The sequence below is a fragment of the Marmota flaviventris genome, chromosome 13 (genome assembly GCF_047511675.1).
Source record: "Marmota flaviventris isolate mMarFla1 chromosome 13, mMarFla1.hap1, whole genome shotgun sequence".
Classification (NCBI taxonomy): domain Eukaryota; kingdom Metazoa; phylum Chordata; class Mammalia; order Rodentia; family Sciuridae; genus Marmota; species Marmota flaviventris.
The window spans coordinates 50157452-50361646 of NC_092510.1; the positions used below are offsets into that span (position 1 = coordinate 50157452).

At 38.2% G+C, this 204195-nt stretch overlaps 1 protein-coding gene, 2 non-coding genes and 1 pseudogene across 4 annotated transcripts; 1 reads left to right on the forward strand and 3 right to left on the reverse strand.

Annotated features, from left to right (window-relative positions):
- Nucleotides 1–8378: 8378 nt before the first annotated feature.
- On the reverse strand, nucleotides 8379–130338 carry Ttc39b (tetratricopeptide repeat domain 39B). 2 transcript variants are annotated; one of them, XM_027950629.2, is made up of 20 exons: nucleotides 130160–130338; nucleotides 93992–94026; nucleotides 58838–58933; nucleotides 52951–53061; nucleotides 50086–50217; nucleotides 49091–49167; nucleotides 43621–43688; nucleotides 40443–40507; nucleotides 37573–37678; nucleotides 36155–36220; nucleotides 34496–34604; nucleotides 33878–33945; nucleotides 33728–33787; nucleotides 31932–32093; nucleotides 31259–31350; nucleotides 30092–30218; nucleotides 27435–27543; nucleotides 21855–21972; nucleotides 19398–19514; nucleotides 8379–16103 (listed from the first exon to the last, which is right to left on the reverse strand). In XM_027950629.2, the coding sequence occupies exons 1-20, from the start codon at nucleotides 130199–130201 to the stop codon at nucleotides 16013–16015; spliced, it is 1851 nt and encodes a 616-aa protein (XP_027806430.1). In that variant the 5' UTR covers nucleotides 130202–130338; the 3' UTR covers nucleotides 8379–16012. The 2 variants fall into 2 exon arrangements, with proteins under 2 accessions (XP_027806430.1, XP_071456755.1); XM_071600654.1 differs by lacking the exons at nucleotides 93992–94026; nucleotides 130160–130338 and adding an exon at nucleotides 74764–74836.
- Nucleotides 130339–136605: 6267 nt separating this feature from the next.
- LOC114104469 (centromere protein K pseudogene) lies at nucleotides 136606–137274 on the forward strand (annotated as a pseudogene).
- An 11685-nt stretch (nucleotides 137275–148959) lies between these two features.
- On the reverse strand, nucleotides 148960–149066 carry LOC114104492 (U6 spliceosomal RNA). Its single transcript, XR_003584850.2, has one exon. It is a non-coding gene; the product is annotated as a U6 spliceosomal RNA (small nuclear RNA).
- Nucleotides 149067–172218: 23152 nt separating this feature from the next.
- LOC114104493 (U6 spliceosomal RNA) lies at nucleotides 172219–172324 on the reverse strand. The gene has a single exon (XR_003584851.1). It is a non-coding gene; the product is annotated as a U6 spliceosomal RNA (small nuclear RNA).
- Nucleotides 172325–204195: the final 31871 nt, after the last annotated feature.

A 204195-nucleotide genomic window follows, 5' to 3' on the forward strand; every position in this document is an offset into this window, starting at 1 on the left:
AATTTTAAAAAGAGTAATAATAGTTAAAGATAGATTTTGTGTGTCCTCCCCATCCCCTCTTTGTAGCCCTCCTAAAAAGATTCATAAATCTATGCTGTGAAACCTTGAGAACCACTACACTAAACTATATTGTAGCTGGTAGTCCATACATTGATTGCCAATGACCAAGGTACAACATCTGGTCCTAGGAAGGAATGAAGCTAGCTGGCTAAGGCAGCATCACACCAGAAATTCTATATTTGTTCTACAAATGAGCTGAGCCCTCTGTACATTCCTAAATGTAACGAAAGGCCTGCAGCATCCTTCCCAAGGTCCTCAATTTCATTGGCAAGAAACATCATGCAGCAATTTTTAAAAGCAGCATTTGCCTTTCTGACAGCCATTCAATAAGTCACCACTTGTGTCAAACTTTGTCTGGATTGGCCTTAGGAAGATCATCTGGGTGAGAGAGGATGGAGGAGGAATGTGTTCTTGTTGTTATGCATAAATCTCCAATTAGGGTTAGGAGGGAAAGAAAGAATGCCCCAAGGTTCCAAAAATGTCAGAATACACATGTTTACTACTAGATTAATAAGTATTGTAAATATTTACATGGTCTCTTGATATGGTGAACTTGTAAGGGGAGTGTGGGGACAGGAGAAGAAGCAACTAGACATATATAAAGGGAATTTAATAAATAGATATATTGTAATTATTTTTTAAAAAATATATATATTCCTGGAATAAAGGATCCTATCTCTTTTCAGAGAAGCCATTTTTTCAACAAATGAAAGAGGATTTAGCTTCATCACTACATTGGCTCCATTTTCAGTACCTTTATCTCCATGTTCATCCAGAGTTTGACAAATAGGTTTTGTGCCAAATTAAGATTTATTCCTTTGATAATGGAGGGCATCAGAAAATAACTGGTGTCCTACGACTTAAATGAACCGAAAAAAAGAAAAATATAGTCTCCATATTACTAAAATGACTTGGCTTTTAGCTTTTGTTTAAAAGAAATGCTCTTTTTAAACTATTAGTAGTTTATTAATATAAATCATTAGTAAGTAAAAGAAAGGCAAAAAGCAAAATGGAAACATTCAGGGCCAGAATAAGCTCTTCTTGTTTTCCATATAATATCTTAGTAGGAGCAATTCTTGGAAATGATCACAAATGCAATAATTACCGGCTTAATTCTAAATAGATTTGCAGTCACTCCTTTTCATGTTATTTTTGGCATGCTGGCTGTAGCAGTGGCATGCTATAATGTTGACATAACTGGTTTCTCTGAAAACAAGATTTGTGACAATTTGCTCCATTTTGCTCCAAAGACAATCTGAGGCTTTCAAAGCGGGGCTAAAAATACACAAATATCTTCCCCCTTGCAGCTGCTTTTTGTTTAACACTGGCAAATTTTCTTAATTGAAATTTGAAATTCTATGATTCATTCCCACCACCATCCCCCTGCCTTAAATACATGGGAGTATTTTTTTGCCTTATCTCTTTAGCTCCTCTCCTCTGTCATGGCTTGCAAACTTAAAATACATGGGCGTTTTCAAAAAGCCAGACGAAGTCCCCAATTATTTTAAAAAGACCTCTTTTAAAAGTCACCTCTCAAAGCCGTATGCCAAGGACTCTCGACATTTTATCTCAACCCAAACTTGTCTAATTCCAGAGTCATTGATCCAACTTCCCTCACAATATCAAAGTATTTAACAGAGATCTTAAGCTTAATGAGCTTAGGTTTAAAGCTCAAACTGACTTCCGAGAATTTTTCTAAAATCTGCTTGGCCTGCCACTTCTCCCATCTCAGTTGATGCAACTTCATCCTTCCAGTTGTTCAGGCCCAAACTCCAGAGACCACACACTGGTCTGAGCTATCATTATTTCTTGTCTGAATTTCTGCAGTAGTCTCCCTGTTTCTGCCCTTGTCGATCCCACCCTATTCTCAACATGGCTGACAGGGCAACTTTTTCAAAATGTAAGTCAGCTCATGCTGTTCCTTTGTTGAAAAATGTCATAGTTCCTCACCTGAGAGTAAAAGTCCAAGTCATCAACATGGCCCCATTATCTTCACAAGGTATCTTACACTTGCCATTCACCACAGGTCTCTGGTTTTTCTGCACATCTCCAATGAAAAGACACTGACTAGTTTTATTCCAGACCATCTTTTCAAAAATGGTCCACCTTTTGGACAATGATCAACTTTGGAGGATTATAGTGGTATTTCCCTCTAGAGCATAAGTAAGATTTGTTTACTGTCCAGTGTGACAAAGATACTGTCTTCCCTCAGAGAAGAGCAGAAAGGCTGCTAGTAGTCCTTTACAAAAAATTTGGGTTCCTTGAGCTTGAGATTTCTCAGCCATAACACAAACCCACAGGGTCCCTCCATATCACCTACGGGACTTGGAGAGGAAGGGAACTGACGCAAAGATGATGAGCTGCTTGTTGTGCTGTAACAGCATGGTTTTGTTTCTGACTCAGGAGTCTCCTGTCTTCTGTTCAAATCCACAAAGCTATGCAGACTAAACTTGTTAGCTTACCAATAGGATAAAGCCTCAGATCCTACACACACTGACATCTTCTACTACAGTCCCCCTCAGTCCCTTCAAGACAGCCATATGATCCTTTTGATCTTTGAAAACACTCCTTTCTTAATGCCTTCACATTGACTTTTTTTTTTTTTTTTTTTTGCCTTATCTCTTTAGCTCCTCTCCTCTGTCAAGTCTTTGCTCTAATTTCACCTTCTCAATGAGGCTAACTCTAACCATCCTATTTAAAATTGGGGCTGGGGTTGTGGCTTAGCGGTAGAGCACTCACCTAGCGCGTGTGAGGAGCTGGGTTCGATCCTCAGCACCACATAAAAATAAATAAAATAAAGTCATGTGTCCAAACAACAACACACAAAAAAATTTTAAATTGCCACTGACACCCTTCCCTATCTCAACATTACCAATTCCCTTGACTCAGTGCCATATTTCCTTCCCCCCAACCCCAGGGCACACAGAGCCATTCACAGATTACAGAGGGGTCACTGAATGTTTTCTTCAAGGGTCAGATAATAAATATTTTAAGTTTGCAAGCCATGAAGTCACTGTTTTAACTCTGGTATTGTGGTGGGAAAGCTGCCATAGATAACACATAAATGAATGGGCATTATTATGTTCTAGTAAATATTTATAAGACTAGGCAGCTGGCCTGAGATCTTAAATCGCTAACCCCTGCATCATATAATTTGCTTTTTATATTTATTTTTAATGTCTTCTCATTCTACTAGAAGGTAAGGTCCATAAAGGCAGCAATATTTGTTTTTTTCAAAAGTATTTCAATGTGCTTGAAAACAGTGTCTGATAAGAAACACAAAAAACTTAATAAATATTTGCTAAACAAATGTACAAATGGGGATTATATATTTAAAATCAATTTTCAAATAAACTAGAATTACATTCAAAATCATATATGATATTTTGAAGTTCACGATGATCCTTTCCCCTTAACTGACTCACAATCCACAGCAGTGAACTTGAGCAGTAATGTTTGTCCCCAATGACCTTGTTTCCTGAGTTACAACCCTTTGAGGGAAGGATCAGCATCTCTCCTACACTAGACCAATAATAACTCCCCTTCAAGGATGCAGAACCTGGACTGAGAAAGATAGCTGTGGAACTCTCACATGTGAACCTGGAACCATGGACCAATCTGGTAGATTGTACTTAACTGTCCCACTGAAATTGGGCATAATCACATGACTTCCTTAGACTAATGATCAGAATGCTCTCAACAAATGGTGAAATATCCACATGCAAAAGAATGAACTGGACCTCTACTTCACACCATGTACAAAAATAACACAAAATAGATCAAAGACTTAAATGTAAAATCTAAAACTATCAACTCTTAGAAAATTAGGCAATGGTTTCTTGGATATGATACCAAAACACAAGGAACCAAAACAAAAGATAAATTGGACCTCACACAATCAAGAGAATGAAAAACAACATGAAATAGGACAGAATATATGCAAATCACATATTTGATAGAGATCTAGTATCTAGAATATATAAAGAACTCCTACAAGTCAACATTTAAAAGATAAATTTTAAAATTATTTAAAAATTTAAATATATCATTCTCTCCAAAGAAAATGCATGAATAGGAATATGAAAAGATGCTCAACATCATTAGTCATTAGAGAAATTTAATCAAACGCCACAATAAGATACTACTTCACACCCACTAGGATGGCTATAATAAAAAGTTGGAAACTAACAGATATTGGGAAGATACAGAGAAACCAGCACCCTCATATTTTACTGGTGGGACTGTAATAGGGTATAGCTACTTTGTAAAATAGTTTGGCAGTTCCTCAGAAACAAATGTAGAGGACTATATGACTCACAAATACCATTTCTAGGTATATACCCAAGAAAACTGAAACCAAATGTTCACACAAAAACCTACACAAGAATGTTCACTGCAGCATGTTCATAATATCCCAAATGTCCTTTAACTAGTGAATACAGAAAATGTGGTATATCCATACAGTGGATAAAAAGAACTGAAGTACTGTTTCATGCTACAACTTGGATAAAACTCAAAAAACATTATGCCATATGAAAGAAGATAAATACAAAGGGCAGTATATTGTATGGTTCCAATTATCTGAAATGTGCAGAACAGGTACATCCATGCCAACAGAAATTAATGAGTGGTTATCAGGGAATGGAAGAAGGAGGAATCAGAATTGACTGTTAATGGGTAGGAGATTTCTTTTTAGAAAAATAAAAATGTCTAGGATTAATAATGGTGATAGATGTACAACATAGTAAATATACAAAAAGTCATTGAGTTGTAAACTTTAAAATATTGACTTTTATGATATGTGAATTAAAATTCAATTTTTAAAAATGTATCAGAACTTCAGCATGATATCACTTTACATAAACCAAACTTGTTAAAATAATGACATCATCAAGTGTTGATAAGCATGTAGAGAAACAGGAATTCTCATACACTGCTAGCAAGATGTAACATTTCATAGCCCCAATTAGGGACAGGCAGTTTCCTAAATAAACCTATGCCCATATATGACCCAGGAATTCCACTCCTGCGTATCTACTCAAGAGAAATGAAACTTATGTAAAAACAAAGAAAAAAAAATTTTGGCACTGGGAATGAGCCCATGCATACTTTACCATTGAGCCACATCCCCAGCCCTTTTTATTTTTTAATTTTGAGACACAGTCTCACTAAGTAGCACAGATCTTTGCTAAGTTACTGATACTGGTCCCAAACTTGTGATCCTCCTGCCTCAGCCTCCTGAGTTGCTGGGGATTACAGGTGTGTGCCACCATGCCCAGCTAAAACAAAAACTTTTAAGCAAATATTTGTAGTGGTGTTATTCATGAAAGCCAAAATCTAGGAAATGACCCAAATGCCATCAGCTCGTGAATGGATAATACATCATATATTTATACAACGGCAGATAACTCAAAAATAAAAATGAACCATAAACATGTCTATTTTGGATGAATCTCAAAAACATTATGCTAAGTGAAAGAAGCTAGAAACAAAAGACTATGTATTATGTGATTCCATTTATATGAACTTTGTATTGAAGGCAAAACCATAGAAACAACCAGGTCAGTGTTTGCCTGGGGCTAGGGAATGGGATTGGGATTGACAGTAAAAAGATGAGGGAACTCTGGAGGTGACGGAAGAGCTCTAAATCTGGACTGTGGTGATGGTTGCACAAAAGCATACTTAATAAATGTAGATTCGTTTATTTAAAAATTTATGGTACCTAAATTATAACTCAATAGTTTTTTTTTTTTAAGGCCAGAATACAATTTGCAAAAACTCCCTCCCCTTTGCCATGGCAATGAGCATTATTCCAGATGGTGGTGTTTCCAATGGCCTTCACAACGCACAACAGGATTATCTACAGACTGAAAATGCACATGTAATGGGAACAAGAAATAAACAATTGTAATTTTCAGTCTCCTAGACTTGAGGGTGCTTTATTACCATAGCATATCACAGTGCATTCTGATTAATACAGAAATGAGTTCCAGAGATGATACTGACCCCAGTCAATATTGAGACAGTTCTATCAATGGGAATGAGAGCAATGCCTTAAACACTCTGTGGTATGATTATTTGGCATATGGCACAGAATCAAACAAAAAGCAGACTATGTTTTTTGAGAGAATGATACTGCTGAAGAGCAACACACACTGAGAAATGTTCTGACTTTCTGAGACTTAAAATGATCCTTTGACTCCAGTGTGAGGCAGGAAAGAGCTCAGTTCCTGAGGAGGGGGAAATTCCCTACCACTTCAGATAGGGCCACAGAAATTATTATTTTTTTAATTCAAAATCTCTTAGAAAGTGAAACCAGATGCCCAGAAATCAATGGATAAGGACAATGTTCCTAGGAAATGGGATCAAAGTCTAATCAAAGGGCATTTCCTACTCCCAAAGTAGAGAGGCTCAACATATGGGATTTTAGAATTGTCACAGACCAGTGTTTGCTGCTTCCCACGCTTCACCTTCTGCCTTTCTGAGTGGGCATGTTCATGGTGGTTGTCCTCCCTCTGTTAACCCATATAGAAATCTTGTGTAGAGGACAAACAGCTTTATAGTTCATGATGCTCACATCAATTTGAAGCCACATTTGGATTTGGAATAAGATTGCAAGGAATGTTGCAGACATGTCTCCACTAGAAAGGACTGGGGGTTGTCTTTGTTGGAGCAGAGTCAGCACTTGGTGAGTAGGAGGGTGAGTGAACCAGATATTTGGTGTCTAGAAAGGCAGTCAGTGCTTCTCCTTCCAGGCACATGTAGGGGTCATACTTTCCTGCGTGGCGGCTGAGGTTGCCTAAAGCTGTGAGACTTGCTTGGACAGGAAATGTATTTTGTTTGTTTTGGGATTGAACTCTGGGGCACCTGGACCACTGAGCCACATCCTCAGCTCTATTTTGTATTTATTTAGAGACTGAGCAACTCAGTGCCTCACTTTAGCTGGGGTAGGCTTTGAACTCATGATCCTCCTGCCTCAGTCTCCTGACCTGCTGGGATTACAGAAGTGCGCCACTGTGTCTGGCCAGGAAGTCTGTTGGTTAAGACGCAAGTCATATACACAATACTCCTTTCCTCCTCTCATTCCAGATAGAGAATACTCTGGCAGTCCAGGGGCCTGAATGAGAACAATGTGGAGTTAATTTTTTACTGGCCTGAAATAGTGATAGAGCATGATTAAAAAAAAAAAAAAAATTAAAGAGCCTTTGTTACTATGAACCATTAGCAGAAGGAAGGAACTGTAAGAGAGAGACAGGAGAATTGTTCCCCAGGTCTCAAAACCTTTTCCATTCTGAATATACAGACTTCCTAAGGGTCTCCTCATTCTTGTCCCTGGATATGTCTTGCAAGTTTTGTTTTTAAGCTAAATTCAGTTCATTTCTTCCCTTTCAAACCAAAGAGTTGTAACTAATGTTATTTGCAAATCTAACAAGCTCTTCATACAGAAGAATAAAGGATGACAAGTAGGAAAGGAGGTGACACACTCCAGCCTTAATGTGGATATGACAGTGACAGGGAAGTTTTGCACCATACCCACTTCCAGCCGGGCAGGAAAGTACGACCCTGACATGTGTCTGAAAGGAGAAGCACCAGAAATTCATGATGAACAACATTAAGGACTGCCTTTCTAGCCACCAAATATCTGGTTCATTCTCTCTCCTGCACACAAAGTCCTGAGACCACAAGTAGACTACATTTCTCTGTTTCTTTTGTCATTAGGTAAAGCAGGGTGACTGAGATTTAGCCAAGGGTTTGTGGGGTGGACAAGAGTATTTTATATTAGATTAGCCCATTGTGATTCTCACTTGCCTCTTCTTCTGATCCTCTTGGAGCTGAATGAGGTAGTAAAATTGTTCCCATTTCACAGAGGGGTTAGGCAAAGTTCAGAGAAATTAAGTGATTCAAGATGGAGATTGCATGTCTCATATAGCCAAGTTCAGGCTTAAAGACAGATTTCCTAATTCCCAGAGAGTAGGACTTTTACCCACTATGCTATAGAGAATGCTGAAGACTCCTTAAATCGTTCATTTTAGCAGCTAATTTAAATCTCTGGCTTATTAAATAGATTATAAAAAGATAAAAGAGAAGGTAGTCCTCCCCTCAAGACAACTGTACCATCCCACTTATCTCTTCATGCCTAGGGCTCAGCTAAGATTTGGCACAAGGTAGAGCTTTCACAACTGTCAAGAATAGGGGTGTGGGGAAGAGAATCTTGTCAAGAAACAAAAACTTAAGTCTATATCATGTGAAAATTAAAGACCAGTGAAACATATGTTGTACAGTTTTTATATATACACCAACTAAAAGAAAACTGCAGATGCATCAAGTGTCATTTATTTAAGGAACAATTCAATTGCATGTTGTAGGTAAACTAGTTATAGCAATATGAAAATACAGAATTCTGAAAAACAAAACCTGGCAACTTAAACATGTATTTAATAATGCAGAATATTCTGTAATACTAAGGAATGAAAAATAAAACATGTTGACTTGCAATTTGGGATGATTTATTTGCACTTAAAAATGCAATTTCTAAGATGACATCTGTTTTCCAAAAATGTTTGAATGGTTAAAAAAAAATAGCCTACAGGAAATGCTGTCTTCATGTTGAAAATTTAGATCAAATATCAGCATTAAACTTACAAATTGCAGACAAAACATTAACACAATCAACAAGAGAATACTCATTGGGAACACAGCTTTTATATTAAAATTATAAGAAGTTCACAGTTTCTTCTTGATTTGTATTGATAAAATGCTTTTACAGCTTCAATCTATTTCACTTTCAGGTACCAGTGCCTAGTTGAACAGCAGAAGGATATTACTGACACATTCATCTCACACAGACTCTTACATCTTCAATTTCTAAAAACATTTTGTTTTGTAAAACTGTGACTGCTGAGAATGTGAAAGGCAGGAGATTAAGCTCAAATGTGGTGAAGAAAAAGGTAAGATACTGAAAATTTTTACTAAGAAAATTGAACTATAAAGTTCATATACGTAGCTCTGATTATTCAACAGGAAACTCCAAACTGGCTTACAAAATGCTATGGCTTTCAACTTTTTTTAAAATTCAAACAAAAGTAAAAATAATGTTATTAAATAATTTCAAAAGCCTCCTACATGTACAAGTTAACATTAGGGGCTTCTAGGTAGCCAGACTACAAGACAGGTTTATTTTCTGTTTTGAGAGAAAGCAAAGTTTCCCAAATGAAACAGTATAAAATAAATTTGCCTTGGAAAATAAATTTCAGTAAGAAAATAATACTTCTCACTTATTAAATATATATATATATTTGCTTTTAAATATAATTTAGCAACCTGCATCAAAAAAATTAAGTGTTCTATGAACATTTGCAAATAAATATTTTAAAACACCAATATATACATGAGTCAGTACTCTTTTAGGTGTTTAGATACCAACAATCATCAAAGAAAAAAAAATGATAATAAATAAACTACTTACTTATAGAATTTGTATGACACAGTATAAGAAAACAACATATTGTTGAGAATTAAACAGTTTTTCTGGACAGCACATAGTCAAACACATATGCCCTCCCTCTGTAAATTTCAGTTAAACAGAACCCAACAATGCTGTTTTCTTAAGCCATTAAATCTAACAGCCTAAGATTCAAAATGTGTACATTTTTTCCTTACACAAAAAGCAACTGTCTACTATGAAGAATGAATTGCTTCAGGAAAAAAAGCGAATTAATATAAATTATTTAAACTCATTTATTATCTCCAAAATTGCTTCCTGCACATTTGGCTCCATTAAAGAATGAATTAAAATATTTGCATAATTTCCAAAGCAGACAGGTTGTACCTTCAAGTTGAGAATACCTTCAAATTTCAAAATAATGTAATTCCTTTAAAAATGAAATAAGTAATATTCTTTAATGTACTCATTTATTCGATTTCTCTTGCTATCAGTTCTGTTACACTGACATTAACACCTTTATTTTCCCCACAAATGATACCCAACAGACTACCATAATTAAACCCAATATGCTAGAAAATGTTAAGCAGCGATAAAACAAATGTTCCCAATGGGATATGCCAGCATCCCTTAAACTCATCATTTAAAATTATACATTTCTAAGAACTACTGCATTAGCAACACAAAGTATATTGTATGTTCAACAAGTTTTACTTATTGAAGTTTGGTATGCACAGACCTTGACTTTTCCTATTAAAATATCCAATTGGCAGGCATCCTAGGCATTCTTTATTAAATACAGTGAGGCAGCTGCTTTGATTTTTTTCCCATGCAAAGTCCTGTTACAGTATTATTAGTATGTTAACACATGTCACAGGTACACTGAAGACAGGAGGGAATGGGGCTTGGACTTCCTTGAAGCTAGATCCACATAGCCTTCTGAATGGCTCAGCCAAGAACCTGCTCAACTATCCCAATATACGGAATTGTTCTTACATTTCTTTCTATAGTGATGAAGTTTTACAAACAGACTGGAATGGATTTCAACAATTCCCTTGTAGGAAGGGAGTCTGTCAAGATCAGACAAAATTGCTCAACCCAAATGATATGATAAATTCTGATGTCTTTCATTATATTTCAAGCTTAACATTCTAAAGTTACTAAATCCAACAGTAAATGCACAAAAGACAAAACCACCAACAAGGGAAGCAGCAAAAGGGTTATAGAACAAACTCCTATACTTAAAAAAAAAAAAAAATGTAAATAATTGGGGAGAAAGAACAATTTAGAGAAAACCCTGCACTCCTGACAGTATAAACATTGTCTATATACTGTAAGTTGTTTTGTCTAGCAATCAATAGACTTATATAATCAAGAAATGTCTAGAGATTAAAAATATGTCATGCATATTGCTTAAGTATCATATACATTCAAAATAATAATAGGCGGCAAAAGGCATTTATATATAACTTTAAATTTCAATCTGCCAAATTATTCTAAGTGGTTAACTTGCATCTAAAAACTTGAAAGAGTAAGATTGGGCTACTTGAGAGAGTCAATGTTGAAACACTAATTAAGGGATTAAAAAGAGTTCACTAAATTTTTCAGAATAATGCTCTTATAAGTTATTTTACACATGAAATCTACTAACATTTCAATGGTGACAGTCACTCACTCTCCTATAATTCTAACAGCCGCACTTTGTGGAAAATCAAGGAATGTCTATAAAATCATATTAAAACAGTAACCTTAAAAAAATAAGAACTTTTAATTTGTATACAAGCTCAGCAGGGGTCAGAAGGGGTGAGACTAACGTTCAAACATGCCAATGACCTGGAACATCTGAAGAACAAACACAGTGAAATGAAGGTTTAAGGGCACTTCAACAGAAGAAGTGAACTCACAGATATTTGCAACACAATTCCTGATGCAACTGTGGCGACTAAGTGGTCACAGTAGACAGCAAGCAAAAGCCAGAATGCCAGGAAGCAGGATCCTGGGATTCTTTAGACAAAACTGCAGCATGTATGAAGGAAGGCCCCTGTGACAATCAGCATAATCCTGTGTAGCCTGGACATTTCAACGGCTAAATGGCCACAAGGTGGCAAGTGGAGATTATACCAGACAAAACAGTATGAAAGGATAACCACTACAGTTGAAAAGCTGGAAAGGATAAGATAATGTCCCCAGATCCATTCCAGGGCCAATGAAAAGTAAAATCTTAGGGTTTCAAAAATTATTGCTAGGAGTCTTCATTAATTTGTTTTAACTAAATATATTTAAGATTTATGAAATGGATAGTCCCACTAGAAAGAAAAAGAGTAAAAAATTAATTAATTTAATTATTTATCATTTACAGAAAAATTTCCAGTTGGTCATAAAGACCATATTTTAATTACTGCTTTTATCATTGAAGGGGGGAAATACCTCTATTCACAAAGATCAATAGCTTCAATAGTTTTGAAGGGACAGAAATAGAATCATAATGAGTACCAATAGCAGATACTGTTGGTGCCTATCACAATGTAAGGACCTTTGAAAGAAGAAACATTCACTTTTATTTAAAGGGGCATTTTCTTCTTTATGCCCAAAACCTCTCTGATTTGAAACCCTGATCAAAGACTCATAGTGACCTCAAATTCAACTAGCCCAAGCACTGATGCCAGGTAGGAATGATAGTCATATAGCACTACTAAACTCACCCCAATGCCAAAGAGCTAGTTAGACTAAGACTGTTGGAACATTCTAATGATTAAAAATATTTCTTAACACTGATTAATCTAGAATTCACCTCCTTACAGCTTCTATCCACTTTGTCTCATCTCTGCCCTCTGAAGGAAAAATCAATGAACTTTTTCTTCTAAACAACTTGGGATCTACTTATATCTCTGGGTATAGAAAATGTCAAGAGCCAACATAATCTATCATTAAATGCCAAATGGAAATGGTGCCTTGTCACCAATCCAATGAAACAAAAAATTTACTTAAATATACAATGCATCTCACTCTAGTCAGAATGGCAATTATCAAGGATACAAGCAACAATAAATGTTGGTGAGGATGTGGGGGAAAAGGTACACTCATATATTGCTGGTGGAACTTCAACTTGGTTGGAACCATATGGAAAGCGGTATGGAGATTCCTCAGAAAACTTGGAATGAACCACCACTTGACCCAGCTATCCCATTCCTTGGTTTATATCCAAAAGACTTAAAATCAAAATAAATAAATAAATATTACAAAAAAAAAAAGACTTAAAATCAGCATACTAGAGTGACATAGCCATGTCAATGTTTAAAGCAGATCAACTCACAATAACCAACCTAGATGCCCTTCAACAGATAAATGGATAAAGAAAATGTAGTACATATCACAATGGAATATTACTCAGCCTTAACGAAGAAGAATGAAATGATGACATTAAGCCGGGAGTGGTGATGCATGCCTGCAATCCCAGTGGCTGGGAGGCTGTGGCAGGAATATCTTGAGTTCAAAGCCAGCCTGAGCAAAAGTGAGGCACTAAGCAATTCAGTGAGACTCTGTCTCTAAATAAAATGCAAAATAGGGCTGGGGATGTGGCTCAGTAGTTGAGTACCCCTGAGTTCAATCCCCAGTACCAAAAACAAAAAAAAAAAAGAAAAAGAAATGATGGCATTTGCTGGTAAATGGATGGCACCAGAGAATATCATGCTAATCAAAATAAGCCAATCCCCCAAAACCAAAGGCAGAATGTTTTCTCTGATATGCAGATGCTAATTCACGATAAGGGGAGAGGATCTTGGGAAAAATAGAGGTACTTTGGATTAGGCAGAGGGTAGTGAGGGGAGGGGAGGGAAGGGAGCATTGGGGGTAGGCAGAATAGTAGAATGAATTGGACATTATTACTCTATGTGCATATATGACTACGTGACTGGTGTGATTCTACATCATGTACAATGAAAAAAATAAGAAGGTATAGTCCATTTATGTATGATGTGTCAGAATGCATTCTACTGTCATGTATAACTAATTAGAACAAATTTTAAAAATTTCCAATTCACCACTCAGAACAATGCCTCTCCATTAAAAAGGAGAAAAAAGGCAATTTTATGAGGTATTACATAAATTACAATGTCAGACACATCAGAAATTCAACGTCGTCATACATGCCTCTCAAAAGATTAAGCAATGTCACTTCATATAACACCCTGAATTACAAAATAACTCCAAAAATACAATATCAGCTGACGTCAAGAAATTGGTGCCAGCACAATATCTTAGGCATGAGAGAAAACAAATATAGCAGAACTAATGCTATTATAGTACTTACTTACAAATGCACTAGACAGAAAATAGAAAAAGAAGGAAAATTTTAAATGGGACAGATGAATTTCTTTTGTATTTGATAATGTAGCTACAATTAAAATAGCCACTGTTAGATTAAGATTTCTTCATTTTATACCAGAAGAATATTTTTTATTGACTTGCAGCTTCTCACAAAAATCAGAGTATATTGCTGCCAAAGCTCTCCTAAAGAATTTATAAACTTTTTCCAAAGTAAAATAATTAGTGAACATGTTTTTTACTACTAATTATAGTAAATAATGAGTTGATTTATTTCCTTTTCAGTCTGTACCTTAAGTAATTATGTAATTTATATTGATAGCACATATTGATATCTGCCACCATACTATCTAAAGAGGCAGTATTCTGACTTGACTTGTATTAATTATCTTCCATTGGAAAGACATCTTCATTGGTCAAGAATTTGCACCTTAAAGAAAACATCACCAAATTCCTGCTAGGGAAAGAGTCCTGTAACAGGGGAGAGCAAGGAAGAAATTCATTATATGGGCTACTATCAGTGCTAAATGCATGAATAAATTTAATGTTTTTCAAATTTCCACACTTCTTTCATTTTATAGCAGAGACCATAGACTCAGCCAGTATTTTTGTTTATACTGTAATCAGTGCATTAAAAACCATAATTATTACAACAACTCATATTCATATAGCATTTCAGGGTTTACAAAATGCCTCCATAAGCAATATCTAATTAAGTCCTCAAGAGCACCAAGTACTACTTTGCTATTCCCACTGGGAAAACTGAGTCCCAGAAAGTATAAGCCACTTTCTCCAATATCATGGCACGATTAACCAACAGAGAAGGACTCCCAATCTGAGACTCTTTCTGTGAAAATGAAGAGGTTCCCAAGACAAGCTCCCTTCTTCAAAAAAGAAATGGAACGAAACCCCAGACTCATAGATTCATGAACTGCTTTTCTTCATTCTAGATGAAAGCTGGTCCTTAGCCACAACACATACAATATGGGCAAGGAATGGTGATGACTGAAAAATAAAACATGCTGTAGGTGGGAATGGTTTGGATGAAAACATTTAACATCTGCCGAAAATAAATACCTAATACACTGTCACACAGTTATAAAGCTGAAAGAGACCTTTAAGTCATCTGTTCCTTTTTCCATATCATAGATGAAGAAACCATGGTGATGCATAGGGAGCAGGGACTTCCTAAAGGTCAACTGTTGAACTGCTCTTCAATCGCAGAGCCAGGATTACAGCATTTTGCCTACTCCCTGACTTGATCCTATTTCTCAACTAAAGGATTAAGCACAGTCCAAATATTTATAAGGAACCATCACAGTGCTAGAGAGATTAGAAAATGAGATCTTATCATTGTAAGTGTAAAAATTATTGATTTTCATATATCATTTAAAGCTGCAAGAACTTTGCTTCCTATAAGAAAAATAATCAATGTTTAGATTTTAGGCTTTATCACTAAGGTTAAGGATAATTTCTAAAATATGACTTTTCCTTTCCTTTATATACACAAGCTTTAAAAATTTTGTTTTTATGATAGACTTAAGTACATTCAAAACCAGCATAGTCTCTCAACTTTTAACCAATAAGAGGAGTAAAACCCCAATAACTTGGAGTTTCATGATCTTTTATAGGTACAAGTCTCTTTAAAACACGAAGTAATTATCCCATCCAAGTTTATGCTCTCTGCCTGTCTTTTTCGGTCTTCAGAAGTTCATTAAATTATCTAATGCAATATATATTTCTCCTCTGAGATTTAAATACTAGGCAACAAAATATCTCTAAGCTTAACTGACAACAACAAATCTAAAAACGGTTCAACTTGTAAGTTATTTGCTAAACAATATTAATTTCCACATTAAAAAAATAAATAATCTAATTAGTCTTTATTGTACCTATGAGTCTCTAAAAAAGACTCTTCACCCCCCAATTAAAACCTAATGTGAAATTCTTTTTGGAGACGCAAAGTATAAGAATTTTCTAGCTATTATTGAATGTTAATCCACAGGAAGAAAAATAAAAACATTTTTATGGAGACCAACAGTAAACCATTCAGATGATAGAAAATATTGACAATAAAATAAATTTTCCATCTCTTATTCACAAGATCACTTTCTCACTTTAAAACAAGGTCTAATCTACAGCAGATGCCGATGCTATTTGGGGGGAATTCCATCATCTGGGTCCTGATCATTCCGAGGAGGGTTTTTTCCAGAGGTGAAGAGCTGCCTGAATTCTGAAATGTAGTCTGGACTCCAAGGAGTAATCTTTGTAGTTGTTTCTGAAGATAACAATAAAATTATACAGTCAAAATTTTTTTGTATTCCAAAGGATACAAATTCTTTGTATCTCACTCCCCAATATGCTATTTACTTTCAAACTTTAATATGCGAAACCCTGCATCACAGCAAAATGCAGATTCTGCCTGGAGGTAGGGGTGGGGATAGCAAGTCTGTTTTTGCAGAAGCTTCCTGGTGGTGATTTAAAGTCATATTTTCAGTAGCAAAATTCTACTTAATTACCAAACCATTCACAAACCCAGCAAGAAGGTTTTGAGGAGGACCTAACAAATTTGGTGAACTATTCCTAAATAGTTTGACTTCCTTTTTTTAATTTGGAAAATGTGAAGGTAGGCTCATATAAACATGGTAAACATCATCAACCACTAGAAAGAAAGACCTGCAAAAAAAGACAGCAGTATTCCTTAGTACTACCAAAATTACTTATTCTAATTCTAATGAGCAAATATCAATGATTTGTCCAATAATTAAATAATAATCAGGGGGCTGGGGATGTGGCTCAAGCGGTAGTGCGCTCGCCTGGCATGCGTGCAGCCCAGGTTCGATCCTCAGCACCACATACAAACAAAGATGTGTCCGCCAAAAACTAAAAAATAAATATTAAAAAATTCTCTCTCTCTCAAAAAAACAATTTTTAAAAAAATAAATAATAATCAGACCAATGTCAGAAGGGCCATCAAAATGCAGATTACTTTAAGACTTGACTGAGATCATTCTTGTTAACCTCCCTTTGCTACAACTGTTAAGAAACAACAAAATGGAATAACTTCAACTTTAGTCTCCTACTTTTATACGTTGCCTTATTTCTATAGCACTTATTTCTATAGCTTTTCACTTCATACACATCTAAGGGCTGCTTGGTGGTAACTTTGCTAAGGGTTAATAAAATGTATTATTTATAAACTAAAATCAACATCTTAACAGAGTGTATCAAAGGATGTACCTGACTATATTCCTAAATGTCTGGCCACCACTTTTGGCAACTTTGCAAAGCTCCTACTACATAAAGGAAACTGAAATTAATTGAAAGTCTTAAAATTACTAGGGAACATGTTATCATCAGTACTGTATGACATTAGTGGTAGCTTTTGGTTGCTTTTTAGAGGTGAGGTGTAGTCTGGACTCCTGGACTTTCTTGTCTTCCACTGTCATCATTATAAAATTGTTTTACTATACACTACATAGTAGTAAATATATCCAAACAATAAATATTTAAAACAACAGTTTTTGGGTCTAATCATACTCTCAACAATGGGGGGCGGGTTTCGGGGATGGGGGAGAAAAGCAGTACTAGGGATGAAACCCATGGCCTCATGCCACATCTGAGCAACATTTCCAGCTCAACAGATTAAAAGTGACTTGTTTTCACATAAACCTTTTTTTTTTTTTTTCTTTTTTAAACAGAAGTCCTTGTTGGCTACCCTATGTCCTGGTCTTCGCCCTATCACTGTGCTCTAAATATTTTTAGAAAATGCTTGCAAACATTGAAAATCCTTGCCTCCAATAGCTAACTGTTTCTTTCTCTTTTTTTAATATTTATTTTTTAGTTGTAGTTGGACACAATATCTTTATTTTATTTATTTATTTTTATGTGGTGCTGAGGAACAAACCCAGGGCCTTGCATGTGCTAGGTGAGTGCTCTACCACTGAGCTCCAGCCCCAGCCCGACTCTGTTTCATTTTCACCTCACTTGTCAAGGTCACTAATGATCATGCTGCCAAGTTCGACAGGCCTTCTTTGGTCTTATGTTGCTGACCTCTCAGCAGCTGCTCTCATGAATTGACTATTCTTATTTTTTTTTTCAAGCACTTGGGTTTCCTAGATGTCTTTCTAACTCATATTAAAATCTTAATCTTCTTAATTTTATTGGTTCATCTCTAAAATGAAGGCATATCCCAGGCACCACAATAGACTTCCATCCTTGCTCTGCAACTTTCCCAAAATGAACTTATCAAGTACGATGGCTTTAAATATTGCCATCTTGTGTTGGTGACTTTGGAATCTCTACATTTAGCTCTGATTACCAGAAAACCCATGCTTACATATCTGACTACCAACTCAATATCTCTACCTGGGAAATTCAACAGCCATCTCCAAGTATTATGGTCCCAAAAGAAGTATGTTTCTTTCCCCAAACCTGTTGTTCTAACTATTCCCCATCTCAGTAAAACCATCACTGATGACCTAGTTTAACTCCCCTGTAGCTTCTGCCAAAAATGCTTCCTGCCCAGTCTTCTGGTGATTTCATGTGACTGATTTTCTCAAAACTTGCTCTAATTATACAAATGTCAATTACAGTATCACCTCCTCAAGGAAATCTTCCAGAAACAATAAAATCTAAAATAATATCTGAGTACCCTGTATCATATTGCAAACTTCAGGAAAAAAAATATCATTAGTATTTTTCTCACTTGATTGTTTAATCTAATATCTCCCTCCAGCTAAGGAAGTAGAAACATTGCCTATATAGTTTGTAGCTAGGTCTCTCTAGCACTTTTACCAGTATCTGGTACTTAGTAGGTATTCAGTCAATATTTGCTGAATTTAAAGAAATTAATGAACCAACAAACCCCAGGCTATTTGTGACCTACAGCTGTTATGGCATTCCTTCTCCATTGCACAAAATGCTCAAGACAAACAGACTATAAGGTTTTGCCTTAAATAAGGGGACCATGATCACAAGTTTAAGAGTCATTGTCTAGCTCAAATGATAAAAAGAAAAAAATACTTCAGAACTACTATGGTGGAGATCAAAGAACTTCATGTGATTAGTTGCTCATCAAGGAAATGATAGTTATGACTTAAATGACCTTATCTATTGGTCATCAAATTACGACCCAAGATTCAAATCTGAACACATCCATTTATTTACATATCATATTCTATGACTATTTTAAATATAACTGAGTAGTTTCAATGAAGACCTTACACAATAGAGCCAAAAATACTATTTGGCCACTTACATAAAAATCTTCCAATTTCTGATTTAGAGAACAGTAATTTAGCAATCGCTGAGACAGATACCTACAATCACATCTATAAGAAGCAACAGGGTGAGGCATGAGGAACAGCACAATTACAGCAAAAGCATGAACATAATGCATAAGCCAGCAAAAGCAATATTATTGCTAATTTGCAGAAGTAATATTATTACTAATTCTTCATGACTTTATTAATCTTTAAGTGTCTGAGGCCACTGCTGCTGATTTTAGTTGTAATGGTGTTGACATTCCTAACTCCACAGCAATCAAAGAAGAGCTACCTTCATCACTTACCTTGCAGTTTCTAGGAATTTTATGGCCTTGTCAATTTCCCCTTGGCTTTTATATAAAAATGCCAACTCAAACAGAGTGAATGGCACTAAGTAGTGGTCATACTTCAGCCGCTTTTCACTGAAAGAGCAAATGGAATCAATTAAGTCTTAACAGAACAAAAGCATATCATTTTAAGACTTATTCCTCATTCCTCAAAAAATAGGTGAAGCATCAAGCCTATTATCCGAAAAAAAGCTGTACTAAATAGTTATGGAACTTTAAATAAACTATGACAATAAATTGTATGCTCTTGATACATTATTTATTCCATACTGTAAATCCAGAACTGATAATTTTTTCCCCAAGATCAATGATTTATTTCTGATGATGGTTTACAGTTTTTTATAGATGAATGCACACAGACCTATAAAGATGAACCCCAGAAATGACAAGATCTTCCTTTCAAACATGAAAGTGTTCATCTCTTATCCCATTTAGAGATAAGAAAGCTGCATTATTATCTCTTTTTTAAAACTATGATTCAATTCCTTTTGTATTTTAAAGTCTTGTAAGACTTTAGAATGTCAATAAAGAAGTGGTCAACAGTCTGTTTTCATAATTGTGAAAATTATCATTACAAAACATCCAGAAGCTTTGGGGAAAATATGAGTAATACCCTTTCCAATGCATAGCTTACCTCAAAGGAACATAATAAAATATCTCAGATTCCAAAAATAGAACTAGAACTGAAAAAGTAGGACTCTAGGTATGTGGGACGATGCTGAATGAATCCTGGATTTTGCTTCCATCCAAACCATCCAGGTTCTTAATGTGCATGCAAGAGATGAGGTCTTGGGCCCACAGAAAGCAGGTAGGGAGAACTTAAACTTCCATTTAAAGTTTTGGATCCTAGAAGAGCACTCCTCTAGAGAAAGGGCGTATTGGAAGAAACGCACTTACCAACATAGGAGCAAGAAAATGACTCCATTTAGAGTCAAGAAAGCTCTTTTATTATTAATTTTTTTGTTCATAGGAGCAAGACCTTTACTTTTGATGGGAAGAAAAAAGATACCTTCGTTGGGAGAGTAATGAACTTGCAATTCAAATTTAAATTGCCCAAATAATCCAAGAGCCTATAAGCAATGAAATTAATAAAAGTGGCTTTGGGATAGAAAAGCCTTTAGGGCACCTGGCAGAAATAAAAGCAAAATCACTTCAGAGAAACTCTTCCTTAATATAGCACCATAAGAATTTGAAGATAAAGCCCAACTGAAGGTAAATTCACAATCCAAAATAATAAAATATATAAGCAAACAATTCACTATGAGATTCAATAAACAGCACAAATGGTCATCATTCTGATCATCCTTTTTGATCCTTATAAAAGCACCAATAAAACAGAACTCCATGCATAGTTCTTTAACATGTTTACTAAATACTGTATATTACTTATTTGGGAAATAAATATTGTCTCTTTCTTCTTATACAGACACCAGTCCTCTTACATTCTCATAAATATTATCAGGAGGAAGGGAATCAGATGTCCATGGATTGAAAGGTACATGATTGAAAGGCACAGGATGTCACCTGGTAGTCTACAGCAGTGATCTTTTTGGTCTGCACTGTGATCTTTTGGGTCAAAAATTTGAGACAACATTTAAAAATTGGGATATTTTGGATAAAATCCAGCTTCTATGCTTTTCATTTTAAAAAAAATGGTATGGACTATTGTTACTCGGACCACATTACGCACAGCAATAATCAATTACATCTAAGGAGTGGTTAGAACACACAACCTTTCTAATCTACACTGCTCACCAATCTCTTCCTATATCATTTAGCCTGTCTCATTTAGTATGAATACTAGTCTGATCCCTAGAGTTACTTGCATTTTAATACAGAGAAGAGGGCCAGGCATCGACCCTTGATTGAATTCTATGATTAGTAGGAATAGGACCTCATCATCATTGCCATTGAAAAAAATTATATGCAAATAAATGCCCTTTATAAAAAAACAAAAAAACAATTATGATACTTGTCACATATCTTTCTTCCCTGCCAGATTATAAGAATGATGGCAAGTCTATTTACTCAGCTCTCAGTGCCTAGGACTCAGCACAGTCTCTGGCACATGCTGGGTTCTCAAATATCTACAAAATAAATAAATGGACAAAAAAAAAAGAGTATCAGAGACTCAGTATATTGCAGTCAGAGTTTGGATAGAAATCTGTTAGTCAGGCCATAAATTTAGTTTTTGTGGGTAATCTTTTAAACACCAAGTAGAAATGCTTAAGGCCATATTTCATTTAGACCACAGTTTTATTCGTGAGGAACAAAGAAAACTCTGCTGGATTCTCTCCTTGGTTAACACTAAGTACATGTTACGGGACGTGAAATTAAAGTATTTTGCATTTTTCTCACAGCAGTTCCCCAGAAAACATGACATGCACTCAGGTTGGTTTTATTGTTTGTTCTTACCTTTCCACAACATGATTGAAACACAGTTCGGCTTGCATGGGCCGCTGCAGGTTCTTGAGGCAGCATCCTTTAAGTAACTGCACTAAGCACTCGTCATCTACAGAGTAGTCGCTAAAGTCTTAAAACAAACAAGAATCATAAACAAAAGAATAACTGCTTTTTTTTTTTTTTGGTGGTGGTGGTGGTGCTGAGGATCGAAACTTGAGCCTCATATATGCTAAGCAAGTGTTCTATCACTGAGCTACACCTCCAGCCCCAAAATACTTTTTAAATTAAGAGGAAACCAAAAAGTTATTAGGTTTCAGACAGATCATTCAAAAATTAAAAAAAAAAAAAATGCTTTTAGCGTTTGTTGTGCCTCACTAAACACCACCATGAAAATATTTTAAATCAAGAGAACATTGAATTTACAACATTGGTACACCATTTTATTTAGGGGTTCACTCTATCCACTTAAAATTTTGCTTCAGGTGGTCACACTCTAAATTTTGTGACTTTAGTTACAACCACAGGAAATGTAAACTCTAAATAAAGAGCTTTATTAATTCTGTAAAAGGTAAAACCAGGAGGAACAAGAAAGCTGTTGTTTTGGCTTCTAACTGTGTTGGCTTCGATGCAGGAGAGGATAGCACTTCCATATGGAGAAGCAGATGGCCTTGCACCCATTAAAAATTCAGGAAGTAGAACACCCTCTCCAGATCATTATGTTTACAACTTATCAATTCTCCCAGGTTATGTTCTTTTGGGGGGAAATTATGTTGTAAAATTAGACAAAACTGTTCTGAATTACATGAAAGACACCAAAAATCCCCACAAACTTCTGAATGCTTGAAGATAATGCATAGGATTTTCTTTCACCGCTTTTTTCTTTTTGCAAATGACTGCTTCTACAGCTAAAGTCAAATGCATATTAAACAGAATGAAACTATACTGTGTGTGACATCATTTGACAAGGTAGCCCACTCCAGATTTACCACTTTTGAAGGTTTCTTTTGTTTTGTTTTTTGTTTGTAAGTGATATGTAACTAAGAAGTCACTCCAAGACAGACTGCTAATTTACACATTTCAGACTGTGACAACAGAGGGGAGGGGTAGGAAAGAGAAATAATGAGGCCCTGGGAGTCCCTCATATTGAAATTATGCTTTCAGTACAAACCTTAGAAATCATCAGTGACACATGTTGGTGCTTTAGTTGGTAAACTCCATGTCTATGGGAGGTTAAGAATGCCATTTAGCCAACTAGAAGGTGATCACTTTGTTTCTAGGTGCTGAAAACAGCTGAGATTCACCTCTAACTTTCAAGTGCTGATAGGTCATTCATTAAGAAAACCACCAATACCAACACCACACATTACCTTTCCTATTATTTACTTAGGACAATTTTTTCCTATTTAAAAAAAAAAATCTATCCAGGCTTCTAATCATGGATGTTTGTTGAAATATATATATATTAAAAAAGCAATGGGAAAATTAATAAAAAGTAGTCAGACTGTTTGAACAAAGTTTGTTCAAAAGCCCAAATGGCTTTTATGGAAGTATATCTCATGAAATCTCTCTTTTTTTTTTTTCTTTTTGAAGTTGTAGATGGACAGAATGCCTTTATTTGTTTATTTTTATGTGGTGCTAAGGACCGAACCCAGTGCCTCACACAGGCTAGGCAAGTGCTGTGCCACTGAGCTACAGCCTCAGTTCCTGAAATCTCATTTTTTTAAAGGTGAACTTTCATATATTTCATTTGAATTTCAAAATGATACAAGGTTATGCTAATTTCTACCTCAAAAGAGGTAAAAATTTCTTTCTGAAATTATTTCACATTAAAAATAATAAATATTGGGGCTGGGGTTATAGCTTAGTGGTTGAGCACTTGCCTCGCATATGTGAAGCACTGGGTTTGATCCTCAGCACCTCAGATATTAAAAAAAAAAAAAAAGTAAAGATCACCTTACACCCATTAGAATGGCTACTACTAAGAAAAGAAAAAGTAGAAAACATGAAGTGTTGGTGAGGATAAGGAGAAACTGGAATCTTTATGTGCCACTGATAGGAATATAAGATGACACAGCCACGAAAGAAAACGCTACACTGGTGCTATGGTTTGAATGTCCTCTACAACCCACAGTGAATTTAATAGTCACTGTGATGGTATTGGGAGGTGGGAACTTTAAGAGGGTCGGTCAGTCTGTCTGTCAGTCTCTCTCACTCTCTCTCCATATGATGCCCTCTGCCATGATATGGTACAAAATGAAGCCCCTCACCAGATGGCAGAAACTTGATATTGAACTTCCTAGCCTGCAGAACTATGAAAAAAAATTTTTTTTTCTTTGTGAACCACCCAATTTGGTATTCTTTTATAGCAGCAGAAAATAGACTAAAATAGGCAGTTCCTCACAAAATTAAAGGTAGAAATGCTAATTGCTAATTTAAGGCTAATTCCTGCCTTAAAAAGGAAGGAAATTGGGCTGGGGTTGTGACTCAGTGATAGAGCACTTACCTACCATGTGTTGAGGCACTGGGTTTAATTCCCAGCACCACATTAAAAAAAAAAAAAAAAAACTAAATAAACAAAAGGAAGGAAATATGGCACATGCCACAACATGAACGAACATTAAAATATTACACAAATTAAATAATGCAGTCACAAAAAGACAACTACTTATATGATACCATTTTATATGTGGTATCGAGAGTGGTCAAACTCAGTAACAGAAGGAAGAATGGTTGCTGCCTTGGGATAGAAAAAACGGAGGAATAAGCAGTTGGTCTTTTATAGGTATGGAAAAGTTCTAGAGGTTGTTCGCACAATGATATGAATACACTTTAATCTCCTGAAATGTATACTTAAAAAGAACTAAGATTTTATTTTATATGTTTTTACTCACAATTAAAAATAGAGTTTTTAAAAAGATAATTGTTAAAAAAAAAAGTTAGGACTCTAGAAAAACATACAAAGTCTGAAAAGTGCATGCAGCAAGTCTATAGTCAGCACTTTATAAATATTCAAAGTACAAACTTTGAATTCCTCTTTTGTCCCCAGTTCTGAAGTCTTCTCATCTGCTTATTTCCCTGGTACTTAGAAATCCAGAAATCCAAAAGGAATTCCTTTTGATGAACACCTCAGCACTTTGGCTATCCTACTTAAGCTCCAGCTCAAGAAGGGATTAAAGTGTTTTAACTTTTTTGTGAAAGAGGGCAAGAGAAAGGAACCCTTTGTTTCTTTTCTAAACATGCTGTCTTTAACATGGTGAAAGCAGTGTAACACTCCTCATCAACAGACGAGCTCTACATGCGACTGCAGTGGGATAGGATATTCCATGCCCCAGTCTCCCCAAGACCATGGGTCTATATTTCCAAGATGGCTTTTGGTATGGGGAAGGTGGCCGGGAGGTCTTGTGGCCCCAGAACATCATTCTTCTCTTTGTTCTAACTGACTCTATAGCTACCTTATCTGAAACTTTGACCTTCTTAGTAGATAAGTCATTTCATTCAACTCTCATTCTTTTTTATTTCTTCTATTGATGGAAATATAAAGCTAGAATTATTATAAATGGGGAAAGCAGTCTAAATGTCCCAATGAACCCCATTTACCAACACTTAAAACATTTATTATTTATTAAATTAAAAGATAAAAAAACTCCAGACTAGAATACATCTAGATACCTATGTTTGTAACTCTAAAAATAAGGTCAAGATGGAATACCAAAAATTCTAAATTAATTGTACAATCATAGCAAAAATATAGGTGACTTTTTCCACCTATACCTAAGAAGTTTAATTATGTGTTTAAAAGAATAATTGTAAAGAGAAATCTCATTAAAAAGTTCAGCCTCGGGCTGGGGATGTGGCTCAGGCGGTAGCGTGCTCGCCTGGCATGTGTGCGGCCCGGGTTCAATCCTCAGCACCACATACAAAACAAAGATGTTGTGTCCGCCAAATACTAAAAAATAAATATTAAAATTGTCTCTCTCTCTCCCTCTCTCTCACTCTCTCTTTAAAAAAAAAAAAAAAAAGTTCAGCCTCATAACAAAGATGCAAGTACAAAAAAAAAAAAAAAGTCCTCATCTCTGCAGCCCTCTTCAATAACTCAATCCTCACTGTGGAGAGCTTACTGAATATGAGCCAGGGCTCCTTGAGTGTCCACCTTTTTCCTGCTAAGAGAAATGAACAGGGTGTGGCGGCACACACCTATCATCACAGCTCCTCAGAAGGCTAAGGCAGGATTGCAAACTTGAGACCAGCCTGGACAACTTACTGAGACCCTGTCTCAAGATAAAAAAAAAATAAACAGGGCTGAGGAAGTAATTCAATCCCGGAGGAAGGGAGGGAGGGAGGGAAGAGTTAACTGTTACAGCCCTTCCCACAAACACATAATTCCTTAATTTCTATGCCCATTAAGCAGGTTTATCACCAGGAAAATTTCCATTTTACTTCTGTGGTTATAACATTCCAAAAGATAAGACCATAATTTTGGGATAATACCTAAGTGGTCTTGCATTGATAAGGAACACAATAGAGGCTATCACTGATGGCACTGTCTAACAAAACATAAATCCTCTATTTAAAAAAACAGAATTATGGGCTGGGGATGTGGCTCAAGCGGTAGTGCACTCGCCTGGCATGTGCGGGGCGCTGGGTTCGATCCTCAGCACCACATACAAAATAAAATAAAAGATATTGTGTCCACCGAAAACTAAAAAATAAATATTAAAAAATTCTTTTAAAAAAACAGAATTATAAATGTCAGAGCAAGAAAACTCTGGGCATCATTGGCCCAACAGTGCTCTCATTTCAAAAGAAATAGGTGTTTTTCCAGAGTCTGAGGACTGCAGAGCTGGGGCCACAGACACCATATCTGATGCCCCTGTCATTCTGCCAGCTGCCTCTGGCAAACCTTAGTAAACCACTAACATCACCAAAGGTAATGAGTGAAAAATCAAATGGTGATAAGATCCGAACGTGAAAACAACAATTCCTCAAGTCTCCAGAAACACGCCAACCTGGAGAGCAATCAGGAGGCCTGGAAAGAGTCCCAGCTAAACCAGAAGGAAGAGCCCGCATTCTTTGTGCTGCTTTTACATTGGAATGCCTGTCTTTCTCCCTTCATTTTTTTTTAACAGTTTTCTGATACAATTTACATGCTATACATCTTGTTCATGTGAAGTATATAATTCAATCGTTTTTAGTACATTTATATAATTGGGCAACTATCACAATTTTAGAACATTTTCACCCCCCCTCCTCAATAAAATGCCGTACACTTTAGCTATCACACCCCACCCCAATTCCTCCATCCCTATCAACTATTAATCTGCTTTCAGTCTTAAACACTGGCCTCTGCTGGGCATGTCATATAAATGAAATCACATAAAAAATGGCCTTTTGTGATTGGCTTCTTTCATTCAGCCCAGTGTTTCCAAGGTTCCTCCTTGTTGCAACATGTCATTCCTCCCTTCATCTTAATTAAAACCACCCTGCAGCAAAAGCTGCTGTCCTCAAGCTGCACACAAAGATGCAAGGGAAAAGGCAGGAGAACGGAAATGGAGCACAGAGAAAGATGACTACAGGTTTACTCTTCACACTTACTTTGATTTTGTAAAGCTGCCTCAGCCATTTCAACGGTTACCAAGAGATTTTCAGAAATGTCTTTTCTTTTACCCACTATTGAAAAACCATTCCAGACATACATCATTTCCTAATGAGGAAGAATGAAAAATCATTCCCAATTATGTGAGGTTATTCAACATCCCTCATGATCTCAAAAGTACATGCATGTATTTTGCCATGGTTGCTAGGGATCACAAGACAGTATTTAGGGATCATTTTCTTTAGCTTTCTTCATTTGGAATTTAGTGATATAATTTCCCCTTGTTTTATGACACATCTTTTGCCTTTGTACTGGGAAGTAATTCAGTATATATACATTATGATTTTACTGAAAAAATAACTTCTTTGTTCAATAAATATTAAGTAACCATAAGTATTCATTTTTTAGAATATAAATATAAGTAAATAAAACATTTTTAAATGACACTATGAACAGTTCTGTTTAATATAATTTTTATTGTTACTTTAAAGGGAAATATTTTAAAATGTCTGCCAATTGCTTACATAAACTGTTTCCAAGCCTATCACTGAAAATAAACATTGAAATATTTCACTGGGCTCAGGTTCTTTTATACCATTAAAAATATGTGTTGGTCCAGTAGTGCAATCCAATATGCAAAAAGCACTCATTTAAGCCATATGGCTAAATGACAGCTCCTGAAAATGTAAATTAATGATTTCTCATTGCCTATTATATTCAATTGGCTAACAGATGAGAATTTTTTTTTTAGACCAAAAGCAAATTGCTTTTGCTTGAAAATATTTTACCAGTGTTCCTGATAGTACAGTTCATATTTTGAAAGGTATACAATAAGCAAAGTAATTAGTATCTTTTTTGAAATAAATAAAATTTAAAATATGATAGATATTACTTGAAAAGCCTCTTATCAGGGAAGCAACAGAAATGTAGAAGCCTCATTCAGGCAGAATGGTGGTGAGTTTATTTAATGACACTGAATGCTAAGATCACAGCACTCTGCCTTTCATTTTACATATTTTCTTACTGCTAACAGAGTAAGAGCTCAATTCAATAACTGAGAATATTTTTAAATTGATGATGATTTAAAAAATTTTTATTGATGGAATATTTTATCAGAAGGAGGCAGGCTCAGCTCAGACATGATTACAGAGTGGCCACATCTTTGTCTTCCTTCATTACAGTCACAGAAGGAAACTGTCTGATGTTGGTGTTCTCTGGAACTGTTTTAAGTTTGGAACACTTGGGCCTTAGTAGTAGTTGCAAGCCAACTCCTACCTGATACCTACAAGGGGTTGTAGAGATTCTGTAAGTCAATAACAGAACAAGAAACAACCCAATGAAAAGTTAAGGAAGGATGTAAACAACAATTCACAAAAGAAGAAATAAAAATGAATGAACCCACACACACCAGTTTCAATCCTCAGTACTAAAAATTAAATAAGTAAAATGTTCTTAATGGTACAGCAGCCTGAGTTCAATCCCCAGTAATGCCAAAAAAAACTGCACGAACCCATAAAAACATGCTCAATGGCACCAAAAAGGAAATGCAAATCAAAAGAATAAAATATTGTTGGTAGTAATTTAAATTGGTACAGCTTTTTTTGGAGGGAAATATGGAAATATTTACCAAAATATTAAATGTGTATACCCTTCAACCAGGAATTCCATCTCTAGAAATCATTCTGAGGGAAGTACATATACATGTACAAAAAAAAGGATATTTGCTGTCATGTGTTGTATGTAGTAAAAACCAGAAAAACCTATAGAATAGTTAAAGGGAAATGGCTGAATAAAATCTAGAATAAAAAGGCAAATAGATTCAGGAACCCCCACGAGAGGGCTACAGATATCGACTTGCACTGAACAGCTTTCCTGTGTTGACTACCTTTGCAAAAACTAAACCCTCAAAAGAGTCATGGTAACTCAATATATTCAAATATATCTTTAAAGGAAGGTTTCATTAATTAAATTGAAATTGTGTTTTTCACAGAGGTCTTACCTAAAAGGCATAATAATTAGGAGTATGAGCTGGAGCAGGACTAAACAGTCACCACCCACTTGGCACTCTTGAGCACTGTAAGGATGGCTATTTCAAACTAACGTGTCATCTAAGTATGAAAGACACACTGACTTCCAAGAACTAGTAAAATATCTTCTGAACAAGTTTTTTCCATTACATGTTGAAATGGCAAAAGTTGGCATATACTGGGTTAAACAAAATACATTCTTAAAATTAATTTCAGGCTTCTTTTTACATTTTAAATAAGCTATTAGAAAAGGTATGATTAGATTAGTGGCTCACATTCTATTTCAATTCAGTTTCAATGAAGTCAACTTTCCCTTCTCTCTGCCTAAACTTTCTTATCTATAAAATGGGGCTAACAAGACCACATTCATAGGTATTGTAAAAATTAAATTGATATGGTTCTCTAAAAAAAAAAAAAAATAGCCTTTATCATAATGCCTGGAGTATATCAACTAGTCAAAAAAAATCAGCTATAATTTTTATTATTTGTTAATAAATCACTTAGGTTTACCTTACAAAACAAAATGGTTTTTAAAACAGCTATCTTCCCAACCAAAGTTAACATTCTCCCTGATGCTCTGAGTAAACTATTTCTAGTATGCAAATAATAAATAAAATAAAAGCACAAACCAGGGCTGGCAGGACGAGCTTTACAGGGTCAGGCAAGGAGGGGGAGTAACGCCGAGCCTTCCTCACTGCAAACTTCTCAGTAGGGAGAGATTTACCAGCAATTCTCTGCTTCAAGCCATCCACCTGTCTGTGAAGATCCCCAACCCCAAAGAAAGGTCAGTAAACACACATTATTTACACCTGTGGTTTTCACATTGCAGGGCACACAGCAGCAGCAGATGCTGGGAGCCTGTTTGAAATGCCAAATCTCAGGACCTTCCCTAGACCTACTAAATCAACAATTCCAGTGGTGGGACCAGCAATCAGGAGTCTGATGCACACTCAGCATGTACTCTGATGTACACTCAAGTGAGAATCACTGATTGACACATTTCTTCTAGTCAATTTAGCTAATAAACTACATATATCAAACACAGTCCAGGCAATGTAAACATAAAATTGACAATTCACATAAGAAAACAGGAAATAGTACAAGGTATTTCCTTACAGTGTGGATACCCACAGAGAGGGAACGGAGCATACACTGTTACTGTTCCTATTTGCAAGACTAACACAGATCTATAAAATAATGTGGCACAAGATAGCCACCAATTAAGGCAGACTTTGAGAAAATGTTTCCCAAGCATAGGTGATTTTGGAAATAATCAGTTTAAGATATACACCATATTTATAAACTTCCTCTCAAAATTCTAAAAACTTTCAATTATGAAATTCACAAGCAAATAAAAATGAAAGTAGGGTGCGAAGATTACATGTTCCTGAGGGCATTTTCTTATGCATAATTTTAAGAATATATCAAACAAGTTGTTGAGAAAAGAATTCAAGGAAATATCCAATTACATCACTGAAAGAGTAAGATGAAATAGGAAGGGGGAAATCCAGTATAATTGCACTAGCAAAGCCCCAGTTTAAATAAAAAAAAAAAAAAGTTTTAAGACATAAATAAAACAATATGTTCTCAAAATTCCCTGTCACACAAGCATATATGCAAAATCCTATCAGAAGAATGGTATTTTGACTCTTGTGTAAATAAATTGTTTAGGGGTTCCCATCTAATAAATATGAAAGTGAATCATGAGGGAGCTCTAAGGAAAAAAGGCAAAAGATGTTCTAGTGTACTGGTTTATATATTCAGGGTCTTTGTTAAAGAATTAGTGTCTTGCCTACCTGAATAAAGTTACCACATTCTCATTGGTTGCCACCACATCTTCCTCAGGAAGCATACTCAAAATTGCAGCTTTCAAAAATACATATGTTGCCTTGAGGAGAAGAAAAGAGCTTGCTATAGTAACATCTTGAGGTACAAGAACTTTCTACCTAGAAAATCAGAAATGAACTACAAATCTTCCAGATATAATATTAAAAGGCATCAAAGAAACCAAAGGAAATAGAAGTTTTAAGTTGTCATTTCCAATCAAGAGAAACACTGACCAATTAATTTAGAGCATTTTCCTATTATATAACTATATCACTTATAGGTGAGAAAGTGGGCAAAATGAATGAAAGCTCACTGTCTCACTCCTCCCAACTTCTCACAAATTAATCCGAATTTATTTTAATTATTATGAAAAGCCTGGTCATCAGGGAACTGGAAAATCTACAAAAAAGTTATCAAGATTACAGTATTGATATGTAATAACTTTAAATATAATTGCAGTTCTTCTTAAAGAGTAAAATCTCTGTTAGAACTCTTTGGATGGCTTTTAAAGCTCATAATACTGACGACAGTGCTAAGTACTAGGTACTTAAGGCACATTCCCTCAATGTCAAACTGCTGAACAAACAATCCTAAGTAAAATTCATCCTGACATTTATAAGCAAATGAAAGCACTACACTTACCTTGGACCATTTACTCTCTTTGCAAAGCAGATCTGAATAGTAATACGCCTGCATCCAGTTTTGTTGGAATACATAAATCCACATTAGCTCCCAGTAACAGAGATGGTGAAACTGTTTCCATTCTTCTTGAACTGAAATGCATTTTCGAAATATCTCTTGTGCCTATAAGTCAATTGCATAAAGCTGATCATCCAGATATTAGACAAGGAGATAATAACCTAATGGAAAAATACATAAAACACTTTGTACAAAAAGAACAAAATTATCACTTATTAAACCACTCAATATGATAAATATGATTCTCTGCTTACATGCAATAATACAGTTAAGTTCTGTCTTTTCATGTAACTTTGTGAGGGACCCTGGCATTTTATAATGTGGGAGTGGGGAAGCACCTTTCCAGATATATAATACCTAAGTCCTTTAAAAAGAAGACTGACAATAATAAAGGTAGAAATTCCAATGGACAAAACACACTATAAACACAGTCCCAGGCACTAGAAGACTGGGAGAAGACATGCCTGCTCACACCTGGCAAAAGGTTAACTAACCCCTTATCAGACATAAATTTTGTAAGATTCTTTAAGATTAGACTCAAAGGGAAAATGATGAAGATTGAAACAAGCAAACCAGAGAAAAAGATATACAAATTACATATATATAAAGAAATTTGTAAACTGGGCAATATAAACATAAAAATCAGATCTGTTATTTATCAATGATCACATTGGCAAAAATTTAGAAGATGGAAAATGTCTAGACTTGACAAAGAGCACTGGAAACAAGCATTCTCATATCTTTACGAGAGTTCACGTTGTAAGAACCTTTAAAAAAGGAGGACGTTTTGGCTAGATAGATCAAAATGTAAACATATTCCAATCTAGCCATTCTAATGATCAGAATCTGGCTTAGGTCAATATACTTGTGCACAGAAATGAACATACAATGCTGCTGTCAACAGCATTATTTGTAGTGGACAAATATCTACCAACAGTAGACTTTAGTATAGTATATTCATCCCATAAAATGAAACCAAGCCATCAGAAAGAGTGAAGGAAATTTATATATACTGACCTGGAGAAAGATCCAAGATGTATTGTAAACAAGGAAAAAAAAAATCACAGAAAAATATACATGTTTGATCTCATTTGTGTGTGTATGCACATAAAAGGCTCCTCGCTCTTACATCTTCAGGGAACTTGTGAATAAGATCCTTTGATGAAGAGCCCATACACAATATAATGGAACTGCATCTTATATAGGTCCTACATTCCAAAGGTAATGTATACAATGCATTAATTGATAACAATCAAAAATTTTTGAAAATGCCTCAGAGGGCTGAGGATGTGGCTCAAGCGGTAGCTCTTGGCATGAGGGCGGCCCGGGTTCAATCCTCAGCACCACATACAAACAAAGATGTTGTGTCTGCCAATAACTAAAAAATAAATATTAAAATTCTCTGTCTCTCTCTGTCTCTCTCTCTCTCTCTCTCTGTTTCTCTCTTAAAAAAAAAAAAAAAAGAAAAAGAAAAAGAAAATGCCTCAGACTACTCACCTGTTATTTTGTATATTCTACTCTGAACTGTCTCATGCATTTTATGTGTAAGGTTGCTCTCAGTAACCTACTATATATAATAGGATATATACACAAGTTAAAATGTTGGCCTTTTAATTAAAATGTCTTTTTCTTTGTTTTTAGCTAGTCCACATAGTTGGATTTACTTATGTAGAATGGCTGTGTGATGCAACTCTACCACACAGATAGCTCCCCCAAACAACTCCCACCAAAAAAGTTACCTCTTCAATATTCCCTTTCAGCAACTCGATTCGGGCATGATAAAACAACATGAGTGAGCCCTGTACAGAAAGGAAGAAAACACACTGTTCAACGGTCAATGCTGGCTGATTGATTATGGTTGAAATATACAATTGAAATACCAAACATACGTTTGGAAACTGCTGGAGGAAGGGTGCAAGGAGACTCTCTGCTTCCCCAACATTCACTTCTCCTGTACCTAGAAATTCAACAGGAAAAACCTCAGTCTTCATGAAACATGGCAGGTGTTTATAACTCTCTCTCCATATTTCACTAACATGTAGTAAAGACATATTCATGGAAAAATGAAAATGATTACTTTCTCATTTTTCACATCTGAGAAATAAAGACAAGTGTCATCTATGACTATTTTAGACAGCTCTGGGTCAGATGAATTCTTGAGAATAGAGGCAGCTATCTTAAATTCCTAGTTTCCTAATTGGAATTTCTGCTTTCAATAGCAATATTAATTTATTTTAGTCAAAAAATTAACCTAACACAAAATAAATCTAAAAATGATTAAATAGATTACTTTAATGCAGAAATTTTAGTTAAGAAAAAGAAAAATCTTCAATGAAAGAAAGGAGCCCACTCCCTGTCAAATGTCACTATGACAACGTCACTATTTTCCATCTTTACTCAAAAAAAAGCAAACAGGCAGAAAGTACTAACTGATTTTTCTACATTTTTACTTATTCAGATTAAAGATAACCAACTTTCAATGAAGCATAATATAATCTACACCTTACCAAGTATGAGGGAGATATAAGTGTGGAAAGCCAGGATGGTTAGGCAGCACAGTGAAGATCTCATGCTTCTTCCCGATGCACCTTCCCGAAGCTGCAGGAGGCCCAACTCCTATGTGAATCAATCATAATTGAAAGATTATAAATGAAAACTATCACATGTTAATTAATTTATTTCTGCCCTCCATGAAGGTGGGGTATTTTTTTAGAAGTTTAAAATAGTGGTAAAGCTCAACTAGAAACAAACTTCATATTTTGACTGGCATAACACAATCTCACGAATTCTTTTGTATTATGTGATTTTAGCAAGATAATAAGGCAGTGCTCACTTCATAAACATGCTATATTTCTCTAATAAAAATATATACTTATTAAAACATACTGAGGATTCAAGTGCAAAGCACTCTGGTGAGTATGTCTGCAAAGACCCTGCCATCAACTGAGGAAGACAGCACATGAACACTTGAACGAATGAATGATTCTGAAAGTTAGGAATGCTTGAGCCTGTTGGGGGACTAATGGAAAGCTTTGTGGAATGGGTGGCATTTATTTCAAATCCAGTGAATGGAGAGACTCTCCATTATTGGGAGGAAGCTCATTGTGGAAGATGTCTGAAAACGGAGACAAGCAGAAGCACAGAACCAGGAAAGCTCAGGGCCTGTTTAAGGAACAACTAAGGGTTCAGTTCAGCATGAGTATTGAGATTATGGGGACCTTTAAGCCATGTTAGAGTCTGGACTTTATTCAAGAGGCGAACTTGGGGCTGAGGAAGTAGTTCAGTGGTAGAGCACTTGCCAGACTTGCATAAGACCCTGGAGTCAGTTCCAGTATCATAGGGAGGGAGGGGGAGAAGGTAACTGGGAGCTACTGAAGGAATAAGGTGGAAGATGAATGGTTAAGGAGTAAGATAAAAATGTACCGAGTCAAAATATATATATATATATATATATATATATAAAAACAAAACCTATCATAAAGAGATCACCACAAATACATAATAGCCTAGGAAGAATATGGACAGTGGAATAAACGTTTTTTCTTTCATTTATTCATTACATGTCTCAAAACCTGCTCTTTGACTAAAAGAAACAGTTTTTGCAAAGAGACAACTCTTTTAATAGCATACTGAGTGTTATGATTAATAAATGCTATATACTTGCTACGAAACAACCACCACACAGAAATTGAATGAATAAAACTCACGGAAAGCAAATTTTCTCACTTAGTTCCACAGTGAAACTAGTAAAAAATATGGAAATCCAAAATATTGCCACTATATTTAATCCATGCTATGAATCTGTCAGAATTATAAACTATTAGATATGGAAATCTATCCCAATTTCTTTGTTTTACAGAAGATAACTCTGGGGTTAGTAAAATAATAAGGAAGTAGTTTAACCACATAGAAGTTATAAAGATCCAGCAAGCAGCAATATCAGTAAAACATAATTTTTAAACCCAGAATCTAGGTAAGAAAGATGAGATTTTAAACTTTCAACAGAAAATCCACGCTTAATTCCTGAAAGATATGATCAAGACCAATGGTTCTTTATTGTCCTACAAACAAATTTCCAATCATTTTCATGCTATTTGGAAGGACAAGTTACAATATTCTCATAGTTAATAAATAATGCCAAAATTAATATAAAATTAAATTTGTACCCTGTTTCCAGAAAATCCAATAAATTCTAATAATCGGATAATCCTTGCTGGTAAAAGAGACAGCATCTGTAAGGGGGAAAAGAAAAACATACATATATATATTTTTGTGTATGCGTGTGTGTGTTAGTATATCTAACTATACACAAACAGTAACTACCAACAACTTGTAAATTTTTAATGTTTCAGTAATATGAAAAATTAGAAACAAGTTTAAACACTAGACATGTCTCAATCACCACATACTATAATAATTATGAATTTCATTTACTAAAGTAAAGAACCTTAAAAAAATCCTTTTTTGAAGGAGAAAACAAAGTCTGTCCCTTCAGTGGTTCTCTAAAGAACACTGGCTTATAGCTTCTTCTATATGGAGTGATAAAATGATAGCAATTTTATTCCTTAGCACCCTTTCTAGACAAGATTTCTTCTTAAGTTTCTTTCCTAGAAAGAGAAATCTTTAGTATTCTGGGCAATATACAGACCCTACTTGGAAGTGAACAGCTACAGTACTACGGCTCCTTTTTGGTTCATCCCTGAAGTAAGGGAGGAAGGGAAATTCTCCCTGTGAGTAGTGAGAATCTGGTAAACAGAGCCAGGGCAGTGCATCTGGAAAACAATTTGCTTGAAAGCAGAAATAGTCATATGTGTCTATGTACTAATTCATGGCCTATGGTCAATGGTTTGGCTCAGGGGCTTGGAAGGAACGTGATTGGAAAATTGATGGCAAAAATGTCTGGGGCAGAGATGGTGGACAGGCTTCTCCAAATAGGCAGAAAATATGAAGATATGTGGGTCCCCTATGAATGCTGCAGATTTTAATAACCAGTGGGTACACGGACATGAACAGGCCTCTTTTTCTGGCTACTAGTCATAGCACAATAGGTTCATAAAAAATGTCCCTGGTGGTCCATACACTCATAGATATGATTCTCTTTATCACGTTCTCATGAATTCCAATAAAATCTTCATAATATTTCAAAATCTCTAAATAATATATTGGAGACTCTCCATTTCCCTAGAGATCATCAAAAATTATTTATCAAGCTATATCACTCCCTTTTATATTTTCAATCCCAGAGCCATCATTGATTATTACAGCAACAATATTTCTGATGTGGAAATGGAACTAGATTCTAAGCTTCTTGTTACTAAAAGTCTTACTAGTCCACTAAGAGTGCTGCATGCTTCTCTTACACTGTACAATCCAAAGCCTCCCTGAACACATGTATAGCTTTACTACACACAGTAGCCAAAGTCCGGCTGGGTAAAAAAACAAACAAACAAAAATGGACCCACTTTAGCCACTTATCCCCTAAACCCAAGTGTGAGTTAAGAATAAGGTCCAAGTGCAATCAAGAAGGTAATGAAAACCTTAGGTTTTCTACAAAAAACTGGTTTCTATAGAATTATTACCTTACCAAGTTAAAGGCCCCTGTTCCAAGCTTGACACCTCCTTCAAACTCATAGAAGAATTCTTGCTCGAGTTTATTCTTCTGAATTACATGCAGGATAGAAAGACATTCTCTGGATTGAAGAAAAAAGATTATAACATAAGTTTTCCATAACTTAAAATAAATGTTAAATCAAATTTTACACTTGCACACTATAAATGTCATTAGACAAAATACCACAGAATGTTTAAATGGATAATGCTATGCTAAATTTTCTCTTAAGGCCATCTGGGAAGAATTATTAAGGAAAAAGAAAACACCCATTTTTATCAGGACCAATCTTTTTGGGAGTAAAGGAAGCTCAATCATCAGCAAGTTTACATAGTCAAAAGAAAAAGCAGTCAATAGAAACTAACTCTATGTTGACACAGATGTTGAGATAATGTCCAATCTGAAAAAATTTTTCTTTTTTAAAAAAATACCTCAGTAGCCTATTGAACAAAATCAGGCAGACTAATATGTAATTTAGGAGTTCCAGAAGGAAAGGACAGAGTAATGGGGAGGGGGGGAAATTTTTTTAAATAAATAAATATATATCTGAAGGAATAATGACCATAGATCTCTCAGAATCATACTTTGGCATATCATAGTCAAAGTGATGAGACTCAAAACACAAAATAGTCTTCAAAGAGCCAGATGAAATGACACATTAAATAAGAAGAATGATAGTACAAATGACAACTAACTTCGGATCACAAACAACAAAGACCTTAATACAATGGATAGCAGTTTCAGAAGGCTGAAAAAAGAAATAAACAAACCTGTTGATTCAGTATAGTAAATACTTAGCAAAAGTATCCTTGAAAATGAAGGAAAAAAGAAAGACAATTCAAATAAATGAAAATTTTTTGAAAGCAGACATACACAAGAAATGCTAAAGTCCTTCAGTCTGAAAATAAACAGAAATGAATGAATTATACTAAAAATGGTGATTTTTTGAGTAAAGAGAGAAGACAACACCAAACTATTTAAGGCTGCCGTGGTACTGCCAGGGGGGGCTTCTAACATACATAACTGTACTATATATCATAAGAATATTGCAAGAGAAGTGCAAATTAAAACTACACTGAGATTTCATCTTATTCCAGTCAGAATTGCAAATATCAAGAATACAAGTAACAACAAATGTTGACGAAGATGTGGGAGAAAAGGTAAACTCATATTGCTTGTGGGACTGCAAATTATGGAAAAACACTATGGAAAGCAGTACGGAGATTCCTTAGAAAACACGGAATGGAACCACCATTTGACCCAGTTATCCCATTCCTTGGTATATATCCAAAAACTTAAAATCAGAATACTATATTGACATGGCCACATCAATGTCAGGTCAATTCCCAATAGCTAAGCTGTGGTACCAACCTAGATGCCCTTCAACAGACGATGGATTTAAAAAATGTGGTACATACACAAAACAGAATATTACCCAGCCAACAAGAAGAATGAAATGATGGCATTTGCCAGTAAATGGATGTTAAGTAAAATAAGCCAATCCCACAAAACCAAAGGCTGAATGTTTTCTCTGATATGTGGATGCTAACTCACATGGGCAGGGTGGGAGAGGGAGTATCTCCAAGTCAGACGGGGAAGGGAGAGGGGACAGGAATGGGAAAGACAGTACAATGAGTTGGAATTAACTTTCCTATGTTCTTATATGAATACACAACCAGCATAACTCCACATCACATTCAAACATGAAAATGGGAAGTTATACTCTATGTATGTATGATATGTCAAAATACATTCTACTGCCATGCATAACTAAAAAGAACAAATAAATAATTTTTAAAAAAGAACATTACAAAGGATAGCAAGTGGGAAATGAAGCTGTACTTCTACAAAGTTCTACTTTATATGCAATGATACAATATTAACTCTAAATTGACTGTGATAAGGTTAAAAGGAGATTAAAATCACTATAGCAACTTCTGAAACAAATCTGAGATGTAACTAAGAAGACAAGGATTACATGGAATTTAATTTTTTTGTTCAAGCAAAATCAGACAGGAAAAGGGGGGTAAATAGATGAGACAAAAAAAGGCAAAATGGCAGTCACAATATCAATCATCCAATTATGTGCATTTACAAGAAATGCAACTTAAACATATAAACAAGGGTAGATTTAAAGTAAAATATATATATATATATATATCGTACAAAGACTTATAAAAAAAGCATGATTGGCTATATTAATATTATAAAAATACATTTTAAGACAAGGAATACTACGAGAGCTAAATTGGGACATTTTATAATGAAAAAAAAAAAGCTAATTCATTCGGGAAACAGAACAATTATAAATATACATGAGCCTACCAGAGGTCCTAAATATCTACAGCAAATACTGATAGAACTAAAGGGAGAAATGGATGACTCCACATTCCAAGTTGGAAACTTCAACACTCTCATGAGCTGGTAGAAAAACTAGATAAAAATCACTAAGTATACAGAAGACATGAACAACTCTATGAGCCACCTAAATTGAACATTTTTATCCACTGCAATTCTAGGGGGCAGAGTTGCTCTAGAGTCTGGACCAAAGACATACCTGTTATTTGAAATGTATAAGTTATCCTTAGGAGTGAGAAACTAGGATTATCTGAGCAGAAATCATAACAGTCACTTTCTTTCCTGCTGTTTTGCTCTTAAATTTTTATTTAAACTTAAATTCTATTGCCTTATAGCACTGAAAACATACTCAACCAAAAATCAAGTGCATTTTTACCAATACTAAAAATTTTTTAAACTTACCACATTAAGTTTATGAGAATTTTGAAAAACAAAGTAATGTAAGCACAAAAATCATTTAAAAGTCATGTTTTGCTTTTTAAACTTACTTATATATTTGGTAACTTGTTCTAATTTTGAGTCCACCTTTGATGAAGTTGATCATATTTTCATCCTGAAAATAAGTCAATTAAATAAATATATCACTTAGCAAAAAATTTTAAATTGTTCCAACACTTGCATATTTGTGCAACTAGGGGGAAAAATACTATCTTTTTGAGGACACAGTATTGAAATTAACACATGCTTCTTGCTTAACATTTGGAATGTACCTTTTTGTAATTTTTCTTACAAGTTAGAAAACAATGAAAGTATTTTTTAAATCCTTGTGTCACTTTATATTTCTAAGGAACAAATCCTCACTAATTAAGGGCCAAATGTAGTCCAAACTTACTTTAATAAATATCATCATTTACTGATCAATGTTCTTTTGGTTTCATTCAAATTCAAAATAATTGATTTAAAGTATTTGTTCTAAGGCCAAATTTTCTCATTCATCATATCCAGTAAATGGAACTATGTTTCCTCTTTCACAGGGTACTTGAGCTGGCAGAGCCTGTTTAACATTGTGAATTTCATTCATACACATTTCTAGACCAAAATAACTGGTCTGGATTCTGAAGTGGCTATCACTAATGTGCAATTTTGTTTTGAGGAGATGGAGGCACTTTGTTTTTTGTTGTTTTTTTTTTGTTGTTGTTGTTGTTGTTTTTTGCCTGATGATCATTGACCATACAATTGAGGCAATTAGCCTAGATAAATGGCATTTTCAAGGTCAGCATTCTAAGACAGTCTCTTAATAAATTATATTAAATAACCACTGGAAGAAGGTTATTTTAATAGATGGTACTAATAGAGACAGTGCCATGCTTCACATTTCCAGGGAGGAAGTTTTCTAATCTATTGTTATCAGAAAAAAGCTCTGATATTTACTTCTTGTATATCTTAAGCATCCTTCTGAAGCAAAAGATAAACTCAGTTCACTAATTTCATTCGCTACTGAAATATTTAATATTCCAAATGTCATATAAGAATCAGTAGATACAAAATTCACTATGCAATTTAAATGTTTATCACATTATTTTAAGGAATCCTATAATTACATAAGTTCTAACACTAGTCAGGAAAGAATTTCCTGGGTTAGATTAAAATCTGACATAAGAGTATTTCATTTCACAGTTCATCAAATATTTACTGAATGTCTGTGTTACACCAGGCACCTGAATGCAAAAACAGAGATGAAGGCATGCACAGCTTCTCATGAAAGCACAAAATGGAGATATGTGGAAGGCCAGAAAAATACTCTTGAAGTATCAGTGCTTAAAGTTTAAAAAAAAAAAAAAAATTGGAAGTGGCCAGGTGAAAAAAAGGCAAAGCAAATGTGAACTTTCAAACAAAGGAAAACTGAAAGAGAAAAGCCAAGAAGCATTAAAAGTCATGATGTGTTCGGCTGGGGATGTGGCTCAAGCGGTAGCGCGCTCGCCTGGCATGCGTGCCGCCCAGGTTCAATCCTCAGCACCACATACAAACAAAGATGTTGTGTCTGCCGAAAACTAAAAAAGAAATATTAAAAAAATTCTCTCTCTCTCTCAAAAAAAAAAAAAATTAAAAAAAAAAAAAAGTCATGATGTGCATGGCCACCTGTGCATACATACACCAGCACTGCTAAGGAAAGCAGTGGTCAAGGAGGAAGAAAGCTACCTCTCCCCTCATGCCACTCAAGTATGCAACATTCCTATCAGTAACACCTGAAGGCAGGGAGTCTGGAATTTGGGGAGAAACACCTTCCCAACTTGTGATATTCTGACAGAGGACACTGCCATGGTCAGTAAGAGTGACTAAATGCTGAAACAGAGAAAAGGCAAGGTCAGAGTCTTCATTGTTTAAAATATACTCAATGACAGAGTGAAGAATGAGTGGGAGATAAATGGAAATTAGAGATAGTCACTAGATTGCTGCACAGTCCAGGCAAAAGCTGATGAGCAACTCCACTGCAACAATGAGAGTCACAACAAAGTAGAGATGTAGCTAAGCAATCTTTAAAAGGCAAAAGCAGCATGAATATGAAAGTGATATGAGGCACAAGGAAGAGTGGAAAATTATGTACATTTTCTAGCTGTTAAATTTTAACTCCCTAAATATAAAATAAGTTTTCAAATCCCATATTCAAATGTCTAATCCCCATTGGAAAACACATCAGAAAAAAAACAGGGGCCTCTGTGGATAGCTTCATATTGTTTACTAAGATAGTAAAATTGTTGTTATTAGCCAGACTGTGTAATGTACAGGGTTTTAGAAAATACCACACTGATTCACTTTTACTAAACCAAAATCTAACCTAAGAGGTCAACTTCCAGAAAAAGAGAGAAGCAATTCTCAAAAAAATACAAAAGATTTTAGAGTGGAAGATTTATCATTTTATAGTTGAGTTTCTTTGTCTCTCCTTATACTCCTGACCCCACCCCTATAGCCTTCACTATCACCTTAGAGGCTACCATGTGCAAATATAATTTTTTGGAAGTACTGGAAAATACAGAGATAGGCAAAATACCAACTATAACGGTTCTTAGAGGTGAAATTAAAGTGCCTCATGAGAAAAAGATTCATTGTTTTATTTAGTAACTTTAAAACTTTCCTTTCAGAAGGAAGAACTAAAAGAAAGGGGTCTAAGAATAGAAAGTGGGGAAAAATAATATTTGAAGTATCCACAAAAAATGTGGTTATTGATATATGCAAGATGGAGCTTCACTGAAGCAAGAAGGAATAGCCAGGCTGAAGATGCAGTTCAGTGGTCCAGCAATCGCCTAGCACATGCAAAACCCTGAGAGGAGGGAAGGCAGGAAGGGCCATTAGGAATAAGGGGCCTTCCTCTGCCTGGGCCACTTTGGTGGGAGGCCCTCTATCATAAGAAAGTACAAAATGGAATAATCTCAGTTTTCACATGGAAAAGCAGTCTGAAATTAGGTGTGGCCTTTATAAGGCATTTCTTTATAAGGCAGTAAGTCCCATTAGACTGAAAAGCTCAAAATAGACTCTGAAGTACATTTGAGTAGATAAAAAGTTCTCTGGAGGTTTTTTACAGCCAAAGTTTATCAGAATAACAAATATTTTTCATTAACCCTGTAAGACAAAATAACTGGAGCACTAACACTTGACTGAGTCACATTTTTTTATGCAGTATTAGTAGGCTTCTCAGCCAATACCAATTCTAAGACAGACATTCATTACCTGCACAAAGGTGAGTGCTGCTTTCTGCAGAAGACACTCAGCATAACAGATTTCAGCATGCATCTCCTCTATTAAAAAATAAATAAAAATATGTTAAGAAAAATCCCAAGTCCACAGTAATTGCTATAGATATTCAGAAAAGACTGATAAATAAATGATCCCAAAAGAGACATTAACACCTAGATTGCTTTTGTTCTTCCATAAAAGGGATACATAAACCCATTATTAGTGCTGATTCAGCAACATTCCTCTGGAATGTATGCAAAGTTCAGGGAAGTCATCATTGGCCCCATTCAAACACAACAGGAGTCCACATTTGATGTCCAAAACCCAAATTTGGCTCATAAGGAGAACCAATATTTAAGTCTTTAAAAAAAAAAAAAACACTTTTTTAACTTAACAGTAACATTAAAGTTTAACACAGTTGTAAAGTTTGAAAAAAACCTATATGAAACTTATAAACTCTAACTTCTAAAATATGAAGGTATGACAAACATGACAATGACTAGAAACATTATTAACCTGAAGTGAATGCATCAATTCTCCAGAGCTCTCTGAAAACGCACTCAGGTCAGGGTTCTGCACACAAATCAAACTTGATCTAAAGAGAGTCAGGACTATTCCAGTTTTAGGGTAACTTTATCATTAGATATCCAGCACAAAAACAAGATGCCTTGCAAAAGGGGGTTGTGGAGGCTATGTATGTCCCAGGGATATGTGGAATGCCCCCAAAACACATTCCTTATTTTCTTAAATAATCTATTATACTTGCAGAGATTAGGGAGACAAATCTTGCATGTTTGCTTAAACACAATCAGCAGATTCCTGCTTTCTCAGTGGATTGCAAATCAGTATGTTATTTAAGTACTTGAGTTTGGAGAAAAGGCTTTGCCATGTTCTAGCTATAGAACCTTGTGCAAGCTAGCCTTTCTTTCTCTGTTGGTTGCCTCATTTATAAAATCCACTAATAATGTCTCTATTTCACAGGTGAAGGATTAAATGAGGCACTGCATGTAGAGTTCACTATACACAGTAAACACTTGATAAATGTTAGCTACTTGCACTAAGATTACTGTCTTTGACCAATGTGCATTTTGGTAAAAACTTAGAAAGCAGAAAGCATTTTTATGACAAGTAAGTGATGGAAAAACAGGGTATATGTCTGTATAATTGTAAATGCTATTGATCAAAATAGATAAGAATGTGTCACCTTTCAATTACACACACACACACACACACACACACACAACCCATTGGCTCTTTCATATGAGTTCAACTTCTTGCTGTGCTCATATTCCAAATGTTCAATTTATGAAGAAGTATATAAGCATCTAAGATCCCCAACAGCACACAGACAGGTCCAAACCCACAACAAGCAGTATTTGGGGACCTATACCTGCCTGTGTGTATCCCAGCAGGATCAATAATCAGAGCTGCAGTTCTTTAGAACACTTTCCCTAAAAATGTGCCTCTTGATTTTTTCAGTGTTTCAATGGAATAAAAACTGATAACTTTTATTTTTAGAGTCACAAGAATATCCTCTTCCTAGGTAAGTCTATAACACAGTGAGAACTTTCAGGGGCTATTAACACTATGCTAAGGATCACATTGCTGGCGTGGGGCATGTGCAGAGGGGATCAGCAGGAAAAAAGGCATGGAGCAAGAAAAGCCCAGGCCACCTTTGGCTGTAGAATGTGGTGTACAGTCAAGGAAGAGAGAGCAATGAGGTTGGAAAGGTAAGTAGGAGTTAAACTATGGATGACCTTGACTGTCACAGTCTGCCCTGGATTCAGTAGATAACCATGAGTCCCTGAAAACATATGAAAAGAAGAGTGAATGGATTATGGTTAGGTTAACAATGGACAAATCAAAGAGCAACATAAAAGATGTAACAAGAAAGCAAAGTGAAAAAGGCATGAGAATTCCAATTCTATATTCCACATGTAAGTATTCTTCATATTATAGCTCACATCCTAGACATTGCATTTAAATATCTCTTTTTAAAGTCAATTTGAAACCCGTTCAGCACAATCCGCCAGCCATGAGAGAAGAGCAGGTGTGTTCCACATTAAGCTCATGAAAAGTTTAATGAAATATACTCATTCCTGCAGACAACCAGACACTCAACGATGTAAATGAAAATTACCAAGAGGGAAAACAAATCACATACTAAAACGACAATGTTTTGACATGCTCTCTTGAACACAAAGTCTGTCTGGGTTGTAGTGACAGCCAAGCTCACTGGGAAGAAAAAAGCAACTTAATTTATACAAGTCTTATTTCTTCCTTTACTGTGGATGATTTACATAGGGCAGTTCTCTGGTTCTCAAAATTAGTATTGGGCACTTATAAATAGGCACTAGTAGAATGCCACTGAATTATAAAACCCTTAGGCCACTGAAGGAAATAAATTCATGGTGCACTGAAATGTTAGCCAAGTACAGCTTTTAGGTATAAAGTCTATATTTCAGAATAGACTATAGCCACAGTCTATACAATTTTTATAATTAGCCAAAGTTTTCTACCTCATTCCAAACTTCCTGAAGTGCATTATCCAAAGAAATTATAAAAGGATAAGAACAGAGTAACATTTGTTTTTAAGATGTTTAACACAGGAGTGATCCCACATTTTCCTCACCCATTTTTTAGCTACCTACAGGAACAAGTATGTATAATAGAGAGAGCTGGGCTACCAGGAAAGGCACATCAGCTTTAAACCCTGCTCTGAAAGGTGGGTGACCTAGACCACCTATCCAATCTCTCCAAACATTAGCTCCTAGTTTAATGAGGAGGTTACATGGAATAGATTGGTTAATGTTTGGCACATAGAAAGTATTTTTTAATGGTTATTATCATATCATTTTTTAAATTACTATTTATACTCACATCATGTCATTCTCCCTAAAACTAAGGTTAAAAAAATCTCCAATATCATTTTCATACTACAAAGAAAGAGGGAAGCAGGGGTCAGTAGAGAAGCCATATAGAGTGTAACAGAACAGGGAATACAAACAGAGTCCTCAGATTCCCTTGGTTTGGGGGGGGGGGCTATTTAATCTCCTATTAATCTTCGTTAGAGGACTGTAGAACTACTAGTGCAAATTTTTATTCTTATGGATACCTGGAGGTCAGTTTCTGGAAGAAAAAAGCAAGATGGGTTTCAGGGGTCTAGAGTTGCTAGGTAGCCAGTCAGCCATGAATGGGTGGGCAGAGCTAAGACAAGGAAGGGTACTTGTCACAAGTATCACAGCCACCAATCATCTTGGCAATCAAACATCAAGACCCTCACAAGAAAGCTTACTGATGGCTATTCAAGGGTAATAACCAATTCAGGTGATAGGAAACAGAGGCAAAAACAGGGGGACTCTATTTCCTTAAAATCCCCAACTCTGAGCATCATGCCATCCTCCCATGGATACAGTCCATGTAGTCCTGTGCTGTCAGGAAAAAAAAAAAAAAAATCCAAAGGTAGACCTGGGTGGGACTCTGGAAACTTTCAAGACCCCCTCTGCCACTAAAACTGGAGAGCAGGAAGGGCCCAATATCTCTCTCTTCTCTGAAAGAACCCATCTCTCCCTTAATAGTATCCCCTTTTCGTCTTTCTTATCCCCTCTAAACTCATAACTATTATTCTGAATGACAAGTTTTAAATCTTTCTGGCCTAATTTCAAGAAAAGAGGGGGCCTCCGCACTGCCTCAGTTTCACAGTAGGCATCTGCCCTGTAACAGAATGACCAATGAAATGCCATTTTGTTTGGGAGGCAACATCACACCCTCTCAGAACAAGTCCTGAAGATGTGATATGCATCAATCCTCTCTGGTGATCAACACTTGAAACTCACATCACGCAAATGTTCCCAAGTTCTCCAATGTCCATAATGAGTTGATGACACTTGTCTAAAAAAATGAACACTTCATGATAAAACACATTCAATAATGTGTGTGACGTACACTTGACCATGAGAAATGCCTCTGACAGTTTTCAAAACTGCTCTTGCTTTTAATCAGCCACAAAGATTTCAAGTATTTTGTGTTACTTTCTCCAGAGAGCAAGTCTGACAATGACAATGCAGGAACAGATTCCTTTGAGATGACAGAAGTTTCTGAAGGACATATTTTTAATTCTGCAGGGTTACCTGCACACTCTTTTCTGGTAAGCCATCCTCACTAGGGTAAAACATCAATCAAACAACTGGAAACTTCTGCCCTGATCTCAGCAGGAACATCAAGTAACTGACAACAGGCGTCCTTTCTTCCCATGCATCTGCTCAGGATGCTGTGGGCATTCCTAGATTCCTGAACATTCCTAACTACCTGTCCACTAACAGAATACCTATGATACTGTGAAGTATTAACACTTTTTAAAAGTTATCAAAATTACTTTGACCTTGGAAAAAATTCTTAATAACAGAGAAAACTGAAACTCTCATAAGTGGATAGTAAGAATATAAGTGTCTTAAGTTTTTAGAGGAAAAAAATTGCAATGCCTGTAAATTTTTTAAAATTTCAAACCCTTAGAACTAGTATTATGATCTAGATATGAAATGTTTCCCAAAAGCTCATGTGTGAGACAATGCAAGAAAGTTAGAGGTGAAATGGTTGGGTTATGAGAGCCTTAAACTAATCAGTGTGTTGATCCACTGATAGGGATTAACTGGGTAGTAACTGAAGGCAGGTAGGGTGTGGCTAGAGGCGTGGGTGGGTCATTGGGGGCGTAGCCTTGGGGCTTATATTTTGTCTGTGGTGAGGGGAGCTCTCTCTTTTTGCTTCCTGGTACCAAGTTCCCAGCTGCTTTCCTCAGCTACACTTCTCTGCCATGATGTTCTGTCTCAAACTGAGGCCAGGAGGAATGGAGTAAACCATCTATGGACAGAGACCTCTGAAACTATGAGCCCCAAATAAACTTCTCCTCCTCTAATTGTTTTGTCAGTCTTTTGGTCATAGCAGTGAAAAAACTGACTAAAACAACTAGTAATCCCATTTGTAGGAATTTATCCTATGAAATATTTTTTAAATGTGTGAAGACACATGTACAAGGGTTTTAGAACATCATTATTTGCCACAATGAAAAACTAAAAATTATATGACTGTCCTTTAATAGAGAAAAAAACAACTAAATTATGTATATCCATCATATGCAATACTACATAGGTGTAGAATGAAGCATATTTATATGACCTGGGAAAACATAACATCATAGAACGACATGAATTACATGATTCCATGTTTGCAAAAGGTGAACACCACATAAACAACCACCAAAACCCTATGGGTTTCTTATATGTTTGTACATAGAAAAGTCTGCAAGGCTTTAAATTCACCATTAGCAATGGTTACTTCAGGAGGGTAAGCACAATGGGGAAGATAAAAGATTCCATTTACTTTCTACACTTCAGTATTGAATTTTATGAACATGACTACCTTTTAATTTAAAAAAAAAATAAAAATTAATCTTTGAAATCACTCATACCTTCACTCAGCTGTTCCAATGATCCTCGAGAAAGAAGACTTGAAAAAGATTCTACAACTGTGCATTTTTTCCTATATCTACATTGAGTAAATAGATAGGGAGATAGGAAATAGAAAGAAAAAATAAAAACAAATCAGGCTGTGTTCTTTTTCATTTGACATTCATTTCAGCAGTCACACCAAAAAGTCACCAAGCTGCAACTCTAAACCCTCACATCTGCAGGGAAGAGGCCACCCTTTTCCATCAACTGCACACCTAGCTCCTAGCACAGGGCTAGCAACCCACAGACAGTCACCCCATATTTACACCCCACATGTGGGACAAACCCACACACACTGAATACTAAACCTGCTAGGGGTCTTCCCTTATCTCTATGGCTATGTCACCAGTGGAGTTAAAGTGCACTATTTGAAAGTGCTCTTCATTTGAGGGGCTCACAACATAATATATAAAGATGTCAATTTACCCATGTTAAAATTTACTAACACTAATAATAGCTTTTACTATGTTATTCCTAAACATACAGAGGAAAGCTCAAAATATGATGAAAAAAATCTATCTTATTTTGACCAATCCAAAGTACCCAACATAAGTTCTTCTTATATGAACAAAATAATCCTGTTGGAATTTGCAGCATCCCACATAAAACAAGCTCCTTGCTTGACTTGGCACAGCATACAGTACTCAAATCTCATCCACTTCAGGAGACACCTGAGAGATGCTGGCTATTAACCTCACTGAAATCTCCCTCACATCTTCTCTTTAGCTGAGGCCCTAAACTATCAAGAAGAAAAGTCTGGGAACCACACTATTCCTGGTAGGAATTGTTAAACTCTATTATATAAAATTGGATGAGGCCAAGAAGTTTTGAAGCTGAAATCCTTTTCTGTATCTGGCCAACCTTAACCAGAGTTCTTAGGCAAATAAGGCTCATTTTATCACACAGGATCAGGGTTTGGGGGTCAGATCTCAAGTATTTAACTCTTCAGTCATACTTTTGGCAGGTTTGTAAAGCGTCCTTCATGGCAGAAATGCCTTTTTGGATGTCCTGTTGCTCAAAGGTCATGACAGCCTGCAACACCACAATGGTACTGTAGCCCAAGGCATGGTACATACTCTCCTTAGCCCTAAAAAGAACACAGGGAATTAGTGCAATTCAATTAAAAAAAAAAAAAAAACAATCTAGGCTTTTTTGATACTAATCACAAGAAATCCTACCAAAGCATGCCCTAACTTCCACAGTAATAACATCTAGTCTTTCACCATAATCACTGAAATGTTACAGCCTGTGAGAGGCGGATGCTTAAGAACTTTACTGTCAAGAATTTTCCAAATTAAACCCACACAGGCAGGACAAAATGTTCCAGGAGAAGAAGCTCAAGTGGACAACATGCCTTTCTCTGCTTCAGCACATGGGGGCAGCCTGCTGATTCATTTCCCAGAGCAAACAACATTTTCTAGTTAAACAAGGTGCAATGTGCTGCCTTAAGATTTAAAATAAGTGCTAAAAATAAAGACTACTGGAAATGTATTTTGTGACAAAGAGATTTCATTTTGGGTGATGGGGGTTACACGGGATTGAACTCAGGGGCACTTGACCACGGGGCCATATCCCCAGCCCTAGTTTGTGTTTTATTTAGAGACAGGGTCTCACTGAGTTGCTTAGCACCTAGTTTTTGCTGGGGCTGGCTTTGAACTCTGTTCTCCTGTCTCAGCCTCCTGAGTCACTGGGATTACAGGCATGCGCCACCATGCCTGGCCTCAATGTTTTTTGAAAGAGGAAGATTCATTTAAAATCATTTCCTTTCCTCTACAGCCAGAGATCAAGAAGAAGCAAGATTTGGGGCAATTGGGGGGGACTGGGTCAGCCCCAAAAGGGCCTGACCAAAATAAATCTCAAATCCTGTATCTGATCTAATTGCATTATCTGAGATTCCTAATTAAAGTTCTTAATAATTTTAGTTATTAAGTTATCAATGGTTGCTTCAGGAATCTAAGAATGTTCATTAGTTCTACTGTGGAACAGACATCTCAATTTCCTGGATGTAAAAGCATTACCATCTCTTCTCAAAACTTATGACGTTAGTTATTTATGATATTAAAAATACCAACACATATCCAGGAGCAGTGTAGCACATCTGTAATCCCACTAGCGTGGGAAGCTGAGGCAGGAGGATTAAGAATTCAAGGCCAGGGCTGGGGATGTGACTCAAGCGGTAGCGCGCTCGCCTGGCATTTGTGCGGCCCGGGTTCGATCCTCAGAACCACATACAAACAAAGATGTTGTGTCTGCCGAGAACTAAAAAAATAAAATAAATATTAAAAAAAAAAAAAAGAACTCAAGGCCAGCCTCAGCAACTTAGCAAGGTCCCAAGAAACTTAGCAAGACCCTGTCTCAAAATAAAAAATAAAAAGGGCTGGGGATGTGCCCCAGTAGTTAAGCACCCCTGGTACCAAAAAAAAAAAAAAAAAGCAATGCATATGCCTGGGGATGTGGCTCAGTGGTGAAGGGCTTGCTAAAATAGCAAGGCCCTGGGTTCATTCCCAGCATAGCCAAAACAACAACAAACCAATGCACAGTTCTGTTTTTAATTTAAATATTAAGGCTCAACAGCCTGCTGCTATATGAAACAAATACAAGCCACACTAATTTTTTTCCCTTCCCCCATGGAAATAAATAGTCTAAACAATTCTTTGGTAATTTGCAGTTTGTCCTAAACAGTGAGGCCACTGGCTGTTCAAAAGAACTACAAGGGGTCTGGGGTTATGGCTCAGCAGTAGAGCACTCGCCTTGCACATGCAAGACTCTGGGTTTGATCCTCAACACCACATAAAAATAAATGAATAAAATAAAGATATTTAGATACAACTAAAAAAACAAATATTAAAAAAAAAAAAAAGAACTACAAGGAATAAGAGCAGCCAGAAGTTATTCACTAACTGTGCCTTCAAACCTATTATTTTTCTAACTGAATGTTCTTCCAAGAAGGAAAAAAAAGGTTCAAGCGGGGGAGTATTTTTAACAATGACGCATGCATAAATATCACGGACTATAAAACTTGACTGGATACAAGATTATATTATAACCAGTTAGGTGTGAATGGAAGAAGGGGGAAAAAAAGACTTGTTTGAATAAAAAAATAAAAAATATAGGTAGGTAGGCTGAGAAAGGAGACAGAGGAGAAATAAAGAAGGAAAGACAAGAAGACTACAAAAGGAGGTAGAGGGCCAGAACACAGAAAAAGAAGTCTAAAGCACCTAGAAGGGTGGAGGAGGGAAGAACATTGGCAAGGCAGAGGTTGAGACAAGAGCTGGAGGCAACCCTGACAATTTTCCTTAGCCTGTGGTCTCAACATTTATCTTATCATTTCTTCTTAACTTCTGAGATGCTAATTGGCGAATCATGATTTGAAAAATTAAGGGTACTGTTAATTAAAATTAAATTGCTCAACTTGGTTAATCACATATATAGGGAATCCCAGTAATATTATCTTGAAATTTAACATTGAGATTAGCATATTCTAGTTATTTGCCTCATTTCAAATGAATCTTTTTCTAATTATATTTAAAAGAAACATCCATGTAAATATTTCACTGAATAAAACAAAATTGAAGTCCTAAAAAACTACATAACATGACAATATTTGAGCTAAATATGGAAATTAAAATATATGAAATAATCAGAAATTTTCTAATGATAAAATTTAAAAAGACATATTTCTTAACTAAATTTTAAAACTGACCTACAATAAGGGGTCTCAACCAAATAGGCTTATAAATATTTAGGTAGGAACACATAAATTAACCTATATGACATTAAAGAAATGGATAAAACAATGTTTCATCTAAAAATAAATTACCCTGGACGAAGCAATTCTAAGGCATCTGTAAATCTGTTACTTAGAAATAAATTCAATGCCACTGCACATTCTTCTAGGCCACTCTTGAGATCCACTTTGGTTGATGATGAACTAAAGATCAAGAAAAAAAATAAAAAGAACTTTTATCAGTTTTATTATTAGCATACTTTCCCAGGGAATGCGTATGAACTTTGGAGACAGAAGGCAGACTGAAATTCTAACTCTACAACTGACTAGTGTAGGGGCAAAGGGAACACTCCCTCTGTCCTCTTGTAAATGATTTTTAGGGGAGATGAACCAAAGAACAGAGAATAGCCTGAGACAAAGTTCTTCTGGGTTCTGAGTATGGTGTCCTTCTTTTCTGCTAGTTAATCCTCCTTGACTAATGAGGTTATTGGGAATGGTGGATGCCATAGCAATTGCATTCTTTCTAGAAGAAGGAGGGACAGAGTGGGAGAAGGTTAGCGAGACCCTGGTTCTGAGTCTGCTACTTTCATTCAAAGCATCCAGCACATCAAATTGCCACACTTTGGAATACTGTTTTCTGAGTCCCAAAACTAACTTTGTCTGTTACATCCCTGAGTCTCAACTTTTTTATGTGTAAAATGGGAAACACCAACCTACTTGATAGGCTGCCTTGAGGATGATATTAATTGACAAATAATGATCAGAGTAGGCACACACACACACACACACAAAAAAAAAACCCTGACAATTCACTTGGACCTACAAAAGTCCAATGAGTAACTAGAAGCAGGATTTAAAAAAACTTGGCATCTCTGCCTCCATTTTTGCATCTATCTCCTTTACTCTGAGTCTCTTTGGATTCCAGAAACAACAGATCTTATCAATAAACACAGTGTGATGAGTGGAAATTCCACCCCCCAACCAGGAAACAGTAGCTTTCTTACAGGTTCTGACAACCACCACCTACCCACCCGCCAATCCTATAGGGACCAACCAGAACACAGTTTGACCAAGACTGCTTGACCTTGCATACTTCTGACTCCACTTAACTATATAATATAAAAGCTGGTGTCAGTTTTCCTGAAGACAGGGCTAAGGGCACTGGTCCTCTTCTCTTCCTGGTATGGCTATCCTAATTCCTGAGCTGGGAGTGGTGGCACATACCAATAATCCCAGCAATTTGGGAGTCTGAGACAGGAAGATTGCAAGTTCAAGATCACCCTCAGCAAATTAGCAAAGCCCTCAGCAATTTAGTTAAACCCTGTTTCAAAATAAAAAATAAAAAGGACTAGGAATGTAGCTCAGTGGTAAAATGCCCCTGGGTTAAATTCCTGCTCCTGCCTTCCCTTCCCTTCCTTCTTTTCTTTCTTTCAGTATTGGCAATCAGAGCTCCTAGGGGAGCTGCATCACTGAGCTCAGTCTTGTCTTTTTTTTTTTTTTTTTTTTTAAGACAAGGTCTCACTAAATTGCTTAGGGCCTCACTAAATCACTGAGGCAAGCCTTGAATTTGCAATCTTCCTGCTTCAGCCTCCTAAACCACTGTGATTATAGGCATATACTGGTCCCAGCTCATGATTCCTTCTTGTTATTCACGTCTCACCTAATACACCACCAACAGAGAGTGGCTTGGCTGAGCCCACCCCATACTCCAGTTTTCCTTCTGTACCACTTAGTCCAGGATCTTGTGAATGTAGTATTTGTGGACATAAGATGCAAGTGCAAGGAGACTGTTTTAGTCATTTCTGCATCATCAGTGTCTTTGGTGGTACCTAGAACATGCTCAGTAAATATACTTGAGTGGATAGGTTCCTGTTCTGGGTAGAAATAAAAAAGCCTCCTCATACTTAGAACTTAAAGCACCTTCCTTCTGGGGCAAAGCAGAAAGGAGACCAGCCCTTGATGGAGGGGTAGCTGAAGAGCTAAGAATTGATGTGCCCTTAAGTTTCCAGAGAATGAGAAGATGAAATTACACTATGGTGTTCACAAGTCTCTCACAGCAAGATTTTTTAAAAGAAAGTTATTTGACTCTCTCATAGCAGTCCACCACCAAACCGTGTCAGTGTTACCTTCTGAATGTACCTTGGATTTATTCGCTTGCATCTCTATCACACAGTCCAAGTTAGCTCCTATGTTGCCTAGTGGCTGCAGAATTATTTTCTCCCCATCACCTACCCCTACTGCCCCATCAAATGTTTACCTAGAATTCATTCAATGAACACTTATGAAGTATGTGCCAGGTACTCAGCACTGGCAATACAGCAATGAACAAGACACAGTGAATCCTGGCTCTCTGGGAGAAAGGAAGGCAGACTTACATAAGCAGACCAATAACTAAGATCATCTCAAATTGGGATAAGGAGTTTGGGATAGGACCTAGTTTAGAGAATGGTGTGTGTGTGTGTGTGTGTGTGTGAGAGAGAGAGAGAGAGAGAGAGAGAGAGAGAGAGAGAGACACAGAAGGCTCTCCAAGAAGGCAACATCCAAATGCTGTACAATGGAATCAGCCATGGGAATATTTAAGTTAGAAACAGAGAAAGGATTCTAAACAGAAAATGTAGAGAGTAAGATCAAGAACAGGAGAAAATGAGTGCATAAAAGACAAAAGCCAGAAACAACAGAGGCAGCGAGAATGGATTTTATTCTAAGAACCAAAGAACATGCATTGCCTCAGAAATCTCTACTCCTTTTCTAATCAACCCTTCCCTTTAACTACTAGGCTTTCCAGTTTTACTTCTCCCTTATCTCTTCATCTTACTCATACCATTTCTCTATAAGGTTACAACTCATCCTTTATCCTTTGTCACAAGGAAACGGGCTCCCTGCCAAAAAAAACAACACCTCTGCATCTCAGCTGGCCTCTGTCATCTGGAAGGACACATTATACCTGTCCCGGCTTAGACAGATTAAAAACCAGATCACTACCTCCAAACACAGTAAACACAGCCCCTCTAAGTAGTGATTACAAGATTCACCTGGAATCAATACACCCTGCCCCTGCAAACACACACAACACTAGTGGTACCATGTGTTCACTAACCAGGACTCCTCTCAACATCTCTTAGGGACACATTTTCCTCTCCATATGTACTGCCATCACCTGAATTGAGATGCCTGTCACTTCATTACTGAATTCTGAATATCTGCCTGCTTTGATTTCATGGTCCTCAAAATTCATCATGCATTAGACTCACCTGGAGAATTTACTAAAATATACTACTGAGTCCTTCCCCCAAAATTTTTTTTGGTAGTGCTGGGGATTGCTTGCCTCATGTGCACAAGGCCCTGAGTTCAATCCCCAGCACCACCAAAAAAAAAAAAAAAAAAAAACTCTTAGGATTCCCATTCCTATGGGTCTTCCTTTCCTTATAAAGACTCTCATGTCATATTTAAAAAAAAAAAAAAAATTTTAAGTAAATCTGTAAGTTTTCTTCTTATCATGAGAAGGCAAATGGGTTCCTGAAAGGTGTGTTGCCCAGAAATGAGAAAATTGAGTGACAAGTTGCAATAGCTGTCCACTGCCGGCTATAGAACCAAGGATATGTACCTTTACATCAAGGGCACCTTGGGTATGTACCTTTACATTTTAATAAATGACAAACTGAAACCCCCCCACTGCCTGCCTCACAACCTTGTGTTGAGAAGCAAACAGGTATCTGTGGAGTGAAAAGTACCATGAGGTAAGGCGATGTTATTTTCTGTGCAGCCTAAATATATAAGTACCATATGTACATAATTGAAGTCTGAAGCCTCACACTACTTTGAAAGTGTCTTTTTAGCTGCTCCACAATGTGTTTATAAGTGCTTGCTTTTATTGGTGCATTAGAAGGCCTATTGATTAAAAGCCAGTGTGGGAATTTTCATTATTTGTGGTGTTGTTTTTTTTTTTTTGCAAACATTGATCCTACAATGGAAACACCTCAAAACTATTTCTTATATTTCACCTTCACTTCTTCCTTTACATCTATCTTTTAACTCTTTCTCTGACCACTTCCCAACTCAGAGACATGCACAGATTTACTTATTTAAAACAAATCCAGCAAGAAAGATAACTTTCCTTCAATCTTGGCTCTCTCCTACCACACAACTTCTCTGTGTAGTTAGGATCTTAAATGTCCCCCTAAGGCCCATGTGTTAAAGGACTGGTTCCCAGGGAGGTGCTGCTGGGAAGAGGTAGAGCCTAGTGAGAATCTGTAGGTAATTAAGGGTGCCTTTTAAGGGGATTGTGAGAATTTCAGCTCCTTCCTCACTCTCTTTTGCTGCCTGAACTTTTCTCTTTATAAGTTTATTATCCCAAGTATTTGTTTTAGCAACAGAAATCCTTTTCATAGGCAAAAGCTTCAAAAAAAAGTTGACATCTAGGATAGGGTTGTAGCTCAGAGGTACAGCACTTGCCTAGCATGTATGAGGAACTGGGTTTGATTCTCAGCACCACATATAAATAAATAAAAAATAAAGGTCCATTAACAACTTAAAAAAAAAAAGTTGACATCTTCAGCTGCTACAGGCTGGCACTGTCCCGACTTTCTAAATTCCCTCCAAGATAAAGGTATCTGATAAACTGACTACAAAATGCAAAGGACACTTTTCAGCCTAAACCCATGCAGAATTCTCTGCTGACAAGATTCCAGAACTCACCCCTTCCACAAATTCCTTGCCTGTCCTATGGCAACTATCTCTGTAGCTCCTGCTTGAACTCTTCGTTCCCTCAGCAATCCTTTACTGTCTGTGTCTTATAGTTCCTTCCTCCACCCAGTCCTTTCTTTTTTGTTTTGCTTTCTCTTAATAGCATTTGTAGTTCATGACTTCAACACTATATACAAGCTAAAAGATTCCCAGTCTACAGATCCAGCACAGTGCTTTCTGTGCAAAGTCCAACTCTTATCCATTACTGCCTTAAGTAATTTTTATTTATTTTACTACAGCTTTCAAACTCAGTGTTATCATTGGTGATACAGTACTTACCTAGGAAACTATCAAAAAGATTGGAAGAAAACTATGAGAGAGAAAATTTTATTTCTGGGGAAAAAACAAACAGATTTCCATGGGGACATATAGAATAAAAAAGTAATGTGGGAGGCTGGGGATATAGCTCAGTTGGTAGAGTGCTTGCCTCACACACACAAGTTCCTGGGTTTGATCCACTGCACCACACACACAAAAAAGTAATGTGGGGGGTCTGGGGTTGTGGCTCAGTGGTAGCACACTCGCCTTGCACGTGTGAGGCATTGTGTTCAATCCTTAGCACCATCTACAACTAAAAAAAAAAAAAATTTTAAGTAATGTTGGAAATGAATGCCTTAAAGACATTTATTATTCTCAACTTTTTTCCCACTCTTCAACGCCTTCCACATATTAAGAGAAATTGCTGCCCAAGCACAGTGGTGTCCACCTATAATATCAGCTACTTGGGAGGCTGAGGCAGGAGGATCAATACCTAGTGAGAATTTATCTCAAAATAGAATAAAATAAACTTCTGGTAATGTTATAATTATATCAAGAAGCATATGGCTAGGAAAAGACTGGAATGAAATATAGCAAAGTCTGATAGTCTATTATAGTGGCTGCAATTATAGTTGATGTTTCTCATTTCCTCCACCTTTCCCAATTTTGGCAATGTGGTTATATTATTTTATAATAGAAAATAATCATTAAAATTTTGAAAGATTAAAAAAAAAACTCAAAAGGAAGTTGTGCCCCCAGAAGTTGAATTTAGCTTTTTGGCTTTTCTATAACACTGAGTCATTCAACAGTTACATATCCTCTTCTCTAATTTGTAAAATGGCACTGTAATTACCTAAGACCCTCCCAACCTCACTGGTTTGTTGAACACAAGGCGCCTCGGGAATATCAGAATTATACTATCTAAAGGTTGGACTATTTCTTCCCTGATCCCCCAAGAATGCCCACACACTCTTCTAACCTGCTCGAACTTGATGTTCCAAGCTGTCTGGATGCCCGTTTGGTATCATATGATGCAAAGTGAAAGCTACTTGTTGCCATATCTGGTTGAGGAGACCTGTGAATTTAAAAAGGCAGAGTGAGTTTTTATTTTTTTGTCCTGTGAGAAAAGTCTATAAGAATTCAAGTTCACAATGTAAGCCTTTCAATTATTTTGTACATATCACTTCCATTCTCATCACTTTTTTTTTTTAATTTTTAATATTTATTTTTTAGTTATCGGCGGGCACAACATCTTTGTTTGTATGTGGTGCTGAGGATCGAACCCGGGCCGCACGCATGCCAGGCGAGCGCACTACCGCTTGAGCCACATCCCCAGCCCCCCATTCTCATCACTTTCTGAAAATCTAGTAACACAAATCTACTGCCATGCATTGAATATTCCTGAAATATGGCCCCAACAGACTGATCTTATTTTTCAATTTATTCTAATGCACAAAAGATAAATTGAAACCTCATAGCTTTCTACTCAAAGACCGCACTGTATCTTGTATATACCCTCCTAAATCTTTTCCCAAGTAAATCTACTCATTATATTTTTTTAGAGAATTTTTTAATATTTATTTTTTAGTTTCCGGTGGACACAACATCTTTGGTTTTTGTTTTTGTTTTCTTTTTGTATGTGGTGCTGAGGATCTAACCTGGGCCGCACGCATGCCAGGCGAGCGTGCTACCGCTTGAGCCACATCCCCAGCCCTACTCATTATATTTTTAATAAATTGTCTAATTTCCCATTCTATATATACCATAGCAAGCTGAAGGAACACACAGGTGAAGACCAATACTCAATCAAAATCAAAATCTTAAACTTTATTGATCCAGAGATACCCTGTAGATACAACTAGGGGACAGGTCCACTCAGAGAAGGAAACTTACAGAAAGTTTCAGAATAAGCCCTGTCCTATATTATAATTGATGCCAATCTCTTTCAGCTTCCACTCACCTAATAGCACACATTCCAATAAGAAGAACTACAGTTATCAACAAAAGGGGCAGAACAAAGGACTACTGACTGTGCTAACTTTATGGAATCTTTTTTTTTTTTAATTTTAAGATGTAAAATGCCCTCAGTAAAAGTGGAGTATGATTATAACCCACCTTTCACATTTTCCAATTCCCTATAATATTTTATATTCGATATAAATCTTATCCTAGACATATCAAATTCCCTAAATTTTATACATAAGTCAAGGATCTTCTTAAAAGGGTAGTTGTATGTGGGGTCGGGGAGGGAAGAAAGATCCACAGATGAAGGTAAATGTAGTTTGAAAGCTTATTCTCCAACACAAAAACTTTTTACTAGTAGAAAACAGAGAGCATGTAAATAAGTAAGACTGTAGAGAAGTGTTATGATTTTGATCTGGACTGTTTCCCCCAAGGCTCCTTTGTTGAAGACTTGGTCTATGATGCAGCAATGTTCAGAGGCAGGCTTTAGGGAAGTGATTGGATCATGAGAACTCTGGAAGTGATTGGATCATGAGACTTCATCAATGGATTAATCCGTCAATGGATTCATAGCTGAATGGACTATTTGGAAGGTAGAGAGAACTATGGGAGGCAGGACCTTGTTGAAGAGAATGGGTCCTTGGGGTATGCCCTTGGGGACTATTATCTTGTCCTTGGCCCTTCTCTCTTTCTCTCTCTCCTTCCTGGCCTCCAAGAGGGGAGCTATGCTCTGCCACAGCTTTCCACCATGATGTACTACTCCCTCACCACAGGCCTAGAAACAATGACATCAGCTGACCATGAACTGAAACCTCTGAAATTGTAAACCAAAATAAACCCTCCCCCTTTGTCTTTCACAAGTATCATCTCACAGTGACAAGAAGCTAATTCAAGCAAAGGCTGGAACTCTGCAGCACACACACGACTCACAGGAGAAGCCCCCAGGAGAGTCACAGACATATGGCTATGGGTGCTGAATATGCCAGAATTACTCCACCTGTCTCAGTCACTGTGTGGACTTAGTTTTCATTCTTATGTTCCTCAAACAGGACTCTCAACAAACAAGCAAAGTATAGGCATTTATCTCCACAGATGCACTAATGTACTGCAACTCACTGTGGCGCAGCACCTGCTTCTAAAGCTATACCCTCTGCAGGTCAGTCAGGTGCACCTGGATGGACCACTCACATTCAGCACACTCACAGTTTGTTTAGATACAGATCTAACTCATTCATTTAAACTACAGTATGGTATTTCATCAAGAACCTATTTTTCCCATTTTATTTTTTATAAGAAATGTTTCAGGACAAACAGAGAAAATGAAGAACATGCAGTATATCTGGAATCCATTTTTGTGTACACTGTGAGCTAAATTTAACCCTCCTCCAGATAGACTATTAATAACTAATCCTTCAGCTTCCTGTTAGATTAGAAAGAAGACAAAAGTCAGACTGCATGTCCTCTCAAAGAGCACTGCCTGACAGGCTCACCCAAGAAATATTTTGTTCTCTAAGGGATTTACCTCTGACTTGCTATTTACATTAAGAATTATACTCTGTAAAATGAGATGTTAACTTACAGATAATTTTGGTCTGGTAGATATGCAAATAATCTGTCCGAGGGGGGTATATTTTTATTGCTGTGACAGAGAGAAACTAATTTGGGATCTAACAAACCTTATTCCAATGCTTTCTCTTCAGATGCCCAAATATTCTTAGAACCAGTTTCACAATCTTGACGATTTCCTCAAATCTTTCCATGTGTTGATTTTGTAATTATTATTCTTTGACACGCTGTGTTATTCTGTACTTGCTGACACAGAGCAGGTTCCCATGTGTAAGCAAGACAGTTTCTGGGTATTCTCTTATTCCACACACATACCTGCCTCCTTCCGCACCAGTCACAGTTTTCATTATCATGGCTCTCTGATAACTGTAAGCCAATGGGAGCAAGTCCTCTACTTTATTAAATAAGCTTTTTGGAGGAATGAGACCATTATTATGAATCTTCACTTTTTTTTAGTCGTTTACTTATTTGTTGTTGCTTTTTATTATTTTTTCTTATTTTCATTCTTACTTATGAATTTTAGAATCAGTGACTGTAAGTTATGTTATTGGGGAATTCTGCAGGGAATTGCTGTCTTTACAAGATTGCTTCTTCATATTGCTATCAACACATATTGCTGTGATTTGAACATGGTTTGAAGTCCCCTATGATTACAGGTTCAGTCCCAAGGTAGCACTGTGGGATGTTGAGGAACTTTTGAGAGGTGGGACCTAATGGGAGTTCCTTAGGTCAAGGGGGATGTAAAATAGTTCAACTGCAACCCTGTGAGCTCTCACAGGACCACTGTTATCAAAAGAGAAAGCCTCGCCTGCTGGTACTCTGTCTCTGCTCCTGTCAGGATGTGACTGTTCAACCCTTCAGAAGCTCCCCACCACAATGTGCTGCCCAGCTGCTACCCTCAACACAGGTCAAACCAATGGGCCCTCACCCTATCTGATCTTGGACTTTGAACCTACACAACTATGAACTAAATACACTTTCATTTTGACTCAATTACTTTGTTGAAGTAATATAAAGCTGACTAACATTTATTCAAGCCTTATTTTCTTGTTAAAGGTTTTAGTATATGCACACTGCACTGATGATAATGTATCCTTACAAAACAGCCATGTTAGATTCTTATATTGCTCTAATTTTAGAATCTATACCATCAAAATAAGCATAGTCATTAAAAATTTAACTGAAAAAAAAATAATTGTTTGTTCTACTCCTGAGTATAATCTGAATATTATACTCACATGTTGGGAGGGGATGTATTTTTTTTGTAGAGAAAAACAGTATTATTTGGTTGATAAAGGCTAAACAAAGTAACATATTTCAATTACAAATATTATTACACTGGAAAATATGCCCTTTTTTTTCTTTTTTGGTACCATAGATTGACCCCAAGATGCCTACCAACTGAACCACATTCCCAGTCCTTTTTATTTTTTTATTTTGAGACAGGGTCTCATTAAGTTGCTTAGGGCCTAAGTAAGTTGCTGAGGCTGGCTCTGAACTTACAATCCTCCTACCTCAGCCTCCCAAGCCACTGGGGTTATAGGCATATGCTGCCACATTCAGCTGGAAAATATGCTCTTATTTTAACTACTCTAATTATTATTATTATTATTATTATTATTATTATTATTATTATTTAGTTGTAGATTAACAGAATGCCTTTATTTTATTTGTTTATTTTTATGTGGTGCTGAGGATCAAACCCAGTGCCTCACACATGCTAGGCAAATGCTCTGCCACTGAGCTACTGTCACAGCCCTTGACTACTCTAATTGTTTTTGAAAAAGTTTAAATGGCTTGAGATAAAATTCACATTTAAAGATTACAATCATGGGCTGGGGATGTGGCTCAAGCGGTAGCGTGCTCGCCTGGCATGCGTGCGGCCCGGGTTCGATCCTCAGCACCACATGCAAACAAAGATGTTGTGTCCGCCGATAACTAAAAAAAAAATCAATATTAAAATTCTCTGTCTCTCTCTCTCTCCCCCTTCTTTCAAAATTCTTTAAAAAAAATAAAATTAAAAAAAATAAAGATTACAATCAGTATACTTTTCTTAATGTAGTCACATAAGTTTGCAATTATCACAATATAATTTTACCATCTGTCGCCCAAATGTGTCCATCTATTAGCAATCACTCCATTTTTCCTATTACCTCTAGTCCTAAACAAACACTAAACTACTTTCTCATCTCTAAATTTGCCTTTTCTGGACATTTCATATCAAAGGAATCACACAATATGTGGTCTTTCATAATTAATTTATTTCACTTGGTGTGTTTTCAAGTTCATTTCATGTTATAGCATGTAATAATACATCATTCCTTTTTATTGCCAAATAGTATCCCATTGTTTATATATACCACTTTTTGTTTATCATTTCATGATATGTGGATTATCTCCATTTTTTGGATATCATGAATTCATGTACAAGTTCCTGCATGAACACAGAATCACTATGTCATATGGTAACTCTGAAACTGAAGAATTGTCAAGACTGTTTTCCAAAGTGGCTATGTGATTTTATATTCCCCCCAATGCTGTATGAAATTTCCCATTTCTTTGTATCTTGGCAAACTTGTTATTATCCATTTCAGTGGCTATGGTGATATCTCATTGTGGTTTTAACTTGCATTTGCCTAATGACTATTAATGCTAAGAATCTTTTCAGGCACTTATTAGCCATTTGCGAATCTTCTTTGGAGAGACATCTATTCAGATACTTTTAGCATTTTTAATTAGATTATTTGTCTTTTTATTATTGACCTAAAAACTGCTCTAACTTTTAATCACTAGGTAGAAGAATTATTTTCAAATGAAAAGATCACAGCTATCTTTGCTTATACCTTTTCTCTCAATCAAACCATAATTAACAAAACCAATTAAAAGTTAAGTTTCTCCCCCAAAATCCAACACATCATGTCATATTCCTGTACAAGAAGATAAAAGCTAGCCCATTTAAAAAAAAAAAAAAAGAATGAAACAAGTTTTCAAAAGTTAAGAAAAATATACTTAATGTTCAGCAAACTTTTTCATCAAAGTTAGAATTTCTTCCTAGGGGAAAAAAGGAATCCATGTAAATAGGCCAAGTGACCTGCCCTGGGTCACCATTTATATATCTCACAGTCTGAATGGTATCCACTGAAACTCCCCTGGAAATCTATTGCTTAATATTACTTATTAAAGAAAACTGCTCACCAGCCCCAAACTCTGCCCATTGGATGATCCTTTCAAACAGCCATTCTCATGGCCAATGGTCAGAAGGGAGAGATATTGCTGATGATGATGAGAAAGTAAGAACAGTGCAGAATTCAACAGATACCCTGCCATGCTATTTTACTGTCAACCTTAATACCATTTTACCTGGCTTATCACCAATGCTATCAGAATCAAAAGAATATATTCCAACTTTTTATCTCTGCTCTGATGGTGACCCTTTAGAAGGAAAAATTTAAAAAGCCAAGAACTGTCAAAGGGCAATATAAAGATATAATTGTTCTATTAAATGAGAAATTTATTAATGTTTTCTTGAACGAGAAATGGCAAATTGATAAACTAGATAATCTTGCCATAAGTAACCTATGGTTGACTTACTACAAAGCTTTCCTCAGTAAAAACTATAAAACTTAATATAACCTTTAGGGCTTGAGTAGGTTGAGATTTGCTGTACTTATCTTATGTTTTCTCAAATTTTCAAAAATGATCATGTACTGTTTTAATCGATTTTTTTTTTAAAAAAAAAACTATATATCTTGAACAATTTAAGTTAAAATTCAAGAAATATTAATTTAAGAAACTACCTTCTGATCATCTTCTATGTCACACATAACTCAAAATGGTTCTTCTAAAAATATACAAGAACAGCATAATTTATTATTTTTAGTCCTTTCCACATGAAGAATTCAGAATACATCATTATCCAATGTGTTTCCAAAGTTATTTTAGAAATTTTCCAAATTTCCACTACTTTAACAAGTTGGTATTTAAATGGTGTAGTTTTCTAATTTCTCCTATTCTATTTCCTACATTGCTAACATACTTCAGTGCTATTTTAAGTTTTAAACTATAATAATTCTATTATCATATTCCTGAATTATTCTCAAAATTATTACTTTATATATATTTACCATCTCAACCAGGTCTTGAATGTATCTACCTTTGATGAAAATTAGCTATGATTTATTCTTTATTGAAGGAACTGCCCACACGGGAAGCTAAGCGGTGACAATCAGCAGGCACCATCACAAGTTCTCTAAAATCAGCCTCATTCACCATCTCTGGAGATCAGGAAAATGTAATACATGGAACCTGTGTGAATATCAGCAAGGTATCTGCCAAGTGCCCATAAGCCCTATATGAATGAAAGGGAGTAACAGGTTCATACATACACAGTTCCCCACTCACCCATGTAGGATACTCCAAAACAATGCCTGAAACTGCAGGGAGTACTGAGCCCTATATGTGGGTTTCCTATAAATATATACCTATGAGAAAGTTTAATTTATAAATTAAGCACAGTAAGAAATTAATAATAACAAAAGAGAATAATATAAAATTATACTTTAATAAAGTTCACATAAATATATGTAAACCTATGCACATACATACATATAAATTCCTCTTTGGACTCTAGTTATATTTTCAGACCACAGTAGACTGCAGGAAACTGCAGATAAAAGAGGACTAACGTAAGCAGACTCATAACTGTTTGAATAGCTTTACTCAAAAGGTTCTTCCCTTTATTCTATCCTGTTTTACATTTTTAGTAGTAACTGGGATTAAAATAGAGAAAATAAAATAAACCACTCTGCAGAAACCGATGAAGCCGGGAAATAGAGCAGTAAATGAACCCTAATCTAAAAAGATAATGCTCTAAATGGATTGGTTACATTTAACAGATTAAAATTTAATTTTCATTCATAAACATTTCAGAGCCCCATATTACAGGCACTGTACCAGGTGTTAAGACATATAAAATCATCCTGTCTCTGCTCAGAAAGATGATATCTGAGTAAGAATAGATTATAAATTCCTGAATTTGAAAGATCCAACTGAATAAAAGCAGGATAAAAAAGATGTGACTTAGCCCCTCTAAGAGATGTGAAAGTTGCGAATTACTTAAAAGTAAAATGATGAACACAACAGAATGTTAACTCTGATCCAACTTAACTGCAGTATTATTAGAAATGCAGTGTCTAAAAGTCGGGCACGGTGGGCACACCAGTAATCCCAGTGGTTGGGGGGGGGGGGGCTGAGGCAAAAGGATTGCAAGTTCAAAGCCAGCCTCAGCAAAAAGGGAGGCACTAAGAAACTCAGTGAGACCCTGTCTGTAAATAAAATTGAGTTCAATCCCCGGTACCAAAAAAAAGAAAGAGAGAGAGAGAAAAACGTACTGTCTAGAGTAAGGAAAAGTCTGTCTTAATGGTGGTCTGTCCTAATTTTCTTTTAATTAGCACTTTTTTAAAAAAGTAATTGTCTCTATCAGAATACAAACTTCTTGAAGGCAACAATGTAACACAGCATATAGCACCATGCCTTGCAAGTGGAAATCTTCAATAACATCCTGAGGATGAACTGAATAAATGAACAAAGGAGCAACTGAAGAATAACACCACTCTCCTTTGTTCAAGACAGCCACATCTGGCCTACCTGAGGTCTTAGACACACTTAAATGCAAGAAAGAAGAGTTGGAAAAAAACAAAGGAAAAAATATAAAATCGCCCTTGTTCACTTGGAAGGTTCTAGTTCATCCTTCTAGTCCACCTCCTCTGGAGCTTCTCCTACTCTCAAATGATTAAGAAAAAAATGTATAATGTTTATACAGACAGAATGATAAAACAAATGTAATCAAGTATCAAAACTGGATTAAGGGTATTCAGATATTCCTGTATTATTCTTGCACTTTTTCTGTATATTGGGAATTATCATTGTTAGGGTTTAGATATTAGGTATTCCCCAAAGGCTCCTGAATGAGACAATGCAAGAAAGCATAGAGGTGAAATGATCAGTTATGAGAGCCTTAATTCAATCAATACATTAATCCTCTGAAAGGGATTAACTGGGTGGCAACTGTAGACAGGCTATATGTGGCTGGGGGAAGTGGGTCACTGGAGGCATGCCTTTGGGATTTATATTTTGTCCCTAGTGAGTGGAATCAATCTCTCTCTCTCTCTCTCCCTGGTGCCTTGTTCTCAGACACTTTCCTCTCTGACACTCTTCCACCAGGATGTTTTGCCTCACCTTGGGTCCCAAAGAATGGAACAGGCCATCTATAAACAGAGACCTCCAAAACTGTGAGCCCCAAAATAAACTTTTCCTCCTCCAATTATTCTTATTAGTTCTTTTGGTCACAGCAGCAAAAAAGCTGACTAAAACAATCACAAAATAAGATTTTTTTTTTTTTTTTGAGAGAGAGAGAGAGAGAGAATTTTTTAATATTTTTCAGTTTTCGGTGGACGCAACATCTTTCTTTTATTTTTATGTGGTGCTGAGGATCTAACCCAGCGCCCCCCGCATGCCAGGCGAGCACGCTACCACTTGAGCCACATCCCCAGCCCACAAAATAAGATTTTTTAAAAAGATATCTCAGTGGCAAAGGACACAGACAGGAACAAATGATAGTGACCAGTAGATTTTAGTCACCTGTGAACCAACCAACACCAATGGAGAAAAAGAAGCACTCAGTTCATGGGCACACCGACAGCCAGCAGTCAGGGGCAGGGAGGAGAAAGGCCAACGCAAAGACCACAGGATAAGGCCCCAGAGCAGACAGCACTTCCCATCCTGGAGCACCAGCCCCACAGTACTGCCTCCTCTTCTCAGTGTCATCTTGGAAGGAGAGGGAAGGAAATCCTTTGATAAGAGAGATATAGGCCTTTTACTTCACTGGGCACTTATCACTTCCCTCTCTCCAAAAAACATGAGTCACTGAAAGATACTAAAATATGAACAGATGTAATATTTAATTGACAACTTAGCAAGTTAATTCTTTTTCTGTCCTCAATGGGGATGACAGTTTTAGAGCAAAGTTAGAACAGCTGAAAAGAATAAAGATTCACATTCATATAAAATATAAGCCATTTTCATAAGAAAATGGAAGGTAGGGATTGCTATTTCTTTTGAAAAAGAAACAATCCCCAACTGATGCGATTTTCCTTGCCCATAGTCACAGCAAATTACCAACAGAGTAGGAAATTAAAACCAGAGCCAGCGTCTTTTAAATTCTTTCCTTAAGCAAAGCAAATCATACTCCCTCACATTATTTAAAACAAACAAAAATGGAATGTTAGATTGGCAAGAGATATGCACAGCTCCTATTTCATTTTCTTGGTCCTCTTTGCTGATCTTTTTTTAAATGGGAAAAAAAAAGAAAAGAATCCCTTTCCTATTATGTGACTCTTCTAGTAAAAGACTTCTTACCTGATGTAAGACTTATCCTTTCTCACCATGAAACTGCAACATAACTCAGGAGAATGTGGGCTGGGACACAAGGCAGATCTCTGGGTTGCTACCCTAGGTGTGCCATCACTTGTAAGCAGTGTGACTTTGGATCATCCCTTTACCCCTATGAGCCTATGTCTCCAACTGCAAAGCACAGGACATAAGACAATCCCTGCCATGCCCAACTCACAAGGATGTTATGAGGAAGAAATGCTTTTTTGTTTTATAAAATCACTTTTTTAAAAACATTTATTTTTTAGTTGTATGTGCACACAATAGCTTTATTTATTCTTATGTGGTGCTGAGGATCGAACTCAGAGGTTGTGCTCTACCTCTGAGCCACAACCCCAGCCCCTGGGAAAATCACTTTTTAATCTGAAATATCACATAAATATAAGGGAACATAAGTGGTGGAGATGTTATTAGTAGAGATAGGTGATGAGAGCCAAGAACTTCCCACTGACAGACCATAATATCCCTGATGCTCAGCAGTCTGCTTAATGATTCCAGCAGTCAAAGGATGAAGTTACTAAAGCAGCATTTTGTCAATTTCATCATGTCCCTCCAAGTAGGGAGAAGAGAGCAACTGCAGATTTTCAATGAATGGGAAGAAGCTGTTCATCATTTAAAAAAAAAATCACAACCTAAGCGAAGAATAACAAGAAAAAAATTTTTTAAATGGGAAAAGCAAATTTTCCTCATGATCTATGAGGGAAAGAAAACATAAGGGCTGCCCAAAAGTTACTATGTCAGAATAGATAGTATGTCTCCCCTCTAGGTTCCTTTTTATTTTTATTTTTTATTTTCTTTTTGGTACCAGGGATTGAACTCAAGGGAACTCAACCACTGAGCCACATCCTTAGAGACAGGATCTCACTGAGTTACTTAGTGTGTCACAATTACTGAGACTGGCTTTGAACTCGCAATCCTCCTGCTTCAGTCTCCCAAGCCATTGGGATTACAGGCTACGCTACCGCGCCCAGCTCCCCTCTGGGTTCTTGTGGTAGGAGTTTATAACGCATCACAATATGATTACTGATCGTGTGTGTGTGTGTGTGTGTGTGTATGCACACACACACACACATATGTGCAGTATTACAGATTGATCCCAGGAGTGCTCCACCTCTGAGCTACATTCCCAGTCCTTATTTTTTTTACTTAGAGACGAGGTCTCACTAAATTGCCCAGGATGGCCTCAAACTCACATTCTTCCTGCCTCAGCCTCCTGAGTAGCTGAGATTATGCAGTGCCCATCATATGGGTCTATTTCAGTTGTGATAAATAGTTTATGAACTTCTTAAGGATAGAAATGATCTTATTTCACAGATGCTCAGTGTTTGATAAATGAATAACTTTTTGTTGACTTTATTAGCACCTTTGAACCAAACAGTCTTCCTATATTTTATGTCATATGTGTAAGTCACAGAAAATACCCTGTAAAAACTATCACACAGAGACTTCCAGTCACAAACAAGCAGCTTTCAGTAAATACAAGGGCTTTCCCTACAAACATCCATTAGGAGAAACAAATGAAACAGAAGGAGAAGCATATAAAATACTCAAGTAATTAAGCTCCAGAGTTTAATCTCCTTTCAATGTATGGCTATTTTCAGTTGATAGGCTATATTTATTTAATCTGTGGTATGACATAGGCACACAAAATGGTTTTGTTATACAGGATGCTAATGCCTTAAAATAAAACAAAACAAAACAAAAACCTAAGCTAAAATTAAGGAGGCAGGATGTCAAATTATGCTCTAGATTAGGTCCTGGTTTCCTGGATCATGGAAAGGCTCAAATTCTACCACGCCTACTAGCTAAGAAGATAATGACTTCATCCCAAACCACAAGAGAAATTCAACTCTTGGTTCCATAATTCCCTGTTTTCTAAAATGCAGTCACCTGTAATAAGACATTATCTATAATCAGATATTCTATAATCCACTGTTCTAAAATGATCAAAGAAATCCATTCATACCACTTGAATAGGCCCCAAAGGCTTTCCACATCTGTGATGGAATATCAAAAGAAAAGTAAACCATATAAGAAATTTCCATCAAACTCATGTTACCATTTGGTCTTCCTCAATTTAAGCACCTACCTCTCTGGGGCTAAGTCAGATAATGTGATAGAAGGGCACTATTAAGTCACTTCGTACCAATTAAGTCATCAGTATCACAAGATATTCTGGTTAATGATTTGAGGGGTCTCCAGTGTCCACAGACTTGTGCTGTCCAACATGTTGATCATGTCTTCAGTGAGAACACAGTAAATATTCTCACTGTATATGTGGATAACATAAAGAAGGGACAATTCATATGAGAGACACCACAGTCAAGATCCAAAAAAGTGTAAAAAGAGCAATGCCAGAAGGAAGAACAAAACTAACAACCATTTGTCACAATGTGTCAAAATGCATTCTACTGTCATGTATAACTAATTAGAACAAATTTTTTTTTTAAACTGCTAACAAGTCAAATATGAATTGTCAAGTACCAGATGAGGAACCCACCTTAGCAAGGATTCAAATATGACTATTAGGGTTTTAGTTGAGACACTTAAGATGTATAACATATCTGGAAGGGGACTTATAATTTGGGAAGTGTGACAGATTAGAGATAGCCATAAATCTTTCCTGTCAAGAAGTGGGGTCCATGGCTCTTCCCCTAAATTAGGTGGTCTCAGTGACTACTTAACCAATACAATAATGTGTTCATTTGGGGACCCAGATCTTTAAAACTAGTAGTTTCTACTTCCCATTATTTGGAATATTAAAATTTGGAACTTCATTGCCATGCTTTGAGGAAGCTCAAGCAACCACATGGAGAAGAACAAAGCCTCTAGCCAACAGCGTAGCTAAGTTCCCAACCAACAACCAGCACTAACTGGCTGGCCAGGTAAGACATCAAGAAAACGGATCCTTCAGTTCTAGCTGAACCACCTCTAGTGATTCCAAGTGGGCCAAGATGAGCCTTTCCTTCTGCAATCTACTGAAAATGTAGGCTCATAGGCAAATAGATGATTGTTATTATTGTTTTAAACCCACTAAATTTCACAGTGGTTTGTTAAACAGCTATTGATAAGTAGCACAGACATAGTATACTGAGTCATGGGAAGAAATAATCCATTTACATTCTCAGCTGACCCAGAATATACCCCAGACGGTGTCAGGTTCTAGTTTTCACCATCTAAAAACTATCACAGGTCAAACGCAAAGAAGTTAGAATGGTGAGAAATCTGAAATACATCACATGAGAAACAAGTGATAGGACTGAGACAGAACATAGAACTGCAAAAGTACACTTGGGACGTGGGGTAAGCATCTCACATATCTGAAAGACTACTTTGTAAAAATACCAGAATTATTTTATCCTGGAATTAGTGGGTTAGGGGCTGCCAGGAGGTACAGTATATTTTGGTTAAGGAAGAATTTTCTAACAGCCGTTCAGAAATGGAGAGATGGCCTTGGGAGGTCAAGGAAGATCGTTGGCTAGAATATCTCTAATCTGAAAAGTTACTCTCTACCCTTAGCAATTGTCAAATCCGAAAGAATCCTAACTTATACTGAAGAGGCAAGACCTTTGCAACTTTAAACATTCCAATTCTGTAAGGAATTGCTGATGCTGATGGGCATCAATCTAAACCCAAAATTCAAGAAATCCTTGATTCTTCCCATTAGCATCCCTGTTTTAGGAAGTACTTTTTCCATGTTTCTTAACTGACCTGACACTAAAGCATAATCTTCCCATATATGCAGGCCTACTCTTTCTAAAATGAGCCAAAGACTTCTGTGTAAATGTGGTGTTAACAAGTGGAAAGCAAGTGCAAAATGTTAGGAAGATGTCTGGGCATAGGGCCAAAAAAACTAAGCATCTTTATTTTACATGATACATTATACCCAGAAGTGTACTAAGGCTTCAAAAAGAAGAAAATGAGGGAGCTCCCCCCATCAACCCAGGGTTAAGAGAGATAACACAAAGCTTCAAGGAGCACAGTTTTACCAACTTTGAGCATGACAGGTCATGGTCAACACTCTGAATGACCTTGGGCAATGGATTTAACCTTTGTGCACTCCTTTTCTTCATCTAAAAATCCAGAGTGGCAAGACTGTTGTTGTTACAGACTTGAGAAAACAAACAGATTAACAAAAGTACTTGGACTGATACAGAACAAATTTTTAAAAAGATGTAGTTCATTTCTTTTCCACTAAGGAAAATGATGACCAGAATATATGACAAAACCAATTCCCTTCCTTTCCCACTAGACTGTGAGCTCCTACAAAGCAAGGCTCATTGCTTAATTCTTATCTAAATCCAGCACTTAATATAGTGCCTATCACATGCTTGTTGAACTAATTAAATTATTTCTAACATCTCTTTCCAGTTCAAGCACTCTAAGGATCTGTGGCTTCAGATCTGGGGCAGAATTAGTTGCAAGCACTTATATGGCCTATATTTGTTTGGCTACAAAGTACCTATACTTCAACAGCTGAAAATATTACTACAATTGTAATAAAAATTAATTTGTAATTCATTTTTAAATGTCTCCCTCATCTGCTAAAAATATCTACTCCATAAGACCAAATAAAATATTTTGTTTAGCATCATCTCCCCAGAGTTGGGTAAGAGCTTGGCAACAAATATAAACATTTATTGAATGAACAAATGATAACTGAATGAATTTAAGTTTTTTTCGAGTCTAAACAAGGCAGAATTTCCTAATTTTAGCAACCCTTCCTAATTAAATTTGAAGTTGCTGCATTTAGGTCTGACAAAATGTTTAAAAATAAAAACAACAGATGTTTGATCTCTGGGTGGTGGAGCAAATTTCTTTTTTAAAATCCTTCACTTATTTTATGCTGCAGGAAGTCAACTAAAATCTTGGCACCCAAAAAGCTCATATACTATGTTAGTCTAAGCCAAGCATATTCTGCATCCATAAAGATGACTGTTAACCAAAGGATGTTGAAAAGTATTCCAACTACTAATCTCTGAACATATCAGCTTTTAAAAAATCACTTTAGATAATGTGGTTTTAAGATAAAGGAATGAGATCAGTAGCCAACTGAATGAACCAGTTCACTAAAATAATAAGACTTTCATTTAACAAAGACAAATCAAGAATATATGGGGGTTATAGTGGGAATCAGAAATTAGCTTCTTATCTTTACAAAATGCCCAATTCATTCACTCTGCACATAATTCAGCAACGATACAGTTGTAGCCTCCAGTGAATTCCAAAGTAGGAAAGTGGGACATGATGACTAAGGACAGATGTTTAGACTTCAGGGTCTGCGTCACAAAAAAAACCAGCACTGATTTCAATGCACAATTAGAAAAGGACAATCATATGAGGGTCATTTTGAGGGAGCTTGTGTTTACTATAATCTGTGACAAAGAGGCTTAAGTCAATACAGCACAGTCATAGGTGAAGGTCTAGGACAATCAACACACTATTTCTGAGGACATACCACTTTCCTGATCTTTAATATTTTAATTAATGTGACAAGACAAAACAAAACCCATAACAAAGCCAGCAGAAGACAAACACAGTAAATACAAAGTGAAGCATTATCATCCTGCCATTGTTCTGCAGCAGGAGACTCAGCAACCCCCACTATGCACACCTTGCAGCAGCGATAAACCAGCCATGGCATCCCAGGAAGACCAGAGCCTCTGCAGCAGCCAGACGCCTATTTTCTCCAATTGCAACTCTTGTCCTTAGGAAGTTAAAAGGGGGAGAGAGGACAGCAGGGGAGCCCTAGCAAGCTTGACATGAGGCTTTTAATGAAGACAATATTATCTTACAAAACATGCAGCCCTCCGATAAAATCTAACTCTGGTTTAAAATTTTTACACAGCTTCCTTAAATTCTTACAGATTTAAAGAGAACCTTGTAATAATACCTCTAGAAACTGCTATATACATACAAGATACTCACAGATTTAAAGCAGCTGTAACTTTGGAGAAATGAATACAGCTCCACTATGAAAATGTCTTTCCCTCTCTTCTACCAGATTTTTTTAAAAGCCAATAGAAAGAAGAGACAATCCTCAATTTAAGAGCCAACAAAAGTCTTCAATTTGTTCTATTCTTTTGGCTCCAATTGACTCTCAATTATCAGGCAAAGCAAAGAAGTTGCCGAGGCGACTGACAGCATCCCAGGGCTTTGCAGGGCAGAATTTAAGACATGTCAGTTAAAGTGGCAGCTACACTCATTGCTCTAGCGATGCTTCTGCAGGAAGGGATGCCGGGAGATTTTTTCCCCCCCAATCTCTGCTGCAACCTAGTTTTAATCCATACTGCTTAATTATACTAGAGAAAAAAGCAAGAAAAATATAAATGGTCTGGATTTAGAAAAACTATAGGAACTTAACCTAGGGATTCATCTCCCATCTCAAGGATAAAATGAATTGTTTTAAGGAAAACATAAGAATAGGCTATTGCTCCAAGACTTAGATTTTTAAATCCCATGGACTTTTTAAAAATACTAAATAGGGGGAAACCAATTTCTCTGGAGCTTTTAGTCTAACAGGTTAAATTAGTGAAGTGAATAATGTTACAGTCATATCAATGTAATATAATGTTATAGTCACATCAATGTCACTTTTAAATTGACATTTGATGAATAATATTTGAAATGGCTTTGATGAAATTTTTTAAAATTAGACTTAGAGAATAATTCAAAGATTCTAAAATGAGCAAAATTCCAAAGTTCAGCTATACCTTTTTCGTTTGAGTAGCTAAAAGCTTTACTGGGGAATGAGACAGTCAGTGATTTGGTAGGTTTCCTGTCTTACCTCAAGGGCTTCTGCACATAATAGGAGTGAACCTATTATTATTTAAGTTATACTAGGTAATGTAACCTATTATTATTTAAGTTATACTAGGTAATGTATTCTGATATCTCCAGATTGTAAATAATAAACTCCTTGGAATAAATTATAAAACAAAGAAGAAATTTAAATCAGTTATAAGATCATAATCTAGAGCCGTTTAATATTTTGTAAAAACTTACTTCTAGTCTTCTTTCATATATTAAGATGACTTGACAACTAGATGCATTTTTTTCTTAAATACTATTGCTTTACATGTATATACTAATCTTTCATCACGAATGATGATGATTTGCCCACATATGTGACTTACTGTTAACCACCTATATTTCTATAAGAGCTCAAAAAGGTTAGAATACCCAATAACAGTCAATATCTATTTTTATGCCTATTATATGATGGGCAGAGGGGATAGAGAATGAACAGAACACACATGATTCCTGTTCCCCTGAAACTGTAGGTCCAGTAGGGAAACCAGATATTCACCAAATGTGAGCAAATGTGGTAGGTATTGTACAACAAAAGAATACTATAGACATGTCAGAAATATGCAAGTGGCCTGGTCTTGTGACGGCTGGAGTTTCTCAAGGGAGGAAAAGAGAACAGCAAGCCCAAATGAAAAATTATAAGTACAACAGACCTTCATTTTTCCACCAATATAAATATCTCTCATCTAATATTCCTTTTCATTAAAAAAAATTATGACTAGTCTCCAACTATATTTTTGGAATAATATGCAATATATAAGAGGATAACTGATCTAACTTATATAGATCTTATGCATTTAATCAATTAAAACTCAAGCTTTAAGAAATTAAAAAAGGGCTGAACAAGGTGGCACACACCAGCAATCCCAGCAACTCCAGAGGCTAAGGTAGGAGAATTGTAAATTTTGAGGCCAGCTTGGGCAACTTAGTGAGACCCTGTCTCAAAATAAAACATAAAAAGGACTGGGTATAAGCTGGGTACAGTGGAGCAAGCCTGTAATCCCAACAGCTCAGGAAGCTGAGACAGGAGGATCGCGAGTTCAAAGCCAACCTCAGCAACCATGAGGTACTAAGCAAGTCAGTGAGACCCTGTCTCTAAAAAAAATACAAAATTGAGCTAGGGATGTGGCTCAGTGATTGAGTGCCCCTGAGTTCATTCCCCAGTACAAAAAAAAAAAAAAAAAAAAAAACTAGATTTTTGTTCAGTGCTGAGTGCCCTTGGTTGCAATCCCAAGTACCAAAAGGAAATAAGAAAGAAATTACAAAAGGTAGGCCACCCACATAACTTCAGATATCTCCTAACTGATCAGTTACCACAGGTTTTAAGCATCTCCAACTTAAGTGAGACATGCTTAGAATCCCATGAAAGCTAAAAAGACTCCTTTGAGAATGTTGAAAGAGATATGACAACTTGATGTGGATTTGTTTTTCTTATATTTTGATGTAAACTAAGAGAGAAAAAAATGTCCAAATAGTTTATATAGATACCCTGCCCTAAAAGAAAAGAAGCACAACTCCCTGAACTCTTTAAGAGTAGATTACAGTGATACAGGGCTTAACTACCATGTGCAAGGCCCTGGGTTTGATCCCCAGCACTTCCAAAAAAAAAAAAAAAAAAAAAAATGAGTGGGTTGCACATAGTGTCTTCCTTCCAAAGACTGCAACAGAATGACTTTACAGTGGAAAGAGGTGACACACACACACAGTACCTCAGCCATATAATCAAGGGCAACATCAACAATGTAAATCATGTTGACATTGTCATATATATGTATATGTATGTATGTATGTATATGTATATGTACACACACACACACTCACACACATGAGCTGCTGGGGATTGAACCCAGGGCCTTGTACATGTGAGGCAAGCACTCTACCAACTCAGCTATATCCCCAGCCCAACAGTATATATTTTTGATAGGTTATAATGAAAATGGCAATTTACCTCTCTGCTCTTCCTTCCAAAATAACCTATACATAACCAAGTCTAACCATATGTTTTAGTCAGCTTTTTCACCACTGTGACTAACAGACCCAACCAGCACAGCAGAGGAGGAAAAGTTTATTTGGAGGCTTACAGTTTAGGAGGTCTCAGTCCACAGACAGCCATATCCATTCCTTGGGGTTCAAGGTGAGGCTGAACATCATGGAGGAAGAGTATGGCAGAGGGAAGCAGTTCACATGGTAATCAGAGAGCAGAGAGAAAGCTCTCCACTTGGCAGATACAAATATATACCCAAAGCCATGCCCCAAATTCTCACCTCCTCCAGTCACACTCTACCACTTCAATTACCACTCAGTTAATCCCTATCAGGGGATTAATTCGCTGATTGGGTTAATATTCTCAAAATACAATCATTTCTCCTCTGAACCTTCCTGCATCATATCACATGCGAAATTTTGGGGGATACCTCACATCCAAACCATAACACCATAAGAAAAACACAAGACAAATTTCAACAGAAAAGCATTCTATAAAATGTTTGACTAGTAGCACTGTTCAATTCTGTACAGGTCATCAAAACAAGGACAGTCTAAGAAGTGACACAGCCAGCTGGGCAGGGTGGCGCACGCCTGTAGTCCCAGTGGTTCCAGAGTCGGAGAGAGGAGGATCATGAGTTCAAAGCCAGCCTCAGCAAAAAGCAAGGCAATAAGCAACTCAGTGAGACCCTGTCTCTAAATAAAATACAAAATGGGGCTGGCATGTGGCTCAGTGGTCAAGTGCCCCTGAGTTCAATCCCTTGTGCCCCAAAAAATAAAACAAAATAAAATGTATCCCATAAAAATTCTGACAATACAAAAAAAAAGTTATAGAAGAGGCTTTTTAAAAATAATAAATGCGAGGCTGGGGTTGTAGCTCAGCAATAGAGCACTTGCCTAGCAAGTGTGAGGCACTGGGTTCAATCCTCAGCACCACATAAAAATAAATACATAAAATAAAGGTATTGTGTTCATCTACAACTTAAAAAAATTTTAATAATAATAAATGCCTTTTAATCCCACACACTGAAATACCCAATCCCAAATATACTAAATGTATGTGTGTCCTTGTGCAAGCGTCATACACACACACATACAGATACAAACACACTGAGATCCCCAGCCCTTTTTTTTAATTTTGGGACAAAGTCTTGATCAGTTGCCAATGCTGACCTTGAACTTAACAATACTCCTGCCTCAGCCTCCTCAGTCACCGTGATTGCAGGCATGCACTACCATGCCCACTTGCATGTTGCCATTTTACAAAATGCTTTCCAATAAATTATTTCATAGATTAAAGACACATGTTACAAAACAATGTTTACTCATATGGAATTGCCTGGAAAAGCATCCTGACACTATTTCAATTACTGAATTGTACTAAAACAATAAGAATGTTCTTTTAGAACACATATGCTTTAAACAACCAATCATGGAATTAATTTTCTTGTAATGATTACACAGGATTATTTTAATCAAAGAAAAATGTACATTATGAGTATAATTTATTTTAAATTGCCCCCCTTTTTTGGGCAGTACTAGGAATTAAACCCAGGGTACTTTACACTGAGCTACATCCCCAGTTCTTTTATTCTATTATTTTAAAACAGGGTCTTGCTAAGTTGCCGAGGCTATACTTAAACATGTGAACCCTGCCTCAGCCTCCTGAGTAGCTGGAATTACATGTGAGCACCACTGTGCCTGACTGGGTCCAAAATTTTTAAATGGCAAATAATCTCTTAAATCAATGGGAGATTTGACATGCAGAACTTTATATACGCACACACTTTTTTTAATTGCATAAAGCTAAAGTTGCAAAAAACCTTAATAACTTCCAAAATAAATAAAACCAAAAGCTTACAACTGAGTTGCCTATAAGGGAGACCAAAACGATTCCCTTATCTCTGAAAAGGCTAATTCATCAGAGCTACATTTGTATTTCTATTTGTAATTATAACACTCTGCTCATAAGTTACAAGAACAACAACAAAAAAAAAAACATGCTGCCTTGAATATTTTCTTTCTAGACAATAAAAATAAAATAAATGACCTTGGGCACAGTGGTGTACCCAGCAGCTCAGGAGGTTGAGGCAGGAGGATCACAAGTTCAAAGCCACACTCAGCAAAAGCAAGGTGATAAGCAATTCAGTGAGACTCCGTCTCTAAATAAAATACAAAATAGGGGTTGGGAAGTGGCTCAGTGGTTGAGCACCCCTGAATTCAATCTCTGGTACCCCCACAAAAAATGAAATAAAGTACACTGAAATTACTTTATACAATAATGAAAATTATATGTAAATCCTCAAATCCCTCTTCAGTTTTAAGTAATTGCAGAGTCCTTCCAATTTGTTAGTGGCTATGTAAGTCTTCAGACCATTTATCAAATGTACAAATACATGATACTAAACTATACCTAATACAAAAATGTACCTAAACCAAGTATTGCTATGCCTTTAAGAAGTTCTATTCATGTAGTTCTACAAAAAATAATGAGAATCAAAATGGAGAGAGAAGGGAGAAGGGGAAATTGAGATTAATTTTCAAAACAGTAGTGAAATCTGGCACATTACAAAAGACAAAATTCCTAACTATGTGCTTTTGGATGTTTTATTAGTCATTTTAAGTTGCTATTTTTATCAAAAGGTAGATAAAAGGAGTATGAATGTGTCAGAAAAAAAGGGCAGATAAAAGATGGTACAAAGTTAACAAAAGGAAATGAGCTCACTGTATTGCTTAGAATTCTGACAGCTCATTTACATAAACTTCAAACAAAAACTGAGTCAGCCCCCAATTGAAAAATGCCAAAGAGATACTACCAGTTCAGGATAGTGCTTCTTTGCCCAAACAATTGGACAATACTGAGTTTTGTATGCATCTGAGTTGATGAACACAGCCAGCCATGGATCATTATTTAAAATGCATACATCCAAAAAGACCTTTTTACTCCCCTTTTGAACCACCACCACACTGACCATTGTGCCATCCACTTGAGGCAGTAACTTGGTGATGGCTGATATTTTTAATGCACTAAAATCCTTGCATTCTACTTTGAATATCTATATTTTCTGAATAGTACATGTTACTATTTGAATATCTGCATTCCTCTAAAATTAATACATTTAAACTTAACTCCCAAGGTGACTGTGTAAAAGGCAGGACCATTGGGAGGCAATCAGGTCATGACGACTTCACCATTATGAATGGGATAAGTGCCCTTAAAAAAGGGCTTACTTTTGGGCCAGAGCTGTGTGTGGCTCAGTGGTAGAGCGCTTGCATCGCATGTGTGAGGCACTGGGTTCAATCCTTAGCACCACATAAAAATAAATAAATAAAATAAAGGTATTGTGTCCATCAACTAAATAAATAAATAAATATTTTATTTATTTATTTATTTATTTTTTTTAAAGAGTCTTGCTTTTTTTTTATCCCTCTCTTCCACCATTGAGGATATATATAAAACACCATCTGTGATGAACAGGCCCTCAACAGACACTGAACCTGCTGGCCCCTTGATCTTGGAATTTCCAGCCTTCAGAACTGTGAGAAACACATTTCTGTTGTTTATGGACTATCAAATCCAAGAACTTGTAACACCAGCCCAAACAAATTAAGACAGTGTAATAATTTAACAAATTTATTAATCTAACAAATATATACTGAGTACCTACTATGTGCCAAGAATGGTTTACTTACATACAGAGTACACCATGTTGAGTAAAGTAGACCAGACCCATCCCTATGGAACACAGATCCTATAGAACAGTCATCTTTTGAGAAATGAAGGGAGAGAAATAAGATGACAAGAAAGAAAAATGGGGAAAGAGTAACTAATCTACTTGGGTGCAGTCATTAAGAAGGTGGGAGAACATGTCAGCTAAATGCTGAAGATGGCCATAAAAAGTTCTTGTGGCAGGAAGCACACAGCAGTCTGAGAGACCCTCATGCTCAAACCTAGAGCAACAATGGCTCACGCAATCAAAAATGCTGAATAAGGTTTATAGGACTAGAGGGGAGAGAGGGAGGGTAAGAGTTGCCCTAGATGAGGTGGAAGCAGCTAAGATAGACTGGGATCTTCATCTTGAGAGATATGCAAACTCATGGAGATTTTTAAGCAAGGTAATGACATCTTGCCATTTTCTAAAAGGCTCAATCTGTCTTAATTCAAACATACTGTTAAGAAATAAATCATGCCGGGCAGGGTGATGCACACCTGTGATTCCAGCAGCTGGGGAGGCTGAGACTGGAGGATCGCGAATTCAAAGCCAGCCTCAGGAATAGCAAGGCGCTCAGTAAGACCCTGTCTCTAAATAAAATACAAAATTGGGCTAGGGCTATAGCTCAGTGGTCGAGTGCCCCTGAGTTCAATCCCTGGTACCAAACAAATCATCAGATAGTGTGGAAATCTGAGCACTGACAAGGCTATCTGATGAATACTGTTACTCTGTAGGTATGGTAACTGTCTTGTATTGTGACTTTTTTTAAAAAAGACCTTTTATTTTTGGTGCTGGGGAATTAAACCCAGGGCTTCACGCATACTATGAGTGTTCTAACTCCAAGCACTTTCCCAGTCCCCAAAAAAAGACATTGTCTTTTATAAAATACAGAAAAAAATGATACCATAAAGGCATATGTAGGTTAGATAATAATTCTATATCAATGTTAATCTTCTTGATAATTATGTGAAAGAACATCTTTGTTTTTAGGAAGCACATACTAAAATATTTGGAGGTAGGAAAAAAACTGTCATGTCTAGGATTCCAAATAATCTGGGGGTGGATTATTGATGTAATAACATTGTCCTTGAATTGACAGCTGTTAGAGCTGAGTGATGAGTATATAAGGGTTCCGTTTACTATTCTTTTTACTTTTTGTATATGTTTATAATTGTTTGTGTTAAAAAATTCTTGTTAAAAACAAGATAACTTTAGCTGCTGTGTAAAATATGAGTAAGATGTGGTTGGAAAGGCAGAACAGAGAGCAAAGAAAGCAGGAAAATATATTAGCCATTAGCCAGCTCCTAAAATAGCCCAGAAAAAATGTGATAGTCAACTTAAGCTAATGTAATAGGGTAGAGAGAGAAAAAATAACAGTTGGAAAATGTAATTTGGGGCATAGAAAACATCAGACCTGGTAATATGGAAGTTAAAGGAAACAGAAGAGACTAAAAATGTCTCCTAGGTATCTGTTTTGAGCATTATCTGTTTTGAGTATTATGGGTGGAAAAATTTACAGAAAAAGAAAAGAAGACTAGAAGAGGAAAAGGTATCCAATAGAGGAAGGGGGCAGATACCAACAGTCTATTTGAAACATACAAATTAAGATGACAGTGACATTCAAATGGGTGATCAAATGCTTTCTTTCCCATTACAGCTAACAAAATGCCCTAAGATAGAAGAGCATGGAGCAGTATCTCTATCCACAGAGTTATTTAATAAGGGAGGGAAAGAATTTAGTGCTAAAAGCAGAATCCTTCTGGCTTTAAGACACAAATCAGGGCATTACTATTCCAAGTCCAGGGAGTCAGATAAGTTCCTGAATCTGCAGAAAGGCAGCCACAAAGGCAAAGGCTTACTTAGGGGAGTTCACAGGTCATTTTGCTACCAACAATACCAGTGACCAAGTCTTCCTTCTTCACTGGGTCTCCTTGTTACAATGAGAGGATTGGACCAAAAGGAGCTTTTCTTGGAGCTATGAAATCCTGTCACTCCTCACAGTGAAAGGGAACATTTACAAGATCTAAATCTTAACTTAAAATAATGCACACACAAAGCCTCACATAAAGAACTAAACACTGGGAAGGTCCAAACAAACACAATACCAGACAGTAATAGCAGACCTAATAGTACAAAAGAAAATACACAAAGAAACAATCCAAGTAGTAACAAATACACGGTAAAGGCATGGGGTGCAGTTCACTATGGGCTTTTTAGAGAACTTTTATTTCTGTTTACTACATATCAGTGACCTTATGACTCTATGATACATAATTTTTCATTCTGAAATATCGCTGAAAACAAGATGTGGGTTAAACTGACAACTTGATCACCCTAGAGCAAAGTTAAGTTCTTTGGGGTGGGGGGGTAATTTGTTTCTGCCAATTACATGAGGGCACCACCAACCTAATCCATTTAAAATTAAATTACCTACTTGGAGTCATAGGGATCACTAGAATAACTTTTATCCAGACCCCAAACCAGCTTATGATCCATCAATTCCACTTCTAAGTATATAATGACAGAGAACTTACTACATGAATTCATACAAAGCCTACATATAATTATTCATAGCAGCATTATTCACAATAACCAAAAATGAAGCAACCAAATATTCACCAGCTTATGAATGAATAAACAAAATATGGTCTATGGATACAAATGAATATTATTCAGTCATAAGAAGGAATGAAGTACCAATACATATTGCAACTTTAAAAGCCAGAAAGAAAAGAACACATACTAGATGATTTTATTTACATGAAATGTCTACAGAGACAAATCTACCAACAAAAATTAGGTAAGTGGCAGCCTTGGTCTGAGGTGGGAATGAGGAATGATTGAAAAGGGGTACAGGTTTATTTTTAGGGCAATAAAAATATTTTTAAATTACACTGCAGTGAAGGTGGTATAATTCTTTAAATATACAAAAATTCATAAAAATTATATACCTAAAATAGTGATGTTCATGCAATATAAATGAATATCACAATAAGACTGTTTTAGAAATTTTCAGCATGGAGAATATCATGAGAGGTATTTTTCCTCCCTACTCATTACCAAGGATGAAATACAGGCACTTTCTTACTTTTCCTTCTGTATAACAGATTTGTTTTTTGTCTTCTCCTTTTTCTTATATAAATTCTCCTGTAAAATCCCTCATTGTATTTTTTCTTTCCTTAGTGATATATAACAATATCAATAGTATCTTAGAGCCAATAAAATAACTGTCAGCCTGGTTATGAAAATAAAGTTAAGGAAAGGAAAAATGCCACTGTCCAATTGTAGCCAAAAAAAGGACAGGGCTGGGGATATAGCTCAGTTGGTAGAGTGCCTGCCTCGCATGCACAAGGCCCTGGATTCAATCCCCAGCACCACCATCACCCCCCCCACACACCAAAAAAAAAAAAAAAAAAAAAGAGCAGACAAAAATGAAAATAAATACAACTCTGCCTATTGTTACCACTTATAATTCAAGCAGGATTAAGAAAAATACCAATTAGATACTTTTCCAGCTATCATTCAGCAAGCAATATTCATACTTAATTTACCTTAAAACAGAAAAAACTATGGTATCATCATCAACTAATCTAATCTAACGAGAAAAAAAAAATATGGCCCCAAAGGACTTATCTTATTCTAGTCCTACAACATATGGTTCAAAAGAGAAGGTATGAAGAAGTAAAAAGTCCATGAGAAATGCTATATTACAAAATATTTTTATTTTCATTGTAAGCATCCAATTACCTGGCTAAAAATGTCTGCCTATTCGCATTCTACAGGTAAATAAAAATTCACAGCAGTTCTTGCACATACACACATTCATCATCATTGTTTTCATATTGCCTTGGGACTCCATTAAACACCTACAAATTTCTACTAAAAATAAATCCAAAACTTTAATAAGATGCAATGGAATATGAGAGACCACTGCTGAGAACATATTAAACCTGCACCTGTTATCACAGTCTTTAAATGTAAGTTTGCTCTATCTCCCCAGACTTCACTAAACTACTATGAGAAGAAAATCTTGATTAACTAGTACCTCCCAGTGTTAGAGTTCTGTCCCATTGCCCACTGCAGTTTTCATGAAAGAGGTTCATCAAAAACACCACCAAGGGGCGTTGGATATCATGAAGGTATAGGGAAGATCAGTAGAGCAGAAGAAGGAGACTGAGAGGGAAAGAGGAGGGACAGAAAAGGGGAGGAAAGGCAGAATGGATGTGACAAAATTACGCTTTGTGCATGTGTGTGTGTGTGTGTGTATGTGTGTGTATGTATATATATCACAGTGAATGCTGCCTTTATATATACCTAATAAAGCACCAATAAATAAATAAATGAGTAAAAGGAAAATTAGTAAAGAAAGGGGAAGAGGGTAAGGAGAAGGGCAAGAAAGCAGGGGCACGGGGGTCTGAAATGGAGTAAATCCTATACATGTACGATTATGTCAAAATGAACCCTACTATTATGTATAAATATAAAAGCAAAAAAAACCCAACAAGTCATGACAGTTTCAAGTGGCTAGTCCATTCCCCACTTGTAAGGACAGGAATCTTCTGTGACCTGCATCCATGACCTACAGGAACTCCACACCCATTGCCCTATCCTCTGGCCACTGTCTTCAAAACTGCTTTTTTTATTTATTTTTATTTATTCTTCATGTGCCATGTCAGTGGATTTATTAACAGACTTTATTACACCCACCTCTATGTTGTCAGATGCAGTAATTGGGCACAAACACTGAGAAAGGAGAATACCAGGCAGAGCATTAAGAGTTGTTAAATCAGGAAGCAATCTAGAACTGCAAGTTACATACAGCAGATTTCTAAATATCATGAGATTGGGCAAATTTATAGTCCTTCCCTAGGGAGTCACCTCCTCATGCCAATCAGGTCATACTATTCATAAAAAATTTTAATTTTGCAAAAGGATATGGTCAATGTGCCACTTTTGTTTTTAATCTCTAATTTTTCCTCAAATTCTAAGTGGCAGAGAATTTAGTGTGATCTACCAGTTTGTAAAACTAGCAATTTCCCAAGATACTTGGGAACTGAGTTGTTATCCTAAAGACCTGGAAATAGGAAAATCTATGTCTAAGTGGTAAATCCATTAGGCAAAAAAGAAAAATAGAAAGGAAGCTCCTTTGTGAAAACAATTTAAGGTCCCCTTCATCTGTTTGCATGAATCTGTTCATTAGGAATTTAAGAGAAATTAATCATCAGCTTGGCAAGAGCACCCTAGCTTGCTTAAGTATTTCTATCTGCACTGGGAACATAAAACCAAAATGTGTGGTTCATTCAGCATCAGGAAAAAAAATCTACTGAATTTAGCAGCCACTGGGTCACAAAGTGAATGCTTAGCACTATAAATCTAAGAGGAACAGGAGAGAAATACTGACAAACTTTGAAATTAGGATTAACTGAAAGTTCACATAAAAAAAGAGACTTAAAAACTTTTTACAAGTAACATGCAATTACAATCAGAGGAAACAAATATTCAATTTAAAAAAAAAAAACACTATCAAATTATTTCTGCAACATTTTTAATCTCAAAAAAAAGTTTCAGCGATGAAGGACACCCAAGTGAAAGCATCACCATTGTCTGTTGGAGAAATAAAAGGATCCTTCCAGGAGGCTTTTCCCTCTCTCTTTTAGCCAGAACATCTGTCTTCCTGTGCTTTTGGACTCTGACACATTTTAGAACTCACACCATCATATCTTCTTCAATACAGACTTGTATTACACCTAAAGACCTTGCTTTCTTAGATTTCTGTGTGCATTGTTTCTTATGTTCTCTAAGACTGTTTCTGAAACATTGTTATGTTCTCTTTTAATGTTGTGGAAATGTCCCCATACAGACTTCTTTCCCTTTATTTCTTGCTTCCCTTGGTGTCAAGCTTTGCCAACTGTAAATCTTGGGACTTGTGAGCCTCTATAATCACACGAGCCAATCCTTATGGTAAATTTCTTCATATAGAGCTTTTGGTCCTATTTTTCTGGAGAACCTAGACTAACATGAAGGGGACAATAGATGTGCTTTATATTTATTTAAATTAAATTTCATATAATCCACCCAATAAATTTATGAGAGGATGAGGAAATGGGCTCAGAGAAACTGGTCCAGGCCTTCCAGTCAGCAACAGGCAGACTGGGACTAGAGCTCATGTAGGCAGGTACATGTAAACAAAGTGAAACTACATTGCTGTGCTTTGAAACTCTATGGTTTTGTGGAATAGTTACTTTCCTATTTCACTACCAGTTTTGCTATTAACAACAACCTGACTTCTAAGCCAGGCGCAGTGGCGCATACCTATAATCCCAGCTATTCAGGAGGCTGAGGCAGGAGGATCACAAGTTCAAAGCCAGCCTCAGCATAGTGAGGCACTTAGCAACTCACTGAGACCCTGTCTCTAAATAAAATACAAAATAGGGCTGGGGATGTGGCTCAGTGGTCAAGTGCCCCTGAGTTCATTCCCGGTACTCCAACCCACCCACCCCCCCCAAAAAAAAACTGACTTCTAAACCCAATCCCCCTAACACACACACACACACACACACACACACACACACACACACACACACCACCTCCCTGAACTCTATATGATAAAATTATTCAAGAGACTAAAAAGCAAAGTTTATTAGAATCAGATCAAAATCAATTGTAAAGAAACTCCAGTGCAGATCTATAATAGAAGTAAAGTGCAAAATTTTTAGAGCAGGAACAGCAATGCCTGACTCTTGTGACCTAGGCTCTAATTCACAAAGCTGAGGTTCTCTATCAGGTGAAGTATTACTATACTGTACTGCTATGACCAAGGTGAAAGAAGTCTGTATGGGGACATTTCCACAACATTAAAAGAGAAAATAAAAGTGTTTCAGAAACAATCTTAGAGGACATACGAAATAATGCACACAGAAATCTAAAAAAGCAAAGAAAATTCTAGAATGGGTAAATTTTATAATTTGGATCTTGACTGTCCCCCAAAGGTCCATGTGGTAAAAAGCGTGGTCCCCAAGCTAATGCTACTGGGAGGTGGAAAAACTTTTAGGAAGTGGTAGAACCTTTAAGAAGTGAGGCCTAGAGGAAGGAACTTAGGTCACCAGGGGCAAGCCCTACAGGGGACAGTGAGACACCAGCCCCTTCCTTCCTTTTGCTTCCTGGCAACGTGGAAAGTGGTTTTGCTCCATCATGTGCTCCTACTATGATGTGCTGCCTCACCACGGGCCCAAAGCAATGGGGCCACTAAATCTTGAACTGGAACTGGAACCTCTAGAACTGTGAACAAGAAATAAAGCTTTTCTCTTTATAGTTAATAATGTCAAGTATTTTGCTAAAGTGATAGAATGTCAACTAACACAACAAGCCTTTGGATTTGTTAAGCTGAGCAGGACAGGGAAGTTAAAAGTACGAAAAAGAAAGAAAATACTGACAGCGGCAGTTAAATACATCCAAAAAGAGGCAAAGAGGCAATGAAGGGAAAATGTTAGATAATTAGATAGTGAAGAAATGTTAAGGAACTATTGTTTTCAGGATGAGAAAAACTATAATATGGTTCACAATAGAATAAAAGAAGCCAATGGGATATTACTCAGCTTTAAAGAAGAGTGAAATTATGACATTTGCCAGTAAATGGTTGAAGTTGGAGAATATCATGCTAAGTAAAATAAGCCAATCTCCCCAAACCAAAGGCCAAATGTTTTCTCTAATATGCAGATGCTAATTCACAATAAGGTGCGGGGGGGGGGGGGGGGGGGGGGGCGGGGGGGGGGCGACACGGACGGATACACGCGTTACCTTAGATTTGGTAGAGCGAAGTAATGGGAGGGAGGAGAGAGGATGTGGGGACAGGAAAGATAGTAGAATGAAACAGACATTTTTATTGTATGTATGTATGTATGTATGTGACCACATGACCAATATGATTCTGCAACATGTACACTCAGAAAAATGAGAAATTATATCCCATCTATGTATGATATATCAAAGTGCATAACTGCATTCTACTGTCATGTATAATAAAAACGAATTTAAAATTTTTTAAAAACCAAGTCAAGGCACACAGACTTGCTGATTTCCTCATGTGAAAAGCACATGAAGAGGCATCTGATCGATATGAAACAAAAACAACTCCATCACAAGGATCCCTTTTGGACACTGTTTTCCTAAGAATCAGTCATACTAGTATTAAAACATCTAAAACAGCTGAACAAAAGAGCAATTATTGTGCAAACACAGAATACAAATCAAAGGAACAGACTAGGAAGCCCAAAACAGTGTTATTATTTTAATATATTTATCATTCTATAAAAGAAGCATCATACATAAATTTTCTTTCCTCATGGACTTAGAAAATAATGCTGGAATATGTAATAGCCTAATAATTTTAGGGCTGGCATGACATAGGGATTTTAATTAATTTCAAATGGCTTAAACTCAGTTTTGTTTTGATCCCTTTTTTTTTTTGGTATAATCCAATTTTTAAAAACTATTAGGAATCACTTTCAGAGCCTCTCATACACCCCAAAGGTAAAGCTGCTACCAGCCTAATGCAGCCAGTGCATGCTGGAAGCTACACAAGTACTAATATGTGCTGCTCCTTGGGTCTCATCAGGTGCAACAGCCCATCTCCCTCTGTGAGGCCAGACCTCTTCCTGGCTTGCGTCTAGTGTTCAAGCCTCCTGGGGACAGCAGTACCTCACTGATGAATTCTAGTCAGCAGTACACAGCCCAAACATTTCCCATCACCTGAACTACTGACTCCTTCTGTGGCCCAAGCTCAGTTTCTGCCAGTACCCAGAGTGGAGCCATAGTGTCAGGGTTGAATGTTATAAGATTTCTATATGTCAATAACTCACTAATCTTAAAAGTGATTTTTTAAAACATCACAATGAGCACAGGAAAAATTGTTTTTCCTCTGCTTTCACACCATAGCCATCAACATAAAAAACCTCTGTGATTCCAAAAGATACAGGGATTTCTTCCCAACAGCAAACAAGTAATCAGTTCTGCAGCTGAAAACAGTTGAGGGTCCTCTAATTTGTCTCAATTCTGACACTCTTTCTGAGATAGCTTCATATCTCACAGATTGAGGGCTCAGTCTCTAAGCCTGGCTCCCTTTACTTCAGATGCCATTTGCAAGCCCTAGGTTGTTCTATCTGTGCTTCTGATTGACCAGCTATAAATCGGAGCTCCCAAAATCCCATTATTGGGTGTGATTAATGTGCTCAAGCTACTCACAGAACTCAGGGAAATACAATTACTGGTTTATTATACAGGATATCATCAAGGATACAGATGAATTGAAGAACAGGGCTAGAGGTATAAAACAACCTCCTAGACACCTCCACATGTTTAACTATCCAGCTCTTTGAACATTCTTTTTGGCCTCTTATGGAAATTTCACAGCATAGGCATGATGGAAACACAAACAACTATGTAGCAATGTAGCCGAAACTCAGCAAGCCCTGTCTGTTCAGATTCTTCTTGGCCTCTCCAAGCAGCATTCCTTCTTCCCAGGTATGGGAGAAGATCCCTTCTGAATAGGGATCTAATGACCCATTGTCAGACAGGGTAAGTCTATGGATATTACTTGCCTTCAAGAGAAGAAATTTTAGTTCCTATGGTTAGCCTTGGGGAAAGAGCTGTAATCGGGGAACAAAAAAACAAATAAACAAATACACACACACAAAAAAAAAAACACATCATAATACCACAAATAAACTTATTCCAAAGAGCACAATATGAAAAAATATAGGGGGAAAAAAGTAACTTTACAGTGGAGAAACCTAGCAAATACTATCTCAAGCCAGGTGATCAAGTTTAATATCACAGTGGTCAGTCTCATGGATATCATGTACCTTTGATGTGTTGAGAGTGGCCCTTTACCTCTGTGGTCTCCCTCCCAAGAACACATGACCTCAAACAAACCATAAGGAAAAAAAAAAATCTCAATTAAGGAACATTCTACAAAATAACTCACCAATTAAAACTGCCAATGTCATCAAAAACAAGGAAAGTCTGTGAAACTGTAACAATCAAGTTCCCTAAGGGGGCATGATAACTAAACATAATGTAGTTTGCTAGCCAGGATCCTGGGACAGAAAAAGACACTAGCTGAAAGCCAAAGAAATATGAATAATGTAAGGACTGTCCCTAATAATAATGTATCTGTGTTCATTTATTTTCCATTACTGTAATGAGTTTCTGAGATAAATCAATTTAAAAAGAGTTAAGAGTTATTTTGGCTCAAATTCTGGAGGTTTAAGTTCATGGTCAGTTGGTCCCACTGCTTTTGGACCTGTGATGAGGCAGCAAATCACAGTAGGAACACATAACAGAGGAAGCCCATTTGGCTCATGGCAGCCAAGCAGAGAAAAAGAAGAGAGGCCAGGGTACCCTAATCCCTTTCAAGGACACATCCCTGGTGACCTAAAACCTCTCACTGGGCCCCACCTCTCTCTCTCTTTTTTTTTTTTTAAGAGAGAGAGAGAGAATTTTTTAATATTTTATTTTTTATTTTTCAGCAGACACAACATCTTTGTTTGTATGTGGTGCTGAGGATCGAACCCGGGCCCCACGCATGCCAGGCGAGCGCGCTACCGCTTGAGCCACATCCCCAGCCCTGGGCCCCATCTCTTAAAGTTTTCTACTATCTTCCAACAGTGCCAAACTGGGGAAGAAGACTTTGGGGGGCATTCCAGATTCAAACTACAACAGTATCCATATTGGATCATTAATTGTAACAAATGTAACATGCTAATTTAAGAAATTAATAACAAGGAAAACTAGGTATGGGGCATACAGGAACTCTGCACTATTTTCACAATAATTCTATAAATCTGAAACTGTTCCAAAATAGACAGAATATTTTTCCTGAACTCCTAAACACATTGAAACTTTCTGTAATCATAAAAATATTTGACAACATAAACACTAAAATTTTTGGACAAAATAAAATTTGTAATTCTAAGATAAAAATTCCACTTTGAGGGCTAGAGTTGTGGCTCAGCAGTTGGGTGCTTGCCTACCACATGCGTGGCCCTAGGTTCAATCCTCAGCACCACATATAAATAAAATAAAGGTACTGTGTCCAACTACAACTAAAAAATAAATATTAAAAAAATACCACTTTGAGAAAAATATCTATAACAAATATGACAAAAAATTAGGGCATATATAGTCTAAAGTCCTTAAAAGAAACGTTGAAGGAAAAGTTAAACAGGCTAGAAGATTAAAAAGTCATACAAAAGGAAGTGTTATATAACAAGCAATGAATAAGAGAATAAGGAAAATCAAAGAAAAACCAGTATCATTTCAGTAGCAAACTATTTTTCAAATAATATCCAGTGATGGTAATGCTACATTTAAATGATTTCACTTCACAGTGTTGTAGCCTTGTAAACAGATAAAATTCTTTTTCAAAGTGCTAAGTACTAAATCACATGTCTGCCCACACTGTTACCTATAAATTCACATTTGAAGCCCTAACCTCCAATATGATCATATTTAAAGACTGGGCCTTGGGTAGATTATTATGATTATATGAAGTCATGAGAATGGGGCCCTCATGGTGGGATTGTGCCCTTACTAGAAAAGACACCAGAGAACTTGCTCCATCTTTCTCTCTGTCATGTGAAAATACAGATAAAGAAGGTGGCCATCTGCAAGCCAAAAGAGAATCCTTGCCAGAACCCAACCATGCTGATGCCCTACTCCCAGAATTACAGCCTCCAAAAAGCTGAGAAAATAAACTTGTTATGTAAGCCACCCAATCTACTGTATTTTGTATGGCAGCCTAAGCTAACAAATATAGAAAGGAAAATTTAAATATATGAAGAAAAAAAAAAAATAAAAAAAAATTAAAAAAAAAAATAAATAAATAAATATATGAAGAGCAATAAACATATGTATCCTTTAATCCAAAAATCCTACTTCTGTAATGTTGATCTTTGGAAATCATTCAAAATATGATAAAGCTATATGCATGAAAATATTCATTACTTAGTTTTAAGTTTGTAAACTCCCAGTAACAACCTAAATGTCTAACAAAGGAGAGTGATTAAGTTGTGGTATTCTACTTGATTCTAATATAATTTAGTCATTTAAAATTATTACAAAAACTATAGAGGCTTAGAGTAAATGCCTGTAACAAAACTAAATGCAAATATAATAAGAGGTTAACCATGTAAATAAATATGAGCAAGTATTAAGAAGGTTAGCTATAAAATAAAATAATTTGTTGGAAAATATTTTATTTTATGATGTTATAAAAAATAATACTAAAAAATACATTGGAGAGTAACATTAGAGGGGCTGAGGTTGTAGCTCAGTGGTTGAGTGCTTGCCTCGCATGCATGAGGCATTGGGTTCGATCCTCAGCACCACATAAAGAAATATATTGTGTCCATCTACAAATATATATATATATTTTATATTTATATTTTTATATATATTTAAAAAAGAGAGAGAGAAAGTAACATTAGGTAGATTATTTCTTTAGGATAATCACATCCTAACTCTTTTTAATTACAGAGTAGTGACTTTCAACACTGGGCACTACTCTAAAAAAAGAGAATGAAATTTACATTTTACATATGAAAACCATCAATTTTTAATTATAACTTAGTTTTTATTATATTATTACTTACATAGAGATGGTTTCCAAGGCATCTTCAAAGATATCCTGGAGAGGGGAGATAAAAAACACAATGAATTTCTCAAGAATTAAGGATTTTAATGTAAAAAAAGAAAATGAGTATGTATTTGGGGGCGGGGTTTGGCAGAAGGGTAAAGCATGCAGTAGAATCATCCATCTCTGACAAGTGGAATTCCTTTCACAGAAATCTGTGAATTTAAGTGATGTACATATGTTGTTAATTACAATTAACAACAGATAATTCAGAATACTTAGAATATTCAGCCTGCAATCAAACTGGACTGCTTTGAAGAGAAGGTGACTTCTTTAATGGAGCTATCTTTCACTTCTCAGTCTCATTCGTTCCGGATATAGAATACAACACATAAACAACAGGACTTTCCCAGTGCAGTCTTCTTTTTGTGCTAGCCAAGATAGCATCACCTAGGCCTTCACTTCATAGCTACTTGAACTACCCTCCTAGCTTTTTCTGCCACTTGCCTTCCTCTAGCTAAATCTGTACCAATACAAGAGCCCCTTCCTTCATGCCACTAGTCTGTTCAAAAGCTATAACAAAAGACAAATCTAAATTCACACACACACATACACACACTCACAAATCCATACACACTCCACACTCACATATACTGACTCACAGTCATACAACACACACTCACAAACACACATAACCTAGCTCAAAAACTCACATACATAATAGCTCCCTCATAGCAGCAAAATCAAAACCAAGCCCCTCATCCACTATGGTTTGGGATTCACCACAACTCCTACAAGGATCACCTCACTGTCTCCCTACTCCTATTCATGAGACCCACCATTCCATCCTTTTTCTCTCTCTCCTTTTAATAAGCACCTTGCCATTCCACTGCTCTAGACCTCTTTAAGAGCTTTCTACTGCACTTAGAGTAAACCCAAACTCCTTCCCACAATCTTTGGAGCCCTCAAATAGCCTTTCCATTATCCAATCACATCTCCACTCATCCTCCTCTTGTCAACCACATGAGCCACAGATTTTTCTGTTCCTTGAACAGGCCATATTCATCCTGTATCTTTCTGCACTGTTCATTCTTTCTCCTTCTCTCAACCATTCCCATGCTGACTCCTTTTCATTCTTCAGATCAAAAAGTCACTTCTTCAAGGATATTGTCTCTAGCCAACACCCTAATTAAAGTTACTAAGAACAGCAATTTACTTATAGTTTCTCATCATCTTATTTATTTCATTCATAATACTTTCCAAAATCATCTTCCTTGTTTATATAGTTACTGTCCGTCTCCACCAGAGCAGGCTCTCAACATGTAAACAGAAAATCATCAGGGCTTGGCATAGAAATGTTGCTCAATAAATACTTGTTGCCTAATGAATGAAAGAATTGAGCTTGGACTGCCAAGGCATGTATCCTTGTAGGCAAGAGTTTTCCATGCCTTCTCCAGTTCTCCACCCTTCTCACAAACCTCAACTTCCCTCCTTTCTTCCTTCTTGCCTCCCTCCCTCCCTTCACAACTTGGGAAACCAGCTCTCCATATAAAAGGAGGCAAGCTGATTTTCTCCCTCCCTCCCTCCCTCCTTCCCAGAGATGCTCTACCTCTGAGCTACATCTCTAACCATTTTTATCATTTGAGAAAGGGTCTGGCTGGTTGCCTGGATGGCAACTCAAACTTGGAATCCTCCTGCCTCAGTGCCTCCACCCCCCACACACACCTGAGTATTACAGACATATACCATGGCTACCAGGTAATATTTCCATAGAGCAAGAAATATGCCCCCAGCCCCACCTTCAAAAATTGAAAAAAGAAGGACTATCAAGTAAGAAGTCACTTAAGCAACATCCCTCTATTTTGTTGAAACATCCCATTGACTTCTGTAAATAAGTCACACTCTATGAAAACCAGACAAAAAGTGAAACATTTTTCATTTTAAGAAGAGGGTATTTGTAAAGAACCAGGCATTACTGCATACCTATCATATCCCAGGCACTTTACAAAAGCTGTGCCACTTGCTTCTTCCAATTTGTAGCAAGTAATTCCAACTGTAAGTAATTCTCTGCCCCACATTACACAGCTAATAAGTGAAGAAACTGGGGCTCAATCTAAGGTTTCTTTAACTTCAAAGTATTCTTTTTAATGTTAATAAAATACATACAAAACTTGGAATGAGGCAATTGGGTGAGATGGGGAGGAAGTGAGAAATAAGGAGGCAGGGAGCCCTCCCAATGCCAGGCTGCAGCATTGTTTAAGGAGCCCTGCCAAGGCTTATTTAACTCTCCAGACAATGTACTTGTATTTGACCTTATTATTCACTGAGTAGACTGCAGACCCTGTGGAGTTACCACTTAATTTATGGAATTCTGAATGGCAGAAAAAACGAGTACCAAAAGAGTCTGGTTTTATTGCTGTGTAGGACATTATCCAGATTTGTGCATAGCCTAGTAATCTTAAATTCTTTTTTCATTGGTGCATATTTATTATACCAAGTGAAAAGTTTCATGTGGCACATTTGCACATGCATATAACATAATTTGATCAGTTTCTTTAAAGTTAATAAATAACTAGTTCCTTAAATACCTTTTGAAATGAGTTCACCATCTCACCAGTTTCCTAATTGATGGGTTAAATAAAATTTGACTTTCATTTTGTATCTTTATGAAAGTCATACTTCTAACTTGGGGAAATTATACTTTTACATTAATAGTGACAACACACTCTCTCCCCAATACCTCTTTCCCAGCTCCTTGGGAAAACTGATGTGGGTACCACCTGAGGGAGGAAATGCCAGAAGTCAAACAGACTGCTCACCCATTCTATACCCTATCCCCTGGGAGTCACTCAAGGTCCCAACACACGACTCAAATTCTATTCCTTTCCTGCACCTACCTCAGTGAGCTCCTTCCCTCTACCAGAGTCCCATTAGGACCCTTGGGCTGGCATGGACTGCAGCTGGCTACTACTGCACAAGTCTCCATCTGGTACCTACATGAATCATGTAGCATAACTAAATTTTCCACCTACAGTATTTTTGCTTCTCTATACCCATTATCCACTTCCTAGTACAACTCCAGTGTTGGTTTTCACAGCAAGCACTATAGCTGGTTCCTCTTTAAGCCCCTCAGTACTAGGTAGGAGCACCATGTATTCTCTACTTAAAACATGTACAGTTAGAGCAGCCTCCAGATTCCTTCCAGAATGAGGAAAGTAAGATAGGAAAGCTCATGCTGCTAATAAATGTGATATATTGAAAGGAAAACCTGCACTTAGTTCCTTCCATGAAGGCAACTGCATTTGACTCCCCATTCCCATGCTGGGTCCAAACTTGAGGACCAACCGTTGGGCATGGGTGGCAGCATTTGAATAGAACCACCCCTCACTCCTAATTACACATCTGACACCAATTTTTTTAAGAGTCTATTTTGACTCCCCGGCTGGAGTGAAGAGCCACTATACTCTCTGAATCCACTTGACAGCCCAGCACAGTACTTTATACTTTACCAACACTTAGCAAATTATTGTTGGCTGGCTGGCTCAATACCTCATCCTGAAATGAAAGGTCCTTACCTTAAGCAGTTCATTCTGCACTTTAGCAAATGGGCTACAAGATGCAAGGCTAGCACCCAAGAGCCTGCCTACTCCCTTCAGGTAAGGCAGCCAGCAATCTACCCTGCTCCCTAATGGAGAGAGGCTCCAAACAGAAACTGACACAGAGTAAGAAAAGGGATAGGGCGCTGCATCAAGCACTAAGGTTTTTCCAAACAATTTTCATCTTAATTTGTTAATTTTGCCATATTCTGAGTAGCAAAAATACATGCAGGTTCATTTAAGTGATAGCATGCTCTTAATAAATATTTAAGACTCTTAAATAATAAAAAGATACTGATGAAAATATTTACATTTTTTTAATCCCTAGGGAAAAGAGGCAAAGAGTAAAGATGACAAATATACTATTAACAGTAGTAATTTCAATATTCTGTATTAATTTCCAAAGAGACCAAATAGATTTACTATTTTTCAGGCCTCCTCACTTGGATTTTTTTGGGGGGAAGGGAAGGGGGTACCAGGGTTGAACTCAGGAGCTCTCGGTCACTGAGCCACATCCCAGCCCTATTTTGTACTTTATTTAGAGACAGGGTCTCACTGAGTTGCTTAGCACCTCGTTTTTGCTGAGGCTGGCTTTGCGATCCTCCTGTCTCAGCCTCCCAAGTCGCTGGGATTACAGGCATGCATCACCCTCAATTCATTTTGTGATGTGAAAAGGAATATGTGGCAAATATTACTCCATGAAAGAAAAGGAAGTAATGATAGGAAAATTAAAATTATATACTATATATCCACAAAGTTGAATCATTTCTCTAAACTCTCCTCCTCCTTCCCCTTCATCTTCCTCTGTCCTTTCCTCCATTTTTCCTTCTTTCTCATATGGATAATTTCATGGTCCCATGAGTGTATGCTACTATGTGTTCATTTAACAGAGATGAGGTTTGACAGGGCTTACAGACACTTTCCTCTCAATGAGAAAGTGCCTACCAGCCCCCTCTTAGCACCTCCTCACTGGAGTGTTCATCCAACATTCTGTCCTACTAACCAATGAAACTATTTGGTACCATAAACTCACAGAACTCTAGAGCTAAACTAGAGCTGCTCAGAATTCTGAGAAGTACAGATTCTACACCTGGCTTTGGGGTACATATGTACATGTACCATTCCCAGAGAGATGCGATATAGAAAGGTGCCCCAGCATCCCCCTTGGCATTAGAGCAGGGATTAAGAGCCATGTGTGGGCTAGGATGTGGCTAAAGCGATAGCGCGCTCGCCTGGCATGCGTGCGGCCCGGGTTCGATCCTCAGCACCACATACAAACAAAGATGTTGTGTCCACCGAAAACTAAAAAATAAATATTAAAAAGTTCTCTCTCTCTCTCTCTCTCTCTCTAAAAATAAAGAGAGAGAGAGAGAGACATGTTTACTAGTGTTTTAAGGGCTGCAAACACACCTCACCATGAATTCATCACTGTGAATCAAGATGTCCAAAATAAAAGCCACATTGGACATTAGTTATTATACTTTGTCATCATAGCAACACATACAAAGGACTCAACTATTGAATATAAATCTTGTCATAGAGAAAGAATACAATGTTAGTAAGGAATCGTATAAGAAACACATAAACATGACATGCCTCTCTATTGAATAAAATATTAATTTTTATAAATCAAGATTAATTTTTTTGTGGTACCAGGGATTAAACCCAGAGGTGCTTAACCACTGAGCCAAATCCCCAGCCCTCTTTATATTTTATTTAGAGACCACTGAATTGCTTAGTGCCTCACAAAGTTGCTGAAGCTGGCCTCAAACTTGCAATCCTCCTGCCTCAGACTCCTGAGCTGCAGGGATTACAGGTGTGCACCTTCATGCCCAGCAATCAGGATTAATTTAAAGTACACCAAAGTACACCTTCACTGAGAGTCCATGAAATGACTTTTTATGGATTTACTTTATCATGTATGTGTGTATGTAGGTATGGCTGTACTGAAGATGGACCAGGACTTCATGCATGCTAGGCAAGTACTCTACTACCGAGTGACATCCCCAGTCTTTTTTACTTTATTTTGAGACAGGGTCTTGCCAAATTGCAAAGGCTGGACTTCAAACTTGGGATCCTTTTGCCTCAGATTCTGCAGTAGCAAGGATTACAGGTGTGTACCACCACATCTGGCTATGAAGTAATTTTAGAAGAAAGATCGAGCAAAGCCTGCGTGAGCAAGCACGCGCACACACACACACACACACACACACACACATGCCTAAGAGCTCTTCAGTCAGGAATAATCTTCCATTCTGCTCACATCTGCCATCCAATTTTTTACCATCTATTTTTCAACCTTAAAAAGTAGCCCATGGGGCTGGATACGGTGGTATACACCTGTAAGCCCAGCAGCTGGGGAGGCTGACACAGTAGGATCACAAGTTTAAAGCCAGCCTCAGCAACTTAGTGAGGCACTAAGCAACTCAGTGAGACCCTGTCTCTAAATAAAATACAAAATGGGGCTGGGGATGTGGCTCAGTGGTTGAGTGCCCCTGAGTTCAATCGCCGGTACCAAAAATAAAAAATAAAAAAAGCAGCCCATGGACTTCTGGAACATTTAAGCTCCCCAACTGGATCCCAAGGACTACCACCAGTTGCTTCTTAGAGTCAGTGCTGTATTTTTCCAACTCGATTGGAAAAGGGAATCTCTTAATGAATTAGCATCAAAGTGAGTCCTTCATGAATCCTCAGCTAACCCACAGAGCTCTTAATCAAAGGGAAAGAAAGCCATAGGAACCAACACACCACAGGCCACTGATGCTCCAAGTCTCCACCTATAATTATGGCTAGCTCTTTCACTGAACAAAATGGACCATCTTGAGGTTTGAGAGGTCAAATAGCCAGGTATGGGGCATACCTGTAATCTCAGTTACTTGGGAGTCTGAGGTTGGTTGGAGAATCACAAATTTGAGGTCAGTCTAGGAAACTTAGCAATACCTTGCCTAAAAATTTTAAAAGCCTGGGGGGATAGCTCAGTGATAGAGCACATACCTAGCACATGCAGGACTTTGGGTTCAATACCCAGGATCAAAAAAAAAGGTCAGACTATGAACTTAATTCTAAAGTAGCAGACCAAAAAAAAAAAAAGAAAAGAAAGAAAAAAGAAACACCTGGAGGTTTAAAAAAAATGTTTTAATAATGCAACAGTAAAATCATACACCAGAAGAAAAAGTTCTCAGAAATTTTTATTTTAGATATTTATCATTTAGATTGAAAAGAATTTCACACATCCTCCAAGTATAGCATTAGTCTAGTTCTCTGGGTGTTCTTATGCCAAATAATTGAGAACATTTTTACTAAGCTACTGTTATGGTATGGAAATGAGGTGTCTCCTCGAAGCTCCTGTGTTAATATTCAGAAGTGAAATGAATAGATTATGAGAGCTGTATGTGACCCAATCAGTTAAATGGCCCAGGAATGGAGTGGGTAGGGGGAGGGGTGCTCTGGTAGGGTTCACCTTGCCTACAGCCCACTCTTCTCCCTCCTCTCTGCTTGGTAGCTGCCATGAGGTGAGCACTGCTCCTCCATCTTGTCTTTCTGTCACAGTGTTCTGCCTCACCTAGGCCCCAAGCAAGAGAGTGGGATGACAATGGACTGAACCTCTAAAATCATGAGCAACAATAAACTTTACTCCTACAATTTGCTCTTGTCAGGCATTTTGGTCACAGCAATGAAAAGTTGGTTAATATAATAACTATTAAATATCAGCAAGTTATACTTTATTCAAATGCTTCATTCAAACATTTAAGCATCAGCATGCCAATCACTAGTCAAACAGAAAAAAAGATACAGTCCCTGCTCTCTCAAAATTCCAGTCTCCTAAGGAAAGGAGAGTATAAACACACAATGAGACCACCAAAAAGTGGGACCTAACTTTGCATAGGGAAGGGAGAATGGACTGAATGAAAGGCTGGTGGGAATGGGGAGGCACAGAGAACTGCATAAGATAAGGCTCCAAGATGGGAGTTTACTCTGATCTCTTTACAGACACAGGAATAAGGATTTACACACAGCTCCCTACAACAGATCACGGGAGCCAAGGCAGACAGAGAGACAGTCCATGTGCACAAAATCTATAAGCACCCAGTAGCAAAGCAGCCTAGAGGTGACCACAGACAATGCTTTAAAAAAAAATACATCAGGGGCACCAGAGAGCTTCATGTTTGTAAGGAACAAATGCTGCCATGTAAATGCCATGGAGCTGTGCCTTACCCAGCAGGGCCCTGTCTGTGAGGGGGCGGATGCTGATACAGAAGGGCCCTGTGCCTTAATTTCAACTGTTACAGTGGGGGGAGCTGGAAAAATACATACGGGTAATTGCCAGGATACTTTACTTCAGTGTACAAAGGCCCTTCAGATTTGTGGCAAGCAGGTCATAATGACAGGAGGGAGTGTGCCTTCCTGCTCTCCCATCAGGTTTACCAGACAGGGCCCAGGAGCACCTGATACAATCTACGACTCTACCACCATCTACCCATTCCCTTCTCCCTCTTCTTTTCTACCCCATAACAAATCCTTTCCTTCCATTCCAGTGTTACCATCTGTAAACTGGGGACACCCAAAGTACCTACACCCCAGAGAGTCATTAGGAAGATCAGAAAGTAAAGTGCTAGGCAGTTTCTGGCACAGTCAGTGCCCATCAGTGCAATTATGATATGATGATGACATGAGCCCTCCCTCCTCTCTTCACAACAAAAGAATATTCCCGTAAGTTTCCATAGGTCATGCTGGAAATTCTAAATGGCGTGTGCTCAACTGTCTAAAAGAGCAAATTGGTCTCTCCTCCCTAAGTACTATCACTGTAAAAGTCAATACACATTAATAATTTTAGTCACACTGCTAATGTAGTACAGGGCAAAACATAAATTTAGGGTTGGAAGGTAGTCCTCTCTGGGTCTGAATCTTGACTCCATCCTTGATTCCAGGCCCTTTCCATGCTCCATTTCTTACTAGGTACTATAGGGATTCCAATCCCCTCCAGGATTGGTGAGATAATATATAGAACAGGTCTGACTCAAAACAGGCTCCAAAAATACAATCCCATAGGATATTAAATTCCCAGCTATAACATGAATCAGTGCACTCGAGAAGACACAGGGTCCTTTATTGTACTTCCTCAACAGCTCTTTTTCACACCAGAGACTCTGAACCTCCTTTAGAAAAGAGAAGAAAAAAAAAAAAAGTCAAATGTTTGAATATTTGTAGCAAACAGATATTCAAAAAATATTATATGCCTTCTTTTCTCTGTCTTAACATGCCTTTGCCTCCTTTATTTCACATATACATCCATTTTACTGAGTGAATTGCCCAACAAGAAAAACATAACTCACAGACACAGAGCTTCATAAGCCTCACAGGACCTTAGCTCACCTTAGCCAACACAGAGTGACCTTACAACCCAGTGCAACCCAGTACAACCCTGGCAAACAGAGAGTGCCCTTGCCCAACACAGCACAACCTTAACCAGTAGAGTGACCTTGGCCAACAGAGCACAACCTTGACTCACACAGAGCAACCTGAGCCAACACAGAGCGACTTTGGCCAGTGTAACTTTGGCCAATGTACTCAAACTCTGGGGCTCCAGCCTCCTCAAGAATAAAACGGAGAGGTTAACACAGATTCCATCCCTTATTCAAAACCCTAAATTCTTTGCATTAAACAAAAATCTTTTTCCAAAGCATCCATTTGTCCATCACATACACTAAAACAAAATCCCTCAGGGAAACCTAGCATTCAGAGGGACTACATTCAAAAGGAGCACTGGGCTTTTCTAAAGTCCAAGCCACACTAGTGGTACTAACTTGATCCTGGATAGCCAACTAGTGTGGAGTACCAAGCAAAAAAAAGAAAAAGAAAAGAAAGAAAGAAAAAGAAAGCAGTTTGCACTGCGATTCTTTGGAATTTTCAACAACTTCTGGTCAAGAACCAGGAAACCATGAGAATTAAAAACAAACCACCAGATGTCGCTCTCACAAAGAAAAAAAAATTTTTTTTCATTGGCTAGCATGACTTTAGTTTCCACTCAGATCAACATGTTTTTGAAAATGAAAGCTAACTTTATGAAGAGGAGGAGCTGGGGTTATGGATCAGCGTTAGAGTACTGGCCTAGCTTGGGTGGGGCACTTGGTTGATCCTCAGCACCACATAAAAATAAATAAAAATAAAGGCATTGTGTTCACCTACAACTGAAAAAAATAAACTTTATGAAGAGGAAAAATTTCCCTTTTGCCTTTCATTATAAACATAGAGTTGACAGGGCTGGGGTTGTGGTTCAGCCATAGAGTGCTCACCTCACGCATGCAGGGCCCTGGTTTCAATCCTCAGCACCACATAAAAATAAATAAACAAAATAAAGGTATTGTGTACAAAATAAAGGTATTGTATCCAACTACAACTAAAATAATAATAATAATAAATAAAAATAAATACAGAGTTGAGAGTTAAGTACTAAGATCAGTACTTGAAAAAATGTGCAATCGAAATTATCATTGATTTGGGCTGGGATGGTGGCTCAGCGGTAGAGTACTCATCTTGCCGGGGCGGGACCCAGGTTCCATCCTCAGCACCACATAAAAATAAAGGCATTGTGTTGTGTCCATCTACAGCTAAAAAATATCTTTAAAAAAGAGGGCTGGGGATGTGGCTCAAGCGGTAGCGCGCTCGCCTGGCATGCGTGTGGCCCAGGTTCGATCCTCAGCACCACATACAAACAAAAGATGTTGTGTCCACTAAAAAACAAATATTAAAAAATTCTCTCACTCTCTCTTTAAAAAGAAATTATCATTGATTTGAAAAAGTATTCGTTTAAATTACAAATACTTTAAACTGTAATTATAATAAAGTACACATAATTTTGGACTTGACCCCATAGAAGAATGGGTAGGTACAAACACAAAATGTGTACAATATGTCCAGTATATAACAAAGAGTACATATAAAATGTAGGTGTTTACAACTGCGTATTGTTGAATTTGTTTCACATAAATGAGCAATTTTACTTCCCTGTGCATATTGCTCAGCTGCTATTTTTACACCTGTAAAATGAACCTTGTAAATCACTTAATATGTCACTTAATATCTCCTACCATCTAGGGCTGGCCCTACCTTATCTACCCAATCTAAGGTGAACAAAGGAACATTTAGGGCACACTGTTTTTGCAGGAGAATAATTCCATCCAAAGCAAATAACAAAGAGAGCCAAGAAATTTAGTTTTAAGTTATTTAATTTTAAAAAGATCATTGATGGAGATATTTTTAAATTAAGTGGCAGAGAGTTTACATAGCTTCTTCTATGACTAATCACAAATCCCACTTATTAATACCCAGGCATTTTGTTGGATACTTATATGCTTATTTCTAATTCTCAAAAAATCATTAAAAAATGAGCATGCATTTCACCTCTACAATTACTACCACTACTACTACTACTACTACTACTACTCTATTCTGATAATAAAAACAGTAATGATAACAGGTAACACAACTGAATCTGAGCACTGCTATAAATCCTTTGATTATTTATTTGTTTGTTTGTTTAAAACAATGCCTTTATTTTTATGTGGTGCTGAGAATCAAACCCAGGTCCCGCCCGTGCTAGGCGAGCGCTCTACCACTGAGCCACAATCCCAGCCCCTGCTATAGATCCTTAAGATGTTTTGATTCATTAATCTTCACAACTATACTACATGAAAGAATAATTATGACATTAAAATGAGGAAAATAAGAGAGATTTAATTAATTTACCTATGGCTGAGCCTCCATTTTTTCACCTATGAAATGGGAATAATAAGTCTTAGCATTGCTGAGATCTGAGATATGTGACACACCCAGCATAGCATTGACAAAACACTCAATAAATAATCTCTACTGTTATCATTAAAATGTTTCTACAGCTTAAAGTCTCAGGTAAAGCCCAAGATAAACAAAGAAACCTCTTGCATTAACTTGTTTGACCCTCAAACTTTCCAGTTATCACCCCCCACAAAAAAAAAAAAAAAAGAAAATGGAAGAGGTAGCATTCCCTCACTTATAGCTCTGCTTCATACTAAATGCCTTAAAAGGAGAACACAAGAATCTTGTCACATAATTTGAGTGCCCAGGAAGGTAGCTTCTGAAAAATGAGGCTTCAACAGGAACCTCAATCTGAGAAACCCCAAAATGAAGGCACAGAAGGTAAGAAAACTTGAGCTTACTACTTGTAATCATTGTCTGGGTTCAAACCCCAGTTTCATCTGCCATCAGCTCTGTGAGCAAACATACCTCAGTTTCCCATCACTGGGCTGTGCACAGATCAAATGTCACAATGAAAAACACTTAGAACACATCATTCAGTAGAAAACATTAGTTGTTACCACAATTACTGTTGTGAACTGAGTGTCCTAACGGCACCACTGAATGATACTATGCACTGCAACCTGGAGTTTAGAGAAGAGAGGGCACAGCATTTGGCACTAAGAATCCTGGTTCTGCCTCCTCTTGGATGACAGGTTATATTGTCCCCAAATAGATGTCTACCACTGCAGGCTCAGCAAATGACAACCTGTTAATAAAGTTTTGACTGCTGTTAATAAAGTTTTATTGAAATACAATTTATATATTTTCTAAGGCTGCTTTCCTAAAAATGAAGAAATGAGCAATTACAACTGAGATAATAATATGGTCCCCAAAAATATTTAGTATCTGACCTGACCCTTTACAGAAAAAGTCTACCTACCTTTGCACAAATGAAACATTGGATTTCCTTCCCTACCCATTGGTAGCCTTGAAGATAGAATGAGAAACAGATGTGAAAAGTCCATAAAACAAAGTTTTAAGGGCTGGCAGATAGGAGATTATTAACCAAAAAATGCTCACTGTCTTTGAGCTTTAAACAAAAGATAATGAATACTAAAAATATGGGCTAAAGTCCCACCATCAGTTTCACCCATTAACTATGTGTGGCCTTGGACACATTCCTTAGACTCTCCGAGATGCATACTCATCATCTGTGCACTAGTACCAAACTTGTGGGGCTGAAAGAATAAAATGAGATGTAAGCAGCCATTGGTCGTTCCTGGCCCAAAGCAGTGCTGAATAATGTCAGCTCTCATTAAATTATTATTTTCATTGTAATTGCTACAAGGAAAAGTTATTTGCCCAAATATTAGACCATTTGAACAATACCTTCCCTCTCATGGTCTCTATACTCACAGGAATTATAGGTGTTAGTAAAGCAGAAATACTGCAAACTGTAATCCATTCCTTTAGACCAGCCTAAGAGAAAAAAGCCTAAAAATGACACATCATTTGTGTCGAGATTAAATTCTCCTCTACCCCCACCAGCATTCTACCCTCAACAGCAAGAAATTTACTGCAAAAAGCTAAATACCTCCCTATACATTTTATTATGTAGGAAAAAACTTTCAATTATACAAAAAACAAATTAATTGAATCAATACCATTATAATCTGACATTCTGAATTCTAATGAGAAGCAATTAAATACAAAAACTTACTCAAATTTAGCATAAAGAAGAGAAATGCCACAAGGGATCATTTGTATAATAGATGATATAATTAGTATTTCAAATTTAAAATGAATTAAAAATTCTAAACATGCTAAAAAATGAATACTAAAGTTCTAGTAAAACAAATGCATTAAACAGAATTTGAAATGAAGCTGGGCACAGTGGCACACATCTGTAACGCCAGCAAATCAGGAACCTGAGGCAGGAAGATCGAAAGTTCAAGGCCAGCCTGAGCAATTTAACAAGACTCTGTCTCAAAGTAAAAAACAAACAAACAAACAAAAAAAGGACTGAGTATGTATGGGTTCAATCCCCAGTACAAAGAAGAAAAACCAAAAACAAAAACATAATTTGAAATGAATGCTGAGATACCAGGAGACTTTGAGGCCAATGGAAATGTTCTTTTATCTGGATTGTAGTGATGGTTAAATGAGTTTATACTTTTAAGACACTTAATCTATGCACTTAAAATGGTTCATTTTATTGCATATACATTACACTTTAATGAAAGTTGGTTTTTAAAGAAATATGGGGAAAATATTATAATTTTTTTTAATTTATGCTAAAATGTGGATGCTGTTGTGGTTTTACATGGTTTTTTAATAAATATTTTTTAGTTGTAGATGGACACAACACCTTTATTTTATTATTATTTTTTCTTAATATGGTACTGAAGATCGAATCCAGTGCTTCATACATGCTAGGCAAGCACTCTACCACTGAGCCAAAACCCCAGCCCCTGTTCTACATTTTTTTATGTATATTCATTCTTCCTAACCTTCTGGAGTGGCTTAGTACTACCCCAGTTTACAAATGAAAAAACTAGGGTACAGAGAATGTAAGTAATTTGCCCAGGGTCACAGCATGTTGGCAGAAACAGGACTTAGGCCACAGAGTCCAACCTCAGAATCTGATGACAGTCATTCTCTTACAGATTTTAAAACTGTTCATGAGAAGGAAATTTTGTAAAGTCAACAAACTGAGATATTTGACAAAGTGAACTTCGTCCCACCGAGTCCAGAGTTATAATCTAACTTATCTTTATAACACATATCTTAATCATAATTACAAAATTAGATGTGTAGTTGTGTTTCACATCTGCTCTCCCTCCAGGCACAGGTATCATGAGGCTTACCCTTGAGCTATATCCCACAATCACCAAGCCCAGTGCCTACATACAGCACCTGAACCAGCAAGACTACTACTTCAAGGATGAAAAAAGAACAAATGAATGTGCCCAGGAATACACAATGCATCTGTTTACATATCAAGTGCTACCATAAATAGAAATTGTATTCATATGTGGATACATATTTGTTTGTGTGTATATATACATCATTTCTTAAATGAATGTAGATTATTCTGATCAACGACTAATAAAATTTAAACATATGAACCTGATGACATTTCTCTAAACTAGGTGTGATTATCATCCCAAAACTAATAAATGGATTCTGCTGAGGCCTATCTGGCTCCATAGCCTAAGTGCCTATCCATTATGCTGAGAGAATTTTTCTACATAGAGTTCTGTAATTCAAAATCCCAACATCACTTTCAGTGGAATTTGACAAGTAGTTCTTAAGTTATCAGGAAGGAAAAAATTTATAGGATTTGCTCTGACAAAAACTGGCCCAGGAGTATATATGTTGAAAGAAATCAACAGAACATGAGACAAATTCTTATACAATGGAAATTTATTTCATTATTCAGTCAAGATTTTACACTGGGAGCTGGGCATGGTTGCGCACGCCTGTAATCACAGCAGCTTGGGAGGCTGAGGCAGGAGGATTGCGAGTTCAAAGTCAGCCTCAGCAATTTAGCAAGGCACTTAGCAACTCAGCAAGACCTATGTCTAAATAAAATATTTAAAAAGGGCTGGGGATGTGGCTCAGTGGTTAAATACCCGTGAGTTAATCTCCAGTACAAAAAAAAAAGATTTTACACTGGGAAGAGAATAATAAATTATGTAACAAATGATGCTAAGGAAATTGGTTATTTATTGGGGCACAAATAAAAGTACATCCACATACAAATTTCCAGATAGATTAAAGAGAAATATTATAGATGAATTTAAGGGAAGTTTTTTTACAATATTGGAATATGGCTTGAAGGTGTAGCTCAGGTTAGGTGCAAGGCCCTAGGTTCAACTCTAGAATCAAAAACAAGAAAAGAAATAGACATAATCTTGGGGCTGGGATTATGGCTCAGCGGTAGAGCACTCACCTCGCACATGCAAGGTCCTGGGTTCAATCCTCAGCACCATATAAAATAAATAAATAAATAGAAGTTATTGTGTACAACTATAAAAAAAAAAATATTTAAAAAAAAGAAAGACATAATCTTTCAGGCAAGACACAAGAACCAGAAACCATAAAGAAAAGCATCAATAAGAAATAGGAATGGTGGTGCATGCCTACAATCCCAGCAAGTCAGGAGGCTAAGGCAGGAAGAATGCAGGTTACAGGTTAGCCTCAGCAACTTAGTAAGACCCTGTCTCAAAAATAAAATGTATAAAGAAATAAAAAGGCTGTGCGTGTAGTTCAGTGGTAAAGTACCCCTGGATTCAATCCCCAGTACCAAAAACAAAAGAGACAATCAAAAAGAATACAGATAAAAGCAATGATGTGCACACTTCACAGTACACTGAAGAAATCCAATAGCCAACAATTTGGAAATGTTCACTTAAAATGTAATATTACTTTGGCCCATATAGTTGGCAAAAAAATTGTAAGATTGTTAATAATGGTCAATGCTTAGACTGGTACCAGAGTTTTCAAAGGTACTATTTAGGTTCATGGACAGAGCCTCAGTGTTGCCTAGACTGCAGAAGAGGATGACCACGCCCTGCACAGAGGAGCTCGGATTTCTTTAAGTACAGCAACCTGCATTATTTAACCAAGAGTCTGGGCATCCAGGCTAACCTGAGGGCTGCCAAGTGGTTGAAGCCTTCCAAGTTCACCCTAAAAACCAAGCTAGAAAAGAAAATAAGAATCAGGATGAAAATCAAACTTCCTCATCCTCCTTTGATAAAACTGAGATGCAAATTAACAAGCAAGAGTAAGCCTAAGGGTGGAATGAGATGGACTTTGTTACCCTAAATATATGTATGATTACACAACCCATGCTCAGCCAGAGGAAGGAGAAGTTGTGCTCCATTTGTGTATAATGTGTCAAAATGCATTCTATGGTCATGTATAACTAATTAGAATTAAAAAAAAAAAAAAAAAAGTAAGCTAGGGAGGACCAGTCACCAAAACAAGGAGGAGGCTCAAGACAAGCCTTTAGGATATGCCCAGATATGGTCACATCTCTGAGTTCCTGATTTTTTTGTACTAGGGACTGAACCCAGGGGCACTTAACCACTGAGCCACATCCCCAGCCTTATTTTGTATTTTATTTAGAGACAGGGTCTCACTGAGTTGCTTGTTATATGGTCACAAATCTGGTTAGAGTATATAATATATACCAACCCCCAGTAGGATCATTCCAGAAGTAAAAATAAATGTTCCCACTGAATTCCAGAATCAAGAAAAACCAGGAACTCAGAACTACTTAGAAAGTTCCCTTTCTGCCACACCAGACCCAAGGAGATAAGAACGAAGTTTCCTCTGGAAAAAGAGAAATAAGGGACAATGAGTATTCAAGGAGACCTTCAGAAAGAAAGTTTCTCTACAAAGATGGGTTTTCCAACCTTGGGACAATAAAAGAACTGCAGTCACCACTCCAAACTTTTAATTTTTTTTTTTTAGTTGTAAATGAACATAAAACCTTTATTTTATTTGTTTATTTTTATGTGGTGCTCATGCATGCTAGACAAGCACTTTACCACTAAGCCACAACCCCAGCCCACCACTCCAAACTGTAAGAAGTTTCTCCAGGTGTGTTTTAAGGAAATGGAGTTCACCAATGAATATATTGAAACAATGAAATAGTTCCTGGAGAAAGTGGGAAGGGCTGTCTCTGAAGGGCTCAGTCAAGCACACCACTTTCTTAGCAACTAAACTGAATGTAACGTTTTCAGTTGCTACTAGAGATAATGAGCATAAGCATTTGCTGACCAAGGCTCCAACTAGAAAATCTCCATGACCACATCTGGGAGTATCCCAAAAGCCAGGCAGTGCTCAGGGCACACAAGCTGAAGATCACCAAGGGGATTCTGCTGTTGTTATTAACCCAATCACTTGCCAACATGGCAACAGACTCCAGTCTCCAGTAAGAAACTAGCACATGATCTGAAAGCAACTTTGTGTCTCCATCCCTCAACTGGAGCCATGCAAAGGAAAGCTAAAACCATGGAGCAATCTAATGAAAATAAATCTCTGAATGAACATATAAAGAGTTAGCCTATAAGAAAACAAAATTACCTCATTTCTAGACCAGGGAAGGGCAATGGAAGAAACACGAGCAAAAACAAAAGGAGTAAGCAAAGGTCTTGGGAGTTCGAAGGGGCCTCATTATGGTTAAAGATGAATCTTTTTTTTTTTTTAACATCCTATAAATATTTATTTATTCTGAATTTGTTTTCCTTTTGTAAATGTTTTATACTGTCTTCCCCACTTTAGTCAAAAGATCTGTTTGTTTTGTTTTGTTTTTGTACTAGGGACTGAACCCAGGGGCACTTAACCACTGAGCCACATCCACAGCCCTATTTTGTATTTTATTTAAAGACAGTGTTTCACTGAGTTACTTAAGGCCTCACTAAATTGCTGAAGCTGGCTGTGAACTCCAGATCCGATCCTCCTGTGTCAGCCTCCCAAGCCACTGGGATTACAGTTGTGAGTCACCACACCCAGCTTAGTCAAAAGATCTTTTCCTAATTTTGTCCATAATTGTTATAGCATCTGTGGGTTATTTATGTGCAATGGTTCTGAAAAAAAAGTATCACCTTAAAGCTAATACATTCTTTGGAATGGCTTTCACCTAAGTCCTTGTACAACTCAGTTCTAATGAGACCCATTTCTAGAGATTCTTAACCTCAAGTTGTTTTACAAACCAGATCCTTTTGCACAGAGTGTATGCAAGCAATATTCTCCGTCTCCAGACAACTTTTAGACAATTTTTATTTAGAATTAATTCAAGGGCTGGGGATATAGCTCAGTTGGTAGAGTGCTTGCCTCACATGCACAAAGCCCTGGGTTCAATCCCAAGCACCACAAAAAAAAAAAAAAAAAAAAAATAGAATTAATTTAAAACTCATAGAAAAGTTGCCAGAATAAGATTAGAGCAAAGAACACCTACATACAATTTATACAGATTTATTTATCATTAACATTTTATCCTATTTGTTTTATAATCTCTTACTCCCTCTTCCCAAATCCACTTCCCTTTACCTTCCACCCTACCTAGCAAAATGATAAGTCTTTCTGAACCATTTAAGAATAAACTGCAAACACTGCAGGACTTTGACCCTAAATACTTCAGGGTATGTTTCCTAAAAACAAGGATATTCTCTCACATAACCCAAGTATGGTTGTTCACTTCTATATATTAAACTATTTTACATTTCTACTCAATTCTATCCAATTTGGTAAACTGACCCAAGAATACTCTTCCTAGCATTTTTTTCTCTTACACAACAAGATCTGGTCTAGAGTCAGCTATTGCATTTAGCTGTCATGTCTCTTTAACCTTTTTTAATCATTTAATCATTCTCACAGCCTTTATCTTTTATAACACTGACAACTTTAGAGAATACAGCCCTCCTCTCTTTTTTATAAACTTCCTCATTTAAAATTTCTGATGGCACATGCCTGTAATCCCAAGGGCTTGGAAGGCTAATACAGGAGGATCACGAGTTCAAAACCAGCCTCAGCAATGGCAAGTTGCTAAGCAACTCAGTGAGACCCTGTCTCTAAATAAAATACAAAATAGGACTGGGGCTATGACTCAGTAGTTGAGCCCCTGAGTTCAATACCTGATACCAAAAATATAAACAAATAAATATAAAAAGGGGCTGGGGATGTGGCTCAGTGGTTAATTGCCCCTGGGTTCAATCCCTAGTACAAAAAAATAAAAAGTTTCTCTGATGTATCCTTGTGAAAAATCAGGTTAGACTACTACAGAAGGGGCACTGTGTCCTTCTCAGGAGATTTATCTCTGGAGACAGATGTTCATCCACCTGTTCAGTGATGTTAATTTTGATCACATGGTATGAAGTTGTCCCATTTCTGCAACAGTTACTATTTTTATCTATTACTAAGGAGGCTGTGATGAGATAGTATAAGACCAAGTAAGATATCATGCTCCTCACCTAGATTCAGCTAGGATGATGCCTTCCTGAATCAACGGTGACAGTTAAAAACGGAGTTTTCAACTTCAGCACTCCCTCCATTCCTTCCACTCTGCCTTTGGCATTCTACTAAAACAAAAACCCTGTTTCCCCCATTATATATAATTACTAAATATTCATACAGTTATTTGTTTATCATAAATATGGATTCAAGGGTTCCTATTATTTTCAATGCTCTACTATACACTACTGCCCTTAATTATTACAATGCTCAATTTGTCCCCAGGATAATTTTTAAATTCTCAATTTACTTCCTCTGGGAAATGTTCTAATATCTAGAACTTGTTTATTATGAGAATTCATATTGTGAGAATTATCAACCTTATATGGTTAAGGCATATCTACGCTTTAGCAATAAGACTCACTTATTTTTCCAATTCTCTTGATGAAAACTGAGATATACAGCCACTGACTTCCATATTTGGTGCTCTAATGTATATTCTAAAATAAACCTTATTAAAATGAGGATATTAAGGGTCTGCTTGAGTTGCTACTGTCTGAAGTTTGAGTTTCATTATTAATCCTTAGCTGATTTCTTAAATCATTATTCTAAATGTTTGAGAATGAATTAGGTTCTACCTATTATGAGATACCTGTGGGCCATTTTCCTGTCTCGTTCTGACTACTTCTGCTGTCTAGCAGAGGTAATAAAACTGAGATTATTTCAGAAGCATTCCAGTGTCCACTCTCTCACTTGACATATATAGATATAGATATAGGTATATAGACATAGATATATAAAAGGCAGTGGCAGAAAAGCTTCTTGACTCTGGCACCCCATCCCTGGATCATTAACTACTGCGGAACACTGTGAACTCCAAGTCCTCATTATTGTTTGTATCTGGAATGGCCACCAAATTTCCCCCATGTGTTCAAGGCTTCGTCCCCTGCTGATAGTACTGGTAAGGAGGTTGGGAAACTTTTAGAAGATGGAGTCTTTAGAAAGAAGATTAGTATTGGGACATGCTCTTGAAGAAGATATTGGGACCCTGGTGCGTGTGTGTGTGTGTGTGTGTGTGTGTGTGTGTCCTACCTAGCTGTCATAAGAAGAGCAGTTTTCTTAGTGACTAGAGTAAGGAAATTACTCCCACAAGTTCTTGGCATGATGTTCTTGTGCTGCCACAGGCCCAAAATCACAGTGTCAAGCAACCATGGACTAAAATCTCTGAAACTGTGAGTCTAAATAACCTTTCTCTCCTTTTAAGTTGTTTATAGGTATTATATTTTGTCACATCCACAGAAAGCTAACACAGATCTAGAATCATCAGCCACAAAATACAGGCATCTCCCCAAGTGGGCCAATTCTGTATGGGACTGGCAGCCATTCCTGAATACCAGCCTAGAACCAAGCACTCCTACAGCAGCATGTTCCCTTTCTTAAATTCTTCTTCCTTAAACTACAGACAGCAATATGTTTCCTGCAACTGAAACTTGACAGACCAAGAGAGAGATGCCAGATAAATAAGAGCATACAGATAGTGATCATAGCTGAGAGGAAACAAACAGGATATGAAGTGCAGAAAAGAGAAAGTCTGCTTGGAAGATGGGACCTAAAGACAGCCTCACTCTGCACTTGACCTTCATAGTAAGGACAGGAAGTTGGGAAGATGGACATGAGTCAGCAGGCCAAAAGTACCCAAGCAAGATCACTGTGGTGGGAAGGAATTTGGAATGTTCAGGAAATTGAATGGGAGCTAGGGTAACTACAGTAGAAACAGGAGGAAGGTTGGGAGACAAACTGAGGAAGAAGGCAAAAGCCAGACTATGCAGGTCACAGGAAGGAGCATGGGTTTTCTTCTAAATGCTATGGATAGCCACTAAAAAGCTACCAGCAGGAGAATAATATGTAATTAACATCTAAAAAAACCACTAGGGCTGCAGAGTAGACAGCAGATTGTTGAGGGCAGAGAGGAAGCAGGAGGCTCTCCCAGTAGTGAGATCAAGAGAAAACTATGGTATGGGACTCGGGAGGTGGCAAAAGGGGTGAAAAAAGGAACTGGAATGGAGTCATGTTCAGGAGGAGGACTCAACAAGACTAACTGATGATAGAACTGTGTTGGCAGAGGGAAGGGAAAGTTCAGGGGGAACAGATAGAATTAAGGATGAGGCAATGGTTTGGGGGGGGGGGGTTAAGCAATGCTGTTTTCTGTTGTACATTACTGTTTTGAATCAATCTTCAAAGCCCTGTGTTTGCTCCTGAAAATTACAAAAAGAAGGATTGTCTCCAACTGCCATGAAAGAAATGGAAAGCCCTGCAGCCTTCAACAGAGTTCATTAAACATATCACAGGTCCCTCAGTCTTAAAATGTCCAAACCTAATCTACTCCCATGTGAAATCTGCTTCCCGAGCATTAGGACCTCAAGTTCTTACTTGAACTGGGCTTTGTATACTTCAAACAAGGCCTTCTTGTCTTAATTAAAATGTAACCTCTTCCACCAGAAACTGTAAAGGAAGGTAATGACAGGAAAACCTTTAGGAGAAAATTACTTTCTAAGCTAGTAGCTGTGCCTTTTAAATTTCAAACATAATTGGCTCTCTGATTTGACTTTTAGGGTCTTACATCTAAGTAAACGCATCCCTAATTTTGTTTAGGAAGTCAAACTAGGTTTGCCATGGTTTGACAAAGAATTCCAAAAAATCTCAACACTTTCTATCTTGAAAAGTTGTGAAGGGGCTGGGGCTATAGCTCAGTTGGTAGAGTGCTTGTCTCATATGCACAAGGCCCTGGGTTCAATCCCCAGCACCAAAAAAAAAAAAAAAGTGAAAAATAAATAATACATATATTATTATTGCTAAATAAGCAAGTTGTTAGAACTGTGAACATTCAAACAATGCTTTAAGAGTACTGAATAAAGTACAACCATCCCTATTTTGTGAGTGCTCTTCATTCACCCCAGGTTGCAGGGTGCATAGATGTCATTATATTCTGCTCCACTGCATGAGTTAGGAAACTGGTTTGGAGTACCTTGCACTTGGCTCCCTGGCTTGAGCCAGTACTCCTAAATGACATTTACCAATGTCTGGTTTTAAAATAAAAACAAAAACAAAAATCTTACCTTCTTAAAGTTGATTTTAAAATTATTATCAGCAAATAAATATTTAATACCAATATATTCAATATGTCCAGTGGAGCATTTAAAACAATCTAACCATGATTCATGATTCTTTTCCTGTTCTATAAAATCCTCACCATATAAATGCACTTATGAAAAGCAAAATCTATACCTAATTGCTAATCAAATGAATGGCTATAACTAAGTGTTTATAGTATGCCAGGCAGTGAATAAGGTGCCACAGCATCCAGCAACTCTGAAGAGGGCACTGGAATCCCCATTTGACTGATGAGAAGACTGAAGCTCACAAAGAGGTTAATTAATTTGGCCAAGGTCACACTGCCAGCAAGAAGCAGAAGTACAATCAGGCCTGCTTACCAAGCCTGTCCATGTTATTTCCTCACTTCCACATGCCTTGCTTGGAACAGATACAAGTCTGAAATTCGGGTGTGCTGGTAAAAAGGCTGATTTTGTTTAGTTGGTCTTTTTTGTTTGTTTTGGCTTTTTGTTTTTTTTGTTTTATGCGTTTTTGTTTGTTTGTTTGTTTGGTCCTAGTTGAGACTGGATACAGTGATAGTTCTTTTTACTCAACCAGCAATGGCTTAGAAATGTCAACTGTTTGTGCATCCTTCCAGCGGGAACCTAAACATGTTGGATAAATAGCAAGTGTCTTGGGGAATTAACTAGAAAACCAGAGTGGGGGGAGGGGGACATCGATATGAATTACATACACATCTGCTTTCTCACACATGGAACAAATTATTCTCGTGGGCAGGGGTAATGCACAAAGCTCAGCAATCTTCCTTTTGATGATGTCCCAATGTGTAAGCCATGTCAACCACTGACCCAAATGCACCCTGCTCTCCAATCTGGCTTACTGATACCTAATACCTGTGCTTTATCCTCATCACCTATTACAGATGACAGATATGGAAAACAGGCCCCAGGGAACTTCCCTTATCTACAATAGTTCCCCTACCTGCCCTCCTGCCAAGTGTGTGGGGAGATGTCTGTGGTAAATTTGGAGATTTTGTCATTGCAGTGGGATAAAATACAAGTCCAGCGAGAGGAAAGCAGAAGGGAAAATGGGGAAGAGCACAGGAGGAACTGCACCTGGCCCCCACCTATAGCTGAACAGGCTGTTTCCAGTTCAGTAGGCCCCAGGAAACTTCCCTTATCTACCCGCCCTAAATGAGCCCACCACCAAAATTCCGCCCATGACCTGGCCCTGCTAAACCCTATAAAACTCATAGGACCCTAGTAGCCCATCAACATTTTGTCCTTGAAAATGTGCCCCTCCTTTGCTTAATAAAGCATTGCTGAACCATTGAGGTCTGTCTCCATTTCTTTTTCTTTTTGTATTCTCTTTCATTTGCTTTCAACAGATGCTCATTTTTTTATTTCTGCTTGGGAAATTTTATTTTCTCCTGAGGATTTTTAAACTAAGCTGAAAGGAAAAGGGCAAAAGGGATCTTTACAGGGTGAAGGAAATGTTCTTAAAATGGACTATGGTGATGGCTACACAACTCTATAAATTTAATAAAATCATAGAACACTTAAAAGGAGTGAACTTTGGGCTGGGGGTGTACTTCAGTAACAGAGTGCTTGCCTAACAAGTGCAAAGTTCAGGGCTCAATTCCTAGCACCACAAAAACAAACCAAAAGAAAAAAAAGAGTGAATTTTATATGTAAATCACATCTGATAATGTGGGAGTTAAGTGTACTGAGGTAATGCTAATGGACTATGCAGGTAAATTCTCCCTCCTGGGGAGAGAATAAAAGTACCATGCTGTTAGCACTAGAAGAAGTTCCTTTGCTGCTTTGTCTCTAAGGAAGAGAGGGTTCCTTTCCTACTGAATCCCAGTTGGACGCCACAGCACAGAAGCCAAAGGGATAGGTAGCCAGGGAAGCCAGCATCTGGAGGGGAAGGAAGGAAGCAGAATCTGGAAGACTGGAAGAGGAAGAATACCTACAGGAGATCTTAAAGGATGAAAAGAATAAGCCAGTTGAGAGAACGGCAGATGAAAGAATTGGGAAATGACAAAGGACCACCTTTTGGGAAACTGGGCATGAGAAGAGAAACCACAATCACTTCAAAACAGCAAATGTGAAAAGTCCATGTTAGGAACTCCAGATTGTAGGACTGGCCCCAGACCTACTAAGAAATGCTGGCAGTAGGACCCAGTATGTGCATCTTAACAAGCCACCTGCTCCCATCCTGATAATTTTTATACTCATTAAAATGTGAGAACCACTGAACTAGACCCTAATTAAGGCCTTATGTGTTATGCTGCAATGATCACATTTTACCTCAAAGGCAATAAGAAGCTATGGACAAATTTTTCATTTGAGAAACAAGGTAAAAGTGGATTGCTCTGGGGCACAGCAAGAACCTAGAGCTCCCTCAAGAACCCAGGAGTGTTTGCATACTTGTCACCTCCCTTTACCCTTCAGCTTCTTATATTGGGTAACTGCTACAGTTTAAACTGTATCCAACAAAGTTCATGTTCAATTTAATCCCGGATGCAATAGTGTTGAGAGGTGGATCTATTAAGAGTGATAGATTAATGCTAATATTAAAGAAGTTATTTATTGCAAGAGTGAAATGTGACAAAAACCAGCTCAGCCTCCTCTTTCTCTTACATGCATGCATGCTCTCTCGCATGAGATGTCAGGTTAGGATGCAGCAAGATCTTTGCTGGATATAGCCCCTCAGTCTTTACTATCCCAGCCTCTAGAACTGTAAGAAACAAATCTCTGTTCATAAATTACCCAGTCTCAGAGGTTCTGTTATAGCAGCACAAAATGGACTAATAGAGTAGTTGAATATAAACATGCTTCTTACAGATCAGAGTCTCCTATTAACATATAGGTGCTACATAAAAACCCTCTAAGACTGTTTTCAGAGAAACAAGAGATTACAACACCATTTCTGTGTCAGTGGCAAATGCTATTTCCTATACATTACTGACATGACGAGTTTCCCAGCTGATAAGTACTAACACTGTTCAGTTGTAGATGGAGCTAGAATAGATGGCCCTTGAGTCTGTTTACTGTTCTCTTTTGTATTAAGTGGCTTCTCCTCTCTCTTCAGGAAAGGAAAGCCATGAGGGCTGTATATCTGTAGAATTTACCCAGCTGGAGTCCTGGGGATGAGCCTAAGAGTCAACTGCACCCATCCTACAGGCTCCACCAGTGGAGCAGGACTGTTGTGCAGGACCCTGCATGGGCCAACCTTTATCCAATGCCTGTTCCTTACACTGCTGAGAAAAACAGTGCCAAGCAGCAACATAGAGTAGCCTTAACAACCAAGTGCTAACAGCCAGCATCTGATTCTCAAGTGCCAAGCACTATGTAGACCTTTAATCCACAATAGCCCCATGAAGTAGCTTCTATTGTCTCCATTTCATAGATGAAGAAACTGAAGACAGATTAAGTAACGTATCCGAGGCTATGCAAGAAACAGCAGAGATTCAAATCCATGTCCATCTGACTCCAGAACTTGCACCACACCACTTCAAAGGATATAGCAAATAAATTTCTATTTTTCTCTCTTTTTTTAATATATACTAGTCAGTTTTTCATCATTCTGATGAAAATATCTGACAAGAACAACTTAGAGTAGGAAAAGTTTATTTAGCTCATGGTTTCAAAAGTTCATTCCATGGTCAGCCAACTCCATTGCTCTGAGCCTGAGGTGAGGCAGAACATCACGGCAGAAGAGCGTTGCCGAGGAAAACTGCACAGTTCATGGCAGCCAGGAAGCAGAGAGGGAAATCCAGGCATAAGAGACAAAATAAAAATCCCCAAGGCAGCCCACCCCACCTTAACTACTTCATCCAGTCACGCTCTACCTGCCTACAGTTATTACCCAGCATAGTGGTCCTTTCAAATTATTGATTCATCAAATGGATTAATCCACCAATTAGGTCCCAGCTCTCACAATCTAATCATTTCACTTCTGAACATTCCTGGATTATCTCACATATGAGCTTTCAGGGGACACCCCACATTCAAACCATAATAATATCTAATATTAATATGATAATTAATAATCAATATAAATATATCATAATAATAATAAAGTATTAAGGAAATAAGCAAGTTTAATCTATAAGACTTATAACACATCATAAACAAACTTACACATATCCCCAGAAATCTCCTACTCCAGGGGTCAGCAAACTACAAAGGACCTATGGGTATTTCAGCAGTAGGAATCATATAGTTCCAACCTCTCAACTATACCTCTGTAGTACAGAAGCAACTACAGCAACACCTAAACAAATTGGCATGGTTATGTCCCCAAAAAATTCTACTTACAAAAACAGCTAGGGTACAGGCTGCATTTGGGCTTCTTACGAAGTTTTCAGGCCCCTGACCTTGGGAAGAGGGCATAAATTTAGAGTCAGGGCTCGTGGCTTCTAACTCTGATTCTGTACCTAAGCCAACTGAGTAACCCAAACTTGTCATTTACTTTCTTTTCTAAAACATGTATTCCTGCAGATTTTCTTCTCAATTGTCTGTAAATATAAGATAAAATTGTTTTTAACACACCAAAACATTATCTGCAGATTATTCATCAAACTTATAAATAATGAACAGTGATGAGATACCTCAAAGTAAATGCATAAGGGAAAAGGAATACTTTCATGTGCTAGGTATTCTGCAAAGCATAATCTGATTTCATTCTTCATAAATCAACAGCATCAGAGAAGTTACATAATGAACCCAAGGTCAGACAACAAGGAAACTAGGACCTGAACCCAGCTGGCTGCTCCCTAAGAAGCTTGATGCTGCTCTGCACAGGAGGTGGCTGGTATTGGTCAATGAATATTTGACAGATGGCTCCGACCAGATGACATATGAAGGCTTCTGGGGATAAGATCCTTAAGTCAAGCCCCACTTTCTTCTCTTCAAGACTCTCTCACTCTCTCCTTATCTATCTTGCCTGCCTCCTCTCAAAAAGAACATGCCGCATTGAGTTTGAAAAATTATGTGAGAATCTGAGGTTTGTTGTTTTTTGTTTTGTTTAAGCTCTGAGTGGAAGGACTGTGTCGTGTATTGAAAAAGTCCAGGAATCCCAGAACTGCAGGCCGCAGTGGCTGGAAGAAGCAGGGTAGGAGCAAAGGAATGCCCAGCACATGCTCAGAAAAATGGTGACTAGTCCTACTGACCACATGAGTAGCAGGTCCAGTGGGCTCTGGCACGAACTTGAGAATCTATGTGGTGAAATGTAAGCCTCTGGAATTCCTCAAACATGTCTGACCTACTCACTGTATTTCAGTTTACAGTCTAGGAACTGAGATTGAGAAAGGGACAAGTGAAACTACTGAAATGGGATACTGTTATTTCCCTTATCATAAAAAAGGAGGGGAGGAGAAAGGAAAAACATTTCCCAAATACAGAATACATACCTCTCCCAACTGTCAAAAACAAAAACAGAGTGGGGTGGCGGGGGGGACATCCTTAGATGCACTAGTTTAAGGCCTACCAAAATCTGGCTGGAACACACACCACAGTTATCCTGCCTAGCCACTTAACTCCCTCATGCCCAATCCTGCAGTCACATGGCCTCATGCTTCATCCATTCCAAACATGTTCCCCCTGCTATTCCCTCTGCCTGGAGAATAGGTGATCTGCTTCCTCAGTACCTGCTGAAATTTCACCCCTTCAACTCTAGATCTAATGTCACCTTCGAGATGATAGATGTTAAAGCTGAAAGGAACATTATAGTCAGATAATCAATTTCAACTCCTTCATGTTGCCCATGAGGAAACCAAGGGCCAAAAAGTTAGGGGACCCTTGATGTGACATCCCAGCTGACTGCCCCATAAAAGCTTTTCTTCTTCTCCTTGGAGCATAGGGCTTACAAATGCTCTCTAATGTCCTGTCAAAGTTGTCTATTTATGTCCACATTCCTGACCATCTTCTCAAGAGAGGTCAAAAATTACAGCTTACCCATCATAGACTAGTCAGTACTTAGTAAGCCTAGCATATACCAGGCCTTCAGTGGGTTCCAATACTCATTCTGCAAATACAACACAGGAAACCCAACTCTCTCCCTACCTTGGTAGGTCTCCCTCCCATCAGCTTCTATGTATTATCATTCAGATACCTAACAGGCCACCTCTCTATATCCCTCCACAACTTAGAATCTTTTTTTTTTTTTTAATAATTTTTAGTTGTAGTTGGACACAATACCTTTATTTTATTTATTTTTTTTATGAGGTGCTGAGGATCAAACCCAGCACCTCACACATGCTAGGCTGAGCTACAACCCCAATCCCCACAACTCAGAATCTTAAAGGCACACAATATACTCCACTGTGTGGTGTGTAAGACTAAATGCCCTTCCTACCCATGATGGTGAACTTTAGGTGTCAACTTAACTGTATTAAGAGATACCCAGACAGCCAACAAAGCATTATTTCTGGGCATATCTGTAAAGTAGTTCCAGAAGTGATTGGCTTTTGAATCAGTGGACTGAGTAAGGAAGATTCACCATCATCAAGCACCACTCTATTGGCTGTGGGCCTAAACAAAACAAAAAGGCAGAGGCAATGTGAATTTGTTTTTTCCTCTCTCTTTTGGAACTGAGATATCCATCTCTTGCCGGTGGGTATCAGAACTTAAGGTTCTTCATCCCTCAAACTCCAGGACTTATACTAATGGACCCCTCATGTTGTTAGGCCTCCAGTCTCAGGCTGAGAGTTATGCCACCAGCTCCCCTGGTTCTGAGGCTTCCAGACTTGGAGTGAGCCATGCTACCAATTTTCCTGGCTCACCAGTTTGCAGTGAGCATACCGTGAGACCTTCTTAGCCTCCAACTCCCTCTTCTATCTAGCTACCTACCTACCTACCTGCCCTATCCTATGGTTCTGTCTCTCGAGAACCTTAATATACTATCCCTCCATCCTCATTTCCTCCCATCCACCCAAAGCACTGTAGGCTATCCCTCAACTTTGTACCTTATCCTGCTATTCCCTCCCTGTAAAACACTTCAAAAGCTCTCCTCATCCCTACATCACTTCTACATGGCTAACCCTATTCATCCTGTAATACCAGATTTCTAAGAAATGGCCTCCTCCAGGAAGCTATCCCTGACTCCTTCCCCCAGTGAGGTGCCTTCCTCTTTGCTCCTAAAGCATGCTGGCATCCCTCCTTTTAAGGCTGTCACCCATCTCCCTCTAGACTACAACCTAGGGCAAGAGCTCTGCTAGCCTTCCCCGCAACCAGCACAGTATTCAATATATTAAATCAGACAGAATCATTCCCACTAGTTACTAGTTACTATCAAACCCACAAATACACACAATTTATCATTTTACTAAAATATTCAATATGTAGGTCCTATGTGTGTCAGCATAATATGAGCAATACCAAGGGGACATATCCACAGATCACAGCTAAAAATACTTACTACACATACACACACACATACACATTCTCTCTCTCTCTCTCTCTCTCTCACACACACACACACACACACACACACACACACACACACACACAAACAGTCGTTAACTGAAGGGCTGAAAATGTGAGATGGCATTATGAACTCCCAGGCATTCCACGCTTCAAGAGTCCCTTTAGATCTGGGGATACAGCTCAGTTGGTAGAGTGCTTGCCTTGCATGCACACAAGGCTCTGGGTTCAATTCCCAGCACCACCACCACCACCCCAAAAAAAAAGAATAGATGGGATTTCAAAAGAGATTCAAGACTGAATATTTCAGCAAAATTGCCTGTTGCTTAACCTGAGCTGGAGTTGAGACTGATAGTAAATTGAGTGTTCCTTCCACTAGCCTGCATTACCAACTTATAAATACCCTTTCTTAACTTTGCTTAAATCCAAACCCTCAAAAACTAACCACCTATGCCCCCTCACTAAGAAAACTCTCATTGAACCACAGGTTTTTCTGCTTGTATCATTCCCCATCCTCTGCACCTACCCAAACCCTTCTCTTCTTCCTTAGGTGACATCATCACCATTCAAGTTTGTGGTTACACAAATAACCCAGCATTATAATTAAATGGCTCCTCTCTCCCTCCCTGTATCATTGACCCTCAAACTGGGGTACAGGCCATGAAGCCAAGTCCTCTTCCATGTTTTCACTAAATGACCCTCAAACTGGCCTCTCCTCTTCAACCCCACAGCCTTTGCTCTACCCCAGTCCTCATTATCTCCCAAGTGAACTGTTGCAACAGCCCCTAGTCCCACCTGCTGCCAACTTCACAATCTGGCTACATCAACATCACCAGGCTTATCTTTCTAAAATAAACAATCTGATCATATTGCCTGGTTAAAAACTTTCCAGATTCCCATTTTTTAGGATATATATATCCCAAAGTCCTTAGCATGGCATTAGATACTGCAGCACGCAATCTGAACCAGGCTTTCAGTTTCCAGGCTCTCCTTCCCACCATGTGGATGCTCTGCTTTCACTGCTACCAACCTCAACTTCTACCAAGGCCTGCACCTTATCCTGCTTTCTGCCTAGCACAATCCTGATCTTCTTTCAGGACCAAGTCCAATGACTTAAACCCTATTCTGACACAAAGACAGAACTAGTTGCTTTGTGTTACTGTCTTGCTAGACAATGCACTCAAGGACAGTAAGTCTTACTCTAGTGTGTATTTTCAGCATTGGCATCTAGGAGGTACCCAATGAACATCAGTGGAATGAAAGAATGAATCTGACTCTAAGAAAATCGTGGCAATTTTATCAAAACTTCATCCAGACAGGAGTAAGCCTATAATCTCAGCTACTCCTCAGGCTGAGGCAGAGGCAGAAAGACGGTGAGTTAAATGCCAGTATGGGCAATTTAGCCAGGCCTGCCTCAAAAAAAACAAAGCCTTCATCTAAACTTTAAAGGGAAAAAATTTCTAGATCAGAATTAGATTTTAAATATCCTGGACCAAAAAGGGAGCCATGAAGTCAGGCACAGTGGCCCATGACTATAGTCTCAGCTATTTAAAAGGCTGAGGTAAGAGGATTGTTTAAATCCAGGAGTTAGAGATTAGCCTGACAACATAGCAAGACCCTATCTCAAAAAAAGAAATAAACAAGTAAAGCAGTCCATGAAAGCATCTGTCACATAAGCAATTTCTTTCCCTCAGTGTTTCTCAACCTTTCTTCATCATCACTTCCCTAAGGAGTGTTTATATATTTATTTTCCTAATTGCACCTCCCCCTGAAATTTTAATAACATACATATTCTATACATAAAATTAATAAGTAGAGCTTTTATTCAGAATAGATTCAGAATAGCTAAATAAAAATTGTAAATGTCAAATTCAAAACTTTAAAGATATTAACATTTAACCTTTCAAGAATTTACTAACAATTTAAAATGTATTAAATCATATATGCAATTTGCTAATTCATGTAACTATATAACCATTTTTTTTTTTTTTTAACAACAATCAAAAGCTAACTGGACCACATCTGTAATCCCAGCAACTTGGAAGGCTGAGGCAGGAAACTTCAAGTTCAAGGCCAGCTTCAGGAACTTAGTTAGGCCCTGTCTCAAAATACAAAATAAAAGGAACTACGGATGTGGCTCAGTAGTAAAGTACTTCAGGTTCAATTCCCAATACCAATTTAAAAAATAAAATTCAAAACCTATTTTAGGGACTAGGAATGTAGCACAGTGGTAGAGCCCTAAACTAGCACACATAAGGCCCTGGATCCAATCCCCAATATCACAAAATACATACATAAATAAAGAATAAGTTAATTTAGTGAACTTTTGGTTTACATGATAAAATAATATTAAATTTAACTAGCTACTAGTTATTCATTCAAGTATGGTCAATATTATGTTTCACCATAATATTATGTTTAAAATAATTATTGTCAATACTGAAAAGAGAAAATGTTGAATATTTTATAGAATTAAATAAAATATAAACTATTTTCATTTAACCCTCAAATCTCAAGTCACACATATACACACACAAAAAAAAACTGAGAGCCAGGAGAATATAATGCTAAGTGAAGTAAGCCAATCCCCAAAAAACCAAATGCCGAATATTTTCTATGATACAAGGAGGCTGATTCACAGTGGGGTTGGGAGGGAGAGCATGGGAAGATTAGACAAACTGTAGATAGGGCAGAGGGGTAAAAAAAAGATAGTGGAATGAGATGAACATCACTACCCTAAGTACATGTATGAAGAAGACACGAATGGTGTGAATATACTTTCTATACAAGCAGAGAGATGAAAAATTGTGCTCTATATGTGTAATATAAATTGTAATGCATTCTGCTGTCATATACAACAAATTAGAATAAAAAATTTATTTAAAAAAGAAAGGTTTTCTTTCTCCAAGTAAATAATTTCTTACTTCTCTTTTATTATGTAAATTAGGAATTCATGTCATGCAAATTAAAAATTAAAGTAAAAATTATTTTAAACAAACAAAAAAAAAGAAACTGAGGGCCAAATGTAAGCCATATCCACAATGCAACTGATGGCAGCCAACTAAAGTCACCAATTAAGATATGATCAAGCAACTGATAGAATGTCCTCTAATGATAGCCATCTGATAATTTGCCAGGAATTTGTTGTATTGACCTTGCACACATCTGTATATTTTCCATGAACTTGATGTCAATGTTGCTCATATAATACTAAGGAAAAACAGGTGAGAAAAATAAAAATGTTAAAAGGATTTTGTTGATTGAGCTTTGAAGAACCCAAAACATTATAATATCTAAGATATTTTGTCCCCTTCAAGAATCAAATTTTTGCTCCCATTGAGGATACAAGTCCTAACCTCAGTGCTCCCATTGATTTCCATATTATTAGCCTTTCTCCCAAAACATAAAGCCCCCTTCTCCATCCCCTTCAAAACACATGCGCGCGCGCACACACACACACACACACAAAAGCATAGATTTTTAGAGCTGAGAGAAACTTAGAGTTCTCTAGCCTAACTATTTTCAGTTGAGGAAACTGAAAGAATCCTTAGAGGTTGACAGACTTGCTCAATCAAGATCACTAGTCACAGGGCTGAGGCTGTAGCTCAGTGGTAAAGTGCTTGCCTCGCATGTGAGGCACTGGTTCACTCCTCAGCACCATATAAAAAATAAATAGTTGTAGACGTGTTCATCTACAACTAAATAAATATTTAAAAAAAAAAAAAAAAAAAAAACTAGTCTTGGCAGGGTCTGTCTATCTTATTCATTGTTATATCTCCAGGCTAGAACAGGGCTTGGCACCTAGGATAATCAGATGTCTCCACATATAAATGATTCAATGACTATGGAGCAAATTAGTCTCCATAAATGTACATATAATAATAGTGAATGACTATGGGGTAAAGAGAGCTGAGAGCCCAGTTTACCTAATTCCAAACATAATACTTTTCCAACTTTCGACTTTGTCCCTTTTTACTTCTCAAGAGTATCATATAATGGTGATAAAAACAGCATTCTTCTTAAGAGAATGAATTTCTTTTTTAAGCATTTAATTATTATCAAATGACGAAGAGAAAATGCTGACTACTTTAACAGAATTAAATAGTAACATGTAAACTTTTATCTAACCCTCAAATTTAAGTCACACACAAAAACCACTAAAGGCCAGATAGATATAAGCAAGGCAGCTTATAAATAAAATAGCTATTTTCATATTATACGCCCTGAAAATTGAAGAACAGGGTCTTACTCATGAGTATGATGAGTTCTTCAGTCCATTTACAATTAGAAATCTTTTACCAAAAAAAGTCAAGAATACTCAGTCTACAGCACCCTACTTCTTACTTGCTCACCCTGCCTTGAGCTATTTTCTAAAGTTTTTTTTACATAGGTCATATCTTTCTACCCTGACTGAGAATCCTAAAGAGCCAAAATTGCGTCTTATTTTTCTAAGGCACCTACCAAGTTTGAGCACAGAGCAAATGACCAATAAATGCTTGGTACATTTATACTAACAGATAAAATACAATATGAGGGGCAAAAGTGGATTTGGCATTAACAATGAGTTCTGTTTGTACTTGCTATCTCCTAGGACTAGCACAGTACCTGGCATGTAATAAATAGGAATCTAATAGTTAATGAACAAATTGTTTAGCAAAAACTGAGACATTACCAAGCAACATCTTTTCTATAGTCATTCATTCATTCATTCATTCAACAAACATATACCAACTGTCTTTGTGCCAGACTCTACTGCTCTGAAACCTATTTCCCCCAACAGAGCTAGAGCACTCCCCACCAGTTCACACATTTCAACACTTTGGTTCATCTTGTAGGTAATGAGTACAGCTTGAGTTACCACATGCCTCACTATGCTAGAACAGTCCCAGGTTACACCTATTGTTCCAATCTAATTATTAACAGGGTCCTGTCTATAGAGCCATAGTCCCACCCTAAACACAGCAAATCTTTTTGGACAAGCAGCCCAGGATTCAGAAATTTCACTTCACATTTACTAACTACTCCCAGTCTTTCTTCCTTGTTTAAAATATGATTTAACTAAATGATTATATTCAGGGAGACAGTTGAGGACGAACCTGAGATAAACAATTGAGATCATACTGTGGAGAGATTTGCATGCCAGGAACATGGATATTTAATGTAATATACAATCAGGAACCAAAAAAACACTGAGGAAGAAATGAATTATGGTCAAAGAACTGTGAAAATGTAAGCAAAGTTCTGGACATCGTGCTGGCCCTCTTCTCTACCAGTTGTGCAAAGGTACTGTAATTCTGTTTTTGTTGTTAGGCCCACATTTGAAGCATAGTATCGGTTAGTTTTCTGGAGTTTGCAAGCATTAAAGAGATGGACAGAAATCTTATCCCGCCTCCTCCAGGTCATCCACTATTGCATCATTTGAAACCGAACCCTTCTTAGGCAGCGACTTGTAAAATTCAAGTCAGGTAAAATGGCAGAAGCCTCGGCTGAGGGGCTTTGCAGTTCCTGCTGCTGCCGCAGGAGCCTCAACTTCAACTTCAAGAGCAAGACAGCGCTTTCTCTGGAGGTGGCAAGCGCTGAAAGGAACTGTCAGTAAATCAACAGGTCCTGCGCGCCTGCCGCAGGGCCGCAGAGTGCTCAGCCCCAGGTGCGCAGCGACAAGAAGAAGTGGCTAATCAAATAGTTGAGACCAACGAAGGCCACTGACAGTTCTTAAAGGTCCTTCACTTAAGGAAGTGTCCCGGCACCGTAGCAAAAGCAAGAAGCATCACTGCCTGGGGGGTTAGCTCCTCCAGCAGCCCTGGCCGTTCTGGCAGATGTCCCTCGGCTCCTTTTTCCTCTGGCTGCCCTCTCTTTCCATCGAACGTAAGCCCTTCAGTTCTGCCACCAGGAAACTTCCATAGAAGGCGAGATTCCCAAGTCCAGAACCCCAGAAGGCTAGTGTCAGGACTTCGGGGTCCTACTTTGGAAAGCCCGGGAGTCCACGGGAAGGCTCTGAACAGCTCCGAGCTCCAGGTCCTACGCTCCCGCTTATTCGCACCCACACGTCCCGGGGCCAAACTCGGGGTTCAACATCCCCTTGCAGGCACACCGCAAGGTCCCTCCTGTCCCGAAAGGAAGAGACTGCCAAGGCCAGATGCCCGCACCCAGCCCCCTCCCCTTCCCCTACCTCAGAGCCACAGCGGGAGCCGGCAGGTCCCCGACCCAGACCCAGGGGGCGGGACCTCAGCCACCCCAAGCGGGGCTCGCCCATCCCTCCCGCGCCCGGGTGCGGGCTCCAGGGGTAGCGCCCGCGTTGCCCATCGCTAGTACCTCATCAGCTTCCAGCTCCACTCGGCTGCCTACAAGCGCCATGTTCCTTTCTCGGCTGCGGCCGCCCAAATACCAAGCAAGAAACTTATAAGGTACTCTACTTCTTCGCTGGGTGCTTAACCAAGGGCTGGTGAGAGAGGAAGGAGCAGGAGGGCGCTCCCGCCGACTCCTGGGCGGGGCGCGCACACCGGAGCGCGTGCTTTCCCCGCCCCCGGCGCTGGCGGACCAGCGAAGCATCCATTTCCCGAGCGAACGCCGACGGCCGCCAGCTCTCCACTAGCTCCGCCCCTCACATGCATCTCCCCGCCCTCCGCATGCGGAGCAGCCAATCCGGTTCCCGCAACTCGCCTCCGTTCCCCAACCAGTCACTCTAGTGGGCGGACTCACCCTGCGGAGAGGGCGGTGAATCTGGCCCGGCCTCTGGGAAAGTATCCCAAGGATACGGGCAGCATTTCCCCTGCGGAGGGCTGGCGCACGCCGGGACCCCGGAGAGTGCGGAGCTCACACTGCCAAGGTCATGGGGCCCCTGGGGCCCGTGGAAGAGTTCCTCTTGGACCTTGGTCTGGTGCCAGTGTATTTCCCTTTCTCTGTGGGCACTGCGTCTCTCCGGTGGTGTCCGCAGGGGACAACCTTGGGTCACCGTATACTGAGAGGCCTCTGACACACACCTGCCCAGATACTATGTCCAGTGCATTCTCTTTTAATGGAGAAACTCTGTTTCCTTCTGTGCATGTTTGAAATTAAAAAAAAAAAAAAAAACGGGATAGAGATTTAAATAACTTACAGCTACTCTGTCTCCCCGCACCCCCAGATTATTCTACCAGTATCCTCAATGATTCCTTTTTTAATTTCAAATCTATGTGTATAATTCGTGCTTGAAAAAGCTCCATGGGGGTAGAGATACTGTCTTCTTTAAGACCGTTCCTCAGACTTAGAACTATGCCTTGCACATAGTTGGCAGTGTTTAGAATTGATTCCTGCTTCTGACCTATAAAACAACTGAACTATTCAATTGGAAAATTAAAAGCTATATTTTTAGGGTTAGGGGGATCGGTTTTAATTGACATACAACAAAGTTCACTAAGTTAAAGGGTGTAATTCCATGACAAATGTTCACAAAACACCACTCCAATCACAAGGTAGAATATTCCAAAAAATTCTTGGTGATGCTTTGCAGTCAATTTCCTACCCTTCCTCCCTAGCCTTTGGCAATTGATCATTCTTCTGGCACCAGCTTTCCCTTTTCGAGAATTTCATAGAAATTAAATCACACCGTATGTGATCCTTTGTGTCTAGTTTATGAAATGTTATTTAATAGTCATCCAGTAAAAATTATAAAAGTACTTAATTTAATTGAATACTTACTATATGAGAGACTATATGAAGCCCATTGCATATATTATTTCATCTAGTCTTCATAATCTCATGAAATAGGGTGCTATTATTTTACAACAGATAAGTAAAAGGAAGCTCAGAGAGTTAAGTAATTCCCTTGATTAAGTGAGGATGACAGAAGCAGAACTCCAGCAGTCTGACACTAAGGCTGGCTGGTAACCATTGCTCAGCACCCTTCCTCTCTTTATCCCTGTGGTTTCAGCACAGCAGCTGCCTGCACATGTCTATTACACACAATTTCAGTGAGTCATCTTTGAATCCTTGATACTTGCTCTGTGATTTTATTGAGTCACCATGTACCTTTATACAAGAAAGATAAATGGTTTGTACCCCAGAAAAAAACTTGAAAAACTATGTTAGATTGAGGTTGACAATTGCACAGCACTGAATTTACTAAAAATCACTGTATATTTCCTATGGGTGACATTTGTGATTATGTAAAGTATCTCAATAAAGCTGTTTTTTAAAAGTATTTTAGTTGTATTGGACACAATTTCTTTATTTTATTTACTTTTATGTGGTGCTGAGGATTCAACCTAGTACCTCACACATGCATCGCAAGCAATCTACCACTGAGCTACAACCCCAGCCCAATAAAGCTGTTTTTAAAATGAGTTAACACATCCTTTGGGTGCTAAAGCAACTAGAGATCCCTTAATTCTAAGACCCGTGAAAGTTTCTGTTACTACCCTATCCCCATTCCTGTTTATGCCTCACTTTCCAAAGCTAGATGTCCTGTCTGAATTTCCGGATTCTACTCTATTAGTCATGTCTGATGCCATTATTTAAAGTACATTGATTCTTAAATTAATATCACATATTGTTTATGTGAAATTATCTCACTGGTGACTTCTTCCTTTCCCATATGCTTTGTTATTCTGTTATGAATTTCAATTCCATGTTTTCAAGCGATGTAAAAATTTGGCTTTAATTAGTGACATGGCTCTGTTATAATGACAATCAAGTTTAATTTTTCAAAAATCTACACTTACAGCTTGAGTTTGGTGGGGGTTTTGTTGTTTCTTTTTATATCAGGGATCAAATCTGAAGCACTATATGTTGTAAAATCAGATCACTATATGAGCAACACTCATTTTAATTATAAACACTGAATGAATAAATGTCTTCTAGCGACTGGAACAACTAGTCAAGCTTGCCTTGATGTCATCTTTCTTTTCCTGTACGTGTGTAATTGTATAAGATCATGGATCACAAATTCAAAAAATTTTTTTTCAAAAACAATCAGAATGGATTTGGGGCTTTTTTGTTTTTGTTTTTGTTTTTTGTTGTTGTTTGTTTTGTTTTAATTTTTGTTTTGGGATACCAGGGATTGAACTCAGGGGCACTCAACCACTGAACCACATCCCTAGCTCTATTTTGTATTTTACTAGAGACAGGGTCTCACTGAGTTGCTTAGCAACTCAACTCGCTAAATTGCTGAGGATGGCTTTGAATTGGAGATCCTCCTGCCTCCGCCTCCCCAGCCTCTGGGATTACAGGCAGGAGCCACCACGCCTGGCCATGGATTTGTTTTTTAAACAGAATTTCCCCTGCCAGATTTCTGGTAACATTATCCTCTGTCAAGTGAAATTATTCAGATATTCCATTTCCCTGAAGTAACTAGCATAAGGATTAAGCAAAAGTGGTGTTAAAATTGTTTCATTTTGAAACAACACATATTGGGAGCTGTTTGGGTTTCAAAATAAATATAAGGGACAATCTAATCTTTAAGATTTCTGATCCAAGTGTGATGGTGCACTCCTATAATCTTAGCCGACTCAGGAGGCTGAGGCAGGAGAATGGCAAGTTCAAAGCCAGCCTCAGCTAAGGATTCCTTTCCAATTAAGACTGGCTAATGTAACTAAATTCTGGCCAATGGAATGCATTATATTATATTTGATTTCCAGGAAGACTATCTGAAAGGATACACACAATCAGGGTGTGTACCTTTTTGCCCTTTTGCTCTTCTGTGATGATTGGAGTTGCTGCTGTCTTATTTACCATGAGGTAATATCTTGAAAATAAAAGCCATAATTAAGAATCATTAAACAAAAAGACAAGAGTCAAGGTTCTTTAAGCTGGGAGTGTAGCTTAGTGATAGAGTGCTTGCTTAGTATGGATGAGGCCTTGGCTTTGATCCCAGCACTGAAAAAAAAGAGTTCCTGAAAACTGTGGAGCTGACACACAAGTCTTTGGACTACCAACCTTCAGATTTCTATTATATGAATGATAAATCAGTGACTAGACCACTATTATATTGTGTTTTCTGTTACATGAACACAAATCTAAATCTCAATGTGTATCTAATTCAAAGTTTTATTGGATAGATGTCCCAAACACTCTCCCATTCATTCCAGCAAAATCATTTTAGGACTTCTGGTCAGTGTCAGAGCAGAACAAGTAAGTGACTTAGAGCAATTATGCAACTTCCCCCAGGTCTTCTTTCAGTTGTGCCTTCTTTTCCAGCATCTTTCCCCTCATATTGTCAGGGTCTTCTGGTGTTACCTCTGTTTACCGGTCGCGAGTCCTTACTTCCCCGATGCTGAAGTATAATACCAGAGAAGCACGCCGAGGCAAGTTTAGAGTGGAAAGTTGAAACTTTATTAAAGGACAGTAGAAAAGATTTCTCCCTGGAGGAAGAAGGGGACCCAAGAGGTGGAATCCATGGAAGGAGGAGGTCTTCCCTTTTTTATACCTAAGGTTTACTTTCAGATTTCCCGCATTCCTGTCGCGTGCATTCCTGTCCTTTGTTCTATTATCTTGCTGTGGTGGAATGTACGTGGGAAGGCCCAAAAGGTGGGGGACAGATGGGCGGGTAGTAACCTGGGCAGGAAGGGCGTTTGGATTAGCAACTCTTTGTTTGCTGAGAGCTGCTTCATTAACATTTCCTTGGGATGGGCTCCAGGCCTTGGGGACTTTTGAGTGCCACATAAAGACCGCCAGCTTTTCTGTTCTCACCTCTTAACATCCCTTTGAGCTGTGTTTTAAAGAACTTTGAACTTTCCTGGACTCTATATTCTCAATATGGCCTTCATTCTTGATTTTACTCCATATTAGACCCAATTTACCTAACTACACTAACGACCTATCTTTAAAATCTGGCTTCACTAGTGTCCCACAAGTCCAAATATTTTCAATATTCTGAAGGATACTAGTATCTTCTTTTTTTTAATATTTATTTTTCAGTTTTCGGTGGACATAACATCTTTATTTTTATGTGGTGCTAAGGATCGAACCCAGCGCCCCGTGCATGCCAGGTGAGCGTGCTACTGCTTGAGCCACATCCCCAGCCCTAGTATCTTCTTTAAATGACATTCTTATTGTGTTTCATGCATAATAAGAGTAAACTAATAATAATTATCTTTGACTATCTTTAGCAATTATTTTTTCATTGCTTCATTTAGGCCTAGTATTACGGCACTTCTGATTGGCACTTTGGGCTTATATCAGGTAGTTTCTAAACTAACCTAGAGAAGAGTCACAGACACAAAAGCTCTTCTTAAGACCTAAAAATAGTAGCATTTATATTTAACATCAGTTTCAACTCAACACTACTATGATTAGCTCCAAGTATCTCTAAGGCAGTGGTTCTCAAACTTGAGCAGACAAGTTAAAACACAGATTGCTGGCCACAACCCAACCACCAGAGTTCCTGATTATATAAATCTAGGGTGGATTCCCCTTGCCACTACTGCTGTTGCTGCTACTGCTAATTCAAGAATCACTTTGAGAACTACTCCTCTAAAGCATGACAAGCAATATGAGCTGTTTGGGCATAGGAACACTATCAGGCTTCCAGACACAGTCCACCTGAGAAACTAATGTGACTCCATTTTTAAAAATAAATAAATAACAGCAGGTTCTACCTCAAGGCCTGTCCTAAGGAAGGGGGCGTGACCCTTGTCCTTGGAAAAACCCACAGAGCACTCCTAAGCACATACCCACCTGGCTGAGCTGTTTGTCTGTAAATAACAGGAGAGGTCTGAGGCTCCATGTGTCCCTGACTCAGTTAGGCTAGGTGAGGACCCATAGCAACCCCCTAGCAACCTCCAATCAGCATGAGACAGGGAAAATACCTGGAATGCCAGAGGACCCCCAAGTAGTTTATGGTGGTTGATAAAATGTTGGGAAACCATGTAGTTTAGCACGTGGCCTAAACCAATCAGTTCAAACGAATCCCCCTTTTGTACTAATCAATCACCCCTACCCAACTTGTTCCCGCCAGTGAATGTGCTAATCAATGTTGAGTTGTTGTTTGATTTTCCTGAGGTATGGAATGATTTGCTGTATGATGTTGTGACTCATAGAGTATCCCCCCAAAACCTATAGTCTCACTGAACAAAGGACCAGGACTCACTCCCTGGGACCGCTGCGTCGGAACGGTCGTGAATCCAGGCTCCAGCTTGCAATAAAGACTCTTGTGTGCTTGCATCGGATTCGGCTCCTAGAGGTCTATTGGGGTCCCACGAATCTGGCATAACACACCAACTAAGTGTCCACTTCAACTAAACTGGACAGGTTCCTTGGTTAATGTATTACACAGTGTGAATATTAATGTCTCCCCAAAATTAATATGTTGGAACTTCATAGTCAATGTGATAATACTAAGAGTTGGGGCCTTTTAGGAAATGATTAAGTCATGAGGGCCTTGCCCTCATTACTGAGATTGGTGCCTTTATAAAAAAAAGATTGGCTCTGCTCCATAGCTGATGCTAAGCAAAGCTGAGAACCAAAGCCTGTTACAGCTCTGTGAAGAAACTGAGGCATAGAAAGGTTAAGTGACTTGTCAAAGGTCCCACAGCTTTTTTTCTTATAAGGCTAAGAAAAATCACAAACCACATGTCAGTGAGTCAGCAAGATCTAGATCCCGGGCTGGGGATGTGGCTCAAGCGGTAGCGCGCTCACCTGGCATGCGTGCGGCCTGGGTTAGATCCCCAGCACCACATACAAACAAAGATGTTGTGTCCACCGATAACTAAAAAATAAATATTAAAAAATTCTCTCTCTCTCTCTCTCTCTCTCCCTCTCTCACTCTCTTTAAAAAAAAAAAAAAAGATCTAGATCCCGATAGTACTACAGATGTGGAAGTTGTTACAGATACTGAAGAATAACTTATTAAAGAATATGAAGAAATATGGAAAGACATGGAAGAATAACTCCCCTGACAGATGATGTTCTGATAACATTAGGAACAGAAGAGTTCCAAAAATTAAGACATGATCTTGAAATGGTACTATCTACCATTCAGTCAAAGAATGAAAGTTAAAGGAAGACCTAAAAAGGGAGAACAATGGTTGGATGAACTGCAACAAATAATGGAATCTCTTAATGCACTTTACAGTGAATTGAAAAATCAGTTCGTGACATTTTCTGAAACAAAAATCTTTAGTGAGCTGAAAACTAAAATGCTTAATAAAAAAGCATTCAAGGAGAAACTCTTGATTACTTTGGGTGAGTTTCTAGAAGACCATTTTCCTCTGCCTGATGGGAATGTTAAAAAGAAAAAGAAAAACACTCAAGAATCAACCAAACAGTTGATAACAATGCATGAAATATTAGAGATTCTTATAAATAGATTATTTGATGCTCCACATGATCCATATGTCAAAATCAGTGATTCCTTTTGGCCACCTTATATTGAGCTGGTGCTGCGTAATGGAATTGCCTTGAGACATCCAGAAGATCCAACCAGATTGAGATTAGAAGCCTTCCATCAATAAAAGGATGTTCTTTTTTCATAACAGGAAAGAATCTTGTCATCTAAGGATAATGGAAACAGGACTATTTGAATAAAAGAATATTATTTGCAAATCGAAGTAATAGCTTATCTTTCTTTTATCCTTAAGTGACATGTATTGCCATTTCTTCATTTAAAAAATGGTCCTTTCTTATTCATTCAGTGCTATGGTGCTTTAAACTGTACAAAGAAAGCAAGTAAAAAATATTGTAGATTTATAAAGCATTAATGTACTTTGCCTCATTCGATGTTCTTTGGAAAATTCTTTGTTAATTTAGGATATTCCTAATGTAATACTTTTCTTTTCAATTTTATGGCAGTATATTTTATGCATTTTAAGTTTCATTTGTATTTAGGAATTATATTTAGGAATTATAATGGAAAGATCATTTAATTTGCTAATGTATATAAAATTGAAGTAATATCACATGGAGAAAGTGATATAATTAAAAATACCTAGCAAATCTAAAAAAAAAAAAAAGAAAGAAAGAAAGAAAAAGAAAAAAAGATTGAAAGAAGCTGCCTTCTCCCTTCTACCATGTGAGAACACAACAAGGGACACCATCTGCAGAGGAGAGAGTAGGCCTTCACCAAACACTGAATCTGCCAGCACCTTAAGCATGGACTTCCTAGCCTCTAGAACTATGATAAATAAATTTCTATTATTTATAAATTACCCAGTCTAATTCTGAGGAATGATATTAGCCAAATTATATTGTTATATTCTGTGCATGTACAAATATGTAACAACGAATCCTACCATTATGTACAACTATAATGCACCAATAAAAAATGGAAATAAAATAAATTATCCAGTGTAAGGTATTTTGTTATAACATCCCTCAAAGATTAAGACATGTTGCTACTTAACACACATGACCGAATATTAATGTCCCATCCAAATGAAAAACTGTCACAATTTTCTATTTGATTTTCTTCCAACAATAAAGAAAATAATCTAGGGGGCTGGGGTTTTGGCTCAGTGGTAGAGCACTTGCCTAGCATGTGTGAGGCACAGGGTTCTAATAAATAAATATAAATAAATAAAATAAAGGTCCATTGACAACTAAAAAAATATTTTAAAAAAGAAAGAAAATAATCTAAGTGATAAAAATATATCTTATGTGACTCAATAAAATTAATTCTTTTTCATAAATTTTGTTTTGTCAAGATTATTGATGTGAGAAAAGAAAAAAAAGAAACTAGTTTCTCACTGCTCCAGAGTCACAGCCTGACTCCCACAAGATACCAGACCACCAGTTGGAAAGTCTCATGTGGTAGCTCCTTGAGACCCAGGTTTCTGACTCCTGTTGTTTTGAATTGGTTCTCCAGGGTTTCATGGGCTGAATTTTTTTTTTTTGGTACCAGGGATTGAACCCAGGGGCACTTAACCACTGATCCACATCCCCAGCCCTTTTTATTTTTTATTTTGAGACAGAGTCTCATTAGGTTGCTTACCACGTGGCTAAGTTGCTGAAGCTGGCTTTGAACCTGCAATCCTTCTACCTCAGCCTCCCAGGCCACTGGGATCCCAGGCATGCACCACCAGGCCTGGCTCATGGGTTGAAATTTAATGTCCATTGTAGAGTTTTTAAGAGGGTGAAAACAATCCGACTATAGTGTTTAGAGGTGGGGTTTTTGATAGGTGACTGGGATTAGATAAGGCCATTAGGGTAGAGCCCTCATATTGGATCATGGTGGCTTTATAAGAAGAGGCAGAAAGACACATGCAAGTGCTCCTTGTCTCTTTCCATGTGATACTCTGCACCACCTTGAGCTCACAAGGAAGCCATCAGCAGATAAGGCCTGAGATTTTGCACCTGCAGAACTGTGAGCCAAAATAAATATCTTTCCTTTACAAAGAAACTGCCTCAAGTATTTCATTGTGATACTACAAACTGGACCAACACCCCAACCTTAAACAAACCACTTCAATTCTTTCAAGTTTGTGTGTGTGTCAAAAATAATTTGAAGGGTTATGGACTGGGCTATAGATCCCTGGTAGAGCACTAACCTAGCATGCACCAGGACCTGGGTTCTGTCCTTAGTACCACAAAAACACACAAACAAAAAAACAGAATGAGGGTTTAAATAACATTACTTTCCATATCTGACTGCAATTTTGAGATTCTAGGGATTGAACTGAAGGAACATCTCCTTAATTCAGTTATGATGGAGACTGACATGTGTTGACTGGAAATAGCAAAGTAGGTCATTTTATGTGTCCCTAATTTACCAAGTATCTCACATAATTTCACCAAAATGTCAAATAGTTAATGTGCTAGAGGGTGTTGAGAGTCACCCATGGGCTGTATGTGGACTACATCGGCAGGCATCGCAGCCAGTGAGGGGATAGGTCTGGTATTAGGAACTTCCCATGGCACCCCCACAGGGATAGATTGCCTGATGCAGGTGAACTTTCCCCTCTGCTCTGCCAAAGGTCCCACACAGCACCAGAGATGAGGTGACCTGCTATAGCCACAAAGCCCCTCTGAGTTGGGTGTGACCTGTCGAGATGCCAATCAACCTGCATGAAGCAAGACTCCACCCCTGAAATCTTATCCCTGCCTTTGATGTACCCCTTAAATAAACCACTGGAGCCATTTTCCTAATTCTAATTGTCCAGCTCCAGCTCCTGTGTGAGCTGGATCTATTAGGTGTTCCATCCTTTAAACCTAATTCTGGGGCTGGGGTTGTGGCTCAGTGGCAGAGCATTTGCCTCGCACATGTGAGGCACTGGGTTCGATCCTCAGCACCACATAAAAATAAACAAACAAAAAAAGATATTGTGTCCATATATAACAAAAAATATTTTAAAAAAAAAATTCTGGGCTGAGGATGTGGCTCAAGCGGTAGCGCGCTCTCCTGGCATGCGTGCGGCCGGGGTTCGATCCTCAGCACCACATACAAAACGGAGATGTTGTGTCCGCCGAAAACTAAAAAATAAATATTAAAAAATTCTCTCTCTCTCTCTCTCTGTCTTAAAAAAAAAAAAAACAAAAAAAACAACTAATTCTGACTTTGTCTTTTGTTCTTCACTAATTATTCTAGACTTTAATTTCTTAGGTGGCTTACTGCCGGAAACCATCCATGAACTACTCCAGGGTCTTCTCTTGGTAGCCAGAGAGATTTAGGTTTGGCATTGCAAACTATCCATGGCTCTCCCATGGCAATAGATTGCCCAGTGCAAGTGACCTTTATCTCTGCTCTGCTAGGAAGATACCTTATAGTAGCTCCAGAGATGGGCGTAACGCGTTGGGAACTGAACAGCCCCATCTTTAACCTTTCTTGGTGAAGAATATACTATGGAAGGCCTTTGATGTTTCCCAATATTAAATAAAGCAGGCACAGGCTCCATTTTGCCATAGTATAAAAGCTCGATCCATAGGATCAGCTTGCCAGTCCCATTCCAGTTTTTGAAATTATTTTCTGTGTCCTGTAGCTCTATCATCATTCTATTTTTCTTAGCTTTTATTTCTCAGCCAGCCCATTCCACCAAGGGGAACCCCATTTCCATCACCCACAGGGACGTAAGTGAGAGCTTACACCCTCCTGAGCAGGAAGAAAAAATCTCATTAAAGAGATGATAGCTGCGTCCCCCTAACAGGGAAAAGAGTTTTAAGATGATATAATTTATGCCATTCTAGGTACTACATATCTACAGTCTGATGAACCCAGACTAATTCCATCTTAAGATTGAGAGCCACCTCGTCACAAAGTCATGAAAAGTTCATTTCTGTTTTACTATAAAATACTAATATTTCTATTTGGCCTGACCATACTCTGATGTTTAAACGTGTTTGGAATTCCTGCCAGTGCTCTGAACACACCCATGCCTGACTCTCCTTGACCATATAACAACCCTCTCTGAAACCTCAGCAGCTTCTCATAAATTCTGATGTTGGAATCTCAATTTACTCCCTACCTTGAAACGTTAAGCCATGTCGATCATTAACCTGCTGTCTGCCTTTATATGATGCTTCCCAGAAGAACCCTGTTAGCTGTAAGTTCCCAAGACACCCTCCTTTGTAACTTTTTGTGCTATAAAAACTTTCCTGCTCTGCGAACCTTTGCAGTTCCCCATCCCACCTTTCCAGTGAGGCAGTTGCTGGTCAGCTCTCTCGTGTACATGATATAGGCTTGCTTTAATTTGGTTTCAATTGTAGTCAGTGATCTTTTCTTTGTGTCACAGGTTCAACAGTCACCTCTTTTTTTTTTTTTTTTTGGTACTAGGGATTGAACTCAGGGGCACTCAACCCCACTGGTTACATCTCTATCCCTATTTTGTATTTCATTTAGAGATAGGGTCTCACTGAGTTGCTCAGCACATGGCTTTTGCTGAAGCTGGCTTTGAACTCGCGATCATCCTGCCTCAGCCTCTCAAATCGTTGGGATTACAGGCAGGCGCCACCACACATGGCTACAGTCACCTCTTTTTGAAGTTTCCTGCTGACTTGAAATTCCCCATGTATTTCCCAACAGAGAACTTTATCTGGAAGCATGTTGGGAAGTGGGCTGTAGGCTGATGGGGCTTAGGTACAGTCTGGGAGCTCCAATCTGGTTCAACAGTTCTGCCAGGGTTCAGAGTCAGCCCAGTATCTTTTATATCTCTATGAACTGTTGTTTCAAGCACTTTCACAGCATACTGTGAGACAGGCAGGGCTTACATCTTACTGTTGAACCACGACTCAAAGAAAAGACCACCGACTCCAATTTTAAATCAAATAAAGCAAGCTTGTATTGTGTACACAAAAGCTGGCCAGCGACTATCTCACCCGAAATCCTGGGCCAGAGAACAGCCCCCCAGCTCTCAAGGAAAAGGTTTTATAGCACAAAAAGTTGCAAAAGGAAGCTTCTTGAGAACTTACAGATAACAGGATTTTGACAAACATAATACAAAGGCAGATAGTAGGTTAATGATCTACATGGCTTAACATTTTTTTTTAATCTTTTTTTTTTTTAAAGAGAGAGAGAGAGAATTTTTATTTATTTATTTTTTTAGTTTTCAGCGGACACAACATCTTTGTTTGTATGTGGTGCTGATAATGGAACCCAGGCCACAAGCATGCCAGGTGAGCGCGCTACCGCTTGAGCCACATCCCCAGCCCCAAGGCTTAACATTTTAAGGTAAGGAATAAATTTAGATCCCAACATCAGAATTTATGAGGCACTGCTGAGGTTTCAGAGAGGTTGTTATCTGGTCAGGGGGAGCTGTTATGCTCAAATTCAGGACCCCCAATACCAGACTTCAAACTATACTACAGAGCAATAGTAACAAAAACAGCATGGTACTGGTACCAAAACCGGCAGGTGGACCAATGGTACAGAATAGAGGACACAGAAACCAATCCACAAAACTACAACTATCTTATATTTGATAAAGGGGCTAAAAGCATGCAATGGAGGAAGGATAGCATCTTCAACAAATGGTGCTGGGAAAACTGGAAATCCATATGCAATAAAATGAAACTGAATCCCTTTCTCTTGCCATGCACAAAAGTTAACTCAAAATGGATCAAGGAGCTTGATATCAAATCAGAGACACGGCATCTGATAGAAGAAAAAGTTGGCTATGATCTACATACTGTGGGGTCGGGCTCCAAATTCCTCAATAGGACACCCATAGCACAAGAGTTAATAACTAGAATCAACAAATGGGATTTACTCAAACTAAAAAGTTTTTTCTCAGCAAAAGAAACAATAAGAGAGGTAAATAGGGAGCCTACATCCTGGGAACAAATCTTTACTCCTCACACTTCAGATAGAGCCCTAATATCCAGAGTATACAAAGAACTCAAAAAATTAGACAATAAGATAACAAATAACCCAATCAACAAATGGGCCAAGGACCTGAACAGACACTTTTCAGAGGAGGACATACAATCAATCAACAAGTACATGAAAAAATGCTCACCATCTCTAGCAGTCAGAGAAATGCAAATCAAAACCACCCTAAGATACCATCTCACTCCAGTAAGATTGGCAGCCATTATGAAGTCAAACAACAACAAGTGCTGGAGAGGATGTGGGGAAAAGGGTACACTTGTACATTGCTGGTGGGACTGCAAATTGGTGCAGCCAATTTGGAAAGCAGTATGGAGATTTCTTGGAAAGCTGGGAATGGAACCACCATTTGACCCAGCTATTCCCCTTCTCGGTCTATTCCCTAAAGACCTAAAAAGAGCATGCTACAGGGACACTGCTACATCGATGTTCATAGCAGCACAATTCACAATAGCAAGACTGTGGAACCAACCTAGATGCCCTTCAATAGACGAATGGATTAAAAAAATGTGGCATTTATGCACAATGGAGTATTACTCTGCATTAAAAAATGACAAAATCATAGAATTTGCAGGGAAATGGATGGCATTAGAGCAGATTATGTTAAGTGAAGCTAGCCAATCCCTAAAAAACAAATGCCAAATGTCTTCTTTGATATAAGGAGAGTAACTAAGAACAGAGTAGGGACGAAGAGCAGGAGAAGAAGATTAACATTAAACAGGGATGAGAGGTGGGAGGGAAAGGGAGAGAGAAGGGAAATTGCATGGAAATGGAAGGAGACCCTAAGGGTTATACAAAATTACATACAAGAGGAAATGAGGGGAAAGGGAAAAATAATACAAGGGGGAGAAATGAAGGACAGTAGAGGGGGTAGAGAGAGAAGAGGCGAGGGGAGGGGAGGGGAGGGGGGATAGTAGAGGATAGGAAAGGCAGCAGAATACAACAGACACTAGTATGGCAATATGTAAATCAATGGATGTGTAACTGATGTGATTCTGCAATCTGTATACGGGGTAAAAATGGGAGTTCATAACCCATTTGAATCAAAGTGTGAAATATGATATGTCAAGAACTATGTAATGTTTTGAACAACCAACAATAAAAATTTAAAAAAATAAATAAATTAAAAAAAACCTTTCTCTTTTCTCACCTACAAAAAAAAAAAAAAAAAAAAAAACCACCAGAGACCAAGATCAATGTAAGCAGCAAAGAGGTGTTTATTGTCCTCTGCACACACACAGCAACTGGTGACGCTGAGAGGCCCCGAGCCCAGGGTTTGCAGCAGTTTTATACACTCTTTGGGGAAGGCAGGGATTTCACATACATCATAGCATCTCTTAGCAAATCTTCACACACTGCGGGAAAATCATAAAACAACTCTAAAACATGATTAGCACATTCACTGGTGGGAACAAGTTGGGTAGGGGTGATTGCTTAGTACAAGAGGGGGATTCGTTTGAACTGATTGGTTTAAGCCAAGAGGGGTGTACTTAATGAACTACATGGTTTCCCAACATGCTATCAACCACCATAAACTACTGGGGGGGGGTCATCTGGCATCCCAGGTATTTTCCCTGTATCATACTTATTGGTGGCTGCTAGGGGGTTGTTATGGGTCCCCACCTAGCCTGACTGAGTCAGGGACACCTGGTGCAGCAGATCTCTCCTTTTATTTGTAGATAAACAAGGGTATGTGCCTAGGAGTGCTCTGTGGGTCTTTCTAAGGACAAGGGTCACGCCCCCTTCCTTGAACAGGCTTTGCTCTGAGGTAGAAGCTGGTTTTTCAGAGCCAGGCATGGGTGAGTTCAAGACATGGGCAGGAATTCCAAACAAGTTTAGAAATCTCAGTAATTTATAGTAAAACAGAAATTAACTTTTCATGACTTTGTGACAAGATGGCTCCCAATCTTAAAATGGAATTAGGCTGTGTTCCTCACTTACACTGAAATTATAAAGTGTTAGATGACTTACCCAAAGTCATTACAGCATGAGAATAAAATACACATTAAGACTTTTACTGGGACTGGGGTTGTGGCTCAGTGGTAGAGTGCTTGCCTAGCATGTGCAAGGGTTCAATCCTCAGCACCACATAAAAATAAATAAATAAAGATATTGTGTCCAACTAAAAAATAAATTTTTTTTTTTAAAAAAAGACTTTTACTAAAGGGTATTTCATGAAGGATAGAACTGTGGTATGGAGATTTGGGTTTTGTTGTTGTTTTGGTTTGTTGTTGTTGTTGTTTTTTAGAGAGATTAGGAAAGGAATAATACCCCCAAAGTTGTCTCAGTACAACAAATATGCCCTAGAAATTCATAAGCTCCCCTGTCACCTCACCACCATCACAATAATGCTGTTTTATTCAATATCAGACAATTCCAACACCTTTGGTCCTTAGATGTATTTTAATGGCACTGCTCATGCACTGGACTCTGTATATATCATAGATGTTCTACTATAAAGAGCACGGAAATAATTCCCAAATTTTTATTTAAAACTAAAGCACGGGGGTTGTGATTCAGTGGTAGAGCGCTTGCCTAGCATGTGTGAGACACTAGGTTTGATTCTCAGCACCACATAAAAATAAATAAATAAATAAAATCAACATCTAAAAAAAAAAAAACCTAAAGCACAGGCTGGGAATATAGCTCAGTTGATAGAGTATTTGCCTTGCATGCACAAGGCCCTGGGTTCGATCCCAAGCACCACAAAAAAATGAAAATAATAATAATAATAAAGTATTATTCAGAAGGAAAAGATTTTAAAAAGTTGAGTTATGCGAAAAGGATCAAGAACCTATATTAAAGAAAAGAATGATCTCAAGTCAATAACCTAACATTACACCTTAAGGAACTGGGGGTGGGGGAGGAAGCAAACTAAGTTCAAAATTAACAGAAGAAAAAAAAATTATAAAGATTAGAGATAAATGAAACAGAAAGTAAAAAACAGAGAAAAATCAATGAAACCAAGAGGTGATTCTTTGAAAAGATCAACAAGAGTGACAGTCTTCCTGTTAGTCTAAAAAAAGAGTCTACTCAAATTACTCAGATTAGAAATGAAAGGGCAAATATAATAATACTGATTGTACAGAAATAGAGAGGAATATAAGAGAATATTATGAACAATGATACACCAACAAATTAAACCACCCAGATGAAATGGAAAACTCCTAGAAATACACAAACCACCAAAACTTCAAGTAGAAATAGAAAATCTGAACAGAGATACAATAAGTAAAAAGATTTAATCGGTAGTTAAAACTTCCCAACAAAGACCATCTCAGAACCACATGGCTTCATTGGTGAATTCTGTCCAAAATTTAAATAATTACTGACAGTTTTCCGAAACATTCAGTTTTATGAGGCAGGCCAGCTTGGACAACTTTGTGAGACCCTTTCTCAAAATAATTTTTTTTAAATTCAGAAATTAAAAAAAAAATTAAAGGGCTAAGGTGTAGCTCAGTGGCAGAACAAACCTGGGTTAAATCCATTCAGTTTTATCCATATCACTTTTTCTGCATTTATTCATTTTGAAACAATCTTGAAATAATCTTTACCTAGACAAAATTATTCCTTCAGAAAAAAACACATATTTATAACTTTGCTTAACAAAAAACACATCTCATTTTCCTTGTATACTTTGCATACAGAACTATTTCCCTTACTTCTAGTGATTTTAATTACATATGTAAGAATTGTAATCTTAGTAACCTTAATTTTTAGTGAAAACCCAAGAAGTAAGCAATTTTTTAACTATCAAGTGCCAACAATTTATGAATGACAATTTTATAATTTTTAGAAACATAAGGTCTCTCATATGACACTTTTCAATGTGGAGTAGGACATGTTTACTAACCAACTCATATAAATTGTATTTTTATAAAATTAAAGAAGTCAAAAGTGAGTAAACTTAAGCCTATATTAAGCAGTTGATGTTTTAATATTTTATCTTATTCAAGGATCTAAATATTCAATGAATATCCTTCATTTAATTAAACTGTGAAAAATGCTAAGGGTATAGTTACTGAAGAGATTTAGGAATTTTTTAAAGCAAACATATTATAAAGTACAATTATTGTTTTCTTTGCTTATATGTGCTGCTAGGGATTTTACCCAGGGCCTCACACATTTTAGGCAATCACCCAACTACTGAACCACATCCCTATCTCAAATATAATTTACTATTAAAAAGTTCATTTATAAACTTTCATGCCACTTACATCTAATTTAAATTACTTATACAACTAAGACTGGAAAATTTCATAAGATGTTGGACAAATATAGCCCTCCTGAGCAGATAAACACCTTGATGTAAGAGTAACTTATTACACAGAAGTACAAAGTTCCTTTTAGGCTGTCTGTTGCCCTGGAATCATTATAATTACAGGACTATTATTTTGGAAAGCCTTGATTTTCCTATGTTGGCTGGAAAGTCAAGTAAAACAAAAACCCAGGTAAGATTGGAAATCAGTAAACAGATTCCTCTTTCATCCGTAGGTTTGGATAATTCATGGGTTGGTATGGGTGAAAATACCTTAGAAATGGCTTCCAAAGGTCATTTATAGGTTTTTGGCTTTTTCTGGCCCATTTGTGGCCAACAAAGAATGTTTTTGGTGAATGTGTGTGTGTGTGAGTGTGTTGTGTGTACAATTAGGGATAACAATTTATCATTGCTCTAAGTCAAGGTATACAGGTAGTTAAAAAGCAGAGTTGGTTAGTGTGAGAGCCTTTTATACAAAATTGATAGTTTTTTCCTGATAACTGTAATTGTTTTTATTAAACCAACAATATTTTTTTTTAAAGAGAGAGAGAGAGAATTTTAATATTTATTTTTTAGTTTTTTGGGGACACAACATCTTTGTTTGTATGTGGTGCTGAGGATTGAACCCGGGCTGCACGCATGCCAGGCGAGTGCGCTACCGCTTGAGCCACATCCCCAGCCCCAACAATATTTTTGTTTATTGAAAATTTGCCAAGTCACATGAACTTGAAAAACATCTGGGTTAGTTTCTCTAGTTAGCAGTTTTAAGTATATTTAATTTATGAATGTTTATCTTTAAAACAATTTAAATATGATTCATTTAGAGGATTTTAATTTGTACAGATATAATGTAAAAAGTATACTTGTACACATTTATAAACATACACAGACATAGATGGACAAAAAAATCCTGTATTCATTTAAAACACTTAGCCATGAGCTAAGTACAGATATATAAAACCCATTAATTTATAAATGTTACATCCAAATTAAGTTTTTGCAAGTTAAAACTACATGTTTTGGGGGCTGGGGATATGGCTCAAGCAGTAGCGCGCTCTCCTGGCATGCGTGCGGCCCGGGTTCGATCCTCAGCACCACATACAAACAAAGATGTTGTGTCCGCCGAGAACTAAATTTTTAAATAGTCAAAAATCATGCCAAGAAAAGATGTTGAAGGACTGGGGTAGTGGCTCAGTGGTAGAGTGCTCGCCTAGCATGCATGAGGCACTGGGTTCGATCCTTGGCACCACATAAAAATAAACTAATGTATCCACCTAAAACTAAAGATACATAAATAAATATATATTTTAAAAACAAAAATAAAGGAAGTTGATATAGAAATATTTTCCCTGATACTACAAACAAAAATATCACAAGAAAAGAAAACTATGCACCAATATTCCTTTCAACAAAAGGTAGGGAATATAATTTTTTTTTCTTTTTTTTTTATTGGTTGTTTAAAACATTACAAAACTCTTGACATATCATATTTCATACATTAGATTCAAGTTGGTTATGAACTCCCAATTTTACCCCAAATACAGATTGCAGAATCACATCGGTAACACATCCACATTTTTACATAATGCCCTATTAGTAACTGTTGTATTCTGCTACCTTTCCTATAAAAATATGGAACGCTTCACGAATTTGCGTGTCATCCTTGCGCAGGGGCCATGCTAATCTTCTCTGTATCGTTCCAGTTTTAGTATATGTGCTGCCGAAGCGAGCACTAGGGAATATAATTGGTCCCCAACCTTCATAAAGTTTGTGTTGAGACAGACTCTTGTAACAAAAGATAGGTTAACAAGAGAAAGATAAACAAGGTTATTAACATGCATGGAAGAAAAGTCACTTGGAGCAATAACCTAGAAAGCTGCCTCAAGTACTATTTCAACAAAGAACAATAAATTTTAGAGAGGTGACAAAATAAAGGAAAAGCAGTCCCAGACTCCAGACTCCTCTGGCGCCACTGTCTCTGAGCTAATAAGCAAGGCATTATGAAGCAGAATTTATATTCACTCATGGCAGTGAAATAGGAACGAGGAAGATGGAAAGGGTTTTTTGTCTTTGTGATTCTCTGTTCTGCTTTTAGGCAAACAGAAGGCAGAAAGTTCCCTTGCATCTTGATGATCTTCAACTCAATAATCCTTCATATTTTGGAGATAAATAATTTTACTTCATGACTATAAGTGTACAAATCCTCAAAAAAATACTAATAAACTAAAATCAGCAACAAATTGAAAGTATTATATACCTGACCACATGGACTTTATCCCATGAATGCAAGGATGGTTCAGCATACAAAAATCAATCAAATAGCCAGGCAATGTGGCACATGCCTGTATTCCCAACCAGTGGGGAGGTAGTCATAAAGATTGCAAGTTAGAAGTCAGCTTGGACAACTTTGCCAGACCCTGTCTCAAAATTTAAAATAATTAATAATAATAATAATAATAATAAAGTGCTAGTGATATATCTCAGTAGTTAGAGCACTTACTTAATGCGTACAAGGCCCTGGATTCAACTCCCAGTACCACACACACAAAAAATAAAATAAAATAAAATTTAAAAGCCAACATAATATAACACTTTAATGCAACAAAGGTTTAAAAAAATGACCATCTCAATTGATACAGAAAAAGTATTTGACAAAAATCTAATCCCCTCTTGTGATTAAAAAAAAAATGAGGGGCTGGGGATATGGCTTATTGACAGAGTACTTGCCTAGCATGTGTGAGTCACTGGGTTCGATTCTCAGCATCACATGAAAATAAATAAATAAAATAAAGGTATTGTATCTATCTGTTGTAGGGACAAACGAGGCAAGGCACTGAAGATAGCAGGAAACAGTTTTGTTTGGCTGCAGCCAGGTTCAGAGGGTACAGCCTTTGCTGTAATCAATCAGAGTTTTATACCCAGCATGTAAGGGGAGGGGCTCAGAAGTTCACAGTCTGCAGAAGTTAAAATGAAAGCAGCTTTTGCTTTCACTGTTCTGGGCAAGTTAACTCTTCAAGGACAACACCTGAGAAGGGGAGAGCTTCTTCTCCCCTTTCTTTCCTCCCCCTGCCAGCTGTTACCATGGGCCCATTTGTAACTTATCTTAAAAATGTAGACATCTCTGTGAAGCCCAGCTCAAGGCCAGAAGCCTTGTTTGCACATTTCTTCAAAATATTATACTGGATACGTTTGTGAAAAACTAGTAAGGGGGTGTCCAGCACCTGGAGTGCTGGTATCTTCTCTGCCAGTGGCCAAATAAACAGGGCGACATGAAAATAGGAAGTTTATCTACAATGGACTCTTTTGCAGAGACTCTTTTTCTGACAGTCCTAAAATCAGCCATGGTGAAGAGGGCTTTTCTGTGGAGAAAAGGGGGTGCCACTTCACATCTACAACTAAAAAAAAATCTTTTTAAAAATGAAACTTAACAAACTATAAATAGAGTGTCCTAAACTTGATAAGGCAAGGCCATACATAAAAACACTGTAGCTAACATCATAATCAATATTTGAAAGACTGAAAACTATTCCCTCCAAATCAGAAATAAGACAAGGATGTTCTTTTTTTACCACTGCTCTTCAGCATTGTACAGGAAGTTCTCACCAGGGCAATTAGGCCATCAATCAATAAATAACTGACATGCAAATTAGAAAAGAATTAAAACTATAATCATAGATGACATGATCCTATATATAGAAAACCAAAGAAGCCACACAAGAAAATGTAGTAGAACTAGTAATCAAATTCAGCAAAATTGTGGGACACAAGATCAACATGCAAAATCTGTTGTATTTTTATACCCTGGCAATGAATAATTGAAAAGGAAATTAACTCTTCTATTTGTAATAGCATAAAATAATAAGATACTTAGAAATAAAAATAAGAGAGTGAGTATGAAATTTGTTCAGAAACCCAAAAATGTTGCTGAAAGTAAAAAGAATTAAATAGATAGAAAGACAATTTTTATTCTTGGTTTAGAAAACTTAGACATGGGCTGGGGGGATATAGCTCAATTGGTAGAGTGCTTGCTTTGCATGCACAAGGCCCTGGGTTCAATCTCCAGCACAAAAAGAAAAAGAAAAAAAAAAAAGAAAGAAAGAAAAAGAAAAAAGAAAGAAAGAAAACTTAGACTTATTACTGTTAAGATGTCAACAATAGGAAGGCTGGAGATATAGCTCAGTTGGTAGAGCACTTGACTCCTATGCACAAGGTTTGATTCCCAGTACCACACACACACACAAAAGATGTCAACATCCTTTCTAAAGTGACCTACAATTCACTGTAATCCCCATAAAATTGCCAATGACTTTTGCAGAAATAGGATGGCAGATCCTAAAATTCATATTGGAGTTGCAACGAATCCTGAATAGCAAAAAGAAGTACAAAAAACAGCAAAGTTGGAGGATTCATGTTTTCTGATTTCAAAACATACTATAAAACAACAATGATCAAAACACTGTGGTAGTTGTGGGAAACCATCTGTGAAATACATAAGGATCTTCTCTCAGCCTGGTAGCCAGGGAGAGACAGGCCTGGCACTGGGAACTTTTCCTGGCTCTCTCACCACAATAGATTGTCCAATGCCCTCAATCTTTCCCTCTGTTCTGCTAGGAAGTTTTCTCATAAAAGCTCCCGACATGGGCATAACCCATTAGGAACTGAACAGCCCAGCTTTAACCTTTTTTGGAGAAAAACATTCTGTGGAAGGCCTTTGATGTTCCCTGATATAAATAAAGCAGGCCCAGGTACCATCTTTGCCAGAAGCTTGATTGTCTGATCAGCTTGCCCGTCCTGCCCCCGCTTTTGAAACTACTTTCTGTGTTCTGTGGTTTTTATGGCAGTTCTATTTCTCTTAGCTTTCATTTCTCAGCCAGCCCATTCCATGGAGGGGAACCCCATTTCTATGGCCCACCCAGGACGTGGGCAGGAGGTAGTGACATAAAGATAGGCATGTAGACCAGAGGAGTAGAATTGAGAAGCAAGAAATAAACCCATGCAGCTATGGCCAATTGATTTTTGACCAGAATGAAAACACAAGCAATACAGAACAACAGCTGTCATTTCAACAAATGGTGAAGGACACCTGCATATCCACATGCCAAATAATAAAACTGAACCACTACCTACAACGTAAATAAAAATTAATTCAAAATGGATCAAAGACATAAATGTAAGAAAGAAAGTCTAAAACTCTTAGAGGAAAACATAGGGTAAATCTTCAGGACGTTGGATTTAACAATGAATGCTTAAATAGGACACCAAAAGCATAAACAATAACAGTAAAAAAATAAATTGGGACTTAATCAAAATTTAAAGCTTTTGTACCTGAAAAAAAAAATATTACACAGAAAGTAGGTAGACAACATATGAAATTGTAGAAATTATTTTCAAACCAGGTCTAATATCTAGAATACAAGTTTTAAAAACTCATACAAATAATAATACACAACAATTAGCCATGGCCAGAACTTCTAATTTAAAAATGGGAAAGAACTTGAGTAGGCATTTATCCATATGAGACATATAAATTGTTAACAAGTACATGAAAAATGTTCTACATTATTAGTCATGAGAGAAATGCAAAGTAAAGCCACAATGAGGTAGCACTTCATACCCAGGAGAATGGATGTAATTTTTTTTTTTTTTAAGTAGAAAATAAGTATCAGCACAGATATAGAGAAACTAGAACTCTCATCCATTGCTGGTAAGAAAGTAAGTGGTGTAGCTACTGTGGAAAACAATTTGGTAGTTCTTTAATAAATTAAATATAGAATTACCATATGACTCAATAATTCTGCTCCTAGGTACATAGCCAAAAGAATTGAAAACAGGTGTTCAAACAAATAACTGATACACAAGAGTTCATAGCAGCTCTACTCATAAGAGCCAAAAGGCAGAAACAATGTCCTCCCATGAATGAATAGTATATTTACACAATGGAAAATTCTTTGGCCATGAAATGAAATGAAGTATATATAGAAGCATGCTGTCTCTAAATAAAATACACAAAAGGCTGGGAATGTGACTCAGTGGTTGAGGGCCCCTGAGTTCAATCCCCAGTATGTATGTATATATATATATATATTTTCTTCAGAAGATCTAAAAGAATCCAAATTAAACCCTGATGTATTAAAGAGTATTTTCCTACCTACTGCATTTTACCTCCTTATACCTAAGTAATTTTTAACCTTAGGTAGAAATGGAAAAATTGGTACATATTCCTGGAAAACAGTTGGGCAACAAGGATCAAGAATTTAAAATTTTGCATACCAACAATTCTCTAGGATCTTATCATTTAGAGATAAATAGCAGGCTGAACTAGGGTATATATAGTTCAGTAGTAGGGCATTTGCCTGGCACATGCAAGGCCCAGGGTTTAATTACCAACACTGCAAAAAATAATAGTAATAATAAATTTTAAAAATATCACATATTTTTAAAATTACAAAATTTTAAATATTATATATATATATATTTAAATGTAAAAAATGTGGGGCAGAGGAATATCCCTTTTTCTCTCTACTCATTCCCAGTTCTCTGGCTGGTGCCCTATAAGATTAGACTGACAATAAACAAATGGACAAGAGAAAAACAAAATTTATTAACATGTGTATTATATATACAAATGAAGCCCTCAGTAATAAATAACTCCAAGTGATGGTTAGTACTTGGGTTTATGTAGCATATTAAGTGTTGCCCAGGCTGGTCTGGAATTCCCGATCTCAACTGATCCTCCTTTCTAAGTCTCCAAATACCTGGGACTACGGGCCTATGCTACTGAGCCCAGCTAGATCTTTTATTTTTACTCAGTGTTAGAGATGAAACTTTGGGTTTTACACATGCTAAGCACACGCTTTACCACTAACCTACAATCCCTAGACCCAAAACTGAGAAGTGACAAGACAGATGTTTAGAAAAGTGATAGGACGAAGGAAGGACTTTGAGCTTCTAGAATTGACAAATTGTGGGAAGATAATTATGTGAGGGAACCAATGGGAGATAAGGCTAGTTGATAAAATTTGTAGTTTCCTCTGGTGCCATCTCTGGGCTGATAAGGGTCTAGGATTGCTGCCAGTACTTAATTTTTGTCCTTCCTGGATGATGGGAACAGGGGAGAGGACATTTAAAAAAATTTATGCCTTGCTTTTAGGCAAATAGGAAGAGATGAGAGTTTTTCTTATTTCTGCTTCTTTTCAATTGTCTTCAACTCCAAATAAACCTTATGAAAAAGTGGTATGTTTTGGGGTGGTATACACTGTTTCTCTTCACAAGTCTTTAATTATAGTAATTTTTAATATTTAACTATCAGACAAAGATTTAAAAGTTCGATAAAGTGCTCTTTTGGAAAGAGTTATTGTTAATACAGAGATTTTCAGTCTCAATACAATACTGAGATTTTTACCTCTTGTGTACTCAATTTAGCAATAATTATACTGAAATTACAAATTCTCAGCAACCTCCATCTGAGAATTATATAGAAAGAGACAAACTTAAAGCCATACAAAAATTTTCCCTCAGTTCTGTAATGAATTTCTTCTGCTGTTTGGATGTGGAAGAAGAATCAGTCACTAGCATGGACATCTTTCATTCACTTTAGCCACCAGCATCTAAAACCCTGACTGTGTCCAGGGAACTCTCACACTACAAGGCAGAGTTGGCCAGAGACCTCCAAGGATGTGAGCTGTGACCTGGGTTCCACAAATCACAAGTGCCCAACCCAGGTATTGAATTGTTAGTATATGACCAAGTAGGCAAAAATCCATTCTGGAAATGGGCAGTGGTAGTAGAAGCTACTAAAGCAATTTTTTTTTTTTTTTAAAGAGAGAGAGAGAGAGAATTTTAATATTTATTTTTTAGTTTTCGGCGGACAGAACATCTTTGTATGCGGTTCTGAGGATTGAACCCGGGCCGCATGCATGCCAGGCGACCGCGCTACCGCTTGAGCCACATCCCCAGCCCCTACTAAAGCAATTTTTTAAAAATATTTTTTAGTTGTCAGTGGACTTTATTTTAGTTATTTATATATGGTGCTGAGAATCGAACCCAGTGCCTCATGCATGCTAGGCAAGCACTGTACCACTGAGCTACAACCCCAGCCCCTACAAGCAATTTTTAGAGACAGTTGCAACAGTCCTTGTGATGGTGACCATGGTCCATTCATTGTCAATAGCACTGGTGCTGAGAGCCATAGCCAAGTAGGAATGATGTATGGCATTTTTGGTTGAAAGGTGACGCCAGCAAGCCATTGAGATGATATGATTATGTTAAGATCTGCATTCAATTGGATATTAGACCCCTGCTGTCCGCCTCGGCCTGCTACTTTGGAGCTCTAGCGGGACTCCCGGAGAGTTCCCATTGGTTGGGGAAGTGAGGTAGGAGGGATTTCCGGAGGAGGGATTTTCCTGTTGGTGTAGTGTGGCCCGGGAGAACACCACGTGTGTGGTTAGGCATATTTCCCGGGAGCGTGCATGGCATTGGCGGGAGTTTCAGAAATAAAGTTTGTTCCTGCTTGAGTGGCTCGTGATTTTGTGCCCAGCCAGACTGCGGCACACTGGCAACCCCAGTTACAATGTCTATGTACACTGGTGATACCTTCATGGGACCTTAACTATAGCAAGCTGTTGGGTACCAGTTTTTGGTTGTGAAGCTTCTGATTTAGTTCTCTGAAGCCTCTGGAAAGCAAGCAAAATACTCTTAATATCTTTTTAATGAGTTGCTTTTATGCTTCAGTTATCAAAAAATGGTTTCTGTTACTTGCAACTATGATTCTGAGTGATATACGCATACATATGTATATATGTGAGTGTGTATATATACATGAAATCTCATATATATGCATATATATATATATAATATACAATATTATGTTGTATGTATGTATGTGATTGTCTTCCTGGATAATATTTCAGATATCAATTTGACAGCAAAATTTTGCAATTTTTAAAATCATAAAATTCTGGGATTGGGGTTGTAGCTCAGTGGTGGAGTACTTGCCTAGCACATGTGAAGCACTAAGTTCGATCCTCAGCATCAATATACAAATAAAATAAAAAAGCACTGGCCAGGTACAATGATACCTATAATCACAGAGGCTCAGGAGGCTGAGGCAGGAACATATGTATTGTGTCCATCTACAACTAATTTTTTTTTATTTTAAAAAATCATAAAATTCTGAACTGTTGGTATAGTTCAGTAGTATAGTTATTTACCTGGCATATGCAAAGCCCAGGTCTGGTGATGTGGCTCATTGGTAAAGTACTCCTGGGTTCAATCCCCAGTACCAAGAAAAAGAAAAGAAAAAAAAATTATTTTCATAATGCATTTAGTTTTTTGTATTTTTAGTACTGAGGACCAAACTTAGGGCTTTACACATGTTTAAATGCCCTACCACTGAGCTACATCTCCAGCCCTTTTAAAATCCCTGCCCCACTTTGGTACCAGGGATTGAACCCAGGGGTATTTAACCACTAAGCCACACCTCCAATCCTTTTTATCTTTTATTTTGAGATAGGGCCTCACTAAATTGCTAAAGCTGGCTTTGAACTTGGGATCTTCCTGACTCAGCCTCCCAAATTGCTAGAATTACAGGCATGTACCACCACACCCAGCTATCCCTTCTTAATTTCAAGAAATGTCTGAGTTTCAGGCTGGCTGCACACTTGATCTCTCCTGCCTAGGCTGGTCACATAGGTGGAATTACAGGTGCATGCCATCACACAGGTTTGGAAATTGGAGTATTTTGTTTTGTTTGTATTGTCCTTGAATGAATTTATTTAGGGTTTTTTTTTTGTGATTTTTTTAAAAAATTTTTAGTTATACATAGACACAATATCTTTATTTTGTTTATTTTTATGTGGTACTGAGGATCAAAAGCAGTATCTTACACAGGCCAGGTGAGTGATCTACCGCTGAGCCACAACCCCAGCCCTCTAACCTCCCAGATTCTTTGCCTGGGGCCCTGGAAATTAATCAGACAAAAGAGAGGTTAACAGGAGGAAAAGGTTAATTAAATGTTTATGTACAAAGAAATGACTCTCAGAGAGGTGGCCCCAAGATTGGGTTTATATAACATTTTTGGCTAGATAAAAGAAAAAAGTTTTTTCTAGGAAGGTGAGGAGAAAACATAGAGAAAATAAGGCATGTCTTGTTATGCAGATAAAAGTCTCTCCCTGGTGAGTGTGTATATATAAGCTTTATCTCCCAAAGTATCCTTCTTCTTGGTACTGAAATACCTTTACAAATGGAAATTTTCTTTATAAATTTAAATTTTCTTTACAAAAGGGGGGATTTATACTTTATTTTTGGCTCTTAAAGGGAATAAAGAGCTTTTCCTGCAGCTGCTGGTTCTCAATTGCCTTTAGTTCAAAATAATTCATCTGTCAAAAAGGCATATTTCAGGATGGCTTTTTCTGACATTGTTCAATGCCAACTTCAAAAATAATAAAAAAGTGATATCTACTTCCTTAAAAAAAAAGAGTAGCAAGTTCCAAATTTACCTGGCTGCTTGAAATGACTGAAGAATTGTGTATGTAACACGTGTATATAAACAATGCTTTTTGACATTAGCATCAGGAAATCAAGATAGTGGTCCTTGTCCCCCATGCCAATTAAATAACGATGATAAGGTTTTCAGAAAAAGGAAAAAGAAGGTTTATTGCTTTGCTGGTGAAAGAGAAACACAGGGGACTCCTGCCCTAAAAGCTAAAATTCTGCCCATCAGCAGGAACAGGGGGGTTTTAAAGGTGACTCAACTGCTACATTCCAAGTGTTCTCTGTAGTTGTAATTCATTTGTTAATTTGGGAGAGAGTTATTTCTGAGATCTTCTAGTATGATCCCCAAAGTCTGGATTCCTACTGTGGGTGTGTATTCAGGGACCAAGAGAACTCTGCCTAGGACAGAGAAGAAAAGTAACCCTGTTTCCCCTGAGATTACGGATGGAGAGAGATTAGGGAGGAGCAGGGAGAGAGGAAAAGAAACTTGTCCATTTAAAAAATAAATTGCAGTGGTAGAGTAGCAAGGGTTATATTCAAATCATAAAATGGACGACTGTTACAGACCCCCTTGAGTCCTCAAGTAATTACTTATCAGCATATGAGTGATTAAATGATAATAGCTATCTCCCAAAGTAGTTTTCTTGTTGGTACAGAAATACTTTTACAAATGGAAGTTTTCTTGTAAATGCTGTTGGCAGCAGGTCCACCCTGGCCCCTGGAGCCCTACCTCCACTAGTTTGTTCTGCATGCCAGTGTGGCCAGCTCACAAGGCCATGGCGAACTTGCGGTTTTTCTGTTCCTGCTTGTCCGTCTGAGACATATGTATCCCACGGGAATGCCTTGACCTTTTCTGGTCTGATGGACTTATTGTTAAGGGAGGTTTCGGTACCTGACAATAATAGATGTGGAAACTAAATTTCTCCCCCCTCCCTCCTGCTTTTGGGTAGTTTTCCACTTCTGCTGCTTGGGGTATAAAAAAAGGTGTGTTAGCAATAAAGATTATTATTGACTCCTGGATGAAGAACCTTGGTGTCCTGTGTGTCTTTTAACCTCGCCGTCCCTCGCCGGACTCGGCTCCCTTGGCCGGACGCGGCAATTGGAGGTTCCCACCGAGATCCGGAAAGCAGGGGTAAGCGGACGGGGCTCACCTTCTAAGAAAGAAGGGGGAGGATTGGTTTAAAGATAATTTAAAGAGACAGGGTACGTACCATGGGTAACTCAACAGCGAAGGTTCGTCTGGCCAACGAACTAAAAGAGCTGTTAAATACACAAGGAACAGGAATAAAAACTAAGACTGCAACCGAATTCGTTGAAATTATTGCCCAGGCTTGTCCTTGGTTTCTGACAGGAGGATTTCTTAATAATAGTGACTGGGACCTGGTGAGGCATGACCTTCAGAAATTATTGAGGGACCGGGGCTCGGACAGTGTCCCAGTTGCCACTTTTTCCTTATGGAGGTTGGTAAAGGATGCTTTATTAACAGATAAAGTAAAGATCAAGGATCAACTTGCTGAATGTGAACAGGCCCTTAATCAGGTGCAGGAGGAGCAAATGGCAGAATCCTTAAAGGATGAGGGTCCTCTTGAGGACTCAGGCTCAGGGGGTAGGAAACGCCTCCAGATTTCTAAGCCCAAAAAGGATCCTGAGGACCTCAGTTCTCTCTCTGAGGAAGAGGAGGGATTAGAAAGGGAGATAGAGGAACTAGAACATCGCCTTAAAAGGGCAAATGTGAGGGTGCCTAGGGCCCCCTCAGTTGCCGCACCTCCTCCCTATAATCCTGATTGGAATGAGGACGCCCCTACTAGACAGGCGGGGGTCCACTGGGGTTCTAGAGCGGCTCAGGTTTTTCCAATGATTGAAAACGCCGATGCTGATGGACAGCCGGCCAGAGCCCATGTCCCCCTAGCCTTCAAGGACATAAAACAGCTTAAGGAGGCGGTCATTAATTATGGACCTCATGCCCCTTTCACATTGACCCTCTTCGAGTCCTTCTCAGCCAGTCAACTAATACCTAATGATTGGCAGCAACTTTGCAGGGCTGTGCTATCTGGAGGGGATTTCTTATTGTGGAAAAGTGAATATCATGAAAGGTGCCGCGAGCTGGCTCAGATTAACCTAAATGCGGGCCATCAACGGCGAAATGCTGAAATGTTAACAGGAACTGGGCAGTATGCCACCATAGGCCAACAAATTAATTACGACCCAGGTGTTTATGCTCAAATAGCCTCAGCTGCAGTTCATGCCTGGAAAGCCCTGCCCATTTCTAAGACTGAAACAAAAATTTCCAAGATCTCTCAAGGGCCCTCTGAACCTTATTCGGACTTTATAGCCCACCTAATGCAGGCGGCTGGAAAAATATTCCCTAATCTGGAACAGGCTATGCCACTTATTAGACAACTGGCATATGAAAACGCTAACACTTACTGCCAAAATGCTATTAAGTCCTCCCGGGCCAAAAGTATAGATGACATGATTCGAGCATGCAAAGATATAGATGGGCCTCATATTACTGGTCAGGTTTTGGCTGCTGCCCTTAAGACTGGAATGCAAAAAGCTGATAACAGGGGAACCCGCTCTAAGGGGTGTTTTAAATGTGGAAAAGAGGGACATATAAAGAGAAACTGCCCGGAAAAGAGCGAGGGTGCTGGCAGAGGGATGCCTGGAATCTGTCCTAGATGTCATAAAGGAAATCATTGGAGCAGTGAGTGCAGGTCAAAATTTGACATCCAGGGTAACCCAATACCGTCGGGAAACGGGAGCAGGGGCCCGCCCCGGGCCCCGGAAGCCAAAGTGTACGGGGCAGTGCAGGGACAGGACAGTGCCCCAGGGAGTGGGCGTCTCCGCCACCTCCCACTGACCAACCCCTTTCTATCTGGGAACTCCCCAGGGGAACACCAGGAAGCGCAGGACTGGACCTCAGTTCCACCTCCCGAGCGGTATTAACTCCCCAAATGGGACCTCAGACGCTGCCTACTGGGGTTTTTGGGCCCCTGCCAGAGGGGACGGTGGGACTAGTGTTGGGACAAGGTAGCGCAACTCAGTGGGGCTTGAAGATTCTTACGGGGGTTGTTGATGCTGATTATCAGGGAGAGATAAAAATAGTAGTAGAAGCTACCCAAGGAATTGTTATTCTTCCCCCCGGGGAGTGTATAGCTCAATTGCTGCTGCTACCCTTAGCTTCCATTCCTGGGCACACCCTCCGTGGGTCCCGGGGCGACGGCAGCTTTGGCTTCACTGGAACTCCCCAGGCCTTTTGGGTAGCTCATTTGGATTCACGTCCCAACCTGACCATTGAGATACAGGACAAAGCTTTAATCATAGCTCTCAAAGTCTATAGTTCTATTCCTCTTAATGTATATACTGACAGCTTGTATGTAGCCAATCTGGCTCTAGTCATAGAAACAGCATCATATATTGGAAAGCAATCCACCATCACAGAACAACTACAGGTAGTTCAGCTTCTCATTTGGGCTAGACGAGATCCTCTATACATTGGCCACATCCGAAGCCATTCAGGGCTCCCTGGACCTTTGTCAGAGGGCAACGCAAAAGCAGACGCTGCTACTCATGCTGTTGGCCTTTCCTGTGTGACGACCAAATATGACAAGGCCTTACAATTCCATAACAAATTTCATTTAAATGCACAGTCTTTACGCTTCCATACAGGATGTTCACGAGACCAAGCTTTACAGATTGTCTCATTATGTCCAACCTGTGCACCATTTATTCATTCTCCTTCCCTTGGGGTTAATCCAAGAGGACTACAACCTAATGATGTCTGGCAAACTGATGTTACACACTTCCCTAGCTTTGGTAAGCTCTCCTTTATACATGTTTCCACTGACACATATTCTGGCTTCATTTTTGCCACCTTACATACTGGAGAGAAGGCTAAGGACGTAATCAGTCATCTTCTAAAAGCCTTTTCCTCCATGGGCACCCCACGATGCCTCAAAACCGATAATGGTCCCGCATATGTAAGCCAGGCGGTTCAACGGTTTTGCACCCAATGGGAAATTAATCATAAGACTGGAATCCCTTATAATCCACAGGGACAGGCTATCGTGGAACGAGCCCATCAACATTTAAAAACTTATTTACAAAAAACAAAAGAGGGGGAGATATACCGGAATTGTCAGGGACCACAAGCGCTTCTAAGCATAACCTTATTTACTTTAAATTTTTTACTCACTGACACTGGAGGGCGCACGGCTGCACAACGCCATTTTTCCCCTCCCACTGTACAAGATGCTCAAATAAGGTGGAAAGATTTATCCACTGGAAAGTGGCAACCCCCGGCTCCACTCTTAGCTAGAGTGAGGGGAGCTGTATGTGTTTTTCCCCCAGGAACTGAGAAGCCCATTTGGATCCCGGAGCGCTGCACCAGACCGGTGAATGAAAATTCAAGACAAAATGAAGTTCCCAAGATGGCTGATCCTGCCGCTGTTGTTCTCACCCCTTCAAGTGAGTGCCAAGACACACCTCATGAGCTGGACCCCACTTGTGGCATTCCTTCTGGACAGGTTGGTTGAAGGAGGGCTTGACCCCCCACCTGGGAATATTCATGAATATCTTTTTGGAGCCCCTTGTGAGTGTAAGGGAGGGCCCCGGCACTCGGCCCCCTCTGGTTATATCCAGAGCATTGATTGTGGGACTAAAGTAGCCTATATGGCGGCTGAACTCAATCAAAACATCAGAGGATTTGAGCAACCAAAATGGGTACGGCTATACATTCTTACCGCCGCCTATCTCAACAGCTTATAGATGATGTGCAAACCCTGTCGGGAACCATTAAAGACTTACAAGACCAGATAGACTCTCTAGCAGAAGTAGTTCTTCAGAACAGGCGGGGTTTAGACTTGCTTACTGCCAATCAAGGGGGAATTTGTTTAGCCCTTGGGGAGAAGTGCTGTTTTTATGCTAACAAATCTGGCATAGTTCGCACAAAAATTAAACAACTCCAAGAAGACCTAGAAAAAAGGAGGAGGGAATTATTTGAGAACCCTCTCTGGACTGGACTTAATGGATTTTTGCCTTATCTTCTTCCCTTATTGGGGCCATTGTTAGGCCTCCTTCTAGTAGTGGCAATAGGACCCTGCATTGTAAATAAGATAGTACAATTCATTAAGGATCAAATTAATATCTTAGCCTCTAAGCCGATACAGGTTCACTATCAACGCTTGAAGATGGATGATCACCTCTCTGAGATATACTTCAGACCGATCCGAAGATGAGTGTCCTCCTTAAAAGAAGAACTCCTGCCATATCTTTTCTCTATGCATACCTCTCCCTCTTGCCTTCCTGTACTAGGATCTTTGCTGTCTAATCTCTCGGTCCAATCACATCTGCCATTCGGTGGTGACGGTCGTGGGTCCCGTAGGTGGAGACGGTTAAGCGTTCACCGCAATAATGTCTTGATAGGTCATAACACCTTGAGCTGATCTTGTAGTACCCAGTGACGGGCAACTTTCACGCTTGCTGTGCGACCTAAGACAGGGAATCGGGGCCTTCCCAGAGACGGGTAAGCATCGCAAGGGCTGTGAACGACCTAAGACAGGGGCTACTTGATTCCCACTGGCATGCAAAAAACAAAAGAGGGGGACTTGTTGGCAGCAGGTCCACCCTGGCCCCTGGAGCCCTACCTCCACTAGTTTGTTCTGCATGCCAGTGTGGCCAGCTCACAAGGCCATGGCGAACTTGCGGTTTTTCTGTTCCTGCTTGTCCGTCTGAGACATATGTATCCCACGGGAATGCCTTGACCTTTTCTGGTCTGATGGACTTATTGTTAAGGGAGGTTTCGGTACCTGACAATAATAGATGTGGAAACTAAATTTCTCCCCCCTCCCTCCTGCTTTTGGGTAGTTTTCCACTTCTGCTGCTTGGGGTATAAAAAAAGGTGTGTTAGCAATAAAGATTATTATTGACTCCTGGATGAAGAACCTTGGTGTCCTGTGTGTCTTTTAACCTCGCCGTCCCTCGCCGGACTCGGCTCCCTTGGCCGGACGCGGCAAATGCAATTTTTCTTTACAATAGGAGGGAATTCAGAGTTTATTTTTGGCTATTAGAAGAAATAAAGAGCATAATGCCTGACAATTCTTACCAGGTGTGGTGGCATATGTCTGTAATTTCAGTGACTCAGAAGGCTGAGGCAGGAGTGTTACCAAAAGTTCGGTTCTTGTCCCTGATACCAATTTAATAAGGAGGACGTGATTTTTGAGAAAAGGGAAAAAGAAGGTTTATTGCTTTGTTAGCAAAGTAGAAGCACAGGGGACTCCCGTTCCAGAAGCTGTGATTCTACCAGTAAGGGGGGTAGAGAGGGTTTTAAAAGAAATGACTGAAGAAGCTATTCAAAGGTTTCATTCCAAGGGCTGGGGATATACCTCAGTTGGTAGAGTTCTTGCCTCGAAAGCATAAGGCCCTGGGTTCAATCCCCATAAAGGCCCTGGGTTCAATCCCCATAAGGCCCTGGGTTCAATCCCCAGCAACACACACACACACACACACACAAAAAGAAAAAAAAGAAAGCTTCATTCCAGATGTCCCCCATAGGGAGACTGCAATCCACTTATTAATTTGGGAGATGGCCTTTCCCTAGATCTGGCCATCCCAAAAGTCTGAATTACTTGGTTCCTGTAGTAGATGTGTTCTCAAAGACAGATAACTTGGCCTAGAATGTGAAAAAAATAATCTTGTTCCTCTCCTGAGGTTAGAGTAGGAGAGAGGGAGAAGAGGGGAAAAAATGTCTATTCTAAAATAAGTTTTAGTGACTGAGCAGCAAGGGCTATATTCAAAGCATGAGATAGACCACTGTTATAGGAGGATCACAAGTTCAAGCTTGGGCAACTTAGCAAGACTCTGTCTCAGAAATTTAAAAAGGGTTGGGAATGTAGCTCATTGGTACAAAAGTGCCCCTGGGTTAAATCCTTAAATCCCCAGAAACACACACACACACAGAGGAATAATCCTGGGGGATCACAGCTGTGTTAACAGTTCCTGTGCCCACCTGACTAATTCTGCATAACAAAGCTTAAAGGCAAGACCCAGAAGGATACAAATATTTACAAGTAACATCATTATGTGCCGGTCCAGAAGAATTAAAGGAATATTAAAATATAGAGCACTTAACAGGATAAAATTCACAATGTCTGACATTTCATAAAATTACCAGGCATCCAAAAAAAGTAGGAAAAAATGACTATGATGGTTAATTCTTATGTGTCAATTTGGCCACATGTTGTCCAGATGTTTTGTTAAACATTCCAGATGTGTCTGTGAGGCTATTTCTGGATGAGATTAACATTTGAATTTGGAGCCTCTCCCTAATGTAGGTGGAACTAGTTCAAGTTATCAAGGCAAAAATAGACAAAGATTCTAAGTAGTGGAGAACTTGTTCTCATTGTCTGACCTCAGTATTTCCTTGCGTTTGGGCTTGGACTAGGATTGGAATTTATACCACCATTTCTTTTTCTTCTCAGGCTTCTGGACTTAGGCTAGAACTATACCATCAGGTCTTCTGGATCTCCAACTTGCCAGTTGCAGATGTTGGGTCTCCTCTGCCTCTACAATCATATGAGATAATCCAGCCAATCAATCAATTGATCCATCATTGAATTTCCTGTTGATTCTCTTTCTCTGGAGAGCCCTGACTAATACAGTGGCCCATAATAAATAGAAAAAAAAAATCAATCAATCAATAGACATTGATCCAGAAACAACATAAGATGAATTAGTAGACAAAAACATTTAAACTGTTATTATGGACTCAATTGTAGCTCAGTGGTGGAGTGAATGCTTAATATGCATGAGGTCCTGGGTTTAATTCCCAGTACCACACAGAGTTTTGTTTGTTTATATATATTTAGTTGTAGGTGAAAACAATATGTTATGCTCGAATTCGGGACCCCCAAAAGACCATCAGAGACCCAAGATCGATGTAAGCAGCAAAGAGGTGTTTATTGTGAGCTAGCTCGGTCCTCCATGCGCACACACAGCAACTGGTGACGCTGAGAGGCCCCGAGCCCAGGGTTTGCAGCAGTTTTATACATTCTTTGGAGAAGGCAGGGACCCCCACATACATCATAGCATCTCTTAGCAAATCATCACACACTGCTGGAAAATCAAATAACAACTCTAAAACATGATTAGCACATTCACTGGTGGGAACAAGTTGGGTAAAGGTGATTGGTTACTACAAAAGGGGTATTCATTTGAACTGATTGGTTTAAGCCAAGAGGGGTGTTCCTGCTGAACTACATGGTTTCCAAACACATTATCAACCACCATAAACTACTGGGAGGGTCATCTGGCATCCCAGGTATTTCCCTGTCTCATGCTGATTGGTGGCTGCTAGGGGGTTGCTATGGATCCCCACCTAGCCTGACTGAGTCAGGGACACCTGGCACAGCAGATCTATCCTGTTATTTGTAGATAAACCACTTAGCAGGGTGGGAATGTGCCTAGGAGTGCTCTGTGGGTCTTTTCAAGGACAAAGGTCATGTCCCTTCCTTGGACAGGCTTTGCTCTGAGGTAGAGACTGGTTTTTCAAATACCTTTATTTTATTTTTATGTGTGCTGAAGATTGAACCCAGTGCCTCACATGTGCTAGGCAAGAGCTCTACCACTGAGCCGCAACCCCAACCCCAACCCCATTGTTTTTAATATATATAAATATATGAACATATATGTATGTATGTATATATATATATATATATATATATATATATATATATATATATATATATGTATGTATAGTTGTAGATGGACTTTATTTTGTTTATTTTTATGTGGTGCTGGGATCAAACCCAGGGCCTTGTGCATGGTAGGCAAGTGCTCTACCACTGGGCCACACTCTCCAGCCTTTCAGAAAAAATATTTGAACCATGACTAAAATTTTTCCAAATTTGATGAATTCAAGAAGCTTAATTAACCTAGGTAGCAGTTAGACATGAGCAATGGGTCAGGAGTTCAAGAAAATATTTCGTGCAGAACAAATCAGTTAATCAAAAGCCCTGCCTCGGTGACACCACAAGATCTGACAAGTTGCTATATCAGGACTCTTGCCTGATCTCAGCCCTTTTATAATTTATTCCTTTTACAACACCATCTGGACCAGGTATAAATGGCAGATGAAAGAAAAGTTCAGTCCCTGACCTCAAGGATTCTCAATATTAATGAAAATCCCAGATTCAGGGGACAAGAACCAAAGCACTAGAATGTGTTTGTTCAAAAGAACCTAATCCATAAGACATCTTAAGCAAGGTCCTGCACAGATGACACAGACCAGAGATTCCCAGATATGGGGAAGCAGGATAATTAAGAATCTGCTAACTTAAAGGACTTATCAGCATGTGATACCGCTGGTTATCGGTGAGTTCTGCTCCCTCACATGTTGAGTTTGAACATTAGAGAGTCACGCCCAGGCAAGCATATAAAGCAGGGTTTATTTTAAAAAGGGGTAACATAGACTTTTCCTGGGAGGGAGAGGGGGCCATAGCTGGTATCCTGGTATCCCAAGAAGCAGGTGTTCTGCCCTTTTTATATGTCCTAAGCTTCCTTTGTTTTCCTGCCCTCTTCCCTTTGTCTCTCTCCTTCCTGCATACATGACTGGGCCCAGGAATGCTCAGTGGGATGGCCAAAAGGTGGGAAATGAGAAACTGATGTGACTCCATTTTTTAAAAACCAGCCTATACCTTCAGAGCAGGGCCTGTCCAAAGTGGGGGGAGGGTGACTCTTGTCCTTGGAAAACCCATTCATAGGCACAAAGCTACCCTGCTGAGTCATTTGTCCATACCAGGTGTCCTTGACTCAGCAAATGCAAGTTCCTGAAAAGACCAAAAGAATGCCTGAGGCTTAATTTTGGACCATAGCAACAACCAATCAGAGTGAGACAGGGAAGATACCTGAAATACCTCCCAGTAGTTTTGGTGATTGATAACAAAGCTTAAAGGCAAGATTGATAACATGATTATCAATCTTGTTATAGGTGATTGATAACATGATTAGGCAACCCTGCAAGTTTAGCATATACACTCTTGCAACACCTCATGGCTTAAACAATCAGTTCAAACTTACCCACCACTTGAACTAACCAATCACCCTTACTCGACTTGTTCCCGCCAATGAATGTGCTAATCAATATTAAGAGTTGTTGTTTGATTTTCCCACCATGTAAAATGATTTGCTGTGTGATGTTGTGACGCATAGAATATCCCCCAAAAAACCTATAAATCCTCACTGAACTCCTCACTCTCTCCTCGGGATCGCTGCGTCAGAAACAGTTGTGAGTCCAGGTTTGAGCTTGCAATAAAGACTCTTGTGTGATTGGATCGAGTTCAGCTCCTGGAGGTCTATTGGGGTCCCACGAATCTTGTATTACAAAAACAGGTGGGCTGAAGGGGGAAGGGCAGGAAGGACCATCCCAGGACACATTAATTAACAACTTTACAGCTCCCTGTGTGTGTGTGTGTGTGGTGGGGTGGCAATTCCTGGGACAGGTTAGTTACCTTAGCAACAGGTTGGAGCGAGGGCAGGTTCTTGATAAGGGTGGAGGAAGGGCTCTGAAGGAATTAACATTTCAATCCCTCAGGGGACAGTCTCCAACTTGCTGGACTCACTCAAAATTGGCCTCCTTGATCTAAACTGACTCAATTTACCTATTTATACTGACTGCCTGTCTAATACTGGCTTCAGTATCCAGCAAGGTATGAGGGAAAGTTGATTTCCTTCAGTTATGGTTGCTGCAGTCCGGATGCAGAGAAATAACTGGGGAGTGATGAGCAACTTGTGTAGATTGATACAGCTGGAGTAGGAGCCCTTTATTGTAGGACAGGAGTGGTATATACACATTCCACACAGCTTATCTTAATTAACATAAAATAGATACAGCAGTCAACCAATAAGGAATCACCACACTTAATGGCTCGCTGGTGTTACTTCTCAAGCCACTCCCTCTGGCAAAATGCCAGGTGCCATCCAGACTTGTTTACATATGGTGGCATTGAACTTGTCAGTACAAATATGTTCCTCTAAGTCTTATCATATTCCTGTCTCTGGAGCCCTGGAGCTTACTACTCACCCTTCCACCTCACCCCACTCTGGACAATCCACCTAGCATTACTTGGGGGGACTAAACACCTCCCTTTCACTTTCCTGCCTTCCCTCCCCTCACCCCAGAGCAAGGTGTACCTTATCTGACTATCTCACGCCCAGTTACCTATTTCCAAGGAAAGAAAGCTTGCATGAACTATATAATTCCTTGATATATTTTAGCTATCTAAAAATGGAATGCTCTTTATAATATGTGAGTCAGCTACTTGACTTTCAGATATTCGATGTATAAATACATTCCTCAGGCCATATTACATGCAAAAGCAGAGATGCCTCTACTAGGGATGACAAAAACTTGCCAAGAAATCTGGACCTGGTGGTGCATGCCAGTTACTCAGGAGGCTGAGGCTAGAGGATCACCAGAGCCCATGAGTGGAAGACCAGCCTGGGCAACAGAGCAAGACTCCCTCTCAAAACAAACAACCCCACCCCCAAACTGACCAAGAATAACAGGAAGGAACATATTGCTTTTGTTCATCACAAGGAACCATCCCTGAAAATATCAGAAGTGGGCTGGGGATGTGGCTCAAGCGGTAGCGTGCTCACCTGGCATGCGTGCGGCCCGGGTTCAACCCTCAGCACCACATACAAACAAAGATGTTGTGTCCAGGGGCTGGGGATGTGGCTCAAGCGGTAGCGCGCTCGCCTAGCATGTGTGCAGCCTGGGTTCGATCCTCAGCACCACATACAAACAAAGATGTTATGTCTGCCGAAAACTAAAAAATAAATATTAAAAAAAAAAAAAGATGTTGTGTCCGCCAAAAACTAAAAAATAAATAAATAAATATTAAAACTCTCTTTCTCTCTCTCTTTAAAAAAAAAAAAAAGAAAGAAAATATTAGAAGTGGACCGACTTGGCTTTAGAAGGAAAAAAAAAATCTCTGGATATTATTTAGAATGTTTAGCATCTCTCCAATTCTATTGAAAAACCAGCCTCTACCTCAGAGCAAAGCCTGTCCAAGGAAGGGACATCACCTTTGTCCTTGGAAAGACCCACAGAGCACTCCTAGGCACATTCCCACCCTGCTAAGTGGTTTATCTACAAATAACAGGATAGATCTGCTGTGCCAGGTGTCCCTGACTCAGTCAGGCTAGGTGGGGATCCATAGCAACCCCCTAGCAGCCACCAATCAGCATGAGACAGGGAAATACCTGGATGCCAGATGACCCTCCCAGTAGTTTATGGTGTTGATAACGTGTTTGGAAACCATGTAGTTCAGCAGGAACACCCCTTTTGGCTTAAACCAATCAGTTCAAATGAATACCCCTTTTGTAGTAACCAATCACCTTTACCCAACTTGTTCCCACCAGTGAATGTGCTAATCATGTTTTAGAGTTGTTATTTGATTTTCCAGCAGTGTGTGATGATTTGCTAAGAGATGCTATGATGTATGTGGGGGTCCCTGCCTTCTCCAAAGAATGTATAAAACTGCTGCAAACCCTGGGCTCGGGGCCTCTCAGCGTCACCAGTTGCTGTGTGTGCGCATGGAGGACCGAGCTAGCTCACAATAAACACCTCTTTGCTGCTTACATCGATCTTGGGTCTCTGGTGGTCTTTTGGGGGTCCCGAATTCCAGCATAACACTATCTCTAGGCAGGGTTTGGAATGAACATAATATGGCCAGAATAACCTTTTTAATGAGTTATTTTGAGCATCCCTCTGACCAACACACTGGTAAAATACCCGCATATTTCCAAAAATCTTATCCAAGAAATTTAGAATATCACACATACACATTTACACTTATTTGTAGTGTTGTTTTAAGATTTCCAATCAGCTTTGTGAATAGGATTTGGAACAAGAAAAAAAAAATGCAACCGTTACCATGTAGGAGTGGGAGTTTGGCTGCTGATTCAGGTTTTGTCACCCTCTATTAACAAAGAGCTCTACACTCACTGTAAACTGCAAGCAGAATGTTTGCACTGAATATACTCAAGTCCCCTGTTGTGGTCACTTTCCTAGCAGACATCAGTCCTGTGCACACCATCTGGACCAGGTATAAATGGCAGATGAAAAAAAAGCTCAGTCCCTGACCTCAAGGATCCTCAACATTAATGAGAATCCCAGATGCAAAAGAGGGAAGAGGAACACATCTGCTGGTTTCTAACTCTGTCTGGGATGTGGCTAGAGAATACAATCATTTGAAAACAGCTTGAGTTGGAGTAAGGAGAAGTATAACAGAAAGTGTTTCAATTTTAAGGATTAGGACACTTTAACTTCAGCTTCCCCTCCTAGCACAACAGATTTACTCTTTTCTACTCAGTCTTCAAGCCTCAGTTCTCTGACTTGCCTTTCTAGCAGTCCCACCTGTTAGCCAGTCTCCCTGAAGACCCAGACACATCAACCCATTGTAACCACTCATTGTAAACTACAAAACCAGCCTCAGCAACAGCAAGGCACTAAGCAACTCAGTGAGACCCTGTCTCTAAATTAAATACAAAATAGGGCTGGGGATGTTGTTCAGTGGATAAGTGCCCCTGAGTTCAAAATTCTCCTGATCTCATATATTCTCTTCTCTCTCTCTTTTTAAAGTTTTTTTTTTTTTTTTTTTAATAAAACTGGAACATTTATTATAGACCTCATAAAGGCAAGCAAGCAAATAAGCAAAAAGTGTGGTGAAAAAAAGGCTCCTCTGATACTATCACACAAAAAAACAGGTGTTAACATTTTGGTGCTGCTTTTCCTTCCAATCTTATTTCTATGTATACAAAAGCAAGAATGTGCATTGCCACTTGCAGTGGCACACGTCTGTAATCTCAGCAACTTGGGAGGCTGAGACAGGAAGGTCTCAAGTTCAAAGCCAACCACAGAAACAGCGAGGCGCTAAGCAACTCAGTGAAACCCTGTCTCTAAATAAAATATGAAATAGGGCTGGGGATTTAGCTCAGTGGTTGAGTGCCTCTGAGTTCAATTCCAGTACCATAAAAAAAAAATGTGCATATTGTTTTATGAAATGTCCCTTAATATTATAAAATGCACTTAATGTCACAGAATTTATTTCCCTGTCTAATTTTTTAATTTGTTCTAATTAGCTATACATGACAGTAGAATGCACTTTGATATATTATATATAAATGAAGTATAATATCTCATTCTTCTGGTTGTACATGATGTAGAATCCCACCAGTCATATAGTTATATTTGGGGAGGTACATAGGGTAATAATGTCTGATTCATTGTACTACCCTTCCAACCCCCCAGACCCCCTCCCTTCCCTTCACTCCCCTCTACCTAATCTAAAGTAACTCTATTCTTCCCTAGCACACCCCCTCCTTAATGTGAATAAAAATATGGAACGCTTCACGAATTTATGTGTCATTCTTGCACCGGGGCCATGCTTTTCTTCTCTGTATGTTCCAATTTTAGTATATGCGTTGCCAAAGCCAGCACTCATATATTTTCATTTTTGTAGCATAATATTAGAAACTGGCTCATAAAATTTGTAGAAAAAGAATAAACAATTTAAAATTAAGCTCAAGTCATATTTTCTTCCTGAGGTTAAAAATAGCCCCACCTCCCTCTCTCTTTCCTCCTGCTCCTCTCTCTCTCTCTCTCTCTCTCTCTCTCTCTCTCTCTCTCTCACACACACACACACACACACACACACACACACACACACATACATGTTCTGATTCATCTGTTGCTTTCTTTTTTAAGTTCTGTGGATGATCCTAATAGCAGGCCAGGTTTGTGAAACAATAGTATATTCTAGTTATCTCATTTTACGAGACACTGAAAGGACAAAGATGGTGCTAACATTTCCTGAATGCCTACCATGCTGCCCTTTGATTCCCTCCTTTATTTAACATGGCGTGAACCCAAAGCTAGGTTGTCAGAGGATTTGCCCAAAGTGACTAAGTAATGATAGCTTACTAGAAGCCATGTTTCCACACCACTTCCTTTACCTAACTAAAATGAAATTACTTAATTAGCATAAGTTTCTTGCATAATGATCAAATTTATTTTTTTCCAAAATTACTCACATGAAATATGCATTATTAGTAGTATTTTTTGCAAATGAAGAAATAAGACCTCTAGAAATACAGTTGAACCCAAATTAGACAACTAGTACATGGTGAAGGCAAGATTTGAGTTCAGACCTTCAGTGTCTACATTCTGTGCCCCACACTTGGTGTTTTCCCTCACTGAGTATAAATGACAACACTCAGGCTCCTGCCCTTGCCTCCCTCTGGCACTTCACTATATGCTGCATCTATTGAAACTTCATATAGCAGTTTCCCTGTGGGTTTTTTTGTTTGTTTGGTAGTGTGTGTGTGGTTTTTTTTTAATTTTTTTCTAGTTGTAGATGGATAGCATACCTTTATTTGCTTATTTTTATGCAGTGCTAAGGATCGAACCAGTGCCTTATACATGCTAAGCAAGTGCTCTGCCACTGAGCTATATCCCCAGCCCACTCTCCATGTTCTTAAATCCTCATCTGGGCTGCAAATCAGAAGGAAAAAGTACAAGCCTTATGGAGTCAGATGGTCTTGGAATTTATTTTATTTTTTAGTTTTAGGTGGACATAGTATCTTTATTTATTTTATTTTTTATGTGGTGCTGAGGATCCAACCCAGTGCCTCATACATGCTAGGTGAGGGCTCTGCCACAACCCCAGCCCCAATGATCTTGGATTTTAATCCTACTTCTCTTTCCACTTGCTAGTTTTGAGACCTTGGCACTAACAATAATTACAACTTTTATTGTTTTGAATGTGCAATGATGCTAAGAGCTTAATATAACTGAACTAATCTTCAGAACAACCAGGGAGGTAAAAACAGTATTCTCATTTTGTGAAAAAGAATTTGTTTCATTGTGTAAATATAGTGACAATTTTCCAGATTGTCATGAGGATGATAACGGTAAGTGCCCAACATCATTGTGCCTTAGACATAGGAATAGATTTGTAACTGTTTGCCCCTCTACTCCCCTTCTCCACTCTAGGTCAGGAACCAACCACATCTCTGCTGTTTCTCCTTTCCCCCACTGGTGAACACATAGCAGGGACACCATCAGTATTAGCAAAGGTCAGTTTGATAGGTTGGCACTCCCTTCAAATTTGATCTTAAATCTTTTTTACCCAAAACACCAAGCATATAGATGCCAACCTTTTCATTTGTTCTGTTATCCCTTAGCCTTGCAATCAATGCAGTTCATGAGGCAGCTGAACTGCACTAGTAATAACAGTCATTTGATATGTTCCATTATGTTCTGGATCCAAATGACTAAGAAAATCTCATACCTGAGCCAAACAATGGTAAGATGCAGAGAGGATGTAAGTCATCCTTTTGCTACCCTGGCAACACAAAGAATCATTTGGGGAGCTCTGGAAAAAAAAAAAAAAGTGTTGTCTGGCTCCCCTCCAGAGATTCTGGTTCATTTGGTCTGAAATGGGACCCAGACATGCAACATGCATAAGTTCTACAGATGAATCTAATGTACAGTTGGAATTACAAATAATTAGTTTTCTAATTTATACACATGAAAGGAAATTCATTTTCTCCAAATTATTATTTAGGATGGAAATATGGCTCTCTGCATGTGAGCATATGATATAATTCAGAATATAATCAAGCACTATATAGTCTGAGGTAGTAACCATAGAGAGAAACTGAAAAAAAAAAAAAAAAGGAGTCTAGGATGAGTGAATATATGGCTTCCCAGAATAAAGACACCCTTGCTCACAGAGCTCTCGTCTCACATACCTTCTCAAGACAGCATCAAGATTGTCACATGAGATGGAGCTTAATCTTGCACAAGATATTGTATACATACTTAAAAAGCTATTATAAGACTGTATTTATTCAATAAACATTGAAAAAGATAGCTAGGTGAGCTGGGCCCAGTGGCGCACGTAGATAATCCCAGGAGCTCAGGAGGCTGAGGCAGGAGGATCCCGAGTTCAACGCCAGCCTCAGGATCACTCCTTGCCCTCCAACTTAGTGAGATCCTATCTCTAAATAAAATACAAAATAGGGCTGGGGATGTGGCTCAGTGGTTGAGTGCCTCTGAGCTCAATCCCCAGTACATCCCCCCACCCCCTGCAAAAAAAAAAAAAAGTTTGGGAGATTGGGCTGTGGGTATGGCACAGTTGGTAGAGTGCTTACCTAGCATACACAAGGCCCTGTGTTCAATCTTTAGCACCACCAACAACAAAAAGTTTAGGAAATCAATATATGCTTCTATATGTTAACTTAGATAGAACACACAATTTCTTTGTGTAACTTTAAAGTTTAGAATTATTTAACTATTATGCAGAAACAAAGATTGTACATATTTACGGGGTACCTTGTAATGTTTCAATGTGTATACATTGTGTAACTTTTAAAAATATCATTCTCAACTAGGTTCATAGATCATTTGTAATCCAAAGAGCCTCTTTTCAGCATTGCCAATAAGAATGTGGTCATATCCTTTATGTCACTGTTATAGTTAAAGCATCATCCCAGGGTTTCATAAATTGACCTTGGGACCACTCACGTATAATTGAATCAAGCCTTTATTGAAGCACACCGGTGGCGACTAACCAGAACATAAAGCTGTTCCCCTGATCAGTCCCGAACAATTGCAAGGGCTCTCCTTATAAGCCTGAAAATTGCAAAAGGGACATTTTGGGGATCTAGCCAATGCAAGCAAGCCAAGTTACAGAAGTGGGAGAGTGCAGTCAGGTGGAGGGACGCCTAGCCAATCACAATTAGCCCAGTCACCCCAGTTACAGAAACACAGCCCCATTACCCTAGTTACAGAAACAATGCCCCATTAGGTAGTTCTCTGTTCTTAAAGGTTTCTATAGCAAAAAGAAAAGAACAACTTGCCCCAGTCATGACCCTTCTACTTAGCATGGTTGTTTTACAAAATGGAGTCACAAAATAAAATGGAGTCACTTTGGCTTGACTATCACACCACCACATTATACCCAACAACATAACTTACTACTATCTAAAAGGAAAGCTGCCACTCATTCCTACCATTAATAACTCACTTCTGATCCACTCTTCTCAATCTGGAATCTCAGACTCTCTTGGTTTCAAAGCTGCCAGCTACCAACCTTGATCCTTTTCCATTCCTTGCATTTCCAACTCCGTGCTGAATCCTGTTTTTCCAGCTACAAACTCCACCTCACATGACAGTTGACTTCTCCACCTGCTGTGTCACAGGAAAACACCCTTCCTGCTTTGAATGAGCTCAAGACCCATCCATCCTACGGCCACTCTCATCTGTGGGGATCCCACCCAGCTGGCTCTAAATTCTTAAGAAGGTCAGTGACAGTGAGAAAGGGAACCTAGACTGACTCCTTGGTTTCCATCTTAGACGATTAGGTAGATGGAGGCCACAATAAGTACTAGGTGCCAGCTCCCCAAAAGAGGAAGAGAGATAATGAGTTCAGTTTTAGGTGTGTTCATTTTGAAATGTTTTTGTGCCATGCAAGTGACAATGCACACAGCCCTGTCTTTCTATACGAAGCCTTTCTTGACACCTCTTCTTCCACATCTACTTACCTTTACCTTTACTATTTTGTTCTGATTTACCTTTTATTTTTATTTATTTTTTGTACTGGGGATTAAACTCAGGGGCCCACGACCACTGAGCCACATCCCCAACCCCATTTTGTATTTTATTTAGAGACAGGTTCTCACTGAGTTGCTTAGTGCCTTGCTTTTGCTGAGGTTGGCTTTGAACTCGCCATCCCTGTACCTCAGCTTCCTGAACCATTGGGATTATGGGTGTGCATCACCACACCTGGCCATTCTGATTTATCTTTGTCATCACAATAATCAGACTTTGGGTGTGAGCTCCTTGATGGCTGAGACTGTCTTTGTATCCCACTTCCAGCCATAGTGTATAGTATGTAGTATGTATTAAGTAAAATTTGATGAATGAACAGAGAAAAACCAATTGAACTAGTGTGATGATTCATTTCAGGTGCAACCTGACTGGATTGTGACTTCCAAATCACTGATGAAACATTAGTTCTGGGTGTGTCTGTGAAGATGTTTCCAGAAGACATTGGTATTTGAGTCATCACACTAAGGAAAATCAGCCCTCACTGGTATGGAATCACAACATCTAATCTATTGAAAGCCCAGATAAAATATAAAGGTAGAAGAAGGGAAACTTTACTCTCTTCCAGAGGTGGGACATGGGACATCCATCTTCTTCTGTCTCAGACCTCCTCAAGTTCCCATGCCTTCATGCTTGGACTGAACTACAACCATCAGCTTTCCTAATCCTACAATCCGCAGATGTCATTTAATGGGACTCCTTGGACTCCACAATTGTGTGAGCCAATTTCCGTTAGATAGATAGACAGACAGACAGACAGACATAGATAGATTATATCTCTCTCCATATGGAGAGAGAGAGAGAGAGAGAGAACTCTAACTAATACAACTGGTTTCTATAAGAGACCAGGGATGCAGGGTGGGTGGGGGAATACCTCTTTTCCAAAGAAGGAAAAAAGGAAAGGTAAATTTTAAAGAAGTTGTCCCCCAAAAGCTAATATTATTTCATACCCTTTATTAGATGTAGTTAAGGGTTTATGATTCATTTTCACTAGGAAAACTACTAAACTGGCTAAGTGTACTTTTGTAAAGCTAGTCAAATTCCTCTGACGTGCTTTCAGGTTTATAAGCACAATGAGTACAGTGCTTACACCATGATTAGCAAGAGCAATCAAGAGATACTTAATCTCATTCCAGGAAACTCCTGGGGCTGGGGTGTAGCTTAGTGGTAGTGCTTACCTGGCATGTGTGAGGCCCTGGGTTCTATGTCTAGTACAGGCAAAGAAAGAAAAAAAAAAAGGAAGTTTTTAGTTAATAATTATTAAATGAATGAACAAATGGAAAAAAATAATTTCAACTTTCCTGTGGATACACACACACACACACACACACACACACACACACACACATAAACTAATGGCAAGAAGGCAAAAAACAAACATTTCAAATTAAACACATTTACTTTAATCAGCTCCATGCACTTCCCCCACTATCATCCCTAAGAGCTGACTGCAAACCACTACCTTTTTTTTTAAAAGAGAGAGAGAGAGAGAATTTTTAATATTTATTATTTAGTTTTTGGCAGACACAACATCTTTATTTGTATGTGGTGCTGAGGATCGAACCCGGGCCCGCACGCATGCCAGGCGAGCGCGCTACCGCTTGAGCCACATCCCCAGCCCAAACCACTACCTTATTAACTCTAAGGAGTTAATAACTTTCTAAAGAGTTAATAAAACTCATGAGGTATTATTTAAATATTAACATTATATAATCCTTTAGATGTTAGTAGATCATTTCTTATTTACATAAACTAATGAAGAACAAGATGCAATTGACTATTTGGGGAACTTGAGAAATATCATCCATGAAAATACTTTGTTACTCTGTTCATATAGACAAACCTTGGAGTATTATATGGGTGATTATTTGCAGAATAATTTTTATATGTATTTATTTACTCATTTTTTCATTGATTTATGATTGGTGCTAGGGATCTAACCCAGGGCTCTGTACATGCTAGGCAAGCACTCTTCCACTGAGCTACACCCCTAGTCCTAAAGAAAGACTATTACACAAACTTTTTCAAAAATCTGCTTTTATGGTCATGTTCTTTGGTTCAAATTTTCCTTGTCATTGGTCTCATAAGGCCAAATAGGGCAGTCTTAATTTATAAGATATTAAGAGTGCATTGTTGTGAGCCATCCACGGACTGTGTGTGGGAGCCATGCGCATTTGAGCATGTGAGAGAACTGGGCTGGCATTGCTGCTTGACTGGGCTGTATGACCTATGTGTGCTGTTTCTCTTACTCTGCCTATGATCCCACACAACACCTGAGATGGGTGTGACTTTCCAAGATGTCAGTCAAAGTGCCCACCACAAGACATCACCCAGCAAGACTCCACCCTCCAAAACCCAATCCCTGCCTTATTTGGGTGGAACTTTCCATCAAATGTCTTTTCCTCCAATAAATACTAGAGTTCAGGACGTGCTCTCTGTCTCTTGCCTCCCTTGCTCTCCTTGCCCTCCAACATGGGAGCTTGATTCTTGAGGCTGCAGAGCCATCCTGAACGCTGAAAAAGGTATTTTCTGTGTTTGGGTGGTTTCTTTGGTTGCCAGCCCAGTCCACCCAGAGTGACCCTGATTCCATCGCATATTGCAACAGCGCATAGTTGGGGCTGGGGTTGTAGTTTGGTGGTAGAGTGTTTGCCTAGCATGTGTGAGGCACTGAGTTTGATCATTAGCACCACATTAAAAATGTAAATATGTAAAATATGTATATGTAAAATATGTAAATATGTAAAATAAAGATATTGTGTCCATCTACAACTAAAAAAAAATTAAAAGAAAGAGTGCATAGTCAACAGCAAAGTCAACCCACTTGCTCTCAGTTGATCTAGGTTGCTGCTATGGAAACAAGTAAACCCATAGATACAACAAAAAAGTCTTCTTGGGTGAGAACTCTACAACTTCTGCTGTGGGTGGAACTTTCTATTTGAATGTCTTTTCCCCTAGTTTCATGTCTTTAAATGTCACTGTTAAATAAATTTAATGTTTCTCTTTCTCTTTAGCTTTTAAGAATTAAAATAACTTTCTTACTACAAAAGCGATCACAGAAGAGTTTGAAAAACACACAAGAACAAAGAGAAGAATAAAACAATTCCTCCTAATTAAACTCCTTGCCAACAGGTCAATTGGGTCCTGAATAATTAAATAAAAAACAAAGCGAAAAACATCTGGAGATAGGAACTCAAATCCACAGTATCTGTCAGTATTCTGCCACAGTTTTTTGTAGGTCATGGCAATCCTACTGCTTTTTTTTTTTTTTTTTAATTATTTTTTCCAGTTTCCTTTAAAAGAAGAGAAGGATATTCTTGGCTGCTCTGTTCATCACTCAGCTGAGTAGCCAAATCTTCACAGAAATATTTTCCCACTTAAGTTCTTTTTTTTTTTTCCAGAAAAAAAAAATTTCTTAGCTAAATTTAGCTCTTGCATTTCTTTTCTTTTGATATCAGAGATAGAATCCAGGGGTGCTTAACCAGCGAGTCACATCCCAGCACTTTTAAATTTTTTTTAATTTTGAGGCAGGGCCTTGCTAAATTGCTGAGGCTGGATTTGAATTTATGATCCCTCTGCCTCAGGCTCCCAAGCTGTTGGGATTACAGAGCTGGAATTGTGGCTCAATGGCAGAACACTTGCCTCACAAGTATAAGGCACAAGGTTAGATCCTCAGCACCACATAAAAATAAATAAATAAAATAAAGGTATTGTGGGGGTGGGGTTGTGGCTCAGCGGTAGAGTACTTGCCTAGCATGTGTGAGGAGGCCCTGGGTTAGTTCCTCAGCACCACATAAAAATAAATAAAAATAAAGATATTGTGTTTCCAACTACAACTAAAAAATAAATATTTTTATACATTTATTTTATTTATTTATTTTTATGTGGTACTGAGGATCGAACCCAGGGCCTTGCACGTGCTAGGCGAGCACTCTACTGCTGAGCCACAACCCCAGCCCCCAAAATAAATATATTTTTTTTAAATAAAGGTATTGTGACCATCTATAACTAAAAAAATTAGAAAAAAAAAATCTAATTCTTTAGTCTTTGCTCTCCTAACCATTTATCTGTTTGCTACACACTAAACTTCTAAACCACTGCTTGATACAATACCATACACATTTTTCCCACTATCTTTTTTTCTTTCCATTTTCTTTTTCTTTTAAATTTGTTTTAATTAGTTACACATAGCAGTAGAATGCATCTCGACACATCATACATAAATACAGTATAATTTCTCATTCTTCTGGTTGTACATGATGGAGAATCACAATGGTTGTGTAGTCATACATGCACGTGGGGCAATAACGTCAAATTCATTTTATTCTTTCCTACCTTCATACCCCTCCCCTCCCTTCACTCTCTCTTCCCACTATATATTTTTAAAATATTTTATTAGTTGTTGATGGATCTTTATTTCTTTATATGTGGTGCTGATAATCGAACCCAGTGTTTCACACATGCTAGGCAAGCGCTCTACCACTGAGCCATAACCCCAGCCCTCTCCCACTATCTTTTCTTTACTTTTTCCTTTTTTTTTTTTTTTTTTTTGTTGTTGTTGTTTTGGTCCTGGGGATTGAACTCAGGGACACTTGACCATGGAGCCACATCCCCAGCTCTATTTTGTATTTTATTTAGAGACAGGGTCTCACTGAGTTGCTTAGTGCCTCACTTGAGGCTGGCTTTGAATTCATGATCCTCCTGCCTCAGCCTCCCAAGCCGCTCGGATTACAGGCATGCATCACCATGCCCAGCTCCCACTATCTTTTCTAAAGAAAGTTTCCTATATTCTTCCAATCATTTATGTCCATTACAAACCTCTGCTGTTTTTTGCTTATTTGTTCGCAGTGTTGAGAACAGAACACAAGGCCTTGAGCATGTTAGGCAATCACTGCACCGCTGAGCTACATCCCAATCCTTTTCATTTTATTTTGAGACAAGATCTCACTGAGTTGCCCAGGCTGACTTCAAACTTGTGTTCCTCCTGCCTCAGTTCCCACTGCCCCCAGTAGCTGGGATTACAGTATGTACAACTATACCCAGTTTTTTTTTTTTGTTTTTTTTTAAGATGATACTGGGAATGGAGCCAGTATCTTGGGCATGCTCTACCTCTGAGCTACACCCCTTCTGTCCCCACTGTTCATTTTGATTCTCTTCTTTTAAAGTGTCAAATGTCTCACTTGCAGTTAGTGTTACTCAGAATTGCCTATTTCTTAATCCAATAAGCACCTCTCTTTGCCCTAGCCACTAAGAACAACTGTAAAGGTGGGTTTCAAAACCAAGATGCCTCATGCTCCCAGCATGTGTGTGCCCGCTTAGCTTTCATAAACCATATCCAGAGCTTGTTTCTTGCCAGCTGCCTGTGGTACATGCCTACAATCCCAGCTACTTGGGAAGCTGAGGAAGAAGGATCACAAGTTGGAGAACAGCCAGGGCAAATTAGGGAGACCCTGTCTCAAAATAAAAAATAAAAAGGGCTAGAAATGTTGCTCAGTGGTGGAGAACCCCAGATTTAAAATAATAATAATAATTTCTTTAGATATTGTATCTTGAATTGGAAAACTCCAAACTATATCAGCAACTCTTCGTCACCTTCATTTACCTTCCAAATAGTTTCCAATTTCATCCTGACTAAATGATAGAGATACTGATAAAAAAAAGAACTTTAGACAAATTAAACAGTTGAATAGAGCAAAGAGCAATTCTCAAATTGGGTGTCTCTCTGAACCAGAAGGGGTTTGGAGAGCTCCATTGCACAATGTGGACAGTGAGTATTTATAGACAGAAAGTTTAAGTAAGGTATAGAAACAGCTTGATGGGCCAAGCCTGTGCCTCCAATATGGTCTGATACATTAGCCGTCTGTGATTGACTGATGCTTGGCTGCTGTGATTGCCTGAGATTTAGCTATTTGTTACAGAAGTATACTTCTAAGTTAAGTTTTCAGTTAGTTTTCCTACTAAGTTAAGTTGTTGTTAGGTTGCAACTCAAAGTATGGAGGCAACCTCAAGCCAAATTTAGATTCATTTAACAAAATTTTATGGGATAAAATAGCAATAAATGGTAAAAATAACAAGTCTAGCCTGGGGTGAATTTATATAAAGCAAATAAGTTTGTAAACAAATTTTGGTAGGATTGACAGGCCCCAATTACAGTTATCATTTGTGCATGGACATTGTTTTAGAATAGGAAGTAACTGTACAGCCAAGCATCAGTTTGTCTGGGCTGAAACTTGAGTTGATATTTTTCCTTTCCCTTCCCTCCCTTTCCTCCCCTCTCTTCTTCTCCCTCTTTCTTTTTTTCTTTTTGTCTTTTAAGTATCTGAGCGCATCCACTGTTGAGAAGAGCTCTTGGAACAAAAAAAATCTGTTAACTTAGGAAGGGGGAGTAGTCAATGATAACATTATTTAAAAGTCAGGAAACTGGACGAGGGACCATGGGGGATTAAAAAAACAAATAGACAAACAGAGCACAAGCTGGGACCCAGAGGGCACTACACTGTGTTAGAGTGTGATCACAATCAGCTCTGCACGTTTATTATATAAGTTATATCATTAAAGGGATTTATTGTGAGAAAGTTTCTACAAAGCACTCAAAGTTAAGAACAAAGTTCTGTGCAGCTTGATTATAATTATCAGTTTGTGCCCATAACTCTTTACCCTCAGGCAGCTGGCATTTGAACCCAAGGTTAAGAATCGATAAATTCTTTTTTTTTTTTTTGTACCTACCAGCTATTGAACTCAAGTGCACTTGGCCACTGAGCCACACCTCCAGTCCTGTTTTGTATTTTATTAGAGACAGGGTCTTCACTGAGTTGCTTAGCACTTCGCTTTTGCTGAGGCTGGCTTTGAACTCATGATCCTCCTGTCTCAGCTTCCCGAACTGCTGGGATTTTAGGTGCGCACCTCCACGTCCAGCCAAGAACTGATAAGTTCTGTGGTTGGCACAGAACCCCCTTTTGAACAGGGTGCCACCATAGCAACGGTGCAATCTTAGATCAGCACTGAGAAATTTCCATGAGAAGTATCACCTCTGTCTCTGGGCAGTTCAAGGACCATAACTCATTCACTGTTCCCAACAAGTAAGAGCAGCAATAAGGCTTAGCATTTTTGCTTTCATTTTATGTCTTCCTTATTACCCTAAGTTTCAGTTCAGATTCTTCCTCAGCTGTGCATGTAGGTCTAATACAAGGTTTCATAGCCCTAAACATACCTTCTCTTCTCCCTTCAATACTAAGGACACCAGTACAAGAGTAACTAAGGTTTTTCTCCAGATTTTCAGGAACACTCAATTGCAAGCTTTTACAATATTCTCTTCTAGACACCTTGGCATGGTGCTGAGAAATCTCTAATCATTGCCCTACACCTTTCAGGAACTTCAGAGCCTTACAGGCAGATAACCTCATGATAAGACTGCTCCTTGCCCCCAAGCAGGAACAATCATCTCATAAGAACTGATTTGTCCCCCTCCCAGGATCACAGTTGTAGTAGATAAACATTCTGTGAAGCAAATAGAAATTACCTCTTTAGCAGCAGCTTCCTGACACCAATGACTCTGTGTGACCAGAACTGAGATAATGATTAACCAGATCACACTTTGACAAAAACTGTTTAATTATGCATATATCTCACCCCTTGCCCTAATTCTTCCTCTATTTAAACCTACAGTACCCTCAAAGACAAGTCTGAGACACTGGATCTCAGTCATCTTTTCAGTATGACCGTATTAATTAAAGTTCCTTTCCTGCTTTTCAACATTTCTTTTCCCATTTGGTTTTTGGAATGAGTGAATAAACTTGATTGGGGGACCCTCCAAGTTGGACCTCTGGCCTAGGATTCCAGTAACATCATGTACCACACATAGATCGTTTTTCTTAAAATTGTGACATTTATCCATATTTGATACATGTAGCTATTGGCTCTTCATATTCTTTCTCTTTCTGTCTTTGGTGTAGGGATTCTGGTGGCTATTTGCTTAATGAATAAAACAATATTATTCTTTTACTTTCGAGAACATTTCAAGTTTATAAATCTATTCCAAACCATTGCTTTCTTCTCTGAAATTCTGGAATATTTATTAGACATCTGTTCATTTATTTATATGACAAACACTTATCAGGCACTATGATGTTAACTTTGTGTGTCAACTTGGCTGAGCTGTTATGCCCATTTGTTTGGTCAAAGGTTAGTGTACATGTGAAGGTATTTATGGATATAACTAATATTTAAAGTCAGTTGACTTTAAGTAAAATGTATTACCTTGATAAAGACTCATTTAATCGGACAAAGGCTTTAAAACCAAATACTGAGGTTCTTCTGAAGAGGAAGCAATTCTGCCTCAAGTCTGCAACACAGAAATCCAACCTGAGGCTGGGTGCAGTGGCACACACTTATAATCCCAGCAACTTGAGAGGCTAAGGCAGAAAGATTGCAAGTTTGAAGCCAGCCTCCCCAACTTAGTGAGACTGTCTCAAAAAAAAAAAAAGTTCTGGGGATGTGGCTCAGTGGTTAAGCCCCTGGGTTCAATCCCTGGTACAAAAAAGAAAACAATGAAATCCCACCTCAGCTTCCTAGTCTGTCCTACAGATTTTGGACTCAAGGCTCTCACATCAACTTATACCTGAATTTTCAGCCTGCAAATTTCAGACTTGACAGTCTGTACAAATGTGTGAGCCAATTCCCTAAAATAAATAAAACTAGGGCTAGGGGACTATGGTGGTAGCTCAGTGGTAGAGTACTTGCCTAGCACATAGAGATACCGTGTTCAATCCTCAGCACCACATAAAAATAAATAAAATAAAGACATTATGTCCATCTATAATTAAATTTTTTTAAATGAGTGATTTGTATTAGTTTCCTATGGCAAATGTGGAAAAAAAAAACTACCAAGTCTGTCAAGTCATTAAGAATTATAATAAGTATTGGTAAGGATGTGGACCATGAGAACACTAGGTGACTTTTATTGGTAGATATAACTACCATGGCAGGGGACAATATAGCAGTACTAACTCAAATTTAATAAATATATTCTTTATGTCACAGCAATTTCACTTTTGGCAAAATATATCAGAGACATTCTCAAATAGGTTAGTATGGGGTCATGTGTACAAAGAGAGTTTTAAACTTCAGACAAGACATAGAAATGCCCCTATGCAACATGCTCAATATATAACTACATGGGATTTTTTAAAGCTTATAGCTGAGTTTTTTTTAAAAAGATAGAGGACTGGGGTATAGCTCAGTGATAGAGCACTTGACCAGCATGAATAAGGATCTGGGTTTGATCCCTAGCTCAGTAGTAGTAGTAGTAGTAGTAATAGTAGTAGTAGTAGTAGTAATTTAATTAAAAAGCAAAGAAAGGTTCTAGCAAAAATACTTTTTATATAATTATTTGTGTGTGTGTGTTTGTGTGTGTGTGTGTGTGTGTGTGTGTGTGGTGCTGGGGATTGAACCCAGGGCCTTGTGCATGGAAGCACTCTACCAAGTGAGCTATATCCCAGCCCCTATTTATATAAATTTTAAAACATACAAAAATATCACATATTTTCAGGAACACATTTAAGTTCAAAGATACATATTCAGGGCTGGGATGTAGCTCAGTGGAAAAGTGTCTGCCTTGCATTTGCAAAGCCCTGGGTTCGACCCCCGACCCCCAGTTCCAAATATATATATATACATACATACATATACATTAAAATGGCCACATGATATTATTATGTACATAACTTGGTTGTCATCTATGGTTCCTGGCTCATAATCCTCACCCCAAGATAGGCATTAGAAATTTGAATTTCTTTTCCCTAAGGTATGTCATAGAAACTCCAATCTTAACCCACCTTTCTATCTTGGAGCTAGCCATAAAAAAATTTTATGACCTACCTTATCTGAGAGTAGATCCTAGGAACCCCATTTCAGAAGTGGCTCTGCCTTGGACCAGGGAGAACAGAATGCTACACAGAGAGGCCAAGAAGAATTTGAACAGACCAGGCTTCCTGGGTTTCCCCACTCAGTCTAAATCAGATCATACCTTTTTTGTCAAATCATATTTCAATATGGTTATTTGTTCTTCAATCATGGACAGAGCTCAGAGAGCTTCCAGAAGCTGAACATGTGTAGGTTCCTGGCGGGAGGTTCGCCTGGGGAAGGCAAAGAAGCTCTGCTCCCCTTCCCACATGCTTTACCCTATGCATTTCTTCATCTGTATCTTTTATGATAAGCCAGCAAACAAAAGTGTTTCCCTGAGTTCTGTGAGCCACTGGAGAATATAAATTGAACCTAAGGAGGGAGTTGTGGGAACACAAATTTATAGCTGATCAATTAGAAGCACAGGTAAAACATCTCAGGGGTTGTGATTGGCATAAAAAATGTAGAGGCAGTTTGGGGAACTGAGCCTCAACCTATGGGATATAATGCTATCTCAGGTAGATAGTGTCAGAACTGAGTTGAATTAGAGGCCAATCAGCTGGTATCTCCTGCAACACTGATTGCTTTCTTGGTATGTCGGGGGGAAACCCTACACTTCTGGTGTCAGAAGTGATCTGTGCTTTGAATGTATTAGAGTGTGAGTTGGTTTTTCCTTTCATATCTTCAGATGTTGTCTAATGAAGAGGAAATGGGAATGAAGAATTTATCAACCAAAGGAGGCATTTCAAAAATGGAGTTGTTAAAAAAAATGAAGTAGTATCAGTCTGAGTTCTTAATTTTTAAATAAAAGGAAAAAAAATGAAGGCTACTGAATAGCTCATTGAATCACTTGGAAGGCCCAGGGGCCAGGCCATTAAATCAAAACCATAAACCATATGAAAGAATTGGTTTCATAGGCTACCACAATCTCAAAGACTGGACCACTTTTACTGTCTCAAGAAGCTTAATGCTGCTGCCATGTTCTTCACCATCAGAAGGAAGTCTGCTGTCCCTGAGTCTCTTTGCATCAGTTGCTATGGATTCAATGTCCAGGACAAACGTATTTGAATGATCAAGCTTAGGTCATGGGCTGTGCCCTAGCTGCAAAGGAGTCTGGAAATGCTTCCAATTTTTGAAATGTAGAATTTGCTTCTCCTGTGACTCATGAAGTGGAGAAATCACTCAGTATAAGAAAAGGGTAGTATGCTGAGTTGCCAAAAGGATGACAAATGCCCATATAGTAGCTTGGATTTTTTTTTTTTTTTTTTGGTACTGGGGATTGAATAGGGGCACTGAGCCATTGAGCTGGCCCTTTTTAAATTTTATTTATAGAGTATAGAGTCAGGTGCCACCCCAAGCCCGCAGAGGCAGCTAAACTCAAGGTCCCTCATGTAAATTTCCAGGAACACCAAATAAAACATAAACAAGCTTCAGGATGGCTCCTCCGCTCTCAGCCTCAAGCTCCCCAAATGGGAGAATGAGGGGTAGTCATGAGAAGCTGGCACACACCTGAGAAAGAGTGAGCACGGTCAGAAGTGGGTTTATTGAGAGGACTCTCATTCTTAGAAACTTCCATCCAAAAAAGGCAAGAAGGGGGGCTGGAGATGTGGCTCAAGCGGTAGCATGCTCTCCTGGCATGCATGCGAGCCCAGGTTTAATCCTCAGCACCACATACAAACGAAGATGTTGTGTCTGCCAAAAACTAAAATGTAAATAAAATATTAAAAAAAAAAAAAAAGGCAAGAAGGGGCAGAGTTACAAGGGACATGTGAGTGTAATTCGACCCAAGGCTGTAGGGCGACACCTATGTCTGAAGACGCATCCTCAAACTTCGGGATTGGGGCAATGTCCAAGTCACTAAGAGATGTAGTGATGGTCAAAGCCTCTGTGCTCCAAGACAAATGACACAAATCATTCAGAGTGGCTCCCCACAGTCTGGGTCTCACTGAGTTACTTAGGGCCTTGCTGGCTGTGAACTTGTAATTCTCCTGTCTAAGCTTCCTGAGCCGCTGGGATTATAGGTGTGTGCCACCACACCTGGCCACGTAGTTTGAATCTGTCCATGCATCGAAGATTTGATTGCCAGCCTGTGGTGGTGCTGGTGAAACCTTTTAAGAAGTGGGGACTGGGGCTGAGTTGTGGCTCAGTGGTAGAACACTTGTCTGGCATGTGTGAGGTCCTGGGTTCGATCCTCAGCACTGCATATAAATAAATAAAACAAAAAGATAAAAAAAAATACCCTACTGTCATGAACAAAAACAAACAAACAAACAAAAAGAAGTGGGGACTATTGGAAGGAAATTAGGTTACTGGGTGCATTGTCCTTAAGTGGGCTATTGGGACCCTCACCCCTTCCAGTCTCTTTTCTTTTTGCTTCCCAGATGACATCAAGTGAGCAGTTTTTCTCTATTACATTCTCCCCACCATGACATGTTGCCTTGCCACAGGCCCAAAAGCCAAGGGGCCAATCAACCCACAGACTGAAATCTCTGAAGCCATGAGTCAAAATAAGTCTTTCTTCCTTGTAAGTTGATTACCTTATGTATATTTTTCAGGGATAGGAAGCTAACTAACATAGTCCACTAAGGAAAGTGTGGCAACAGTGGTAACTTCTGAATCAAGATCGAGTAAGTATCAATTGCTGGGTGTGGTGACACATGCCTGTAATCCCAGCTACCAAGGAGGCTGAAGTAGGGGATTGGAAGTTGTAGGCCAGCTTCTGAAACTTAGTAAGACCATTTCAAAATAAAAAATAAAATAAAATAAAAGGGCTTAGATTTGCAGATGATATGATTCTATACCTAGCAGACCCAAAAGACTCTACAAAGAAACTATTAGAGCTAATAAATGAATTCAGCAAAGTGGCAGGATATAAAATCAACAGGCATAAATCAAAGGCATTCCTGTATATCAGCGACAAATCCTCTGAAATGGAAATGAGGACAACCACTCCATTCAAAATATCTTCAAAAAAAATAAAATACTTGGGAATCAACCTAACAAAAGAGGTGAAAGACTTATACAATGAAAACTACAGAACCCTAAAGAGAGAAATAGAAGAAGATCTTAGAAGATGGAAAAATATACCCTGTTCATGGATAGGCAGAACTAACATCATCAAAATGGCGATATTACCAAAAGTTCTCTATAGGTTTAATGCAATGCCAATCAAAATCCCAACGGCATTTCTTGTAGAAATAGAGAAAGCAATCATGAAATTCATATGGAAAAATAAAAGACCCAGAATAGCAAAAACAATGCTAAGCAGGAAGTGTGAATCAGGCGGTATAGCGATACCAGACTTCAAACTATACTACAGAGCAATAGTAACAAAAACAGCATGGTACTGGTACCAAAACAGGCAGGTGGACCAATGGTACAGAATAGAGGACACAGAAACCAATCCACAAAACTACAACTATCTTATATTTGATAAAGGGGCTAAAAGCATGCAATGGAGGAAGGATAGCATCTTCAACAAATGGTGCTGGGAAAACTGGAAATCCATATGCAACAAAATGAAACTGAATCCCTTTCTCTCGCCATGCACAAAAGTGAATTCAAAATGGATCAAGGAGCTTGATATCAAATCAGAGACGCGCCGTCTGATAGAAGAAAAAGTTGGCTACGATCTACAGTCGGTGGGGTCGGGCTCCAAATTCCTCAGTAGGACACCCATAGCACAAAAGTTAATAACTAGAATCAACAAATGGGATTTACTCAAACTAAAAAGTTTTTTCTCAGCAAAAGAAACAATAAGAGAGGTAAATAGGGAGCCTACACCCTGGGAACAAATCTTTACTCCTCACACTTCAGATAGAGCCCTAATATCCAGAGTATACAAAGAACTCAAAAAATTAGACAATAAGAGAACAAACAACCCAATCAACAAATGGGCCAAGGACCTGAACAGACACTTCTCAGAGGAGGACATACAGTCAATCAACAAGTACATGAAAAAATGCTCAACATCTCTAGCTGTCAGAGAAATGCAAATCAAAACCACCCTAAGATACCATCTCACTCCAGTAAGATTGTCAGCCATTATGAAGTCAAACAACAACAAGTGCTGGCGAGGATGTGGGGAAAAGGGTACACTTGTACATTGCTGGTGGGACTGCAGATTGGTGCAGCCAATTTGGAAAGCAGTATGGAGATTTCTTGGAAAGCTGGGAATGGAACCACCATTTGACCCAGCTATTCCCCTTCTTGGTCTATTCCCTAAAGACCTAAAAAGAGCATGCTACAGGGACACTGCTACATCGATGTTCATAGCAGCACAGTTCACAATAGCAAGACTGTGGAACCAACCTAGATGCCCTTCAATAGACGAATGGATAAAAAAAATGTGGCATTTATACACAATGGAGTATTACTCTGCATTAAAAAATGACAAAATCATAGAATTTACAGGGAAATGGATGGCATTAGAGCAGATTATGCTAAGTGAAGCTAGCCAATCCCTAAAAAACAAATGCCAAATGTCTTCTTTGATATAAGGAGAGTAACTAAGAACAGTGTAGGGACGAAGAGCAGGAGAAGAAGATTAACATTTAACAGGGATGAGAGGTGGGAGGGAAAGGGAGAGAGAAGGGAAATTGCATGGTAATGGAAGGAGACCCTCAGGGTTATACAGTGGAGGAGGTAGAGAGAGAGGAGGGGAGGGGAGGGGAGAGGTGGGGAGGGGGGAGGGTGGAGGATGGGAAAGGCAGCGGAGCACAACAGACACTAGTATGGCAATTTGTAAATCAATGGATGTGTAACTGATGTGATTCTGCAATCTGTGTATGGGGTGAAGGTGGGAGTTCATAACCCACTTGAATCAAAGTGTGGAATATGATATGTCAAGAAATTTGTAATGTTTTGAACAACCCACAATAAAAAATTAAAAAAAAAAAAAGGGCTTAGGATGTAGCTCTGCTGTAAAGTACCCTAGATTCAATTCCCCATCACACACACACACACACACACACACACACACAGAGTCTCACACACAGTCCACTGAATTTTCCAGCTGGACTCATAACATTTTCTAGAACAGTTTCAGTGAAAATCTGGGGGCAGAGGTAGATGGTAGTAAGTTGGAGAGGTTCGTTTGTAGAAGACAATGTATAACTAAGGAAGGGTTTTGATTTTATCTATTTTTTGAAGATAAAAGAGATTTGAGCATATTTTTAGGCTGAGAAGGAACCAGTAGAGGAAAGTTACCATGATTAGAAAGAAAAGGGATGATTTTTAAAACCTGCAACCGAGTCAGAGCCCAGGTGGAAGGATTAGCCTTGGAGTGCTGTAGGGAGAGATGGCTGCTTCTCTGAGCAAGGAGCAAATAAGTCAGGATGCATGTGGCTGGGTACACATTTTTAAACTGGGGAGTGGGGGTGATAAGTAAATATCTATGGATTGCCTCTGTTTTATCCATGAAATAAATAAGCAAGATCATCAACTGAGGAAGACAGTGTTGGGGGTTAGTTAGGGGCCTTGAAAAATCATGCAATGTTCTAACTGTTAAATAGGAAGTGATCATCATCAAGTAGAGGAAAAATTGAAAGATGAGTATAATTAAAATTATAAATTTGAAGTGGTTCCAATATGCTTAAAGTTTGTTTTTCCTTCAGCAATACTCTGACACCCATGGGGAAGCATAAAGGCCAATACTGACTACAGGGCAGGTACAGAAGAACAACAGGACATGGTCCTTGAGCAGATAAAGTGATAGTCCATCAGGTTAGAAAATAGCTAAAGAAGTAAATATGGCCAGGAGGGGACAGATAGAGGGTTCAAGGTAATTTAAATTTCCTCCAGGACTGAGTATTAGGAGTTGCAGAAGTAAAGGTGTGATAGCTGGAATGACAGGAATCTGTGGTCAAGTGCAGGCTTCCCGAGTGTTAGATCTAGTGGAGTTACTGAGGTCCAAAATGTGACTATTAAAAAGATCCAGATGGCAGAAAAAATATAGAGAAACATTGGCTGAGAGACAGCCACTCGTACTTCTGCTTGGAAGCCTAAAATGAAGAGCAGTGTTGCACTAGGTAAGACTAGCCCTAAGGATTCTGCATTCCCATCTGGTAGCCATAGGTGGCATGCAGTGCCAAGAATGAGGATTCCCTGAAAAGTTGGAGATGAAGAAGACTACCCTCTGGGAGCTGGATTATATAATACAAGCAAAGAAAGAATTATATCAGAGATAAGCAAAGTTATGGTCCAGAGACAGATGGCAAGATTCCTGGCCCAGTAAAATGTAACAATAACTTCAAGTATCACTGTTAATACAACTAAAAAAAAAAAGTGTGTCTATCAGATTGCATTTGGGTTGGCAAATGAATCATTAGTTAGTGAGGCCCCTGGGCCATGGGCCCACATAACCTGACATAGCCAGATTCCTGCTAATTATCATGACTGGATGACATTAACCATTAATATCATCCAACTGATCCCTCTTCGTTAATTCTAAGCTCACCGAGTAATTATCCTACTAGATATTGGCTTCACGTATATTCTGCAGATAAAATAATAATGCATTGCTCAGCCACACAACTATTTTGGTTATAATACCTACAGATCTCATTTTTAATTAACAGATGGGCCTTCAGGGGATATATATACATATTTATATATCACATACACATATACTCTTGAGGTTTGTCTAAATGCTGTCAGCCTCCCATGATACAAACACCTTTGGATGGCCTAACAATTGAATTTCAGAATATGGCAATCAAAAAGGTGGCAGCTACATGGAGTTGGGTTAGGGTAACAGGCAATTCTTTCCTGTGTAGTGTGTCTCTGAGCACTGCCCTCCTGTACACTCTCCTCTGTAATCAACAGCAGCAACAGCACATCTTTTCTTTCTGAGAGTTTACACCAATAATTAAACTAATAAGATGGAACATTATGTGATTTATGATGTGGTACCACTTAAGAATAAAAATACTGAACCTACTATAATCTAAAACTCTAATCCAAGCTATTTGGGAGGCTGAGAGTGTAGTTCAGTCGTAGAACACCCCTGGGTTCAATTCCCAGTACCAGAAAGAAAAAAAAAAAAAGGATAAAAATACTGTACATTTGTGGGGCTAGTATGACATTTGTAAAACATACAAGGGCAAAGAAATAGGAAGAAAGCGTTGCTCTGGCCATAAAATAACAAGGAAATGAACAGACACTTTGTCATGCCAGCCTGACAAGGTTAATGATTTGGTATCTAGGCAGAGCTGACTAGGCATGCAGCCAATAGTTGAGACATCTCTATGACTGCTTCTGTGCAATAAGTCTTTCTAGAGCTATGACTCACACCATTATATTGAAGAGCCTGCCCCTGATATATAGTAGAGCAAATTTATTTGCTCCTTTTATTTTTAGTCTTAGTTTTTGGGGGTGCTAGGGATGGAACCCAGAGCCTCCCCCATGCTCTACTAGTGAGCTGCAACTTCAGCCCTATTTGCTCCCTTTAAATGTATTCACTAAGTCTTGTTCTTTCTCCTCCCCCTCTGAATAAAAACTGAAGCAGGTCCTGTGACCTTTCTCATTATCCTGAGGTAATACAAAGTTCTCTGGTTAATTTTTACTATATCAGACTTATATAATAGTTAAAACTTTGAATTTGTTAAACACATAATGGTGCATGCCTGTAAGTAATCCCATCTACTTAGGAGGCCTAGGCAAGAGGATCACAAGTTAAAGACCAGCCTGGGCAACTTAGCAAGATCCTGTCTCAAAATTTAAAAAAAAAAAAAATTTAAAGTTATTCAAGCTCTGGCTTATTCCCAGAGGTTATCCGCTTCTCTTTCTCTCCCACTTAGGTGTTTGCTATTCCTCCTCTATCTTTTTAGGTGTCTTTCTAATGTTGCTAGGAAAACTATTACTTGCACTGTTGTGGCTAAGTAGTTGTCACTCCTTGGAAATACCAAATATTTAAAACTTCTTTTTCTTTTTTTTTTTAAGATCTATTTACTTATTTATTTTGAGAATTTTAATATTTTTTAATTATTGGCAGACACAACATCTTTGTTTGTATGTGGTGCTGAGGATCGAACCCGGGCCGCACGCATGCCAGGTGAGCGCGCTACCGCTTGAGCCACATCCCCAGCCCAAACTTCTTTTTCTAATGGGAACATTTGTGAGTTCTTTGGAAGCTTCTGATCAGTCAAGATTCTAACAGAAAACAGTACTTGCCCCAGATGGTTCAATCAGAGACGCTAAGGAATGGCATGCTTATAGAGACATGTATAGCATTAACAGAATACAGAATACATTAATAGAACAGTGTCACATAAAAATTCCTAACAGGGAAAGTCAGACATAGTGGCACATGTCTGTAATCCCAGTGACTCAGGAGGGTGAGGTAGACTTGCAAGTTTGAGGCCAGCTCAAAAATTTAAGGAGACTCTGTCTCAAAATAAAGGACAGAGGATGTAGTTCAGTGATAAAGTGATCCTGGGTTCAATCCCCAGTAACCTCCTGTTCCCCCCGCAAAAAAAAAAAAAAAAATATATATATATATATATATATATATATATTCATAACAGGGGAAAGTCATCACCACCTCAGGCATGAAAGGACAAGGGAAAGAAATAGTTAATACCAGAGGCCAGTGAGCACCAATTGTGAGGGAGCAGCCACCTGGTCTTAGTGTAGTCCTGGAAGGATGCAAACATTGCGCAAGACACACCACCAACACAGGGAGGTGGCAGGAGAAAACACCCAGAACTCCCTCTTCCTGCTCAGTGAGCTCCTGCCAGTTCCTCACACAGATCAAGCTCAACTCGTCTCTGGCCAGCAAAGAAGCTCCAGTAATAGAATTATCAGGAGATAGCCTCCTGGAAGAATGATGAGTATGGGACAATAAGAATGACCAGAACATACCCCTCACTGGGAATCTCATCTCTGCTTCCATGTTGGAGACAAGTGTATCTCTTATGCTTAGAGACAAGTGTATCTCTTATGCTTACGTTCTTAACCCTCTGGGAATTAATCCTGTAATGGTGCCAGTTTCCCTCTGTCCACAGACAACATTCACACAAATGATATTTACTATTTTACATATGATATTTACAATTTCATATTCAGCATATGATAGTTAGTATGCTGTTTAGAAGTTATTGACCATGAGTTCCTTGGTGCCTGCATCTTTCTCTTTGAACCTCACAATAGCTTTTTTTTTTTTTTTTTTATAATAGAGATAGATGAGAGAGAGAGAGAGAATTTTTTAATATTTTCGACAGACACAACATCTTTGTTTGTATGTGGTGCTGAGGATCGAACCCGGGCCGCACGCATGCCAGGCGAGCGCACTACCGCTTGAGCCACATCCCCAGCCCCTCACAATAGCTTTTCAAAGTGGTTATCATATTATTCAATAAAAGAGAATGATTAGGCCAGGAACAGTGGCACATGCCTGTAACCCCAGCAGCTCAGGAGGCTGAGGCAGGAGGATCCCGAGTTCAAATCCAGCTTCAGCAAAAGCAACTCAGTGAGACATTGTCTCTAAATAAAATACAAATAGGGCTGGGGATGTGGCTCAGTGGTCGAGTGCCCCTGAGTTCAATCCCCAGTAGCTCCCCTCAAAAAAAAAAAAAAAAGAGAGAGAGAGAGAAAGAGAGAGAGAGAGAGAAAACGAGTAGGAGAGCAAGGATGTGAAGAGAGGATCCAACCAGACTGTTAAGTGACTTAGGCCACCAAACTATCCTTCCATACCAGATTAACTCTGTTTCTAAACAGAGAAAACAATATTTTTTGATTCATCATTGGTTTTGTTTTTAAAACCAGCCTGCCTTAGCTTGGACATTGCAAACAACTGAGCTTGGCTCTGAGATCTGAGATTTCCATTGGGAATGGCTTTGCGTCAAGCTGGTTAAAGAAACTAAATCCTATGTGACCTCCTTAATTGCTTGCTCATGCTTTCAGCTCATTGGTTGTTTTATTTGAAGCCCATTAAGGAACAATTGCCCTTCCTGTTTTCCCCTGAATGTGAGGGTTCTTTCATGCATAATTTCCAGGGTATCTCCCAAAGGGTTTGAATAACATATGGCATAGCTATTTAGTTTAGGAAAATTCTGAAAATAATAATGTTCCACTCTTACCAAGAGCTTGCTTTTCATTACAAGCTATCTGCTTTGCTGGACAGATCTTTAGAGGATCTCAATCTGGGTCTGTGTTCAGTTAAGGACCAGCCCAGGCTTGAACACAGCCTGTTGTCATTTAGAAGGATGCTCACTTGGGGTTATGCCAAATATGGAGTGATGATACATAGCAACCCTCTTCTTGATATCTTAATTTAACCAAGACATGGTCTGCAGCCAGAATCAGTGGTGTACACCTATAACCCCAGCAGCTCAGGAGGCTACAGCAGGAAGATTGCAAGTTTGAGGTCAGCAACTTAGTAAGGACTTAGGCAACTTAGTGAAACCCCACCTCAAAATAAAAAAATAAAATAAAAAGGGATGGGGATGTGGCTCAGTGGTTAAATATCCCCGGGTTCAATTCCTGATACCAAAAAAAAAAAAAAAAAAAAAATACGTGGTTTGTAAGAGCAAGGCAAGGCAGGTTTACTCTGACTGCCAGGTGTTAATAAATAACACCCTCAATTGAAAATGGAAGAGAACACAAACCTATGTGATACGGTTAAACCTATCTGATCAATTCCCAGGAGTCTTATCTCCAAGCAGTCTCTGGATTGATTTATTTAACTTATTTTTTTGCAGTGCTGAAGATCAAACTCAAGGGCCTTGCACGTGCTAGGTAAGTACTCTGCCACTGAGCAATACCCTCAACTGAAGCAGCCTCTTTATATATCTCTTTCTCTCTGGTAAGTCTTAGGGAATTTTACTTCAAGTATTATTAAATCATTTACAGCTTACTACAGTCTTTCTTTTGTCTTCCTTCCTTCTTGACTTTCTTTCTTTTTTACAAAGAGCTATACATTGCTTTATTTGATTTGACAAGTAAATGAATTGTAAAGACAATATTTTTTTTCCTGAAGAGTAGTGTTGTTGAGATACAATTTATAAAGGTAATTTTAAGGGCTGGAGTTGTGGCTCAGTGGTAGAGTGCTCGCCTAGCATATGTGAGGCGCTGGGTTTGATCCTCAGCACCACATAAAAATGAAATAAAGATTTTTTTTTTAAAAAGTAATTTTATACTATAAAATCCACCCATTTTAAATGTGCACTTTGATAAGTTTAACAAATATATAATCTTGTAATTATAATCAAAGTCAAGATATGGAGCGTCCCATCACCCCAAAAAGTTCCCTCGTGCCAGTGTTTAGTCATTCCCTCCCCAAATCCCCTGTCCCAGATCACCTGTTCTCTATCCTGATGGTTTTTCCTTTCACTTACCAACTTTTGAGATTCACCAGTGTAGGTTAGCAGTCTTAATGATGAGAAGTACTGCATGGAATGGAATTATTTATTACATTTTTCTGTGATAATTTTTAATATTATAATTTTTAGCCATTTACCACTTGGTGAATGTGTGGATCATTTCCAGTTTTAAATATTGTGAATAAAACTGCTATAAAACTGCTATGAAAATCTGAGTAGAAGCTTTTTAAAAATTATTTTTTAGTTGTAGGTAGACAGGATACCTTTATTTTATTTTTATGTGGTGCTGAGGATTGAACTAGTGCCTCATGCATCCTAGGCAAGTGCTCTACCTCTGAGCCACAACCCTAGCCCTGAGTAAAGGCTTTTGAATGTATAACTGTTTTTATTTTTCTTGGATAAATATCCAGTACTGATGTTTCTGGAATGTATTATAAACATATTTTAAATTTATTTTTTTAAGTTATTCCCTTCTTTAAGGGATTATAGCCCATACGCTCTGTTGTCCAATGCTTGAAAATGGTTTAGTGTACTTTATTCTGATTTAGAATTATTTGTGGTTGAAGGGAGAGTATAAAACCAGGGATTCCTTCAAGGTTAAACATGGAAGTTCAAAACACTCAGAACTTTTTAAAAGGAGAGTATTTTGCTCTTTTCTTGTTTAATCCTTCAGTGCTTAAATAAATCTTGTTGGAAGAAAACATTTAAACATTGAGCTTATGCTTAGCTCAGGAAAAGGAACTCTGTGGACCATTCATTTTTAAGCATGGGAAAAATCTACCTCTAAAAGAAATAACATTTATTCAGATTCAGAAAGTGGTTAATGTTTTCGTATTAAGAAGTTAGTCTTCCTTTTCTACTTTCCATGATGATGTCTCGAGGGTTGGGAGAAAGAGCTAGTTCCAGGCACACATGTGGCAGAGACTAGAAACGCTCCCTGATTCAACCACCCTGACACTTTCTAGTACCTTGGGGAAAATAGATGTGTGTAAGTATTGGGGGGGGGGAGGTGGTAATAGGTTGTCTGTTTTGAGGGGAGGGTCTCACCAGTGACCCTCACAGATGAGATGAACTGGGTTTAAAAGAACTGGCTAAAGATTAAGCTAAGAAGCGGCAAAAAAAACATTTGACACAGAGTAGTTTTCAAATCGAGGGAGGGATGGCTCTGTGACCTTAAGGGTCAGCTTCCATACTGGAAAGAGCACTAGAAAAGTCAGCATGAGCCCATGTTTCCTTTATTTTATAGCAGAGACATCAGAGGGGGATAAGGTTTCAAGGGTAGAGTCTTGGTTTGTGATGTCTTGTGGTCAGCAGATTGATTGACATCTTGGTGAGTCACACCCATCTCAGGTGCTGTGTGGGATCTTAGGCAGAGCTAGAGGAGGAGGTGCACCTGCATCATGCTATATTCAATCCCTGACAGGGAGATTGCAGAGCCAGGCCTATCCCATCAAGAGGCTACTATGTGCAACACAGTCCACACACAGCCCACAGATGGCTTGTGACAGAGGGGAAATTAAACACCTTGAATGAAGAACTAAGACATTGAGACCCATGCCTACAGTGGTGCTAAAGTTTGAATTTAGAATGTCTCCTAAGAAGACTACTGTGTTAAAGGCATGGTCCTAGGCTGGGCACAGAGGTGCATATCTGTGACACCAGCTACCAGGGAGTTTGGGACAGGCAAATTATGATACAAGGCTAGTCTGGGCAACATAACAACACCCTGTCTCAAAATAAAGCTTCGGCCTTTAGCTTGGCACTATTGGAAGGTGATAGAAATCTTTAAGAGATATGGATGTGATTCTGCAATCTGTATACAGGGTAAAAATGGGAGTTCATAATCCACTTGAATCAAATGTATGAAATATGATATGTCAAGAGCTTTGTCATGTTTTGAACAACTAATAATAATAATAATAATAAAAGAGAGAGATATGGCCTGGTGAGAGGTCTCAGGTCATTGGGGATATGGCCTTGAAGAGAATTGCAGAATGCTGGTTTCTTTCCATCTCTTTCTCTCTTTCGCTTCCCAGCCACTATGAAGTCAATAGCTTCTTCTGTCATGTGCTCCTACCATAATGTACTTCCTCACCACAGGCCTAAAAGCAACAAGGACAATTGAACATGGACTGAAATCTCCAAAAATGTGAGCCAAAATAAACTTTTCTTCTTTTTAAGTTGATTTTCTCTGATATTTTGTTACAATAGTGCAAATCTAACAACAGAAGTGGCATGGAGCTATCACAATAAGCATACTACTAAGGAAAAAGATTTTTTGAAACTAAAGGAACTCCTGATGCATAGTCATTTGATGTGGGGTGATGATAGGGGTCTAAAGCACTTCTCCTTTTGAACACAGACATTATAACCAACCATCAGGCCCTCTCCTCTCGAGAAAATATTACGTGATAATAAGCCCTGAGACAAATTGTTAGTCATCATGGGAAACACAAGAAACTCCAAGACAGAAAAAAGACGTTTTCCTAACAGATAAGATATAAATTCAGAACTTGGTTATCAAATGGATATGACCTCATCTTCTAACCCAAGATGATAAAGCAAATGTATCATTACACAAATGCTATGCTTTCCTGTGTAGGGATGTTTGCTTAGTTTTTCCTTGAACTGCCCTTCTCAAAAACAGGTCACATGCCGTCTCTTTTTCCTAAATTTTCAAGGTAAAAGTCATCTCTTTTCTGAACTCTCATAATACCTTCTGTCTTCATTCCTTGTGGCAGTTGTCCCTCCTGCATTGTGCTATACTTACTGAATACAAATCTTATCTCCTTTCCACAACCCTATGCTTCTCAGAATCAGAGGCCACACAATTCATTCTTGTTTATATATTCAGAATGCTTTGCAAATAAGAGGAGCTTAAAAAGTTTCTGAATGAATAAATGAATGAAAGACAATAATTGTTCCATCCCACAACAGGTGTAATTTCTTCATGGGAAATTGTCTCATTCAATTGAAGTTTTATTTTATTTTATTTTATTTTATTTTAAGAGAGAGAGAGAGACAGATAGAGAGAATTTTTTAATATTTATTTTTTAGTTTTCGGTAGACACAACATCTTTGTTTGTATGTGGTGCTGAGGATCGAACCTGGGCCGCGTGCATGCCAGGCGAGCCCGCTACCGCTTGAGCCACATCCCCAGCCCTGAAGTTTGATTTTAAAATATCAAAACAATTTCAAATGTACTGCACGACATAGCAACAACTGTTGCCTACCTCCACGTGACCCCCCCCCCAAAAAAAAAGACAAAACTCTTCAAATGCATATACTCTTCTCTTCTCTATGTTGAAATAGGAAATTACTATGAACTTCTCTGTTATCATTAACACTGCAATAATAAATATTGAATGAAAAATACCGTGCCATACCATATTGATCACTTATCATACCTGCCTGGGTGGATTAAAATACAATTGGTCAATGACATACTGATTGTGATTTATCTTTTTCCACCCTATGACCTCTTCCCTATTTTTCAGACTGCTAGTCTTATCCTTATTATCTGGCTCTGCACCAATTTTCCACCTACTGGCCCCTCCTACACAAAGGTAAGCATGTCCCTGTCTCCACCTGCAAGCTGTAGAATACAGGTTGACTATGTTGTAACTAGACCATGGGTGGTATCTGACTGAAACAAAACCAAAGAAGTTTAGATATGAACTTGAGGCTGGGGATATAGCTCAGTTGCTAGAGTACTAGCCTTGCATGCACAAGGCCCTGTGTTCAATCCCCAGCAACACACACACACACACACACACTCACACACACACACACAAAATGAACTTAGGAACAAACTAGGGAGTCAGTTCATTTAGGGAAACTTGAATCTGGCCATCAGGTGTTCAGGTATTATGGAAACAAAAGACAGGACTTGAATGCTACTGGCTAATTTCCAAACAGAACAGGGTTCAAGGAGTCTATCTAAGCAGGGAAAAGGCAGTCTACTTGCAAATTCCAAAAGAAGTAGGCAACATAACTGGCAAGAGTTGAATAGACAGCAGATAAGAGGGTGGGGGTGGGTTACAACTGATATAGCACACCTCTGGGAACATTGGTGTCTTAGTGTGTTCTATGTTGTTATAACAGAATACAACGCACAGGATAATAAAGAAAGGAAATTTATTTCTCACACTTCTGGAGCCTGGGAAGTCCAATACCAAGGTGCAAGCCTCTGGTGAGACCTTTATTCTTTGCCATCCCATGGTAGAGGATGGAAGGGCAAGAGAGTTTGAGAAAGCAAATGAGCAAGAGGGGCCAAACTCACTTGTATAAAAGCCCGCTCTCATGGCAGCTAACCCAGTTCCACAATAACGACAATAATGTATTCATGAAGATTCTGTCCTCATGACCTAACCATCTTTTATTAGGCCTCACCTCCCAACACTGTTGTATTGGGACTAAGTTTCCAATACATGAACACATTCAAACCATACCAATTGGGTAGTTAAGAGGATTTAGTTATTAGAGAAATTAAGAACCACATCCTTCAACCTTAACGTTCTGTGCACTAATTTCCAGTGTATCTTTTCCAGGGAATACTTCTTTGGACATCTCTGTAGATTATCATTCTGGGTTCCCAGCTATCTGGATCCAGATGCCCAGAAAGGGAGGGTGTGTGTGATTTCTTCAGTTTTATAGTCCCTGAGATAATGATGAAATAATGTTGCCCCATTCAAAATTACCTCCATGGGAAACCACATGCTCAATTAGATAAGAAGGCTGTTGCTAAAAGCATTTTGAAATTTCTATGAGTTGCCTTCAGAGCATTGTTTTTGCTTTGTCTATTACTATTCTTTTAAAATATTCTTATATTATTTTATAATCATTTTATGAATAATGATAATTTTGTAATTATTATAATTATTTTATATATTTTTTTAATTTTTGAAACAAGATAAAATTGTTAAGATCTAAGTCTGGAAGAAAAAAAAAAGGATGATCAAAGTGGATGATCCAGTTTAGGTAAAAAAAAGAAGGTGTGACTATAAAGTAATAACACCAGTCTATAAACCTCTTTTTATGAAGCAGACAATAAAGGCACATATAGGTTCAGTAATTAGCCTGGTTCTATGTAGTCAAGAAATGTCTGAGCCAAGGATTCAGACCTGCACTCTGGTTTTGGATTTTCTTTTCTTTTCTTTTTGGCAGGGGGAGTGATACTGGGGACCAAATCCAGGGCCTTACACTTGCTAGGCAGGTGCTTTACCACTGAGCTGCACTCTAGCCCCAGACCTGCACTTTGTGTGTGTGTGTGTGTGTGTGTGTGTGTGTGTGCTGGAGATTGAACCAAGTGCTTTGTGCATGCAAGGCAAGCACTCCACCAACTGAGCTATATCCCTGGCCCTAGACCTGCACTCTTAACAACTGTGGTTATAATGCCTTCTATGATGTGACTCTCTATATTATAAATTATAATGCTGGACAGGTTTCAAAATAATAAATAAATTATTACTAATAAAATTAGTAATAATGATTTATTTTACTAATAAAATTAGTAATAATGATTCCATGTTTATATTTAGGTAGTAAATTCCTTTGGCTTGTGAAATACAACATATTTTAATTAAAAAATAAAACCTCAGGAGGAAGATTACAAAAAAAGGAAACATAATGTGCTATTAGCTCCAAATCCCAGTGATTAAATCCCTAACCAACATGAATAGCCATTTAGTGCAGTGACTGAATAAGAAATGTGTTTTATTCTACGGAGAGGGTTATAAGTCAGTGGTAGAGCGTTTGCTAACATGTTCAAAGCCCTGGGTTCAATTCCCAGCACTGCAATAAAAGAAGAGAAAGATGTATCTTTTAGTCAGGCAAATCTGAATTCAAATCCAACTCACCACTTGACCACTTGCTCCTTGGATAACTTCATACAAACAATTTATTTTCTCTGGGCTTAATAGCATCCACTTCCTAGAGCTCTTCAGAAGAGTAAATGCATCAAGTATATTGCCAGGAGCTCAGAAGAACTTGATATAATGATAACTTTCTACTTTCAATGAATCAATTTCATTTATGGGGAACTTCAGTCCTTTTCCTTAGTTTTCATCCCCACTACCCACTTTATACAAGCAAAGAACCCCCCTCACAATAAGAGTGCCTATGTGTACAGCAGCCAAAGTTTGGGAAATGCATAGGATTTGCATCACAGAAACCTAACACTTTAAAATTGAATATTAGACACATCTACTTTTCACCAATTTCAGGAGCCTTGAACTCCAGTTTACCAGTATATTGCTGAACCCCTCCTCCATCTATGCAATTCCTCTCCCTCCAAATTTCTGTTAATTTCTAGTGCACTAAATTTCTCTCTCTCTCTCTCTCTCTCTCTCTCTCTCTCTCTCTCTCTCTCTCTCTTTTAAATCATAAAAGTCTTTTCCAATACAAAAAACTTTTATTTTTCCAACAGGATTTTTTCTTAACTGTTGATATGATAACTCTTTCATACTCATTTACATTTGG

What these genes read in the sequence shown, in the direction of transcription:
- Ttc39b (XM_027950629.2), bottom strand. Translation starts at nt 130,201, where the DNA reads ATGGCGCTTGTAGGCAGCCGAGTGGAGCTGGAAGCTGATGAG. An exon ending in ATTGGAACAGCTGAGTGAAG is followed by an intron (nt 43,689 to 49,090) that starts GTATGAGTGATT and finishes ATTTTTTAATAG; the next exon opens with AGGAGATGCATGCTGAAATC. An exon ending in TCCTCCAGCAGTTTCCAAAC is followed by an intron (nt 33,788 to 33,877) that starts GTATGTTTGGTA and finishes CTTTCTGTACAG; the next exon opens with GGCTCACTCATGTTGTTTTA.